Source organism: Natator depressus, chromosome 11 (assembly GCF_965152275.1).
Source record: "Natator depressus isolate rNatDep1 chromosome 11, rNatDep2.hap1, whole genome shotgun sequence".
Classification (NCBI taxonomy): domain Eukaryota; kingdom Metazoa; phylum Chordata; order Testudines; family Cheloniidae; genus Natator; species Natator depressus.
In genome coordinates, this window is record NC_134244.1 from 45,800,537 (window position 1) to 46,088,894 (window position 288,358).

The 288,358-nt window shown below is 41.3% G+C and overlaps 1 protein-coding gene across 6 annotated transcripts; it reads left to right on the forward strand.

The window, feature by feature from the left end:
• Positions 1–127,321: 127,321 nt before the first annotated feature.
• UBE2E3 (ubiquitin conjugating enzyme E2 E3) lies at positions 127,322–211,735 on the forward strand. 6 transcript variants are annotated; one of them, XM_074967707.1, is made up of 6 exons: positions 127,322–127,473; positions 129,228–129,430; positions 132,212–132,262; positions 205,189–205,321; positions 206,804–206,951; positions 209,357–211,735. In XM_074967707.1, the coding sequence occupies exons 2-6, from the start codon at positions 129,237–129,239 to the stop codon at positions 209,452–209,454; spliced, it is 624 nt and encodes a 207-aa protein (XP_074823808.1). In that variant the 5' UTR covers positions 127,322–127,473; positions 129,228–129,236; the 3' UTR covers positions 209,455–211,735. The 6 variants fall into 6 exon arrangements, with proteins under 6 accessions (XP_074823808.1, XP_074823806.1, XP_074823805.1 ...); XM_074967705.1 differs by lacking the exon at positions 127,322–127,473 and adding an exon at positions 127,746–128,120; XM_074967704.1 differs by lacking the exon at positions 127,322–127,473 and adding an exon at positions 128,469–128,622.
• The last annotated feature ends 76,623 nt before the right edge of the window (positions 211,736–288,358 follow it).

Here is a 288,358-nt window from a genome sequence, read left to right on the forward strand (position 1 = left end):
ATATTTGTGACAGATTGTTGCTCAAGGCGGCAACTTACCTTAAGGATCTAGCTGGACAAATCTGGTATATATCTAACTGGTCGCATTATGTGGAATACAAGCTTCACTAGAATTATATGAGAACAAAGGAGCACTTGCCATTCTTATTTCAATATATATAGTGTGACTATTTCTTTGATAGCTTGCCACCCCCTGCTGCAGTTTGCAATCATTTTTCTCAATTTCTTAATTATATGTGACAAAGCACCGCTTGTTGTCCTGTTCCTGGGGATATTAATATATCACTGGGGACATTCTAATGACCTCTGAAAATAATCAAGAGATGGCAAAATGCATCAGTGAAAACTAAATCTTTTTAAATGCAACTGTTAGTATTCACATGCAGATTTCAAATTTGAACATGAAAGCAATTCCCTAACCTCTGAACTTTCATGTGAACATATTAGATAATTACTTTGTCTCACACAAAATGATAAGTCCATTCCAATTGCTTCCGATATTGTGGCTTTCATGCACTCACCTGTAATTTAATAGAATTTATGGGGAGATATATCTACTCTTAGTGAATTTTAAGTATAGAAGAACAAAAGTGATAGAAATTGAACTTAAAGTTGCAACAACTTTTACTTTACAAATACATTTTTTCTTTAAAAAATGGTATGTCTATGGCACTTTTCATCTGGGGTTCTCAGAGTGCTTGACAAACATTAAGGGGCCAGATGTTCATATAGATCAAGGCCACTTTACACCACTTTAGCACCTTTGAAGTGAGTGCAAATATAATCTGCTTCCAATTTAAGACCCTCTTTGCACTGGTTGGGAATTTTTTGACACAATGTTTCTTCTGATGCAAAATACTCATTTGTCACAATGGAATGGAAACTTTTTTCTATAGTAAACATGCTGGTTTTGATTAATCTGTCATTGGGAAGGTTTTTCAGGGGCCGTGTGGAATTCCTTGTCCGAGAGCAAGACCATCCCAGAATAGTCAATGTACTCACCTCCAATGTGGGAGACTCAGGGTCAAGTTCTTGCTCTATCTAATTCAGAGCAGGGACTTGAACCTGTGTCTCCCACATCCCAGGTGAGTGGCCTGTCACCAGCCTATGGAGTCAGTTTCATGCTCTTTCTCTGTCCCACCGGATATTTAATTATTTATATAAAGTGGAACAGCTCCAACAGGCAAAAGAGAGACACTGACTTTATAGTTTGGTAGTTAGGTAGGGGGGCACTGTTATCTCCATTTTCCAGAGCCAAAGTGCTATTTATTCATATTCTTGCTTTTTTATATATATAGTTTAGTCATTAGTTGCAATACTGAAATAAACAGCTTGCTGGAAAATAAAATGTGTCTTCAGCAGATCATTTCAATTTACTGATATTTGGTTTCTTATCAGACATAGATTTTGCTTAAAACTTTTGGGAGATTTTAGCCAATTGCTTGTAGAATTTTTTTTTTCTTGCCAAAGGCTGAGGCTTGTGTTGCTTGAGTTTACCCATGCTGAGCAACTGACTCTGAAGGTGTCAAGAGTAAAACGACTCTTACCGCTCCCAGAGGCAAGTTGCTTCGTACTTCAGTAATAAATGGAACAGTCAGACATCCTCTCCAGATGGCAGGATGGAGAGTGGGAAGTTTACTGCTCTAGCTCACTGAGTTCACTTTCAGTGTACCTTTGAGTGGGAAGCACAGATTAGGAGAAAGGGAGAGGAAACCCTGTGTTTGGCTACTATTTTCCATAACTAAAACCCCTGAGTCTTCCTCTTTCTTCTTGGTAACAGATAACCAACTGCTGAAAAGGAAGCTGTTGGGAAAGGGGTTATGTGACCTTCTTCTGCACAGAAGAGGATTAAAATTTATTGGGACCCTGGGCCCAAAGACTGTTTGGGCCTCCCTTACCTCCTGTCGCCATAGGGCCCTGTCCACAAGTCCTCCTCTTCCCCCCGAGGCCCTGCTTCTGGCCAGGCTGAAAGCCTGAGCTGGGCCATGGTAAGATCTGCCCAGGGAACCCAGCTGCTCTGGGGAACCCTGGACCCTTCCACCTCTCCAGGATAGCATGACCCATGGGACAGGGACATGGGCCCAGGGCAGATGGAGGGTCTAGGTCTCCCCACAGCAGTCCAGGCTCCCTTACCGCTCCTTCTCTTACCATTTCCCAGCTCTGGCTTCCAGCCTGGCCAGGGGTGGGGCCTCGAGGGGGAGAGGAGAAGCAGTGGGTGGGGCCCCAATTCTGGTGCTGGTGCTCCCCCCCACCCCCACAACTTCTACACAGGTTCCAGCACTCCTGCAGGGGCCCCAATTGGTCATGGCCCCGTGGGCCCATGTGTTAATCTGCCATGGCTTCTGCAAGTCCTTTGTGAAGTATCGCTCCCTGTGCTGTCATTTCAGAAAGGGGCTGCCGTAGTAAGGTGCATTGCAAGCACTCGCACCTTATCTTGGTACCGTACTTGGTACTGTCCAAGAAGCCAGACTGTTACCAGAAAAGCACCACCCGGCTAGCGACAAAGCAGTTTAACCTTATCTACCCTAGCATAGATATTTTCTGCTGAAAGGCAAGCTGCAGTTCTCAGTGCTGAAAGATATATTATAGCATACAGTGCTTTGCTGTCAATCTATATAACATGAATCATTCACAAATCAGGAAATCACTTTTCTTTGCAGGGAAAAGAAGCCACAAAAGCTACTACTAATTAGTTAACTACATGGCCAAAGACAAGAAAATGCTTATTTTCAACTAATACATTTACGAACAAATTTAGGACCAAACCCTAATCAGCTCTACTTGGCTTCTTAAACAATAAAATGAAGCAGAAACATCACCAGTGCAGTGGGAGTGAGTGGTCAGACAGAGGTTCTCTCATGCAGTGGATTCTGCAGCCTATTCTATGGCAACTCTCTGCATTAGCATACCAGAGGGGGGAAAGGAGGTGGACTTGATTTGGGCATGGCGGGGACATAGTCAGAAGGTCAATGCACTGCAGGGAGCCACAAGGCCAAAACGCCATATGGTAGTCGGGTATTGTATCTATTCCATGCACACCCTGCAGTAGTGGCTCTAGCCCGGTTTGGAGGCAGACAAAAAATAAGACTGGCTTGTTGAAAAGTAGGACAGTTCTACCAAAAGTGGAGCACTGGTCATCCTACTTCATAAGCTTTTCCCCAAGATGTAGGGTTCGATTGTTAAAAATCAAATACAAGGTTATATCCCAAGAAATTCAGTAACACCAATATATGTATGAAATACTGTCTAGGAAAGTGACAGAATTAGAAACATTAGAAACAGCATTTGTCTGGGCATTGGAGACTAAAGGCCTTCCAGTTAATGCTGCTGATGTTCTTAGTTTTCATGGAGATAGGAGGGTTATTGGTTCTCACCTGGCTAGTTTTACAAGGTGGCAATGACAGTGTAGTGGACGTGGAACTGCTGGGTAACACATACTGATCTAATATATTCTTTGTGGCCTGTTCAGTGAGATAGTCACTGTGTAGTTGTATTGGGTTATTGGGCTTTCTTCTATGGATGCATTGGTCTAGATTAGTAGAAAAAAACAAGCAGGAAAGCAACACAATGGTTCTAGATAACCAGCCTCCTGGCAAACATATGGGGTGATTACAAGACAATGGATGAGGTATTAGCAGTGACGATGCTCCTTCTCGGCTCCAGATCAAAGTTACACAGCTGTGTTGCCAAGGCTGGGAGCCTGGAGATCAAAGGAACACCAAAAGGTTAAAAAGACTCTCTGGAGAAGGAGGGAATCGGGAGTTGTCAGAGAGCTGTCAATGGAGAGAATGGATTGACACAAGGTATGTCTACGGTGCAATTAAAAACCCAGGGCTGGCCAGTGCCAGCTGACTTGGGCTCGTAGGGCTGGGGCTAAGAGGCTGTTTAATTGTGGTGTAGACATTTGGGCTCGGGCTGGAGCCTGGGCTCTGGGACCCTGCAAGGAGTGGGAGGATTCCAGAGCCTGGGCTCCAGCCCAACCCTGAACATCTACACCACAGTTAAACAGCCCCTTAGGCTGAACACCATGAGCCTGAGTCAGCTGGCATGGGCCAGCTGTGGGTGTCTAATTACAGTTTAGATTTACCCATAGGAACATACCCTATGAGAGTGTCGGAAGCAGTTGAGGCCTTTCCCAGCTTTCAGAGAATGGTAAAGCTTAGGGAACACAGGCACGTGTATAGACTGCATATTGTTTTAAGGATCATTTTCTCTGAAATGGTCCAGTTCTAAATAAGCAATACTTTGCTATAAGAAGGCTATCTGGTTATTGGATACCACTGGTCATAGTTCCCAGAGGTAAAAGAACCACAGGTATATTGCATCTAAGTCAGACCTGTTGGGGTAATCATGATTGATTACAGGGGATTGCATCCCAGGTCCCTGTCTGAGTGTGGAAGACTCGTGTGATTCCATCCCAAGAGAGGTGCCAGCTCAAGGCTTGAGACCTGAGTGGGGGTGCACTCAACAAGACCAGAAGGGGTCAGAAGTACAGCTAGCCCAATAAACTGTGATAGACATTGGAGAAAGCCATTTGTTTCTTGTGCTTCAGGAGGACATGCACTGATCTCTTATGGGATCAGGAATGAGTTTTTCCCTCATAGTATGAAATTGCATAATTGACCAGTGCAGTATAGAGGAGTCTGTCCTTCCTCTACTCTGTAGCATCAATATACACAACTCTTAGATGCATGATATTGGATAGATGGGGGTAACAGTTAGCCCTCATGAGGTAATTCTGACATTTCCCAAAGCCCTGACCAAAGTAGGATGCTAAATTGAAGGCCAGCTACTGTCCTGGGAGAAAATTTAATATATATATGGTGGCCCAGGATGATGTTGGTAGTTACCTTAAAAATAAACAACCATCAGAAACATTTGGGAGGTGAGCAGAAGACAGTCTATGCTCTAAACACTATCATCAGACAAACATTTAGGAAATTCTATTTAATCCAGTGCAATTCAATTTCGTAGCTGTACTTTCTGTAAACTGCGGCAATTACTGAGATGGAAAAATACATATGTTAGTGTGAATCAGTAATTAGCATAAAATATATAATTTTCACAAGTTCTGATCAGCAATACCAAATTATTCCAGTGAAAGAAGGGGAAACAAGTGTTAAATTATAAGATTTAAAATGCTTGTTTCTGGCTGCAAAAGGACTTTTTCCTCTTTGTCACTAACACTAATGATACCCCAAGACAGATCCTTTTGAACAGTTTCACCCTGTGGCAGATATTGGCGATAATCTGCTGGGAAGTGACTAAAGCCATTTCAAACAGTTTATAGGTAATCCAAGGAATTTATATTTTAGCTGGACTGAAATATGACGACTCCTTCAGTCATAACACGAGCTGGTGTCACTGTACCATGATCTATAGTATTATTCATCTGAGGGGAGAATGAAAAAGTCATTTGGAATGTTTGATTGAGCTTGAAGTTGTATGACCTGCAGTGTCATTTATTCTTGCTGAACAGTCAATTAATTAAAAATAATCCTGAGAGCAGGGTTTTTGAGGGCCTAGAATAGGATTAGACATTTCTTTGGGGAGACAGGAGGAGCAACCTGAAAGGAAACCTAAGTCACCTTCTGACAGGAAGTCAATTATTTTCTAGTTATAAATATATATAATATGCCCTAAAGCGGGGTTTTCCAGCCAGCAGGCCCCATTTGGCCATGAGATGCTTTCATCCAGCCTGTGCCCACCTTTAGAAATCAAAAATAATATTTACTAAGGCTGTAGTGTGCTAGAGTCTTGCCGCCATGGGGTGCATGAAGTAGGGGAGGGGGGAAATGGGGAAAGCACATGGCAAAACATTTTGGGCTCCTAGTAGCCCCTTCATCAATTACATGTTAAGAAAGATTTGTCACTGGAAGATCATTTATATACATTTGAAGATATTTTTGTGTAGCCATTTTAAATTACATTATATTGCTTACCTCATTTTTCTAATAGAAAATAGGTAATTTCCTCCCAATCCCAGTAACTCTCAAAGAGCTGAAGAGGTTTCCTTTTTAATTGCCCACAGGATGAAACAAATTGTGGAAAAATTCAGCTAGAAAAAAAAAAGAGAAGTTATGAGTACATGAAAATAGGGCAGTATATTGAAACTGTATTTCATTTGTATTGAATTGTAAACATGCTATCTGCCTCTCCTAACGCTGTAGGCCAGATTCTACCACCCTTCCTTATTTGGAGTAGTACCTAACTCTGCAAATAGACTCATGGCAGCTCTTCAGATCAGAGCTCCTAGACTTCAACAGAGGTATGACAATTTACACCAACTAAGGATCTGTCCTACCTCAGTTGGAGTGCTCACAAGTACTATTAAATGGGAAGAAAGATGGAAGAATATAGTCCTGCATTGTTACAGGGCTAGTCAAAGTCTTATGAAAACTGATACGCTATGATACCTCACAGTTTAGTAACTCTCAATAAATGAGGAGCTACTGGAAGACTTCTACCTATGACACTTTTGTGTATTCAGGTCTCTCAATGATACACATGCTGCTTTGTTGTCTGTTCTTATGAAGAGACCACCTTCATTCTAAATCACATTTATTTCTGTTACCTAGGGAGCTATATTGTTATTTGCACACTTAATACACGTAATAGAATAGGATTTACATAACATAAAAGGTACTAATGCTTTGGTTACATTAAAAACATATGCATGCTTTGACACATTCTTTTTATTTTTGGATATTTTTATCTGAAACATTTCTATTTCACATGTTAAATCTCCTCATCAACAGCCGACTTTATCTACTAAGTTAAAGCCCCCAAATGTACCATTGCTTCTGGCATTGTGGGATTAGAACAACCTGCATTCTGAAGAAATGCTGTGTTACTATTTCATTCTGCAGAGGTATGTGGAAGGCAGTAGCACATTTTGTTTTCTTGCATAAGGTGTTAGATGTTTGGAAATTGTGCCCTCAGTCCACAAATATCAAAAAGGTGATGCTTACATTCATCAAGAGAGAGTAGGAGTGGCTGATCAGTGGAAGAGAAGTGGCACTTGTTTTAACAGAGGCTGAGTACCAATGCTCTTAAGCTCAGTGCAAGCTATATATTGTTATGGGAACAGTCACATTCCTTAAAGCTCATAGTCTTAAAATCCTGAGTAAGTTTGTTAATAACACATTTTAATTCATATGACAGAGGCCCTCAAAGGCTTTGCATCATAGCAACCTTAATGGAGAAAGGCTGGACTCAATCTGGTCAGCAGCTAAATCACACACATGCAACACTAAGGACAGAACTCAGGAACGTGAGAGCTAAAAGAAATTCTCTCATAGCTATTGTATTAGGACTTGTATCCTTCCAGTCTCATATACTTGAGTAGCTATGACATTCTATCCAGTAGAGGGCAGTAGTATATGAGTGGTATAAGAGAGCAATATTACAAGCTCTGATTCAGCAAAGCATTCAAGCACATCATGAATAAGTCTCACTGACATCAAAGCATAAGTTTGCTAACTAGGCACAGCCTTAAACATGTGCTGAAGTACTTTGAATTGATTCAACATATACACCTACCCATTTTGACTCAGATGCAAGGGATTAGGTCTGGGACATGATGTCCCATATGGTAGGACTGCCACAAGACTGAGCTGAAAACTGAGCAGTCTAAAGGAAGCTCAAATTAAGAAAAATCGTAGCAAACACTAGTTGTTTAAGACTGGGCTGATCCAGATTAACAACTGAAGAGCCTCTGCCAAACACAGATCAACATCCCTCAAATTCCCATAAATGGAGCATGGGGCCCAAATTCTTGGCTAATCTTGTTTATGTGTCAAACTAATCCATCATAGGTAGGAAAGGGAATGGAAGAACTTTTACTTAGCTTTCTGTTTTAGACAGGAATTCCCAATACAGGTTTTAGCTGAGCTCACAGGATTTGAGGGTTACGGATTTTAAAAGATAAAGATAAATTATAACAACCTATGCCTTCACTAAATTTGGATCGAAACAGGGGAAAATAATCCTTTTAACCTCCAATTCCTACTGGCAGTAAAATATTTACCCACATACTCAGTGGTGCAATAAATAGCCACAATTTTATGCCTTGCTGGAAGTCCTTCCTCTAAAAAGCAGTTTTAGTTCTTGGAATAGCATCCCAGAGTCAGCCAAACAGAACTGGTAACTCTACAGTGTCATTCCTAGAAGTACAGGAACATGACAGCTGAGAATGGGATTCGATCATACTGCACCCACATATGGAGAATGCTGTTGCAGAATATTTTGGAATAGTTGCAAGTTACCTTACCTACTCTAGTATAAACCTGTTTGGCTTATAAACTGTCAAACATACATAATAAAAAACATGCCCATCTTTGAACAAGGACAAAAGAATTTATTTCATAAGGCCTATTATAATTCCAAATCTATTATTCTATTTAAACCAATGCTGTTACAGTTGGCTTTCCATGAAACCATTATTAAGTTAATAATATAATTAAATTTTGTCAGTTCAATGAAATTACATATTGATGGTTTTTTCATGACATACTGTGCTGTGTTTATTTTGCTTAGCAACTGGATTTCATTTTAAAATAAGTGCATGGGAAAGAAAGAGTGAATCCTATTCATTACTTTTATATGATCTTTATTTATTTATAAAGGATTATTTTTTCTGATATCTCCTAAAGAAAAAAGTTAAAAACAACTATCATCCCAACGAAAACTTAACACTAAAAAAGAAAGATAGATGTGCACATATTAAATCTCCTCAATTCACCAGACACTGTAATACAACATTAATACTTATCCTAATCTAAATGGCAGGTGGCAACAACAGAAAATGATAATTTATTGCAACAGGTCTGTATGTACAGAATAAGAGTCAGGAGCTACTGATTCGCCAGTGAAAAAATGTGTGAATGTGTCAATGGTACTTAAAATGAATACCTCGCATAGAACTGGAATTCTCCTGACAGCATGTATGTTAACACTGTGAATGACAAAATTTACTGAAAGATTTAGTATCCTGTCTAGTTTGGTTTCGGGGGGGGGGGGGGGCGGGAACAGCTGGAAATTTCTCCCTTTCTTTTGGTGACACTGTTTTGTCATAAAGGGACAACATTTTCATCCTTTTTTATTCCGTGCTTCAAACATCTCTCTCTCTCTCTCTCTCTCTCTCTCGTCTAGATTCTGAACACCATCTTGTATAAATCTGAATAGTCTTTTGGCTTCATTGGAGTTCATCCAGATTTACATTAGTACAGCTAAGATCAGACCTTGATCCTGTGTGATGCCAGTGACTAAGGGTACACAACAGGCATTATATTCCATATTTGCATTCATGTAGCACTAGATTCTGCCATCCTCACTCAGGGTCAGTAGGTAATTTACTCCGAGTCCCACTGAAATCTATAGGCTTATTTGATTAACAGAGTTCTACTCAATGGTGAGTAGAAGTGGCAGAGCATGGCTCATAAAAGCTAGTGATATGGCAGATTATATTTTTTAGGGACCAAAGGAAAATAAATAAAATAAAATAAAATACATAAATAAATAATCAATTAAAAAAAAAACCCTCTCAAAACATGAGCAGACATTCAGAAGATAAAATGCCGCACTACACAAGCAACATGACTTAATGCTTCAAAACAAAGCCTTAATAGATTTTGTTCATCCCATTAAAATACTATTGCACTTGATTCTTCACTGTATTAAAATCACTTTAGAAAGTAATTGTTTAGCTCCCCATGCGATCTACTGATAATATTTCTTTATCTTTTCAACAAAAGCAAAGGTAGCATTAAATTATTGTTGCACAGTATGTATCGCAAATGTTATTGAGCACAGAATGGAAAATGGACTTGGTGAAAATAAATATATTCCACTCAGGAGACTCATAAGTAGGTTTCACTTGATTATTTTACTTAAATTTACACAATTCATCACCACATTGCTGTACTGTTAATTGTCTTGTTGTAAGACACAAAACTGATTTTTATTATCCCCAGTTTGCTGGCAGTATTTTACAGCAGCTCTCTGTCAGCGTAAGGGTACGCTTCCTGAACTCTGCTTTTTACTACTCGCAAGAACATTACTATGGTGTCTGCTTTGGTCTAACTCATTCAGAAGTTAGAAACACAAGAGGTTTCATTTATTGTTTAGCTGATAACAACTTCGTAAGAATTGTAGAAAAACAAAATCTTCCATCCGTTGTAAAATTAGGCTCCAATATTAGGAGTTATACATACATAATTTTGTTCACTGTCTGAACAGCCTATATCTATTTTATGTTTTTCCAAGAGGGGAAAAGAACTGTGATACTATATACACATTACTGTTTTCAATGGAAGTCAAATTTTCTCTTTAGAATCTGAATCATTGATTTCTGCAGTTACTTCAGATTGCACGCACGGTATTCAGAGCAGAATTTGGCCATGAATAAGTATAGCATCTTTCTAAGAGAGGTGTTTTACTTACCTAATTTAATATTTCACCAATATATCTGGACTCTGTGGGCCAAGACTATGCCCAGACTGAACTATATGGCAAATTCCCAAACAGGTAGTCATACCATAAGCTGCAAGGTAACTGTATTTGAACAGATAAAATAATCAGTTTTCCAGGATGAAACGAGACATCACTAATGGAAGCCACCTAGGCATTTTATGCAACCCTAATATAAACAAGCAAACACAAACATTATAGGCAGATTTAAGGGCCAATCAGTCCACAGCTCCAACTGATGCCATGGGTGTAACAGTATGATTTAACCCACAGGATTTAATCTATTGTACTAAAAGACAAAGACTTATTCTGGGGTCCACTTTGGCTTCTTTGAACCATTTTGGTAGCTCAAAGCAGCAGCTGGTTTAACTGGCTTCTTGAAAAATCCCCTTGTATAAGGGAAATCCTCAGAGGACTGACTCTACTCCACCCCTTTCCTGTGTTCCCAGGAGAAAGGGGATATTGTCAGGATGTCCCTACACCCCAACATTCCTTAAGTGGTCAGAATGACTCCTGAAGCTACAGACAGCAGGTGTAACAGAGCAACCCTGAGGCTATTCTAAATTACACTGGAGACAAGAATGGTCTCAGGGTTGCTCTAAATTACACCCAGCTGTCTGTAGCCTCAGGAGTCATTCTGACCACTATGCACACTTAGGACAAATAGTGTAACTCTATTATGGTAAGGAGCTCTGCTTTAAGATGGCCAAGCAAAAAGTGCATCCTGGGACAAAGTGAATTCACAGCTATGGTTCAGCACATGATTCTATTTCACCCAGTGCCCTAGCCTCACATAGCAAGTGAGTTATGATTTCCAGAATAGCTGCCAAGAGCCAGCCCGTCTTGATTTATAACAAAGGGGGATTTAAAAAGAAACTCATTCAGTTTCAAGCAAAAATTGTGCAAGGTGCAAAGGGCTTCACACAGTTGTCAGTTACAGCTGATCATTCAAATGGAAGCAGACAGGATTATGGAAGCCAATGGCAGCTGAAGGCAAAGAGTTCAAGTCCCAGTTAAGAGGGGGCCTAATAGAGCCTATTTATCGGTTATTAAGAAACTATCCAGACATGACAAAGTGTGGATATTTGCTAGTGAAATGTATTCATGGTTTTAAGGATCCCTTAAATAGGATCTCAAGTTTTACAGTAATAGAAAAAACTGGGTTTGCAATTATGGAAAATTTTGGATTTAAAGCAGAAATAGAGGTGAGAACAAATAGAGATGAAATAAGGTAAATTGCCAAGTAACCTACGTTATAATATTGATATAGAAGGGATGAACTGGCTCTGGATTTTGAACACTTTGAAGTTGAGGGTATCCATATTTAACATCTTGGTTTACAACTATCTCTAATTGTTAGCTTGCATTGTCTCCATATTCAGGTTATATATTACACTGTTTTGTACTATTTACATACACCCTCACTTCATGAAGGCATGTGTTATTTATTCACTTGTATTGTATACTTGTCATTTTATATTCACATGTGAAATCTGTTGTTGATAAATACATATTTCAAATCACTAAAATTAATCAGAAATAAGAATATTAAAGAAGGCATGAGAAAATTAGGAAAACGCCAACATGATCTACCTGAGCGGTAGAGGGTAACAAGCAGGGACCTCAGTCAATGAGGACTTCAGGTCTCCTCTTCTCCTATATCCCATGCTTGAATAATAGGAATATACTACCGACCATCTGACCAGGATAGTGATGGTGACTGTGTAATGCTCAGGGAGATCAGAGAGGCTACAAAAACAGAAAATCCAATAATAATGGCGGATTTCAACTATCTGCATACTGACTGGCTACATGTCACCTCAGGACAAAATGCAGAGATAAAAATCTCTAGACAACATTAATGACCGCTTCTTGGAGCAGCTAGTCCTAGAATGCACAAGGGGAGAGCCAATTCCTGATTTAGTCCTAAGTGGATCAAGAGGTGAATACACCTGAACAGCTCAGCAATAGCTATCATAATGTAATTAAATTTAACGTTCTTGTTAGGGGGGAAAATATCAAAAGAAACCCACCTGTGTAGCATTTAATGTCAAAAAAAGGGAACTGCACAAAAATGAGAAAGCTAGTTAAATGAAAATTAAAAGAAACAGTCACAAGAGAGAAATGCCTGCCGTCTGCATAGAAACTATTTTAAAACACCATAAAAGAGGCTCAAACTCAATGAAAATGAACAAAGCAGTAAGAGGACCAAAAAAAAAAAAAATGCTACCACAGCTAAACAACAGAATAAAAGAGGTGGTTAGAGGCAAAAAGGCATCCTTTAAAAATTCAAAGACAAATCCTAGAGAGGAAAATACAACGGAACGTAAACTCTGGCAATTCAAGTGTAAAAAACAATTATGCAGGTCAAAAAAGAATTGGAGGAGCAACTAGCAAAAGACTCAAAAACTAATAGCAATTTTTTTCCGCAAGTACATCAGAAGCAGAAAGTCTGCCAAACAATCAGTGGGGTCACGGGATGATAAAGGTGCTAATGGAGCACTCAAAGAAGAGAAGGCCATTGTGGAGAAGCTAAATGAATTCTTTGCATCGGTCTTCACTGCACAGAATGTGAGGAAGCTTCCCACATCTGAGCTATTCTTTTTAAGAGACAATCTAAAGAACTGTCCCAGATGAAGTGTCAAATAGAGGTGGTTTTGGAACAAAGTGATAAATTAAACAGTAATAAGACACTAGGGCCAGATGGTATTCATCCAAGAGCTCTGAAGGAAATATGAATTTGCAAAAACTATGGTATGTAACCTATCACTTGAATCAGCCTCTGTAGCAGATGACTGGAGGATAGGTAATGCAACACCAATTTTTAAATAAAGCTCCAGAGATGATCCTGGCAATTACAGGCCAGTAAACCTAACATCGGTACTAAGCAAATTGATTGAAACTATAGTAAAGAACAGAATTATCAGACACATAGATTAACATGATTTGTTGGGAAGAGTCAACATAGCTTTTGTAAAGGAAAATCATGCCTCACCAATCTATTAGAAATCTCTGAGGGACTCAACAAGCACATGGACAAAGGTGATTGAGTCAATATAGTGTACGTGGACTTTCAGAAAGCCTTTGGTGAGGTGTTCACCAAAGGCTCTTAAGTAAAGTAAGCAGTCATGGGATAAGAGGGAAGGTCCTCTCATGGATCAGTAAAGATAGGAAACAATGGATAGGAATAAAAGGTCAGTTTTCAACGTGGAGAGAAGTACATAGCGGGGTCTCCCAAGGATCCATATAGGGACCAGTGTTGTTCAACATTTTCATAAATGATCTGGAAAAGGGGGTGAACAATGAGGTAGAAAAATTTGCAGATGATACTGTCGTGCAAAAATTAACCATGCGCTGTGTTTGGATCAGAACAAACCTGAGGTTCCTTTATTCAAGCATGCACATACAGGGAGAGTCAGCCGGAGCTGCTCTGGCGTAAACAGAAAATGCAGGAGCTTATATTGCTGAAAACCACAATTTGTCAAACCTACTTTCTTCAACAGCATTTTCCTTATTTGGCATATAGTGCAAGCTTTAACAGTAGCTTTGCCTCACCTGGAGTTTAGCAAAAACAAGCTTTTCCTGTTATTGACAGGTTTTTTCTTTGCGGTTAATGGTTTTTTCTAACTTCTAGTGGTTATGGTTACATTTTTTAAGCTGTGCTGTTTGCAATTTCCCCTCTATGGACTTTTTCTTACTTTCTTCTTATGCTTCATATACACAGTTTGACCAAAGTTTTAGGCCTACTTGGGAAGTTTAGGTCTACTTGGGTCCACTGAATTTTTCCTCCACAATACAAAATTACTTAAGATAGTTAAGTCCAAAATTGCAAAGAGTTACAAAGGGTGACAGGGCAACAAAATGGTAGATGAAATTCAACACTGACAAGTGCAAAGTAGTGCACACTGAATGAAGGGTTAAAATCCATTGCTAATGTAATAACCTGGTATATGAATTTGTGTACAGGCCCAAAGTCCAGAGTTTGGTCAAGAGGTCAGAGGCCTAGCAATAGCTAAGAGAAAGCAGAATAACCAAAGATATCCTTGCTTTTGCTAAGATATGCCTGGTCAGCAAAACACCAGACGTTGGGGGAAATAATTGTGTCTTATTCAAAGTTGCAAATAGAACAAAGAAGCCCTGTTTCCGTTGTGTTAGTTTCTTCTGTAGGGAGATGTTCTTCCCACACATCCAACCTTGAGTTATGAAAGGTTCAAGCATGTCAGTATAAGACATGCCTCTGATCTCCCTTTCCCAGGGACCATTGCCTGCCTTAAAACACAAATGAACAACTTGAAAGAATCTTTATTGCCATATACCTTCACTGTTTCTTTGCTTCTACCCCTAGATATGTATCTGTTGGACAAAGGAGCTACTTCATTCCTATGGAACCAAAATCAGAATTCAACATATATATTTTATACTAAATACATTTATTAAAGTACTAATTAAATCTTAAATGTTAATTTGTTAACTTGAGACCATGAGCGGAGACATTATGTAACCTTTGACCATTGGCTACTGTGCTATCATGTCTTGCTGCTAGAACTATCCAGGGTTGGGGGACTGCCTACCCCATCACTTTCCCCCGCCCATGGAAAATCCATATATTGCATTGTAATCAATTGATTGACAGTGTCTCTGAACCTAATAAGCGAGGTGACACTCTGTCAGCACTGTCCGTAATAAACTCCTGTGCTTGACCTCTACACAGTGTGGATTTATGTCCTTCACTGAAAAACATAATCCCAACTGTATCTTCAAAATGATGGATTCTAATCTAGCTGTTACCATTCAAGAAAGAGATCCCAGAGTCAACACAAAACTCTCTGAAAACATCTGCTCATTAAGCAGTGGCAGTCAAAAAAGTTAACAGAATGAAACATTAGGAAAGGGATAGATAAGAAGACAGAAAATATCATAATGCCACGATATAAATCCATGGTACGCCCACACCTTGAATAGTGCAAGCAGTTCTGGCAGTTCAATCTCAAAAAATATATATTAGAACTGGAAAAAGGACAGAGAAGACTAGCAAAGATGATGATGGGCATGGAACATCTTCCAGAGGAGGACAGATTAAAAAGTCTGGGACTATTTAGTTTAGAAAAGAGATGACTAACAGGGGATATAATAAAGGTCTATAGAATCATGAATGATATAAAGAGAAAGTCTTATTTACCCTGTCACATAACAAAAGAACCAGAGCTTCTCCCACCGACATAGTTACCGCTTCTCACAGAGGCAGAGTTATTAAGCCCAGAGGAGAGCTCTCTCCCAGCAGCTCAGAGCGTCTTCATCAGAAGCACTACAGTGGCACAGATGTATCGGTGCAGCTGTGCCACTGTAGCTGCTATAGTGTAGACAGACTCAGATGATGCAGTTTATAGCAGATAAAATACAGCAGGCCAGAATTCACTCTGAGATTGTAACCCTGGTTAGTCCATTATCTAATATTTAGCAGGACTGTTATCAGTGAGATGATGGGTCAAAGTATGCTCTAAGCTGTACTGGTATAATTAAGGTCGTGTCTATTAGAAGACTTGCATCTGTATAACAAAATCAGCTTAAAATCTATCAAGTCATACAGGTGCAAGCCCCTAATGTAGACATACTGAAACTTGTTTAAACCTTGCTTAAATCAATGTAGTTTAATTTTACCAAATCAAATTTACTGATTTAAAATAAACCAATTTAAATGAGATTTGAGTGCATCTACATTAGGACTTTATGCAGGTGTAACTAGATTAATTTTAAAGAGATTTAGTTCCACCACTGCAAATTTTTTAATATGGATCAGACCTATGATAAGTATTTCACCCAATGTCCTTTGAGTCCTTATCACCTCATCATGTCAGTGACAATAATCCTGCTAAATAATATTTTGTAAGCACTACCTAGCATATCAGACAAGACTAAATTATCGCAGACAGCCTGCAAGACAGTAGGGCTGTATACAAGCTGGAAGAACAGATAATGGACACTTCATCTGGAGGTGCTACCATTTTTCAGAGTCTTCAGCCATCATGCAGGGAAACTTAATTCTGCAAGTTTAAATTTGGTAGTGACAACATAGTAATAGTGATCTTTTGCCTAACCACTTACCAATTGGTAGCTTTAAATTGTTTGCTGGGATCTAGACTTATTTGTATTTTTGAAAAATACGTTTTGCAATCTTGTGGTTGTGAGCTTCCATGAGCTGTCAGTGCTGGTTACCATTGTTTCCCAGGCAATTACATAGCTTCCTTTTCCCATTTGCTGACACAATGGGCCAGATTAATCCCTGGTGTAACTCTGTTGAAGGCTGTGGAGTTATACCAAGGACAAATTGATACAATGTGGTATGCAAAAATATATTCTGTCATGCTGGGTCAGAACAGTTAATGTATATCATCTTGATGTGTTGGGATAATTTACTGCTTAGTGGCCAATTTTAAGGAAAATTAAGTACCAATATATTGTAATACTAATGGACCATCATAACAATTATTTAAATTATATGTTTCCATGGATATTAATATCAAAATAGAATAAGTTTATGTAAATGACAAACAGTAATTGAAGAGACTGTTTCCATCATTAACTATTGCAAACGGTGATTCATGAACATGAAATATAAGGTGGAAGATATGTTAAAATCAATCAACAGATGAACAACATATTGAAATACAAACAAACCTAATAAATCTGAAGGCCATTTTGTGTACAATTGTGTATACTACTATTAAGAGATGATGATATAATTTGTGGAGAAAGTGACTAGTTGGCGAGGGAAAGAGAAATTGATTGACCTGTAAGAATACCCCCTAAATATTTCTTGTTTTATTATTAGCCTTCAAAATATTATTGGAACACTATATTCACTTATAAATAATGACCACAAAATGCTGATTTACAGCAATTACAGTACAGATTCATCTGCTGCACTGTAATGTTAATAATGGTTCAAAACACCAGAGAAATAGTGTATGAAATATATAAACTGATTTGCATGATCCATGTCCCTGGAATAACATATAATTGGCTATTATGAAATGGTGTAGGAATGATGTCGCCCCAAAACGGGAGAACTGAACCAAATCTACCACAAGGTAATATACGTGCATATTTGTTATCTTCACCCTAAAAACATTATAGGGAGGCAGCACAGATAGCAATGTGTAGAATTAAGGTTGCTCAATACTTTCCAATACCAGATCCTTTTTTTGATTAAGTTTGCAATTTTGGGGGGCTGTGTGTCTGTTAAGATTTTTTTTTTTTTGAAAGTTTCAGCCAAAATGGTTCAGCTATTTCTGAGGACCAGGCTAGGGAAAAATACTTTGTTTTTTCCATGTTAAAAAAATTATTGCAGCTGTTTTGCTGAGATGCTCTAATGTTTCCATGTTTTAGATCAGGGACTTGACATTTGGCAGTGTCTTGGGGAGATATCAGAAATATGCCTTTTACCACCCCTGTGAAAATCTAACCAAGTTTGAACAAGTTAAAGCCTTTGAAAAACTGTAGTTTGCACATGTTTCACAGAGACTTGTCAGAATTTATCAGCAAAATTATCTGAAGATTCCATCTGTACTGAGCATGCTTCCTCCTCTCACAGCTTCTGTGTGCCGACTGGACTGTGTATGGGCCATTCTCACAGAGCAACTAAGCATGCTGCAGCCCAAGTGTGACTGCTGCTCCTAGCTATTGGAGGTGGTTAGGGTGGCAGGCTCAGGAACTGTGAACATGGACGCTGTGCTCTTGACTGTCCCCCTGCTGACCCACAGGCAGCGTGGAGGAGAAGAAAACAGTCTGACTTGAATGCAAATGGGTGACAGATGGGGGTTGGGGAAAAGAGGATAGAACCAAATTGGTTGGGGTGGGGAAGCAGGAGCCATGGGGTGGGGACAGGACAGGAGCTGGGGAAAACAGAAGCAGGCAAGGAGACATAAGGGTTTATAAACCCTCGAGAACCTGGAGTTGAACCCAGGAATGCTGAGTCTCAACATTCCTTTCCTGTCAGGAAATAACAAACGACTAGCAAGATGAGTCTCTTACCCCCCTGCCTGTTCCACATACTTAGTCTCCTACTGCTTCTAGTTACTCCAAACTGTACAGGTCTGTGCTGTGGATCTAAATATCCTAACCCTGCTGATGAGTGGGGGGAAGGGAGAAGTGAGGGTGTCAAATATGGCTCCACATGATGAAAATTGTAAGTTTCATAAAAATTTAGGAAATGACATCCCCAAAACTTCATTGTTTGCACATTAAGGGAATGCCATATTAAGGTTCCTGAGCAACGTGTTCTCCATTTTCTGGGTACCCAACTTGAGACACTTGGGGTTTCAGCTGCAACTGAGGTCAATCTTCTCTGGACATATAGAGTTATAAAATGAACTCTTTTCAGCACACTGAAAAATCAGTCCCTAGTCTTCTCAAACTGGGCACTCAAAATTAGTTGAGACTGACAATTTTGGCTCTACCAGCTGTACCTCAGTTCCTCATGGTCATATGGGGAGAATATATACTACCTCGCTTCACAATGCTGTTTGAGAAGGTTAATTAATTAGTGTTTTCAAAGAACTATGATATTATGACAGCACCATAGAAAAGCCCATAAGAAAATTCCAACCCTGGTATTCTACATTTCTATGATTCTAAGCTTCATGTTCATTTAACATGCTTTGTTAAAATTCTGCATAGCATATAATTCATGCTCGATAGCCACAGCAAACATACCTTTGGGTGAAATCCAAGTAGATAATGCTTACACACAGTGTGAGCGCATGCTCGCACACACAGAGGGAGAAAAGAAAAAAGGTATGTAACTACTGGGAGAATATTTCCTGTGAGAACTGGCACAATTTCAATATTATTTATGAGGAGCATCATACCAGAAAGATCCTCTTTTCAGTCACTAAACCCACCACACCATTGCATATGGAAAATATTAAAAACAGACTTTTCTTTCTCTATTCTGAAAAACAAACAACAATAAAGCTACAATATCTGGAAATCCACAAGACAGGGACAGGATTATAGAATTAAACATCAGCAGAAAGGCAGTAAGGTAGGGGTGCATTTGAAGGGTTTATAATTAGACATTTGTCAAATTAATGCTAAGATCCTGGGCAAAAACATCATAAGACCTGGCCTAATTATTTCCTTTAGTTCTTGACAAGCTCTTACAAAATATTCTACTTATGGTACCATCGGATGGTACTGTTTAGAGGCTCATCATTTTGGGACGATGGGGGAGCGGCAAATGCCAATGCAATATTAACTTAAGGTCTTTTGCATTGATAAAATCGTTAGAATCCCCAAAATAATCCCAGGAATAAAGTCATTGATTACAACTTGTGCGGGGAGGGATCATCAGCCTTTATCCTAAAACACACTTGCAGCGGAATTAATGGGAAAAGGTATGCAGTGATTAATATTTAAATGCAACTAATTAAATTAAATGGAAAAGCAAATTACAAGCAGTTGTAAACCTTATGCTTTGACCTCATGCTTTATACCAAAACCAACTGATGATAGCTAAGTAGAAACCATTTGGTTTTTAATTATACTGCAGCAGGGAATATGTTATTGTTCTAGGGCTTTTTTTGTCTATTCAAATTATAGTATAAAACCCTAAGCAGAATACAGGTGAGAAGGAAGGAACACTGTTTCTACTTATTCTAAGACTATGTCTACACTACCACTTATGTCGGTGTAACTTATGTTGCTCAGCGGTGTGAATAAGCCACCCCCTGAGCAACATCAGTTACACTGACCTAGGCGCTGGTGTAGACAAGTGCTATGTTGGCAGGAGAGATTTCGCTGCTTGTTGGGGACAGGAGAGCTCTCTGAAGTAGGCTTAGAACAGCTACACTAGAGAGCTTACAGTGGCACCCCTGTGGCTCCATAAACGCTCTAGTGTAGACAGACCCAAACTCAGTTTGTGTTGTTCGTGGATTGTGAGCAAAAGGGTTGTTTCTTTCTCACGTGAGAAATGGCTGGACATGTGTAACCCATCTGCTTTTATACTATAGCATCTTACAATAACCTTTATGTTTATATATCTTATATATTTATATACGTGTGTGTGCGCGCGTGTATGCACGTGCACGCACAGCAATGGAGCACAGCTACAAGTAACAGAAAAACCCAGAAGAGAGAGTGTTGGTAATTACTGAGCAGGCTCTGTGATTACTTGATGTCAGCATAGAAGCCACCACTAACAGAACGCAATTCTACTTGTCTCAGAAATCCTCATCCAGGAGCTGGCCCAGAGCCCAGGGGGAAACACATTGGTGGAAGTTCACATCAGAGTCAAGTGGCTGAGGGAAGGTGGAGGGGAAGGAGAATGTAACTGCTGTCAGGTTGCATCTTAAACCTGTAATAAGTTGGCGTTATTCTAGCTTTCACCCATTGTGACTGGACTCAGACTGGCAGCCGAGTTGGGGGAGAATGTAAAACTGACAAATAAACTGATATTTACCGTTCCAATAACAGCTGGTCTGCAAGAACTTATTTATTGGATTCAATGAAGACATTACACCCGATGAGGCTCTGGCCCTTAGAATTTTGCACGGCTACTTATAGAGAAATTCAACTAAAGAACAGAGGACCAGTAGATTTTCCCCTTTCACACTCCCACACAGAGCACAATTACTCAGGCTTTAGGAGTTCATTTCCTCCATAGTGACAATTACACTTAGCTTAATTTGCTTTTGTGGAGCCTGACCTTTACTCTTCCTTTCTTGAAAAATAGCAGTTACTGTTGGAGGATGTGACGTTATTGACATAATCTGGGACCGTATAGATCATTGTTGCAACCAAAGTCCTGTAGTGGCACCAAATCTTATATAAAGGGGGGTCAAATGAGGTTAAGACAAGGTTATGGTTTGCCGATTACGATTATGCTGCCTATATGTGTGTATCATTTTTGTAATTGAAGTTATGAATATTGGCTCTGTACTGTCTGTAGTTCAAACTTGTGCTGTGCCTCTGGGTGACACCCCAGATAAGTTGGTGTCAGCTCTGCCTAGCCTGCTTGATGGCCCATTAAGGACCATCAGCCATACAACTGACCCATTGAGAGAAGGCAGACGCCTTGGGACTCAGCAAGGTATGCAGGGACATGCCTATGGACAGAACTCTGAGGTTTTTCCAGGCCATGTGATGGACAGCTTCTCTCTGGAACAGAGAATATAAAAAGCTGCTGCAGCTCCTCCATCTTGTCTTCAATCCTGCAAAGTTCCTCTAGAGGTAAGAAGCTACACTGAAGCTTTGAACCAAGGACTGAAAGACCCATCCCAGCTGTGGATGTTCTCCAGAGACTTGATTTGAACCTGCAGTTTATTCTATCACTGCTGCAAGCCTTAACCAAGAACTTTGCCATGACTGTATGTAATTGATTCCATTTAAGCAATTCTAACTCTCATTTATATTTTTTTCCTTTTATGAATAAACCTTTAGATTTTAGATTCTAAAGGATTGGCAACAGCGTGATTTGTGGGTAAGATCTGATTTGTATATTGACCTGGATCTGGGGCTTGATCCTTTGGGATCGAGAGAACCTTTTTTCTTTTACTGGGGTATTGGTTTTCATAACCATTTGTCCCCATAACGAGCGGCACTGGTGGTGATACTGGGAAACTGGAGTGTCTAAGGGAATTGCTTGTGTGACTTGTGGTTAGCCAGTGGGGTAAAACCAAAAAGTGTTCTCTGTTTGGCTGGTTTGGTTTGTCTTGGTGTGCATAAAAACCCCAGCCTTGGGCTGTAACTGCCCTGCTTGAAGCAATTTGTCCTGAATTGGCATTCTCAGTTGGGTCCTGCCAGAACCAGCACTGTTACAGAGGATAAGTGGATTTTCACAAACTAGCTACTTGAGTCCTGTTGCGAAAACTAGATTTTAGGATGTTATATCCTTTAACTCACCCTATTTGTTACTTTTTTACTGCCCTGGCAACACATTTGGGTTTCGGGTTCTGTTGCCAGGACTGTTTTCACTCTGCTAGGCAGGCCCCCAGCATGTTAGAGAATACAGGTGGCACAAAGTTGACATAAAGCTCATACAATAATACCATAGTGTAGCCAACTCGGCCCATGGCCAAAGAAGGCCTTGAATGCAATGTAGCCAGTTTGGTTCCTTGGAAGTCTGAAGGTCATGGGGACCATGAAAGGGTTGTTTTTCCTTACATATGAAAACTCTTTTCCCATCTTACATGAAGATAGTCCCAGCTAGAGCTGGTCAGAACCTTTCCCCCCCCGAAAATATAAACTTTTGTTTTCATCAAAAAAACAGGCCCCCCCCCCACCATCTGTGGTCCATAAGAATAGCACAAGTCTCAGAAACTAAAGAAAGCATGAGTTTGTTACACTGAGGGCAGAGAATGATATAAAGAGAAGAAGCCATTGATTTCCAGCTCAAGAATTATTTATTAGCACTGTGTGTTAGCTTTTCTATACCTGATGTGCAACCATATACTTTCAGCCTGAGTAAGTTTTATTTTAGATTAAAGGAAACTAAACTAAATAATAAAACAAGGAAGAACAAAAGTAGAGGCTCCAAGCAAGAGCATAGTGCATGTCTCTCGTATAGCAAACAGCTCCAGCTCTGCTTCACAAAATGGCAGTGGCTCTGCTGACTGTAGACTACTAGAAATTTAAATGTAGAGTACACAGAAAACTGGATCTACACGTACAACACTGTGCCTAAAACTGCTACACCTAGTAGCAATTAAAAAAAAAAATCAACTGGACACCACTTTCAGTTCATGATAATAGTTGGCATTTCTATAGTGCTTTTACCTTCAAAGCATTTTACAAACAATTACAATATTTATTAAAATAAAGTCTCTGCTTTTCACTTGCTGGAAGTAGTGCCTGGAAGCCTGATGTTTGGCCCAGTGATATCTTTTGGTGCCTGCTATAGGCTTTTCTATTACTAATTGTCATATGACTGCGGATCCTCAATGAGAGATGAAATTCGCTGTGCTCTCAGTAAATAAAACAGATTCTGCCTTAGGATGGGGCAGGCTGGTCTCTCAGTCCATCACTGATACACTTCCTTTCACATGCTCTAATACACTCTTGCAGTCTCTCTCTCTCTTTCCCCCACCCCCCTCCTCTTTCTTTTTTACCTGCCCAAGTTTGGCTGATAGTATTGAAAGAAATAAACCTCTCTCAGGGACTCTGACTAGGTTTCTTTTGGTTCCCAGTATATGCCATGCATGGGGTAAAATCCTGACCCTATTTAGATTATAAGCTTTTGGGGTCAGTACCATCTCTTTTTCTATGTTTGTACAGTGCCTAGCACAATAAATCCCCACTTTTGGGTAGCCCTTAGGCACTACCATAATAAGCGTAATAATAATAATATTGAAGTCAATGGGTATTCTGCCACTGACTTCAATGAGGCCAAGATTTCACACCTACTCTTTACAAATGGATCAACCCTCTTTCCAGCCTCTTTACAAAACAATTTCAGGACATTTCTGCCCCATATTACTCTGTTCTTCTCTCTCCCCTGTTCCTCCCAGTGGAGGGGAGAATGTGCCTAATTTATCTTTCAGAATTAGTATGTGCTAGTGGATTAGACATGGATAAAGGGCTATAGCTATGTTTGATTCTCAGCATTTTATACAATAGCACTGGATCATTTCATTTTGGTTTAATTTGTTTTTCTTGCCTTATGCTTATTTTTTGTTTCTTCTAGCTTCATAACACTTCAATTCAAATTTACAACAACTGAAAATATTGTCTAATGCTTAAAGGTTCATTATATAGACAGTTCAGATATAGAGATTCTGTTAACTCTCCCTTTTAGCTAAATATGGTGCTTGTAGCACTTATTTCTTAACAAACAGATCTTAGATAAGCAGGGTCAACACTAGTGAACTGAACAGTTCAATGCTGTAACACAAGGGTGGCCAACCTGAGCCTGAGAAGGAGCCAGAATTTACCATTGCCAAAGAGCCACAGTAATACGCCAGCAGCCCCCCATCAGCTCCCCCACCCCGCCCTGTTCCCAGCGCCTCCCACCCACTGGCAGCCCCACTGATCAGTGCCTCCCTATCCCTCCACGCACCTCCCGATCATCTGTTTTGTGGTATGCAGGAAGCTCTGCGGGGGAGGAGTGAGGGCATGGTAGGCTCAGGGAAGGGGGTGGGAAGGAGTGGGGTAGCAGCAGGGCCTGTGGCAGAGCCAGAGGTTGAACATTGAGCACCCCCTAGCACATTGGAAAGTTGGTGTGTGTAGCTCCAGCCCCGGAGTCGGTGCCTATACAAGGAGCTGCATATTAAACTTCTGAAGAGCCGCATGTAGCTCTGGAGCCACAGGTTGGGCACCCCTGCAGTAACAAGAGATCGACTGACTGGACTGAAGGTAGCAAAGGGCTAAACTGAAACTGACCTGAATATATTGGTCGATCACAGGTTGACTATGAACTGCCAATGTGATGTGGCCTTGAAAAAGGCTAATGCAATCCTAGGATGCATCAGGAGAGGTATTTCTTGTAGAGATAGGGAAATGTTATTACCGTTATGCAAGTCACTGGTGAGACCTAATCTGGGATACCGTGTGAAATTTTGGAGATTGGCTTGTTTAGCCTCCCAAAATGAAGGATGAGGGGAGATATGATTGTTCTATATATATATATATATATATACACACACACACACACGACACAAATACCAGGGCAGGAGAGGCGTTAAGGGCCAATGCTGGCACAAGAACAAATGGATATAAACTGGCCATCAATAAGTTTAGTCTTGAAATTAGACAAAGGTTTCTAAACATCAGGAGGAATGACATTCTTGAGCAACCTTCCAAGGGGAGTAGTGGGGCAAGAAACTTAACTTGTTTTAAGACTGAGCTTGGTAAATTTATGGATGGGATGATGAGATTGCTTACAATGGCATATGGCCGATTTGCGAATGCTATTAGCAAATATCCCCAACAACTGAGATGGGACACTAGATGGGGAAGGTTCTGAGTTGCTACAGAGAATTCTTACTTTAGCCAATTAGTTCATTTTATCATCCATTGTATTATGTGATGTTATGGTCAATTTATATGCTATTTCGTATATAATCAATGAAACCTCAGCAGGAACCATCCCTCTAGCAGTGAAAGTCTATTGAGAGGTCCATCCAACCCTAGAATATCATTGAGGATGTGAGCATGACTAGTTATAATTATTGCATAGGTTTTATAGGATTTCTATATGTATGGGTAATTGTAATTTATTGCTTTAATAAAACTTGTAGTACAGACAAGACTTTGTACTTGTGATTGTGTCTGTAGACATTAGCCTTGGACTGTATGTGTTCCTAGAGCCTCCAAGTTTGAGAAAAGCACCAGAGGCCATTTCATTCTGTTGAGCTTAAAAGTGTAGCAAACAGAGACAAAACCATTGTGGTGTAATACAACATCACTAAATTCACTTTAAATAAAAAGCTACATTTCCCAGTTGTCTGGCTGGTGGGTCTTGCCCACATGCTCTGGGTCTAACTGATCACCATATTTGGGATTGGGAAGGAATTTTTCCCCAGGTCCATCTGGCAGAGACCCTGGAGGTTTTTCATCTTCCTCTACAGCATAGGACACGGCTCACTTGCAGGTTTGAACTAGGGTAAATGGATTCTCTGTAACTTGAAGTCTTTAAATCAAGATTTCAGGACTTCAGTAACCCAGCCAGAGGTTATGGGCTACTACAGGAGTGGGTGGGTGAGATTCTCTGGCTGGTAACTTCAGGAGGTCAGATTAATTGACCATGATGATCCCTTCTGGCCTTACAGTCTATGAAACTAAAAACTGTATATTGTGCATCAATCACAGCAACTTCCCTCCTTTGCCAATGCAGAACCCTTCATTGATCAGATACACTTCCCTGGCCTACAGCCACAAACACAAGCAATAGAAGAATTCCTTAACCATCAATTTAGCTGTAACTAGACCATTCAACCCCATGCGTGCATTGCAATGTAACAATATTAATTTCTCATATTTAAATTTAAAAGGGCAACAAGCCAATGGAGAGTAATGAGCTTTCAGAGAACAGCAAAGGTCTTTTTGAAGTTGGGCGTTTGATCTTGAGATATGCCAACATTTTGGTATTCTCTCTTCCCCCAAATTCTCACCCCTGAAAATATAATAATCTGTACTATTCTCCCCTTCATGGATGATGTATAATGTATTAACTGACTAGGAACAGACACTAAGAGGGCCTCCTCACTACTACCATCAGCCAAATTTCTACCGTACACCAAAAAACCCACCCCAACCCATGTGTCTCATTTTCCTATCTGTGAAATGGGGACGATTTACTTACAGATGCAATATCAGGGGTGTTTTGACACTGAGGTCCTCAGATGGAAGATGTCCTAGAAGTGCAAAGATTTATTTATTGTAAGTGAGGTTCTGAGAAGGTTAGATAGCTGGGAGGGAGTCAGGCTGGACTGGGTCTCAGGATCATAGTTAAGCAGTTTTACAAGTCCCTCACTTTCATCAGCAGTAAACTGACTTGCAAATATTAAAAGTGAATACATCTCTCCAGCTTTCTATACAAGATATATATAGTATGTGTATGCATATTGTATAAAATATATTAAAATTGTCTGCTTCTTTTATAAATCTCTTTTGTGTAAACTATGAAATACTATTTAATCTGTGATATTTCTTTTCAGCCACCTTGCTTACTTATCTCTAAATTGGTTTATTCAGACTGTATCCTCTTTTGTATTTATCTACATTCCATTGCACCTGACATCATGGCTTCCTAAGAGTGATTACTCAACTGTAAAATAAAAAATGGTGATTATAGCAAGGAGACAGTTACTTGATCATAAATTAATGGGTAATCTGTCTTTTGCAGTATGCATTTGGTTATATGTTAGGCACATTTTGTTATACTTATAGCAAGGTCCCGAAGCCCAAAAAGAGAAAGAAAAGGAAAGTATCCTGAAGATTTGTTAAAGCCATAGATATATTCTTCCTAAACACTCTGCCTTCAGTGGGCCTATTAAGATTTTCACATTCTGCATCATCATATGGTTATTTGCTTTTTTTTAAAAAATGTATTTTGGTACCCCTTTGAAAATGTTACATCCTTTATATCTCAAAGGATGCTAGGCATGGTTTCCTAGGAAAGCATGGAAGAAGTTACTGATTCATTCCTTTTTTACTTGGTAGCCTTCTTTGTCTCTTCTCCATACTTCTGAATTGGCAGTGCTAGGACATTCAGGTTTTCCTACAAGGTGATATTTAAAAAAAAATTCTGTCTCTCTTTTTACTACTTTACATTCAATAGACAGATGGAAGCAACTGCATGAGTTCTTTTAAAGTAAAACTTTATGATCAAAATAAATGTCATCTCCAGAAGTGTTATACCACTTAACATGTCAGAAAGCTTCCTCAAACATACTGGTATTTTGTTTAACTATCTCCCATGAGAATGGAAAAGGCTCTCTTTAAATTTTGTAAGCCACCAAATTAAATCAATGGACAGACTGCAATTGACATCAACAGACTTTCGACAGAGCTCTCTATGAGGGTTCTAATAACCAATGTATACAAATGTCTTCAAATTCAATCTCCAAATAACTTTTCAGTGGCAACTATCATCTCCAGCCCAAAGCAATATTCTTCTCAAACTGAGTGACAATGAATAGTCAAGGAATATGGATGCCAGTTGCCAAACAACTAAGAATCAATGAACCAAATTGAATAAATCATTGGAGTCCATTTTTAAACCTCCTTACAATTTGAATTCTGCTATTCACATGATGTAATATATGGCTAGACTGTTTTCAAGAGGTACTAACTGATTATTGAAGAACTACCAACTGTGGTATCATTTAAATCAGCCTCTGTATCATATACCTGGAGGATAGCTAACATAATGCTGATTTTTTAAAAGAAGCTCCAGATATGATCTTGGCAATTGCAGGCCAGTAAGCCTAACTTCAGTACCAGGCAAATTGGTTGCAAATATAGCAAAAAACAGAATTATTAGACATATAGATGAACAGAATATGTTGGGGAAGAGTAAACATGGTTTTTGAAAAGAGAAATCATGCCTCACCAATCTATCAGAATTCTTTGAGGGTGTCAACAAGCATGTGGACAAGGTTGATCCAGTTGATACAATGTACTTAGACTTTCAGAAAGCCTCTGACAAGGTTCCTCAGCAAAAGCTCTTAAACAAAGTAAGCTGTCATGGGATAAGAGGGAATGTCCTCTCATGGATCAGTAACTGGTTAAAAGAGAGGAAACAAAGGGTAGGCATAAATCATCATCAGTTTTCACAGCAGAAATTGGTGAATAGTGGGGTCCCCCAAGGATCTGTGCTTGAGACCTGTGCTGTCCAATGTATTCAAAATGTGAAAAGGGGGTGAAGAGTGAGGTGGCAAAGTTTGCAGATGATACAAAATTACTCAAGATAGTTAAGTCCAAAGCAAAGAGTTACAAAGGGATTTCACAAAATTGGGTGACTGGGCAACAAAATGGCAGATGAAATTCAGTGTTTGTAAGTGCAAAGTAATGCACATTGGCAACAATAATCCCAACTATATACACAAAAACGAGGGAGTCTAAATTAACTGTTATCACTCAAGAAAGTGATCTTGGAGTCACCATGGACAGTTCTCTGAAAGCATCTGCTCAGTGTGCAGTGGCAGTCAAAAAAGCTAACAGAATGTTAGAAACCATTAGGAAAGGGATAGATAATAAGACAGACAATATAATGCCACTATATAAATCCGTGGTGTAAATCCCACACCTTGAATACTGTGTGGGGTTCTGATTGCCCCATCTCAAAAAAGATATATTAAAATTGGAAAACAGAGAAGGGCAGCAAAAATAATTAGGGGTATGGAACAGCTTCTATATGAGGAGAGATTAAAAAGTCTGGAACTGTTTAGCTTAGAAAAGATACGACTAAGGGGGGATATGATAGAGGTCTACAAAATCATAAAAGGCGTGGAGAAACTGAACAGGGAAGTGTGATTCACCCTTTCACATAAAACGAACTCGGGGTCACTAGGTGTCCCAGAAGCTGGGAATAGGCGACAGGGAATAGATCACTTGATGATTACCTGTTCTATTCATTCCCCCTGGGACACCTGGCATTGGCCACTGTTGGAGGACAGGATACTGGGCTAGATGGACCTTCGGTCTGACCCAGTATGGACATTCTTATGTAATTAAATTCATAGACAGCAGGTTTAAAACAAACAAAAGGAAGTAGTTCTTCACACAATGCACAGCTAACGTATGGAACTTGTTGCCAGAGGAGGTTGTGAAGGCCAAGAGCATAACTGGATCCAAAAAAGAATTACATAAATTCATGGAGGATAGGTCCATCAGTGGCTATTAGCTAAGGTAGTAAGGATGCAACCCCATGCTCCAGGTGTCCCTAAACCTCTGACTGCCAGAACCTGGGACTGGACGGCAGGAAATTGATCACTCAATAGTTGCCCTGTTCTGTTCGATCCCTCTAAAGCATCTGGCACTGGCCACTGTCGGAAGACAGGATTTTGGGAGAGATGGACCATTAATCTGACCCAGTATGAATATTTTTGTGTTTCCAAGATGTGCTGATAGCCTCATAAAGCCCTTGTAGGTACTACAGAGATCATTTAATCTATCATGCACAGAAGCAGATTCAGCAAAAGCACTGCAATCTGGCAGTGACCAAATGTGCAAAACCTTTCCCACCTTCTGCAAGCAGCCACCTATTGGGAACTAGCTATTAGATGAAGCTCTTGTGTGTGGAGTCTCGAAAACTGCCACTGGTTCAGTGCTCCCTCAGACCTCTAGCACGTCAGTGACTACTACGCTCAAAACGGGGAGGCTCCAATACAGTTGTGTGTATTCTCCTCATTTGTGTCATCTGAATACAGTGGCAAAATGATCATTTAATTCAACTACTTCTCACCATGATCTCTTGGAAGCCATTGTGGGTTTAATGTTTTTGGCTGTCTACAATACATTTAGCTGTTATTGTTCAATTTTTGTGGACTGATGCTGTCTGTTGCTATGACTATGTAAGATTTTTTTCCTCAAAGCTTATTAAAGACTCCTTAGGTACAATTGATCGCTTGTTCCTTTCACAAAGAAAAGTGAATAAACTTTTATTCACAAAAAAATAAAATACTCACAACATAACTAACAGAACTGAGTATAGGGGATATCTGTGTTTTGATTTGTGTGCAATGCAGTATGTCTTATGTTGGATCATGTAAATAGCTCCCCATGGAGCTATTACATTCTAAAACAACATACCTGGCTTGACTTTTTGTCAGTTTTCAAAATTAGAGGCTTAATGTGACTTTTCAGGATGAATATAGATTGCAGGTTGCTAATTTAAAGCATTCAGTGCTCCTCAGTGTTAGGAACTTGGAAGGAAATTAGTCTGTGATTGAAAGTTTTACACTCAGAATCTGGCTTTTATCCCACACATCTTTGCAAACTAACCAGTTGTCTGAGCCATTTCGGAACATGATGTTCTTTTTATTGCTAGATATGCAGTCATAACGATGTCACCATCTGAGTGTATAGAAGCAATAATACATAAGGCATACTATTAGGCTGTCATAGTTGCATGCTTCAGGTGCATGCAAATAATGATGGGCAAACCTCATAAGACTCAGAGGCTCAATAATGATAACTATATATATTTGGATGCTTTCTAAAGCTTTTATGAATTAGCCACACCTCTAAGGCTACATCTACGCGAGCAGTGTGATTCCCAGCTTGCGCAGACATGCTCACACTAGTTCGATGAGAGCTAGGGTAAGTATGCATACATGAGCTGAGAATCATGCTCCTAGCTTATAGTATTGACTTAGCCTAAGTTTTCTCCACCAGCCCTTCCTACTTGATATAACACTTCAGCCTCCTTCACTCCTGTTGCCTGTGCGCCTTGCTACTACTTTCTGGTTTGCAACCACCTTTGGTACTGAACATTAAGAAGGTGCCTGCTGTCCCTCAGTCTGCTCATCATTAGAGGGTGATTGGAGCCCTGGAAAATTCCATGTGGTAGGCGAGTCGGCCATGTCTGAGTTATCTGTGCTCAAACAACATTTTAGTTTCAAACAATGGGAAAATTACTGGATATTTTTTCACTCCCTCACAACTCAAAAATAGATGAATACATTTTGCTGAAACTTTATAAACACACACACAAATATAAATAAAAATGAAAGTATCACCTTGGAGCTGAATTCAAGCCTGGAAAATTTCACCCCCAAAGTACTTTTTAGAAAATTCTGAACAGAAAGCAATGGATTAGAATGAAATCCCTGATGGAACCTCAATGGGAACACCAGCTAATAAGCAAACACTATAATGCTATAACCAACTGCATAGCACAAAAAAGATATTTGTGTTTGTAGTTTGGCCAGCCAGATGAATGATCCTATGTAATTTTAGAGGATCCAAACCCCAAAACTGTTTCTGAATTGTTAAGCAACTCTGATTAAGGCTCTACTGCCTATTACCATGTAAATGAATCACAAAAACAACACTGAACATTTAATAAAACATAAAATAGATTAGCAGTGAAATACATAATTGTTCTATTGACTTGTTTTCAGCAACTCTTCCTCATAATTTAAAAATAAACGTATATCAATGCTGATTGCAGTATTCACCAATTTTCTAAAATAATGTAATGCTTTGTTATATAATTGTATAGAAGGAACCTGGAATTTATCATAATCTTGAGGACAACCACAACAATCTAGTATGGCGAATGTTTAATTGGATTTAATATACATATTGGTGTGTTTATATTTGAATATTGAAAGCCAGGAAAAGTAAGGCTCATTAAACGTACTAGCCTCTGTAATACGTAGCGATCAGAGGGGGAGCCCATGCTGTCTGCCCCCACCAATATTCCACAAACAGACTGAACTGATGCAATATTTAATTCCTGTGCTCTGCTTTAAGTTCCCTTCCCAAAGTAAATGCACCATTTGAAATGATACTGTAATATTCTTATCTTTTCTTATAAAAACATTAAGCCATTGTGGAGAGTCAGCTTATATTTTTACTGTGCAGAGCAAATGAGCCTACACATGCCTCTGGTATCCCATAAATTGATTACATAAAACCTTTAAAGGTTGAAACCAAGTGTTTAAATATGAAAGAATTACATGCAACAATGTCAGTTAGATATATTCACTTTAAGACATAAAATGCTCTAAAAGTAATGTTTTATAATCTCTGCTTTATACTGCTAGATACTTTTCAAACGTATCTGAACATTCACTGCTTGTAAGTGTTGTGTAATATTTTGATTTAAAAGGGAGGAATCACTGTTTTCTAGTTCACAAATCCTTTAAGCAATGTGCGTGATGCATTGGTTCTCTTACTTCAGTCACAAAATTGCATTCATAAAGTGTCTGTTTAATTATTACTGTACGAACCCTACCAAAAAAGCATAAATGGAATAGATCCCACCGTCCTTTTGAATAACTTATCTGATTGCCTGGCTGAACCCAATGAATATTGGAGGGAAAGTGGAAATCTGAACTCTTACACACACTTTTCCAGTGTCAGATTTTCTCATGACTATTTCATTGGCTACAGGAGCAAAAAAGGGTCATTGTGATATTCTGGAGTGCAAACTAGACCAGTGAGAGGCTGTTTCCTCCCCGGCGCCCGCAACCATGGGACCCTTACAATGTCTTGCTGCAGTTGCTCCCACCTGGATCGCTCCACCATGCAAACCACACACTGAGGGTCTGTGTGTAACTGTAACCTGCCAGCCACACTTCGGTTACACTCTGGCTTTTACCAGCCTTTGTTATACTGCGGGGGACCCTGAACACACTTCCAGTCCAGATTTCCCTGCAAAAGTATTTTCTATACTGTCCAGCCTTCTCCTGGACATTCCAACAATATTAGGTCTGTTGTCCCTTTATAGGAAAGATACACAACAAGTTGCCACTTTAAATGGAGTTACCCAGGCAATTTAACTGAAGCACACTGGATCAGTTTCAATTCAGAATAAAACCATTTTATTTACCCACAAAGAGAGAGATTTTAAGTGAGTATAAGTAATGAGGCGTAATAGTCAGAAATGGTTACAAGACAAATGAAGATAAAACATTTCCTAGTGCCTAACAAACTATATTTGATTTAAGGTAAAGTCCTTACCACATCCTTCCATCAGCATTACTGACCAAACTATTCAGGTCAAGACCCCTCCCCCAAAATCCAACAGCTGTTTCCTTTGTCTTAGGTTCAAAGAGGGCGATGGAGAGGAACAAGTGTGTTTGCCCCGCACTTTTATCTTTGAACCCCCCTCCTAAAGGTCCATTCAGCTGAGCAGAAAGAGACATGGAGTCTAGTAGGAAAGATGCTTTATGCTGTTTTCTTTCACCTGTGGGTGTTGAGATAAATTTTCTTTTCCCTCCTTTCTTTTCCCTCTTGCTGTCTGAGGACTTTGTTTACAGCTTATATGCAAGCTGAGGAAACTACACATCCCTTTGTTTAAGACCTACTTGACCGGTTGTGCCTAACTGGGGCTATGCGAGTTTGAACATGTCCATTTAACTATGTGAGTTTGAATATGTGCCTTTAACATTATATAGGGGGGATTTCATAATTTTACCCACAATGGAGCTACATACATTTCACCATGATATTATTGACCAGCAGGTTATTAGTTTTCAAATGATACCTTAGAAGGCATATTTTGTACAAAAAATATAGCAACAGTGTGTAGCAGGTGAGTATAGGGGCACATTCAGTCACACTGAATACAGTCACAGTCAAGTATCACTAAAATCTGCACACAGTCTTCTATTCCCATAGTTCATTTTTCTTACTCTTAAGTGAATGTAGCTTCCTTCTCCAATTATGACATATGAGTAAACTTTTATTTGGATAAAGAGAAAGATTCTATAAGAGTGGCAGAGAGTTTGGCCACTGGAAGGAGGAGGAAAAGTTGGCCGTTTGTCACATAAGAGTCTGAAAGTTTGGCAAAGGGGACAGGAACAGGTTACATCACTCGTCATAAGACTTGCCTACTGAATCACAAGGCATGGCCTGTTGTGGCAAGTCATTGGTTATTATGAGTGATTTTTAAGTCAACCATATTGAGAAACCATCAGCATTCTTCTCCCAGCATTTTGGAAATGGGATTCCAGAGCATGACTCTTTACTGCCTCCTCTCACTGCAAGATTGCATAAAATCTGTGCCAGCTAATTCTGATGTGGTTGACTTTATTTTTTTCCTCCATGTCAAATGAATGAGTTCCCAGAATGAGTTCTGGGGGTTGGCTTGTTTCCTTGAAGCCAGTCTTTCATTACTTCATCCTCCAGGGCATAGACTCTTTTATAACTTTCTGGCTCAGGAGTTTATGTAGAATGTTAGCAGAGGCTCAGTGGAGGTCACAACAGCGTTTTCGGACATTTCTGGCTTAGTTTAACCACCGCAGAAGGAATATTCTAGTACTTGTGTTGTTACCACACAACAATGCTATAGCTGAGCTGCTAAAATTCAATTGCCTTTTTATATGTTACTATAACATATAAAAGGGATTTTCTGATTAGGGGTCTATATTCCAAGCTGCTGGATTTTTTTTTTAATCTCTCACATATAGAAATATTTTTCTAGGTTTTAGTTGTTGTTTGTTGATCAAAGCCTGTTTCAATAATGGAAATACTGTTTGGTCTTTGCAAGATTCTGTGGTACAAATATGAGAAAAAGTGCTATTATGTTTGTATCTTTTATGTCACAGAGGTCTGAGATGACCCTTTTATCTCCATAAGAACCTTTGGCACTTGTTCGTCTGTCATGGGCAAGTACCATATAATGCTGAGATCGCCTCCACCTATTTCATTCTTTCACTGAAACAGGAGTAAGAGAGGTAAAGTAAACAGAGTCAGCTGCTAATGCTTGGGACCGGTGAGATGGGTTCAGCACAGGAAGCAAAGGAGGGAAGGGACAAAGAAGGCTATTTTCTTTCACTTCTCAAATCCCTCCTGAGATCACCCCCCAGCAGGTCCCCTATGTGGGAAGGATGATGAAGGGTGGTGGAGAGCTGATTACGCTGGCTTTATGCTGCTCTGGGATTTCCCACACTGAGAACCCAGCTGCCCAAATAGGACAGCTTTATGAAGTGGTACAAAGGGACCTTTGTTAGGGGCTGAGAATCTAGCTCACAGGATAGTCTAAAGCATTGGTGTCTGATTGTCTCATTTGGTGTTCAGCATGCATTCGACAAAAAAAGTGCAAAAGTCAGTCTTACCAAAACAAGTGTAAGTTACAATGTAGGCAATATCCCCCTAGCTGAGATATAGTACTAGCACCTTTTATCCGTGTATTTTAAACAAGAACAATTGAGAAATGACAAGCTGCTGATGACGGCACTGCTTTCAGGGGCTTTGGATGATAGTAAAAAATGATTATTTAACATTTGTATTGTCATAGTGGCTAAAGATTGGATCCCATTGTGCTAGACCCTCAAACGTACGTCATAAATATTGAACATGTATCACAATTGTTGATAAAAAGCAAGAGAATACTGGGACAATTTGAAGACATGCAAATCAGCTGGTCCAGATGATATGCATCATATGGGATTAAGGGAATTAGCTAACACACACACTATTTTTGGAAATTCATGGACAATTGGGATAGTATTAGACAAGAAGAAAGCAAATATAATACTAATTTTCAAAAAAGGGAAAGCCGAGCAAACCTGATAGTCTGTAAGTCTAACCTCCAGCCATAGTATAATATTGGAAATACTGGAAAATAAAATCACAAAACATCAAGAGCTCAGTTATGCCTCTTACAAGGCAGAACCACAAAGAGGCAGAAGAGGAAGGAACGTCTGAGCAGTGGTGATCTTAGACCTTTGTAAGGCATAATGCCCCTCGTACTAACGGGGAGAAAACTGAACAGTGGGACTTGCTGAATATTGCAAAAAGCATGGACAGTCATGCCGAAACAGCTTTGCCAATATGCAGGAGTGGTAGGACCACGGCCCTGCCCCAGTACAGAAATGCCCCACTGCAAGCAGTATCCAGTTATTGTCCAGTCCAGCCCAGCCACCCAATTCAAGGCTGCCTCTTTTCCAGGGCATTGGAGAGGAATAAGGTCTCCAAGCTCCCAATCTGTCCAAAACCAGATGCCCTGTTGCGGTTATACATTTGTCTCAAAGTGACTGAATGAAGAACAAATGAAGCCTGGATTTAAAAGGAATAAATCTTGCCAGACTAGAGCCCTTTGGTCAGAGGCCAGGCAGAATGCAATAGATACAATATATCTGGATTTTAGTAAAACCTTTGATAAAAAAAATCTTAACTGAAAAATTGATTCCAACTGGCTTGTCAATTGACAGGGTGTGTGCACATCTTTTCTCTTGGGTGCTTTTTTTAAAAAACACATTTTTAAAATAAACACTCTGAAAGAGAATTGAGTGCAAGGGCTTGTCTACACTTAGAGGATCGATGCTGCGGCGATCGATGCATCGGTGGTCAATTTAGCGGGTCTAATGAAGACCCGCTAAATTGACTGCTGATCGCTCTCCCGTCGACTCCTGTAATCCACCAGATTGAGAAGAGTAGGGGGAGTGGACGGGAGAACGTCTCCCGTCGACGTCGCGTAGTAAGTAGATCTAAGCTACGTCGATTTGAGTTATGCTATTCACGTAATTCAAATTGCGTAGCTTAGGTCGACTTTTTCCCTTTAGTGAGGACAAAGCTGCTCTCCCCTCTTCTGATTTCCCTCCTTTTCCATGGCAGTAGATGTGAGAATAGAAGCTTTCAGTATGTGGGTGTGCCTGTGCGTCTCTCTCTGACCCTATCTTTCTCCCTTTGTTACTGCATGGTTTATAAGAGTGTATATTTTGCTTTTTTGTTCTTAAAAACTGTATAATGCTATTAGGAAGTGTGTGCTTTTCTGTGAGAGTATGTAGCTATAGAACAGAAGGAATATAATAATTGTAAAATGTGAGCATGCATGTAGGGACTTCCAAAAGAGTTAATAATGTGAATCAGTTGAGATGATTTAATTTAACAAGTCATTTGTTTCTTCACAGGATAACAGTCATGAAGGTTGTTTTCCTTTGCTTGGTTTGTTAATACAGAAGAAACACTTTCTCCTTCCATGGGGCTGTTTGTTAATTATGAACAATTACCCACTAGGCTGAGAGTTTGTGCTACAGGATTTTGAAATATTATGATTAGGGGAAAAAGAAGCATAACATTTAATTGTTTTTTGTTTTTTGTTGTTGTTTTTTTTTTTTTTTTTACACACACACCATCCTTCACAGTAACTTGGTTTTGAATTGGATGTGATTCAAATAAACTGGAACAACAACAAGTATGCCAGGCTTAGGTCAGGCTCAATTTCTTTTTAAAGACGTTGGATAACAGTATTTGACTCTAAACCAAAATATGTTAAGCTGGAACAAGACCAGAATGATAGGCTGGGAGTGCCATTTTGCAGTTTAAGAACCCTATTCGTCAATAACTGATGGAGCACCACTTAAGGGGGGATTTTTGGCATTCTGTGACATGCTGGTAATTAGAATGGAGTACAATGAGCATTCACTGAACAAGTTATAGGATGATGACATTAATCAACGTGGGATATCTGGCATGCAATTAAAGAATAAACAGGCTACAAGGACACAGGAATAGCATGATTAGTGATGGTTGAATTTCAAAAGGTTTGAAGGTTCTAATCAAATAAGCCTCCTGAAGTTGGATGCTTATCAATAATTATTCAGACACAATGAGTTTGTACAACAGGGTTAGGAATCTTTTAGTGGTAGTCTTTTAAAAACGAGATGTGAGACATGTCCTTCTGATTGCACATAATTTACAATTGAATAAAGAGCACTAATATTTCTGGCTGAGGAATAAAAACATTCAAGACATCCTTAGCAATAAGGAACTCCTTAACCACTGTTTGAGGCTGTGTGCAAAGCGGGACAGGTGCTCAGCACTTCAGCAACTTATTCCATAATTCTCAATAGGGAAGGTCAAAACATGAGACTTGAAGGGCCACCTTTCCAAATACTGGCACCTAAGCTATGTACAGAAAACGTGCATGCAGATGTAAATAGGCTGTCAGATTATTTAAATTTACCAGCTGGTGCTATTACAGACAAAGTTAAAAGTCAGGTTTCTTTAGTTCATGAGACATAGTTATTGTCAGATGTGAGGCACTTCTTCCTAGGTGCTGAGCATATCATGAGTAAAATATGTTCCTTCTGGGTCTCACTCCCTTAGACTGCATATCCGTGAGAATGATTTTCTTAGACGCAGTTGCTATCTACAGGTTACCCCTTGCAAGCAAACTTTTCCTTAAAATGTGCTACAGCATTACTTAGATGACTGCATACCTTGCCCATTCAATTAAGATTTCACTTGATTTTCACTTACACATATTTCCATTTCCCTAAATTTGGCCCAGTATGTTACATGGATCCAAAATCAGGGGTGTAGCTAAAAGCTGTAAAACAGTGAGGGAGCTTTCCTGCTATGGGACAACTGGTTATTATAGCCATGACCTGGAATGTTTCACATCAGTAGCCTTAGTTACTAATATAAATAATGTATAGTAATAAAAGGTAGAGTAGTCAAGTGATCCACTGATCTACAAAAAAAAATTAGATGTCCCTGAGCGTGAGGAACAATGAAGGAAGAATGGTCTAGTGGATAGGTCATTGGACTGAGACTAAGGAAACCTGAGTTCAATTCCTTGCTTATCCACAGACTTCCTGTAAAATGGGGTTAATACATCCTTACTTGCAGTGGTGTTGTGAAGATAAAATCAATTAAGGAGAAGGAGGTGCTCAGATACTCTTTGATGAGATCCATATAAAATACAAAGGTGAAGGGGTGCTTCATAAGTGATAACCGTTACCATTTTCTCAGGAGTGCCATACAATGCATATTTCACAATTAAGTTTGCCATGATATTTAAATCTAATGTACTGTTAACTGGGTGGTCACTACACCCCAAGGAAAAAGTATTTAATCCTTTAATTCTTGGTCTTAATCAGCCCTGTGGGATAAAAAGAACTCAGCAGCATCAGCACATGTATCGCACCAATAAAATCACAAACAGAATAGGGCTGCGTTAGAAATGGAACAAAAAAACAACTCAGAAACTGATCACTGCGGAGGACAGACAGGCAGAGATAACGAAGACAAAGAATTACAACATCTTTTCCACTTAATATGACAAATAGAAACCTGTAACTGTTCAATAATTACTTGGCAATTGCCATACAAAGAAAACCTTTACATTTTCCTATAGAAAATATGGTGGTAACTATGCTTGCAGTTGCCAAAGGCAGTACTGTCACTTGTAGTGATTAGATTTAAGAATAATTGCTCAGTATAAAATGACACCAATGATCAGATATAATCCTAAAATTAAATGGTACTACTTATGCAGTCATGTGATCCATGCTTAATTATGCTTATTACTATATCAATATTCGGTACAGTAGTGCTTTCCATCCTACCATAAATTATATTAGTAGCCACCCCGTTGGATTATCTGATAGGAGCTGGCTCACAATCAATTTCTTATTTCTTTTTAATCCGCTTTATAATTTTCTTAATCAGCCTAATCTCTGACCTTGGATGCTGAAAATCATTTAGGAATATGTTTGTTTTTTTTTTAAAGATAATGGAAGTTCAGGCCATTTCTAAAGCAGCCCAGTGCTAACTCCAATGAGAGTTAGGTGCCTAGGTGTTTTTGAAAATTCTGGTAGGTGCCTATCTACATGTTTAGGTACCTTAATACCTTTAAAAATTTGGCCCAATGTAACTTAAAACTATGAATTCAGGAACTTGCACATTACCTGCAAAATGCCAATGAGAGTTGCGAGCATTCAGTACCAATCTGAATCAGGCCATTTACAAAAAGATAGGAAGGTTTGTGAATTACATAAGGTTGCCCCCGTTAAAGAAGATGCCACAAATCAGTGGAGAAGTCCACATTGCTCTGAAGACTCAAAGGACTGAATAGCTGAACTATTTTGTTTAAAAATTCACCTGTACTCTGAAATATGAAAAGGAGTACTTGTGGCACCTTAGAGACTAACAAATTTATTTGAGCATAAGCTTTCGTGAGCTACAGCTCACTTAGTGTTTTTATTTAAATGAATATTTTGTTCTCCCTCCATCCATATCCAAAAAAAGCTCCCCTTCCTACAAGCGTCTTTTCAAGTTTCTTACAAAAATTACTGCAAATGGAAGGATTAATGCCCCTGGTTAGTGGTGAACAGTCGCAGTCACTATGTGAAGTCACCTGGAGTGACAGACTGTGCTGTACCTCCAAGAGGCGTAGCCCAGAACTTGCAGCCCTGGGTGCAGGGAAGGCAAAGGTGCTGTCCTGATTCTGGGATGCTCTGGGGACCAAAATGCTTCATAATAAAATCCCCCCCCCCCCGCCACTCCCAGAAAAAACCTAGGCAGCCTGTGGTCCTCACTCAGTTATAGAAACCCATCCTGGGACGCCTATGCACTGAACCTGAGCACTACCCAGAATGCCCATAGTGCTACACTCTATGAGCTCCTCCCAACTGCACCAGAGCTTGAGAGGGGCCTGCCTAAGGCTGCCCATGACAGTCCTCTGCAGTATCTGCAATGAGAAAATTCTCCTAAGGCTACGGGCAGAGCTTTTACATCCCCCGTATGCTGCCACAGTGGCATACAGAAGCTGTAACAGTGGTGACAATCCCACCCCTATACTAGTTACTACAATAGTAATGCACTGTTGGCTTCACATGTCTTAGTCCTGGTTTACACTACAAATTAATGTCAGTATTACTGCACGGCTGAGGGGAATGGAAAATTCACACCCCGGGGGATGCCGTTATACCAACCTAACTCCTGGTGTAGACAGTGCTATACGGGGGATGGGCTTCCCCCATCGACACAGCTATTGCCTCTCGGGAGGTGGAGTACCTACGCTGATGGGAGAAGCTCTCCTGTTGGTGTTGGTAGCATCTTCACTAAGCACTGCAGCAGTGCAGCTGCAGCACAGTAAGAGTAGACAAGCCATTAGGCTCTAATTTTGTGTTCTTAGGCCCTGCTCCTGTAAACACTTGATAGGCTAATTAGTCAGCAAAAGGTAACTATATTAGCAAGTGTCTGAAGGAGCAAAGGATAGATTGCAAACTCTCTGGGGCAGGGATCACCGTCTTCCTTTGCGTTTGTATAGCATATAGCAGAGCAGGGCCCTGGTGCTGAAGTGGGGCCCCAGGATAACGATAATATAAATGATTATTTAACTTTTGTATCCTGGTAGCGCCTAAAGATTGGATCCCATTGTGCTAGGCACTCAACAAACATGTCATAAAGATTGACCATTTATAAGTTAAAACTTGGATCCCAAGTAAAATGAGACTGGAAAATACTTTTTGAAATTAAACAAAAAATTTTAATCTGAAACCTAATAAAATCCTGTCAATATGATTCTATTTTACCCCTGTAGTGTAAAAGATATAAAGGTAAGGAGAAAGATTTATAGACAACAGTCAAACATAATTAGGATTACTATAACAAAGGAACACAACACCGAGGCAGAGACTGGATAGAAATACTAATGGTTTAATGCTCCTGCACTGTCTGAGTCAGACTGTTTGATGATGGGTTTATTTTTAAATGCAAGAGATTGTCTGGATTCAATCCAAGCAGTGGAGGGCACCAGTTTTTGAGAAATGAGCAAATATTCGCTGTCTGAGAATTGAGGCACAGTAACAAGTCACAGCACCTCTAGCATATCCCCTTTGGTCTCTCTGCACCCGCATTCCTTGACATGTATTGGAACAATATACATTTCAGATATGGAGTCTGACGGCTCCAGGCAGTGAAATCTGAATTAAACAGCTCCTCACTTCCTTGGCTCTGTTGAACCAGGTGTTCGTCAGTGGACCTTCTGTTTCCCCGAGTGTGTACTAAATCAAAACTACATTTTGATACCCCAAAACCCAGAGTATTCAGGAGATCATTTTAAAAGCACAATGAATACAAAATAGTTATTTTAAAAAAACCCATGAAAATGGGAGAGAGAGAGAGAGAGAAATTTATTCCCCATACAGATGCAGCTGTGGAACTTCCCTCATAGGTTAAAAAGTCACTTCAGCCATTAGAAAGCTCTTGGGAAAAAGTCCAATGTCTACTTATTTCATGACTGAACGTTCTGAACAGACTTCACTAACCAGGGATATAATGTGCATATTACTTTAAGGAAGAATTTTTTTTTTTTTTAAACAAAACCTACATCTATTTAAAAACTAACAAAAAAAAAGTCTGGGATTTTGTTCGTTTGTTACTTACTCGTATGTATTATGGAAAGTAGCGCAGAAGTAAGGGTGGAAATGGGCCACTAAGTCTGTTGTGAAAGCTGATATTGATATTTTAAAAAATAACTTTTCTGCTTATAACAATAATTCAATAACAATGTGTTTTAGTCTTCATTTAAAAGCAGTGAGAAAAGATAAATTTGTTGTAAATAGGGTTATAAATGTAGCATTTAAAATAGCGTTAAATATAAAAAAATGTGTTTTTAATTTATAAGGGGCTTGCTGTGTGAAAGGGATCATCAGTACAAAAAGTTTGAGAACCACTGACTTAAATCAAGTACCCAATCTCACAATAAGCCATAGCTTCCAGGTTGACTGCCCACATGAGGCTCTTAACGGGATCAGGGCCTAAACTATTGCACTGGCTACAATTTGTTCAGCATACAAGGCCAAAGTGTAAACCTCTTCCCCACATGACTAGTCCCACTGATTTTGGGGACTAACTCTTGTGAGTAACTCCTCACCAATGTGAAGAAGGAGTTCACAATCTGCCACACAGATTTCAGAATGCTGTGCATGGGGTCTGACCTTCATTCACACTAACTCGCCTTTTCATTCACATTCTGGCAGTGTGAGTCAGGCCAATGGGGTGATACCCTAGCCTCTATGAAGTCAGCCAATGGCAAAACCACCAGGGGCGAGGATTTCATCCTCGGCCCATAAGGCTTTAAATTACCAGGGCCCATTTGTGTCACGTGGGTTCAAGTCTTTATTTCTATACAGACCATTTTTGTAATATAGGGCTATTAGTTTATTATTTTATCAAATACTTTGTAAATTAAAGTCTTTCACAGGAAGACGTGTGATTACTACTTGATGAATCTTTCAAATGTTCTACTTTAAAATATTTGGACCTTTAGCTCCCTCGCTATAGTTGAAGCTAAATATTAGTCTCATTATTTTATTGTTGTGTTTCAGCTTGGAAAAGCACTATTTTATTTTATATGCAATGATTACTATTGATATTTTAGTGAAGTACTTCAAGGTGTCTTCTACATAGATTTTTCTCTGAAGAAAATGCTTTCAATGTACCCCCCCCATGGCTTTAAAAGGTTTTTGCCCTCTACTTGTTATTCTAAACTAACAAATAATAAGAGGAAAGACAATGGGTCTATTCCAAGGAAAAGGGATGGGACAGAGGAGGTTTACAGGGCTGCATGAAATATTCAATCCCTTTCCCCTTTCTCTTCCTCCTTTTAGACAATATCGAATACACAATCAAGTAGAGAAAATGAATGTATCTTTCAAAGCTGCTTCATACAGCTTTAAATTTTGTATTTAAATAGGCAACATTCTGCTCTCAGGGCCTCTGTGCATAGAGCGGAGCCTGTGCGTATGGAAGAGGGAGATCTGCCTCTCTGGTACCACCATTGCTTACCCTAGTCACAAAGACTATGTCTTTATTGCAGAGTTAACTCCGGTGATTTGTACCTCAGTCTGAGCACACAGGGTAGCCTAGCCTGGGTGTGAGCAGCCACAATTCAAAGCCTGACCTGAGAAACTGTGTTCTCACCGGTACTGCGCTCTTGTGTGTCACCGGAATTTTGGTTCTTTGTGCTACAGTAAGCTGAGCTGCACGGATTCTTTCCCAGTGAATTGCCGTAGAACTCGTCTGTCTCATAGACTTTAAGGCCAGAAGGGACCATCATGGTCATCTACCTCATGCACATTGCAGGCCACACAACCTCACCCACCCACTGCTGTAATAGACCCATAACCTCTGGCTGAGTTACTGAAGTCCTCAAATCATAATTTAAAGACTTCAAGTTACAGAGACTCTACCATTGTCCTTCTAAGCACATACGGGGAATTTTGGGAAGGCACTGAATGACTATCAGCACACTAGTTGTTTAGCCTGCATCCTCAGAGCAAAGTGACTGGGTTACCAGTCAAAGTAAACACTTCACTTAGACTTCAGCCAACAGCTAGCCCAGGTTGAAAGCACCAACCTTCAGGTTTCGTGTTTGGAGGGGAGAGGATTAGAGGCAACACCCAAGAAAGAGCCCAATAACTCTGTAGTGAAGACATGCCCGCAGAAGCCCTTCATGGGGGCTCTGTAGGGTTGGAGATCCATGGAGCTAGAAGAGGCACAGTGGGGCAAAGGAAACACTCGTTTCCTCCGGAGTCTCCTCCTCCGAGACCCGACAGACAACTAGGACAGCTCAGGCTCCACAGACCTGTAGAGGCGTGGGGTGGCAGGGTAGAGCAGAGTTGCTAGATGGGTTTTTCCACACCAACAGGAGAAACACTACTAGTTAATATGGTCCAAGGCCTATATATTCTAAAGCATCTACTAGCTGAGTTTCTGGGTGCCCAGTTTGAGATGCCGAGGTCCTGATTTTCACTGATGCTGAGCATCCACAATCCCAGCTGACTTCAATGGGAATTGTTGATACTCAGCCACTCTGAAAATCAACCCTGGCTGCAGGGCTGGATTTACACCTTACGTGCCCCTAGGCACAGAATCTTCAGCACTCCCTATCCCCCACCCCCACCTTCAGCTGACCTTTCTGTAAAAAATGAAACTTTTAGCCCACTTTTAACTTTTAGGTGCCCCTAGAATGCTGGCACCTCTAGGCACATGCCTACTGTGCCTAACTGGAAATCCGGCCCTGTCTGGCTGTCTCAAGTTGGGCACCCAAAAATCTGTATTAGCTCCTCCCATTTAGTCCAGTTAATACATCTTCTCGACAAGTAGGATAAGCTGACAATGCTTTTTCAGCATCAACTTTTCTAGCCATTAAAGAATTTGGGGGATATACAGGGAGCTCTGTACCATAATAGAAACAACTTGGGCAATACAGAATAAAATGTCATCCCTGCTATCATTGTACATGATGTATTCAATTATTGTTACTTTTTCCCTGATACTCTCAGTCAAATTCCATCTAATAGAATGTGTTAGTGAAGTAAAGTATAATCTTTAGTTAGGTGGATTTTGCTGAAAGCTTTTCAAATTTTCAATGAGTTATTAAAGTGAAAGCAAAAAATTCTCTAGTATCAGCAGGCTAGTATGGGATTTGGAAACAAAGGTTAAAAAGATAGTGGACTATGCTTTTCTAAGATGAAAGGCACCAGTTTTCTCTCTTAGTGTTGAAGAAAATGTCAATCCTATAAGGATACATAGATCAGGAAAAGGAGACACATCAAAGTTTTGTCTTCTCTGTTAATATTAAATAATGTGTTGTGAGTTACTGGGAAGTGCAGTAGTGTAGCAGATCTGTTGTTTACAGTTGATTGCAATAACCTCAGTTAGATGCTCAAAGACAATTGGGAGACATTTTTTATTTGGACTAAGAACTAGAGTGGGTCAAATTTTTCCATGCAAATATATTTGGGCAGAAAATGGTTTTATGACAAAATGGAGATTTTCCCCAATAGTACAGTTGTCATAAAATATTTGTTTTTTCAATTAAAATCTGAAAAATATTGATGAAAATATAAAAATATTCTGTTTGGTAAAAATTTTGCACACACAAAAATAGTGTCCTGACACCCTCTGCTAAGGTGACAGGGTGCTTTAAGGTATTTGCACAGTTACCATGAGAAAGGAAAGGCACATTCATGGGACAAAAAGAAAAGGAGTACTTGTGGCACCTTAGAGACTAACCAATTTATTTGAGCATAAGCTTTCGTGAGCTACAGCTCACTTCATCATGAGCTGTAGCTCACAAAAGCTTATGCTCAAATAAATTGGTTAGTCTCTAAGGTGCCACAAGTACTCCTTTTCTTTTTGCGAATACAGACTAACACGGCTGTTACTCTGAAACCATTCATGGGACAGTAAGTGATCCTTTTGTCTGGTTTCTGAATACTCACACTCGCATTGAACATGGATTTCTACTATTCCTTGGTTTGAAAGCTCCTTCCCACCTCCCTAATCCCCCGCAGCTAATTTGCCTACCCCAAGCGAGAAAGTCATTTATATATTTTATTTATAATTAAATGTTTATATTTTAAACCTAACTTTGAAATAAAACAATGATATAGGAGTTCTGCTGTTACAGGATGAAAGAGTGGATTTCAGATAAGACCATACAACTGGGAGGAAAAAGGAAATAATAATTTAAGGAAGAATAGAAACATGACAAAAGACATCTCTGTGGAGAAAAAAAAATCCATCATTTAATCTACGGTAGGTGTTATGGGAAACCAGAGAAATAAATCTGGTTCATCTGTTCTTTTCCTAAAAGTCTCTATCAATCTTTTGTGGAGGGCCTATAATAAGAAAGGTCGAAGAAGTCATGATTATTTTAACTGAAAAATTGTTATGTTAGAGTAACCATTACTTAGCTTGAGAATACACATACTATCAACCAGTATATCTTCCCCTAGTATTCCATACACAGTATGCATCCGATGAAGTGAACTGTAGCTCACGAAAGCTCATGCTCAAATAAATTGGTTAGTCTCTAAGGTGCCACAAGTACTCCTTTTCTTTTTAAAGAAAATCCTGAAAGCTATTTAATAAATTATATTCTCCAATATAGAGAGGTCTGGGTAAGACAGAAGGAAGGAAAGAGAAGGGAGACGGGGGGGGTGGGGGGAGGGAAGAGTGCCAAAGCAATTTTATTATGTAGTAGTATCTGGAAAATATAAGAAGAAACTTATTACAACTGCAGATGCAGCCCCGTGTTGCTCCTCTCTCCAACTCCCTTCCCACCTATCGTGAGAGGAACAAAACTGCTGAAAAGACTGCAGAAAGAGCTTGAGGAAAGAGGGTTGCTTGACTACATAGAGGGGGAAAGTGAATGTGTAGAATGTCTTCATACCCGCCACACAATCTTTGCATAACCTATGGGCAACATGGGAGAGGCCAGGGATTGTCATTCTGCGTTTCCCTCTCTTTTGCAGGCTTAGCATCAGCAGTCCTTATATAGTCTAGTGTTGGACTGTGAATCACTATCAGCAGATGGGTCTAACAAATTTTTAGTAAGGCACAAAAAACACTCACAAAGCAATGATCAGTTACTCACAAGTCAGAAGCTTATCGGGACGATTTCACACACAGTCACCTCCAGCACCAGACAATATACAGCTTCAGCTTCCTTTATTAGCTTTGACTATTTGCAATTTTTGGATTCCTTTCTTATGCATGTGTTTGAGTTTTATTTTTATATTAATTCTGCTTCCAGGTCAGTAAAAGTTTTGTGCTAATTCAAATGTCGTTTCTAGCTTTCTGGTTACTTTACAGAGTACAGGTGATAGCAGCAGCCATACCATCATTACTGGATGGTGGACCAAAAATGAGCACTGCAGGTTAGGGAACTACATTATGAGTTAAGGTCCATAGAGGTCTGGCTCAGGGATCCCTAACCATGATAGAAATATCAGGCCTTGTGCTAGAGTACTACCGCTGGTGTAGCACTCAAAAGAATGTCAGGATTATATTTACTGTCTGGGTGATATTTACCTGCACCCTGCCCCTTTAATGTTGTGTCCTGTCCCTTAAGTGTCCCTTAAGCCCCTCTGCCCACAGGATAACATCTCTGGTTCAGTTTCAACTAGCTGTTCTTCATCCATGAGCTGATCTTGTCCAAGCACTGGAGCTGGACCATCTTGGCTATAGTGAAATAGTTGTATGGTGAAGCTTAAGTAGAGCTATGTGTCTTCTGCATACTGCAAGTACACTCAGGCCGATCTTACTTGTTCTCCCGATAGGAACATGCAGATGTTGAGTGGGACCAGAGAGAGAATTGATCCTTGTGGGACTCAGTAAGTGAAGGGTTTGGTGATGGAGGCGCAATTATCACTGCCCTTTGGGAGTGCCCCTTCAAGAAGGACTTCTAGTGCATTCCCTTGGACCTCTGCCAACTCTCACGTGAGACAGCAGCGTCTCATGGTTGAGCGTCAAATGCTGCAGGAAAATGAGAATAGATGCGTGCCCTCCATCCGCTGAAAGCAGGAGATCATCCAACTAATAGCGTTGATACCTCCAAATCTCTTTATCATCATCCAATCCCCAGTCTTGTCCAGACACTGAGAAATTGAGACAAATTAGGCCACGACATTTGTCCAACCACACTACCTTCAGATTATTTCCTCGGTGACCCTTTCACCTTTCCTACTGATGATGGTCTTATTGTCCAGTACTACTCACTAACCCACTCTGAATTACTTTCAATCTATAGCACCTGGACTAGCCTAAGCACTTAATACATTTATGAGGAGAAATCAGTAGTGGAAGTAGACCACAAGCTCCCAAGGTAGCACTGTGTCATCTCTAATGAGGCAACTCTGCTATTCAACAGTTGCCATCAGGTTCCCTATTCCCACCCCACACCGCAACATATTTTAGAAAAGAAATACCTTGCCAATATGAAATAATTGATAAAATTAATCTGTTCTTCCACATTTAGAAAGGTTGAACGCTTCATGACAGTTTAGTTTGCCCTGCAATAATATTAAAATCAGTTTCTGCTTATCTCAGTTCTACATGAGGTTTGCACCCGTAATAGCATTCAAATTACCAAACATGTCAATAATACATTTTCATTTTTCACACAACCAGGGGGCAATCGTCTCTAATACCTGAGCAAAATGTGCACTATTTTTTACCTTTATACTATATTTCCATGTGTTGTGCTCTTTAAATATGCTTGGGTTGCACATGTAAATATTTGAATGTTCTAAAATTCCATCTGACAGAGGTCTCTAAGAAATTGGTATTTGTTTTTTCAAGCCATGTGATGTTTTCCTCTATTAGCAGTACATAAGGGGTTTGCCAAAGCAGGATATTTTAGGCCTAAAGATACTGAAGGCTAGCTCCTCAGCTACTGTAAATCAGCCTAGCTCAAGTGACATCAATAAAGTAAGGCCAGTTTACTCCAGCTGAGGATCCAGCCCTGAGTGTTTTGGATAGCTCTTTCATTATCTCTAAGTAAAACAGATAAAAGCAGCCCTGAACTCTGAAGCACGAACAAATACAAAAGAGATTTCAAAGACTATCTGCTTGCAGTGGTTTCCATCAAGTTATATTCAGCTTACAGTCACCCAGCTTTCTGTTTCCAGGCAAACAAAGCGCTATATTAAGTTATTTCAAATTTTGCTCTCTGGGGTAGTTTCATGGGACAGATTTCTCTCATTTTTGCAATGGTGCCAAAGGACAGCAATTATACAATCTTATTCCAGCACACTTCACTACAGTACAAATAGGACACTCGGTTCAAATGAGCAGACAACACCGAGCAGACAATTTCAGTTAATTTTAAGCTAACAAACCTTTTGTAAGAGAAGAAATAACTAATCAACTCTATGAAATAAAAATATTCAATGCAATTCCATGGGGTTATATGCATAAATTAATATACTGCTAATAATCTATTGGCGCAATTACAGAAATGCCAAGCAAGATGTTGAGAAGGACAAAAAACTGATGCTAATATTCAATATGATCTTATGTGATCCAGTAGATTAAGGCACTTTGAATAATGCCCCCTTCCCAGTCATACATGATTTTTTTAAAAAAAACTGGTGTGGCGAACATGCATCCCATTCCAAGGCAAAATGTTTTATACAGTCCTTTGCCACCATTTAAGGTAATGTTTAGTTATTAGCTCAGTAAACACACCCAGACAGAGTATATGCATTTTCCTCACTGGTGAGACTGAGCACATTTTCTTTGTATAATGCCTATCTGCTAACTGCATTCGAGGCATTTCACAGAAATGTAACACAAAACAATAGAACAAATTAAGAGGCAGGTGTCCAATTCATAATAGGCCCTGGCACATAATCCTTTGAGTGAGTGGACATAGAAACTGAACTATCCTCTCAACTCATGAATGCATCTCTCTAGGTCAGGATGGAGGCATATAAATGAAACACTGTGGGGGAACTTACACTGCCGCTATCTGTGCTACATCTTTTAGGGTGATCAGCACAAGACCTACCTTTCCGGGTGCAGCTGCACCCTTCACAAAAACTAGGTTTACTTTCAACCCAACCAAACATAAAAATGGTTATATCTTTGTAACACAAAGTAAGGTGTAAATTCTACCAACATTCACCAGAGTGGATACCTACACCGTGATATACAAAAAGCATGTTTTCATCCATTTAAAGGTCAAATGGAATAAATAAAACAGTGGCAAAATATACTACTCTGTACTTTCACTCTCTATCTGGCTTCGCTATACAACTATCCAAGTCAGCAATATTTACACATGATATAGACAGTGCCATTTAGGACTACAGATTAGTTATCAACAAAAACATCTGAATATATGTAGATAATCCATACTCCTGTTCACCACAAGGGATCTTCCTCTTGTCATCCATTTAACTAGTGAATGATGCCAACCAATTACACAAACAAACAGTTCCAGGAAGCTCTGAACAGACTTTGCTGTGGATTATTTCCCTTATATTTACAGTCTTCATAGTCTCTGGAAGACAACCACACACTTATAATTTTATAGCTCTGAAGACTACCCAACCAGACGTTTCTCAGACTTTACCTGGAAAAACGGACCAAAATAAAACGCATTTCATAAAGTAGCAACATTTAACAACTCAGAATTCAGCCAAACCATGATGGTGTAGCGTGATCGCTTTGTGAAGTGTTCACCCACACAGGTGATGTGGGGTTTTTGTCTTTTGCCATTCTCCTGTGTCAGTTTATTCAAGAGCCTGCAGTGATTGTTAACGACCCGCTTCGCCTTGAATGGTCTCTTGAAATGTGCGTTAACTACTCATGCTAAACAATCTGTTCTGCCTTGTATTTGGCTGTGGCGCTCTGAGGTTCGGTCTATGCTACTGAGTTAGGTCAACACACAGCAGATTATGTTGATCTAACTATGTTAGTGTCTATGCTACAACCTTGCTCCCACCAATGTAAGTGCCCCACTACATCGACATAATAACTCCACCTTCACGTGAAGCGTAAGGCTTATGTCAGTGTAGTTAGGATGACGTAGTGTCCATGTAGACACCACAGATTACTTATATCAGCTGCTGGCTAAAATTCTTGTCAATGTCATGGCTCCTTGCTGGCTCCATAACATTGACAAGGAAGGCTGGTAGTTTCCCTGCTATGAGCCCTGTGCCTGGCTCACCGCTTGGGCTGTCACGCTGAGGCAGGTGGGGGGGCTCCAGCTAAAGCTTGGCTGCTCCTGGCTATCTGCTCCCAGCGGGCTGCTTTGACCGGGCTCCCATCTCCCTGCTGGGAGCTCTGCTTCCCCCTGGCTCCCCACTCCTAGCTGGGCTGCTGCCCAGGCTCCCTGCTCAATCTCAAAGTTGTAGTCACTCAGATTCCGTAGTCTCTCAGCTGCCACCAGAGTGTGTTCAGTACAAGAACCTATATAAAAGCTCTTGCAAAAAAAAAAAAAAAAAAGTGAGTAAATTCAAATAATGAATAAATGCAAGGAACGAGTGAATCTGCTCGCAGACATTCCATGAGCAGAAAAGAGGCTACATTAATTTACTAATTAATTTGTTGATAATTATTCACTCAACTCCAGTACTAATTTAACCTTTCCTCTCTACACATTGCTTTTGGTAAAATGTCAGCATTGAAATAGCGTCAACTTTGTTCTCTGTTATTATGATAAATTTAAGAGGACTTTTATTCCATTTGGAGCCCACATGTTGTTAGAGCATCCCCTCTTTATTTATTGTACAAATACTATGAGTTTGATCATCCCCAAACTTTCCACTGGTGCACAAGGAATTTTCTTCCTCACTCTACACCCCTTTACTGGGCCTAGGCCCAGTTCCTTTGGGATCACAGGCACTGTTCCCTGCCAGTACACCTATGGATGCTTAGGCCCTGATCCTGGGACTCTGTCCTTTGATTTCAGTGGGCACTGGATCATGCCATACCTACGCAAGAATCAGAAGGGCCATGGTCGAATCCTGAAAAACACTTATTCATGCAAATTCTTCCACGGTGAATCCTGAAAAGCCCTTATTCATGTAAGTGGTCTCATTGAAGCTAAAAAAAAAAAAAAAAAAAACCTACTTGTTTAACTAAGAATATGGAAGGTTTGGGTCTATAGTGAACCCTGATATAGTGAAACTCCATGTTTAGGGAAACACAGTGAAAGCCCCGAATGGTTTCAGTGTTTGTGATAAATCTCCTCATGAGGTTTTCCTGTTATAATCAAACCTTTTTTTTTTTTTTAAAGTGATTTCCACAAGACTGATTTCACTATCCATGTAGTGTGAATTAGAGTATTAGTGCAATACCATGGAGCTGTTGCTGCGAGCGATCTCCAATGGCACAGATGGCTTCAACCTCCATGGTGAGAGAGTGAGCGTCCTGGCTTATGCAGATAACCTGGTCCTGACCGCGGACGACCCAGAGAACCTCCAACATATGCTAGATGCCACCAGTCGAGCTGCCGATTGCATGGGGCTCCGCTTCAATGCAAAGAAGTGCGCAACTCTCCACATCAACGGCAGCAAAAGGGACTCGGTGTAGACAACAGGGTTCCAGATCCAGGGTGAGCCCGTCATCCCCCTGGCAGAGGGGCAGGCGTACCAGCAGCTCGGCACACCGACGGGTTTTCGTGTCCGGCAGACACCCAAGGACACCACCCAGGAGATCTTGCAGGATGCCGCCAAGATCGACGCCTCCCTGCTAGCACCGTGGCAGAAGATAAGTGCCCTGAACACCTTCCTGATCCCCCGCATCTCGTTTGTCCTAAGGGGATCCGCTGTGGCGAAGGTACCCCTTAACAAGGTAGACAAGATCATCTGGTGAAGAAGTGGCTGTTCCTTCCCCAGAGAGCCAGCAACGAGCTGGTCTACGTCGCCCACAGGCATGGTGGTGCCAATGTCCCCTGCATGGGTGACCCGTGTGACATCGCGGTATCACCCACGCCTTCCGCCTGCTGTCGTGTCCCGACTCCATGGTAAGGAACATCGCAGCAAATACCCTCCATGATGCAACAAAGAAGCGGATCTGCAGAGCCCCCTCCAACCAAGACACCACCACCTTCCTGAGCGGTTCCCTGGATGGTGAATTCGGACAGGTCGGGTGCGACATCGCTTCACTGTGGTCCCACACTAGCAATGCCACGCGTCGCCTGGGGAAGCGCATCGGCTGCCGCTGGGAGTGGTGCGAGGAGCGCCAGGAGCTGGGAGTCCTGGTGCCGCAGATCAGGTCTGACGACAACACCATCGTCACCCCGAGTGCCAGGGGCATGCTGGAGAGGACCCCGAAGGCAGCCATCTACTCACTGTACATGGAAACCCTGAAGTGTAAACCGGACCAGGGTAAAGCCTTTGGACTGACCAGCAAGTGGGACGCCAGCAACCACTTCCTTGCCGGGGGCGGCTTCACCCGTTTCGCCGACTGGCGGTTCATCCACCGTGCCCGGCTCAACTGCGTCCCGCTCAACGGAGCCGTCCGCCACGGGAACCGAGACAAGGGTTGCAGGAAGTGCGGCTACTCCAATGAGACCCTGCCCCACGTCCTTTGCAGCTGCAAGCCCCACTCCAGAGCCTGGCAGCTGCACCACAACGCCATCCAGAACTGCCTGGTGAAAGCCATCGCACCGTGCCATGAACAGCGCCATCCCCGGTACTGACAGCCAGTTGCGTCCTGACGTGGTAGTCACCGACGAGGCCCAGAAAAAGATCATCCTCATCGACGTCATGGTCTCCTTTGAGAAGAGGACCCTGGCCTTCCGCAAAGCCCAAGCTCGTAAGCTGGAAAAATACGCCCCCCTGGCCGACACCCTGAGAGCAAAGGGCTACGCGGTGCAGATGGATGCCCTGATTGTCGGAGCCCTGGACGCTTGGGACCCCTGCAACGAGCACGTGCTGCGGACCTGTGGGATCGGTCGATGCTACGCACGGTTCATGGTCTCGGACACCATCCAATGGTCCAGGGACACCTACATCGAGCACATCACCGGCCACCGACAACATCAGGAGGTGTGAGCCGGTACGACATCGTGCATCAACTATGGGAAAGGGACTGAGAGACTTTTTCCATTGGACTATATGAACTGGAACCATAAACTCACTGAACATTAAATCCCACCAAATGAGGGTAAATCCATCCTCATCCTCGTATCCACTCATTATACTCCACACCTGAACATAGCCATTATATGAACATACCCCCATACCTCAATGTCTGTACTTTGACCTGTTAAACTTTTACCCCCCAATCGGGGAGATTGCAGATTATGTATTCCTTACGCCACCCGTTCCTAAACCGAATTTCACACCCCTTGATAATCTGTACCTTATTCCCTGATAACCAGAAACTTCTATGCTTAAACACTGTACTGTTTTCTTTTTATTTCAACATCATCTTAATAAAATTATTAAATCTGATGCAGCCATTCCCTATCTGGGGAAATCTTGGCTTGGCCTGGGAATGAACTTAATGATGCAGTAGTTCTGTTCCATCTCTAATTTCTATGACATGTCAATTCGTGGATGGCAAAGTCAAGGGTAAAGACATATGTGGAAGTAGCTAAGAGAAGTATCAGGTGCCTGAATTTTAAAAGGGTTTTGGGAGCACAGTATAAATGCAATTTATTCCTTTTGGCAAATTATAACCCTGCTTATATTAGAGGTATTACCTCAATTGCATAGCTTAAGTGGAGCTCCAGGATACAATGGACTATCAGGCTAACAGATTTTGCACAAATGATTTTTGTTTAAACTACAAGGAAAGCTGAGATGTGCAAACTAAATGAAGCAACATAGGGACCTAATTGTAAATGTCTAAATCATGGACAATACCACTGCTAACAGCTCTTTCTGTGTACATTGTAAGAGACCTAGATTATCAAACAGTTTATTTAAAACCAGAGTTGCTGACACCAAGGTTCATTGCCTGTCAATTCAGAGATGGAGAAACATACAGGACTGTTTTGGGGTTTTACAGTGAGATTTATTTGCTTATAGAACCTCAGCCAATGAACTTGTCAAATCAGTAAAATCAAATAAAAATCAATATAAAAACAAATCATAAAGAAAAAATGTCTATGCTGAATTATTATGGCATAAGATCCATAATGGATCATATAAAGTGAGATTTCCCTTTCTTTTACTGCTGTGGCATTAATTTCGGTCTTTTGGGGCCTGGCTTGTACAGAGGATTGGTGATGAAATACAGATTGGCAATGTGGAAAGAGCTTTTAATCTGTAGGTTGCCAATTAAATTGAGCCCTAGCAGTAGTGAATGAAAGTTGTTAGCGCCTGCCTCTGGTATTATATAGCAAACAGGGTGGTGGTCTCAGTCCAGTTTTTACTGGATATGTTTCCACATTAAACAAAACAAAAAATCAAATCATCAACACAACTGAAACTAACCTGTGGCCCCAACAGAGAGACCAAGCATTGAATGGGCATAGATAGAAACTTCCACGTGTGAGCTCTTATTCTTAGAACTGGCCCCTCTCAATCAAACTATACCATCTGAAGCAGAGGATGGTATGAAGAAGCTCATGTTGCCATGTTCAACTGATCTGGATAAATGATGGACTCCAGTCCCCAGGGCTGGTACATTCAGAAGCACTAAATTCATTTACAAAACTTAAGAATAGTGCTTGTTTCTTTTTGCCTTTTGTTAAGCAACTGTGTAATGTTTTTTGGCATTTCCTGTTCTGATGGATACACATGTCCATATTGTTCTGAATATTCAGCTATTCAATAGACTTTTTAGGAGATTACAATCAAAAAGCTATTTTCCGTGGCTACAAGCTCCAGAGTGGCTGCACAAACAGCCATAGGAACCTTGAAAAGGTAAGCAGAGAATGTTGTAATTTAATACTTGTTCCTTTAATGAGGGGGACATTTTGACCCAAGGTACGAAACAGGAATTACCGAAATGCACTTACACAACTTTGCAAGGGAACTCTACCACAATAATGAGCAACAATATTCACTGGAGTAGATACACGCAATGTATCATTCAAATAAGCACTCAGACTGAGCCCTGGCAAATGGAGATACAGCAGTAATGCACTCAAGGAAACACTTCATCCCAGGAATGGAAAAATGTGATTGTTCAGGAGGGAAAAAGAGGGTCTTTTATCAGGAGACCATTGGGCTACCCAAGAACACCATACATTCACAGAAATAATGGTTCTGTCTGCAACCTCATTTTCTAGATATGCTAACACTAGACCAGTCTTGGCAGGTGCTATATCTTTTATATGTTTAAAGCTCCATAAAAATATTCACACATTAGCATTACAATGTCAGGTATTTTTGGTACCTTTAAGGTTGTACAAAACCGGGCACAGAGTAATGTCTGATCTTTGCCTGGTTTCTTATGGTCACAGACTCACTCTTAGAATAATAGTGCAAATATTTAGAAAGGGCAAAATCCTGACCCCTTGAAGTTAATGGCAAAACTCTCATTGACTTCAATGGGACAAGGAGTTGGCACAAAGCACGCAGCCAATTTCAACCATTCAGGAGCTTGAATGATATGAAATACTTCAATCCAATCCTAAGCTGCAGTTGCATGTTGCGCACTTCCCTGTGAACACAGATGTCAGCTTATTGTGGGACGTACTCTGAGAGTTATACTTGGTGTGGCCGGAAGCAGTGGAGACACCCGTAGGGAAGGGGAAATCTCAGCTGGGAGCAGCTGAGGCAGTGTTCTATGTGCTCTCCCCTTCACCTCCAGTGCGTGGGGGCTGCTGCTTCGCTCCCCCCCCATTCTCCATGCTGATGGCTTGCGGGAGTGAGGGGGTAGGGAAGTCACATGCTGCATCTGGGGGTTCAGGTTCTAGGGCTTGTCCCACCTGTTGCTGCTGCCATTGGGTGGGCGGGGGGGAAATGTGACGGAGCTGTGTGATGGGTTTCCATACTCTGGGGTTTGGAGGGGAGTATACAGTTTGCTTCCCAGGCTGGATAGCTGCTGCCAATTCCCATCTCAGCCTGACCCTTAATCTAGTATTTGGGGGGCTAGCTTGATCCCCAGTTTTGGGCTCTGGAAGGGATTTTTACCTTGGGACAAAATTAGCAAACTACTGTGTGGGATTTTTCACCCACCCGGGATCCAGGGGGTCTGAGGTGGGGATGCAGCATGTTAAATTATGATGGTCACAACTTTGACAGGTTCCAGTGCAGTTTGTGGGTTACAAACAACCAGTGTGCTGCATCGGATTGATCCTGGGCACTCACATGGTATGGTGAGTGGGTATGCCTCCATACCTGGCACAGTTCATTACTACTCTCCTACCTCTGGTGTGGAGAAAGGGAGAGGGTCAGGGGTTGGGATCTAGTCACGGCATTTTGACAGGCCACAGGTATAGATGGGGCATGGCTCTCACACTCTCAGCTTTGTAGTACATCTGGCATTAGTGCCAGCTGAGTGCCAGGCTGGAACAACCACGCTACATATTCATGCCCACAGACCATTTGAAGTATATTCATGCTTGGTGTGCACAGTCTGAGAACTAGAGCTGACCAAAAAACGGATATCCCAACTCATGAAAAATGTTGCATTTTTGAACGTTTTCACCCCAAATCAGGAAGTAAAAAAAGAAGTGAAATTTTTCACAGAAGGGATTTCCAGAAAACGTCTGTCTCAGGAGAACTGAAAAAATGTTTTGCTTATCAGCTGCCTGATAGAGAAATGGAGCACTCAGCTTCCCTGCCTCCCCACACCCCCAGCCCTGCTGCAGCTCCCCACCAGCCTAGATGGTGGAGAAGCCACCAGGCTGCAGGGGAGGCAAGAACCAACAACTCAGCCTCCCCACCTCAGCCTTCCCTCACTGGAAGGCTCTTGTCAATTTTGCTTTCTCCCAGCAGGCAGAAAGAGAAATTGACAGGAGCCTTCCAACCCGGCAGTGGGGGAGCTGTCATTTTCATGTTCCTGATAGAAAATGGAAATTTTTCGAGAAAAGGGCACTTTCCTTTGGGAAACCATTCTGATTAAAAGGAAACATTAAAAATATAGAATTCAACAGCTAAAATTACTGTTCATTAAGACACACCCTTGGACTGGAGTTTTCTTCATGTGCAAAATTCAAACAAACAATCTTAACTCTGCTTCGGTAGCGGTTAGCAAGAGAGGTACAAAGCAAACCATAAAGTGACAGAGACAAGCATTTCATAGCAAGAAAAGTTACATCGGCTGAAGCTGAGGCAGTTAAATAGCTGCTTACACAGAGAGAATAACACAGCCTCAGAGAATTATCAAACAGCAGTAGCACTAATATGGAGATTGCACACAATTTTAAACCAATTAGCATTACAATATCTTGAGTAGCTAATGCTGAAGAAAAGAAAAGAGAAAAAACTAATGTAAACCTTAAATCCATCTTGTGCCCTGGGCGCAAGATCCAGTGGGATATAGTAGCAGTAGCGTCATGGGGAAAGAAGATGGCAAGGATTAATGCCAAGGAATTTGGATCGGTCTCTGCGCTCTGTTACAAAGGCTACAGAAGGGCTACAGATCCTGTACAAAACGGTTTAGTGTATTGTGTATAATGTGAGCTCGACAAAGCAGCCAAAATTAGGGCTTTAAATGCCAAAATCCACAATCCTAATCCCAGGAACTGCAGAAATAATACTTGTGCATTCGAGTACTAGAAGCAATGTTCTGTACAAATAGGGTTTTTTTTTAAAATAAAATAACTCTGGGTTGGAGTCCACCCCTATCATGCAGAGCAGTGGCTCTCAACCTTTCCAGACAACTGTACCTCTTTCAGGAGTCTGATTTGTCTTGCGTACCCCCAAGTTTCACCTCACTTATAAACTACTTGTTTACAAAATCAGACATAAAAATACAAAAGTATCATAGCACGCTATTACTAAAAATGGCTTACTTTCTCATTTTTAACATATAATTATAAAATAAATCAATTGAATATAATTATTGTAAATACATGTCAGTGTATAATATATACAGCAGAATAAACAAGTCATTGTCCGTATGAAATTGTAGTTTGTACTGACTTCACTAGTGCTTTTTATGTAGCCTGTTGTAAAACTAGGCAAATATCTAAATGAGTTGACGTACCCTCTGCAAGACCTCTGCGTACCCCGTACCCCAAGGGATACATATACCCCTGGTTGAGAACCATTGATGCAGAGAACTATGAAGTGAGATTAGGCAGGAACTGAAAAGTTATTTTGGTGTTTACAAAGTAGTGTACTAACAGAACCTAGAAATGTGTCTGCAATCCCCACAATAATGCATCAGAGAAGACTTTTTGTTGAAACCAAAATTTTGATTTTTCCCCCACCTTTCTCCATTTTCCCTTTTCAGTGACAGCAATAAAGTGATTCTCCTTCTCCCCTTTCTTTTGCCACTCTAACTTCTCAAAACTACCTCAATTTTGGAAAAGCTACACAGCGGTAAAAGGAAACACTATCTTTGTCAGTCTGTAGCTTTTCCAAACATGAGATATTTTTGAAAATTTAGAGAGAAAGAAAGAAAGGTGATGGCAGGGGGCTGAATGGAATGATGGACTTAAATAACCCTGGACATTATTCCTTTTATTGCATTTATTAGCAAAAATGAAACAAAGTTTTAAAAGGGGAGAGAAAGATAAAAACAAATCCAAAAAATTTTAGAAAACTTCACCGTTTGCAAAAACACCAAAATGAAGCAAACAAAAAATAAATTAAAATTTCTATTTAGTTTTGAAATTTTCCATAAAAATGTTGCTGAAGTTGAAATTTTCCTGAGGAAAAAAAATATAGTTTTCAATGAAACCCCACTTTTTTCAAGGAAACTTTTTTTGTCAAAATTTTTTGATCAGCTCTAATAATAGTACACCACAGGAAAATTAATCTTGGATGCAGACTCAAAAGTAAAGTAATATATACCCTTGTAAAGGACAGAACAATTATAGAACACTAACAAAAGAGAAATCTTTCCACATATATAGTGTTACAGAAAGGCTAATAATTTTACAGCTTTTCAACTATTAGAAATCTTTCAAAACTTCAAATTTAAGAAAAACGTTAAATCTGCTACCAATTTAACCAGTCAAAAGACTATTAATAATATGAACACGCCACAAAGGTAAGTTTAACCCCTTCCCTTCTGAAATGGAAATATAAAATTCCCTAAGTTAAGTATAGCTTAAGTTTTATTTCAGGAAATATTGGGCCAGATTCTGCTATAAATTACATAGTGAAGCAACTCCAGATTTCTACTGGAGTAACAGGGAGCCAAACCTGCCCCATTCTGTCTAAACGCAAGACAGAAAGTAGCTATATTTCTTTCTGGATATTGTTTTAACTGGCATCTTCAAAATAGCACAGTTATCATTCTCATAAAACAATACAGATTGCTTTCATTTTTAGAAAAAAAACAAAAGACTTGTACATTGGGAACCAAGAAAAAATGAAGAACTGTTTGCCTGCTATCTGCTAATAATCTGGGAACTCATACTCCCAGTAGTTTTGCTCAACAAATACAGCACTAATTATTTGTTTGCATTTTGAAACCCTCCCGTTTCCTGATATAAATTTAATTTCAGAACACCATTTCATGCATCATTATCCCTGAATGGGAGTGGTCTGTGGCCTTTTGATTCATTTGGGAATGTTGTGTTGTGTAGGTAAGAGTAAGAGCCTAAGCAGTTAGGTCATGGAGTTACTAATTTTCAAAATATCATTAAAAATTAGTTTCAGGAAGAACAATTGTATCAGTGGATATGAAAATAAAGCCTCACACAAAAACAGCTTTGCAATGGTGGTGGAGGAAGAGCTAAAAATGGCAATTTAAAATGCGTAGAGATACTCATAAGCAAGTCTGTTGTCCTCTAAACTATCAGGTGAAAAACTGGAATACTATCTGCATAGAGGACCATTTTGCTTCGCCAAGGGCTAGTCCCCACCATTCTGTCTAGAAGTTGTGATTATGGTATTTGTATTGTAGAAAAGTCATTCTTCCTACCAGAAACGTGTTCCACTAGATATTCTAGTTCAATGTCTTTAAATGTATTTAAAAGTGCCCAATCCTGCAAAGTCCTCCTCCCCATTGGGGTCGACGGGTCTCTGTGTGGGCTCAAGCACCCCTCTGCATGCAGCACTGTGCAGGACAGTGGCCAAAGATAGGTACTCCGCTATTTACTGACTAGAATCAACAATAATGAAATAAATTACCCCCCCCAACCCCACCCCAAAAATCTATGGGATTTCTAGTCTCTTCCAGTGGGAACTATATACACATAGCAGGCCAACTTTTGGTCAGCGCTGTTCATAGGCACGTAATAGAAAACCAGGAACAGTGGCAAGGAGCAGAAATAGGACACTTCTAAGCTGTTTCCTGTGGAGGCCAGTCTACAGGTCCACTATGGCAAGAGCCAAAGAGGGACATTATGAGACATCATTTAGGAATCAGGAGTGTAGCCCACATATTTGTGTATCCAATGGAGTCAATGTGCTTCACACACATTATTCCCAGTAGAAAGACAGTGCCTGAGGGTGCCATGCCAGGGGTTGTTCTTGGGCAGAATATGGGTGCATATTAATCGTTTCTCTGCAGTGCATAGATATACGAGTTTGGTGGGCCATGAGAGCTGCTCTCAAGTGCCAGCAAGAATTAGGCACACAGAGTTGGAAATATAACCTCTTCATTATTGTGAATGTTCTTTAGAAGTGCCATTCTGTTTATTCAGGATCATTATAATAAAGGATATCTTAAGTATATGTAAGTGAGCACCTGTTTTACATTTAATAAAATAGCTAATGTGTGTTTAACTGAATATGGATTATTTAAAAAGCTGTAATATTCTTAAGATGGTACACATGATCTGATGCATTTGTATTGTCACAGGCATAGTTCTTGGTTTTTATATAAGAAGATAGGGTAAGAATCATAGTTCTACTCTAAGCTTTTTTTTGATTCCAAGAATGTGTCAATTGTAATGGGGAGCTCCTACTTTCTCCGAGAGTCTAGAACTCCCTGTAGCAAAGGCATGGTCCATTCATATACTAGGAAGGGTAATGTCAACTTTGACCTTGGGCCCATGTCTTTTGGGACATGCGGTAAAGTAACTTGTGGCCATTTCGTTGCAAGCATTGTTGTTTTTAAATTGTTTTCTTGAAGAATTTTTAAAGGGTTATACTGACAAGAAACCTAGTCTGTTTGCAGCCAATTTTTCACTGCAATGGAGAGGAAGATGTTAATTTGATGTAGGAGGTATTACAGGTTGTCTCCTAGATAGAGTATTGAGGTGTCCAGCTATGGAAGATCTCTTCCACTGACCTTATCTCCTGTTACAGGTCACATGAGCGCTGGCAAAAGCCTGGGTCTAGCAGTATGCCCTAGACTGCTGTAAAATATACTTCTACCTAAGCAGCATGTTTTTCTGTATTTTAGCTATATTTCGTTCAATTTTAATCAGTCAAGTAATTTTATTAATTATTCTCCCACCCTGGTTCTTTCATGTGACAATCTGAGTCTGACCGCTCATGGCTACATTTACTTAAGTGCTTGCATCAATATTTCTAGGAAGGTATGAATAAGAAATGGCATTTTCATTGTTTTTTCATTTTTCCTGCTCTCCTTTGTCAGTTTCTGTCTTTCCATAGTTTTCCCCTGCTTGCACAAGTGGCTTCTTTATAAATGACATCTCAACATTGATATCCCCAAGTGGCCATTCTCTTTCCCTCTGCACTGACCTTTCTGCAGCAGCTGGTGCAAATGAATCTGCAAGATCGATGTAAAAGGCGGCCAGGCTATGTATTTGTCATTCTGCCAGATGGCACTGAGGACTGCCGGGGGAGGGGGGTTTGAAACACTGAAAATCCAATTCAGACTTCAAGGTGCTTTTAAATGTTGGGGAGTCAAAGTGGAGAGATTGCTTTTGTTTTGCCTGGACTTTTCCACTTGGAGCCGCTAAAATAGATTCACACAGTCAGAAGTTATTTCAATAGTTGTTTCTTATTCTCTTGCACTAGACTCTGTCCCTCTTCTCCACAGGCTCAGGAATTGATCTTCCTGTACTTTCCCTGTCCCTATTGCAATTTAGACAGTAGCAGATTGTTGAGGAGATGGGTAGACAATGTGAGGAATGTGTGTGTTGTGAAATATAAAGGTATTGGTAGCCACCCTCAACCCTTCTCCATATTTAAACTCCTTTTATCTATACAACAACTCTTGGAGTTTCTGCTAGTATTTTTATGAGAGAAGGATGAATTCTTTATGCTATTCAGTCATAATTTGCATCGCTATAGTACTGTCCATTCAAGGATCTGGAGCATTTTCCAGACATTAATCCTCACAGCTTGAGCTGGGTGGGAAACCATTTGCTGCTCAAGCAAAACTTTTCACAATTTCAGAATTTTTCCTGTTCTGCATCAGGACAAAACCAAGACCTCTCAAAGTTTTTCTAACATGGCCACAATCTCCCCATCACTATAGTTGCTAAAAGGTATTATGTTAAGTCAGCATCTTTGTCTTAGTGGACTAAATACTTGAGAGATAAACTAACATATAAACAGGAAGGAAGGATGGTTTTGTAGTAAAAGCCCTGGAGTAGAATGCAAGAGTCCTGGTTCTTCCATATATTACCTGCATGAAACTGGGCAAGTCACTTGGTCTCTGTCTCACTTGTCTATCTGTAAAATGGAATTAAAGATAGTTCTGTACTTCAGAGGGATATTGGGAGAATAAATGCATTAACTTTTGAGAGGCACTCTGATACTATGGTCAGGGTGCCATACAAGTACCTAAGATACCCTAAGACAGTGGTACTCAGACCTCAGTGATTCAGGAGCCAAATTAGCTATCAGCATTACCCTAAAGAGCCACAGTAGTGTGTAGTCTTATATATTCATATTTTAACAATATGACGGGAAATATTTCGTTTTTAATATATATTATTCTTACAGAAAAATGACTGACCAAGTTCAATTATTTTATCAACTACAATTGGTTAATAACCAGTCAGGATACTTTTACTATGTTAATAATTAAATCACACAATGTTTTAATATCATGTGCAGCAAAAAAGCCACAGGAGACACATTAAAGAGCCACTTGTGGCTCATGAGCCTCAGTCTAAGTATCACTGCCCTAAGATATAGCTGTCTGTGTACACATACTAATGCTAGCACTCATTGAAGCCAGCATGCTAAAAATAGTAGCATAGCTGGGGTAGCATGGGCAGCAGCAGCAGCAGCAGCAGCATGGGCTAGCTGCCCCAAGTATGTACCCACCGGGCTCAAGTGGGTTTGCATTGGGGATGGCTAGCCCATGCTACTGCTGTCTTTCCTACACTAATATTTTTAGCATACTGTTTCAGAGCATTTCTACATAAGCTGGGAATCATATCCCTCGCTCATAAGGTAGATGTAGCCTTAGTGTACGTGAAGACAGACTGAGTTAAGAAACGCTTTTGGAAATAATGACATCCTGTCCGGCCTGGCACACAAATATTACTGCACAGTAATACTGACAGACGCTGCCAAAGAAGATACATGGGCTATTAAGACTCGGCAGAAGAGTCCATGACACTCAATTTTCAAAAGCCAGAATAATCCAAAATGAAATTTGGCTAGAAAGCTAAGCAACCAAACTTATTTTGCATAAAAGTGCTAGGGCATCTTTAACAATCACTGTTAGTCAGGACCTCAAATTTTTTATTAAAAAATAAATGAAATGCCCAGAAAGCTGCAATAAGCCATATTCCAAACTTTATATTGTAACTTCCTCAACAGGTTGGCTATAAATGGTCCATTTCAAAACATTTAATGTGGTGATTTGTTTCCTAATGATGTTCCATAACAACTTTAAACACATTAATATCTTAAAGTGTTCTCATTCTTTTCAATTTTATGTCTAAGCACACAGACATTTTTGATTGTTTAATAGACAGAAATTTAAATTTTACAAGCAGAAAACAAAGGTAGACTCTTGCACAATGACTGCATGGTGAGGTTGGACAGTCTCGTCCAGCAATAGTAAAGAGTTCAGGAATAGACAACTACCAGCCTATAGTATGGGTCTCCTCTTGTAAATCTTTGTGTAGCTGAATGCAATGAGACTGCTTGTGTGAATATGGACTACTCTCATCTAAGTTTGCAGGATCAGAACATCTGTGTAGAGTTCCAAACACCATCATGATCACAGAAATAGATTTATTTTTCAAGCTGATTTAGATAATTTCTAGTTAAAATATGATTGAGATGTTAAACCAGGATGTTGCAGTGGGAGAAGGGTTGGAATCTGGGGGGAGCGTGGGCCATTACAGCAGGGATAAGGGAAAGCCAAGAGAGAACATAGGGGGGAAATCAAAGCAGTATCTTAGATGTCTGTATACTATTGCGAGAAGCATGGGGAATAAGCAGGAAGAACTTGAAATCCTAGTTAATAAACACAACTATAACACAGTTGGCATCACAGCTTGGTGGGGTAATATGCATGACTGGAATATTGGTATATAAGGGTACAGCTTGCTAAGGAAGGACAGACAGGGACAAAAAGAGAGGAGGTGTTGCCTTATATATTAAAAGTGTGTACACTTGGACTGAGGTTGAGATGGCAATAGGAGACAGACTTATTGAAAGTTTCTGATAAGCATAAAGGGGTTAAAAAAAAACAAACCAAGAGTGATGCTCTGGTAGGGGTCTACTACAGACCACCTAACCAGGAGGAAGAGGTGGATGAGGCTTTTTTTAAACAACTAACAAAATCATCCAAAGCACAGGACTTGGTGGTGATGGGGGACTTCAACTACCTAGACATCTGTTCGGAAAATAACACAGCAGGGCACAGATTATCCAACTAGTTCTTGGAATGTACTGGAGACAATGCTTTATTTCAGAAGGTGGAGAAAGCTACTAGGGGAGAGGTTATTCTAGATATGATTTTGACAAATAGGGAGAAACTGGCTGAGAATCTGAAAAGGGAAGGCAGCTTGGGTGAAAGTGATCATGAAATGGTAGAGTTCATGATTCTAAGGAATGGTATGAGCCATTAGTGATTATCTTTGAAAACTCATGGAAGACAGGTGAGAGGGAAAAATATAGTGCCAATTTATAAAAAGGGAATAACCATCACCTAGGGAATTACAAATCAGTCAGCCTAACTTCAGTACCCAGAAAGATAATGGAGCAAATCAATTTGCAAACACCTAGAAGATAATGAGGTGAAAAGTAACAGTCAGCATGGATTTGTCAAGAACAAATCATGTCAAACCAACCTAATAGCTTTCTTTGACAGGGTAACAAGCCTTGTGGATAGGGGGGAAGTGGTAGATGTGGTATATCTTGACTTTAGTGAGGCTTTTGATGCCTCCTATGACCTTCTCATAAACAGAGAAGGGAAAGACAACCTAGATGGAGCTACAGTAAGGTGGGTGCAAAATGGTTGGAAAACTGTTCCCACAGAATAGTTATCAGAGGTTCACAGTCAAGCTGAAAGGGCATATCGAGAGGGGTCCCACAGGGATCAGTTCTGGGTCCGGTTCCGTTCAATATCTTCATCAATGATTTAGATAATGGTATATACTTATAAAATCTGTGGACAATACCACGCTGGAAAGGGTTACAAGTGCTATGGAGCATAGGATTAAAATTCAAAATGATCTGGACGCACTGGAGAAATGGTCTGAAGTAAATAGGGTGAAATTCAAGAAGGACAAATGCCAAGTACTCTACTTAGGAAGAAACAATCAGTTGCACACATACAAAATGGGAGACGACTGCCTGGGAAGGAGTACTGCAAAATTTTCCAGAAGCACCATACCTACCTACTCCTCCAAAAATAACTAACTTTTTAAAAAATTCACAGAAAAAGAAAGGTCCAATCCAGCTAAAGCAAAACAATCTCACTTTTGGTTTCAGCATTATCATCTCACCATTTCTGTTATCTGCCTTACTGACAACCTCCTCTTTCTGCACTTAACAGGGAATCATTTGAAAAGGCAACTTGACTGACAGTTGTTTAATAATGTAGATCAAGGAGGCGGCCAAGTAGAGGCCTTTCTGTAATCAGGAGCCCTGATTAAGTCTGACAGCCCAATGATCTCCTGAGGCTGGACTAAGTGGAAAATTATTCCCCTGAATGCTGGCCTTGATATAAACTTCTGCACCCTTTCACAATCCCTAAATGTATACTTCTAAAATATTCAGGCAGATGAGAAATTTTTATAAAAAAAAACTATTTTAAATGTTTGAATTTTAGATGTGCCAGATTGGAAACAGATTGCCATAGCAGAACCCCCTTGGTGCTCTAGAATATCCTTACAGTGGAAAGAGAGCAAAGGGCATTTTAATAGAGAGAGAATTCAGAATGGATTTCACTTGCAGTGAGCTGAGCTGTGTGCAGCCCTTCGCCTTCCCCACGCAGAGCCCCACTGCCATCTGCAGCATTAGGCTGCTAGAGTTAATCTGGGCTTCTGGTTACAGATGTCTCCGAACTGGTAAAAAGGTCTGCTCACAAGCAGCTCTTTACAGTCAGAGCCTTGGGATGAAATCCTGGCCCCACTGAAGTCAATGGGAATTTTGTCATCGACTTCGGTGGGGCGAGGGTTTCGCACTTTGTTTATAATCTCCATTTAAGAATACATGGTTTTGGTGGTTTGTTTATTTTGTAGCTAAATGTTGATGATTTTCTTTCAGGGACATGCACACATTTAGAATCACGTGTGTGCTATTTCTAGTCTGTATTAATTAGGACCTTGTGAGTGGAAGCTGGTAAAAGAAGGATGAGATGAAAGTACCTTGTTTGCTAGAACATGCAATTAAAAAGGCTTTTTAAAAATTTGCTCTTGTAGATCAAGCACTTTTGCCAACCAATTTTCTTCCACAGCAAACAAATCACAGTTACTGAAGTCTCCAGCTTGCTTCCAGCCAGGCTAGGTTGCTCTGCTCCCCTCCCATTTTTCTTCATTTGCTTGTGCTGGTTATTGGTTGACAGTGGCAAATGCCTAAGAAATACCAGTTCTATGCATGGTGATATACTAGCCCTTATCACTGATGTCTTAAAGGCCACAGGAGTGTCACGAAATGGACAGATTCCACTGAGTAAGGACAGCAGCATCTGGCTTAGCCCCCCACTGTACAGACAGCTCTCTGGACTGAAAAGTTCTATGAGCATACAATGAGTGGAGGGCCAGTCATCTGGTTCTTCCAATTTCAGCTTTTTCAGGGTTATTGTCTGTTGCAACTCAGTGTCATTCTCCTTTCACAAAATAAACACTGTTTATTTACATGTCATTCCCATTATTCTCCAAACATTCTGCTTACCATACATTAACCCACTGCAGATACTGGAGCCAGATTCACTACCGGCTGAGTTTATAACTGTAATGCAGTCAATACATACAAGAGAATCGGGCCCAGGATGCACATTCACATGGAGGGGGAAAAAAAAAAGTCTATATGCCCTTTTAGACAGATGCAACGTAGCGAATGTAAATCAAGGGCTTTCCCAGCAACCTCCCCATTCCAACCCTAACACACACAATTTCGTGGATCAACATAGCTTTCAATTTGATGTTCAGATTCTCATCCACATCCATTTGATGTTCATGAAGTGAAGATATGAGTCCTGGCAGGTTTGGATGGGAAGGGGTACTATGAGAAGGGGTTTCAGAAAGAGAGGACTATGACTTTGGCCTGGAAAGAGGGAAGAGCAACTCTAGCCTAATTATTTAAGAAGGATCTGATGGGGGAAAGCAGAAGGGGCAGACAGGAAAGGAAATTCACTCTAAGAGGAAGAAAGGGAAGAATACGTTGCATGAGGAGTGCTCAACTGAGATAAACAGGACAATTCAACCGTAAGAAAAAAAAAGCCAAGAGAACAAGAGTAGAACACACAGAGTAAAGGAATGAGCAAGAAAATGGAAGGAAGCCAAGCCAAAGCACTATACACAGACACACTTCTTTTTGCAGTGCTTATTCCAATCTCTAGACTCCTTACATTACATACACATGCACAATAACTTCCAAAATGTCACAATCAACAACATACTTCAGGTATCAGCAATTAGGTCATCAATCACCAGAACGTGCAACAAAAATAATAAACCAGCCCACCAAACTGTACAGGTCTAACTAACTCAGTGTCCACAGAACCCAACCCAGAAACCCATATTTTCCCAAAAGCCTTTGAGAAATGATCAACTTCACAAACATACCCAGGAGGTCAACAGATCCAGGCACTGGTAGATGAAAGAGAAGCATCTATTTTATCATGGAGGGGAAGTATGATTATTTGGGTTGCTCTGGAGATCACTAAATGGTACTAGAGCATGTTTGTGCATTACTATTCTAACTTGGCTACATGGAGGACAAGCCAATTTAGTTGGCTCGATTAGACGTTCTTGGGACAAAGGAGATCTCAACTATGAAGTGTTGCTGTGCCCTAAATAACACTTTGATTGATGGGGTACACCTGTCCCTACATGTCTGGTAGTATGGTGAGTGTACCATGAGCTCACAGGCAAGCTCTGTAGATGCTTTAAGTGCAAGGCTCAATAGGGTCTTTACTAGGACTGCCAGAAATAAATGGTGCAAACACCCGAGGCACAACTTAAACAATCGTTCCTAAGCCAGTCATTGAGGGAAGTCTGGGACAGGGATAAAAAGATAAGAGCCTTGTGACTCCGCACATCAGCTTCTTGCCTGCAGGCTGCAGCCCTGTGTACTCCTACTGCTGGCCCCCTGCCAACAACAGGGAGAGTGTGTCCCTGTCTAGCTCGGAGGCCTGCAGACTCAGCTCTCCAGGCCCCAGCTCCAGCTCACACACTGCCTGCTATCCATTCTTCCCTCTGGAGAACTTGGGGGGAAATCGTCTATCATTTGTATAAAGTTAAGCAAGTACTCTACAAAGTTGAGAGTTTACATTTCCAGACCTTGATTCTTGAGACATTCCATACATACAGCTGCAGGGTTCAGCCTAGGGTTGCCAAGTGTCCCATTTTTGACTGGAATGCCCGGTTGAAGAGAGATCCTAGTGGCTCTGGTCAGCACCACCGACCAGGCCATTAAAAGTCCAGTCGGCAGCGCAGCAAGATTAAGGCAGGCTCCCTACCTGCCATGGGGCTCCCAGAAGCAGCGGCAAGCACCTCCCCCCTCCAGCTCCTATGCATGGGGCAGCCAGGGGGTTCTGCACACTGACCCCGTCCCAAGTGCTGGCTCTGCAGCTCCCATCGGCGGGGAACTGTGGCCAATGGGGCAACACACAGAGCCACCTGGCCCCACCTCCACATAGGAGATGGAGTGGGGACATGCTGCTGCTTCTGGGAGCTGCTTGAGCTAAGCACTGCCTGGAACCTGCACCCCCGCCCCCCGCGTCCCAATCCCCTGCCCCAGCCCTGATCCCCATCCTGCCCTGCAAACCCCTCAATCCCAGCCCGGAGCACACTCCTGCACCCCAAACCCCTCATCCCCAGCCTGACCCCAGAGCCCGCACCCCCAGCTGGAGCCCTCACACCACCCCGCACACCAACCTCCTGCTCCAGCCTGGAGCCCCCTCCCACACCCTGAACCACTCATTTCTGGCCCCACCCCAAAGGTGGGTGAGGTAATATCTTTTACTGGACTGACTTCTGATGGTGAGAAAGACATGCTTTTGAGCTACAGAGAGCTCTTCTTCAGCTCTGTGTAGCTTGAAAACTGGTCTCTCTTATCATTAGAAGTTTGGTCCAATAAAAAAATATTACCTCACCCACCTTGTCTCTCTAATATCCTGACCAACACAGCTACAACTATACTGTCTATAAGAGGCAGCAAGTTTCCCTGATCACTCTTCAATGGATAACTTCCTTCAACAAATAAATCTCCTGTTCCCTAACTCCAGAATGAATGCAAATATATTGTACCAAACTGCTGAGCAGGACTGTATTTCTAATTTCTATGTTAGATTCATAGCCACATTACTCCCTTCTCCTGCATGTACACTCCTGCTTTATTGTCTATGAACATTCTGGAAACCTGGGCAAAAATCTGGAGGACAGATCTGTGCATTTTTACTAGAATGTAAATTATTTGCAGACCCGGCAATGTCACACGGAGCCTGGAAAAACTTACAAGAGTTGGTTGCTATCATTTATTGAGCAGTGTAAATTAAAAAACACTCTACTATTGCTTATGTGCAACGGCACCAGCTGATTGTCTGAGCTGGAGGAAAGCGGGGCTGCACATCAGATGGCTCAACCTAGCAAAAGCCACAAGATGTATTTTATTACTGAAACTGGGGAAATTGCACACAGATTGGACCACATTCAAGCCACTTGGAGGAGAGAAGAGCACAGCAGGGATTGTGAATTATAAGTTACATTCACTCTCCTTTTCAAAACCACTGAAAATCCAGCCAAGCAAGGGAACTCCTGGGGATAGCCATTAAATGTGGGTATATGGGCCCTAGCAGAGGCAGTGTACAGACTCATGAGGCAGAGACAGAAGAATAAAGTCCCAGCAACAGCTCTTTTCATACCCCCTTTCATGTGGGCTTGCTTTATTTCCAAAACACAAACTCAAACCCACAACAAATCAACTCAAACTACCCGAGGCCATTTCAGCTTCAGCCAGTTGGGAGGACACCTTTTCCAAGGGGAACCCTGGATACTAAGGAACCCCCTGCACACACACAGCAGGGTTTCCCTGCCCTTGGGTCTCTCCTATCTGCTACCCTTGCTGAAGAGACAAGAAGCCTTATATTCATGCTTGCTCCTAGTCATGTGCCTGTGACTACACCTACCCGTTTTAAAGGGCCTAAGGGCCATAACAGGTGCACTTGGATTTTCACAAGCACTCCAAGACCCCGTGCCATACTACAGCAGGGCATTATGATCCTTAGATACCTGTACTTCTAACCAATATCCTTCCCACCTGTCGTTGCGCTAATTCAGCATTTCTCAACTGGTGGGTCACACAAGGCAATCGGAGGGGAGGATCACGAGATATTGAAAATTTTATTACAATCTAATCAAAGAAAATCTTGCTTCCCCTACTCCCTGTACATCCTTACCCTTCAAGATCGAATATTCTCTGCCAAACTCTCGAAATATGCATCCACATAAATTATTAAGCTTATCATTGTTATTGTCTTAGTCTCACTTTTACATTGAATGTTAAGTGAGGGTTATAAAAATTTTTTTACTTCAAATAAGGGGCCACCAACTTGAAAAGGTTGAGAAATGGTGCTCTAATTTATGCCAGGGCCAAAGTAATCACCCCCTGTTCAGGGATCCTGTTTGAACTTCTTTAAAGGCATACTAAATCCTTGTCAGCATAACCACATACCCAGCAATGTTCATTTATAAATCACCAACTCGGTCACCTGAATCAATTATCTATCGGAACCCAACTGGATCTGGGAACTGAAGTGTCTGGATTTCTCCTGGGATGGGGCAAGTGTATTTATAGCTGCTTCGCAGCACAGGAGTTTAACGACACTCTCTCTTAAAGGGGACCCACGAAGGATTTTTTTTTTTAAACAAATGCTCATGCCCTTTCCGCTTCTTTTCCTGATCCATGATGAGAGCCTGAAATGTTGGGGTATCAAAAACAAAGTTTTAAATGGTGGGACTAAAAATCCTCCCCTCGCAATTGTTCAGTTCTGTCTCTTGCCCCTTGGAATGTCACCATTTCACTAGCTCTCCTGTCATCAGCCTAGACCACCTCAATTTCTAAAGTAAAAAAAAAAAAAGGGGGGGGAGCCCTCACCCTATACCTTTTATATACATCATAAACACACAAAAGGGCACCAGTCCATTTCATTTTTATTGCAGGCTATCTTTAAACACAAGAGCTCAAGAATTTGCTGCTAAAAGCCCAAGTGCATAGGCATCTATTGTCTTCATCAACAGCTAACACAGATTGGTGGCTGTAAACCCTATCTGTGGCTTTTCATCTCAGATAGTTCGGTACAGTAATTAGGTTTGTATTTTTCCCCCCACTTTTGCCACAGTGCTTTAGGTGTTAATAATGGAAGTGCTGGAAATACACCATTGCTATATATGTTTAACACTATTTATTTAGTAAGTTTTAACAAGTTTACAAATCCTTGCCCTGTAAATATCAGAAACAAAACAAGCACAACAGTTAGCTTTTGTTTAAAGAGACATTATGCAAGAATATAGTCATCAGATCTTTCTGTTTAAGAGGGTACAATACCTGTGTCTTTTCTAATGATTTTATTCAACTGAGTGAAATCTCTATGTGCACGTATTTAACTGACCAGGTATGTCTATCAAATGTTAACATTTAAAAAAAATTGGATAGGTGTTTGGGGTTTTTTTTTTTTGTTGGTGAATGCAGTTTTGTCTGAGTACCTAATAAAAGGTGACAAATATCTAAGTATCTATCGGTCCTGTGTCTATTTTGCTGGGCACATAATTGCTGTGTTAATTTTTCCATAAACACAACTTCCCATATTTTTTGAACCATCCCTCAGTGGTTGAAGTATTTTTCCTTTTTCCAATGAGAGCCTACCACTAGCCAAGCAGTTATTGGCAGATGAGAGATTCATTCTTCATTTCCTTTTGTGTGACCATTTCCACCAGGAGGCCCTAGGAGGATTGCCAAAGTATCCTTTGGTAACAAATATTCAATAATTTGTGATATTTGGTTACATCCCAATACTCTCTAATGTACGCATCAAATCTCCTCTTTCGCCACAATTTCTCCAACATTTATTCCCATTCAGTCTCTATTTAATTTTTAACCTCACTGGTATGAGGTACCATTGAGACAGTATCTCAAAGAAAATTTCTTCTATTGTGCTATAGACTGAGGTTGCCGGTCCTCTTTTCCAGATCAAAACCCATTTGTCTATCCACATCCTCTTCCCTGTATGTCATACATGGGCACTTTTGTGTTAAGAAAACTGCCTGCAAAGATCAAGACAAGTTAGTTAACTTTTTCTGTTTCTTAATTGACCAGACACCGTCGCTTCTATTAAAGTTAACCTGTTTTACACACAGAATTTGAGAAACATGTGCCTGACTTGAAAGTACTGGTATCAGGTGAGAGCAGGCCAATTAAAGTTAGTTTTGATCTCTAAATAAGAAAAGCAACATTGCTTTACTGAATATCTGGCCAACCATGTATATTCCAAGGCTCTCCTAATCTTTGAAACTCTCTGGTTCAAAATTTAGGTTAAGACCTGGGTTATTTGCAATGGCTGTCATCCGTGAGACAAAAGAACTGATTTTATCTCTAATTCTATTCCAAACCCACAGAGCAGCCTTTGCGAAAGAATGTGTACACGTTTCTGGCAGGCCTGATTTTTTATTAATCTATGGCAGCCTAGCACTGTTTACACTGCCATGGTTTTCTTGTTCAATAAAGATCCAGTGTTTGGTCCCCCATCTACCACTGCTGCTTTGAGCTGGTTGGCATGATAGTACCATAGAATATCTGGAAGTTAGTCCACCCTGTTTAATGGATCTGTACAAAGTATTTGCTCTCACTCTTGGTCTTTTCTAATTCCATATACTTTCTAAAAGCAGCTTCTGTGTTCATGCTAGGGGTTTTCTGGGATAATCACAGAATGATTGTGAAATAAGAAAGAGCATTGGCAGAAATTTCATTTTGACCGAGTCTATTTTCCCTACTAAGACATTGCATCTTCCCCCAGCACTACAGGTCTTTTTCATTTGCTGAAGTAGTGGTTTGACATTTAAATCAGAGAGCTTTTCTAGGTTGTTTGAGATTTGAATTCCCAGGTATGTTATAGAATTTGTTGCCCAGTTGAACCCAAATGTTTTCTGGAGGAATGACTTTTCAGAGTTTGGAAAATTTACAGCTAACTTTTCAGATTTGTCATAATTTAATTTAAAGCCGGACACTTTCCCAAAGTCCTGGATTTCTTTAGGGAAATATTTGATTTAGATAAAAATAATACATTGTCTGCATAGAATGCTTTTTTTTGATGTGTTCCTGCAAATTTTATTCTTGTGATGGATTCACTGTTCCTTATCCTCTGTGCAAAAAGCTCCATGGCCGGTGCAAAAAATAAAGGTGACAATGGACATCTCTGCCTAGTCCCTCAGTGTAATTCAAATAGGGGGGATTTAACCACATTAATTTACACAGCTACTTTTAGGCTAGTGTAAAGAGCAATTCTCTATTTAACTAAAATAGAGGGACGGGACTTGAAACTGAAAGTTCCATTTTATTCTATCAAAGGCTTTCTCTGTGTCTAGTGAGAACAAGAGAAATTGATCTTTTTTTTAATCTGGAATTGTGGATAATTCCAAGTACTTTCCAAATATAGCCTGACACGTGTCTATCTACTTTGATCTGTATTTACATAAGCTGAGAGCATGGACTTTTGCAATTGGCTCACTCATATTTTTGCTAAAATCTTTGTGTCATGATTCAACAGAGATATAGGCTTATAGGAACTGCATAAGGTTAGGTCTTTCCCAGCTTCAGGGAGAACAATAGTAGTAGCGACTTTCATAGGTTGTGGAAGTTCAGTGCCATGCTGTTAGGGGAGGAAGGTACCTCTCAAAGGGTCCACTGATACCTTGTAAAATTCAGCTGGAAAACCATCAGGTTCAGCGGTTTTACCACCTCTCATACTTGCTATTGCCTCTAGGATTTCTTCTTCTGTTGTTTCTTTATCTAAAGTTTATTTGTCAATTTCCCTTATCTTTGGCAAACCTGCTGCTTCCAGATATTTTTGAATAACTTCAGAGCTTGAAGCATCTGAGATATGGAGGTTCTTAAAATAAGCAGCAAAAATAGCACATATTCCTGATCGTTCTTAATTGGTGGAATAATACATTGCTCTTGAATCCCTTTAATCTTTTCAGCCAATAGCCTATCACTTTTATTTCTTTTTCATTAGATATCTGCTTTGAATACCAAAGGGATTTTTCAGCAGTATTATCATAGTGTTTACAAAGCAAGCATTCTATGGGCTAAAATATTTTTGGTCTGAGTGGTGTTAAAATTAAATGTAGTCCCCTCTATCCTTGCTTCATCTGAAGTCATCCACACTCTCATATACCTGAACACTATACCTACCCAGTAGATTTCATTGAATCTATTTGTTTCTTTTATTTTCCCATTTGTTTTGCCAATTAGGACCTCAACTCTCAAGGAGTCAAAAGCATCATGATGCCCATTCTATTCTGTAGGCGACTATTGTGTGAAGAATCACACAACATGAATGACAAAATCTTAACAACTCACTGAAAACTGGACTTTGTTAATTGAGGTGGACCTCAACTGCAAAACATGGATCCAAATTTTCAACCTGTTCACTCCCAGTGCTAGGTGGTGATTTTGGCTTCGGTCCGTCTCCACTAGTAATTCATGATATTGACTAGTGGGTTTGTTTGTTTTATCTGAACTTCATCTAAATGTCGAGACAACAAAGAATATTGTATTTGATGTGGAGTGAATCAGAAATGGCTTCAGTCTGCTCTGTGCCAGTACCATGTTATGATGCCATTGTTAAGACACTTGTGTCCAGTTAGATTTTAATAACTGGCTTACTTATTAATGCACAACTGAAAGTGTTCTTATTCTATGTTAGTGCTTCAAATTAGCATATGCTATGAATGAGAATTAACAGATCACTTCTACAGAAGATAAATGCACTGCATTAGGTACAGTATTTGTAGCTGTACCCTTCCGAGAGATATTCAAAGTGAAGAATTTATCCTTGGTTTTGAACCCTCCCTCTTTGCAAATTGTCACTAATCATATTTTTTATGATTTTTTTCATTGTTTGCAATTGTTCAAACACATCTGAATGAACATGTTAGGGTTTGAGGGCTTTCACAAACTGCTCACAGTGAGTGGTCCTTGGTTCCCTCTCTGTCACATGGTATGATTTCTGTTAACTGACGGGATGAGCTAACCTTCAGGAGAATAGAAGGGGGGAGGATGAGGGATGGGAGACTGTGACAGGGACAGGGAGACTGGAAGGGGAAGCACTGGTGGAGAGGAACAGAAGGTTTCTCCTTCCCTTGGAATCAGAAGAGAATAAGTGCAGCCCAAGAGGAGTATGGGGCCTGCGTTTTGATTGAATTTTCAACCTGAAATAAAAACAATAAGGAGTCCACTGTCACCTTAAAGACTAACAGATTTATTTGGGCATAAGCTTTTGTGGGTAAAAAAACAACAACTCTTCTTCAACCTGAAATAAATCTCACACAAACGGGGAGGGGGGGGAGAAAGAGAGAAATGTGGGCAGAAAGCTTGTTGTATACACAGAAAAATCAGAAGGCAGACCTGTGTGATTTATTACTTGTGGTCTCCAGTTTTTTAAAGCCAATTTCACGGTGAGTGTGTGTGTGTGGAGGGGGGGGGGGGGATGATGATGTGTAACTGACTCATGATTTTTAAATGCTTGGGGTTGGATAAACCTGCACTGGGGTCATCATAACTAGAATAGATCCATAAACCCATGCATCCATTATGTGAAATGGGTGTGGGAAAGTTAATGGTGTGACAAAGATAATAAGAGGCAACCCCGGGAGGTTGTGGATGGATAGGCAAACAATCCATTTTGTTGTGCAGGGGGGTAGGAAAGCAAGAGGCTGGAGGAGAATAAGGGACTATTTTAAAAGGCCCACTCCCTGAAAAGTGCCACAGTCCCATATCAGAAGCATTTCATCACCCTTTTGGCCACTGTCCTTTGTAAACAGGAACAGCTCCATGTTCCAAATTTAGTATATTTTAAGTTAAAAAAAAAAAAATGAATGGTTGGACCACTAAGTGTTCCTGAAGAGACAGTGGGGCTTCTGGGTGAATGGGGAAGGAGGTGGGAAAGAGTCCAAATGATCTATGGAATCCTCAGAGAGAAAGGGCTATGTGAACAAACAATTATGTATTCAAAATAGGTGGGAAAGCCTCAAACTAGTATTAATATTTGTACTGTGGTGGTGCCAGCTCTCAAGATTTTCAAAAGTGACTAGTGATTTTTGGGTGCCCAACCTGACACCTTAAAAGGCCTGATATTCTGAGGATGGGTGTTCAGCACTTTTTCAAAAACAAACCTCTTTAAGGTATCTCATACTGGACACCCAAAATCACTACCTACTCTTGGGAATCTCAGCCAGAGGCCCCAAATCAGGTTGTAGATCCCAATTAGGCGAGGCTCCCTGCAGCTGCATAAAGTCCCACTGAATTCAACGAGCCTACTCATCTGAGGGTATGTCTACGCTGAAATAAAAAAGCCACAGCACTGAGTCTCAGAGCCCAGGTCAGCTGACTCAGGCTGGCAGGGTTTGGGCTGCAGAGCTAAAAATAGTAGCATAGACATTCAAGCTCAGGCTGGAGCCCAAGCTCTGAGACCTCACACCTCATGGGGTCTCAAAGCCCAGGCTCCAGTCCAAGCCCGAATGTCTACACTGCAATTTTATAGCCAGCAGCTCGGGACCCCTGAGCCTAAATCAGCTGACCTGATTTCTTACAGTGAAGACATATCCTGAGCGTAATTAAGCTCACACATCGGTACTTACAGGGCCAGGGCCTTGGGTTACAATTAATTCATTCATGCTATTTTTGGGTACATTATATTTGTGACATTGTCATAGAATTTTGAAATGATGGATCCTTGACTGTGTGCATTCTATGAATCAGTTACTGTACTAATATGTAAACAATATTTATAGAGTACATTTTAAAATATAAGCTTGTTACAGGTTTTAACAGCTCGGCATGGAAACATTTTACACAAGATAGTATCCAAAGCAGTCCATCAATATCCATCCTTTGCTAACTAGTATTTTGAACTGAATGATTCTCTGAAAGAACCACTGTAAATATTTCCACAAATGAGTGATCTATTCACATTATATCCACTAATTTTATCTTCGGGCACATCAAACAAATAGCTCAGATATCACATCATTGCAAACAAAAATAAGGTGCACTCACACTGGGTTTTAGCACACAACTGAGAATTGCATTACTGATTGTCTCCAAGGATCTAACCTGGCATTTTAGAGACATATTTTAGGACAGCCAGTCACAAGGTGAACTGGAAATGTTCACTAAAGGGAGAGCAATGTTGGCATCTCATTTTTAAGAGCCGGTACCTTTAATTGGGACTAGCTCTTGAAAACACATGAGCAATGCCATGTCACAAAAGAAAGAAGAAAATGCAATCAAAGAGGATTATTAAGGGTGATTTATATAAACAAAGCTCTGTAGGACAGACGCAGAAGGAAAATGTTTTTATGCACTAGCTATGTGACAGTCTGTTTGTACACCCAATATTTTAAAATGGCACATTGTCTTAAGTTTTTACAGCTACATTTTAAAATATATTTATAGGGGTTCCTTTTCCAGTTTAATTTTTAATATTATAAAGTACTCTCAGAAGCTGCTTAGGTGATAAAGGTATTGCAAAATGCAGGTTGATAAGGAACCCTGGGCTCACTGCCTTGTGTTCACTGCTATTTATGGGACAAAGGAAGTAGTCTCTGCTGTATGCAATCTCCTTCATCTCCCTGGCTGAAATTCATAAAAGGTTATTCAGCAAGAAAGAAGTGATTTGGGAAAATTTGACACCTTTGTGTATTCTCTGACAGGCATTAGAAAGGTTAGAACCTGTCCAACTCAGTACATCTGGAGATGCACTGAGAAGATCCATTTTTCCTATAAACCCTACTGCCAATCAGGGCGACTGGAGTCTGTGGCCTTTCCCTTTGAATGGGCCAATTTTGGTCTGTCTCTCTCTCTCTCTCTGTGGCTGCATGGTATGGAAGACCCTCCCATGGGCTAGCAACTGTAGAGGCTGATACAGAATGGATACATTCCCTCACTCTTGGTGATCAGAAAAATTCTTGTGTTTTTCATTCAGCAGCTCTGCATTGTATTGGGCACCAGCTGTACTCTATACCCTCTTTCCTCCTATCAAAAGGAAGGAGGAAATTCCTCTCCTACGTTAGCTTTCTTTTACGGTACTAATAATTCCTGATGTCAATCATAGACCAAATAATGCCAAATTTCTTATATACAATTTAAGAAAAATGGGGTGATATTTCACACACACCCCCCAAAGTGTCAGTCATAAGATTTTTACTTCAAACATTTGATGAAGCAAACCTCAATTTTATAATGTTCAGAAGTTAAATAGTCAAGGCACCCAGAACAACAAATGAAAATCCATCAAGCAAGATGAGTTACAGCACACTTATTGCAATATATGACTTACACAGGGTAGCTCACTGGTTTTCTGGTTACAGAGGCACGCCAGCTGTATACACTGAAATAGTTAATAGATAAGGTGCCAGTAGATGGCGCTCAAGAATGTGTAGCGTAGTACTCGGGTTTTGTAGGACCAATAAAACTTCTTGTACACTGCAAATCTCTTCCTCTGTGTAAGTTTTACATTAGCTCTCAACAGCCGTTTCCAATTGTCTAACCCTGTCTTTGCCAGCATTCTGGATGGCCTCTTACCCAAGAAACCTGTGGAGTCTTAATTGTGCTGTGTTTGTGTAAAGTAGCATCCAAAGGCTTTGGGATAGGAGTGGATAATGTTTCTTAGGATCTGATCCAAGACCTATTAAAGTCAATGAAAAGCCTCCCATTGATTTCAGAGAGAGTTGGATCAGCCCCCTAGCAGCCTAACTTAGGCTGGTGTTTGTTCTGCTTTCATTCCCCAGCACCAGTGAAAAACGGGTTATGAAACTTTTCCGTGTTTCAGAAAAACAATTTCCAGTGAAGAAAGCCCTGTGGTTGCTGTATTAGTCAATATGTCTCAGTGTATATAATTTTGTAATACAGGGCATATAACCGATAGCAGGTATAAGGTTGTTATTAAATAAATCCCATCTAGATATACAGATTTTGTCTGGGTTTCACAGGGGTCACAATACTAGTGTATTGATTCATACTATAGTGCACTGAAATACACAAGTACTCAGCTGGCTGCAAGTTTTATTTATCTATTTATAGTTGACACTTCCCTTTCCAAAAATTTTCAACTTTTAGCCTGTAAGATTAATCTTTTGCATGTAGGCGCTTTGGGGTGGCAGGGATGAGGAAATAAATTAGAACCTCCCCCCTACACACAGATCACTCAGGCTGCATCGACAGTTAAATGACTACAGGGTTACCTGCACGAGCTCAGACTACTTTTTTCCCCATTGTATCAGTAATAAGGAAACTAAACAGCATTTTAGTTTAGGACACATTTGTAAAGCTGAAAAATAGTGAAAAATCCACCAGAAGCTTTTGTACCTACTTCTCAATTGCTTTTTAATTTGGTAGCATCTCTGACCATTTTATTAAAATATAGCTACTGTGGCAAATTGCCGGTACAATTACGATGGGTCCCACACGTCCTCTTCTTGGGGGCGGGGGGGGGGGGTTTCAGGGCACAATTCCTGCCCCTGAACTAGGGTATCTACTGTCCCATTAGTAACCCAGAGAAGGGTAGTGGAGAGGGAGGGACCCAGGCCCACCCTCTACTCCAGGTCCCAGCCCAGGGGCCCTAGGGATAGTGGTAAACCACTTGAACTAGTGCTTCCTTCCCCAAGGCTACTTCCCTCTCCTGCTCTTCAGCTTGTGGGGCTTCCTCCCCCTCCCTCTCTCCACAAGCCCAGTGTCTCTTTACCTAGGGTCTTGGTCTTCTAGTCAGCCACAGCACTTCTCCAAACTCTCCTCTACTTCAGCTCCTCCAAACTGCACTCTGCTCCAACTCCTTCACTTGGCTGATTGAAGCGGGGGGGGGGGGGGGGGGGGGGTTATCAGGTGACTGGCTTCAGGTGCTCTAATTGGCTTCAGGTGCTTTTAATTAATCTATAGAAACCTCTCTTTCCTCTACAGGGAATAAGGCTTCTCCTCATCCTGGGACTTACATATCTCTCCTAGATCACTCTCCTGCTGCCTTCTAGCCATGCTGTATCACACTATAAGTTAATATACAGTAATTATGGCTGGTGCCGAATTCCCTTAGGTAGACTCAGAAGCTTCAGATAAGGTCCAGCTAAGCTCCCAAACATGTGGATGCTTATCTGAATGAACCCTCTGAAACTCTAGAGACTTGCCCATTATTTGTCTTTAAGGTATATGATATTGTTCCCTAAAACACATCTGCATAAAAACTTACGGAAAGGCCCTTTGTGATTCCCAACATAGGGGCCAACTTAATCCTTGGTATAAACACCATCTAACTCATTAATTTTATACCAGTGATTAATGTGTTCCCAGGGGCTTCTCTTCTGGCTTGGGAATTTTATTTCAGTGATTATGAATGATATGAGTGACAAAAATTATGCAATACCTTATTTTTCAATAAGGAAAAATGCATGAAAGAGGAAGAATGCTTTTCCACTTCATTCCCCAGATATTCTTTCTTCTGGTAGGTTGCATGAATTTGCCTTTAAACTGTGCAAGAACAGTGACAATAACATTTAATTTTACAGTAATTAAGGTCCCTTGGTATTTTGAAAAATGCTTTTTAATTATAGATATTTAAGTCAAAGAACTAAGTGTTGAGAAGACTACAAGATAGCTACTTGTATTTATAAAAAGTGATAATTCTCCATTCATCCACTGGAGGAAACAGTTCACTGGAATGATCTTAAGCACATGGATGTGAAAAACACTTCAAGGGACAACACTGTAGCCTTGAGGTCCTTGTGACACAGAGGCAGCATCGGTGCCAACTGGCAAAGGGTTCATTACAAGCAACTTCTGTCTCTGACCTGACAAACTCACTACACCTAATAGACCACTGTCTCTGTATTTCTCCAAAAAGGGTAGCATATGAGGTCTCGACTCAAAGCTTGTAACTCACTGATAATCATAAACATTATGAGATGTGTGTACAGGTCATATTTAAGGAATATTGTAGCTATATGGAAAAATATGCCCCTGTGGTCTTGGAGTGAAAGCGAGTGACCAGAGAATCATATGTCTCAGTGATGGCCCATTCAAGTGAGAGGGAATTGTGACCCTCTCCCTAGCTAGTCAACTATGTCACCGTTCCCTGGCTAGTCAATTACATAATGACTTTCTCAATTGTCTACTGTTGCAACAACCCATAAAAGTCAATGGAAAACCACCCAGGATAAACTATAAACATCAAAACCACTTGGAGGTGAGGAACAAAATGACAGTGAGGTGATTGTCCTGTCTGTGAATAAAGACAAAAGACTGATTCAGTATATCACGGAGTGGAAAAAAGACACTGAGGATTCACTGAGGATGTACCTTGATGAGCAGGGGTGCTTCATGAAAGATTGGGTCCTGGCTCCTTGGGGCTAACAAGTGTTGCACTTTGGGGGGTGAGAATCTATTTCATTAGATAGGAAAGGGAACTCTTAAGTGTAGGTCTTAGTTTGCATTTTAAGATTTTGTTTTGTATTGTAACCATTTGGTTCTGTCATTCTATTTGAACCTCTATTCCTTCTTAAATAAATTTCCTTTTGCTTTACTGTAATCAAACCAGTGCTGTGTGTGATACAGGAGTGGTGGTCTAAAGTAAAACTTGTAAACTGGAATACACTGTTGCTTTGGAAACAGAGGATCTGGGATTTCTGTGCATAGCCAGTGATCAGGGGTTGGATACCACAGAGGAACACGTTGAAGGGACTCAGCAGCTGGGGTGCATCTATTGTTAACTGGCAGGGCTGGTATAGCTCATGGGAGAGTGCTTGAGTGGCTGACAGGCTGGTTGTGTTAGGGAGCTGACATTCAGCTGGCACAGGCAAGACTCCCTTACTCTGGAGACAGATGGCAACAAGGAGATTCACAGCCTTGGGTTACAATCCTCCCCAGAGGTGACACGGGAGGGGGCATGCGGGGTCATGACCTTCTGGCCTTGGAATCTAACATTTCCTTTTTACTGTTTTCCAAGCACAAGAAAAGGCACAAAAGAATTTTTCATTGTCATACAACTTACAATAGAAAAATCAGTTACAATTACATTTTAAAAATTTTGATTACGTACTTTAATTATTAAACTGGCAGTCCAGCTGTCTCTGTATTTGCTATCCTTCTATTATCTTGTTTTCACAACAGACACTAAGGGAAAAAAAGACAAACGTGGATAGTATTGTAGCCAGAGGGGCATTTAAGCCACTATTTTGCACCTGGGAAGCAGGTTTAATTACTGCAGCTGTCAAAATGTTTTAGTGTAAACAGGTTCCCTGATGGATCGCTTTTCCTTGTTGTGAACTATCATCCCCCAATTCACTCCACTTTATGGTAGAGCTTAAAATACAGGTACCATAAATTATGGAAATGAAGCTTTTATGATTAAAGATTCCTCACCCTGATTCTAATGTTTCAAATTGCAGAACTGAAGCCACCCTTCATATGAAAATTTAAATAGGATTACGAGTCTGAAACTATTAAAGTAGGTACAATGAGCCTGAGTCATCCTGAGCTGATGCAGAGCCTGGCACAAAGACTGAGGGAAGGCAGCTTAAGCCTCCTGTATCCTGAGGGTGCTGAGAGCTGGCTCAGCCCATGGCATAATGCCGCCCTAACTTGCACGCTGGTTACCATGCCACCCTCTGATCTTTGATGCCCCAGAGGAACAACAATGTCATAAGAATGCCTCCGCCATGCCTCCTCCTGCCCTATGCTCCAACATGGCCCACAATGCCACCTACACTAGAGGCTTCTGCAGGCGCAAGGGATGGAGCAGTCAGCGCAGTAGGCCCAGCGTCTGCCAGAGGCCTTTATGCTGGGGGTTTCCTGAAAGGGGACTTCTATCAGCTTTGTGCCCCTCGTAGATAGAATAGGTACTGCGTCTACAATACATCCTCTGGAGACATGATAATTAAAATGCCTGCACCTATTGGTTTGAATTTTTTTAATGGATTGGCTCCTGTGATGTTCCACACCCTATTGTGTTTGGTTTCTGTGATCATCTCAGTGATTCATTTTTACTGATGCCAATTTTTTCTGAAAGTGCATTTCAAATTCATGTTGATCTGTGTGTCTGAAATTTGCAAATAAAAATATTTTCCCCAGAAATGCTTACATTGCTCATCCAATCAGAGGATAGAAAGAATACCGTGAAACTTACCTGACCAGTCGCAGCTATGTAACAAGGCTCGAATTTTGGGTATGCATCAAAAAACAAATCTCATGTAGGTGGTATGAGCAAGAGGCACCCAAATGCATCTTATAAATTGTTCATGATCACTTATTCACTATAATCTCATATCTGGATAAAGTAGGCACTGTGTTTTATACTATAATATCTACTCAGACTTTAAAACCATATTAATGTAAGTGAAGCAGGATTGTAGCTGGAGATGTACTTTTATATCATCTTTATGAAATAGGAGTTCAACTGAAGACACATTAAATATGCATCCAGTTCTACTGAGTTCAAATGTTAACCCTAGCAGAATGGAATGTGGGACGTGGGATTCAACATGTGGGGAGAAGTATCCTAATCTGCTCAGGAGCAGCCCCTATCCCTCAGTTGGGCTCATTCTGTTTTGAGGTGGGAAGGGATGGGAGAGGCTCTTTGAAATTCCAACTTCACTCCAAGAATTTTCCTGAAGAATCCTCTTTCATGTTAGTGACACCAGGTTCTTCAGAATAGTCTTTTTGATGAGCTTATGTTTTCCAAGAAACACTTCCTAATGTTTTCAATTTCTGATTTTAAGGAGTCTTAAGCTAAATTAGGATGAGCTAAAGCCCTAATCCTGCAAACACTTAAGCACATGTGTAGAGTAGAGTGCATGAGTAGAATTACTAAATCGTTGCAGGATTGGGGCCTAACTAGTGAATGTGCCAAGTGTGCTAAAGTAACCATCTTCCTTATTTGAGGTACACAAAAACAATCACATCCAACTTCAGCACGCTAACAAAGGTCATGCCACTGGACCACTGCTAGCCTGTTAACTAGTACACTTCTTAGACAGACAGCTTTGGGTTGCTAATAGAACGGTGACACTTCCAGGAGCAGTTGCCAAATTTTTTTCCCAATGAAAATATTAAAGCTATCCAGTTTCAAATCTCATACCGATTTCTTCTTTGTCTTATCCGGTGCCAGATGAATTAAATTGCTCAGACAAGCTCTGACCCTGCAACTGGATCTGTGCCAGTGTTGAAGTCAATAGGGCTCACATGGGTGCCGGTCCAGAGTCCATCCCATGTGATCCAGTTGCAGAGTCAGGGCCAATAAATAACATTAGCTGATTATACATAAAAACAACTGCCCTGAAAGAATGTAAAGTATCCGGTAAATTCAAAAGAAAGACAGGTCCCTTAATGACATGGTTGAATAAACTGTGGCATATCTGTTCCTTCACCTCCTTTGTATTGTATATACTTCCCAATTCTCAGTGTTCTCATGTTAGAGAGTGAACATTATCTCAGAAGGTGGTGAGCAGTTGGGAAAAGATGCATTTTCAATGTGGCCAACAGAACACTACAGATCCATCTCTAACAGTGACAGTAGTAGGACTCCTGAATTATTAGCTGGTTATTACATCCAAACTTTTTCTTAGAGCTTTTGACACCTAGCTTCTCATCAGTCTGATCTCAAAGCTCCCAACAAAACAGCAATATTTTACTCACTCCCTTTCTTCAGCTGTCATAGAAATTCTTGGTGCATTCCTCTGCAAACTATGTACAGCTGCTCCAAAGTTCCAGTTGGCCCACTTTCACTGGCTTTGAACTACATATGTGTAGCCATTCATTGAATCATAGAAGATTAGGGTTGGAAGAGACCTCATGAGGTCATCTAGTACAACCCCCTGCTCAAAGCAGGACCAACCCCAACTAAATCATCCCAGCCAGGGCTTTGTCAAGCCAGGCCTTAAAAACTCTAAGGATGGAGATTCCACCACCTCCCTTGGTAACCCATTCCAGTGCTTCACCACCCTCCTAGTGAAATAGTTTTCCTATTATCCAACCTAGACCTCCCCCACTGCAACTTGAGACCATTGCTCCTTGTTCTGTCATCTGCCACCACTGAGGATAGGTGAGCTCCATCCTCTTTGGAACTCCCTTCATGTAGTTGAAGGCTGCTATCAAATCCCCCTTCACTCTTCTCTTCTGCAGACTAAATAAGCCCAGTTCCCTCAGCCTCTCCTCATAAGTTGTGCCCCAGACCTCTAATCATTTTTGTTGCCCCCTGCTGGACTCTCTCCAATTTGTCCACATCCTTTCTGTGGGGGGCCCAAAACTGGACGCAATACTCCAGATGTGGCCTCACCAGTGCCGAATAGAGGGGAATAATCATTTCCCTCGATCTGCTGGCAACGCTCCTACTAATGCAGCCCAATATGCTGTTAGCCTTCTTGGCAACAAGGGCACACCGTTGACTCATGTCCAGCTTCTCATCCACTGTAATCCCCAGGTCCTTTTCTGCAGAACTGCCACTTAGCCAATCAGGTCCCAGCTTGTAGCAGTGCCTGGGATTCTTCCATCCTAAACTTCCTTTTTGTGTTTAAGCTCACCGAAGATTTCACTGTTAAGCCAAGCTTGTCGCCTGCCATATTTACTATTCTTTCTGCACATCGGGATGGTTTGTTCCTGCGCCCTCTATAAGGCTTCTTTAAAATACAGTCTGCTCTCCTGGACTCCTTTCCCCCTCATATTACCCTCCCCGGGGATCCTGCCTATCAGTTCCCTGAGGGAGTCAAAGTCTGCTTTTCTGAAGTCCAGGGTCTGTATTCTGCCACTCTCTTTCCTTCCTTTTGTCAGGAACCTGAACAAAACCATCTCATTGTCACTGCTGCCCAGATTGCCACCCACTTCCACATCCCCTACCAATTCTTCCCTGTTTGTGAGCAGCAGGTCAAGAGGAGCACGGCCCCTAGTTGGTTCCTCCAGCACTTGCACCAGGAAGTTGTCCCCAACACTCTCCAACAACTTCCTGGATTGTCTGTGCACTGCTGAATTGCTCTCCCAACAGATGTCAGGGTGACTGAAGTCCCTCATGAGAACCAGGGCCTGTGATCTGGAAACTTCTATTAGTTGTCCGAAGAAAGCCTCCTGGTCTGGTGGTCAATAGCAGATGCCCACCAAGACATCCCTTGTTGCTCTTGCCTCTAAACTTAACCCAAAGACTCTCAACAGGCTTTTCTCCAGTTTCATAATGGGGCTGTGAGCAATCATACTTCTTCCTTACATACAGTGCAACTCCATTCAGACCTGTCTGCCTGTAATGGCAGCTTTAACGTCATACCACAGCTGAGCATGTTGTGTATTACTTGTAGTCCACCTCTAGATAATCTGGCAAGGATTCTCAACCCAGAAGATTCCATATTTTCACCTGGGGCAGAAAAACAAGGTGTACTGCTTCCATGAGAAAGGAGATAAAGTGTTGTTGTAACCGTGTTGGTCCCAGGATATGAGAGACAAGGTGGGTGAGGTCATATCTTTTATTGACCCCAACTTCTATTAGTGAAAGACAAGCTTCGGAGCTCCACAGAGCTTTTCTTCAGGTCTTTGGGGCTCCAAAGCTTGTCTTTCCACCAACAGAAGCTGGTCCAGTGAAATATTACCTCACCCACCTGGCCTGAGAGAAAGAAAGTCAGATTAAACTACAATCCAACTTTTGAAATCAGGGTTACATATGTGTGATGAGCCCAACCATGGATGGTTACACCCAAACTCCACAGCTGTGGGAAGTTATTTGAATTGTAGTTTTGTGAAACAAAAAGACTGATGCTTGTGAATGATTGCACATTATGGCCAGCACTAACTTCCATCATTCAGAGTTAAAATGTTCCCCAAAAGCTCTTGGCTACTGGACAGAAGTTGGTCCAATAAAAGATAATTATCTCACCCACCTTGTCTCTCTAATATCCTGGGACCACCATAGCCTCCACAACACTGCATGCAGAGAAAAGTGACAGTTCCAGACTTGCAGGCAGAATTCCCTCAGCATGAGCGATGTGCTCTGAGAGCTTGAGAGCAGAACCCCTCAATAGAATGAAAGCCTCTTAATCCAATTATCCTGATATTGTTATAGATATCAGATTTTTGTCTCAAGTTTTATTTTTACTTTCACCTATGAATAACTGTCCGGTATAAAGCCATCTGATTTGCTGGCACCGAAACCATTTTGTATTATTCATTAGTTGAGCTCAATTGTGAATGACTTTCATTCATGAAATTTAGAGCACTAGTTAATTTCAGGATAATAGCATGAATCATTAACCTAATATTTCTAGCATCACCTCTGTTGTAATAATCTGTTTCTACTAATCTGCAGTTGTAGTTGTACTAATCTGTTTTCTTTACTAAGGCTCCAAAAAGTTAATTTTGAAATTTTGAAATTGACTAGAGGGTTCCAGTTTTGATTAAGAGCTAAGCTGACAGCACATCCTTTGTGTAAACTATGCCTTTAAAAACAGATTCATATTAATTCTTCTAGAATTTGTGTAACATTATTTACATTTTTAGTGTAATTTACTCTTACTTTTGTTTTTCCTATGCCTCCTCAAGAACCCCCTCCTTCCCTCTCAGACACATTTACGTATACACATGCATCTTTGGTGTATGTGTGTGTTTTTTCCCTTCTCTCTTTCTCTCTCTCATCATTAATTTAAAGTGTAGTCAAGTAATTCATTGCATTGGCAGCTCCTCTGTTTGGCTGAAATGAAATCTGTTTCCTCTATTCATTTATAGAAAGTAAAAATTCCACAATCACAAATCATTCTCCTGTGCATATTGCTACTAATTATTCTTGATACTTATATAGGGCCTGATTCAATTCCCATAAAGCTTTGGCTGAAATCCTGGCCCCATTAAAGTCAATGGCAAAACTCCCACTGACTTCAGTAAAGCCTGGATTCTACCTCTGGAGCAGGGTTGGGTTTATGTGTACTTTTAATCCATAGACTTCAAAGGATTTCCAAAGGAGAAGAGACAAAGGACTCTTGCTGCTGCAATAGGTTTATGTTAGAGATGGGCCTTAGCTGCAAAGTTTAGATCTGTATCTTGATTTCTCCATTTTAACCTCTGCTCCAAGTATCTGAAGCAGCCAGTTCTGATTCAATGAGTGTTACTGTGTTACGCAATAGCAGTGTAATAGTTTAGGCCCTGATCATGCAAAGACCCACACTCATGCTCAATTTTAACAACATAAGTAGTCCTGTTGAAATTATCTGTACTATGTACGTGCTTGAAATTAAGCATGTGTATGTGTTTGCAGGACTGGAATATTAGAATGTGCCCGTAATCAACCCTGTTCAATTTTTTTTGTCAAAAAGGCTAAAATTTGGTGAACAGCCTTTTGGCTCAAAGGTGAACCTTACATAACCTTTTTTTTTTTTTTTTTGGGGGGGGGGGGGGGGAAGAAATCAGGAAATGTAATGGATGACAAGAAAAAAGTCATTCTTTTTAGGTCTTCAAACCAAAACTTCTAACTGTGTAAAAACAGAATTTTGCAAGCATTTATTCCTTAAATCACACTAATAACTTTTGGCGCGGTGAGCGGGACTGGATATTTGTAGCTGGAAAATAGCTGCTGTAGCTACTTTCTACAATGTTTCATAATTATGCATCATCACTGCACACTGCAGAGATGATTCCATACTAAACCTCAACGCGGACATGTTTTCACTCTTATAAAATGTAAGCAAGTACGTATTTGTGGGAACATTCATATATAACATGTCAGACATGTAAATTCATATGTGGTGTACTTTATTGAAATAGATGCTCTATCAAGAGTTTTAATGTATTACTTTACAGCTTTGGGCTTTACATACAGAATAGCTGGGTGTCTTGTATTTAATTGGGCACAGCCTTTTGGTAATGTGACGCAATGGATCAGGAAGTGCCCTTCCCCCTCGGCTGTAAACTCCACAAATAGCTGGGGAATGGGAATTTTGATTCCTTTGGATAGCTGGGTTGTTCATAGGCATTCGTTGGGTGTTGCTTTTTTATTTTAAAGTGAGGAACAGGAGAGCTATGCCCAAAATGCAAAGCGAGCAGCATTTCTTTTTCCAGTTAAGATGTACTCTTTCAACAGACGGATTTTCCTATTGATTCACTGGGGGGGAAAACACAGTTGAAACTATGAGAGGCAGGGGCTGGTCTTGATCATAAATTAGAGAGCTTTTTTCATGGTCTTGAATCCTCTTTAGTGAGATATAGCATCTTGAATGAGCCATGTCATATTATGTGTTGCTGTGGCAGAAAGCAAAGTACTAGGCCAAATCCTGCCTTCCTTAATCAGTCCTAAGTAAAGCAAAACTCATCCTGAGCACAATGGGAGTTGTCTTGGTAAAGACTAAGAGCCTTTTCCTGTAAGATACTCGGTGCCTTCAATGCCCACTGAGGCCAATAGCCATCAAGAGGTCTCACCTTGCAGAATCAGGCTGTTAAAAAGGGCTTTAAGACAAAGTACCCCTAGTACCAAGTATATTTGTTCATCCTGCAGCATCAGTTATTCAGCTTATATCCTCATCTCTCTTCCTTACCTCCCCCAGAAAAGTCATGAAATGGGAGGTCTTCACTATAAAAATATGCTCATAAGGCCAGTGCAAGCTTCCCTCTTCCAGCTGGGTTCAGCAATGATGCCAGATTGTCATGGAATCTAGCCTGGTGTCTACATGTAGCCCACAGATCCACAATTAAGCCCATCTTAAGGCATCTTCAGCAACACACACTGTAGTGGCTCTTATGCTTTAGTACTGGCAGCCCAGCTGGCTCCCGTGGTGTGAAGCTACTGCCTCCCCTTCCATCAACGTGGACCCCTTTGGGGTCACAGGCTGTAAAGGGGGAGTTCTATTGGTCTGAGTTGCAGAAATTTAGATTATGTATCCCCTAAAATGGATTTTTCATGGCTCCTGTAGCCTTGCAGTTATTCCAGAGCTGGGAAGCTGGACATGTTTTTATATTTATTTTAAATGCAAGCTATGATGGTAATATCCCTGATTCTCATTCACACACAACAGATTTTGCTTTAGGAATTCAGCTCCCTACATATTTCTTGTATTCCTACTGCCTTTCATTCCAGGAAGATAATTATCTACAGTAAAAACTGGGAAAGAGGTTTAGCAAAACAATAAAACAATGGCATTAACTGTATTCTAATGGAAGATTAAAAGGTTTTTGTTGTTGTAAATAAGAGACGCAATGTCTGAAAACGCATTTCTCCCAGTGACTGTTGAAAATCCATTATCTGTAATATGTGAGGCAGAAATTTCACATTCATTCTTTTCACAGCATTAGGAGACTGAAAAGAGCCTACTCAGTTCAATGACCTATAATCCACACTGTTTGATTATATGTACCCAGCACTTTTTTCATTTGAGTAAAAGTCAACTTAAAAACACATTTAAGCTCACATTTCTCTCTCCCCCTTTCTTTTTTATCCCTTTAAGAAACTGTTAAAGATGTATTTTAGCATCATTATTTGTCACTCTGGAAGTGGCAGAACCATATGAATGGATCAGAAAGAATGGAGAGGAATGCATCTGTTCTCTAACAAAGCAGACCAGCATTTCAAAATCAGAATTATAAAATGCTAAGCTACTATGCAGGCCCTAACACCTGAGATACAGAAAGTAAGGGTCAGATTTTTAAAAGTACTTAGCTGCCTCTCTACGTCATGCAGCACCGAAATGCCTATCTGCAGCTCAAGGCTCCTAATACCTTTAAGAAACTGTCCCTAAATGTATATTTGTGACAGTGGTCATAGTTCAATTCCCACGTCTACTTATCATGATACAAATTGCAGAAGTGGTGAACAATATCATTTTAAATCTTAGTGCGACAGAAAAGGCTTTAAGAGTTTTTGTAAGCGATTTTGTCTATAGATTTTGAAATCTTGCTTAGTCAAGCCAACAGCTTAAGTGAATGCTGTTTTGGGAACACACCCACCCAGAGGGTCTGGCTGGACTACAGGGTCAAGTGCTGTTTGGCCATCATTGTAAATGTCAGATAACTGTATTTGGTTAATTAACAACTTGGAAATCATCTCAGCTCAATTTAACCACTGACAATTCTGGATCCTTCCCACAGAAACCACTATAGCATCCAATTCACAATTCTGAGCCCAAGTAAGAGAAGCCCATATCCTGAAGCATGGGAACAGAAGAGAGGCACTGATGAGACACAGCTATGCCATATTCACTTGACTAGTTCACCGTGTGGTCAGCCTAGAGACCACCCAGACTTTTGCTGGAACCTACCTCCTGAAGCAGGGGCAAATGGCCCCATTACAAGTTAACAGCTCATCCCCCAAACAAAAGGAATTCTAATCCTGCCTTATGGCTGCCAGACTTCTCCCTTGGAAACAAGAGACTTGATCTTCCCTACCCCCTCAAACATTTCTGATTCTCCACTGTGGCTAGAGCAGAAACCCAGCCTCCTGCCTGCTACTAAGAGCTCGGGCTATTGCTCTCACATGCCTAAACCCTACCCGCACACCAATGGCAAAACTTTCTGATCCCCCTGCCTCTCAAACCATTCTGTCCCTTTGCTCTTGTGGCCAGATTCTGCTGCTCGTACATTGAGTAACATCTTATTCAACCGAGCAGTAATATTTACGTGGATGGAACTGCTCATGTAGTGAGGTGTTACTTAGTGTGAGTAACAGTGGCAGGATTGGACCCTTAATGATTGTCTTAGTGGCAATGCGGACCTGAAGCTCTGAAATGTCAAAGCTCATGATCACAAGAGCAGGCGGCCAACTGCATGGAACGTGTCTAGTTTAGTAATGCTGCAGGAGTGGGAAGCTACCAACACCTGATGAGGGAGGTTGCTCACTACCAGATACAAGGTGGCCATGCAAGTTTTAGCAATTGTCATTGCATGGGGAAATAGGGGATGTAAATGGGTGAAGCTGCCAGTTTCCTTTGGTAGCAGTCAAGATGGGAGAAGCATACCCACTCTTTGTGTCTGTCACCACGAATGCCAGCAGACTGGGAACTGCTAATTTAACAAGGCTCCAGATCCCAGATAGCAAAAGAGGAGGGTAAGGCAACACATTGTTGGTATTGGTTCCTCTTTGTATGCTAGCTGCACACATTCATTTAACATTGCTGGTTGAACTTAGGTCCAATTATCTAACCACAATACCCCATCTTCATTGCTGGCTGCTTTTTATTACATGCTGAGAGACCACATGCAGTCCAAGCCATGGACAGATTTATGGCTGGCACTGGGGAACACCCAAGGAGAGATTAGCAGAGGAAAGGAGACAGAAGGGAATTGAATAGAGATTTAAAGGAAGTGAACATAGGCAGGGAAACAGCATACTAGACACCATGTAAAAATTTCCTTTTTACATGGTAGTTAATAATGAGGGAAATTAAAAGCTCTACCTGCCATGTAAAACAATCCTACAGATGCAAATTACATAAACAAAATATGTAACTTTATGACACTGGATCGTTATGTGTCACGGTTCAACCAAACCTTCAGAAAACAGGCCACTCCTACCCCTATTCCTCCCCATGCTGCTGCCTCTTCTCCAAAATCCAGGCAGCACTGGATATGTCTAGCCTGATTTTTCAGCTCAAGCACTGGCTATGCAATGCAGCTGCACTTCTGACTCATCTCTTCTTAGTCCCATGTATGTCAGGAGAAATCAGACTAATAATCCAGCATCAGTGTAGCTCCACATACAGGAGCAATTGTGAAAGCAGTAGACGGCTTAGAAAATGATGGTAAAAACCCCTGCGTATTATCAACCCTACAGCTTTCAACATAGCTCCTACCAGTGGAAAATTATAGGTCCAAATTTTGCCAGTCTTGACACTTTCTCAGAGTACCTTCACCGTGGCAGGTGAAATCAGTGTTGACAGCAGCTCCAGATGGGTAAACATTATCACCCCCATTTTACAGACAGGGAGACCGAGGCACAAATTAAAAATGATGAGATAGATTACAATCAAGGTGCTCAAGGCACGAGAGATATTCAAAAACATGTTGTGTAAGAGATATTAATGGGCATGAAGAAGGAGTAATTGTGCAAAAGGGGTGGATACCCCAAGAGGTTATTTTTGTCTCTCCTGTCCATAATGCCTACGTATGTATTATGATCTATCTATCTTCCAACAAAAACAAATTATATACATTTAGTTGTTTACATCATCATTATAGAGCATTGGTTTCCTTTATTCTGTAGACAAAGATTTAAATTATCACTGCATGGCCTGATCTTACATTGTCCTGCGTTATTTTTAACATCTGCTAGGCTAAGTCTATACAATATTGTAATTTCTCATTTTAAGAAAAATGCACCAGATTGGATATACTATAACTATCAAAAAGAAAAGGAGTACTTGTGGCATCTTAGAGGCTAACAAATTTATTTGAGCATAAGCTTTCGTGAGCTACAGCATCCAATGAAGTGAGCTGTATTCTTTTTGCGAATACAGACTAACACGGCTGCTACTCTGAAACCTATAACTATCAAATGTCCAGTTTATTCCACTAGTGCATACTTATGTAACACTATCTCAAATTCCTATCAGATAGCTTGTGTGTCAATTGGGCCTGCATTCAACAGCTATATTTTCAGTTAATCAGAAGTTGCTATTCTCACTTCTGCCTCCAGTTTATTATGCAAGATTGATCATGTTCCAGTATTCTTGTACAATCATCAATTGCTAATTACCAAAGCAAAAGTTATCAGATTGTCAAGTATAGAATCAAATGACTTGAAAATACCATGTCAAACATTTGACAAAAGTGAGGAAAAATATAATTCTAAAACCAACAATTAGCATGTTCCCTTACTTCTGTCAGTGATCTCCTTCAGTAAACCATACAAATCATGCTTAATTATCTCACATTTCATTAGCAAAGCTGCTAATTGTCTTTCGAAATGTGCATTGTCTTTCATAAGTAAAGTGAAACATTTCATAGTCTTCAAACTGATCCAGTAAGTTATGTTGTTGGAATGCAAATGCTCATCTCCAAATTAATGCATGACAGAGGGTTTGGCTAACCTGAGCTAATCACACCCCTGGGGTCCTCTAATCCTCTAAAGCTGATTAGCTCATGATTGTCACACCCATTGTGAGTTGCTTTTGTCATTATCAAATCCAAATTGTAACCAAAAATGGATAGTTAGTTGATGTTGGTTAGTGAATACCTGATTCAGCTCAGATATTATAAAGTGCTGATAGGAAGAAAAAGTATTCTAGTCAGTCTCAATGATCCTTTAATCCTAAAAATATTAGAATTTACACGGAACAAACTCCTAGGTAAGGGTGCAAGGGTGAAGGCTGTAACTAGCAGGAAAACCGATTCCTGTCCAAAATATAGTAGGTCAAATCCTGCCCTTGGATATTTGGGTACAGCTGTAAGAAAAGTAAAGGATTCTGAGTGGAACCACATGAAATGGAAGAGCTGTCTAGTCATAGCTCCAAGGTATATTTCAAATACCTAGTCTTTTGTAAGACTATGTGGTAAATCGAATCAGACTAGATGATCATAAAGGTCCCCTCTGGCCGAAACATCAATGAACTTATTAATATTTCCATTTTTTTTTGTTTTGGTCACAATTTCACTTTTTTCAGCAAAATAATTTCTAAACAAAATTTGTTGTTTCAAGAAAATTAATTTTCTTAATTTAATTCTTTTAAGGTATTTGGTTTGTTGGGTAAGGTTCTTCCCATTTCTTTTGATGCCTCCTGCCCCCACAGGAGAAGCGAGGGTGGAAGGAATTTTAAAAAGTTAAATGAGGGGAAAAGTCTCCCCAAAATCAACAGCGATTTTTTTAAAAAACCTGAAAAACCTGAATTTTAAAATTTTAAATCCAAAACTAAAATTTTCATTTTTTCCCCATATTTTTTCATTGAAAAACAAAAAAAGTACCTAGAAAATATTCAAAGACAAACCATTTTTGTTTTTTGTGAAAATGGAATTCTCTTTTTCAACCAGCCCTAGCCCACAATGTTTCTTGTGAGGGCATCAACATTAAGTTGTAAAGAATTGTGCACAACACAGATTGCACAGTATATTTGCAATGCACATTTCATCGAGTGTTGTTTGAAATTTACACGACACTAGTGCCGTAGGATTAGCGCTGTAAGCAGAGAAATGCGTCCGTATAACAAATTAGCCAATGGGTGTGTGGTATGTAACCACTACCAGGTAACAGATTACTTTTAGCCCAAGTAATAGAGGTCTGTGCTTTGGGGCTGAAAATCCAAGGTTCAGATTCTGCTGATGACCAGAGCTGTGCATGCAAACTGATTTTTTGCTTTACTAGCTGAATTTAAAAAAAAATATTTTTTTTTTCCAAATCAACCTAAAAATAAATTTGTTTGAATTTTTCAACAACCAAGTTGAAAAAAATTCATTTTGGGTTGAACATAATGTTTTGTTTGACCCAAAATAAAATGTTTTGTTTTAGAGATTAACTTTTTTTTTTTTTTTGGTAAAAATAAAATTGCTGTAAAACAAAAAGTGATGTTGTTTCAAATCAAAATGTTTCATTTTGAAAACATTGAGACAAAATGCTTGGGGTGTTTTGCATTTTTCCTTCAGACAAAAACAATCTGATGAATTTGACACACGTTTGCAAAATGTTTCAGTCAATCCAAATCTGCATTCTTCAGTGAAAAGATTTGTTCGAAAAATTTCACCCAGCTCTATTCATGACCCATGTTTGGGCAGTCCTTACGTACATTTTGGAAAGTATTTTGTACATACATACATATGAAAAACTTCAAAACAATGTGTGATATTTGCATTCTGAATTTGAGTTAAATGTGCTATAAAATGTGTTAATACGCTGTAAAGTTTATATTCCAGTCATGCTGGAAAATTGTGTGGGAAAACTTGCATTGAGTATATGCTTTGAATTATTCATCATGTGTGCTGTTTAATTTGCATTGTTTGTTCCCAATATTACCAACCTGCTGAAATTTGCTTGATACATTAGCTGTCTTTAAAACGTAAGGTGTTGGTTTTTTACTCAATATTCCAAGCAACATTTGAGAATCATCTGTGAACTGATTAATTGTTTATCGGCCTAATAGTTACTCTGTGGAATTTTTGTTGACTTGTTATAAATTAAAAAACATATCTTGTAAAAATTTTATTCAAAAGGTGCACTGTGTGTTTCAGAATCTGTATTGTGCAATTTACGTCCCACATACAAATGTATGGTCCATTTTGTCTTGCTCACTCTGAAGTTCACATTGAAGCTAGAAATTTACATTACATGCTCTGATACTCATTTTCTATGCCAGTTTTCTGGAGGCTTCATAATCTGTACATTGTGAAATATGTAACGCGTGATATGGAATTTATGTTTCACCCATGTTCATTGTAGTCACAATAACATTAGAAAACTTGAAATGTGTTTAACAGTTGAATCATTTGTATAGTCTGTAATTCATATTGCATGCAGCATGGAATTTACACTGCAAAATTTGTGTTCCATATGGAAGGGGCTGTGTGTCACAGGTAAAAAGTATTGCACTTTGTGGGGGGGTTTAACTCTTATATGCTATGAAGTTTGCATTCAGTGCTCTGTTATTTATGGGGCATACGTATCTCAAAATCTGCATTTTACTCAAGTGTGTTGGTGGAGCTGCATTAAACATTGTAGAAATTATATATGCGTGTTGTGAAATTTGAGATATACATTGAGAAATTTGCATTGTGCCAATGTGAAACTAGCACGAGCACTTCACATCATGAAAATGTTTCATGATGTGAGGTAGGTGATGGAATTTGTATTATCCAGAGGAAATCAGATTGTATTAAAGCTCAGAAGTATAAGGCTGCATGGGGAAAAAAAAATGTATGCACACTACACAACTAGGATGAAATCTTGGCCTTACAGAACTCCTATCATCTTCAGTAGGTCCAGGATTTTACCTCCAATCTTCATATGCATGTACTATAATTCTACTTGAAAGGTAGGGTAAGTTACCACTTACACAGCTTACTGATCGATTACATGTGTAAATACTCAAACTGCATATGAACTGCAGCCATTTCCCGAAAAGATTGTGTGTGCATTTTTGTGAGCAGCTTCTGATGGTTTAAAAATCTAGTCCATTTACAAATTAAGCTCAATGTGGAACTTAAACAACCTGAAGAAATGTGAAAGTTGGAGATGTTATGTTTGGTGTACTGTCGAGAGACTGTTTTCCATGGAGTGCTAGAGCTGAAAGTGAAGCACTGGAATAATGGTGAAGGTGAATTTCTCATAGCAACTATAAATAGCAAAAAGCTACCTCTTGCCTATATCAGATCTCTTATAAATTATTACCAAACCTTCTGCAGTGTAACTACAGAGCAAAAGAGTGAAATGCATGAGGACCTCACCTCTGAGTGATAGTGAATATACGTAACACAGTATCTTTAGTTTAAAAAAGTAAAGTATTTTAATAAACACTCTTAATTTGGGCACAACCCTCTCTCTCTACGGGCCTTCCTGACAAGTATTGCTTGCATTGATTGCCTTGCCAAGGACTGCCTGATTTGAATCCCAGATAACTGGCTTACAGTTATCTGCAACCCTTCATTTGTGAGGTATGAAAAGCATGACATGATGATCAATTGTGACTTGTCACACCTCCTCACAGCATGCCTTATGTAAAAATCTCATCATAAAGAAGAAATTAAGACATGTCAAAACTGTAGCTGCCTGTGTGCGCCAAATGAAACTCAGCATGGGGACTATAAAAATGCTAGTTAAAGCCAAGAATGTATTAGTCATACTTACTTTTTATTATTTATTCATTGGTATTGTGGCAGCACATAGAAGCCCCAGTCAAGAATCAGGCCCACGTTATGCTAGGCACTATACACAGACTTCAGAGGTTAAGTAAAACTATACCTTTCGACATCAAAAGTATGGTGAACGCTTCCTAGGTTTATGTTACATATGCCATGGAAAATTACTTTGACTCCATTGGCTTCTGTAGTATTTTGAAAGTATGTTCACAATAATATTCTATTTCCACACTGGTAATGTCAGTGGGAGTCCTGGTAGTGCAGTATTTAGACACATTGAGAAAATAATAGGAGCTACAAGAGCTGGCAATTTGTTTTCCACTGCCATGGTATGTGTGTTTTTGTTAAAGTCTTTGTTGCTGTTGGGAACTTCTTTCTGTCTCTTTCAACTCTCTTTTACAATGAGGTATTTATTTAGTGCCAATCACTGTAGTACAGAGGTGTTTTTCCTGCTGTAGCTCTACATAGTAGACTAATATAAACACTTCAAACTTTTTTTGTGAATAGTCATTTAAAGTTTTAAAGTAAATATTCTAACTGCTCATGACTCGTGTGCCTGCTTCCTGCAAATACTCTATGAAATGATGAACAATGAATATTGGAGAATATTCGCAGAGCGAGTGAAGTTGTATTTACACCAATAACTTTATTCTGAAAGGTATGCTCATCTACTCAGGGAACAGAATCATACCATGTCTCCTATATGATTCTAATAAGAACTAATCAACACAATCTCAATTTTGAACATTGAACATACAGATCAAGTTTGTAGTATTTGCAGAAATTAGTCAACTATTTCAGATAATGAACATATTAAAGCTGTTCATAGAAAATTAGAGATAGAAAAAAATTATTTACCCAGTTCTATTCAACAAGCTTGTGACATAACATCTGAATGCCTGTGCTTATGATTTTGACACTCCAGTGGCTGTGTGTATAGTGTGTACTGCTAAGACGTTTCCTCACCATTATTACCCACTGCTAAAAACTTATTTTGGTTATTCCAACTGTGCACCCAAACACCATAAAATCCAGGGAAACAAATTTGTTACATGACATTTTAAGCAATATGGATAACTGAAGAAAATCTATACGCAAGTGCTTCAAATGAGGAAGGTGAGTTTCAAATACCAAAACAGACATAGCCTTAACTACTAGGGGGAATTCAGAGATTGGAGAGCCATTATGAATTTATATGTAGAACACAGAGTTGACTTGGACTAAGCAGGGATAGGAAAATTAAAACAAAATAAACTGATGAATATAAAATTGGTTGTTCTTTCTGCTCTTCAAACATGGGAACTGTATGTCCAGGTCGGATACAATATCCCTTCTGATTCCAGCCCAACACTTTCCATGGGACCCTCTGCTCAGTTCTTTATGTGGGGCTTAATGGTGGAGAAGGTCACCTTACTACAAGTGAATTTCACCAACTGTGTGTATCTTCAATTGTCCACCAAGCATACTTCAATGTACCCCAATGCCAGCCTTACAACACTGCTGTGAAAGGTTACCAGCCATTAAAAAAACACCCTAACACTACCGGTGAAAACTAAAAGCCAGTGAGTGATATTTTAACTGCTCATAAAATATTTACCCATACTGCTTTCTAATTTGAGTCAGTGAGAAGTTGGTTATTTTTACATTATTTGTATAGCCTGACAACCACTTGTGGCTACTGAGAACAGTGTTATGATTAATTTTGGCCTACACAATTTTTGCCTCTTCTACAACTTTGTCTTTCCTTCCCCCTTTTTGTTTGTCTGTTTATTCATCTGTTATATTTTGTCTAAATCTTAGATTGTGAGATAAGATGACAATCTTTGTGTGGTGCTCCTGTAATTAATGTCCTCAACAGGCTAATGGACATCAATTTGTCAATCTCTCAGTAAGATTAGCAACATGAAATTTGTTTAGAGTCTTTGTCTGGGAACCACCAGACCAGCAATTTGTGTGTACCAAATCAATAGGGGAGGTCTGTCACATGCTACTAACGTTAAGGTGAACAACACTAACGTTGCTGCTCTCAAGAAATTCATGCTGCAGACTCTGAGCAAGTTACAAGACACAAAATTCATAGGTATGAACTAACTGCCTCCATGACAAACACGAAGTATGACCTTGCCATGTACATCAGGTACAGACTTAAAGATGTCTCAGTCCTGGAGGAATCCAAGACCATGGGAATCTCTATTGTTGTGGTAAACTTTGTACAACTGCCCATAACAAACATCTTCAAACCTTCAAATCTCAAATGGCCAAAGCCCACATTACCATCTTTTATCCACGCAGCCATATACGTAGGTGTCTTTCATAGCCACCATTCCCAATGGGACGTAGCAGAAATGATGCAGCTGGTGAGCAACTCACAGACTGGGCCTTGTTCGCAAATGTCCACCTTCTTTTTGAACTTAAACAACAAGGGACTTTTTGCTCGGCCAGATGGAACCCTGAACCTGGACCTTTACTTTCTGATGAAAGACTGTAGTGGTGCTCCTCTGCAAGCTTCACAAATAGTGCTTGGACACTTTCCTGTAGCCAACATCATCCCACTATTCTGCATGTCAGCTTTGGAGTTCTGCTGATTGAATCAGTGCTGAAATAGTGCTGGAATTTCCACAAAATTAACTGGCTTGCATATACCTCCGAAACTGAAGATGGGATACATTATATCCAGTCAACCCCAGAGAATGCCTGCTTTGTTCACCTTCTTACCCAAGCAGCAGTGAAACATATTCCTCACGGCTATCGGAAGGTCTACCTCAAACAGGAGTATGTTACTGTGAATTAGGTACCATTTAGTTTGCGCTAGTGGGGTCTACAGAGGGAAGTTACAATGCAACACTGCAACTCACCCACCCCTAGCCCGTGCTGTGGGGATGTGTAGACAAACCCTTAGACACCTAGCATGCTTAGGCACTTTGTAAGTCCCGTGAGGAGCCTACCTGCACCTTTAAGTGGATAAATATCTTTATGAACCAGGCCTTTGATGACTTGTTCTCGTCAATCAGGAAGCATATGGCAGAACAAGGAATTGAACATAGGTCTTCCAAGCTCCACTGGCCCGTCCTCCCTCTCTCACTCCAGGGCACAGGATGGAAGGCCATGCTGGAGCTATGGTGCCAATCCTGTGCCACCTGTGGATTCCCCTGTTGGGGAAATCTTTGAACAACTGCATCTATGGCCTCTTTGCACAGCTTGACTAGTGTAAAGCAGCTGCAGCTGGGGGCCAGGATTAACCCAAAGCATTTTAAAATGTACATATATTTCCCAATCTGTCACTTTATACTGAAATTAAAAGACAGGAATTAATTCTAGCAAAGGATGATTAGTCACTGATTAGAGTTTAATTTACTATAATTTTTTCTGATAAATTACCAATTAGTGTAGCCGGAAATAAATATTTTACAGATCTATAATCAAGCCAAAGAATTTTTGGAGTCTCAATTGCCCTCCTACTAACAGTGTATTAAATTATCCTGATATACCTTCAGCTGATTATATCAAGGGCTGTTCTCTTCCAGAATTTAAGAAATTAGTAATACATTAAAAGATACAGGGATATTGATTATTGTCATTTTTAATCTGTAATATTCCTCTGCATTTTGAGTTGGATATTGATAAGTATGTTTGAGACCTACTGTGCACAGTCTCTCTTCAGCTGGTGATGTTAGGCCATATTCTTAATTTAGCCTTATTGTATATTCTGGGCTGGATTCTGTAAAGACAGACCCAAATCATGCCCTAATACCAGGGATACAGCACCCTCATGATTCCTCATATAGCTCTGTTTCTAGAATTCCCATAGTGGCCAGTCCCTTTTAGAGGGAATAGCACTGCTAGCTTCATAGGCACCATCTTTATGAGTTGCCCAGGGTTGCTCAACCCCCGCCCTGCCCCGGGCCCTGCCCCTACTCCACCCCTTCCCCCAAACCCCCATTCCACCCTGCCTGTTCCCGCCCCCACCCTGCCCCCTCCTCCAAGCGCACCATCCCCCTTCTCCTCCCTCTCCCCCCAAATGCCTCGTGCGTGCCGCTGAACAGCTCATCCACAGCAGGTAGGGGGCGCTGGGGGGGAATGGGGAGGAGCTGATTAGGGGGCTGCTGGTGGGTTTTTCTGTGGGTGTTCCAGCCCCAGAACACCCATGGAGTTGGCGCCTATGGCTAACTTAACTGTTCTTTGTTCCTCAGATCCAACTAGTGATAAAATTCTGCATGGCCAAGGTGAAGGGAAACTGGTGTAGCACTTGCACACACGACCATGTGGTAGGCAGCTGCAGGATCATCTCAGCTGTCAGACCATGCTCCCCTTTGGATAGCAGTCCCTACCCAGGCTGATGCAGGAGCTTGACGTTGCTCTGAGCACTTTTAAGTTCTATAGAGGGTTCTCGTCAAACGCTTGCATGAGGAGTAAAAGAGGATCTCCCTATCCTCTCCACACCACTCCCTACAAGACCCCCAAAAGCAGAGCAGAGAATAAGAGTCAGTGCTCAGGAGTCTGTCCCTTCCCCCTGAACTTTCTATATTTATTTTACTGTCATCAATTAGAATCAAAACATCTGGCACATTGTGCACACAGAATAAGCCTAATGCTTCAGACCACTTGATCATCATGGGTGCTAGGCAGAAACACTGGCATTCCAGCATATGACAGCTGCTTTGTTTAAGTACAACATTTTATGAACACTCCAAGACAACTGTAAATGTTATCTGTTTGCCAATATTTAAAGATCTGAAAGTCAGAAATGCCCTTGCCAAGTGTTTTTGTCAAGTGTGATTTCAGAAATCTTGAAAAAGCTAACTATTGGCAAATAAATCATGTTAGTAGTATTATCCCACATAAGGGAATATTGTTCTAGCCAGCAACTCACTAGTGTCTTGTATAAAATAAGATTCAGCCAAATGTTTGCACTTTTAAAGGATTTTTGTTCACCTAGGTAAATTGCTCTAACTCTAAAAAGAAAAAAGAAAAGAAACAGTAATTGCTACATTGTACTTTCTTTACAATGAACAAACATGAGTATGTAAATTGAATATAGTAACTAATATACATACACATATACTGTTTCTTAAGACTGCATGGCATAATAAATTCAGTTATTTTCCAGTGCATAATATTATTTTGGGACTGTTAAAAAAAAATTCAATTTCTTTGATGTAGCACTAGCTCCCTGCAGTTCAGCCTACCAATTGCAGACATATCTTTGCATGCATTTTTAAGAGAGTCAGTTGCCAAGCTAAGCAAAATGCTACGTTGCAGGTTAGATACTCTGACAGGTGGTCTGTACTTGTCAGCTTCCTGGTTTTTTCTTTATTATTAAACCCACTCTGAAAAAGTGAGCAAGGGCTTAGTCCACACAAAAATGAACTACAGCACAGCTGCGTTGAGGGAAAGACCCAAAATGTCCCAATGCACTGTAGTACAGGGAACAAAACAGTAGCCAACCGCAGAACACTGTGATGTTCTGACCAACAATATTTATGAGGATCCAATGGCCACAATGACATTTCCGAGCAATACATCCACTACCTCTCTTATATGGAGCATGGCTATGCTTGTCACATCAATGGCAGGCAGACTTAAGGTTCCACACTGCTCTGTTGTCCCTGGTACAGTGCAAAGGGCTGTAAATGAGTAAGCAGAGGATGTTCACGTCACTGGATTCAAGAGTGAATTAGGAGTTAATTATATTAAAGATGGGCATTATATGTCCCATGAGAAAAGAACATGTGGGACACTGTTGGCTGGAACAGTCATTCAGTTAAAGTGGAAGTAGATTATGAAGGTTTAGCTCTGAACTACAATCAATTTTTCTGTCGTTATGGGAAAGCTGACTGAAAAAGGCTAGGAGGCAAAAGACAACTGATAAGAGGGTTTATAGAACTGGTCACATTATTCACTGCATGCAAATATGATTGGTTGCAAATGTAGATTTTTTTTTCCTGCTCAAGAATCATTTGTGATCAGAACCTGATTTCTGTGAATGTCTTCATTGCTCATAAGTATTCAACCAATAGCATATTTTAGAAAATCCCAACTTTCTGTGTTGTTTGTGAACAGATCACAGACTATTCATGGTGTGCAACTGGTCACTTAATTCATATGGTACTGTTTCTTTTTTCCTGACTGGATGTTATAAACTTTTCAAAGTAGAAACTAACAATTGGCAAATACTGAAGAGGAAATACATTTCTGGGTATGGATTTTTGGATGAATCATCATATCTTCTAAAATTTGAGAGACTTTAAAATACCCAGCAGCTGTCCAAATACTCATGAACAGTGAACAACATGATTCAAAAAAGTAATAGCCAATTGAACTCACTGCCTCGATTCATAAAAATACATGTGAATAACTTTGTGTTTGATCAGCTCTCGTCTTGGAAATAAAAAAGGAGGAGGATGGTCAAATGAAAAGGGGAGGAAATTCCCCAAAACAGATAACAAATAAAATTGGATTTGTTTTATAATCTTGATATTATCCAATATATGGACAATTGTCTAGTTCAGTGCAGAAATTAGCTATCATAGGATGATCTAAGACAATGAAAAATAAAGCTGAAGAGGCAGCAAAATATAACTTGCATAAGTTGTGAGACAAACAACTTCATCTCAAGCTAAAACCCTTCAAAAGAAAGAATAAAAAACAATGATAAAAGCTTTTAAAAAAAAATGCACAAACTACCTCAAAGAAAGTGGCACGTAACTAACATCTTTTAGGGAAAAGGGCATCATCTCCGACACTGCTGGTAGAGAGATTATGGAAGAAGTATGAAGAGAAACAGATGGACAATTACCTGAGAGAATGCAAAAGCAATTCCTTGGGCCATAGGAATCTTTTCTGAACTGGAATCAACTGATCGTCCAGGAGCATTTAATTGGGGGAAAATGTTAAATACAAATCTGAAAAAGGGATGAAAGTTCCCATCAAAGATGTTTAATGTGTGTCAGAACAAAACTCGCTCGCTCTTCACCTCTATCTTCCATCACAGTGGTACTCAACCTATTTGCTAAATCTTCATGTAGCAAGAGTAGAATTAAAAGGGAAAGCCCTGCTAATGAAAGCAATGTTTCTAAATAATGAAACTACTTTTCCCTGTGACATCTGTGATCAACCTTAGGAACCCTAAGAAATATAGAATGAACAATTCCTCATCAGACGGGGAAAAGAATACGAGCCTCACTTTGATGAAAGCATTAAACAAAGGCTGAAGGGGATTCTTAAAATTAAAGGAACATTTTGTTAAAGAAATGTAATCAGCTAAAAGGATATGTACTTGAAAAAGTGATCTGTGCCAAAGAATGCATCTTAAAATCTTCTGCTTAGTGTGAATAATCTTGCAGACCAGGTTTAAACACACATCTGGCTTATTCAGCCGTTCTTATCTTGTGTTTATATTGCATGGATGCAACGAGTCTATCATGAGCCTGCGTTCTTACTCTGCCTGCCTTCAGCACAGAAAGAGAAACTGGTATTTGCCAGTAACAGTAAGCTTTGTGAATTTGAATAAATGAATGAGTCATGATTGGATGAATTATTCTCCCTTTATTCTTATACTTTTGCTTTAATAAACCTTGATCTCAGACAAATCATTGCCTTGTGTGTGTGTCTGAGTGGTGACAGTAAGAATCCAGAAAAAAAATGATTTTGGTCACCAAGCTCTGGACACTCATTAATTATTAAGTTATATAATTGCAAAATAAGACCAATGGCTCCAAGACACTGAAAACCTTGGGTACCATGGATAAAAACACTTGTGAGAAAGCTAAGGGCTAGATGGTGTTCTGATGACGGCAGCTGTTTTTCCCCCCTTAAGGAAGGTGACTTCATAGCAATAATGGTTATTCACAGTGTTTCAGTGGTAAGTAGGAAAAAATGTACCAGCAGCTCCTACAATAACATATCAACAGATACACCATGTATGCTTACATTCTCTGATGTGAACAGGAAACATAAGGGAGAAACAAATATGTCAGTGGAATGCCAGCATATACAATCAGCGCGTTGAAGACTTCAGTGGGGTTGGCTCCAATGCACTAGGACAATGGTTTTCAACCTGGAGTCCACAGACTATGTCTAAGATTTCCAAAGGGAAATCTGCGCCTCCCTTCAACATTTTTTTAGGGGTCCACAAATGAAACAAGGTTGAAAACCACTGCACTAGGAGAAGAATTTGGCCCTCCATGGTTTAAGAGAAGAGGCAGAACAAGAGATAAAGATAACAGAAATTGCCTTGTAATTGACATTCTAATAGGCAGATGTATCCAAGCAACAGTCAAAGTAATTAAACTATTTGGGCATGAATCAGAAGAAAATGTGTGCAAAAAAGGAATATAAATACAGGTAGCAGTCCTGATGAGCTGCAGAGAAAACTGTCCTTTTCTGGAACCTAGAAAAACTGTCACCATTATATTAATTCATTTCACAGTGTACTAAAGCATACCAAGACAAAGTGACTAGTTAAAAGATTGCTCATAAAACTGATTAATTTTTCTCAGGTTTTCAGCTCTTAAGCTTGGCACCAGACACTACATCATATTAAATTATTGCACTACTAATTATTGCATATTTAGGTATCTTAGTAGAATAAGGCACTATTATAGTATTGCTATGACATCATGATCATTATGGATCAGAAGACAAACTTTTTTCCAGGTGCTTATAACTTCTGAAAATATATCACTTTAAATTTCAAAAAACGCACACTGCCTGATTTAAAGTGTTTCAGGCTTGTTGTCAGCGTAATGGCAAATACTTTGGGCGTAAAAAGCCCTAACTTTTGAATTATCTGCGTGGAAAAAAATATGATTTCGAGTGGAAAAAAAAAAGTTCAAAAGCTCAGCCAACTCAAATAACCGTGCTCAGTGAAAAAGAAACTAACCGCAGAAAACTGAACTGATGCATACCGAAATCAGAAAATTTAGAATTATGGTACCCACTGCACCTTTAGCACCACCACAGTGCAAATAGGGTAACACATTAAGCAGTGCACATTGAGTCATTAAAGTAATGGCACACACAGTAATACAAAACATTATGAAAGCAGAAGAGAATCAAGTTAAGGTTACTTTGAGAAACAGAATTTCTTGACTTATGTCTACAAAACATGTTAACAGAAGATCAGAGTCTGCCTCAAGTAGAAGCCAAGAAGCTCTAGGAGATTGACCTTGTGGAGTTTCCTCCAAATTCTTCTGTGAGGTAGCAAGGGTTTGCTCCCACTCAAAAGTAACCACGGTTTCAGTCCATAAACGCAAGAGTGAAGATTGATGGGGATCTGATCAGCTCATGGAGCCATTAACATGCCCTGTGCCTCTGCTGCTCTGGCCAACGTGCATGTCTGGCCTTACTCCCTGGTCTATCAGAGCTAGATTGCTGGGGACTGCCTAGCTGGTGCTTGCTTTTGTTTCCCAGCATAAAATGGACTCTGCTGTTACGGAGTCCTTTAACAAAGCTTCTGGCTTTTCTCCTCTATAAAGAGCTATTCCAAAAGCCACTTAAGCCAATGAAGAGATCCTCTGACTCCAGTGGGCTTTGGATCGGGCCCCATGTGCTGGGTGCAGAGGGGACAAAGTACATCCCTGCCCATCTCTGTCACTTCTAGGTCACTCCCCCAACTTGGAAATCCACAGAACTACTGAGAGTTCTCAGAGACTCAGGAGCAGGGAGAAATGCTGCTGGAGAGACAATCTGATGCTACCATACAGAAGGGGAGATCCATGTGTGGAAAGCACATATCCCTCAGGCCTACAGCTGGTAGGAAAAACATGGTTTCAATTCTGCAGGAAATTCTGACATTGTGAAATTTTTTGTTCCGAATTGGAACAAAAAGCCAAAAATATCAAAATTTCTCATGAACACAAAATTTTATCAAATCAGAACCATCAAATGGTTTTGATAATGTTGAAACCAATATAAACTATTAATCATTATATATATATATATTTTAAATTCTAAATATAAAAGTCAAAATGAAATTTATCTAAATGATAAAATCAAAACGAAACACTGACATTATTGAAATGAAATAAAAAAATAAAAACGATTTGTTCAGCCTCTCCCTTTCCCCCGGAAATTTGGTTGAAATCAACACATTCCTGTGAAATGTTTCAATTTTGATGAAACTATATTTTCAGGCAAAACTTTTTCATCAATTATTTTTTCAGCTTGACTCTGGGCACAATGTGGCTCACAGGCATTTTCTTCATGAAATATGTCTGCTTGCACAAAACAGTCGTCTACAATAAATTGCATCTCTAAAGGGAAGGAAGTATCACAAAAGGTAATTCTGTGTTGTCAGCAATAAGTCACCTCTTTGTCAGGAACTGACTGAGCTACCGAAGAAGTTAATAGAATCTTCCAATGGAAATTGCAGTCACAAACATGTACTAACAGGAGCAAAAGAAAAGAAAGATCCCTGAAAATGTGAAAGATTGTTTGATTGGAAAAAAAAAAAAACCATGCAAAAATTACCCAGACCCATGCAGAACACACCTCAAGGCGATGACATCTTTTTAGCCTGTATTGGCCGAAAACGATGGCTTCCTTTTAGGAAAGAAGAAATTTGACCTTCCCTAGAGTAAAAGATCCACAGTTGTTTCCAGTGTAATCAGAGAAGAAAATACTTATGGAAAATATATTCTTCTTTGACTGAAAGGTTAGTGTTCATCTGTGTTAAATCGTTGTTTTATTGTAGGAACAGCTGACTATTTAATGGGACAAATGCTTTCCTTTTTCATGGCTGCATTTTGTACCATCAAGTACTGATTAAGCATGATGAACAATGAACAAGAGAATGCATAGAAGTATACACACATGCCTCTGTGGTAGTAATGGAAGACCTAACTGCTCAGGCATGGACTATAGAGAATGTTAAATGAAGGGCTGGGGAGGAAATAAGGCTGTAGTTAGTTATTGGATCACTAACAGTGGCCTTTTAACTCAATATGCACATCAGTCATTTAGGAAAGAAGCAATACTAGATTCAGTTGGGAGTAACAGAAGATGTGATCAAGGGCACAAATGTAGGAAAAACATGAAAAGCAGTGATCACAATCTTATTTGATAAAGGGATTGAAGTTGCTGTTGCTGAAGGTTTAACGTCATTCTTTGTCCCAGGAGTCAAAAGAGACAGGAACAGCATGCAATGTTATTAATACAGTTCAGAAAAATAAAGCAGCTAGAACATCCCAAAGACTGAGACACATTTCTGGTTGGAGGCTATTTGGCAGTTTAGAAGCTTTAAAAGCTGACAAAGCAGGAAGATGTATAGTGCTTCAGAAAATCCTGAAGGAAATACCAAATCTTCTGGCAAAGAATTTTATTTAACGGGCAGTGCCAGAAATCTCAGCATCTAACACAGAGCCTAAAATTCATGGACAAGGCAGTTTAGTCTAAACAATAAAATCTATACATTCACTCACTGCCACAACTTCTGCTTCTACTACTGCTGCTGGTCTTGCCTGTCTTGTACCACGGCTGCTTTTGCCCAGACGGCTGCGTTTTCTCCTCTCTTCTGCTATGGCTTGTAGTGCAGTTACAGAATGTGACCCAGACCATTACTGCTGCTTTTACCAAAATCATGCATGATAGCAGCATCCACCTCTGCTTTTAGCTCTACCTCTTTTTTAAAATCAAATATTTTGAGGGACTTTACTGATGCTGGTTTAAAAATTGTACAAAACTTTTCCCTGGCTTGGTTTCCTCTTCCTCCTTTTCCCTCACCCCGTTGTTTATATTTCCTTTCGTTTTTGTTTTTTTTCCAAGTCTTGTATGCAACCCATCAAATTCTCTTCATCCAGTTCTCCTGCCAAATGAACGATTCCTCTCAATTCCAGAAAGAATGGCGAGACTCAAGCTGCCAGCTTTCACTGCTTAACACCAAGTTTGTTTGTTTTGTTAACAGTATTTGGGCCAGATCAAGACCTGGGGCAATGTAACTGCAACTCCATAGAAATCAGTAAAGTTGCATCACCCTACTTACATCTAGGACTCTTACCAGTTCCTGTCTGATGTGACCTATGCATTTTGGTTTTGTTTACAAAGGTGCTGAACTGGTGACAGGTGCACCATTACTTTTTGCTTTCTGGTTAAACTGAAAAAGGGCCAAACCCAACTCCCCCTAAAATCCATGGAGAAGCTCCCAAAAGAGCAAACGTGTTCTGGTTTAGTTTCCCACATGGACCGTTTCACAAAGCTCTATCCCACAGAAATGAAATTCTGAAAATCAAGGATGCTGAAATCTGTGGTGATAGTATATTCCATGCTGACTGCATTTCTATCAACTATATTAAACTAAAGCTGCTTAACAACCAAAGTGCTGCAGTAATATAGGTGCCTTGTGATTCTGTGGTTTTTAGATACAAAATCAGACCTGGGTAGGTGCTGACAAAGTATAGTTAGCAGTTACATTTGCTAACAGATGACTTCTTATTAAAAATTATTATTATAATATAAAAATACATTTATTAATCCTACTCACTTAGTCACTGGATGATACATCAGGTAGGGGACAGAAATGCATAGAAGTTGTGTGCTTGGATTAAAACATTTGCTATGACATTTTATTTGCATCTTGAGGTAAAATATCTGCTACCTAGCACATTTGCACTTGCCATAAACTCAAGTCTCTGAATTGTGTGTCCAACATATTCGAGCAGGTAGGAGATATCTTTGATTAAAAAAATTAGAAGGACCTGATTTACCATTGCCCTGCACCTTGTGTAATTATTTTCACCAGCGCAAAATGCTATCAAATCAGAAACGTAGCATTTTGCATTGGTGTAAACAGCACAAAGTGCACAACAAAATGAATCAGGTGCAAGAATGTTCCGTTCTTACAGAGATTTGGTTTTTAACCTTCTCTAATCCAACTGTTTGATACAGTTTAAGCATTTTTAATATGTTCATTTCTTTTATGTGAATACCTCCACTTCCCAAAAGATTGATGCCTGGATTGCATCAAAGTTTGCCTATAAAAGTCAGGATAAACATAATAGCGGGAGGGGCTGTTGTTCTTCAGAAGGACACTGTCATTTCGTTGTGGACAGGTAATATCTGAAGAAAATAAACATTCAGAAAAGACCCCGTTGTTTTCTGTTCACATGCTTCTGGCCATGAGTATCATTCTCTGCCATCCCTTTAGACGTGTGGTCATATAGAACTAGGTGACTGCCATTCCCTTTGAGTATACTGTCAGTCCTTGTCAATACATGCTTCGCTTTAATGTAATTTATCTCCTTTTCGCTGATTTAGTATTTTCTGCACCAATTACACTAGGATGCTATTACTTCTATATGCCCCGTTATTTTTTATTGTATGTTCTACACTCAAATGTCCTCTTTCTAGGGAGAGAATGTATTAAGAATTCTGTGGAGCCAAGTTAGCATTAATATACTGGAAAACATGGTGAAATTAGACTTTCATTTACAATTGTATGAAAACACTGTAGCTAAAATATCATAACAGGAAAACAAGAGACGATTACATTTTCATTTATCTGAGGAAAAACAAAATAAAGTGTACACAACTGTCTGAAAAAAATATCGGTTCAATCAATATTATTATGATTTCTTATTATTTGTATAGCAGTAGAATCTAGAGGGCAAAAACAGGCAGGAGATAGTCGCTATCCCTAAAGAGCTTCCAATCTAAAGAGACAATGCAAAGAAAATGAAAATAAGAAATCATCAGAAAATTCAGGATGAGGGAAACCGTAACGAGGACCATGTGTTTACCTGGGCTGACTGGTGACAAGCAGCAGCCATTATGATGAGCGAGACAGTTGATCCAATTGGAGGTCAGACAAGATAGTGAGGACTGGGGGGCCAGAATCCAAGGGTCAGATGAGATTTCATTGTGGAAGTTGCTAACGAGGAGTGAGCGACTGTGAGGAGAGAGAATTGGGAGTCAAAAAATCAGGTGGTTGGGAAAGTAGGGGAGCCGATGATTGAGGGGGAGAGGAGAAGGAACTTGAATGGGGAGGAGGGAGGATTGGTAATGGCTTGATTGAGAGACAAGCCTTACATCCCCAACTTGCTCTTCTGGGGAATATTAAGGGGCAAGGTGTGTAAGAGAAGAGGTGGATGTAAAAGATGGGAGCTGCGGAGGAAGTGTCAGTGATGGGTTGAATACAGGTCTCAGTGAGTACCAAGGGATGGTGGGAGCAAGAACTGCAGAGGCTTTGGAGATCAGTGATCTTTTTGTGGGGAGGGATAGCTCAGTGGTTTGAGCATTGGCCTGCTAAACCCAGGGTTGTGAGTTCAATCCTTGAGGGGGCCATTTAGGGATCTGGGGCAAAAATTGGGGATTGGTCCTGCTTTGAGCAGGGGATTGGACTAGGTGATCTTCTGAGGTCCCTTCCAACCCTGATATTCTATGATTCTTGGAGCCAGCATTGCAGAGGGAGTGGAGAAGGAGAAGGGAACATGGAAGGTACCACGTGGAACATTTAAGAGCTGAGACATGTTCAGCACTGGATATTACAGAGATACCTGGAAATTAACTTTAGCAAAAGAAAGCTCATGCTCAAAGACTGCTTTGAGACCCAGTTATAATGTGACAATAGTGTGGGTCTGTGGCAATGAAGCTATTCAGCATGCTGAAAAATGGGTACATTGGAGTAGCTATTGAAATTAGAGCTGGTAGAAAAATCTTGACATTTTTCATATGTGAAAAAATTGCTCATTTTGAACCAGCTCTAGTTGAAATGTAGATCTTATTCAGAGGTCAACCATGAAAAGGAAGCTCAATTAATGTACAGTTGGATGTGTCCTTTGAGCAATGCTAAAGAGCTGATTATATATATATATATATATATATATATATATGCTGCTACACCTCACCTTAGCTGTGACAGCAGCTGCTGCCGATATATAACATTGTACAGTTACTCATGTGTAGCTTGCCTAATGGTGAGCCCCCCTCCCCGCAATATATGGCAAAGTTGTCATAAAACGCTATGTCTAACTTTACAATGGGGCGATATACTTGACTGGAAAATAAACATGTATTGCTGAAAAAGTGATGAATTAGTACTGGTTGAAGGTGGGCAATTCATTGGTCACAGGTCCATACCGCTATGATAGCTGCAAATTGAACAATAATTTAACATAGCTGGGGAGCCAGCAATGCACCATAGATTCTAGAGACATGGGCATTTGTCTGTGGCTAAACAAACATTTTAGAATCAATATTTGTCCTAATTAAGAGAAGATGACATAGAATAGCCTTTCCAGTTTAGACCAAAGGTCCATATAGTACAGTACCATATCATAGTGTCATATACTTCAGAGCAAATGCAAGGAACCCCATAGTGAACAATTATGGAATAAACTGTTCATAGGCAAAGTTTCTTCCTGATCCTTATCGGTTTGTGGCTGATTTATACCATAAAGCACAAGGGTTTATATCCCATCATAAAAATTAATCCTCCCTAATGCAACTGTGGATGTTCCCCTTATCCATATAAATGTCAAACCTTTTTTTGAATCCTACTAAGCTCTTGCATTGTGTGGCAGTGAGTTCCACAGCATATTTATTCACTGTTAAAAATTGTTTCCTTTAATTAGGTTTAAATGTGTTGCCTTTCAATATCATTCTTGTATAGGAACGCCAAATATAGCTCCCTCACACCATTCATTATTTATTTCGCTATCTTGTCTCCATTCAAAACTAAAAAGTTCCAGTCCTGCATTACATCTCCCAACATGCATCACTATCTCTCCTCTTGATACATCAGTTTGTATTTGTCAAAACAATTTCATTTGCTATCCTGCCTCTCATTCCCCCTACCATTGCTAGGTCCTTGTGAAGTTATAACTTTCATTTACCTTACCAGTTTTCATTACCAGTAAATAACTTATTGTCATAATCCCCCTCACCTCCAAGTGCCACCTTGCAGCTGGATGCAATAATACCAGGGTTACCACCTCAGTTTCCACTCTCAAGCTCCTTCAAGACTCCACAAGTTCTCTTGGACCCAATATTATACCTACCAGGGGCTAATTTATTATTCCACTGAGTGCAAATAGTCCTTACAAGTTCCAAAACACACTCCATTTATCCCATGTACAGTGCACAGTCCCCATAAACCAAGTCCAACAACATACCTCCTAACCCCAGTTCCAGAATCTTCTCCTGTATCTGGGCTTTCCATTAAGTCCTGCCTACTCTTTTATTCGAACAGCCACCCTGGGTTCTTTCATCAGAACAGCCACCTTGCACGCTTCTGCCTGGGAAAGGTAAGCAAGCTAGCCACTCTGCTGGTCTTCTAGCCCTCAGGCCTCTTCAGCCTCCCAGGCCTGGCTAACTGAAGACTGTCGGCAGGCTTGTCCCTCTGATGGTTTCCTGCCCTCAGCTTTCCACAGTGAATTCCAGCAACTCCCTCCGGGAACCTACTTCATCTTAGCATGTGTGCAACATGCCTCAGGTGGCACATGACCAGGATTCATCACCGATTTGGTCTGCTGGTTGGATCATTCGCTTCCCCAGCCTGGGCTGGGTACCTATGGGAAGTCCAACGTGAGCACTGACCTATTCCCCAGTCATAACTGTCTTCCTCTCATTTATTAGTCCCAGATGCTAGCCCACCTTCTTAATCAAGTCAACCTGACCAGTGGTTCTAAAACTAGGGGCGCCGTTTGTTCAGGGAAAGCCCCTGGAGGGCCAGACTGGTTTGTTTATATGCCGCATCCGCAGGTTTGGCCCATCGCAGCTCCCACTGGCCGTGGTTTGCCATTCCAGGCCAATGGGGGCTGCGGGAAGCAGCGTGGGCCGAGGGATGTGCTAGCTGCCCTTCCCGCAGCCCCCATTGGCCTGGAGCGGTGAACTGCGGCCAGTGGGAGCCGCGATTGGCTGAACCTGTGGACGCGGCAGGTAAACAAACCGGCCAGGCCCGCCAGGGGCTTTTCCTGAGCAAGCAGCGCCCCTAGTTTGAGAACCACTGACCTAGACCACACCCAGGCAGGCACAAGGGAGCTGGATCCACTTCACTTACAGGGGCCAGCCACCCTGTAATACTTATGTCACCAGCAAAGTCACCAGCAACCTCTCCATTCACCCTCTTTCCCAAATCACCGATAAATCTATTAAACAACATTGGTCCTATTGTTTCAGGCACCCCGCTATTACCTTTTTATCATGTTGAAAATTGACCATTTAGTCTTATATTTTGTTTCCTATATATTAACAGAATCTGTAATGGCACATCCCCTTGTGTGTGCTGGATGGCATGCAGTGGAAGTAAGTATATGTTTAAAGTCCGCATAGTCTTAAAGAATGTAAGTCTTTTTGTAGCCTTTATCCCAAAACATTCCATTTCTTGGTTGTTTTCTCAATTACAAGCGTAATTCCTTAGCTCTTCAGGTTATGTACTAGTCAATGATAAAATAATATTTAGCAACTTGTGTAACACTTAGCATGGTCAAAGTGCTGTTTGAACATTAACTAAGGACCAGATTGTGCCATTAAGCAGGGGATGATGTGTCATAGCAGAGCTTCAGAAGGCATGGTGCCTCTCCGTAGCTCCTGCTGAACACAGCTGCTGTACCACTCCTTAGGAGGGTGCAGCATGCATTTCCCCCTTCATAACTGCCTAGCTCCACTAGACTGTGCAGAGGGATGGGGCCATGAGTACAACCACCTCCCTACGAACACTTACAGGGATAACATACCGGCTACAATTATGGCTGGCCCATCTCAGAGCTGCAAGCGAGGAAAACGCATTGCATCCTGCCTGCACCTGTCCCAGGCACTGCTGCAATCTTACCTTAACTGTGACAGCAGCAGCTGCCAAGTCGTTCTCTTGTCCTGCAGCAGGTAAAGTGTGTGCTGATGGTGACTCGGAGAGGCCAGCAGTTAGTTTTTACTCTAATGGGAAAGCAACCAACCTTGTCTTTAAAATAATATTTCAGTTCTGTTTCCAGAGATTGTTCTGACAAAGACCCTTAGTAGTCTCTGATGCCCCCTGGTGCTTAATGTGATGTGATGGGTGAGCAGCCATCACTGCAAACAAACTGCTAGGAAAGTGTTAACTCAAGTCTTTTCCTATTTTAAAATTATACAAATTATTTTATAACAAACCTTCCCCTTTTTATTTTGACTGTTCTTATTTGATGAGACAGCAATAATTTCATTTGCACACTTACATTTTACACATGGCCCTTCAATGAGTTTGGTTAGAATTTGGTCAACCCCGCCTTCAGGTGTTATAGATAGTTAAGGTGTCAGAGTATACTCTGCACTTCTGTAGCACCTTTCAGCTGGGGAACACAAAGCACAAAAAGCAATTATTTTAGCCTCACAGCACCTTTGTGACGCAGGGACCGATTATCCTCGTCATCCTCCAGGTGTGGAAACTCAAGCACAGACCAGTTCAGTGACTTCCCCTAGGTTAAAATGTAGCAATGCTAGCTATTGGCTATCTGTCTAGATTCCTGTAACTAGGCCTTAGAAGGATTCTTTTCTTTAATCGGCACACATCGATTTCACTATACATACACAAACTGATGAGAAAACATTTCCATCTATAGTAATCAAAATTTACAGATAAGCGAAGTAAGAAAATTGCTGCTTGAGAACTTATTAGAGTTTGATTTAAGGATATTTGTTTTTGTATATTTTAACATGTGATGTTGACAAGTTGTAAAGCTTTACCTTTTGAAATCTCAGTGTTTATTGTCATTAAATAATTATTGTCCTAATTCCCCCTACCAGTATCTGATCCCCCATAATTTCCCACAACTGAAAGTTTAAATGGGAAAACAGCTCATGAACACATATTATCCATCAAAATTAGAAAAAAAGTCAAATTCTGCCAACCCTACTTACAGTGCTGCCTCATTCCTCTTCTCTTCAGTGCTGCTTCAAGCCATGAGGGAGCATAATAAATCTAAAAGGTCATTGTTACTCTTTGCTCTGCAGACAGTGAGTTGTGCAGTCATTCTTATCTGCTCCAGTAAGGCATTTGCAAGCTTTAACCCTGCTGCCGAGAAATCTGACTTCTACTCTCATGAGCTTTCCCCATAAAGCTAAGAGCTTCATTGTTCCTGAAGAAAGTGGATGGCAGACAAGAAAACGGCCTGAGAATGAGAGGCACTCCAGCAAGTGGCGTGGGGAACATTCCATGGAGAACTCTGAAAATTAACAATGATATTCTGAAACTGACCCAGAATCCTATGAGGGAGCCAGTATAGTAAGTAGAACACTGGCTAGAAGTGCTCTTAGGCCCCTATTCAGCAAGGTAATTAAAATATTGTTAGTGGATAAGCGTGCTTGGAGGTAGTTCTTCATTAGCTTCTGTGTTATCTTACTCAAAAATGTGAGGTTTGACACTAGGATGGAATTTGCATGGTCTGCTGGATCTCAAAATGGTTTTGGGACAACTAGCTGAACGATAGCAGAGTTTAAGGTGGATGGTAGGTTTCCCTCTTCACAGCTGGTGTTGACAGTTGTTCAGCAGCAGTGTCAGGTGCTTCTGAACATCTTTTACCAGCCAAAATGGCCATGAGTCCAAATCACAGGTGACAACTGATTTCTTTCAGCACTGCTTTACCCCAGGAACATGCCGAAATCTGTGTGACGGGAAGAGAGGTGTATTCGGTCGTGGGGTTGGTGTATGATTACTGCCATCTGGAGAAGACTTGCCATATGCAGTTGATCTTCTCTGAAAAGTGTATGGTCAGTTCCTTACATTGTACTGAGCTAGCTTCTGGAGTGCAATGGATTCAGTCTAGGTTGACAGAGCAAAGAAAAGGTTTATGGAGCTGGATTCAGCTGCTTTGATAGAGGAGGGGAAAGGATCTCTTAATTTTTACCTTGGCTGCAATGTAGAATTTAGGAAACTTTTGCAGGAGATTTATCTGTAATGATTGTGTTTCTGCAAACCATGCTCCAATTTCCTTTCTTCCTACTTCAGCTCATGAAGACCATTAGAGACTGAAGGCAATCTGCAGACCTGGTCGACGGGGATAATGATGCAAGAGTGTCAGTGCTAGTGACCACTGTGTAGCCGTGTGTCTCCCAATTCCTCAGCTTCTCAGTTGATGGCTGAACCTTCTTGTTTATAAATATGAGTGTTGGTGTCTGCTCGAAGGAGGTAGAATAGTCCGACCAAGGCAGAGGTGTACTTACTATATTCCCCAAGACCACTTATAAGCCAATGAGCTAATTTAAGAATTGACAAAAGTATGTGCTGAACTGGAGATCACCTTTATGAGATCCATGATGGACAGCAGATTTGGGCATAGTCTGTATGGATGCTGAAATCTCCTAGAAAGATGAGCCCTAGAGACCCCAACATCACATTTGTCAACATCCCTCCTGGGAACCCTTTCCTGCGGGGAGATCTACAGATTAGCAGGATTCCTAGACAGTTTTTTATTTATCAATTTTCAGATGACATGAATGTACTCAAATGATTCTTTTTCCTTGCCTCTTTTGCATGACTGGATGGCATAGCACAGCTACTATATCCTTGGTTTTGAGCATCCTGGTGGTATTGTGTGTGGCAACTTGGGATGAGTTTGGTTAGCCTGGAACTGTGGTGTCATCTAACCTGATTTTAATAACGCAAGTCAGAGGGGATTTCTCAACCAGCTGTGAGGGTCAGAAGCTAAACAGTTTTTTTGATCAGGCATGAAGCAACATGAGTTTGAGCTCTGTTAGTGTAAGCACTAAACAAACATAGAAACACACCCAATCACTTCATGTAAGAGCTTTTGAAGGAATGAAATAATTGCTCTACCTCTGTAGAATTTGCATGGTCTCATGTACCACATTGTAGTAAAGGACACAGCTAGTGGAGATCTATTCCTGAGTTGTTTTATTTGTTTTTGCAGAATTTCACACATTCTGAGTCACATGATAGTTTTCACCAATGGGAACTATACTTTGCCACGTCTCTCTAGGCTGATCACTACGAATTTGGCCATGTGTATCTCCAGGAAAGATCTGCAAATTTTTCTTTATAAAAATAAGGTAAATATCACACAAGCATTTTTGCTAGAGTTATGTCCTATCTAGATATTACACCACTTCAGAGTATGTTTGAGAAAAGACTAGGCAAAAAGTAGAAAAATCATACATTGAATAACCTATTAAAATTTTCATCAAAGTGAACATGATTTAACCATTTCAATTGACTTCTCATAGGTTCCAAAATTATTTTATCCTTGGGCTGATGCTGAGATGGAGATACTGTGTACAAAACACTGACTTCACTGGGAGCTGCTAGGTGCTTGGCACTTTTGAAAATCAGGCCATCTGCTTAGGCACACAAGTGGATTTAGGAACCTAACTTTAGTCACCTATTTTTAAAAATCTTGGCCTCCACATATTGTTCCAGTTCAATCCCCAGTCACACGAGAGCAACTCCATTGTCCAAGAAATTGCTCAGCTAATGATTTTCTTTTTGCACTAGGATCAATACGAACTAGTCACAGGGAAATAACTACTCAAAGTCCTGTTCATGCTATCATCAAAGGCCAAGAGACCAGTCTCACCCAGAGATCAAATGGAAATAAATATAAGCAGAACTCAGGAATGATGATATCCATTAAAAAAAATAATTAAAACAACCTAAAGTAATTTAGGGATAAGAATAACCACAAGAGAAGTTATTTATAGCTTTCAAAATCAGGGATATAGTACAAAGTGAAATAATCTTTTGATGGCAGATGTACGGAAGCAGCTTCATCAGCATATTTTCCACACTATTTTGAAGGTAGCATCATGTTCTTATTTATTCTAATCTAAAATAGTGCTTTTTATTTTTATTTAACCAACGAATCCTTTTTAAAAAAAAACACAACACTGCATAATATTCACTATAGGCATTAGCAGAAATACTACAAGAAACAAGGAAGTAAAAGGCAACCATCCGAAATTCAAATTTGACGAGGCAGAATTAGGCAAAGAAACAAGCAAATAAGGGTGGCTTCAGTTAAGTTTGTTTTTGTCTACTGTTCTGAACCACTGCTGTTTAAAAGATATGAGAACATCTATTCAGCTAACTCAGGATGCGCATACGGAAGCATTTTAAAGTTGTACTTGAGCATTTGACAGACACTCACTACATTAATTTTTCTGTTATAGTTGCAACTTTAACCTCAAGAAGACTATAACATACTCATGATGGGTGGTGATAGGGAAGCAGAGTCACACAACTCTCCTGCCTGAAAAGATACAGCAGGTTGAGTTACATATTTATTAAATAATATAAGCAGATGCGCACATTGCCGTGCCACATCCCATTTACTGGGGGCCCCAGCAGCAGCCTTTCAACTTTATTGAAAAACTCATCACATTTTAATTGCAAACATAAAAGTGAATAAAACAATAGACGAGACAGACTGGAATCCTTTGGGACTAAGATGGGGCACGCTCACTCTTGAAGCACTCCCTTGGCTTGCATCCATGCATATTGTCACCAGGATCCTCGGCTCCAGCACCTCCTGCAGGCTGTCTGCCTCTTCCATGGCTCGGCACCTCGTGCAAGTCACATAAATCACTCCCATTCCGGGGTAATAATGTCCCAACTGAAAGGAACAAAACCCTTCTCTCTTTCCACACTTAATCCTCCACACACTCTTTGCCCCACTCCTGGGCTCTGCAGAGTTCCTCCTCACTCTCCTCAGAGACCTGGCTCCTCCCAAGCCAATGACCCTCAGGGCTCCTTCTCTGGAGCTTCTCTTCTCCCCAGCTGCCCTCTCCCTTCAGTCACTCTCAGGGTACAAGCCCCTCCCCCGACCCAAAGGACTTCCTTTTCACTTCCTCTCTATTCCCAGAAAGTGACTGCAAACTCTCTCCCTATGAGCCTGTTGTACTATAAACTTCCTCTCTTTATTGTAACCAGCCTGTTCTTGCTCAAGTGGGCTTCATGTCAATTAAGCCTGGCTCCCCCTCCAGCTGCAGCCTGGTAGTTAATTGGCCTCTCAAGCCCACATTAGCCCATTCTGGGCCTATGTGGGGTACACACTCCATTACAGAGACACAGAGACAAGTTTAGCTGCAGATCATAGTACTTAGCACTGTCATTTGGGAGACTTGTGTTTTATCTCTATTTGTTTTCTCTCATTTACTTAGCGGAGAGTGCTGAGATGACACCACACTGAACAGGTTGGATTGGCCTCATGTCTCTCAACAGACAATTATCCAGCCCGTTAAAGAGTGCTGTGAAAGACTCCAAAGGAAGACCTGTTCATGCCTTGCCTGGAAAGAGTATGGTGGCCAAAATAAGTGTGAAATAGAGAACTTCATTATATCATGATCTGAAAGACAAAGGCAAATGGAAATTTCCCTTTGAAAATATAGGATACGTAGGAAGAGCTACCTCACACTCTCAGATCATAACCACTTTTGAATGAAGTCTTTCTCAGAAAGCTGAGAAGTGGTACTAAACCAGTTATTTAAAGACAGCTACATTCTCACATCACACAGGTGGTGTGGCAAAGAATGTGCTTAATATTAATGATGGCCCATGTTGCCATCTACAGCACCATTTCACTGCTCCCAAACTTTTGACTAATTTTGGTTAATTTAACTCTCAAATCCATTTCTTATAGCTTCCTCAAACCTTTGCAGGCCTCCTGTGCTTCTCAGCTAAGTAAGCTGATCACGATTCTTTGAGGCAGATACTACTTCTCCTCTGTAGACTGGGTGAGTAGGCCATGCTGACCTTTCCACCAGTGCAAGAGGACCTGACAATAAATACAAATATTTTATGGGCCTTATCCTATAATTATTGTGTACTCAACCGCTTCTTGATTGGTGCCTCAGTTGCTACCATAATACAAATAGCAAATAATAATATAAGTGCAATCCATTTTTAACTCATAGTAACCGCTGTCCTAAAAATACTTTATTCATTTCTTTAACTTTGCAACCGTTGCGTTTGTAGCTCTGGCACTGCAGTAGAATTCCAACAGGTATTCAGATTCCAAGAGTGCGGTATGGAAACATAGATAGAACAGAAATACTTATCGCTATTCAGAGAGTCATTTACCGCCAGGAATGAGAACATTTGATGAAGATGGAGCAGACAACTGACCATGTCAGTTAAGCTGTTCCTAAAGATGAACTGACACAACCCTGGCATTCTGTTATCATAGGTGGGGCCTTATGCTATTAGGGATGTGGGGGGGTGGGGGGGGGATGGGGTGTCAAGCAATGTGTTGTCCTTCTCTTCCCAGTTCTGCTGCTAGAAGGGGAAACTGCTTTCCCTGCTGGTTCTGCTGTCAGAATGGGACAAAAGAGTCAGGCAATTAGTTACTTTCCACTACTGCATCATCTGCCAGATTGAGGGGATGGGGGACTGAGTCATGAGTTCCTAATCCTACAAGGGATACCCAGATGTATGTAGCCCAACACATGCACCAATAACAACTACACATCTGTGCTCTGTCACAATAGCCATTGAGCCATGTCCAGAAAGCTGACCTTCTGAAAAGGATATCCACAGGAGTTGATGAGAGCATACCTGATGCCTCTCCATTTTGCCCAGAAACAGTGCTTTTGATGGTAGGATCAAAAGAAACAGCACCCAATGCACATATTCAATGTTTGTGGAAAGGAAATGCAGGCATCCCTCATAGGCAAGTGTCCTGAATTTTTCAGATCAATCTGAACTGTCCTTAGTTGAGCTTTACACTCATTGCACCTCACAATGCTAGCTCTTTTCTCATAGTTGTAATGAGTTGATGGAAAAGAACATATGTAATAGGTACACCAGTAGTGATCCAGCTGATGTCAAATTATGAAGAATAAGATTAGTCACTAAGTTCACAGTACGTTGTTTCTGTATTACTATTAACAAAATTCGCATTTTCTCCTCTGGCTCTGACTGTATCATACCACTTCAATAACCTACTTTATATACCTTTTTAATGTCATCCCTTTTTAAAAGGCAGCTGACAACATAGAAATAATAACCACATACAAGAGGAAAACACAGCTCCTGAGAGGAAAGTGTCATCCCTTGGGACTTGATGTCAAAGGAATGAATATTCATTCAAACAAACATCTGTTACATCAGCAAGTTGCTGTAATAAATCTGTTTGAAGATGAAGGTACAAACAGCTGAAAATCACATCTAGTCTGTCTTTTCAATTAATCCTTGTTAAATGGGCTCTCTTTTTATTTTCATTTTACGTCCTAAAACCCACACAGGAACCAGTATGTAGTGGCTGATACGGTGAGCAACCTTTGACCAGTCTAATTACACTCACACTGCATTATCATTTCATAATTATCCTTCTTTGGATAGCTGGGCTGTATTGTTAATTTTCACCTATAATAAAATATTATTTAAAATACTTAATCCTGACTTTCAAAGTTCTCTGAATCTAGTAACCACCATATTGTAGCATCGTCCACATATTAACAAAAGCCTTGTAGTGCTGACTGTTAGATTTTGACATTGCCATGTCTCTCTTTTACTAATTATGCCCAGATTGCTCATCATACTAGATACTGTTTATGCTAGGAATTTTCTGCAGCATGCCTCAGGGGCAAATTGCCTGTAGTGGTGAGTGGGGAATTCTCCATAGCGTACTTTAACAAACAAACCTCCACTATTTCTCCACATCACATCACTACACACTTCCGCCAAACCTTTAGCATACATTTCATTTGTCCTAACTTCAGTTACCCAGAGGACTGTCAACTCAGACACATCCAATTGTTTATTCCTTTTAGACCAACTCTGGCTCCTGGATCCCATTAATCCTAAGAAAATACAGTGGTTTTAAGTCATTTGGCTAAAGGTGTGAACTGTTTTGTGGGCAACACTTTTCAAAGGAGATTTCTTGTTAATCGCTGTATTTGGTCTTTGCACAAACATTTCAAGTAATACATTATTTTAAACAGTCCTTTCCCATCCCATTCTCATCCATCCACATCAACTACTATCTGCTCTTTACAAATATTGTTGGGCTATGATCAATTTTCCAATACAAGGTGATTTAATTTTCAATATGATCATCTCTTGGACGTTGGAATATTCAGTTTTTCATCCTTCTTGTGCTAGATTCATACTGTCCCCACTTTTGCCACATACAAATGCTCCAGCTGTTGATTGCGTTTAGTTATTTACATCATATAGTGGAATAGTAACCACCAGAAATTACTCTCTGCATGACTAGACAGGGGAAGGAAATGACTCTCCATCCTAAACCAGCTTCTCTGTAAAACGATCCTCCAGTTGGCATATATTATGATCATTATGCTTGACACCTCTCCCCCCTAAAAAATAGATTTTACAGCTTGTATGGCTGGTCATTTATGGAGTATGGCAGATCAGCGTGCTGTTGCCAGTACTTTAGAAGAAATACGATTTTGAATACATATGGCTAACTTTGTTGCTGTTTGTTTTATATAGTTGTGAAATGCATATCTCCACCTCTTTTTGCAGCACTGTTGCACCACAATACGTTAAGGCCTGGATTATTCTAGTGCACTAAGAGAAGCTGTGTAATTTAGATATAAAGAAAGATATAAAAGTTGGCTGGATGCAGCAGGACACAGGTGCCAAATAAGAGTTTTTACAACTTTCTTGTACTGGGGGTGTATAGATTTGATTTTTTTTTTTTTTTTGGGTGTGTGGAAAGGTCGCAGCACTTCTTGCCTGTTTTGATGGCACAGTTTCTGGGTCTGTGGCCCTTGTTTGCCGGATCAGAGTTTTTGTGGGACTGGGCTACTAGGACTGGAATTTTAAGGGGCAGTAAGAGCAGTGAAACATCTTCTCTATTTATACATTTTTAATTTAAGGGCTGGGGTCCCAAAAATTGGCTGGATCCAGAAGGACCTGGATTTTTGCGGCGCTCCTGTGCTGGGGCACACTAGGGCCCGGATTTTGCAGCAAGAAAGACTGAACATGTTACCAGTTGAGGCAGTGGGATTTGGCGCTGGGGACAAAACCTGGCAGGATTTAGCTTTCACTCAGACTTGACATGCCGTCTGTTAAGGCACTATATTATTCACACCCAACCAATTCCAGTGCCCAAATAAATACCTTTACTCCTGAGTGACCTGCCTCTTTCCACCGCAGGTTCAGTGACCAACCCTATAAACAGCAGTGAGTAAGAGAGGGGACGCCGGGAAAAGCAGAGCAAGTCAGTTTCGTTGCTTTGGCGAGGCCCCAGCAAGATTTTGCACACTTGTGCATGGCACTGAAGTAATTTCAGGATCTCAGGCTCTCCCTCCCGTAGTGGCTGCTCGGGAGTTGCAAGCTTGCGAGAAAGGTATCTGTATGGGCGAAGGGGGGACGGGACCAGCCACTAGTAAGGCACACAAGCAAGGTCCAGGCTGCCAATGCCAACTTGGGGGCTGCACAAGGACCAACTCTTTGTCCTTGGCCAGGCCGGGAGAACGCACGCACCCTGCAAAGGTAGAGGAGCGAGAGAGCGTGCGCGCGCCGCAGCCCAGAGGGGGGCGCGCTCTACCAGCCAGGGAGCGAGCGCCCATTCCCCCGCCCCCATGTCGTTTGGAACTTTGCTGACTGCAATATTCTCAATCCGAACGTAGCGACACAAGGGGGCGGAGGCGATAGAACGCTCGGCTCTTCCCCGTTCCATCCGGCCTCCTTCCCTCGAGGGGAAGATCGCGTTCTCTCTCTCCCCTCTTACCCCCTGCCCCGCCGCGGGAGCCCGCTTTGCAAAAAGGGGGCACGCCAGCGCCACCCTCCGGCCACCGAGCCGCACTGCACCCTCCCCCCGTCTCTCCCCCCTGCTCCGACTCTCAATGTTCCACACTGCCCGGCCACAGAGCCTCCTCTGCTGCTTTATATCCCCCCGGCTTCCTCCAGCCCCTCCACCGATACTGTATCCCCTTCCCTCCCCCCCTCCATCCCTCCCCTCCGACCTAACACCGGGACAGGACGGCTGCGAAGGTAAAGGAGAAGCGGGTTAGGTGGCTGCAGCAGGAGCCTGGGCGAGCTTGGTGGGGGGAGGAGGAGAAGGAGGAGGCGCGGGGGCGGGGGGGGGGAAGGTTGGTAGAGGGAGCTTTGTTCTTGTTTTCAGCGCTTGCTGCCTGTCGGTGGCCGGGAGAGAGAGGAGCCGGGACTGAGTTCACGCCTCAGTTGGTGCACACACACCATGCTGATCCTGGAGAGCCTCCTACCATAACAACCCCTCCGTACCCTCCTCGCTGGAAGCTCGATCTTTCCCCACAAAGCCAACGGGGGCGGGAGGAAGGGGGCGAGTGTGTGTGTGCAAAGCTGCATTTCAACCCTGCTGCAATTTCCTACTAGGAGCTTCATTTTCTTTTTCAGCACCCCCCCACCCCCATTTGGGTGCCTCCCGCGTGTATCTATATAATTTTTCCCCCTAAAAATGTCGGTCTGTTTTGTACAAACTGATCAAGAATCGGTGGCGTTGAAAGCTTTGCAGAAGGTGCAGCTTTAATTATGCTTCTTCCCCCTCCAGGAGCTTTGTGGTGACCAAATGCAATTCTTGCTCCTGGCCATGTAAATAACCGAGGCTTCTGCTTTCTGAGTTGTTTTAAATGTACGGTGTTTAAAAAAAAAAAAATCACTCCTCCTCCTCACGGCCCTTTAAATACAAAGAGACAGAGTGAGTGTAAATTTCAATCTGAAATCAGCGGGAGTGTTATTGGCCATATATTGTCTCAGAGAGAGGGGGGGGTCTGGCTGCTTGGACCCTATACAATACTCTGCTCCAGTGTAAATATTTACAGGGTATTAGTGACTTTTTAAAAAACATTTTCAGCGAGGTCTGTTACTGACAATGTGTCATAAGTTATTAATGCTTCATTGCCTGAAGGACCCTGCTAAAGTCCCTGTCTCGTGGCTTCGCATAAAGCAGACAATTGATATGTTGTCTAAGGTATGGGGAAAAGTGTCAATGGGCTTTAAAAAAACCTGGAGAGCTCTATATTTAAAAAGAAAAAAGTGTAAATATTACTTTGTAACTGTCAAACTGCAACCTACAGTAAACTCTGCTTTTTCCCCCTCCCCTCTCTTTTCCTCCCCCAAAAGTTCACCACCATGTCCAGTGACAGGCAAAGGTCAGATGATGAAAGTCCAAGTACCAGCAGTGGTAGTTCAGATGCAGATCAGAGGGACCCACCAGCACCAGAACCTGAAGAGCAAGAAGAAAGAAAACCTTCTGCAACCCAGCAGAAGAAAAATACCAAACTATCCAGCAAAACTACTGCTAAGCTATCCACTAGTGCTAAAAGGTAATAACTATAAGAAGTGATTGTAAAACATTCTATCGCTGTATTTTTTTAACTATAATATTTGCACTGCATTTTTAAGACAGATGGATTCTTGCAAAGCTGTGTTAGGGAGTCATTTACTGAATTACAAACTTTTTTGAGTTAGGAGACTGTCATTCAATAGCTTCAATAATGAGACTGTTAGTAAGCTAACCATTAAATAAACTTGTCACATTTCTTTGGAAGAGACACTTAAGAACTTTATAACTTTAAAAATTAAAATATTGGCTACTGAAAGCTTTTATTCGCCAACATGAATTTTATCCTTGCAAGTAGTATGAGAACTCTAAAACATTTTTTCCACTTGAGTTCAAAGGCTTAGCCTTTCTTCTTTATTTGCGTAGAGTACCATCCTTCTGGTGTATTTCAATAGACTGTGTGTACTGTTGACAATCAGTGCTATTGACTATAAAAATATTTACAAAAACTTAACTGGCGCAAAAATAGATGGGTTTGGGATTGTACTTATAACTTTCTTTTCATGCCAACATTCAGTATATCCTTTATATACAGTAACCTAATATAATGTCAGGTTTCAGAGTAGCAGCCGTGTTAGTCTATATTCGCAAAAAGAAAAGGAGTACTTGTGGCACCTTAGAGACTAACCAATTTATCTGAGCATAAGCTTTCGTGAGCTACAGCTCACTTCATCAGATGCAATATAATGTGTTATTGTGTAGTTCTTACTTGGGAAAAACTACCAACTTCAATAGGACATTTGCCTTAAGAGGGCCTGCAGAATCAGACTCTGGAGATTAATATATAGCCTCTACCTTTAAGTGTCAAACTTCACAAACCTCTTGTAGTCTATTTGATAAATATCTGTATTTACATATAAAATTTCTGTCAGACTGGCTTTCAGTAAGTATTTTCTTTAACTTCAGCCATGTGAAACAGGCAGACTTTAAATCCCTTGATCTGCTGTGGTCTTTTGAGATAAGACACAATTTACTAAACCTTTCCCTTAAATTCACTTTTCCTTAAGAATACATATTACATTATGGCCAATAGCAAATAGATCTGAAGAGTAACAGTGGGAAAATGATTTTTTAATTTTAGAGTCAGTTCTCTATTGAACAACTTTGTGCTTTGCTTATTCAGCATGGACACTGTAGCTCAAACTTTCATAAAGACCTCAGGAGTTTTATATTCCAGTTCAGTAAATACTCCTTGAAATGTTAAAGTGTTAGCCATAAGTAAAATACTACCTGTATTTTTCACTGATTTTTGTACTTGTAAAGAAATAGAGGTCTAAAATAGGAATATCTAAGGTAGATACTTTAAATCAGGCCTGGTCTACACTTGAAACTTAGGTCAACCTAGCTACATTGTTCAGGGGCCAGGCTGTGAAACATTTCGTACCATATGACATAATTAGGTTGACCTAACCCTCACTGTAGATGCAGCTAGGTAAGTGGGAGAACTCCATCGACCCAGCTATCTCCTCTTGAGGGGGTGGATTTACTATAAGTGACAGAAAACCCCCTTTTGTTGCTGTAGTAAGTGTGTACAGTACAGCAATGTTGCTTGACACGCTACAGCTATACCATTTGTCAGGTGGACATACCCTCAGTAAAGAAGCTAAAGTCTTTGATTATTTGTATAACTTGTAGTACAACATGTTTAAGATAATGCTTTTGTCAGCCCTTTTGAAAAGCTTGAGATGTATTGTACAGAAAATCTCTCCACTGAATTTTTCAGTGTGACTTTATTTTCCTTAATCATGATGGGGTCTGATTCCACATATCTTGAGTAGTTCTGAGTCATCTAATTGAACTTAATAGGACTATTCCTGAAAGGTCTTTCAGGATCAGGTTTTGTTTATCTCATTTAAATTGGAATCAATAGCCTATTGACAGTTGTTCAGTCTTATTTTTATGGGCCTACTTTTCTAAAAAGTAAGTATCTCTTGGCTTACAGATAATTAGCAGCAAGAAACAAAATTTCTTTATTCCTTAGAAGTAGTTTAATACCCACCTTTTACACTAGGCATATTTTTCTGGATAACTTGTTTAATTGGCAAAAAGTTTAGAAAATATTCTGGATATTATTAGCACTTCTATAACTGCTGTCAAAGGAGACAGTGAAACGATCATGGATTATTTCTGATTAAGAAAATTTATTTTACTAATATTATATAAAAACAGCAAAAATACTGTCTTATCTTGGGAGAGGAGTGTGTTTACAGAAGCAAAGTTGATTCTCCAAGAATTATTCCAGTAATAAAAGCAGCTTGGGAAATTTATAGATTTCCTATTTAAATACTGTATGAAGTAGCAGGTAAAATATTGTCAAAAACATCCACTTAGTCACAATACAGCTTATTAATTCAGCCTCAGTTACAGCTCTGTTGCACTGGTTTAAAGTCATTGTCAAATATGCTTGTATAATCCCCCCCCCTTGCCTCATTTGCATATAAGCTTGAAAAGAAAATCTCTCTGGTAAAAAGCATTTAGATATGGATAATAGTTACTTTTATGAGTACTTGTGGGATATTTCTACCTATCTCAGGTGTAAATGTTCTATCTGTTTACTGTATCAAGTAAGAAAAAAGCTGCAAAGTTTCTCTGTTATGGGATTTGGGTTATGCCTCTGAGAACAAAGAGGAAGCAGCCATGTTAGCATTACTGAAGGCACAGCCAATCTTGCATTTAACTGCATGGTGGTAGAGGGCAGTGTAATTCCTGATTTATTCTATAGACTATCTCAAATGCTTTGTGTCTGTTCTCATTTCACCCACAGAATTCAGAAGGAGCTAGCTGAAATAACCCTTGATCCTCCTCCTAACTGCAGGTATGTAACAACTTTTTAAATTGTGGACAGTGATCGGAAATTAAAACGGGTAGAGATGTTTGCTCAGCAGAACAGACAAGCAGTTATTTAATGTTTGTCAGTGGACAACTATAATATAAACACTGTGTAAGGTAAACTGAACAATTGTCAGGGAACATTTGATAACGTATCACAAAGTTTGGATTTTCAAGTACATGTAGTAGTTGTCTCATTGAGAGGGATATGAATGGTAGAGTTGGTTCAGTAGATTTTTCTGTAGAGGTTCATTGCATATATTAAAGTCAGTGTTATATAAACTTCCAAATGTACTAAAGCTTTGAAGTTACTGCTTGTACACAATTTTAACTTACCTTTGGAGGGCTGAGATATAGGAAAGTGACGATGCTCTAAAATTTAGATAAATAACTGTGTGAGATTTATTTTTTACATGTTTCATCTTATTACAGTGAAGTGGTTTAGAGTAAAGCTGAAGTATTACATTTAAAGTTTCTGTCTATTGGCCAGAGATTGTATTGTCTTGATACATGGTATTTTAAGGAAATTCCCTAGTGGAGTGGGAGACTATTGGTAGTTTTAGAAAATGAAATTAGAGTGTGTAAGAGAGTAGTGATTTATGCAGTCTTAAAGAAAATTAAGACTAGTGTGGTGCACAGTCCATAAGAAACTTAAACAGTAACATAATTGACTAAACTAACTTTTTATCTTCAAAACTTGCTGAAAAATTATCCACTGCGGTGCATATTTATTTTAAGAAAAGATTTCATGTTGACTGTAAGCTTCCTATGTTGAAATCTGTAATAAATCTTTTTAGGTTTAAATAAGATACCTTTCTATTATACATATTTCAGTAGGCTGTCTGTGCATAAAGGCTACTTAGTTTAACGGATACTGTACAATGCCGGCATTGTTCAGATGTGAGAATACTGCAAATGTTCTGGAGTTTTATTTGGCTTTTTTGGTATATTGAGTAGTTGGAAGACTTTGGTAAAAGGAGTTTTTACAACTCAGTAAAGATGTATTTTTTCATATTTGTTTCTGGATTCCTGGGATTTATCACAACTTTGTTGTTTTATTTGACTTTTACGAGAAGGGTATCTTATCTGGAGAGGTTCATGCCATGGATGCCCTGTAATAGTTTTATGAATATGTGTGTGTGGTCACTGTCTTCCCTGATCAAAGCAGTATGGCTCTCTAGTTTTACATCCCCTTCATTTTAGAGCTATCAGAGACCAAAAGGTGGTATGGTATGGGAGAAAGGGTATTCCAAGGAAATAAGCCAGAGGTGCTTCACTTTTTTACTTTCAAAGCGTGTCTTGCTCGTTACCCATTTTGGGCACATTATGTTACAAATGACTTTCAGAAGGAGATATTTACCCTCTGCTGTAACATCTGATACAAGCATATTTAACCTCTGGGAAAATTTGCTCCTCTGGTATCAGCTTAAGTATATCTACATAGATAAAGTCTTCAGGGTAGACATGACCAACCAAAGCACGGGGACCATTGTTAAGAACTAGGAAAAAAACAAACAAAAAAGTCTAAAATTATTTGATTTCTGTGAGTGTGTGTGGAAAAAATATTTTTGGCCAGTGAAGAAATCTATAATTCTATTCCTGTGTGCCTCATACGTATTATATTTAAAGAGGAATTGCAGCATTTTCCTCAGTGCAACTTTTTGGCAAGTACCTTCCACCTTGTGTAAGATCAGCAATATATGTGAAAAAGACCTTGGCATCCCACTTTAGACGAGTCAGATTTTTGGGATGAACAATATGGGCAGAGAATTCCATGGACTCCAGGAGCACCATAGATTGGAACTCAAAACAGAGGGTTTTATTTATTTATTTATTTTACAGAAAGCTTTTAATAGGAAATGAATGCAGCATTTTGTTGCATGTAGAATAATGAAGCGGAAGACATCATATAGCTTCTTATAGCACAGATTTGGCCGCAGAAACTGACACAGCAGGTGCATGCTATACCTCAATTGCTCTGCGTGCAATAAGCGACAAAATGCTATTTCACCTCTTACGTATTTGAGGGAAATGTAATTTCTTGGAGATGGTAAAAAACCAATGTCAGTTAGTTTTGGGCTCATAATATAGGTTAAAAGTGTGTTTAAAAAATTAGAAAGCTTTGCTATTCATTAAAAATGTCCAGAAGAAGTTTCTTAATGTTAATGAAGAGTGTTTTTTTCAGTTTGACCATAAATGTGCCTGTCTTATTTGCAACCATAATGTTGCAGGATCACGGCAGCACATAATACAAAATTGAATGGTAACAAAAATGACTCATTGTACAAGCAGAAATGCATAAATGGTAAAAATAAATTAGATGTGTAAAATTCCTTAGTGCTAATAAGGTGATAGTACTACATGAAAGACAAAGTATTACTGTTTAACAGGATGCAGTACAAGGGTTCAATGGTATTTATCCATTGTGTAATGTATTTTGTGTAATGTATTAACAATTTTGGTAAAAACTGTTGGGGATAATACATCATGGAATAATGTTTAGTTGCTGCTCAATAACTATAAGCATGGTACTGTACAAACTGCTTTCCATGCCATTTAAAACATGTAGCTCATGTTAAGTGTAATTGTATGAGCTGATGAATATTCAATGTTCAGCAGACACTTGAGGGTCTCAGTAAGTAAATCTGGTCTGCATTTACCTGGCCTAAATGTATGCATTTGTTACAGCTCTGTCAGGAGTACAGGGCTACAGACAGCGTGATGGCTTTAGGTATTAGCACATCAGCCATTGAGCTGCATATGTCTGTCTGATTTTACACAAACCTGAATACGCTTTTGTTCCATTTGTAGCACTGGGTAAAAAAAGTTACTTAAGTACAAAATATGAAATGCACTAAAATTACAAATTAAAAAAAAAGCTTAAGAAAACTAGCCCTTTGTAGCTAGACTCATGTCTGACTGGTGGGTAGACCTCAATTCACGAACAAGAAAAGTGTGCATTTCCCCTGGCTGTTTAAACCTTCCCACAGCCACATCTACAGCATCTGTTTTGTAAACATGCTAAAGTCCTAAGTGAGATCCACATTGCTTGAGTGCTTAGGGTTGCCCTTTGGTTTCTATTCAAGGTACTTGGTAAAGGCTGTACCCTGCTAAATCATGTCACACTGTGAGCTTCTCTGACTTGAGTAGGATTTCCCCAAGTGCAATGATGGCATGATAGGGCCCCAGAAATCTATGTTAAAATAAACTTAAGAATCAGATTTAAATAACAAAAGCAAGGAAATTAAGTGCCACTTTATCCTTAAGACCTCTCTTGTGTCTAAAGACAGGAGTCTTGGATGAGTGATTCCAAGATATACTGTAATACTAGGACACAGAGGTAGATTGAAGACAGAGAACCTTAATGCCAAATTTTTTTGCTTTTGTTGGCTTTACTCAGTACCTTACTGTTTGATACAGTGTGTTGTATTTAATGTCTTTTGTGCATTTCACACTATAAAGCAGGGCTTTAAAAGGTCCTTCTTACCCCATTGCATCTAGGCAGCTCTTTTTCAAACCATGGTCAAATGCTCAAACATGCTTCAAGGTATAGAAGTGTGCCAAATCTCACCTTCATACATTTTCAGAATAGTATTACAAGGTTCTTTTTCACATAATGCATTGTAAATCCATGCTGCTGAGATTTTCTTATAGGTTTGACACATGTCTGGAATAACTTTTTAGTGCATAGCACAAAGCTATTCTAGAATGGAAGTCACCACTCCTTAGTTAAGGCTGCACCTGAGCCTGCAATTCTGAGATGTGCTTCTCAGAAGCTGCAGCTGAAAGGGAATGGGGGAAGGGTGGCTTTGTTTCACTGTTGCACTTTCTATTTCTTGGCACTGTTGCTATTTCTTGGCACAACTTAGAGCAGTTCCTAGGATGCTGTAAATTTCAGCAACTTCCCAGGATTGCTGATGAGCTGCTCTGCTGGTCCAGAATAGCTGGAGTGCACATTTTCCTGTTTCTTTTCTTCTCCTGCTTTCCATTCCAAAATTAATCAGAGCTTGTCTATGGAAGAAAGTTGCACCAGTTTAACCTAACATCTTAATTTAAACAGATTTAGTTATACCGGTGAAAGTGTAACCCATGCCTGGTTGGTGTGGCACTCTGTCCCCCGTCTAGTGGCACCTAGCCCAGCTAGAGACTGAGTCTGCTACTCAAATGGAGCAGAAGAGGCTCATGATCCCAGGTTAAATCCTGCCCACCAGCGATTGGGGTCTGTTGGCGTTACACAAGGCCTATGTTGCCACATTTATTTCAGTTTAACAGTGGTGACTTTTTTTGGTTTAGCTTCAGTTGACTGGTAACAGAAAACAAGAGTGCCCACCACAAGGGCTTGCCCTAGTGTAACTAAATGGGTTTAAAAACAGATGGAATTTAAACAGGTGAAACTTAAACACGTAGACCAAGCTGTAGTCTCAGAACTCTGCACTGCTTTTCTAGCATAGTCCTCACACCCAGTGCTTACAAATTTTACCAGACACCTGATAGCTAGAGGCCTAAACGTACTAGGCAAAGTCTGCAAATGGAAGAGTCCAAGAACAATGCCCAAATAAGACAGTCAACTCCTCCCTTCCCAGTTGTTGGGAAATTCTCACCAAGATGCTGTCCCGGTAATCTGCTGAAGGCTCCATCTTTTATATCAGCCTCTGGCTATTAGACAACAGATTAAATCTGAAACCTCATCTCTCAGGCTGCTGGACAGGAGTAAGAACATTTTCCTTCTGCATCTGTTCTCACAGTGCTGTTGCTTTTGCTGCTGGAGAAGTGGGCATGCGGTGGGCGGAGCTCTGCTCCTGTACCTTTCCCTAGATGTGTTGGCTGAGGAAGTTGGATAGTGGGTCTGCTATCCTGTGCAACTTTGATTTTCCACCTCATTGAATAGGTCTGGTGCCCATGTCATAGCTTCCCAAGCAATAGTAGAATAAAATTTCTCTGTTTCACTGATGTCCACATTTTTCTGAATGCCAACAGTTTTCACTCAGCAGCTTGGGAAAGCTCTAAGTAACAGCAGCCGCACTGGAGCTGTCTTTCTGCAAGCTTGGGAAGACAGCACAGCAATGGTTAACACACTTCAGATTTGGAGGATTTTCTTTGCAACAGTAGGTCCGGAAATTTAAATGAAAGGTCTGAGTTTGTAAAAGCTGTTGGACACTCACAGAGAGAATTCCGACTCATCACAGATACAAATAGATTTTTCAAGCCCAATATATTAAGATTTGTTTGTTCCAATAACAGTTTCTTGATACAAGAACAGTGATAGACTGCAACAAAAGCTGCCCTTACCCCTGCTTAAACTTGCAACAAAATTCATCATTTGTGAGCCGTTCATTTTAAATTATCACTGTACAGAAATGCTTTGAGGTTTTCCCAAGCTTTGGTTTTAAATAAAGCTTTTCCTTTATGATTACGTCATTACTCATAAGTCCCTTGAAATAAGCTCTTCCACGCAGATTTTCAGTTATGTTGCTTGTATAATTAGCTTTAAATTAGTTTATAAACCTCATATTTTAAAACGAAGGATTTTTGCAAAGGAAATTTACATATGGTCTCTGCCTTCATCTGGTTGATTTGAGTGATATGTAATTTGTACCTGTGAACATCGGTGAGTCTACAATAAAACAACAGCAGCCTACTTAGTTTACAGTTTATCATGTGTCTATAAACAGGGGAGTTGCATGCCAAAGACTGCCTTTGGCCCATGCTATACAATTAGTAACCCAAGAGACTTGGGTTTTGTTATATTACCTTGTCTAATGGTAGTACCGTAGCATGCGTTGCAGTACAGTGCAGCAGGACTCTGGCATTTCCAAGGATTTCAGCCTCTGGCTAGTAGGTGACTTTCAATATTTCAGTACCACAGCCTCTCAGGCACCCTTTGTCCCTCTGTTAGGGCTTTAAAACTGGCCAGTTTACGACTACTGCGTCCATTTGGTGAGCCAATGAGTGCATCCCACCCTGAATTGTGTGATCAGAAAGGAGTGGAATGCTGGCCCCAGGATTATTCTGTTCTGCCCTTATCAGAGGGCTCAACTCTGGGAGGGAGTGAGATCTACCAGGAATTCTCATGGAACTTTACAGAGGAATGCTTCTTGTGTGCCACTGTGGCTCTGGGCCACTCAGTTCAATGGGACCTTACTGGTATGACAGGTTATACAAGTGTTAAAGTACAAAAGGTATCTGTGAAAGGTAAGGTCCACCCACAGTAGGGCAGTACACTGTTGGGGTTTGATCCCCTCAGTGCATTTTTCAGCAGAATCCATTCCTGATCTGTTAGCACAATGCCATCACCACCAGCCCTCCTTCTGACTTTTGGCTTAGGGAGACATTGCCAGGGTCCCCTTACCCCCATTGATGGTTGGCAGCTGTAGTGGCCCTTTAGAGCTGTTTGTAGTCTCCTAGGACTGGGGTGTGTGGGCAAAGGTGGCTACAAGCCACTTTTCTGCTCAACCTCAGGTCAGGATCTGGCCCTATATAATTTTCAGTAATATCTTCTGTACCAGCCTTAAATACCAGTAGTCATGGTGCCTTGACTAAAACAAGTAGGGTTCTTAATACTAAAAATGTTCTTGATATTAATCTTAAACTTCACCTGCTTGTCCTACCATCTTCACAGGCTATGAATAAAACCTTTCCTTCATGTGTATTATCTTGAAGCTGTTTATCAACTGTGATCTGATCCCCCCCAAGTCATCTTGTTTCTCAATAAATCTAATTCCCTCCATCTCTCCTCCTATGTCTTATCCTCCAGTATCATTTTTGTTTTTCTACTTTGTTTTTTCTTTAGTTTACCACTGAGAGCAGAGCGAGCATTCTCGGTGCGGGCACACCAAGACTCTGGAAAGCAGCACCAGTACTTCCCTAGGTTTACAAGTGTACGAATATAGAAGGGAGTTATACCATAGAATAGCACTGGCTTTTGGGGGGGGGGAGGGGGTTGTGGTTTCACACTACAAGCTAATTTAGTTATTACCCATTATCCTTCACCATCCTTTTCAGACTGCTGCTTTCTAGATACAGTAGCTGTCCTTTAAATTTTGCCTTTATGTTGTTTATTTCCTCTGATTGGCAAAAGCCTTCACGTTTGTATGGATTACATTTTGTTCGATACCACTTGGCACTGGATATCTGCACTGTAACATTAAACAGCTCCCAGTAGAGAGAGGAGTTGATTAGGCCATGTAAGAATGTGTCATGGGAAGATCCACAAAAATGCCTGTGCTGGGGTTAGGGATCCTCTGTGGTGGGGGAACAAAAGCAAAGGAATAGCAGCCAAAAATGAACACAATATCAGGTATACAATGCCTTGCATCCACAAGGAAGACTTCCTTACCACTGTAAAAAAACAAAACAAAACACCCAGACACCCTTTGTGTAATTACTATACCAATTGGGCGCCAGAAAAACAAAGGTACGAAGCAGAGCTTTCAGTATGGCTCTGTGAATATATATTTGCCCGTTATTTCCAACACTATATTTCTGGATACATTCTTACCAAAAACATTTTGCTGCTGTAAGTGTGACAGTTTAAGGAAAAAGAAAAGGAGGACTTGTGGCACCTTAGAGACTAACCAATTTATTTGAGCATAAGCTTTCGTGAGCTACAGCTCACTTCATCAGATGCGTCGAAAGCTTATGCTCAAATAAATTGGTTAGTCTCTAAGGTGCCACAAGTACTCCTTTTCTTTTTGCGAATACAGATTAACACGGCTGCTACTCTGAAACCTGAGTTTAAGGAGAGGGGTCACAAATTCCACAAAACATACTGAGTTCTTATTCAAACAAATGTTTAAATACTTGTAGCATTGGTCCAGCTCTAATGATAGACTATCAGTTCTATCTGAGATTCTTTCTTCATCATTAATCTCTTCAGAAGGTAAATCAATGGGTTGCAACCATTTAAAGATATATTTATCTAATGATAACCTTAATTTAGCTCTAATAGCTACTTCTATCAAGAAATTTCTTGTGTTTAGTTCTTTTTTCTTATAACAAGGACTCAATTTTGGAGGATTAGACTAAACCAGTGAAGAGTGACATAATTTAGTGCAGCAATCACAAAGCGGATATGTTTGCCCATTTGTACTAACTGCCTGATTCGGTTACCTTTTCTCATGCAGAGCTGCTGTTAGCTTACTTTGTGAGTAGTCAATGGGAGTACTTAAGCAGTAAGGTGTAAAACACAATCAGGATCTAAGGAAGGAGTACCAGTAAATATGTAATCTATAGCAAAAGTGTTATTACTTAATGGATTTTTGATAAACTGGAGAGTGAAAGATGGCTCCAAAATATATCAGTAAGAACCACCCCCATCATGTTCTCAGCAATACAGTTTGTTGTTAAGGAATTATTCATTATTCTCTTGAATGTATGTATTCAGTATAAAAACATCCTAGTCTTTTTCCACTTACACTTTCTTCCGTGCAGAGGTTTGGTAACAACTATTTTCCAGAATCCTTTTTTGAGCAGTTTATTCTTTTTCCTGTACTTTTGTGTTTAGTTTAGCACCTTGCAAGGTATAGAACAAGATCCTGCAAAGAGTTGTGTACATGATTAACTCCAGTCATATGAGTAGTCCTAATTAAACTAGACTGAAGAAATATAAAAGCCATCAGAACTAGTTATGGAAGTAAAGCTTCATAATTTATAGATTCCAAGACTGGAAGGGACCATTGTGATCTAATCTGACCTCCTGTATAACACAGGCCATAGACCTTCCCCAAAATAATTCCTACAGCAGATCTTTTAGAAGAACATCCATTCTTGATTTAAAAGTTGTCAGTGATAGAGAATCCACCATGACCATTGGTAAATTGTGCCAATGGTTAATTACTCTCAGTTAAAAATTTACACCTTATTTCCAGTCTGAATTTGACTACCTTCAACTTTCAGCCATTGGATCATTTTGTATAATTTTCTGCTTGATTACCACTCATTAAATATTTGTTCTTCACATAGGTTCTTATTAACTGTAATCAAGACACTCTTTCTCTTTGTTAAGTTAAATAAATACATACATGTTTGCAGGATAGGACCCTTACTATGTAAGCAGCGTCCACAGTTTCCCTTTTATATATGCTCTGAAATATAGCTATAATTTAGTCAAAGCTTCATAAAGCTGGTGCCAGTCTTCAGAGGTATTAGCATCTAAACTGAAGAAATGAAAAAAAAAATCCTCTTTATGATAAACTTGTATCTACTCTGGAGCTGCGTAAATCATTTCACACACTTCTTCCCCAAGGACTGGTTGAAGAAGACTGACCTCCTGTCTGTCTGTTTAGAAACCCTAAAAAAAGTCCCCAATAAAAAAAATCTGTTTAAACTATCTAATCTTATTTTGTTTCATAAGATTTGTAAAATTTAAATAAATGTGTTCTCAGCATTAAAAATATCAGCTTTTCAAGTACTCATTTAATAGTTTACATAAAGGCCCTTCAGACACCATGATAATGCTGATTAATGTCGTCCTTGTGTATATTTTACACCCAAGTTGCATATTAATCAGCATCAGCAGTCTTTCACACGTATTGCTTAATGAACAGTATGTATGGTAAGGTCTGAGCACACTGAATGCATCTCCATCAGATTGTTTTGTCTGTGCATCTCAGTTCAGAGAGTTGGAGTTGCCTCTTCCTGTCACTTAAGGCTTTCTGTACATGGGAACATTTAGGATAATTAATCTGAATTAACTGAAGGTGTGAACTTGAAGTGCCTTAGTTAAATTTCATTGAACCCCTGTGTAGATACTCCCATTCAGAATTAAAGTGGCCTTAATTCCGTTTATTTTAAGGCCACTTCAATTGTGAATGAAAGCCTCCACACAGGTGTTTAATGCAGTTTAACTAAACTACTTTAAATTCACACTTAGTTAATTTGGATTAATTTGCTTGAGTAACCCCATGTAGACAAGCCCCCAGTTTATTTTCTGATTCAGGCCTGAGTTGGAACCATTCTTTGATTATATACTATGTCTTGTAGTACATAAGAGACTGACCAAACCTTCTTTAAGGATCTTCTAGATAGAATAATAGAATATCAGGGTTGGAAGGGACCTCAGGAGGTCATCTAGTCCAACCTCTTGCTCAAAGCAGGACCAATCTAAATCATCCTAGCCAGGGCTTTGTCAAGCCTGACGTTGAAAACCTCTAAGGAAGGAGATTCCATCACCTCCCTAGGTAACCTATTCCAGTGCTTCACTAGAGATAGTGAAGAATATTTTCATTGTGTTTAGGATTTAAATGAGTACATCAAAGGAACAAAATGTTACTCTCTGAACCTTCCTATAACAACAACATTTATTAACACATCTGTAGCATAATTATTCAGCAACAATACTAAGTCCTGTAATTTAAAAGTGACCTCAAATTATTCAAATACATGCTTCCAGTCCTTACATCACACAATGGAACAGCATGCAGCAAATCTCTTTGCACAGATTCCAAAGCCAGAAGAAACCACTGTGATCCTCTAGTCTGACCTCCTGTATAATACAGGCCAAAGAACTTCCCCGAATAATTCCTGCATTCTCCATTAAGAGCTTAAGCAACCAAATGGGTTACTTCTGGGGAATTCTGACCTTTGTTCCTTTTTGCCCCCCCCCCCCTTTTTTTTTTTGGCCCTGGGGAGGGACTGGGCCCAGTCCTACATTCCTTGTACACACAACATTGATTGGATTAGCATCATAGGAGGAAATAAGTCTCCACTGCATAGCTATCTTGAGTGCCAGCAGCACTTGAGCTTCAAACCCAAACCTCCTGATGGGCCAGCCACCTCGAGTTTACAGTGCCACTAAACTTGAGCTAAAGATTTGGGACAGGAGCTGAGTTAGGGGCAACACTCAAGGTGTATCTCAAGCTCACCCTGCAGTGAAGATGACAAGCCCTGAGACATCAGTGAGACTCTGCATGGACACAAGGGCCACCCATCCAGATCAGATTGCAGGATGGGGGCCTTATTCAGGTTTCTGAATTATCCCTTAGGGGGAGAATGTAGCTCCAATTTCAGTGAGGAGAATCCCATGGAGAATCATCCCACAGGAGGGAAGCAGTAGAATTCAGAGAAGATTCCCCACCAGGTGAGAATTGTTAAAATAGATTAAGTTGTGGCTGGTGTGTGTATGTATATATATATTTTTTAAATCTGCCACTGTGTGTATACAACAGTTTTCTCATTCATTTTCTGCTTTCCTGTATGGTGACCTATAGCACAGGTTTGATATTTTCCTCTCTATAATCTACAATAATCAATGGGGAAATGTTTACTTTTGTTTGCATTTTAAACAGAATTTGGATTTTAAATGCTTTGAGAAAAAAATGAATCTGAATAAGTATATTATTATTAGTAGCACTATGAAAGGAGACATAGCTACATTTCTGTCTGCTGACATTTCTCATTGGGAAGCAGCTATTACCATAGCTTCTGTTTAAGCAAAGGGTGATCATCTAGTGTTCTTCTCTTCATCTCCATGCAGACTTTCATACAGGTTGCAGTATACCGTAGGAGGCTAAGATATGTATACTAAATTACACAATCCAACAAACCCTCAGTACACAAAACCCACTTTGATTTCTGTGGTTGGAGCTCTGTGCACAGAGGGCTTGCTTGAATGATTTCCAGCTTTATTTTCCATCTAAAGGAAAAGTGAAGATGAGGTCTTTGTTACTAGAATAGAATCCATCTACAGTGAAAAAAGTAACCAATGCTATATTCCCATGAAACTGAATTTAGGTGAATGCAACCTGCTTTATGCCAAATACAGTTTCTGAGTGGGCACACAATTTCTCACATGAAAGGAAAAATACTATAGTATATAAGACTACGCAGGCAACAGCTCTTGGGCAGTAAACGTTACAGGGAAAGCTTAATATTAAAGTACAGGCATAGTACATGACTACAAACAATTCTCTTTGCCAGAAAAGTAGTTTTCTTTCAACTGTGTACATAGAAAGATATGGTTGTTATTATAGTGTCCAATGCCACCCTCCTCCCTCGTCTTCAAGTCTTTAATGTGGCATTTGTAGTATTTTGAGGTTATAAAATAGTAATATGACTGATTTTTTTTTTCCAAGTAAATTTCAGCTGCAGAAAGCGCTGGTTAATAGTCTGTCTGATTTGGTTAATATTTAAAGCCAGAGTCCAAATTCACTGCTGGCATAAGAGTTTCTCAGTGGAATTGCATCCAACAACACCAGCTGTTAATTTGGCCCCAAATGTGGTAATTGAATTTTGTATCTAAGAGGCAGATTGCTGGAAGGGAGTAAAGCAGAAAAATAGCACTGATTCATTTATACATGTGAGAAATACAAAAGCAGAAATGTCATATAAAGTATTTCTGCTAACACAAAATACATCAAAATTCAAATAAAGCAAATAGTCGCTGGAAAAAGTAAATTTTAGAATAAAATTCTTTAAGGAAGTTGTTCTCTTTAAAATGTTTTAATTGTTTGTTTATGCTTCATTGTTTGTACTTTTTCCAGATTAGCATAATTATCAGTTCTAGTCATTTTTGCCATTTGAGAAACACTGTGCCTCCTTAGCAATAAAAAAGAAATGTAATAGGAATTAAGGTCTTACCTGCTCCAGAGAGCAAGGTGGAGTTGCTAGCTGTAAATAGCCACTTTAGGCCTGCAGCTAGCTGGTTCTGCCAAATATAAAGGGCCAGCCTCCCGTAAAGCATGCTGGGAAAACATCCCTACACGAGTGCAAACCTGCTGTGGTAGGAGTCAAGTAATTAAAAAAAAAAAAAAAGAGGGTATTCTGGTGTGTGTTAGACTTGTTGTGTTGCAAAATATTTTTCTTTGACGGCAATGTAATATGGCAATAGGCTGTTTATTTTAACAATGCATCACAATATTTCTTAGTTAAATTGGGCTCTCAGTGAATTATTGCTTCTAAGTTTGCAAAAGAATAAAAATGGTGGTTTTTTTTAAATAGGTCATTCATTCCCCAGTAGATTCTAACTGTTGTAAAGTAGATTAAATCTGGGACATAAACTTTGTGGGGGTGGTTCTTTTCATGTTGTACCTTCTGTGTCTGGGAACATGTACAACTAGACCTTGATCCTGCAAGCCTATATGTATGGGTGAATGCCTGCACAAAGTGTGAACCTCCTGGAGGGTGCAAGGATTAAACCCTGTGTATGAGTTTACAGTATTGGGGCGGTACTTACTTTTTGTCTACCAAATAGAAGACCGTTCCCAATATTAAGAGTTCTTTAAATGTATTAAGGCATATAAACCACTAGAATTTACTTTTTCTGACTCTCTTTAACATACAAAATACATCTATCTTGCCCTTTCTTTTTGTAGCAGTTTCAATTAAAACATTTTAAATACATTTGAGTCTTCTCCTTCTGCTGCATTTATGTTGCAATAAAGAAGCTCCATGCAGGAGCATCACAGAGGGATCAGCATTTCTGTCAGTTCTTTAATCTTTGGGGAATGTTATGTAGCTCCCATATGAACTAGCTTTTATTTTAGAAGCCTAATATTTTTAAAATCCCCTACCAATGGTTTCCTTTATCCTGTGGTGAGTCTTCCTGTGGATAAAAGTTGCAGTGGCATACTGTGTGATGCATGCAAAGGTCTGCTGCTAAATGTCTGGGTACAGGCCCTCATGAGAAGTACATTTGTATTTCACTCTCTGGATTTGGGGAGCCCCCCTGTTATGTCTGTGGGTCCCAGGTACTCTGCAATAAGTTGGACCTGAATTCTGCAGCTATGTCCCTGCATGTTATAGTGTAATGCCAACAGACCCTGTCGTCAGCGGGTTGGATTGAACCTGGGACCTCTGGAGCTTAGTGCATGAGCCTCTACCGCATGGGCTAAAAGCCACCTGCCTATTAGCTAAGGCCGTAGTGCAGGTTCATTTTATCTCTCTCTCTCTAAGTGGTCTCAGTGCCACTAGATGGGACAGAACACCACACCCAGAAGGTGTGTGGGTTACAATAGCACTGCAAGGAGGCTGATGGGAAGATCTGCTGGAGTTTCATTTAAATGTTTTTAAAATGTATTACTTCAATATGTAAATGATAAATGCAATCTGTACACTTTATATGTCATGGTATTAGATTCGATTTACTCTATGCCATTCCCACATTGTGCAGGAGATTTTGTACTGACAAACCATCATTACTACATTGAAAAGTTATTTGGGGAAGCAGAAGCTCTTGGACAGTTTAGATTTTGGTACATGGGGAGGCATGGCAAGCAGTTGGGGATGGGGAAGTGGGGGCGGGACAGGCATCTTACCTGGATGTTTCAACTAAATGGTAAGCAAGTGAAACTGACATTTAAACTGCCGCTTTGTGGTTTCCAATTTAACACATTGAAGTGAAGGTGTTAGCAATTCACATCTGAGATTTTTTGCAGACTCATGTAGACACCATTGCATCAGTTTGTACTTGGCTCACGTTTTTTAGGCTGTCTTCACAAATATCTGGGCTAGAAGCCTACAAACACAAATTAAATCTTTCAATCTGGAACACAGTTCTGAGGCAGAGTGTGGATGTTGTGCCAGATTCTTTGGCTGCTGAATTCTTGGGAAGGTGGTGATACCCTATCATTGAACACCTATGTGCAGAACTCACCACTGAAATACATTGAGGCTGGAGAATAAAAAAGGACAACAGGATACATCTCTACACTGGTAAATCAGTTATTGTATAGGAGATTATCCATACTTCAGAAATTGTTTTAAATTAGGGGTGTTTCAATCAATGGAGGAGTTTGACTCCCTCCCACACCATCAGATATCCCTTAGAGCATGAACAAGGCTCTTCTATCCATGTCTATCCTGGGTTACTTTTTTGTATATTTTCTGTGTTGTTAAGGGAGGAATCGAACTGGAGTGCCAATGAGAAGCGCAGTCAGGGAAGTAACAAATACTTTCCTCAGGGATTGTATTTGCTAAAGGGACAACCAACTTAATTCTCAATTACTGAGGGACAATCTTCACTCATTGATTTACTTTTCTTTTCACAACCAAATCTCTGTACAACTTTTCATGAGTGATGTACCCAAGTATTCGGATTCTAATATCTAAACTGTATTGTTAAATCTATTCACCAAAATTTGGGTTATTGCTGATTATATACTCTGTGTATCATATGACTTTTAAAAATTAACTTTGAATTTGTGGATAACCTAAGCACTGTACCCAGATGTACAGACACTCTTTTCCCAACCTGTGTATTCTATAATTTTTTTAACATTTGCTTTAATAACATTTTTTAATCTAAGTTTTAAAGGACTACCACTTACTGGGCAGAATTGTAAAGCAGGGTCAGGGTAACGCTCTGCTTTGTTTCCTTAGCTGTTACACTCCTTTTAGCCAAAATAGATTCCAAACTTGCATCTGCATTAGTAGCCTTATATCAGTATTTGCAATAGTTAATTTTCTCTTTAACTTTACTGCTACAACAGGCATTTTTAGATTTTTGAACATGGAAGACTAAGCATTTTCTGATTCAGGTACCAAATAATAGAATCCATGGTCTGAGGCTTCAGAGTTGGGCTGAGCCTTCACTTGTTTTGGTATGGGTGAAGGAAGGGTGACAGTAAAAGTTTTCCTACTTCTATACATGAAATAAGCTGGCTAGCTCCCATTTAAAATCCTCCTGAAAAGCCAACTAATCTGGGAAACCTTCCAGCTACAATGGTCACCCACCCACTTCTGCGATTACCTACATAGCACTGGATTTAGAACTTGAGGTGGTAACTTTTTTTTAAAACTGATTCAAAAATATAAGTGCTGAGACTGGTTTTCTGTAATTTGCTAGGCCCATGAGTGTTACTGTTTGGAGTCTTCCAGGTATTTATGGACATATTTGTGAATAACAAGTTTCCGCAAATCTTAGCACAAACCAATGTTCATCCAAAAATGTGTTCTAGAAGTTTCTTAATTTAGAAACCTTTGGTCGTCCAATTATAAAACAAACACAATCATACAGCACATTTAATAAATAAGGTAGTGCACAGTCCATAGACCATTGTTTGTGTAGACTGTTTGTGTTTGTTTTTTTTCTAAGTGTTCGCCATTCAGAGAAAGAATAAGTCAAATAGGGCTAGATTTGCAACAGATGTTATTTTCAATGAATGATTTGACAAGCTGTGTTTATATGTCTTGTATTGTACCCACTCATACCTTCAATATGTAAAATCTGTGCACCAGGGATTGCTAGTTGTGTAGAATGCTAGAAAAGTGTAAAACAGTATCAGTCATTATGGCACGATGGAAATATTGTTTGAGTCATCTGAAAGACCAGACCCTGAGGGCTAGTCAAACTGCAATCAAGAGCAGGTCAGAAAAGGGCAGAGAAGCTCACGTTTGCCTCTGATTCTGGGGCCACTAGTGTAAAGTTACAGCAGCTAGAGAGGCTGGTCTAAATTACACCAGCTGTTAATTATCCTCAGGGTCCAAAACCTCAGTCAGGGACTAGTGCTTTCTAGGGGTCCCATAACCATGTTCTAACACTGGCAGCACAGAATAGGGTCTGTTATGAACCTGTATCTCACTGAGGAGTGATCCTTGTGACCCAGATATGCTAGCTGTATGGCCAGATTCTGCCAGTGAGGTAATGCAAAGTGGCTGCACTACATTTGCACCCAGGATCTGAACTTGGAAGGGCTAAGAAGTGAAAGCGTGATAACAACAGATGTTCCAATTTCCTGTAGAAGTTCTAATACAGTGAACATGGTGCTGTGGTAATTAAGATGAATGCTTTAAAACAGGGTTTTGGAAGAAGGATGTTCCTTGGTATGATTGTTCCTGGGCATGATTGGTAGAGAGAAGCTTTACGAGAGATTTTCTATTTTCATTTTTACTATCTGCTATAAATTGTTACCACTAATTATTTAATGCTTCTGGTTTGCAGAGTTAATTCAACTATACAAATAAATTTAATGCTGCTAGGTGGATTGTAAATGTAATTATTGTCACGGTGCTCCAAGCTTTTTGCATGGGTCTTCTTTTTAAAATGTGAAATATAAAGAAATAAAAGAAGTCTAAAGTTTTTATTATTATTATTATTATTATTGGTGTCCTGTTAGATAAATTTAAAACACCAGGAAACTCAGCCAGAATGTGAATACTGACTAGAGGATTTACACTGCTGAATGTGTTGTAATCTCCTATAGTGTATCCCAGTTTGTGGGGAGGGAAGGATACCGGTACATATGTTTTACAAACACTGTTGAACACAACGCTGAGCAGGTAAAAGTGCTTCGCTTTATTGCATGCTATAATTCCTTGTATTTTTGAGACTAAGTCTGTACAGCAATTACAGCCAAGAGCAAAAGCCCAAATGCAATATTGAATTAACGTGACCACAACAAGAAACAGCTCTTTGATTCCCTAGATAGATGTTAATAAATTAACATTTTTAAAATTCACATTCTTCTTCAGTTACATTATATTATCAATTATTCCTTTGACTGTTTCCAGCACAGCTTTATCCACATTCTTCATGTACTGTCTTGCTCAGTAAGGCTGGTGTGGTTTTTTTCCCTTCGTGTCCCGAAACTGTTTTCCTTTGTGCTTTCTCTAAAGACTTCTTAACTACAAAAGTGAATCATCACATTTAATTCCATGAAGGTACTCTTCACAGCTAGATAGTCTCTCTTCTTAGTAAGAGTAGAGTCCAAAATCTAGGAAGGACAAAATCTTTGCACTTCAAACGCTTGTTTTTCTTGTCAGCTGCTAAAATTCTTTAATAATCTCAGTTTTTGCATCTTCCTTATTAGTAAAGGGCCTTTCCCATTAATTCTGTGGACCCTGACTCGTTTTCCATATCTTGATTTAGATTTTTTCCTAACCATTGCTTAAAATAGCAGATCAGATATCTCCTCTTCCTTAGGGAGGCCAGGAATGTACAGATTAAATTTATTTGTGTCAATACAATAGTTTAACTGTTTGCTCTCTCTGACAGTGTAGGGCAGTGGTTCTCAAACTGTGGGTCGGGACCCCGTTTTAATGGAGTTGCCAGGGTTGGCATTAGACTTGCTGGGGCCCAGGGCTGAAGCCGAGCCCCACCGCCTGGGGCTGAAGCCCAAGGGCTGCAGAGCTCAGGCTTCAGCTGCAGCCCTGGATGGTGGGATTCAGGTTACAGGCCCTCCCCCCGGGACTGAAGCCCTTGGGCTTTGGCTTTGCCTTCCCTCCTCCCACCTGGAGCTGAAGCCCTTGGGCTTCAGCTTTGGCCCCACTGCCTGGGTGGCAGGGTTTGGACTTCAGCTTTGGCCCCTCTGCCTGGGGCTCGGCCAGGCTCAGGCTTTGGTCCACCCTCGTGGGGTCATGCAGTAATTTCTGTGGTCAGAAGAGGGTCGTGGTGCACTAAAGTTTGAGAACTGCTGGTATAGAGCTTTCTGTGTTGGTTGATCTGTTTCACTGGCTGGCTTGTGCGTGTGCGCCGACACAGTAAATTGCTGCTCCATGGTTTCTGGATGACTATGTTCTGCACTTGTAGTTGAAAGCTGTGTGAATTTAGTGAATTCAATGTGATATTCATCTTTTGTAGTATCACAAACACCTGTCTATTTTAGTTACTGTCTGCCACTTCCCCTGTGATGTAATCATGATTGCGGGTTCCTGGTGTTAAAAGGTCACTGTCAACATGATTTTTTAAAATGATTAAGTTTTGTAAAATGTATTAATTTTCAAATAGAGCAGCCAATATTTTTTTTTTTAAATTCTTGGGGGTGGAAAAGGTTTTTCTCCTTCCTTGCTGAGATTTAGAAGGATTGTTTGGGCAGGCCTATGAGCAACACTATCTAGCTCTGGCTCATTCCTCTTCCACCCTCCTCTGCGTCTCCATTCATACACCTACCCTGTTACTTCTCCAGTTTGTGTCACTGCTTCAGGAAAGTCCTGAGGGATGTCTCTCACCCATCCATATTGAGGAAAGCACTTAAGCATGTAAATAAATATTAAGCATGTGCTTCAGTGCTTTCCTGAATCAGGTCTTGTTTCAGCTGACGGTAGACAGCTTTACTTAGCAATACATGCGACAAGATGTGCAAGGGGCCATCTTCAAAGTAGTGAAATTGATTATGTACAAAGCGGTGTCAACTATGCAAAATAAACAAACAAAATATGTTTCTCTAATCTTTGTGATAATAACATTAGGTGTTACTGGAAACAATAATGGATACTGGGATGGACTGATATAAATCAAGGTGGTTTAAATCACCCAGTGCAAAGTCTTGATTTTAATCAGCTTTTCCATTTGTACTGCAGTTATTTTCTTAAGAAAGGTGCAGTCTCATTGGGTGACACAACCATTAAAACATGTTGATTTACAGATAAATGGAGCCTTTTCACCAGATTTGGCCGATCTTTTTGCTACCTAGGAGGGTACACTGTACCTAGAAACATTTATTTAAGCAATTATGTAGCTTAATACTTTCAGATTTTTATTAATTGTACATTTTAGTATGTTAGAAAATGAATGATACAGTATTTATTTACTAGATCATTTTTGCACATGATCTGTGTCAAGCTGCAATAGGATGATAACTGGAATTTAATTAAACACAACAGCATATAAATTTATTTTTAGTAACAACATTGAATGTTTTGGATACATACCTGCTCTTATCAAAACATGTTTCACATTTACAACAAAATGGTATATTAAAGGAACAGATGGATTAACTGTAGTCCCTGAATTAAACTGATTATTTTAGGTCAGCCTTGGAAAATTTTCAACTATACCTAAGTGAAAGTGGAGCTTAAGTTCCTTCTTGCTAGGGTTGACAACTTTCTGACCGAACAAAATGGAACACCCTTGCTCCGCTCCTTCTCTGAGGCCCCACGCCACTCACTCCATCTTCCTCCCCTCTCTCTGTCACTCGCTCTCCCCAACCCTCACTCACTTGCTCATTTTCACTGGGATGGAGAGCTCTGGGGAGGGTCCCTTTTTGACCAGGTGTTCAGTTAAAAACCGGACACCTGACAACCCTACTACTCACCTAAGTCTCTTGAAAATTAGACAGTCTCCTAAGTTACTTGGGCTGACCTATTGTGCCATATTTATAAATCTTGATCTCAAAAGTTAGATTTTTTTCCCTTATTCTTTTTTTTTTTAACATAGAAAAGAAGCCTTTAATTCAGTTTTTGATAGTCTCATGGATACTACATATTTATTTTTTACTAAATGTTTTAAGACATTTATAATAAATTTAGGCCTTAACATGTGTTGTATTAAATTCAGATTTCACTTTAAACTGGTTTATTTTTAAAAAGAAAAACTTATAATTAATAACATCAATAAAATCTGATTTAAATTATTTTTTTTAATCAATTTTTATCTACCCTGGTGGATCCAAAATATTCTACAGGAAATGTGATATTTCAGGTTGGTGTTCTTAAAAGGAAGTTCTTTGGGGAAAAAATCTTAGGACTAACATTATTTTTTACTTTTTGTTGCTATGCATTGGAAACTCTCAAAAGTCTGCTGTTCTACTTCAAGAATAAAATTTGTCTGATGCATCTCCTAGAGCAACAGCCAGAAATATATATCCTGCTTTCATGCCAGATCTTTTCCACTTCCTTTGTTGTTAGTATCACTGTCATTAAAGATACTTCTTTATCATACTGTAAAAAGTAGATTATAGAATTTTTATAATTTTGTGCTGTGCTTAGGCTTTAAGTCGTGTAAAGTCAGCTATCAGTCTGGAGTCTTTATTTTGGCCTCACTATAAATGTGCAGTTTTAGCCTTCTCTGGTTGTTAGAGATGAGATATGTTACTGATGGTTGAATGTTTGGAACTGGAAGGGAGTTTGTTCTGGAGCAAGTCTGCACAGCTTTAGGCATAATGACAATTGAGAGGTGGGATGTGAGAAATGAAGTTGGTCTGAATATCAGTGTCTTAACTGATGATTTCCTTGATTTTTTTTTTTTTTTTAGTGCTTGTTGTAATCTGTGCTAGGGAATTTTTTTGAAAGTTTCTCACCATTACCTGCAGCAGTTCAGCCCCATTGGTGTTAGCATTTTGGGGAGACTTCAGAGTCTATCTGTACCTGTAGCCCCACTGTTGCTAACACTGGTGGGACTGAAACTGAAAAAATAGATATGGTGTGTGTGTGTGGGAGGGGGTGTGTGTGTTAAAGTTCTCTAGTGTAGACAATGCCCTACTGTTACAGAATGCACATGATGAATTTTGACTGTTCATTTAAATACATTTTTAGTTCAGTATTAAGTTTAGAGTAGGATTAGGAAGTAAGCTCTTTGTAGCTTAATTTAGCTGTCGTGCCATATGTTTATAGTTGTAGCTCATGGACTAGCTTAAATTCTGAGGGGTTTTTTTTGGAGTGGGGTTGAGGATGGATAAGATTTTTGAGTACTTTATTCCAGAAAGAAATGGAGCAGTCTCAGCATGTAAGCTTCAGCTCCGTTATAGGGAGGCTTTACATGAGTGTTTGGGGTTAACGTAAAATGATGTCTTTATTCAGTACATTTGTTCGTTGTTATGTCCTTGAATTATTTAATAAAACCACGCGTACAGTGAGACAGTGCAATTTCTGAATGTTGCATACAAAATATAAAGCTTGTGGGCTTTGTTTTCCAAACAGCTATTGTACATCATAATGTACTTTATGTTTTAAACACAGCAGTCATTTTTCCTTGTAACAGAAAGTTGATTTAGGAGATATGTATTCTGTTCATAATTTTTTTAAAATATATTTTAGTACTCAAAGTATATAGGAAGATTGTGGGGTTTTTTTGTTTAAGTTTGAAATCAAGTTAACGTGCATTATAATTTTAGAAGTAAAAATTCAGCTATGTAATAGCTTGGTCTTTGAGTTAACATTTAAGTGCACTGAAAAACAAAAAACCATGCAACACAGTTTTGTAGATTTATTTTGTTTTTAAGGTAAAGCATTGATACTTATTCTCCATGGACTTTTATACCTACATTTTTTGTTTGATTATATGTAGATGATTAAAACACTACAAGACATTTTGATTATAAAACTAGAATGATGTTAAATTAACATAGCACACATTAAATGGATTAAACATTGACTAACAGATAGGTCTCAAAATGGAACTCTAAATAGAGAATCGTTTCAAGTAGGTGTGTTTGGGGGGGAAGGGAGGACTGCCAGGCTTGGTTCTTGACCCTACACTACTTAACATTTTAATATATGACCTGGAAGAAAACATAAAGTCATCACTGAGTAAAGTTTGCAGTCATTACTGGACCATTTGGTAAACGGGATGCAAGCAAACAATATGTGTTTTAATACAGCTAAATGTAAATATATAAATCTAGGAACAAAGAATGTAGGCCCTACTTACAGGATGGAGGATTCTATCCTGGGAAGCAGTGACTCTGAAAAAAATTTGGGAGTCGGGGTGGATAATCAGCTGAACATGAGATCTCAGTATGATGCTGTAGACAAAAGAGTTAATGCGATCCTGGGGTGCATGAACAGGGGAAGCTCGAGTAGGAGTTAAAGAGGTTATTTTACCTCTGCATTTGGCAGTGGTGGAATCGCTACTGGAAAGCTGTGTCCACTTCTGGTGGCCAAAATTCAAGAACGATGTTGATAAATTGGAGAGGTTTCAGAGAAGAGCCACGAGAATGATTAAAGGATTAGAAAACCTGCCTTACAGCAACGGACTCAAAGAGTTCAAACCATTTAATAAAGAGAAGGTTAAGGAGTGATTTGATTATAGTCTATTGGTATCTATTTGGGGAACAAATATTTAATAATGGGCTTGTGATGGGTAGTGTTTGCTGGTGGCGTCACCTAGGGGCTACGGGTTTAGACCTCTGCTTACTACAGAGGTCGAAACTCTAATCTTTCCCCTGGGCCATCATAATGTCCTGTGGCCGTCTGCCTTTTGATGGGGATTGACCCTACCCTCCAGTCAGGTCATCAACCAGTCTTCTCTCTCCCCAGTGTGGCAGGGTTTCAGGGAAGATGCGGGGTCCATCTGTTGACCCCCATGAATGTCCAGTCCCAGCCAGTCTTTACCCTTTCCTTCTTGCCCTAAAGGAGGTCTAGAAATGAGCTTTTTGGGCCCTTAACAAGCTCCAGCCCAGGGCCCTGTAAGAGGTACCAATGTCCAGCACCCAGGAGTGCCTTAAGGCTGCCTTCCTGGGCTACTTCCTACCACCCTCTCTCTTCCCAAAGTCTTACAGTTTGCCCTAAGGTAGTAAAAGAAAAGATAATAATTGAGCTGTCAGCCCTTCTGGGCTCAGCAAACAGCTGCTTTCTCTCCCAAAGGAGGTTTCTGCAGCACCCATCTCCAGGAGCCCTCAGGATAGGTCTCTTCCCCTATGCTGTCAGGCCCTTTCTGAGCTGTCTGGCTCCCTTTTAAGCTCCACCTCCAGCTGGAGCATGCTCTGCAGATTCAGCTGGGTGGGGCTGGCTGGGACCATAGTTTCTCCTTAACTCCCTCATAGGGCTCTTCAGTCTAGCAAGAAAGGCATAACGTGATCCAGTGGCTGAAAATTGAAACTAGACCATTTCAGACTGGAAATAAGGCATAAATATTTGACAGTGAGTGTAATTAACCATTGGAACCATTTACCAAGGATCGTGGTGGAGTCTCTATCGCTGACCATTTTAAATCAAGACTGGATGTTTTTCTTGAAGATCTGTTCTAGGAATTATTTTGGGGGATTTCTATGGACTGTGTTATACAGGAAGGCAGACTAGATGATCACAACAGTCCCTTCTGGCCTTGGAATCTGTGACTTTATGAACCACTGATATGCAATCAATCGGATCCCATCATTAGTTCTGCATCTTGGTTTGGTATAGGCACACTACAGATGTTTTCTTTCTTTTTTTTTTTAGTGCTCAGGAACCTTTTCCTTTTAAAATTATGTGCTTTTTTAAATGTGTCATGGCTCAATTATCACATTCTGTTTTGGCTGCCAAAATAACCATATATATTGTCTAGCAAGTGACAGCCTGGGCCCTTATCTCTTTCTGGCCTTTTGCCAGCTGTTTAATTGAAGCCCTTTGTTTGCTGTGTGTCAAATCTTCTGGTGGTCTATTATACCCAGCTAAAACAATATTTTGAAAATGTTTCAAATGTAAACTAGTGCCATGAGTAAAAATTTATGTTCTCCTTTGACATGATCTGTTGAGTTGGAAGCGTTGGTAGTTATTTTAGTTTTCTCTTGTAGAAGTGGACATGCAAACCTCAGTCGTCATGACATATATTTTCAAGATTAAAATACTAAATTGTGATTCTGACACCTTTTTTCCTCCTGGGCTGAATTCTTTAAAGCTATACACTTTCCATGTAATTTCTCATTTGAAGAATGAATTTCAAACTACTGGCCAAATATTTCCTTTTGATCTGCCCTTTAGAAGGCAGCAAACACATATAAACTGAAAAGTCAGAAAGGAGAACAGCAAAGCCTGTGAGGGATATTCATCCCTGACAGATCCAGTGGGAGAAAGCTGCACATTGGGGGTTCAATGGCATTTTGAATGCAGTGAACCTTAAGAAGGCAAAGCCATGGCATAATCTCTCTAGGCAGTATACTGTACGTACTTGGCAACTTATGTATTTTTCTTTGGGAAAGTCCTTGGGCTCACTTCTGATTTGTGGCTCATAGCCCTCCAAAGCCAGCCATGATACTGAGCGCAGACAGGGTCAGGCCAGGATATGTCAGAGGACCAGGCACCCCAAATGAATGCACACAACATGTGACTTAAATTTCCTATGGCTCTTTGGACTAAGCAAATATCTGATGCCATTTTCCTGCTTTCCTTCGTGTGGCTTCTAATCTCTCCAAAAGGAGCATTTGTCTGGAAGGATCTCAGTTCATGGGCAAAATCTCAGCTGGTGTAAATCAGCTTAGCTCGGGGATCTGTGGTAGTGCACGTCAACTAAGGATCTGGTCCATGTAGTTTTCAGCAGTCTTTCCTCTTCCACTTTTTTTAAATGAAAGAGCATGTTTTGGCTTATTGTCTGTTTAGTAAGAGTGATGATTATATTACAAAGAGAGAAATGAAACACAGCATTAAAATTTCAGGTGCCAAGAAAGCAACAGGAACAAATGAGATCTTAAATGAAGACCCCATTTTTGTACAAATCTCCATATTAATAGTTTTAAGAATGAAGTGGTGTCTTAAAAAATAGAAGATAGTACATAGCCAGAATTGTCTTGACAGACTTTTTTCTGTTCCTGTGGGGGGGAGGGAGAGTCATACCCCTTCTAAAAAGCCAACATCCCGTACTGATTCAGATATTAAGATGGCTCCTTCAAAGAAAAGAATCGCGGCAAAATGGCCTTTACAAGAGTTTTTTTGGGAAAATATCTTAATATTTGTTTGAAATGGTCTTTTTCCCTTGGAGATGGAAGAATTCTGAAACAATTCCCCCTCTCTCCCTAATATCTTTTCAAAAATTAACAACATTAGCAAGAAAAAGGAAGTGGGTGCTAAAAGAGCATTTGTGAGAGGGGAGCTGTGGGTAAATGGGACATCTGGAGTGTGAGCGATTATGGCAGATCTGCTGTGCTGTCACTGTGCTGCTGGTCAGGAAATGCAGCAAAATAGTAGCTAGCAACACTGGATTGTAGAAGCATCTACATAAATTCCAGGAGTTTTACAATGTGACCAGTCCATCTAATGTCAGAAAAGGTTACTTTCCCATGCCTGTGTTTCTGCTTGACTAAACTCTGCCCTCTTCCAGTAAGCTTTCATGTAAACATTGTCCTTAGTGTTGTGTGTTACATCCCACAAATCAGTTAGTTCTTGGGTAAGTCTGAAGTTATCATTGACGAGGTTTCATAGTAGACAGATGGGGCTGATGCTGAAGGGTAGCTGAACAGAAACTTGTTTTTGTTTATATCCATGTTGGCTTGTTTGATAGGCTGGTGTACGCTGTTGAACTGGAGAGAGTTTATGCAGGCCCCTGATTTATATTTAAATCACTTGTAGAGGAATTTCCATTTCAAAAAGGTAAATAGACAACTAAGTTATGTATATGGTCATATAAAAGGAGGTTGATAGCATGCAAGATATTTTCACTGCAACTTAAGGACAGTCTTGGGAAACTAAAGTGTAATGGAAACACATTGACCATGCCAGATCTGCAGGTATCCCTAGGCTCTAGAGACAAAGTTCAATTAGAGCAGGACTAATGAGTCCAGAGTTTGTTTATTGCACACAAACCAGCATTGGCCAAGGTGTCATGTCCCTTATTTTTCACAGCTCAAAAACTAGTGTCTGCTTGATACAGCTTGGGTGAAGGAGGACACGTTCAGAAGAGGTCAAGGATGCACAGCCTCTATGACAGTACAGGGTAGTGTAACCCTGAATATCAAGATAATCAAACGCTGATCAAAAACAATGTCTAGTTGAATATATTTCCAGACCATAAAGCAGAGCAGGGGACAACTGGATGTTTATACAGCAATTGCTGAAATTTTACTTGAGAGGGGCAGGACTGTAGCCAAAATGCAAAGGTTCACAGAATCTGGGGAATTTTGGGTGAAGCCTGAAACAAATGAGATATACATAGTTTGGGGTTTTGTTTTTCTCCCTTCTGTTGAGACTCCTTTTCCTGATGCAAGTCCTGTGACCCTTATTATCCTTATTCACATCTCCTCACCTTGCAACCTGTGGTATCAATCCTCCAATCTCCATGCCTGTGAAAAGAAAATAACTAGGACAGAAAGCTATTCCCATCTTTTAATTATTTGTTCCAGTTATTTGCCTTGTGGTTTAATGGGAAAGAGAACCTGAACAGTGTATAAAAGTATATTGAGCACATTCATAGTTAAAATAGACCACAGAAAAGGACACTTGTCCTGACTTGTCAAATTGGCTCTTAGATTCCCCATTGTGGAATGCAGGCCTGAAACTCCAATTTTCTCATAAGAAGGAAGCAGAACCAATTGATTTAAACTTCTAGTTTTGTCTGTTGGTAATTTCCATTAGCAGCTAATTACAGCTAGCTGGTGGCACTGGTGTTTATCCCACCTTTCAGAGCAAGCAACGAGTTGAACTTCCAGTGCCTTTTTTTTTTTAATTAAGTGTAACATTAGGTCTAGATAAAGCTGCATAAATTCTCCAAATAATACGTGTTTTCTCAAAAAATACTTCAAAAAGCATGTAAATTCTTTTGCTATGTAAAATAGACTTTTTTGCAGCTGTTCTTTCTTTGAAAAGGATTTGGTGAGTTTTGCCTTGTGTCTCCTTTCTATGTGCATTCAAACGCTGATATGAATAACCATATCTGCCCCTCTTAGGGATGTAAATATCGTTTAAAAAGTAAACTGTTCAAACTATTTAAAAGATTTCATTTAAACAGTTAACTGATTTAAAGGGCCGACTTCGGTCGGCGGGGCAGGGGCTGGGGCTGCTCCAGCTGGAACTACTCCGGCTGGTACGAGGCCGCTGGGTGCGGGGGTTAACATTTTACATCCCTAGTCCCTCTATATTGTAAGTTTCTTAAATTAGTTTACCTTAAACCTGAAATGGCTCCATTCTTTTGATCAAATGAAGACGTGGATTTTTACTTTTAAAATGTTTACAGGCCTGGATTTTATACTACATGTAACAACAGCTCCACTAACACTAGATTTCCTACAAGAACTGATCTTTTAATAAAGCCTGAGGTGTGAATTTTTGTACTCTGTTCACTAGGTGGCATTGTATATTAGTGTAACAATTGTATTATTAACTGTTTTCCTAATGGCATTGAAACCAATAAAACATTTTCAAAAATTTGAAACCTTAATTTGTGGGGTTTGTTTTTTTTTTCCTACTAAACAACCTATTACCTTCCCTGTCTCTCTAGACAGAGAGACCATCTCCTTTAATTGAGCATCTCGGCTAGTACAGATTCCTAGGGAAGCAGACTGGTTTGATTTCCAGATTGACTGACTTTTGTGTATCATGTTTCCTCCTTTGCTTTCTGTAACACCGTCATAAAATTATCACTTCACTCAAGACTGAACTTCTTAGGGTTAGTCTACACTGACCACGTTAAAGCGCTGCCGTGGCAGCATTTTAACGTGGCTTGTGTGGTCGCAGCACTGGGAGAGAGGTCTCCCAGCGCTGTAAAAAAACCACCTCCATGAGGGATGGAGCTCCCAGCACTGGTGCATTGTCTACACTGGCGCTTCACAGCACTGAAACTTGCCACGCTCAGGGGGGTGTTTTTTCACAACCCCAAGCGAGAAAGTTGCAGTGCTGTAAAGTGCCAGTGTAGTCAAGCCCCTGTGGGAGGAAGTATTCCTAAACAAAAATATATAAACTCAGAGTGCCTATTCAGATTCCAGAAGCAATTTGTACAAAACATTACTGTAGTATCTTTGAGAAAACTAAGCCTATATTATCATTTCATGCTTTGATCTTTTTATGCAAATAATTGTAGTATCTTTTAATCCTAGAGCTAAATACTAGAGAAACGGTTATACAAAGGATACTAGATTTTTAAAAATTTATTTATGTTCCTTAAAGGGACACTATAAACTTGGAAATCACATTTGTATAAAAAAAATTTCCTACAGTTACAGACAATGCGAGTTTAGTGACAGTATTTTTTCCAGTTGTTTACCGTGGGTGTTAGGCAGCACTCTGTGTATGGTCAGTTTCATTGTTTTGTTGATGGATAATTGCACTTCCTGTCTCATGCACTGGCATATCAACATCGCGCTCGTGCCAGAAACATGCTCACTAGTGTTTCCTTCTCCAGATGCTGCAGCAGGGTGCTTGCCAGTAACTTCAGCAGTAAAAGCTGAAACCGAAGAGACCTTTTGCATAAAGCATATTCCAGTTTCATCATATTCACATTCATAAGCATATTTTCATAAAGCATATGGCATGCAACATCACAAGTGGGTCCTCCGAAGAGACATCAGGCAGATGTGTGTGTACAGAGGGGAAAGTAAAGGGCCAGGGACCCAAGCATGTTGGATGGTGTTGCTGTCTGGCCCTCTGTACTTCTAAACATCATCAGAGATGCAAAAAAATCCCTTAATTTTTTAAAGGAATTCTTTAAAAATTTGTTCTTTATTTACAGGGTACTCAATTCAAAACTAGAATCCTCAAACAACTGAAGTTGTCAATATCCCTTTAATCCTGTTACATATTCTAGAATGTGGGGGTGGGGGATGGTGTGATTTGATTTGTTTTGTTTCTTAACTTAAACCTTAGTGCTGGTTAATGTCAATTGATTAACCTCTGGCAAAACAATCCACAAATTAGGTATAGACCAAATGCACTGCTGTAAGTGTAACACTTGTATATGCAAAATAATATTTCTTAAATTATGGAGCTTTGCAAATTTGTACTAATGATTAAGGGTGGAACCCACAGAGTTATTTAAGAGTCCCTAAATCCCAGACTTTAACTGCCTAGTTCCCAGGTTTAGTCTCTACTGCCATCCATAAAACTCTGCCCAGCCTGTCACCAGTTTTTCCCTGTGTCTTCTCAGCCTGGTCTCACTGCTGAGACTCTGCCAGTCTCTGTTCCCTGGGCGCTGGACTGATGCATCTTCTCCAGATGTTATAGGATCAATGAAAGCAGGAGCAGTTTTTCATTTTAAAAAATCACAGCTTTGAGACCAGACTTGGAGGTTAATTTAACTGAATATTTCTGTGTGGGTAGGGAAGGTATCAGATGGTGGCAGTCAGATTTTTAGTGGGTATGTGGAGACCTAAGGTAAAGGTCAAAGCTCTTTTTACAAGCAGTTTAAGTCAGTACAAGAAGTCCTGTTCCTCCACATGTAATTCAACTACGCTGGAAAGTGTTGGGCTGTCAGGATAGCATATAAAACGTTACTAATTTCAAATCTTGATGCCAGGCATGTGACTATCTCTGCTTGGACCTCCATCAAGAGGTAAACTTCAGCTTGTCCCTACTACCAGAAACTACTTTTCTGAAATTGCCATTGAATCAGTACCACTTAATTGTAGTTTATAGAATGGAAGAGCCTAAATGCAAGTGTATTTGATCTGTTCTGCTAGTGGAAGGAGAAAAATCATATGTACGTACGCCACGTGGGTGCTGTTGGGATCTGCTTCCTTCCTCTTTGAGTTACTCGCTGGTTGAAATTGGAATATGATTACCAGCAATGACGATAAAACACCAGGCTAAGGCAGGTCTAAGAGTAAGTGACTTGTGGCTGAGCTGCTTTACTGCTCACCATATTGTGTTGTGAAGAGGATCTAGGACAGGGGTTCTCGCAACAAATTTTTTGGTGGCCTCAGAGTGCGGCCACCAACTCTTGCTGGTGGCTGCACTGACATTTTTTCCTAAAATTGTTTATTTTTCCTATAGTTAATAAAGTAATACGCACATATATACATCCAAATCGTAATTTATTTATGTAAGGTTTTGGGGTTTTTTTGCAGACTCAATAATAAAAATAATGCTCAGTTATCTCTATTCTTTACTGGACCTAACAGAATAGAAACACAAATAAGGTGCTTTGCACGTTCTTGTCTTTTTTTATTATTGTTTCTTTTGCTTTTTTGGTAAAAGTGGTTGTCTGTACAACAATTCTGAAGTCACTTTAAAAATGCTTTGACATAATAGAAGTCCAAATAATAATTAAAAACATCTCTGGGTGGCTTGGGTCTGGGGAGGAGAGGCACAGCTGCGGCTGGCTCTGGGCTTCGGCCAGCCCGGAGAGCCTCTGGCTGAGGGCGGGGGAGGATGTCTCGGGGCTTCGGCCAGCCCGGGGCTCCTCCAGCTGATGGGGGAGCACTTGGGGCTTCTCCGGGTGAGGGGCTTGTGGCTCCAGCCTGGGGGAGGGACAGGGGGGTCTCAGGGCTCCAGGAAGAAGAGGTGGAGTCACTCCAAAGGGGTGATCAACCCGCTGCCCATGCGCCCACTGCTCGCCTCCTGCGTCCCTCCTCAGTCCCCAACCTACCGTTCACCTCCTCTTACTCCCTGCACCCACCGCTCGCCTCCTCACTCCCCTGCTACAGACACCCATCCGCCCTCTGCAAGAACCCCGCTCGCTGGTGGCTCACCACTCTCCTCACTCCCCCGCTCACAGCCAGGACCCCTACACCGCCCACTCGCCTCGCCGCTCACCTCCTCCCCCAACTGCCCACTCACCTCGCTGCTCACCTTCTTCCCCACCCCCCGCTCGCCTCCTCACCCCAACGCTTGCCTTGCCGCTTGCCTCTGCACCCCCCTTCGCCTCCTCACCTTGCTCCTTAAGCATTGTTGTCCCACCCGTGTCTCCAGAGAGGCGGTGCATGCAGGAGCAACAGGAAGAAGGGGAAGGGCTGATGCTTCCCCCACCACTGCCCAGGAACCCCCAAGTGGCCACGTGCGGTGATCTAGGAGGAGCAGTCAGTTTGCAGGCAAGCTACTAATGCTGATTGAACATGCTGCAGGAACTGTCAAAGGGTAGAAGACTTTACAGCAGAGTGAATAAGATAAAAATTAACCAGCTGACCTAACTTTACTCCAAAGGCTGCCGACTCACTTACAGAAATATCATTGGAGTGTAAAAGAGGAGTCACACTTACATGCTGGAGACCACATACAAATGAGGCAAGACAGCCAGCAAGCCTGGAAGTGGCATTTTGACAACTGTCTCACCCACCCTCTTCCTTCCTTTCTAGTAGGGACAAAACTAATGTAACAGGGCTGGCATAGGAAGAAATGCCACCCACTGGCTTCAAAGGTGGGGGAACTTGATGGGGCCAGCAGTGAAAGGGGGACAGTCCCAGTAGCAAGAGAGGGAGACACTTGCCAGGGAACAATAGGTAGCTCCTCTCCCAGGGAGTGTCTAGCTCTGATTGGCCGCCCCCACCCACCCACGCAGGGGCCATGTGAAGCCCCTTTTGGCTCTGTTCCAGCAGCCCATGCTACCCACCCGAACTAGGAACGGGAACCCAGCTGGACAGATTCCTTGGATCTAGCCGATCCCTGTTTCGGGGGTCAGGAAGGGATTTTTTTCTCCCATGGGCTAATTGGCAGAGGACCAGGGAGTTTTCTGCCTTCCTCATAGCACCTTCAAGCCACAATGGGTTGAGTAGGAATGTGCTTAGTACCTAACTGAGGTTCTGGGGTAGAGATTTTTATTCGTTGCAACTTGTGGCTGGTTTCCAACGTGGTTAAGAGAATAAAATGAACAGTTCCCAGAGGTAAAAAACCTGGGATTTGTTGATGGGCCTTGGGCTCAGGTGATATGGTTAGACCTTGTGGTCTTCACAGGCCAAGGTCCCCACCCTGCTGCACACTCTGTGCCCTTGAAGGAGGAGGGTGCTAGGACTCAGGAACAACTGGGGCAGGGGGAATGAGGAGAGCCTACCCAGTGTTTATATGGTAAGGAGCCGTGTGAGCCTGGCATTGGAGCCATTAAATGCCGGGTATAGGAGAGTATGGGTGATGGGTGGGTAGTGCCCCTCCGGCGTTTAAAGTTTAATAAAAGTTGCAGCCTGCTGCTTAAATCCATGCATGTGTCTGCACTCGTTTTGCTGAGGTGTCCACAGCAGTTGTCAAAAGCATACTTCACAAGCAAGAAATGACGCTTTCCTGGATTTTCCCTTACAATTGCATAGTTACATATGGACACATCCAGAGCTAACCACCATCTGCTTCCCCCACCCCACCCTCAAAAAACCCACTACCAAACAGAAGTGGTATATTAAAAACACCTTTCCCATAAATAATAAAACTAACATATGTAAAAACATAATCATGATTGTTGTGGGTAGAGGAAGGTGGGAGCTAAAATGCTGCTGTCTTATATAAAGTTTATGTGAGACGGTTATGCTGCTTATGTCTCGCTACAGGGGTAGCCTGGAGTCTCTCTTTTTACATTCTGCACAGATCAGCCATTAGCAGCTTTTAGAAGTAGCAAGCAAGCTGGTATTTTCCCTTAGAGACTGGAACGTATCATGCCATTAGGACTGCTTATATTACATGCCCTGAACACATTTGGTTCATTTCTTCTTTCTCCTTGGCATCAACTGTTTAGAGCAGGGACTGAAATTAGAAACATTTGTAAGGGGGAGGGTGTGAAGTAAATAATTAACCACTAGTAGCCTACAAAACACACATGATCCAGGCCGTTTGCTAAGATTTTCAATTTCTATTTTGCAAACCCACAGAGGAAGGCTGACACCTGCTCCTTACCTTATCCAGATGGCTTAAGTGTCAGCCTTAAAAAGGAAAGAGTCCTTGTTAGGGGGCTTATTCCTTCACCCACTTACTTCCCTGGTCCTTCTCGCATGAACAGAGAGCAACAATACCCGAAGTCCAAAGGTGCAAACAATTCGATGTTTATTGGGGTGAACTTCCAGCAAGCATGATTCCAGTTTCCTTCCTTAGTATCCTCCTTCCCAGCTCTGACACCACAGAGCCTTACACCTGTGTCCCTGTTCCCATTCCTGCCCTTAGCAAAACATGATTCCAATTTCCTTACTCCCATTCCCTGTTCCCGTTTCCCCCTTTAGCAAAACATGGTTCCAATTTCCTTACCCCCATTCCTGTTCCCATCTCCCCCACCCACACGCCCCCTCACTTCCTCATTGACTACAGATTATATAGTAAAACTTGAGTTCTGCTTAGCTATACCTTAACCAATCATTTTCCTGAAATTTAACTAACCAATCCTAACATATTGTAACATGATTATGTAACCAATTATATCCCACCACCTTAATTAGTTTACACCCAGCAAAATTAATTATACAGCGGACAGGAACAATCACAGAACCAGACAGAGATTATACAGACAAACAATAGCAAAGTGGGAACTATAATGACAAAACAATACAGAAGTGAGGATTTCACATCCCAGTATTGATAAGTGAGTTCTTGCTAGACAGGATGCTGTTTCCTTTTACATTTTCTAGGCACTTCCCTTTCTCTGGAGGCGATAGGCATTATCAGGACAGGATTATATTCCTAACAGCCCAATAGCACCTTCTTTCAATGTGACTAGTTTGGAATGTGAGGATGTGACCAGTCGCTTTCCAGCTTATGGCTGCCTCTGCTGCTTAGCCAAAGGCCTTAGCCTAAGCACAGGGCCTCAGACTGTCACAGTAAGAGAAGGCCCTTACACCGGCAGACAGTGATTTTGATTCTCTCTTTTATACCTCTATAACTAGCCAAGTGATAAGAATACACCTAAATTCTTAGAGTATAGGCCTTTACAGACAGGCCTGAATATCTATATCCTAACAGTCCTTTATGGGAATCTGCTGCTCTGTCAAGTTTGGTATTATTGGATTCGTCCCCCCCTCCCCCCCAGTTCTGAGACAGGCGAAAACTCCGCTTTGTAAATGCAAACTGGATGCAAGATGAACTATTGTGGGACTATTAAGCCACATCTACACTTAAAATTTAGATCAATTTAGCTATCTTGTGTAAGTGGGGGAATAGTCCCGCTGTTGTGGGGAACTTTCCTGGCTTCTGCACTACCCCGGTGAAGTGGGCTAGTGAAAGGATCTAAGTCCTCGCTCCCACTTCCTTTACCAAGTGGCTCCCGGCCCTTAAGGGCTCCCCTTCCACTCTCCTGTCTGGCAGAGTCCTCATATCCCCAACAAGGCTGGGCCCAGGATTCCTGGGGGGCTCGACCCCCAACCCTGCTGTGGTCACCTAGGACAGGGGCTAGGGTGTCCCCACTCCGGGGTGTACTCTCTGCACTGGGCACTTCTCTGACCCACTGACCATTACATACAAGTTAAAGCAAATGCAAGTTATTTAATAAACAATTAATTTTAAAAAGAATAAGGAAAAATGGGAAAGGTGAAAGGAAACACATCACCCCGCTCTGTGGCAGGGAACATCACAAACAGTGTCTCTGGAATGTCAGGGCAGTTCACAGTCTGTTCCTTGTAAGTCCCAGGCCTTCTTCTCAGGCCCTGGCTGTGCTGCAGGGATGCTGTGGGTTGGACACTCGCTCTGGTGGTGGCCACACGCTCTCAGGCTCTAAGTGGGAGGACCCTTCTTCCCAGTGTCGCCCCCGCCCTGTCGGGGTTACGATCCAAGCCTGGCCTGCAGAGCCTCTTGGCTGAGGCGTCTCCCTGTGCTGGGCCCGCTGCCCAGGGTCCCCCTTGCTCTCCCCAGCTGCTCACCGCACCCAGCTCCAGGCTGCTCCAGCCCCAGCTCCACCACTCTGTCTCTGCACCGCTGCTGCTGCTCTGCCCCCAGCTCCCTGGGCTGCTTCTTTGGCCCCTCTGGCTCTGGTTGCTACAGCTCTGCTCCCAGGACAGGTCTGCTCTGCAGGCTGCTTCTGTGACTCTGCTCCCAGCACTGACCTGCTTCCTGGGCTGCTTTTCTGGCCCCTCTGGCTCTGGTTGCTGCAACTCTGCTCCCAGGACAGGGTCTGCTCTCTCTGGATCTGGCACAGCTCTGCTCCCCAGCTCAGCTTGGGCCCCTGCTTTCTCCTTAGCTCGGCCCCACTCTGTCTGACCCAGGCAAATCCAGCTCACACGGAGGACGGGACCTCCCTAGTCTCCTGACTCCTTGATTAGCCTGCCCGCCTGTCATTCAAGCTGACCTGGAGCATTGGCCTCTCCCCATTGTTCCTGGGGACTGGCAGTCTCAGGGTCCTGATTCCCCATCGACCCTTCCCCCTTTTTAGTACTGGGAGCTAGCCAACCAGAACACCCCCACTGTATGTTAGTAAGGGGGCAACAATCCCCTTAAACTTGCTTAGGAGGTGTGAATAAGATATCACTAAGTCAGCCTGAACCCCAGTGTAGACACGGGTAGGTCAATGGAAGAATTCTGAAAGATGGATTAACTACAGCAACAGAAAAGCTCTTTCCATTGCTGTAGGAAACATCTACACTATGGCACTATAGTATAGATATAGCCTTAGAATACCAACACAGTCAAGTGACTGGTTTGCTAACAAGGCAGGGTGATAGTCCGGTTTAAAATAAAAAGGAAAGTATGCAAAGAAATTTTTTTTAGAAAAAGGGTTTCAACAGATATAGCTTTAAAGTTAAATAAATATGTGAATGTAAAAAGGAAGAGCTCATTCAGTGCCGTATTATATTGGCAGCTGAGAGAATTGGTTTAAAATTTTATTAGGCGATCTCATTAAGGAAATGGGGGAGTAGGATTTATACGCTTCCCATCTCATAAGGCTTATATGGAATGTTTCAATATTTGAATGCTTAAGCAACGCAGACTAATGAAAAGATTATTGCAAGGCTCTTGAACAGTTTTATAGCTTGCAATAGCTGAAAAGATATGTTTATTTCAGGAAAGATTATTTAACTCATACAGAAATGTGTGCGTGATCTTTGCTAGAGCAATATGCCTGCAATTGTGTGAAATGTATATATAACACAGTAGCTGCATCTGTGGATGTAATCTGTTGACTGAAAAACCCAAATGATAAGAATGCAGTTTTGCTTTTGCTCAAAAGAACAGCAAATTAACCTGATCGTATTTTATATCATCTTATTCTAAGAGATTTAAAACTACATTTCACTTTAAAACTAATATTAAACCTAAAGGGCTATTAGACCATATTATCAGGTTTTACTGTTTATTTTAATTTTTTGTCATCTCCTTTTTACATTGCCAGTTAGTTTACTAGCTATAAGATAAAGCATGTTTGTTGTAGAGAATGCTGTATTGGATTATTTTGAACTGTCTAACTTAAGTGTTGGCAATGGTGTGTGTGTGTGGGGGGGGAGAATATATTATTACACTTGTGTGAATCCAGAGAAACTTCATTAATGTAGTGCTATTACTCAGGATTCACACCAGTGTAGATGAAAGCAGAATTTAGCTAAATGGGAACAGTATGATTAAGTCTTAATAATTCTTTGCATATTCAGAGCTAGAAAAATGTTTCTAATACCTCTTAGCCCTGGTAAATGTACTAACCAGGGCAAAAAATTACTATAAGGCACACTCCATGCAATTTAATTGAATGAAACAACTGTCTACTATTTTACTTTATGCTGTCATTTTTAAATACCTATATTCTTTTCCTCCATTATATTATCTCTTTTCTTCTTTTGCAAAAAAATCTATATATAAAATCTCTCTGAGCTTTACTTTTTTGCCTTTTGAAGACATCAGTTACTCCCTTTGCCTCACCCTCCTCAGGCTTGGAAACTTTCTCAGAGAACAAATAACCAGAGAAATAAACCCACTAGTCAAAGATTGATTTAAAAGATGAAGGAATACCACTGCCCAGGCAAGAATGATCAGGTGAGAGGCCAACTCTCCCTGCTGGGATTCCTACCAGATGCTTTCCCTGGGCCCTACTTGTGGGCTCCATCTTTCATGTCAGCATTCAACTACTAGACATCTAATAAATGTGAAGCCCACCTCTCAACCCCTCCCCATTCAGCCCAAACCCTCCTGTCTGCTGCAGTATTGAGAGTGGCATTTCCATTACTCGAGCCTTCCCGCAGCTTTCTGGCTGCTGCAAAGTTCATGTTTCTGTTTCTCTCCCCTTCCTGCAGCCTCTATTGAGTCACTCTCCCCAGTGAATATCCTGTTGCTTGCCTCCTCCATTATGTTGCTCACAGCTTTCCCAATGAGCTTTGGAGCAAAATGGATCAAATTTGTCAATTTTGCTGCTGTTTAAGATGCTCTGAATAACAGCAGTGAAAGCATAGGAGACTGGTTGTGGGCAGATACAGTAAGACCACACTGCTTTGGCTTAACCCACTCCATTTGACAGGTTATCTTTACAGCCAGAATGGCTATACACTTTGAAAAATCCACTCACCAATGAAAAGCAGCCAGCTTACCCAGGCAAGTACCTTCCACAGCTGCAGAATCAAACCCTACATTTCTTTTAAAATTCCTTTAAAATTGACTAACTTTTCATATTAGAATTTGTCGCACTTTAAATGACTAAGTGGCCATCTAATTTAATTGTCGTTTCATATCATGGTATATGTTGAAATGTTTTTATGTAACTTCTGACTACAACATTCCTGATAGCAGAGAAAAGGATTTGTCACTATATGCAAGGCTATGGCTACACTATTGAATTTCACAGAAAAGTTTCCACTGTTTAGCTTGACCGGGACTATAACCAGTCAGAACTGCAGCACAGACCGCTCTAGTGATTTTGAATGTTTTATTACCACAAAGTTAACTAAACGTACTGAAAAGTTAAACCATCCCTGGGAATCTTGAGTATGTTGTGACTTTCATTGCATCAGCAGCAATGGAAATTCTTTATGAAATTCCAAGCATAGCTAAGGTTTTAGAACTTTGGTCCTGTTTACATGGCACCATTAAGTACAGACAGTGTAAATATTCAGGAAGAAGAGGGGTAGAAAACTTTTCAAATAGCTTATAGACATTTTTATGTTGGCTAAAATGTACATCTGTTTAAGTACTTCACCTCAATAGCTGTCAAAAGCTATCGCTGATTATGTTTAGTCCACTGAGCTGGTACTAATAACTTCATGGCCCCCCCATCTACACTAGAACCAAGCCTCAATCTCACTTTCTGTAACTCTGCTGAAAGTGGCTGTCTGCAATAGGAGTTAAACCATTTGCTACCCATTTGGAACCCTTTGGTTACAACTTAATCAGGAATGGATGAATTTCCAAGTGTAAGTAGGGCCCTAATATGTGGTTTTTGGTTTTTTGGATGGTGTTTTTAACATTTGCTCTTCTAAGTCAAAACCAAGATTGGAGCCAGCTGTTCCAGATTACTTAAATGTTTCTGAATGTGTGTTAGTTCTGGAACCATTCAAATGAACAGAACGTCCAGCAATGCCAAGTGTATACTTGGCTGCACTGAGCAAACCTATATTCTAGATGTGTTTTTGACATGTTGTTCAACAGTGAAGCAGTTTTATTAAAATGTAATTGATCATAATTGGACTTCAAAGTTCCTACCCCACTGAGGTAAACAGAAGTTCACTGCTATCTTGGAGCTGCTGTTTCAGACTCTGAATGTCTGACTTTATGCTCATCTCAGGATGTCATGAGTTTGTCATCATGGCTCCATTTGTATCCAAAAGTGGTAGAGATGTCTGTGTTAAAACAAAAGTGTAATAGATTCTGGAAAATGGAAACTGTATCTTAAATTTGATGAATTTGTGATAGGGAGGCAATAGATGAAAATGCATAAAAATCATAGGCGCAGTTTGACTTCTATATTTGGGGCGGGCAGCTCCAGGCCAATGGAACCATGCGCGGTGTTGGTGGGGGAATTCTGCTCCTGCCCAAGGCTTGCAGTTTGGGCGGGCAACGCCCCCTGCTCCTCCCCCATGATAAAATACTTGTTTACTTTTTTTTTTTTAACCCACTAGATTCACTGTACAGATGTAGCGGCTCTGTGGAACCCAGTATTGCAGAAAGTAAACAAATATCCAAATCACATATGCTTGTAAATGCCATACATCAATATTTAGGGGGCAGTTACACTGTCAGGGCATGATGGGCAAAGGCTCTTGGAGTGGGACAAGAAGGAAGCTGTCAACGGCGATGACTCACATCACTGGAAGCTGGACCTAAGTAAGAGATGGAATGAACTATATTCAGCTAACACTACTGGATTTGCCTGTAATTCTTTGCTAAAACTTTTGGAATTGGAATAATTGCAAACAGTAAGAGCAAAAACTTAATGCCTCCTATCCAGTCCTCCTATCTCAGAAACAGAATTTATATCTGGATGCACATCTTTTTTTGTCCAGACTACTGGACAAAGGTATGCATCCAGATTGAAGAGGGGGATCTTTTCTGATATGAACTCCATGGGGAGAGCATCTGCAGGCAATACTGCTCTGCTGAAGTTAGAAGACCATGTTACCAGAAACTTCTCAGGCCACCCCTTAAGCTATCGCTGGAAGTGGTAAAATGAATACTCAGAAAGACAAGGACAGATTTCGTTGCATAGTTTCAGCTCCCCTTTTTGCAGCCTAATTTTTGAAACTGCTCTGTAAACATCCTATCTCATTTGATGCCCTTCAGCATCAAAAGTCTACCAACACAGTCTGACATACCTTCTGCCTATAGACAAATTAGTCCCTTCACATACCCAGTAGAGTTTATTTTCTCCATTCCAAAGCGAAGTGTGATACGAAGCTAAAGTCCAAGTTCTTCTCTGTTACATGCATGTGACCATACTGAAGTGTGAAGGCAAAATTTGGCTCTTGGTTACAGTAGTTTTGTGAGGGTGTGGTCCAAGGCTTTAAGAGTTCACTACCACTTGCAGTCTGCTTTGCTCCCTGTATAGTGATAATAGCAAATTATAAGTTGTAAGAGACAAAATAAGTGCTAAAAGTCCAGAGAAGAGCAACAAAAATGATTAAAGGTCTAGAAAACATCACCTCTGAGGGAAGATTGAAAAAATTGGGTTTGCGTCATCTGGAGAAGAGAAGACTGAAGGGGGGACATGATAACAGTTTTCAAGTACATAAAAGGTTGTTACAAGGAGGAGGGAGAAAAATGGTTCTCGTTAACCTCTGAGGATAGGACAAGAAGCAATGGGCTTAAAATTGCAACAAGGGCGATTTAGGCTGGACTTCAGGAAAAACTTCCTAACTGTCAGGGTAGTTAAGCACTGGAATAAATTGCGGCTGGGATCTCAGTCACTGGAGATTTTTTAAGAGCAAGTGAGACAAATACCTGTCAGGGATGGTCTAGATCAGTGGTTCTCTAATTGTCGGTCGGGACCCCAAAGTGGGTTGCGACCCCATTTCAATGAGGTCTCCAGGGCTGGTGTTAGACTTGCTAGGGCCCAGGGCCAAAGCCCGAGCCCCCCACCCTGGCAGCGGGGCTGAAGCCCTTAGGCTTTGGCTCCCCCTTCCCCCCCCCCCGCAGCGGTGGGGCTTGCGCGGGCTCAAGCTTCAGTCCCCCCCTCCTGGAGTCATGAAGTAATTTTTGTTGTCCAAAGGGGGTTGCGGTGCAATGAAGTTTGAGAACCCCTGGTCTAGATAATACTTAGTTTAGTCCTGCCTTGAGTGCAAGGGCCTGGACTAGAAGACCTCTGAAGGTCCCTTCCAGTCCTACCATTCTATAATTGTCAGTGCTCATTTTTCTCCATTCTCCATTTTTTGCCTGGTGGAATGATGTAGGAGAGCAATGATCAGGTAATACCATTACCGTTTGTTCCTGAAGATAATAAATAGGGAACATTTTGAAAAGGATTTTGAAGATTGGGTACGCAATTTTCCCTTTTGAATTAGAGGGAAGGTGAGACAAGTTATTTACAGAATCAGCGATCAGCCTCACACTTGCATCTCTTCAGGCTAAATTTACTAGATCAACTGTTTTCATTGCAATAATTTATTTTGGTGTTGATAATCATTGATTTAAGATGTTTTAACAAACACTAAATTCCGCTACTGATCACACCAGAGTAGCCATACCAAGTAGTCTGCTTCCTTGAGTCCCATCTGTCAGCTCAGCCGCGCCGATAGGGCTGAACAAAGTCTTTCCACTGCTTTATGTCTCATACCAGCTCCCTGGCTTCATTCGTCTTTAAATCTTTTTTAAACCTTTTTTTAAACCACACCAAGGGCCAGAGCAGAATTTGGCTCTGTGTTGTGCTGAAAGGAAGGAAGACTTTCTTACTCTTATCAGCTATATAGTATGTAATGACCAGGGGAATACGAGCAAGGCAGTATTGTGCATGTTATTTGGCTGTGAATTCAGTGCAGCGTGAACTGTGGTGGAAACCGGGCTTTAAATGGTGTGGCACCGTTCAGTTTTACTGCAACGGAGTAGATGGATTTATATTTAGCAAAAAGTTGAACCTTGGTGGGTCACGTAACAAATGAGTATAAAATGATTAATATTCATGTGAATGTATACATTCAGGTTTAGCACTATGATAAACTCATTTCCAGCAATGTTTTTAAATTGTTGTAGCATTTCCATTTAAAAAACCTATTCTCTGTTGCTAATACTGATGTAAAACTGTGTTTTAGGCAAACACTGAAACAGGTTAGCCATTTTTAGTTATAGTACAAGTGTACATGATTCTTTTCTGCACAAATATAACTCAAAAAGTGTTTCAGTTCCAAATAAATACTCTAGCTTTTCCAAACAGTCCATGTAATGGTCTATTCATGTGAATCATCTGAACCAAAAATGACATAAGTTATTAATATTTTTTTAAAAACTGCTGTGCATTAAGATCTCTGTTATCTTATATGTGACAAACTAAAGATTCATAGTCCTAGGGGATAAAGACATGTGTTCTGTAGTAAACTTAAGAGAATATTAAGGAAATGATTAAAACAAGGTCTCATGTACAACCTTAGTATGTTGGATACATATGCACTATAGTACCTGTCATTACATATTATTTCTCAAACAGATCCTACTGTTTTTCCCCAACATGACATACAGATGTAACATCTTTGTAATATTTTCCTTCTTGTATGCTTACACTATTTTCATGTCATAAGTGTATCCTTGATTTAGAGGGCTTTTTTCCCCCCTGTGTTCTTCTCCAAGGTATATTTTGTTGAGTGTTAGGATTATATAATTTGTTTCAATAACAGCCCAGTCTTCCTAATGCACATTTCTCGGAATAGCCAGGTAACTAGGTTACTAATTTAACGGCAAATTTAAGTCATCTGTATAAGCCATCAGATTTTCATTATTACTTGGGTGCATTTAATCTGTAGGAAGTTGTATAAAAACTATTTACTGCATGGTCTTCATATAAATTGCTGACATGGATTTTGGACTAAACTGTAGAAGATGGTATGGCATGATTTTATATCAAAACCTGGAAAAATGTTGGCTAGACAATATGTGATGATATAATTAAAGACAATTATAATGCATATACAGGAAGAATTAGAAGTACGGTTGCATATGCAGTTTTAACATTTTCTGGTTTCTGAAGACTTAATCATATAACATTATGTCAGCTACTCTTGGGGAACTCTCTCTAGAGGTCCTAGTTTTGTCCTAACTGATCTGCTTCTATTCATCTCCCATTAGCACAGTCCATCAACTTAACCTAAAACGAGTTTATCAGCCCCTAAAGGAAGACTGCAAGCCCTGGAGTTTATCTCCTTGTTTGTTTCTTTGAGGCAGCCTAGCACGAGGCTGTTACCCCTCCACTATGCCAGGCCTTTCTGCCTCCCCATCTCTCACTGTTCTCCTTCCTTTATAGCTGGACTTGTTTTCCCTATTGGTCCCTGCTGTTGGCACATACCTCTGGGATTGGCAGATTTGACAGGTGTGCTGGGGTGTGGTCAGCCTAGTCACCTGTAAGCAGGGGAGACTCTCCTCTCCCTTCTGCCTGTGCTTTATGTGGGGTTTGTAAACCCCATGACATCTTAATGTTCCTTTAGCAGTCGTCCGTCATGCCCTCCCCAGCTCTGGAATTGAAGTATTTCTGCATTAAAAGAAAGGACTTTAAGAGGAAATAAATTTTGTCAGTGAAAATGCAAGTACTGTAACAGAACAAACTATTTAAGGTAACCAAATCAGATTTACATAAACATAGCATCTTGAGGTTAACATAAAACAGTCACAGGCAGTGCTTGATCCTTTTAAAACTTATTTGATAGTGAAAATGTTACAGATTATGACTATATTATATTGTAAACTGCTTAACGCTCACAGAGAAGTACCTTACCAAAGACAAAGAAAGGCCTCCTTTTGTTCTTGAGCAGGAATACGTGAATAGGAATATTTTTAGTTTTAATGATTTAAATTAACCTATTTAACTTTGGTGTGACCTAAGGATCTCTTGATACTAACTGGCAGAGGGCATAAGGGTTATAGCCCTCTGGTATTTACATTCTAGCTCCTCTGTCTAAACCTGTGTCACATTGGGCATCAATATCATTGCAAAACGCTTGTACAGATTTTGTGTAAGGAGTTATGTATAGACACCGAAAATTACGTTCTTAGCATTGTGTCTAGGGACTGGTCACCAGCAAAGGTGAAAAACAGTTTTCTTTCAGGCAAGAAATGTTTAACCATCTGCCTATTTACATGTCAATTCAGTATTGTATGGTTCATGGTGAGCATCCAGTCACAAATCTGAACAGAACGTTAAGGATTATGAAATCATCAGAGAGAGATATGTAACAGGAAGAGGTAAACAATGGATGTGTGGGGGAGGAAAGGTAGGACCCTAGCTTGAGGTGCACATCAGAGGTCTGTGCTGGTACTTAGGGGTTCAAAGAGACATCCTCGTAGCCTTCACTGAGGAAGTAAACTGACAGCAGTTTGTTTCATAAAAACAGGAATCTCAGCCAGGCTTGGCTGAAAACACTAAAGAAAACTTTGGGTGAGAAACTTCTTTAGATAGGAGGGGAACTTGTCGTTAAATTCAGTCCCTAGAAAGCGTGTTATGATTTGTTTCAATGTAACTGTCTGTTTCCAGTATTCTTTTTCAACAGAAATAAACTTATTCTTGTTTTCACTATAAATATATCTAAGTACAGTGTGTTCAGTGAAGCTGAGTGCTAAGGTATAAGTAATACGCTGCAGTGTACTTTTTCTTTGGGAAAAGCAGGCCTGGTAATTCTGAGTGTCCAGCAAATAAGGGCCTGAACACTACAGGGAATGCTCAGAGGACTCAGAGATTGGGGCATGCCTATCACTAGCCTGGACAGAGTGAGGCCTGTGAAGGGCTGGAGGAGCATGTTTGTGTTGCCAGAGGCTGATGTAATCAGGGTGCTGACGCACAGCAGACACAAACAAGACTTCCTCATGCTGAGGGCAGGTGGTGAGGTGCCTCACAGTCCTGGGTATCCCGAGAAGTGTCACATACATATGGTATACTTTGTGTTTTAAAGAAAGGGCTCATTATACCAAATCTTGCTAGTACGAATATGAAAAGATTAAATTGCCAACAAGAGGTAACTTGTTCTTTGATGGAATAAATGATAGCGACAGATCAAATACTCCAGCCTGTCTAATTACTGTTTTTAATGGTTGTGAAGATATTAGCTGACACCTAGGTCATCTCTACGTTAGATTGTTTTCACAGGCAGCTCAGGACACCTGTTGGAAGAACAGGAGCTACTTGGAAGCATTTCAGGGGCACATGTTCCAGTGAAAAGGAAGAGGACACCTGAAGCTGAGTAGAGGGTTATAGTAAAGACCACTGAACCGGGACAGGGAATGCAAGAGAGGCAGAGCAATGTCTGAAGAGCTGTGGGAGAACTACAATATCTGGGAGGCAGAGCAAGCCTGAGGTTTTAAAAAAAGATATCCACTTGCAACAAATGGAGTCGATGTTTGGGAGAACATGGGAGCAGAGCTCCAGAAGCTGGGCCAGACTGCCAGGAAGCAGGAGAAGGGGTGTGATTGTGCCGTGATGCTAAGGAGCTAGCCTGGAGGAGTATATCAAAACTAGATAAGCTGCAGCTAGTGACTGGTTTTGAGGGACCATTATGTGTAAATCAGGTTATCTATTTCAGGGTCTTCTAGAGCTGAGCAAGTGACAGCGGTGTTGAAGAACCATATTCATTTGCTCTTGGTGCAGTGAGTGCAACCTTTTTGTTTTGGATGGGGACTTTCTGTTTTGAGGACCCTGCTACACTTATCTATACCTTAGTCACTTTAAGATTAGATTCTGTTATACACTTTTCTCAGAACTATGCCTGGAGGCCATTCAGAAGCTGAAATCCAGCATGTGGCTGCTAAACTGAACTTTTCATAACTCTGGTACTCCACAAACTGCCTCTGGATTTCAGTGTGGTATGTTTGACCTTTAAAGTCTTAAAGGTTTTCGCTGTGGTTACCGGAGAGACTGCCTCTCTCCTTGTTTGATAATACTGCAGCAGCAGTTAGTGGAGATTACTCTGGTTTCCTTAATATATAGCATTCTCCAGGAGGGCGCCCCTTCCCTTGGTTTGCCAGAGCCTCCCAAATTTACTGCAAAATTCTTTTTTCCTCCTTGGTGAGCAGGCAGGGTTACTTCTAAATACAATATAATTGATCTGAAGTGGGGTTAGATTATGATTAGATAGGAAGAATAGCAGTCCCTGTTTGGGGAAAATCCACTCCATGGGGTTACCAACAAGACAGTCATCCAGAGGGCTAGAAGAGCTAGGAGGAAATACTGACCACTCCAGGGCCAATAGGCCAGTTAAGGTGGTTTGCCTGCTTCTTCTCAGAACAGTACAGGGTGAGGCTGGGACAGAGGAGGAGCTTGTCGCTGCTAGCCTAGAACTACAGGGGCAGGCTGGGGTCCTGCCCTCAAACACTTCATTTGCCTTGGAGTTCTGGTGTGGTGTTTGTTTTATTTAATTAATTAATTTATTTAAAGGTGCAGGCTGCCAAAGGTTGAGGGGTTTTTGTTTTTACTATTATTGAGCTCGGTATAGGTTGATACCAAGCTTATGGCCACAACTGGTGGATGGATGGAGGGAACGCCTTTAGTACCACGATTGGCCTTATAAGGGGACACTACAGAGTGGCCCAGCTGCCACAGGGCTCTTCAGAAATGACAAGTCACATTCTCATTGACCGTGGAGAGCAAAAGAGTGAAATGGAAACAGTGTCATGCCTCAACTTTGGTTCTGACTTAAGGAAGGATACCAGATTGAGCAGTGTCCCTCTTCTGAAAATATAAACAGCATAGTGTTTTCTTCCGCTTTGGAAAAAAACTCTGCTGCTCTCTGAGAATTACTTTTTTGGCTCATATGACGTTCCCACATAAGCAACAAGTTCACATTTTTATAGTGCTGGAAGAGCCCTTTCTTTCACATGCTGTAAGTTTATTTCTATGAAAAAGGGTAAATGTTCTACACTGTTCTTTATGCTGCGATGGCAGACGTGACCTTTCACTCTACTTCTGAAGGCATGAGGAATAGAATGTACAAGGCAGAGGTAGCCCATCTTCTCTTACTGAACTTTTCCCTTTGAAAGACCTGATTCCTAACTTATACCTTTGTGATTTACAGTGGTGACACAAATTACCTGTAAGCAGATTTGAAAAATTGAGCCAGAGCATCTAAGACACTTAGGAGCCTAAGTCCCATCTTGAAAAATACCCGAGTCATTTAGAAGCCTAAGTCCAATTGGAAGTCAGTGGGACTCAGGTGATTTTGCAGGTTTTACCAGTAGAGCCTGATTTAAAGCCTACCAAAGTTAATGGAGAAATACCCATTTATTTCAGTGAATTTTGGATAAGGCCCATACTATATAGCGGGTCACATAAGTTTCCGTAGTTAACCATGTTAAAAAGCTCCTTCATAATAGCCCAGAGTTATAGCTATGGTGGTCAGGGATGGGGAAAAGCTAGACCCCTAGCCAACAGAGCTAGGCTGACATAATCCCCAATGTAGATGCAGCTATGTTCATGGGAGATCGGTCTTCTGTACTGCAGACGCTTCCTACGTCAACGGTACCACAGAGTGTTCAAGGGGTTTTTCCATCAGTGTAGTTAATCCATCTCTCCAACAGGCAGTAGTTAGTCTGACAGAAGAATTCTTCTGTTGATCTAGCTGGGTCGACATAGCATTCATGGCAAAAACTTTTTCACAGCCCTGAGGGATGTAGCTAGGTCAGTCTAATTTTTAAATGTAGACCAGGCCTCAGTTAATGTTCTCTCACTTCTGTTATTTTTTGAGCAACTACCATGTTATAGTATTGAACCTAACATAGTTGGAGACTGAAATACAGTATAGGGTCATTAATGAACACTTTATAAGGATGATAGTTTATTGACCATTCATAACATCTGTATTGCTACTCCATGTATCAGCCATAATAGATCAGTTCAGTGATATTTTAGATTACAAGTTTAAAGAATAAAGAGTTGTGGATGCTGTATAATCCATTAGAAGAATCATAAGAAGTTTGTTGTGGACTATGTTAACTTCTGATTTCAGAGAACTGGTTTACATTGGTGTGATATTCTCTTGAGAGATTTGGAATTACCATGGAAAATATTTTATGAAAGAGGAGTGATATTTCTAAATGGAGTTGCCTTTACCTGGCAAGGTTAAATTAAAGCAGTTAAGCTAATTGGTCAAAAGGCAAATAATACAGGTTACACTTAGCAATATTGGATCACTTTCTCCAGAGATGAAATAAATGTCATTGAGAGGCTTTGGAAACTAATTAGTGACATTGCAATATACATAAAATGTATAGCTGTACCTTCTGTCACACAACCATGCTTATTTCTAAAAAGAGACACTGAAATCTTTCATTGGCATGTAGACGAAAATAGCCTTGATGAAAACAGAAACCCTCTTTTTTGTAGGTACTCATTACACTTTTTATTTTAAGGTACCAACTGAGCTGTGCGAGAAAGATACCTGGGGTACGAAGTCACAAAAAGTTTAGACTTAGACTGAAACTCCAAAATAACTAAGTCATGGAACAGTGGAATCTGAAGAAAATGTTCAGGTTATGTTAGTGTCTAGGGGAAAACAAATTTTCTATTCATGCAAGTACAGAGAACTAGAAACTCACCTAGCCTTAATCATGGAGTATTTCAGAGGTGGGATACACAGAAAGGTGATGCAGTCATCTAAACTGGTTGTAACAAAAGTGGCTTGAGCTGTAAACAGGCTGCAATTTTCCCGTTCTGTGGCAGTTACTGGACAGAATTCGCTTTGTGATTAAAGGGAATTTTTGAGAGACTTCATTTTCTTCAGATTTTCCCCTTCTCTCTCCCCTCTTCCCCCCCCCCATACATTTTTTGAAGCAAGATTTTTCAAATTTTGGGGGGAAACTTCATTCTCTTTTTAATAAAAGAAAAAAAATTCTCTCCCTCCCCCCCCTTTTTTTTTACCATGTAAAAACCAGCAGGGGAAATAGTATTAAAGTGAAAGCTTATTCCCACACTCTCTCTTTCAAACACTTTAAAAAAAAAATTGTCCCTTGTTTTCCAGTGGGGAAAAAGAAGGGGGGGGGGATCATGAGGAAAAAAGTGAAAACAAGCTCTTACAAAAAATTTAAAAAATTGAATTTATCAAGAAAAAAAATGAAAAATACTTTCATTCCTTTTTAAGAAAAATTGTTAAATAAAATTTTTCACCAGCTCGGATTTTGACCTTTTATTTTGAAGATGCAGAACAGCAAAAAAAAATCTCTCCTCAGAGAGAGTACTAGACCTCTGTTCGGCTTATCCTTCCATTTCCTTGCATACTTTATTGATTGAGGAAATATGTTGTTACACTGTTTTGTTGCGGTTTTTTAAACCAAAGTGAGCACTTGAAGAATTTAGAATATTTAAATGCTTTTTTATTAGCAAATTTGTGCCACTCTTCAGGGGGCGAGCTCATAAGTAGTCGGTTTTCCAGTGGGACATTTTTCCTTCTGCAATGGTATTTTCATAGAACATGATACTCCTTCAGCAGTAGAAGGCTTGTGCTTAATATTGCTTTATTCTTTCAGTTTACCTTCTATTAGCAATGGCAGCTCAAATCAAGATTGTAATCTAAATGCTATTTTTTGGGATAACCATTCATCCTAATATGGCAGGGCCTATATGTTTGATTTGTTCTGAATGTTCTTTGGAGTGTAATCTGCTGATAACAGTATTTTAAGCACTTAGGCTAGTACTACCTTGGAAAAGTCCTCTCATGTCAGATTATTATGTGCTACAATAGAAAATTCAGGAAGAGTCAGTGCCAATGTTCAGAAACCAATGTATCTAAATCCAGTACAGTTTCTGAATACTTGGGGCACGTATTTCTATGCAACAGCATCCATAGCACAGAAGTTATACAAAGTAAAAAGTAAGGTTTTTCTTCCAAAGCTGCTTGGGACGACATATCTACACAGTGTATAAAATACAGTGGGCTAGATCATTTGCCTGGGATAAAAAGCTGCTCTAATTTGGCAGTTGACTATTCCCCACGTACCAGGGAGTCCTTAGTTAGTTCCTACCATTCCTTAGCACATGGGATATTCCAGAACAAGGAGGGGGCAGAGCCAGGGAACAATGTGATTCTGAGTGCAGAACCCACCTGAGGGGTCTGTTTAAAGTACAGCGGGCCTGTGGCTATCCTAACTTATGCCTGGAACCCATTTGGCTCCTGTCTGCTCCCAGGAAAAGGAGATGCAAATAGGTGGCTTAGAGCCACCTTTGCTTCCTCAGCAACACTGATACCTGAGTTCAGCAATGCCCAGTAACTCTTCATCCCTTAATCTTCCATAATTTCCTTCTGCATTATCTTTTGGGGAAAACAGTGAAACATTTAGGTAAGTTGTGGGCATGCAGCCTCTATGTTCTGCAGAACATCTGTCCACAGCCCCTGCGAGCAGTTTTGCAAATCACACTGGACAATCCTACCAGACAACATTTAGTTCTAGCAGACCCTGGTAAGATGCCCATCTGTTTGAAATAAGACCTTTCTTCTAAATTCCAAGTAGAAGAGTACATAGTTTTGAGGGGTGGTTAAAAATAAAAGTCTTATGGAGAGAGCACCTTGCTAAATTTTCCCAAACCAACAGAATTAGAAATTCATTGAATACAGTCAAATAATTGAGACGCAGTGGCACATTCAGACAAAAAGGAAGGTGTAGGAGTCATTGTTTTCCTTTGTGGTTTACAATCCCAGTAGTTCTTCAGAAGAGAGAGGCATTTAATATAAAGGTAAGTTGGGTAATCCTTTACTACGGGTGAACAAGAGCTCAGTTGGTTAGTCCCTCTCATTACTTTTACAGCAGACTTTGAAAAGGTCCATTTGTATGTTATGATTTGAGACTAATAAAGCTATTTCTTCTGGTTGCTAAAAGATTTATTACAAGGTTTTTCAGCATAGTGATCATAACCCTAGGACAGAAACATGTTTAGGGAGTTCTTTACCACCTTCCTGAAAAATTTCTTTTTGTCACATAGAATCATTGTATGGAAAAAATTGAGAATTATTCTAGGTGGTTTACAGGATAAGCAATTTCTAGAAATTGGTGTATAAAACTGGTAATTCACCAGGAAGAAATATAAAAACAAATTTTAAATCTTAGGATGCTTGGGCATCCTAAGATCTTAGATGTTACGCAGATGACAGAACAAGGAGCAACGGTCTTGAGTTGCAGTGGGGGAGGTCTAGGTTGGATATTAGGAAAAACTATTTCACTGGGAGGGTGGTGAAGCACTGGAAAGGGTTACCTAGGGAGGCGGTAGAATCTCCATCCTTAGAGGTTTTTAAGGTGAGGCTTGACAAAGCCCTGGCTGGGATGATTTAGTTGGGGTTAGTCCTGGTTTGAGCAGGGGGCTGGACTAGATGACCTCCTGAGGTCTCTTCCAACCCTTATCTTCTATGATTCTAGGCTTCCATTGGGTAAAAACTTTAGACTTTGTGGAAAGAGTTGGAATGTCCCAGTGAAGAGTCAATTGATCATCTCTTGGATCACATTCAGTAGTTAGTTAGATCTTTTGAATAAAACATTGTAGACAACACTTTAATCAAGCAGAACCTCATTGAAGTAGACATCTAACTCTACTCCGTTCTCCTTTTAAACCCTTTCAAGATGTTCCATTTAAGTTGCCTTCAAAATATATATATATATTAGTGACCATAAGTTTGGCAAGGCATGTATATAATTTACAAGCATTGTTGGCATTCATTTTTACAGTTCCATTTAGGTTAAAGTTATTTAAAGAAACTATCCTAAGATTTTTTTTCAAGTATTAATACATTTTCACATAAATCAGGAACTCCTTGAGATTTGAGCAAAAAAGTACAGAAAACTAAATTTAATTCACTAGTTTCATGTTGAGATGTTTAACTTTTGGGGAGAACACAGAAGCCCTGGTTTATTAAAAATTTGTTGCACACAAATAAAAATGAATAGGTTCCAAAGCATTGACGTTAAGCATTGCAAACTGGATTAAGTTGTGCAGATTGGAGAGATTTCCAAGACATCTGGTAATTAACTTCCAACTCAAATGGAGCCTCAGTCCACAACAGCTACTGCTGGTTCGTGAACAGAAAAAAAAAAAGTTGAAACCTAGCACTGGAGAGCAGGAGTCTTGTGTTCACAAATAATCAGTGGGATATTGAAAATGATTTTTTTGGAAAACTGCCTTTCTTCAAAAAGTTTAAGTAATTCCCCAACCTTTTCCTACTTTCCAAAATTTGTTGTAGCTTTTCTCCTGAGCAGAGATCCACTTAGGGAACTGCTTCTGACTTTCCCATTCAGTGAGGCGATCAGTTGCTCTAATTTATACCAGCCTGTTACCATCCCAAAGAGACCATATATCAACTAGGAATAACTGGAGTGCACTGCGGTCACACTCCTTTTCCGCTTCAAAATGCCTTCGATGCTTAGGACTAGTGTTGGAGGCAGCTACACCAGCTCTAAAGCTGGTAAGTATCATTAGCTGAGGATATATGGGGACTTTCTGCTCCCTGAGTGGCACAAAGGGTAACAGAGTCAGGGAAGAGAATTTGGTTTGTTGTATTTTTCGGGCACTACTTGTTCATTTCCTAAAATGAAGATTAAAACAAGAAATAAAGTTTTCCTTTTTCAATTCTGTGTTGCTAATTAAATGTCAGTTAGGACCATCCTTCTCTGGTACTTCTGTAGGAAATGTGTGCGTGTATGTTTAGTTTCTTGAGTGGTAGGTGATGAATACTGTAGTAGTACAATAGATTACAGAAGCTGTAACACTAAGATTCTAGAAGGATTTCCTAGAGTTAGCTAAACAGTCCCAGATTTCACTGAGGTGGCATTAGCCTTTTTCTATAATAAAGTTTTGGCTTTATATAATCATGTAACTATTGGGAGGAGATCTTGATGGTTTAACTAGTAGTGCAGTTTGATCTCAACAGCTCTGTCTCTGTGAAGTACAACGAGCGTGTCGAATGAGAGCTGCACAAAGCTTTTTCTTAAATGCCATTTCTTTGTAATACTGCCCAAGTTTTAACAGAATAGCAGCAAATTATACACACACACACACACACCCCTCTTTAGTTTGACTGCTTGTCAAAATGGACACTAGTTTCACTGGATTAACAACTAAATGTTTGCCTAAATTAGCAAGAGTATTAAATTATGTGACTGAAAAATATTATGAAAACAGAACTATATATCAGTATACAGTATTAAGACATGTTGAATGAGTAATCATATCTAATTTGTACATAACTTGATGAATTTTACAACAGTGGTAATTCATTAAGCTTACTCCTGTCTAGGAATAAATCATGCTGAATGTCCCCTTTCAAAACTCTACCCAGATTAAGCCTTTCATCACTAAAATGTACAATCAAATTATGTAACCCAAATAAGAGACGTAGAAGGCCCTGAAAAAAGTGTAGCTTATGTGGTTCCATTTTCTACTGGGGCGGGGAAATGGATATGGTGAGACCATGCAAGGTTCTCTGGACCCCATGTGCTCTGCTGAGGATTGCTTTGAGGGCAGTGGTCCTTGTGCCATACTGCAGAGTGTTCAGGAAGGAGGCTTCTGCTTCTGTAACAGATCCACTGGCCAGCATGAGCAGCATATGAGGGAAGGGATGGTTGCTTTTGGTTCATGAGTCTGCAGCGTGTGATGTGAAGGTTATCACAGATCCTTGGCAGCACTCCCTGCCAGCCACCCATTCAGACAGCTAAGAGAGGAATCCAAGCGTCTATACTCATGATCCCCTGGGGTGTGAAGTTTCTAGAGTCTAGGCTGCAGCACTGGTTCCTCTCTTGGCCTCTCAGTCACATTTCCTGACTCTGTCTGCTACCTCTTGTCAGCCCACGTGCCCTAGGCCCCAGGACCAGCACTGACACAGAGGTGACCAATTACTCAGACACATCTCCTCTCAGAACTCCACTCAAAAGGTTCGAAGCTCCTGGTTTAATTTAACTGTCTCAGGGGCATGTACTAGTTGTAAGGGCAGTCAACAGACAGATAGACACACACACACACACTTACTTTGCCCAGAGACTAAGGCCTTTTCTACACTGCCACTTACAGCGCTGAAACTTTCTTCGCTCAGGGGGGTGTAAGTTTCAGCACTGTAAAGTGGCAGTGTCCATAGTGCAACAGTGCTGGGAGAACTCTCCCCCAGCGCTGGAGCCACGACTACACAGCCACATTAAAGCACTGCCGTGGCGCTGCTCCAGTTTTTGGACAACTCCAGGGCTTTCTTTGGGCTGTCCAGAGTCCCCGGGGCCATCTGGTCTCCAGAAAGTGGGCAGAGCCCTTTGTTTGCCCCAAAGAGTCTGCTCCCTTCTGGAGCCCCTTATCCAACTACTATGACCTTGCTTTCTCCTGCCCTGCACTTTCTTTTCCTGTCTTACCCTGCCCTGTTCCTATGTCTTTCTTTATTTTAACCCCGCTACTGGTCCCCTGGTCTCTTGTGTTCTACTGCTAAGTTCCCACTTTGGGCAGAAGGGTGAAGCTAAAATTTGAATGCATTTTTTTAGTGTTACCTTTGAGAGGGCTAAATACATGGGGAAATGCTTAAGGTTAATGACTGTGTCTGTCTGGTGTGTGCCTGCTGGAGGCCCTGTTGGCAATATGGGCCCACACTTCTGACAGTCATTTTTCATGATACACCCTCACAACATCAATCATAATTCATAAGTTGTACCGATATAGCGCAATTCGTGACGCAGGGAAGGCGCCATGAATATGTAGGGCATTTGGTCCCTTGCCATCAATGGCAGCTCTACCACCACATTCTCTGAGGGCCACTAACTTCTTAGCTGTTGAAAGTGCCTCCTGATGCTTTGCTGTGGCTGACAAGCTGTTCAGTGAAGTCCTGTGTATTTGAAGCCCTACTTTCATGCCTAACTGGAATATGAACTATTCAGTGTGGTGCACTTGAACAGCTGCCCCAACATAAAACAATCACCTCAAAGAGCAATTTCATTAAATTAACACTGTTAAAGAGCTCAAAGAATTTGGAGGAAGGTACCTTTTCTTCAGTCTGCTTTTTCTTAAACTATTTTTTCTGAACAATACAGTGTTCCATCTGCAATGGAACAATTCAACCATTTCCCAGGTGTCTTTAACATAATACATTGTTGTAGTGTAAAATTAATTTGTATATATATGTGTGTGTGTGTATATATATACACACACACACAAATTGTAATATTGTAGTATTAAAACTAATATTCATCAGGGTTTTATATTTTTGATATATGTGAGTTGTACATCCATTCAATGTGCAACTGCAGTCAAAAAAAGTTAAGAGAATGTTAGGAACCATTAGAAAAGGATAGATAATAAGACAGTAAATATCATTATGCCACTATATAAATCTGTGGTTTGCCCACACCTTGAATACTGCATGCATGTTTTCTCTGGAAAACAAAAATGATTAAGGGTTTGAAACAGCTTCCCTATGAAGAGAGATTACAAAGGACAGATTATTCATCTTGGAAAAGAGGTGACTATGGGGGGATATGATAGAAGTCTATAAAAAGTGTTGTTATTTACCCCTTCACGTAACACAAGTACTAGGGGTCACCAGTGAAATTAATAGGAAACAAGTTTACAACAAACAAAGGGACGTACGTCACACGATGCATAACCTGTGGAACTCACTGCCAGGGCATGTTGTGAAGGCCAAAACTATAACAGGATTAAAAAAAGACTTAGATAAGTCCATGGAGGAGAGGTCCATCAATTAGTCAAGATGGTCAGGGATGCAACCCCATGCTATGGGTGTCCCTAAACCTCTGACTGCCAGGTGCTGGGACTGGACGACAGGGGATGGATCACTGGTAATTGCTCTGTTTTGTTCATTCCCTCTGAGGCATCTGGTATTGGCAACTGTCAGAAGACAGGATACTGGGCTAGATGGACCCAGTATGATCATTCTTATGTTCTTAAAGTTGTCTGCTGTGTATAAAATACCCAGAATTCCTTGTTGTATACAAAATGGGGTCATGTCCTCAAATGTCATACATGGACTAAGATCAGGTAATTACACTGAGATGATTAAATTTAGATGGTGAATTTTTCAGTTTTCATTAATATTAATAAATTTTGCATTATGGAAGCAGCCTAAAGGCCATAACCAAAACTGAGGCTCTATTGTGCTAGGTACTGTACAAATGCACAGTAAGGGACAGTTCCTACCCAAAAGATCTTACAGTCTAAATCAGGGATGGGCAAACTACGGCCCGTGGGCCATGTCTGGCCCATCAGAACTTTTAATCCAGCCCTTGATCTCCCACCGGGGAGCAGAGTCGGGGACTTGCCCTGCTCTGCATGTGCCATGTCTCTGCGCAGCTCCTGGAAGCAGAAGCATGTCCCCCTTCTGGCTCCTACACATAGGGGCAGCCAGGGGGCTCCGTGCACTGTTCCAGCCCCAAGCGCCAGTTCCGCCGCTCCTATTGGTCGGGAACTGCGGCCAATGGGAGCTGTGGGGGCGGCACCTGCAGACAGGGCAGCGTGCAGAGCCACTTGGCTGTGCCTTTGCGTAGGAGCCAGTGGGGGTTCATGAAGCTGCTTCCGGGAGCTACTTTAGGTAAGTGCTGCCTGGAATCTGCACTGCTGACCCGCTCCCACGCCGCAACCCCTCCGTCCCAGCCTGGAGCACCCTCCTGCACCCCAAACCTCTCATCAATGGCCCGACCCCAAAGCCTGCACCCTCAGCCGGAGCCCTGACCCACTCCCACACCCCAACCCCCAATTTTGTGAGCATTCTATTTTAAAGAACTTAAAAATTTGGTCCCTCCACTGTCACTGCTGAAGCATGTTGACTGCTGAGGAGAGTCTTCACAGCTTATGCCCATGCTGCACCCTTCTGTAGAGCAAGAAGACTTCATTTTCAAGTACTGTCAATCTTGAAACATTAAATTCACTTAAGAAAAAGTGACTGGTGTTTTGACAGCTTTGAAGCATTCCCTTTCTCTGCAGCTTTTGGGAGTCAAGGAACTGCGTTGAGGCATCAAGAGAGCTTCAGAGCATCCGTATGTGCCACCTCACGCTCTCGCCACACATTGTAAGGCAGAGGGTGTTTCCCTTATTCAAGGGCATCTCTGCTCAATTTCTTAAGTCCAACAATCTGAACGTTCAAAAAGGTCAGAAGCGGTTATCAGCATATACTACACTACGGGATGAAATTGAAAATAGAATCTTTAACTTAAATTGGTACCTCCATGTGTATTCGTGATGGTAATGTACTTGCTCAAAATTGCAATTTGTGCCATGGGGGTCTGAGAGCTCCTGTGTCAGACGTGCTATTTCAAAACCTCTCCTTGTTTCGATAAAGTGGGTCTCATTAAAATAAAGTGTCAGCGTTTACCAGCTCTTGCCATATGGTGTCAGAGACACCAGGGTCTTTCCCTGTGCTTCAACTTAGGAGCTAGCTACTGTATCTGATAAATGTCTAAACAAGTTGTTTTAATCATAAAAATAATTAAGTGGTACTTACACCAGTTTTCTGTAAGTGACTGTAGTATCTCCGTTGTCATCTGGATTTCCCTTTGCATCTCATTGGTAACCACTGGCAACTGGCTCAGATATACTAATTGTAATTAGATTTTATTTCAAGTGTATTTCAGTTTTTGGTGAAAAGTAGTCACTCATTTGAACTTCCAGGTTTGCTGGGTCATTAAGAATCAGTTTGTTTTTTCCTTTAAGATTAATGCTCTGCACAAACTTGTAAGAAGCCTGGGTTCTCTTGCCAGTTTTCTGGTCTAGTCTTGCTCTCCAGAATGGCAGAAGCTGCAAGTGTAGTGGCAGCTCATTCAGAAGAGGGGAAGGAGGAGGATGACCTCCTTGGGTTAGCAGCAACAATCATCTGCCACCAGTGCTGACTGAGTTCCATCCTGCTCTCTTGCTGAAGGAAGAATAGTGTAGTGTAAGGACTGCAGTGGGGGAGATCCTGTCACGGGGTGCTCCACTCACCCCCGGGCCGGTACATCGTCCTGGTCACTCTGTGGATTAGCTCTCAAGGTAGATGCCCCCTTCCACGATTTGCACGCTGTCGTTCCAACTTTCTCTTTGGTCTGCAGCGCATCTCGCTCCAAGAACCGCAGCATCCTATTCATGACTTAGCCCTCCAGCTGGATCACTCAGTGTTCCCCCTTCCAGGGTACAGTCCTCTGAAATCTTTGACCCACAGTGACTCAGGTAGTCTTCCAGTTCACTGCTCCCATTGCTCTATGCCACACTCTTGGTAGCTGGTAGGGGAACCTGGGCCACCCTCTTCTCGAGGTGCCAGTCCAGAGACTCTTAACCCAGCAGTTCTGGGCTTTTCACTCTGCCCTCACTGCTCCTACCCTGGACTGCTTCCTACCACTCGGGTTCCCCTCCTCTCACTGGGTGTACCAACTCCAAACCCTCTTCCCAGAGAGTGGCTGCCCTATCCCAGCAGTAGCCCCATTCTGTTGCCAGCTACCTGGCTTTATAGGCCTCACCTGTTCCTGCCCAGCTGAGCCTGCTTTCAGTTAGTTACCAGCTCTCTGGCTGCTCCTCAAGGTGCAGCCTGTGGAGTTAATTGGCCTGCCTGGGCCATCTTAACCCCTTCCAATCTTGTGTGGGGTGGACACCCCATCACAGGTTCTCGGAGGTAATATGGAGGGAATCAGCTATACAGCTATGCTGTGCCACTTTTACCACATGTCCTTCTTACTAGCCTAATCCCCAAAGGATTAGGCTGATATTCAATTCCTCCATCCACAAACCCCTAACAAATTAGATAGCTGCACTTATTCAGTCAGGCTTTGATCAAACTGTGAAGGTGGTCTAAATTGACCTGTGACAGCAGGTGGTGTCCACAGTGGCAAGATTCTATTTAATATTTATTCGATTTTTCTTGAGTGATTAGTGATATAGGGTGCAATGATTAGGATTTGGAGCAGGAAAACTAACTTGTTCCTACTTCAGAAAATGTATACGTTGATGAATAATTACTGAATCAGTAACTAGCAAGACTTAAACAACATATCTGTTCATGGAATAAAATATGTGGTTTGTAAACAGGAGAAGCAGAAGGACTATAACAGGAAGCTTCTGGAGAGGACAGAAGAAGGTCAAGCATGTGAAGAAATTCACATCTCCTTGCTTATCACCTCAAATAGTTGAGCACTAAGTGGATTCAAAAGGGGTAGAAGATTTGTACTTCAGAATTCCCACACAATTGCCTACTTTAATCGGTTGAGGGTTATTGTACAAGGAAGAATGCTCTACCAAGAATATGATTTTGCAAAAGCTATTCTATCCAGCCTGTGTTAACCCTTGTAAAAATTGAACTAATGCTGCTTCACTGAGGCATCGGTGGCTGGTGGAGGTGGGGGAAAATAGCTCTTAGAATGAATAGTAAAAGGCTATTTGGCCCTCTTTGTTTGGAGTGACCATTTTATTTTTGAGAGTCCAGCCTTTTATTGCTATTCAGAGAGATGCTTGTCAGATTGTTACAGCCTTAAGGGACTTATTGTGATTCTCTCTATTCTGTTTTGTTAACTTTATCCATGCTTAGTCTTGGATGTGGAAAAGGGGGCGGGGGAGGGAAGGAATTTTCAGAAGAATAGAATTAAACTTAAATGCAAGTGTGCCCTACAACATGACTAAGAAGACTAAACCACTAATTGACTGAGGCTATGTCTACTCTGCCCTGCAGTTTGGATTACGGGGGTGTGAATAGCAGCATGCACCAAAGTGCTGCTCTGTAACTCCCCCATGTGGACATTTCAGGTGCTAATTAAAAGGTTCCTAGTTTGTATTAACAAAATCCTGTTTGACGAAGATTATATTAATCTATAGTTCATGGCCAGTGTCCACATGGGGGAGTTACAGTGCAGCACTTTTGGTGCCCGCTGCTATTCATACTCCCGTAGTCTAAACTGTGGGGCAGTGTAGGCAAACCCTTAGATTAGGCCAACAGTTTGAGGTCAAAATAGAGACGTTTCGTTGTAGATAAAGGTTCTTAGAGTGCGAAGTAATTGTATCCACATGACATTGCAACAAAAGCAAAGTAGAACAATCGTATCCCAGTACTACGAAGAATCTAGGGTGTTTATTTTCTGACAGGTGGATACAGATAAATATCAGTAAGAATGACTTCATGGCGGTTGTCTCTTTCTTGATTTCTCACAAAGTCCCAAAATAAATTCTGTTCACTGAATTGCACTTTTTTTCCTTGTCAGGATACAAGGATGTATTTCCACAATAGTAACAGCTTTCAATTATTTATTCCTGGAATCAGCTTTTGGACCTGAACTATAACCTTGGGTGATTGTGTAATGAGCTGTGTGGGTCTTGTGTTGAAAACACTCTGTTCATTGGTGGATTTGTTTTGAATTGCTGTCTGGAAAAGGGAGTTTAAAATATTCTGATGTGTGTGTGGTTTTTTTTTAAATTACAATTGTTAATGTGATCAGCAGAAGGGAATGTGTAGAATACTTTATTAAATATTTAGGCCAAGATTTTTCAGTGTTGGGCGTCTAAAAGTTAGGCATCTAAATCCATATTTAGGCACATGCATGAGTGGCCTGTTTTGACAGCTTCCAGTGACTTCAGAGATTTGTCCCCCTGAAAATTGGGCTACGCAAGTTACCGCCTTGACCGATAGATTATCGACTAAATGTTTAAATCTGTTTTTTTTTTATTAAAAGGACATTTTCAATGAGACTGCTTTGTGATGTGTCATTCCATATTCTTTATTAAAATATGCTTATATGAATGACATAACTGAGATATACTTTATGCCAGATGGCTCATGTGAGATATCATTGGAAAGGTTATGATTTACTGAATGCGATTATCCAGTTTGTATGCCTTTATCGTTTCTGAATCTGAAGTGAGGAATATTGCCTATGTATCTATTTCAGCTATGCTGCTTTGGGCGACACACACTGCTAACACTTCAGGTACAACAATGGAAAAGCCAGACAGGGCAGATGGCCCATCAGGGAGGGCAATGAGCTGTGAAAAGCTTGGCCTTCCTGTGGACACTCCATACTGCCACTGACTCATGGACATTGTGATACTACAGAGTTAGATGGTCTTGTCACCTGACACTAAAACATTAGCTGGGACTTCTGGTAACTTTCCACTGTAAGGGAAGGGGGTGGGGTGTGTGGCGGGAAAACAGGTTTGGGAAACAAAGGATTCCCGCCTTATATAAATCCTATTTAAGGGTGAGGAGAAAGATAGATAGATTTCAGAGTAGTTCAGTGTTGATTGTACGGAGACGTGAGAACTGGCATTTTATTGTCTTCTTAGCAAAGTCAGCCACTGAACCATTACAAAAATGTTTTGAAATAGCAGGAAATATTTTCCTTTACTTTTCAAACTAAATTTTTGAGGGGAAATTATTCTTTAAGACATTTACTATAAACATGTGCTTGTAGCATGCATGGAGGTTTATACTGATTTCAAGTTATTTTTTAAATGGTCAAAGTTCAGATTTGGTGTAGGTCTTTTAATGACCACAGATCCCGCTATTTGGATTTCTCTTCTGTCACATTCAAAATATAAGTGCGCTGTCAGAATTATACTGTTTGGGTAGAGTAGTTTAATTACAAGTCTGTTGTTGGCGGGTAGACGAAAATGAATTTCGTATCCCTGGTTAGTGACAATGAAGCAACGCATTGATTGGCTTAATCTCAATATTTTGTATTGTACCAAATTAAATTTTTCAGGATTGTGTTGCCCAACAGAAAAATGGCAAGAACTCTAACTTTAGGGATTTCTTCAATGTGTTTTGGGGAAAAAAAAGGCTGCACCTGGTTACAATTAACATTAGCAAGTAATGGGATTAAAAACTAGCTCAAATACAAATGTGAAAATAAGGCTGAGCTACAGTAGCAAGAAATTAATTGAATGGTTCTTTGTCTCATGTCTTCATAGAGAAAAACTATGAGCCTTCCAAAATACATTACTTGGTAGCTCCATAGTGTAGCTTTGACAGCAGTATCCAATGATTAACAAATTACCGAGCTGTGTTTACTACAATGCTGTGTTCTTTAACTGAAGAAAAGTTTAGGGTTGGCAGTTTTAATTGTCTTAAAAAAAAAACAAAACCACACACACCACACACTGTTGTTTTTCTGTATGCAGTGCTAAAATACTCAGGAACAAGTCCTATGCTACTTCACAATCAAGCCTGAATTAGCAGGGGATCCATCCATAAGACAAAGAAATAGGCTTTTCCAGCCGTAATTTCTAGACTTTAGGCTTAAGGGCGTGATATACTTAAGGAGTGACAGAAGCAAGGGTTTGTGCAGTAAGCTAGACTCCATGTATCTTCAATTACGTGCTCCCTTTATGGATGTTTTAGAGCAGTAAACAATCTTTCTTGTTTAGGAAAAAGGCATTTGCCACTGAAATGGCAGCTATAAAATAATGACAGTTACAACTATGTAAAGAGCACAGTGGACTAGAACTTCAGAACACAAACCAGAAACTGATGATGATACTTCAAATCAAAAAAGGCACTTTGATTAGATCCATCATTATGCAGTAGAACCTCAGAGTTATGAACAACCTCCACTCCCAAGGTGTTCATAATTCTGAACAAAAACGTTATGGTTGTTGTTTCAAAGCTGTATTAAGTCAATGTTCAGTTGTAAACTTTTGAAAGTTTACTGTGCGGCTCAGAAACGCTGTTTTTAACCATCTTAATTTAAATGAAACAAGCACACAAACCGTTCCCTTACTTTGTCAAATTGTTTTTATCTTGCCTTTTTAAAAAAAAAAAAAGTATTTTCCATTTAACACAGCACGTACTGTACTTGCTTTTTGCCCTCTCTCTGCTGCTGCCTGACTGCGTACTTCGGTTCCAAATGAGGTGTGTCGTTGACCAGTTAGTTTGTAACTCTGTGGTTCTATTGTGTACATATATTGCTTCTCTAAAAGTGTGTCTTTTGTCAGCAAAAAACTATCAGTCTTTCAAAACTAGGCTGCTGTAGAGTTAAAATTGTATCTGAGGGCCTTGCCAATAAAAGCCATATAGCATTCTGTGTATGGAGGACGTAAGCAGAGCCCCTCAAATCTGCGGATATCCCCTTTATATCCATGGACCATGTTTGCAGATTGGATACAGATACAAGTTTTATATCCATGCAGGGCTCTAGACATAAGCACTCAGATACTGTGGTGCTAACTACTCTAGAAATCCCTGTAAATGTAAATAATGAATGCATTTCACACTGTAACTTCACTTCCATTCCTGCTGGGTCCCTGTTAAGTGTCTCAGTGTTGAAATTCACAAAAGTTTTACTCTGATGCATTTCAATGTCATCACTTATGGAACATAGCAAAGGCTGCAAAAAGGGTTTTGTGGCCGCAAAAGGGGTACTCTACTCATGGCTCAGTGGTAGCCACTTCTGGCAATTCTGGGTATTAGCTCTGCCCCGGTCAGTGCCCCTTCCACCATTGCTGCTCTCCTGTCACTCTTGGAATCACAGTACAGCTGCTTCATGACTCAGCCTCCAGCCAGGTCAGGTCACATCCTGGTTCTCCCTTGTAGGGGACTCTTTCAAAGTCTCTCTGCACAAGTAGCATCATTCAGTCCTCACGCCTGCTGTCCTGACTACATCATTTCCACAGTGACTCAGGCAGTCTTCCCATTCGCTGCCCAGAGCAATACCACTCTGCACTGGATAGCAAGGAAACCTAGGCCTGCCCTCTACTGCAGGTCCCAGTCCAGGGCCGTACAGTAATCAGTTAAGGTCTAGGACTTCATCAACCCTACCGCTCTCTTACCTAGACTATTCCCTACCATGCTGCTTTAAGCTTGTCCTTCATCAATCTTCTTAGTCAGACCCATCCCTCTCAAGCCTGCTAGCTTAAACCCTACCTCATGGGTTCCTATATTTCTCTCTCCTCCCTCCCTCCCGTCCGTCCGTCCGTCCGTCCGTCCGTCCGTCCGTCCTTCCTTCCTTCCTTCCTTCCGGAGAAAGACTGTAGGCTTCCTCCCTGAGCGACTGTTGCTAGCCTCCTGGCTTTATAGAAGCCATGCCTGTTCCCTCACAGGTGAGCTTCCTTCTCATTAGCACCCTCCACACAGCCTAAATATACCCTATTTTCAGCTTTATTGTCTGATTGGGTCCACCTGGCCTACTGCAACTCTCTGAAGGCCTATGTGAGGCATACACTCCATCCCAGGGCCCCCAAAATATTAAGATGAAATATATGCATGAAAGTGAATCCACAATTCATATAAAAATATTATAACCACTGGCCAATGATGTATATCATGCTAGGATTTTAACTCATGGCTGATGGATCCTTATGTTACTCTACTTAAAGATCAGGTTCTGTAACATATTTGGAAGTAGGCTACTAACTGACAACACATCCCAAAATGACGTGTCTTTTTGAGTGACCAACTTTTACTGCCTTAGAGGACTGATACTAGCACATCTTCCTTCACAAATACCTGATTTGCAGCATAATGTTTTGCTTAATCTGCAATTGGGCTGAGGTCCACACAGAACAGGACACAGGCCTTAAGTGGCTAGAGATCCCTCCCTTTCTTGTGGCTTCCAAACAACATTCCTTATTGGAATCAAGGATTCATATGCAAATTACACCCCCCTCTTTCAGAACAGGCTAGTGCCCACAGAGGGATTCTACTTTAGCACCTTAGTATCTGAACATGGTAACTTTCACCTATAGGATTGGGAAGATACTCTTTCCGCATCCCCTAGGGGGTGAATTCCCCACACTCACTCACTAAGGTGATTGAACAGTTTGTCTATAGCTAGAGCTAGGCAGAGCAGCAGCGTTTTCATGGGTTTTTAATATATTCTAGTAGGGATTTCTTAAGAGCCCCAACAGCAGAGGCTGCAGTGGGATTTTGCCAAATGAACACACAGCCCAGCAGCAGTTCAATGTTGCTACCTTTGTGTGTATTGCAGGCTACTTGTGGGCCCCTTAACAGAAGGGAGGTGATAAGCGGGAACCTGGTCCTGGGTAGGGAGAGCCCCCTGTGGTTATATTGTTAAGGATACTTTTTAAAAGTGTAATGCCAAGCATGCACGAACAAACTTATGCTGGGTGATCATACTGCTTGAGAGCAAGTATCCTACACCCAGCTGGACATTACAGCTCAAAATAAAGGTTTTTCAAGTTGGTAGTGTGCTGAGTGCCGTAAGGATTTACATGTTGGCTTTCACAAGTGTGTGTGTTGGATATGCTAAATTTATAATTGCAGATCATGCTTCAGCCCAGACATGTACTTGTTCCTTTTCTTTCTACTTCAGCAGGAGTAAGGAAGGTAGGGAACTCTTGCTGTAAAGCACTGACGGTGCTATAATATACATTATAATTAACCATGGTGACAGAGTCGTCATGGTTGAACAGTCTATGAAAATATTTAGCAGTTTCTCATAGACAGAATCTTACCTTATGGTAGATTTTCCCAGAAGGAAGGCTTTGTCCTGTATATCTGTGACTGACTGCATAGAACCCAGTTGTCTGTCTGCTCCTTTTCGAGATGCACCTAACAAAGCTCAGGTGTCAGTCCTAAAGGATAGGGCTTTAAAAGGAAAGTCTCGGAAAAGGTTGACATTTGAACTGTAACTCCTGAACTTTTGACATGGTACCAGTTAAAGCAATTTGTACTCAAACGGAGAGATGGGAGCACTCTAAATTGCACTCTAAATTAAGTTCTCCCCACTTCACTTTCTCAAGAGCCACAATCCCCATAAGAATCTTATTTTCCTATTTTGATTATTAATTTTTAGTTCTCTATATACCAGGTGTGTTGCAATGTTCTAGAGTTAATATTGTTCCTGCTAGTGTGCAACATGCATGCAGCATACACTGTATTAGCCTAGAAACACCGGCCCTGATTCAGGACTGTTTCTGAGTTGTGCTTTGTGCAGCTCAGGAGCTTGTGCCTTGTCTGTTCTTTATTCGCCCACCTGCCTGCCCCTCTCAATCCTGAAGCTGACTGGGGACAAGGCCACTCCCCACCATAAATCAGAATGTCTTAAATTCACTTTAAGCTCTACCCAGCATCCTAAGGGACCATTCTGACATGTGGGGATCCCCGAATTAGAGCTGTTCCAACCATGCCACTTTATACAGAGTGTAAAGGAATCAGGCCTGAAAAGGTGAGTAGCATAGGAATTGTTATGGTACCTTTATGCCACTCAGTGATTCCCATATGCTGGGGGAAACCTCCACTTACATCAGCATTATGGCTGTTGCACCACTCTGGCAGCCATAGTGGGGCTATGGAGTACTCTCTTTTGTTTTATTGTATTGTCAAGGTTACTTCCCCACTCTGAACTCTAGGGTACAGATGTGGGTACCTGCATGAAAACCCCCTAAGCTTATTTTTACCAGCTTAGGTTAAAACTTCCCCAAGGTACAAACTATTTTACCTTTTGCCCTTGGACTTTATTGCTGCCACCACCAAGCGTCTAACAAATATATAACAGGGAAAGAGCCCCCTTGGAAACGTCTTTCCCCCCAAAATCCTCCCCAAATCCTACACCCCCTTTCCTGGGGAAGGCTTGGTAAAGATCCTCACCAATTTGCATAGGTGAACAGAGACCCAAACCCTTGGATTTTAACAACAATGAAAAAGCAATCAGGTTCTTAAAAGAAGAATTTTAAATGAAAAAAAAGGAAAAGAATCACCGCTGTAAAATCAGGATGGTAAATACCTTACAGGGTAATCAGATTCAAAACATAGAGAATCCCTCTAGGCAAAACCTTAAGTTACAAAAACAGGAATATACATTCCATTCAGCACAGCTTATTTTATCAGCCATTTACACAAAACAGAATCTAACACATATCTAGCTAGATTTCTTACTAAGTTCTAAGACTCCATTCCTTTTCTGTTCCTGGCAAAAACATCACACAGAGAGAACCTTTGTTTCTCCCCCCCTCCAGCTTTGAAAGTCTCTTGTCTCCTCATTGGTCATTTTGGTCAGGTGCCAGCAAGGTTATCCTAGCTTCTTAACCCTTTACAGGTGAAAGGGTTTTTTCTCTGGCCAGGAGGGATTTTAAAGGTGTTTACCCTTCCCTTTATATTTATGACATGTATATTTTTAACTTTTCAGTCCTCTGGTTGGGAAGGAATTCCAATCAGAGACTGGAAAGGTCTCTTCAGTCACCCTGTGTCCACTGTAGTTGTAAGAGCTTGTCTTAGGAAGCTGTTGCACAGTCTGACAGATCCCATTGTTTGGACGTTTTCCTGGTATTCAGCCAATCTTTTTTCCCTTTATTACATCTCATTATTACCTTTGCATATTACAGCCCCCCATTACTTCCCATAATAAAGGTCAGCATAGAGTTGGCTTTCCGCAAGTGGTTGTAAATTACCTCCCCCCCCCTTTTTTATTTACCAACCCCACCATTATGAAATTATGAATTGTGCCTCAATTTTAGGTCTAATTTAAGATGAGTAGTATTGTCAGTGGAAGAATACTTAATAATATATGGTATTTTACTGTCACTTGCGCCAGTTAAGTTAGAAATTATTGTCCTAGGCAAGGCTCCTGCAACTGGCTCCACGTGGGCGGTTTGAATGCATTTAGTGAACTGTAACAAGGAATCCTGATCATTAGGCTCAGGGAGGTAATAAAAGCTAGAGAGGAAGAGTATAGCCCATCAGAACATTCATGTTGTAATTCTAACATTTAATAAAAAGTACATGAATAAAAATAATTTCCCGTGATTTGCACAGATGTGCATAATAGACTGGCAAATTTGACCCACTGCTCTTGCACCAAATTGATATAAGACCAGTACATACAAACTGCATTTCATGAAAAAATATACGTCATTCTCATGACTAGCCAAGACAGAATAGTGGTGTCTGTAAAAATATGCTGCTGAAGGTTCCTACAAAACGAAGTGCACCACAGTACCGATGAACAATCCTTGGCCAGTCTTTGTCTAAATACATTGGGCCTTTGATGGCAGAAAGCTTCCTAGGATTCTGTCTTTTGTACTGGAAGAATCCTAAAAAGAGTGGAAGAAATTACAAGTCTTGTTTGTTTTTCAGTTTTTTGTCCAAAACCGGTACAATCATGGGAAGAGCCTGTTGAAATCTCAGGCTTCCACCTTCTGGACAACTGTTTGTACAAACTCTCACCCTTTATAAGGACAGGTGCATTCTGATGAGAGATGCTTTTGTTTCACTGGTCTTGTAGTGCTACAAATCTCAGACCAAATTCAGACTAGAAATTATATTTATGTTTATTTTCAAATTGCCCCAGAGTATCCTAGGCACTTTACAGAATCATATAAAAAGACCACGTTCTTGTCCCAAAGAACTTACAAGCTAATAGCCTGTTCCTGCTTCCATTGACATCAGTGGTGCAGGACCAAGCACTAAAACCCCGATCTCTGGGCAGATAGTCCCCTGCACCCACACAAAGCTCATTGCAGGATCAGGCCAAGGGATGTATCTAACATTTTTCTCTCCAAGTTTTCCACCTTTGCACCCAATGTGGCAACTTCACAAGCATAGCATTGATGGAAGTGCTGGTGTAGACAGGTCTCCAGGCTCCTGCAGTTTTGTTCATCGCTTAACTCATCCAGAGCAGATGTAGAAGACCTGAGAATAAAACTGCTGGCACTTTTTCTACACTAGAGCTGCACTGGTTTTATCAATGACAGGAAGTTTTAGGGAGAAAAGACTAGTATAGACAAGGCTTAATTTTAGATGCCCTGCAAGAAAAGGATGGCCAGGGAAAGGAGCATGGGAGAGCAACGGTTACAGTCCTAGGATTACACAGTACCCTGATTGCCATGTGTACTCATCCTGAGGTTCTGTTACATACATTGCTTCAGCTTGTCATTCAGATAAGATACGTATATGTCCTTTGTCCTCTCTTGGGATACATCTACAGGGAGATGTAATTCCCAGCACAGGTAAATGTGCACATGATAGCACCTTAAAATAGCAGAGTGGCTGTGGTGGCTCGGGCTGGCCACCCTTTGTTTGTACCTGGAGGTCAGGCAAGATTGTACTCAGGGCAAGCCTACACTACAGTGCTACTTTGGGGCAGTGTAAGTTAGATCAAATTAAGCAGTAGTGTAGACCTGCCCTTAGGCAGCTTGAGCAGAGCTAGCACAGGTATGCTTACCCATGCTGGGAATTACACCTTCCAGCATCTATGTAGACGTACCTTGTGTCACAGTCCTTCCCATCAGTGAAGCAGCAGGTATTTAAGGAGCAGTTGGTTTTGGTTAACTTTATTTTAGCAATAAATCTCAAATTGCACTAATCAATTTTTTTACCTATAAAGTAAAATTTTCTGTAATTTTTAAAGCATAGATTTCTCTTGTCACGTTGAAAAAATGTGATTGCTTTGTTACTTTGATTTTTTTAGCCTATTTGAAAAAAAAAAAGATTAAAAAAAGAGAACCCCCAAAATATTGCTCTTGTTCACACTGCATTATTAAAGTGTGCTAACTGAATTTTGGATGTGCCAGCAACTAATGTGGTAGGGCAGCAAAACAGTAGCAATTAACTGCACAGATATGCTACATAGCCAGAATACTTAGATGTATATGTGTGCCAGAGCAAATCTCCACTACCTCCCAATCTTCCGCTGGCCTAGGTGAGGGCTGCCCTTTAGCTTTTGCCAGGGCTGAGTAGGCCTGAGTCAGCGAGCTGCATCTGGCTCCCTGCAGCCACCATGCTCCGCTCTCTCTAAGCTGCATATTGACCTAGTGGAGAATCAGGGCCACAGGGCTACTTGCATTTTTTCATGTAGACACTTTGCTGAATTAGGCCTTTAGGTTCCAGTGCTCTCTACAATCTCCCTAATCACTGGATCCTTGGTGCCCTGATCCTATTGTGAGTAATTCTAGTCTCTCTGGTTTGCTGATCCGTGTGTCAGTCATACTTCATCAGCGCTGTGAGGGAGTGAGTGTTGCTTTGTTCAACTGGTAAAGAAAAGAAAATGTAGCTTGGTACATTTAGCCAGCGGCTGTTCTGTATTTAGTGGTTGAATGCGCTGTAGAAAAAACCTGATTGGAAATAGGTGTTGTCTTCGCTGTATATTACACTCTTTAGTATGGTCTCCACATATCAATAATGTTGCAATTGCTGGAGTTTTCAGTCATTAGTGAAGCTAAAGTATCTCTCACACTATTGGAGCATGGGGCACTGTTCCAACTGTTGTAACAAATTTTCCAAACCTCAGTTAAAAGTAATACAATGACCAACCTTTTGATTTAACAATTTTCTCCTTTGTGTGTATTTACTGTGACAATGTTATCTTATTTCTGAAGCTGTGGCACTGTTCTCTCAGCTGTGAGAGGGATGTTGAATATTGTACCAATAGAGCACTTTCTTCCCCTCTTATAAAGGTGGAATATTCTAACCTTCAAAATAGCATTCTCCTCCCCACATGTAACCTTATCCTTTACATAGGACTAATAGTAGCATAGAAGATAACACAAAATAATAAATGGAGAGTTATTGCACTGAGATGCTGGGCTATTAACTGATAGGTGCCTTGTTCCGAGATGATGAGTGATTGCCAGATATTTTGGCTCAAAGCTAGACGCCACAACAGTACTTAATTGTGACTGATTCATTTGGCTGAAATATGTTGCTATTGTAATTCAGCTATGTCATTAATATGATTGAGTGCCATCCAGCCATTAGAATTGTATGAAAGAAAGGTAGCTGACACGTGAGGCAAGAACACTAACCTCTGCATTAGACTATAAAATAACCATTAGGACAACTAATGCTGAAATTGAATTGCTTCATAGAAATTTAGTTTCCAAGCATAATATTAATTAGCTATAAGCCTGATTAATATCAAGAATTAATTAAAACTTTTCAGTGGCCTATGTGGGTTTTAAATAGTATCATTATTGCTCCAGTATTTTTAGTTCTTATGCTAATTGCTAAATGCTTTTTAGAAAGCATGAATGGAATAATCTACAGTAGCGATGTGAGGTTCAAACAATTTACTGCATTAAGAACTATTGCTTGGCATCCTCCTACATAGTTTTCACTTTTTCTTCTAAAATTGATCTGCAGTTTTTGTTAACTCCTTTGTACATGGAATACAAATCAAAAGGACGTGGGTCAAGGTTTACAGGCCCAAATTTTATCCGTAGTATTTCTTTTCAACAAAGTTAAGATAATTATAACCTGGAAGCTGTCTACTTTTATTTTTGGTAAAGGGACAATAGCTACAATACCACCAGAGATTATTTTTAAAATGTATTTAAAAATGCTAGCAAGAATTCCTGATTATTTTTGCCATATAAAGAAAAGGCCTCAAACAGACTAATTATTTAGTGCATAAAACAGTCACTGATTAACAAACATGAATAAGCTATGAATTATAACGGGAAGAGAATTCATAATTAAAATCAGCATTTGGCTGTCTCTTGAATGTCATCTTAAGGCTAAAAAATGCTTCCATGTTTATGACACAGGATGTGTGGATGCATAATGATGATGATGAAAAAGTTCCTCTTCTGAGTATTAAAGCAGGAAAGAAACTGGTTTATAGTAAGACACGAATGCTCGTATTGCCATTTTCTCAAGCTATGTTACTCTGCACAGCCATCAGCGGGGATCTCGTGAAGAGAGGAATCTGCGAATGTAAAATCAAAACATTACCTTAAATTACATTTTTGTAGAGGCTTACTCATATTTAAATCAATGCCTGCTTTATGGAGAAATAGTTTTGTTTTGAATATTTGAGAAGGGATGTAAACAGACACTCACATTTTTACAGCATTAATTCTAACATCCCAGCAGCTGGGAAAATGCTAGCTCATTATTTCATAAACAGATTTGTAATATTGACATCAATTCAGTTGCTAGAAAATTTGTATAACATGCTCTTTCCTTCCTGAGGAAAATGTCTGTAATATTACCATTTTTAAAATATACAGCATGTAGTAACACAAATATATAATTATGGAGGTTCCTATTAATTTGGGGGTGCTGTGTTACAATAGATTAAATTCCTTATTTTTTTTCCCCATAAGAGAACCTTGAACTTGGGAGTGGCTGGGTCATTACACATATTGAATCTATTTCCCTAAAGTTAAGTATCCTCACACCTTCTTGTCAACTGTCTAAATGGGCCATCTTGATTATCACTACAAAAGTTTTTTTCTCCTGCTGATAATAGCTCATCTTAACTAATTAGCCTCTCACAGTTCGTATGGCAACTTCCAACTTATCTGTTTGTGTGTGTGTATGGCAACTTCCAACTTATCTGTTTGTGTGTGTGTGTGATATATATATATATATATATATATATATATCTTCTTACTATATGTTCCATTCTATGCATCCGATGAAGTGGGCTGTAGACCACAAAAGCTTGTGCTCTAATAAATTTGTTAGTTTCTACGGTGCCACAAGTTCTCCTGTTCTTTCTGCGGATACAGACTAACATGGCTGCTACTCTGAAACCTGTCATTAAACTTTCCAGTGTGGGGAGTACACAGTTTTACTCTATATTATCCTAAACAAGTGACAGTAAACATGTAACAGCTTAACACTATTACACTCGTTAATCACACTTTACTTTAAGGTACTTTTATAATTAATTGTATAAATAGTTAATAGATATTACAGACTGGAGCAGTATATCTTATAGTTGGGTATAAGCACATCCATAGATGGTGTTTATAGATTGTATAAGCTATGGTTACAAACAATCTGTTCACCTGTTGGAGCCTAACGATCTCTAAATCAATTAACCTCTTATCAAAACATCTATTAATCGTTTATAATATTAACCCTTTATAAACTATTTATAAATGTGCCCTTAATATAAATTGTGACCATTTTTTTTCTAATGCCCCAGAGCCGGTGAGTGGGTGCGAGATATAATTTCTTTTTCATATGTATGTCCCATGTAACTGGAAGGACAGAACACAGAAGCTTACTGCAGCTAAATATTCCAGAACATAAAGATGGGAATTGTGTTTAATACAGTGATAGTCCAATGAATCCACTGCATTGCCAGAACGTGGAATGGTTATCCATTCCATTGCCAGAACATTCAAAGGGACTAAGGTCCTGATTCAGCTAGGTACCTACATACAATGCCTAGTTTTAAGCAATAATCCTGCACGGAAGTCAATGAGAAGCTTGGCACCTGCTGAAGTCATGTAAATGATTGGTATTAAACATAATAACTGGTAAAATGGTAATCACTACAGATGTTATTCACAAAGGTAAAGTTGATTCTCTCTCTCTTTTTAAATAGTGCTGGCCCGAAAGGAGATAACATTTATGAATGGAGATCAACTATACTTGGACCCCCAGGTTCTGTATATGAAGGAGGTGTTTTTTTCCTGGATATCACATTTTCGTCCGATTATCCATTCAAGCCACCAAAGGTAAGGGTAAGGTTTTTATTTATAGTGACCAAGATTTTTAAAAATGATTTTTTGGAGAAAGGCCTTGCTTTTCAGATAAGTGCTCAGCACTTTCTGAAAATTGGGCCCTTTTAAGATGTCCTAAAAGATGCCCCAAACCACCTTTGAAAATCTTGGCAAACAATTTCAAGAAATATGTCTGCTTCACAATCCATATGTTTTTTTTTTTTCCAACTTTCCTAGTGGTGAATTGAGTGATAATTCTAAAGTAATTGGTCAGGAGTAATAGGTGAAAAACTAATTCCAATAAAAGGTGGCTTCTCTTTTACACATAAGTTTCATAGCAATCAGCAACAAAAAGAAAGGATATTAGAACTGAATAAATTCAACTAAAAAATGTAACATTGTACCTTCCAGTTGGCTAAGAATCCTGTGATCGGATCCATTATTATAAAATGTCAGTGTAACTGGAACTGATTAGATCTGCCTTTTTGACTGCCACTGTACATTGACATGTCTTTTTTATTTATTTATGTATTTTGGTTCCTTGGGGCACTACAACATAAAGAATAATGCATTCTCAGACTTCCCGAAAAGCACAAAACACAAACCATAATGTTCTTTGACGTAAGTTTGTTTTCATGGAATGATGAAGAGTTTTTGCAGAATGTTTCTAATTCTACATCAAGATTACACTATTATGTTGAATTGCATGAGTTTCATCAGACATTCAGATTTGTCTCCCAAAGTATAGTAAAATGAAAATGGATGTTTTACTCATCTCTGCCATAAACTGTGCCTTCTGCAACTAATGCACTGAAATATTTCTTACTCATTTTGTTTATGCATAGAAACCATTTTCATACTATATGAATATTAATCTGAAATAAATTAAAACAGAAGTATGATGGCACTTACTGCAATAGAAATGCTTTATAAGTATAGTAATTCCTGCCTAACGGGGATGCAATGAGGATTTAATATGTAAAATGCTTTGAAGATGACAATAGCAATACATTCCCTAAAAAGCAATATTTAAATAGATACTAAGGTTGCACAGTTAGGTACTGAAAAGTAAGGAAAAGATAAAGCTAAGATTGCACATGCAAGCCAAACCCTGTCCATTTGTAAATATGCATTGCAATAATTGTAATACAGTCTTGCTCATGATCAAACTGTTACTCAGACACAATATAATATTTATACTGAATACACGCTGCATTTGTAGTACTCTGTATGACTCGGGGTGCATGCCAAAGAGTCTGTATAAAAGTGATTTACCTACCAAATGTGCAGTGAATGAGGCCAAGGCTCCTGAAGAGTTACAATGAATGAAGCAAAATGTGCACTTTTTTGATAAGTGTATTAAAATGCAGGGAACGAGAGAGGTCTCTGCAGACTTTCTGCTCCATTCAGAGTGCATCCTTCAGAACTTCTGCTACCCAAAAGGTAGGGATAGGCTATTCATAGATAGCACTTAATGGTTTTTGTCTGTAACTTTAGGTTACTTTCCGTACCAGAATCTATCACTGCAACATCAACAGTCAGGGAGTCATCTGTCTGGATATTCTGAAAGACAACTGGAGTCCTGCTTTGACTATTTCAAAGGTTTTGCTGTCTATTTGTTCTCTCTTGACAGACTGCAATCCTGGTAAGCAAATTCTAATTTACCAAGCATGAACTCTTGCTCATTTGCTGCAAAAATGATTCAATAGAGGATTCTCTACAGAATAATGCTGTCATTCTTAAAATAGATGTTTGAGATTAGAGATTAAAACCCCTTGTTTTATTTAAATTCATCTAAATTTGTATCATGGCAAGATTGCTCCCTGCAATATATTTTCTAGCCTTCGCATAGCCAGTGCCAAGTTCACACTTCAGTCCTTAGCTCTCATATGGCTCTTTTCACTCATCCATCTTTAAGGAGGATAAATAGCATTATCCCGTTTTACAGAAGGAGGAAACCGGGATACAGAGAGTTGACATGACTTGCCCAAGCGTACATGGCAGGTTAGTGGACAATCCAGAAACAGAACCCAGATCTCCTGACTCCCACTCCATTGCCTTAACCACTTGACCATTATATAAAAACAGCTTCCTATTCAGCCTCCTTAAATATATTTTTTTGGGGGGGAAGACAATACAGATTTTTAGTTTAAGAGGTGACTGTTTCAAACAGCTCCAAGACTGTGAAACTGGAAGGAATACGGGGCAATCCTTTTAAATCAATGGATTTATTCTGGATTTACACTAGGTTAAATGGGAGCAGGATTCGGTCAAGGGTTTTATCAATAAAGAGCCTTGAATTCGTTAATATACACTACACTATGCATCCAACACTTCAAATTCATAAAAATCCTGTAAATTAGCACGTACGGTTATTCTATGAAATATCTTAGTTTTCATGTTTGTTCAGTTGAAGCTACACTCCGATGTTTTCAAATAAAGGAAGGGGGAAAGCAAAGAAGGTGCAATGTCGATGGTGTATCCTATCCCTGTAACCAAACAACATTTCAGCTCCCCTGCTTTTCTTACTCTTTTATTTCAAGTTGTTAAAGGGGTTGCCCAGGGCAGGGAGCCAGAGCTCAAACTGAATGAAACTGGGGAGAGCGCTTTCCCCAGTGCTGCCCTGCTGGGGCCTGGATACTTGACGGTCCACAGCCCGCCACTCCCTGCTCCCCCCACCCCCGTATAGCTTCGTTGTTCCCCCACCCCACCTCCAGGGAGGGCATGCCACACCACCCAGTTTGAAAAACAGTGGAATAAACTGTCCAGGATTAGTAACCTTATTTTCAGAAAGACATGGACTCGTGGGGAAAGTTTAGCTTTCAGATACAAGTATGATCATCAAAATGGAGCGTCTATGTACAAAGAGACAGTGAGAAAACTTAAGGGGGAGGAGAGTTGAAATAATAAAACTTGCTAATAGATGCACAGGTTTTTGAAAAATGTTGCTGTTTTCAAAAAGCGTTTCCCTATCCATGTTTGCAGGAGTTCCAGTAGATCTGGTAACCCTTCTCAGCAGCAGAAAGATTTAAGCGGGCCCCCGCTGTATTTATAAAATTAATCCTGATGATCCTGGGTCACAGGAGACCTGGGGAGCATAGGTTATCTAAGGGTATGTCTACACTGCAAAAAACAAAAAAAAACCAACCTGCAGCAGTGTGTCTCAGTGCCTGGGTGATCTGACTCAGGCTTATGCTTTGGGGCTAAAAATAGCAGTGTAGATGTTCCAGGTTTCAGAGCCCAGGCTCCAAGCCAAGCAAGAACATCTACTCTGCTATTTTTAGGTCCATAGTGTGAGCCTGAGTCAGCTGACCCAGGCTCTGCGCCTCGCTGCATGCGTTTGGTTTTTTGCAATATAGACGTACTCTACGAGAGACCAGTCAGGAGGTTCTTTACAGAGAATGGGCTTCCAGGTGAGGTGATAGTCATCTAAATTTTCATACAGTTGCACCAGACTCTATGTGGTATTTAATAAGCTTGGAAGTAACCATCTGTTCTTTTAAGGGTGTCATGAGGAAATCTTTCAGATTATGCTTTTGTCACCTCTGACACACCTCTGATGTGTTAATCTGCACAGGAGTCGTTTGGCCTGCTGTGGCATGTGAAGTTCTTTTTAAGTTTAGCATTTTAAAAGTGAAAATATTATATATTTTGCATAATATCAAGCAGTTCCAGACACAAATGGCTCCTGGGCTGTTTCTGGTTTTACATAACTCCTAGCCTGTAGCTGTCTTTCAGACAGTCAGCTAAAATTAAAAGCTATAACGTTTTAACACAGATGTCTGTCTGTCTTTTAAAGAAACTAAATGTTGGAGCCTGCAGATAATCAAAACAGATTAAAATCCTTCCTATTCATTCTGCTTTGGGTGTTTGTTCTTGCAAATGTCTTGTGTGTCAAGCCCTCTGTTACAAAGCCTAGCATTTTTTGGCCTCACAAAGAGGGTGTACTGGGAAGCAAGTGATTTTTAAAATATTTCTTTTTTTAATAGAACGATTTCTGATGTTGTTTTTCTTCCCTATCTTCCTCTCTTTTACCCCAAACTGTTACAGCTGATCCTCTGGTCGGAAGCATAGCCACTCAGTACCTGACCAACAGAGCAGAACATGACAGGATAGCCAGACAGTGGACCAAGAGATATGCAACATAAATGACATAAACTACTTGTGCTCTGTGAGGGTGCAGGAGGCAACTTGACAGTGTGCAACAAATCTTTATAGCCTTTACAATACGGACTTCTGTGTATATGTTATACTGATTCTACTCTCTGCTTTTATCCTTTTGAAGACTGGGATTCTGCCCCCTAAAAAAGGTAAATGCTATCAGGAGTAGAACTTTGTAGCTGTAGATTAGTTATGTTTAAAAAGCCTACTTGCAAGTCTTGCTTCTTTGGGATATCAAAATGTATTTTGTGATGTACTAAGGATACTGTTCCTGAAGTCAACCAAATATTATAGTGCATTTTAGCCTAATTCATTATCTGTATGAAGTTATTAAAGGTAGCTGTAGATTACTAGGAATTATGTCATTTGTATTAAACCCAGATCTATTTCCAATATGTGGTACATGCTGTTGTGAAAACTGTTTTAACTTTTACCTTTGTCAGTTTGTAATGAAAGGATTTCCTTTTCCCCTTTGTAGCTCAGAGAGCACCCAGTGTATCATCTCAAACACAATAAACATGTTCCCCAAGGAGCAGTTTCTTTGTTTTCCTAATTTAAATTAGTATTTGAGTGAATTTAAATATAACAGTGATGCAAAGCTATTGTATCGCAGGTCCCTATGGATTAATATACACAAGCAAAGGCTTGCTATTAAATGTTTAATGTATACCTGTGGATTGTTTAAAAGTAAAAATTTTCCACTGGATTTTTTTTTTTAAACAGAAAATATTTTCCTGGGGTTTTTTTTGTTTTGTTTTAACAAACAAGGTTTTTTCAGTTAAAATGAGAGCAGTTAATGAGAGGTTGCTATGGCAGTTATTGTGGATAAATTAAATGGGCCCAATCCTGCTCCCATAATAGTCAACCTGAGTTTTCCATTCATTTGTTCAGCTGGAGCAGGGCCAGGCTCTTGATAGCTTGAGGCTTTGTTCCTTAATTTGAATGGCAAGAATGTGGCTCGCCCAGCCAGAGAACTGCAATTGTCCATTGAAAAGAGTCTTCCAAAGTCCGATTGGATGCTTTGTCAGCTCTCTGGGAAAGAAAGGAATAGAGGAGATTTAAGCAGACATTATGATATGATAAAAGTAGGGAAGTGCATTATTGCAAGTGAAACTGAAAATTAGAAGAGAGTTTTAGACTCATCACCAGGAAATCTTGTGTGCAACAAAAATGCAAGTGTATATTCTATACAGTTTGAAAACTACAGTCACTAATTTTCTGTTTAGGGTGTTGATCACTGTAGTGATGACACTTGAGTGATAGCAGAGTACAGCTAAAGTGTTCATTGATCCCTTTAAAACTAATTTACAAATAATTGGCTCCTGTTTTTAAAGTAATTCTCTCCTATGTGACCTTGTGTTTTTGGACATGTAGCTCTTCCATTATTAAGATGTTCTGTACATTAAATGTGTAGAAAGCAGAATTTCAAGGTTTTACTATCAAAGCAGCGGAAGAATTTAAAGATTATCTAAAGTTAATTATCACTGTTACATCCCTGTTCTTGGGTGAGGTGGTCTTTAGCATGTGTCATTTGCTCTATTCTAAATATTTGTACCGTTTCCTCAGGGTGGCTCAAAGGACTATATATCCCATATATCTCTAATTAGATATATTTAGGAACTGTGAGGTGGATTTGGAGCTTGGGCTGTGAAGGGCAACAGGAAATAAGTTAGGGAACTGGCCAATACAGTGGAGATCTTAGTGTGGTAATAAACTAGTGCAAGTGAACAAAGTACTGGGAACCACTGCTGAACGCAACCTCAATTTCTCACTACAGAATTGTACATAGTGAGAAATAATACATATTGGCAAAGAAACATGCTTCTAAGAACCAAGGAACTATGCTACATACAAAAGATAACTAAAGTCTGGGGAGAGACTTCAAAGACCTTGCTGATTACTGTATGTAGAAGAATGCATGCACAACACTCCAATGAATTTCCAAGAAGGGGCAAAATATATATTTCACATATTAAATATGTGACCTACAGAATTCAGATATTTATAATCACAAAAGATATGCTATAAAAGAGATGTAATTCTTATTTTAATGTACTTGGTTTCATATCACACATCAGACTTCAAATACCTAGATGTACAGGTGGGATGCCTTCTTAACATTGCCCCATTCTATCCTTCCTAGACATTTGGTCCTTTACTCTGAATTCCCATCCTTTTGTTGGTTTGTCATGATTCTGTTCTTTTTAATGTAGTTTGTGTGTGTAAATTTTATATTTACTGAAGTAAAGGTTGTTTTTGTGTAAACATTTAAACTTTAAAAAAAAAGCTAATTTTGTTTCTCAACTTCTCTCTGCTAAACCAAGCATAGAAAGAAAATTTGTATTGTTAAATAAATCAATTAGTTGTTAAATGAGCATGTGTGTCTGTTTCCCTGGGGTTGGGGAGAAATCTCCTCCAGTCCTGACTGCATCCAAGAACTCCTACAGCCAATTTGAAATGCTAAATCAAAAGAGAAGTTGAAGTGTATAACAATCCATTTTCTTAGCTCTCCTAGTGTTAATCATCTCTGCTGGCAAATCAGTGTAGGGATGCATGCTTTTATTTTATTAAAAATCCAGTTCTGTGATTTCCTATCCACAACTACTAGTGCTGGCTGGAAAATGTCAACACAAATGACATTTTGGCAAAAAACATATTTAACATTTCAAAATTCCCCCTCTTCCTTTTCTGGATCTTAATTTTTCCTCTTCAGAATCTACATGATTTGAAAGTCAAACACAATGAGCTCAACTCGCGCTCTGGTTCCAGGTCGTTTGCACCATTTGGAAAGCTGCCCTAACAGGGCAGCCAAGGATTCCCCATCACAGGAAATCCTCACACAGGGAACTAGTACAGGCAGCTTTGTGCCGCCCCTTTCAGCATCAGTTTGTTGGAGGGCAGGGAGGAAAAGAAAGGTGCATGCCAGGGCAAATGGAGGTTTGCATTCTGCCAACTTCTTGTCCACTACAGCCACTGCGTCTGCCTGCAGGCAACGTAACTTGGAGCAGGTTTGGAGCGGCTCTAAATTATGCCAAGGGCATTTTCAGAAATATTGTAGTATTCAGTTTCCCATGAAAAATGATAGATTTAAAGGAACAGAAGGTAGTTTATATTCTAAAATAACCTTATTTGTATATTTACAGAAGCTCCTGAATTATTCATAAGACAGCAGTTTCCTGGCCTATGGTATCTATCCTTGTAAAACATCAGCTAGCTAAAAGGGATGTGATCAAACACAGTGTAGGCCATAATGCCCTGTGATTATCAGAAATACATCACCGGAAGAGGAGGGGATCACTTGAGACTAGATTGTGAGAATGTAATTGGCCCGGAGTTGCACTGCCCCACAAGCAGGACTGAGACTGAATTAGCTCAGAGCCACAATCTGCTCCCTTCCTTCCTCCCTCTAGGAAGATGTCTGTGCCAGCCTGTTAGCAGGTGCAGATTCATTCTCATTCTGCACTGGCTCACCTGTGTTGGGAGAGCATCGTGCAGGGTAGAGTCAAGGCTCTGCCCTTTCCGGCTTGCCTGTGTGGCGGGGGAGCTGCAGCCCCAGGGGGTTCTCCCCGCCATGTTGTGACCTGTAAGGTGGGTACAGAGCAAGTCATAATCCTGCTCTTCACAGTCATAATGACATACTTGTTCTTCAAGGGATTTATGATTTATCTAAACATATTTACCTGTATATCTTTGCACCTCCAAAGGGCTTCCTGCTGATCCTGCGTAGGCCACCACAGACAGCTGCAAGGGAGAGGGCAAAGGAGCTGTCAACTGAAGTTACACTTTACATTAATCCTGTGGCCCTAAAGTCCCTTGGGCTCAACATGTGTGGGGAAGAAGCAGCTACTTCTGCCTCTCTAGCTAAGAGTATTGTCTTCCATCCCCACACCTTGGCTGTGGGTTGGAGGATGGATTTCACATCTCCAACCCTCCTGCTTGTCCTCAATAAAGCCTGACTACTGGTGATGGATATGGGAGAAGTGGATTCCATGCATACAGAATACAACAGCTCAGAAGACAGTAACTGCAGTATGAAAAAGACAGGAGTCTGTTCATCCATAAAAATACTACAGTACTTATGTAACCTTGGTCATAGATAGGCAATCAGATCATTATAAAAAGTTGCAACTCTGGAGTTGCTTTTGGAGTTGCCTATTGCAGGTATAAAATACCATTATCAACCTTTGTGCTTATGAAATCCTCTCCTAGTCACATTGTCTGTTCAGCAACATAACCACAGCAACCATTTTCTCATCAGCCCCACATCTACCACATGACCGAGGATTGCACTGGAAATGGGTCAGTAGGACCCCAGGACAACATGGGAGATCAGAATCTGAAACACACGTATTGCGGGGAAGCACTGATGTTCCTGTTCTACTGGGCAGGCCATTTAGCCTTGCTGAAGTTATTATGAAAGCTAAGGAGGTTCTAAGGTGATTTGGTAGGAAAGCAGGTAGCACACTGATGGGATATTAAAAATTTGCTGGAGGTCTCAGAATACCGCGACCAGCTGGGGAGGTGAGTGATAATTGCTAGAATGTTTGTGGTACTGCACTTTTGTGCTTGAGGTGCAGCAATTTGAGTAAACAAAGAGCTGGACCACTGTTGGCCCTAACACATCCTGAAATTGTGCCTCTTATCATTATCCCTAACTCCAGCTACAAAACTGAATGGCAGCAGAGGTGGATTACAGTTTTGTGGGACCCTGGGCCAGAGCAAGTGGGGCTCCTCCCCACCCCTTCCTCCTGCCACCCCCCTCCCCAGCACTCCTGCCAGGGAGCGGGTGCAAGAGCCCCGGGTTGGTGGGCAGGCAGACTGGGTCAGGGCACCAGGGCATTCCAATTGGCTGGGGCCCTGCTGGCCCAGTGGCTAATCCGCCACTGAGTGGCAATTGTCTGTCAAATGGGCATTAGCTTTCCAAGGAACACCAGTAAACCCGTAAGGAAGATTTTGTATTTCTCTGGTACTGGCTGTTTGTAGGGGTAATATGTTCTTTACAAAGTATTAGCAATGTACACTGGGAAGGTCTCATTGCACAGAAGGAGTCCCTGAAGGCAAGTTATCAACCTGCTTCTGCACAGCCAGCTCATGTCATCAATCTGGGCTTTGTCTCCCTCTACAGAATAAATGTGAGGTCATGGTTTCAAGAGGAGCTCCAGGTGGCAAAAATTCCAGGCTCTACTGAATGAGTTGTCATAGATGAAATTTTTGGGATTTATATAGGTAGCTAATAGGGGTGAGCCTCTGTCCTGTGGGAGACCATTTTCCGGTATGCACCAACTGGACATATCCCTGAAGCAAACTGTTGAGTTACAAATCAGAGATCTAACATTTATCTGAGGAACCACTCAACAGCAGTAGGAAAGGATAGATAGGGACAATAAATGAAAGCTAAATGAAACTGCTGAAGTACAATTGTGTGTGGTGGGATTACTTCCAATAAGTGATTGCAGCAGCCTTTCTTTGTGCTTATATATTCCAGTACTTTAGATGTCCTTTATATTTATGAAAATTTGGATCAATGCAACTTGCTATTTTGTTTCTTTTTTCAGTTTTTTGCTAGAGCTAATATGCTAACTGTTCATTATCAGAACTATTTGTTACAAATATGCAACAACATTTTTCATTATAGTTCAGTTGTACCATTGGTGATTTCCAGTTAAACTGTTTTATAATTATGGATTTAATGGTAGTAAGAAACACATTCATATAATCTATCTTTTAAGTTGCACAAATAGTTTTAGTAGATATTGTAATGGAATATGACTTGAATTATTTCCCTTATGTTAGAGCACAAATCAAAATTACATAGTGGTTTTCCTTGATGATTATGCTCTTTGTTACCTTTTACAAGGATGTTTGTTACCTAGTTTGGTATATAACATAAGCAACTAATTTACCTTCACCGAACATGACCACAATTTTTATTGCCTGCAGTATAATATTTGATCCAAGCATTTCTAAAATAGCTCAGGAAAATTAAGCCAGAAAATGGATTGTTGTTGTTTTAAGGGAAGTAGTATTAAGTGAATCCTGGAGAGATCAAAACTAGGCAGATTTCTATATTTCTTGAGCTATATTATTGACCTAGATATGGAGACTACTTGCTTTGCAGTCCTGAACATGAAAGGTGTCAGAGGCATCCCAATTCACTGGCTAGCAAAATCCAAAGGTTGTTAGCTTTGCTATGGATTTTCACTGACATGAGTAAAAAAAATATGAAGCTGGCCATTATGTGAAAATGATGATAATAAAAAATACTGAACTTTTGCATTAAAAAGTAAAGCTAGGACAAATCAAACACTTAGTTCCAAACATTGGTCTTCATAGTTCTGTCAATCCCCTGAACTTTCATGGAAGTTGCACAACTAAATGAAATATTTTATAAATTTCTCCTTCATCGGTTTGAAACTTTGATATAAAAATTAACTTAATTGGGAGATGTGCATAAATAAGGCCATCCATTCCGAATTTTACACATCCCAATTTCAACACTTTGGCCTTGAAGCTGGATTTTCTGAATGGCACTAGGCTTAGTTCATTTTCTGGCAAGGACCCTCTACAGTCCTGAGAAGCCCTCTCTTTTAACCCAACCTTGTCCAATTTCATTGCTTCAGCCTAGGTGATGAGGACTGAAAGAGACTTCTCATCAGAGCCCTTCAGCAACAGTTGTTTAATCAGCTGAAAGAGTGATTTCTAACTGACTTAGGATATTTCTTCAGCAATTGCAGACTGGCCTATTTCCTCGGTGCTGTGATGGGAGTATCCTAAACATCTTCGGAGGATCTGGATTGTTGTTACTGCCTGGAAAAGAATTTTGTTCCTGGCACATTTAGGAGAAGGCTCTTCCCTTGTTGCTTTTAGTAAAGTGCTTAGGAAATGGCCACCCGCCCCTGCCAACACCCCTCATTTCCACATGGTTGTGAAAGGGAAAAAGAGAAGTTCTGTTGCCCCCACCTCACCTGGTTCCTTGAGGGAGGAACTGTGAAGAACTCTGGCAATGTCCCATCAGCTCTTTGTCCACTGCTTTACCAGGTAGATCTCAGCTTTCAAAGCATCTCCTGGCTTCCACCCAGGAAGTGATCTAGGGATTGTAAAAAAATAAATTACCATCTAAAATGAAACATAGCATTTTGTTTTAAAAGACCAGGTTGGAGGTTTTTGAGCATGTGGGTGAGGGTTACAATAGCATTACACCCTGGGGCGTGTCAGGTACATCCTGATCAGTGAGGGGGCTGGAAGCTGGGGGGTTGAGTTAATGAGGGCACTGAGAGCTTCATGTACTGGCATCATTGACAGTGGTGTTTCAGTCACAGGTAGAGTACCTGTCTGTACATTCCCAGTTTGAGGGAATACTTGAATGGCCAAGTCCACTTCTCCCCCTCAAATATGCTAGGGGTGCAGGGCTGAGAAGGAAGGCCCAGCAGCCCCACTGCACATGAAGGGAGAAAGGGAAGAGCCAGAAACTCCCCATACAATATGGGGTAGAGGTGGGAAGGGGGAGAGGGGGATACCATATTCCCAGTATAACCCCCAAGGAGATTACCTAGATTCCTGGGGCTCTGTCTGCTGGCAGCTCAGGGAGAGGCAGACTGTCCCTGGTAGGGAGGGGGAGCCAAGGCAAACTCAGACTGTGCCCGGCAACCAGTAGGGAGCGAGATGCCTCTCCCAGGGAGTTCAAGAAAGGGGAAAAGCCATTTCTGAGTCTGTCTGGAGCCAGCCAGGGCAAGGACCGGACTGGCTGTGTGGGGAGCTGGTGAGTCCCAGGCCTGCATGCAGGGTTCCCCCTGAGAACTGGTCTCTAGGGACCTGAAAGCAAGATCCCTTAGCTGGGCTTTTCCTTCTTCACTGATGATTCCCAGTTTGTAGAGTTTTGCTGGGAAACTTCCCCAGCCAGGCTGAGTTAGCCCTCCAGCTCCCTAGGGGAGACCAGTCACCACATGGTCAGCTCTGCTCTGTCTGCTAGTTCAGGGCCGCTGCCTGCTGTGTATGTGTCTGGACGCTGGGCTAGGAGACTACAGTTTGGATTTTAGTACAGTTGTGTAATCTGCACCTGGAGCCCTGCACCCCTTTGTGGTGAGGGGAAATCCTGGGACCTAGGCAGCCTGATTCCTGCATGAAGAGGATCCCTACTATGTGGCAAGTAAGTGGGGGTTACCATGCGGTTAGAATTTTCCTCCCAAGCTGCCCTGGTGACCCGGCCAGGAAGGAGCGAAGGGGGGTGGAGGCACCGCCAAATAAATTCATAGGAAAAAATAAAGAAGATACACCCTCCTGAGTGGGTGGCGGGATCCAGAAGAACCCAGCCCTGTCCATCAAAACCTGTAAGCAGACTGGCGTTAAAGAAGGTAACTGGATGGAGAGGGGGCGCTACACCAGTTTGAGGGAATATTTGAATGGCCAAGTCCACTTCTCCCCCTCAAATAAGCTAGCGGTGCAGGGCTGAGAAGGAAGGCCCTGCAGCCCCACTGCACATGAAGGGAGAAAGAGAAGAGCCAGAAACTCCCCATACAGTATGGGGTAGAGGTGGGAGGAGGGAGAGGAGGATAATCCTCCCATTTGCTCTTGGTTTCTGGAGTCAGGAAGAAATATAGAGATCTCTGGCTACTTAAAAAGAAAAGGAGTACTTGTGGCACCTTAGAGACAAGGTGCCACAAGTACTCCTTTTCTTTTTGTGGATACAGACTAACACGGCTGCTACTCTGAAATCTAGCTACTTAGTTATTTATCAGAGGTGGGGAAAGGGTTAGAAGGTTTTGCCTCTGCTCAGAATAGGCTTTCCCTGGAGGTTCCCCATTGTTGGGATTAATCACGTTGTAAGAGCTTTTCCTTTAGAATAATTGGCAGTTTTATCATATTAGATTAAATAAATCTCCACTAGATGTCAGCGTAACACAGTTTAGAGCCATATATTTGACAGCACCTGAAGTTATGTAACACTCTGGCGCTGCTGGAAATGAGCTTTATAGCAGCCAAGGTACTTGAGCTTACATGCCTTTCCTTCCAAATGCTTTTTTGTAAATAGGATATAAAATATAACTTTGGAAGGAAAAGCTGTCTGTAGAAGGCTGAGGATCCAGGTAATCTGTAATGGGATGGTGCAAGGTCCACCTCTGGGTCACAGTTCAATGATACCTAGTAAGCACTGTCTGGAAATTGTTTCCATATGTTGGCTGTGTGACAGCCAGGCTCCGTGGAGTTCCTAGTGGGCATGGATAAAAGCACAATTCCCGTCAGGGCCAGCAGACAGGCAGAAGGAGGCAAGGGCATGGAGACTGAATGCCTCCTGGAGGATTCTCTCCAAAGCAGGGTTGAAGTCTATTGATGGGGTGGTATGATGAAGCTTGCACTCCTGTTGCCTTTGCATTACCTGGCCTCATAGTAAGTAGAAAGCTTTATTCTTCACGGCTGCCACTCTGTCATCCTCCATAAGCACTAAATTCAGTTAAAAAGTATTTTTTAATTTGTTCAAAATGGGAGGACCCTGCTACAGCCTTGTTAAATAGAGGTGTTCAGCACAATACTCATTTCTCACCCACTCTCATAAAACAGGTTTGAAATCTACAATAGTAAACATATTCTTATGAACCTAAGAGGATGGAAAAAACATAAAACATTTTGGGTACTAGTCTATGACCATCCCACCTAACACTGTACCCATCTGCTTTGGATATATATCCCAGAAAAGAAAGAAGGTATATTTGGAATTGTAATGGGCTGCACTCACCTGTCACACGCACCCCCTTGGCCAAGTGCATATCCCTGCCCTTTGTCTCAGTTTGCCCCTGCTCCAGTATAGAGCGGTGCCCGAGGGCTCCCTCCCTGCAGACAAAGTCTTCAGCCTGTTGGGGGCCTTTCTGGTCACAGCTCTCCAGATGGACCACTACAGTTCAGTTCCCGCTCTGGGGTACGTCAATGTCCAGGTCACTTCCCCCCAGTGGCTAATGGTGTGGGGAGGAGGGACACAGGCCTGCCCACTACTCCGGATCCCAGCCCAGGGACCCTGTAGGTAGCAGCCATCTACTGTATCTCTTTATCTATGTCGCACCACTGCTCTAATACACTGGGCCACTTCCCTGCACTGTCTTCACCCTTACCTCAGGGTCTGGCCCTAATGGAGTTCCAGCAACCAGGGCTCCTTCTCACTCTCCCCAGCTTTTGGCAGCACTGCCCTGTCTGAGGTTCTGCAGCTCCATCAGTCACCCATACACCATCCATGCTCCTACAGCTCCAGCAAGGAACTGAACTCCCTTGGCCCCTGCAGCTGTTCTTTTACTAGGCTGCTGAGCCCTAATTGGCTGTGTCCTGCACAGCCACTCTAGACAGTTTAGAGGATCCTCTCCACTGATCTTTTATGGGGAAGGGTGTGGCAGGGCCAGGAGGCCTCCAGCAGGGGGGCTCAGAGTGTCTGGTATACCCCGTCACAGGAATATTGACAACTGGCTACAGTACCAATAAAAATGCAATGATATCAAATAAAAATAGTCTAGTTTGAAAGACAATCGCCTTGAAACAACAGCCAAGGCAAAGCGTGGAAGAGAAGGGAAACCTGAATGTAGGAGAGAAGGATTTGGATCATCTTATTCAGGTCAAAGTTTTGCAGATGGCTAGCGTAGGCCTGACTTGACATAGGTTACTGACCTCATTTCTTAATGGGCATAATTGAGAAGGTGAATGGAAGGTAAAGTTGTAAATAGGGGCTTGCTTGATAAACAGTAAGCTGGAGTCAGGATGTCTATGCTAGCTAAAGTAAGCAGCAACATGCTGATGCTAGGGGCCTATGGACAAGCTAAACCTGGAAAGTAAAGATCAGGTTCCACATGAACAGCACGTGGACAGAGCATGCTGTACAGGGATTGGTTCCTGCAAAGTAACCAATCCAATCCAAAACTGTGTACTTTAATGTATAGAAAATGCAATGTAATGTGTAAATGTATATAAAGGAAGAGGTTGTCTGTGTAATTTTGGATGTGTGCTATGCTCGATACCCACGCCCTATGCGTGAATCTGATCAACTCAGCATAGCTTTGCTGTATGGAAAATAAAGGAACCTAATGAAATCCAGAGTCAAACTGAGTGTTTTGGATTCCAGAGAACTGGATGAATTGTTCTCCCAGAACTGGACAAGGTGTTCTGGATAAGCTGAGTGGAAAAGGTCTTGGAGGGAATCCCAACAAATAGCTATCATCCACATGAAGTGAAAGAGTGTTCGGTCCTTTATTCTTTACTAGATTAACTATTAGACTGCCTGGATTGAAAGCCCCCCCCCCCTTTTTTTTTTCTTCTTCTAAATACACATTCATGCATATCTGACATCTGGAAATTAGCCAAGCCCTGTTAAGGTGCTTTAAATAACAATTTGTCTTTCATTGGAGTTCTTATGCTTTACTCTCCATGTTCTGTTCCAATGCTCAAATCTTGGAAGAGTTTATTCTAATCAGTGAAAGTCATGGTGAACTATTACTGTGTAATTTAACAGGGATTGTCTTGGCACTTGACTTATATTTTGTTACTAGAAGAGTGACCTCAGCTAAACATTATAAATCAGGTAAAGCTGACAGAGGTGACTTGTAGGTTTCTAAGGCTTTCCACTTTGATGACATACTTGCTTATTTAGCTATCAGGGACTAATATGATTCTCTTATTCTCCAGTAGCCATTCCAGAGTGTAATAAATTGAGTTATGATGCAAGGTTAAATATTTTAAACACACCAAATTGCTAATGATTTGCAAAGGCTTTAACTGAGTGATTAAAGTGGCCATTGATTTTTCAGTCCTCAACCTACAGTGTAAATCACACACTTTGTAAAGGAAGTCTTGCACCATCAGATTTAGACAGTCTTCAAAGTGAGGCCTATGTAATCACCACTGCACACTTATAGGCTTTATTTGCCCTATTAATTTACATTAGGAACCTGGAGTGAAGCTATTAAACTGCAGACATCTTAAGGTGTTGCCTGAGGTAGGGTCTTTATTGAAGCCAATTACAGAGTCAAAGTGCAAAGGGTGATACATTCATGCAGATTGCTCAAATTTACACTCTAGAGCCAACATAGCTCTACAAAAATGCTGGAATCCCTACAGAATCACTGCCAAGTCCCACAAATTGCACTGCAGGGATCCAGGACTTTCTAGTTTATGGCATATATAGTCTCCTGCTCGAGACAGAGCGTAGCAAGGGATTTGTAAGAGAAATCTGGTGGGCAGTGAGCCATGTAATCTACAACTTGATCATGGTTCCTTATTTCTATTTGGAGATGAATTATTTTAAATCAGAGCATGCCTCAGGGCATATGAGGTCTAGCGCTATTGAATGCCAGAATTATATAGCAGGCACTTGTGGCTCAGGCTTGGTTGTGTCCTGACACTTAGTGGGAACATGCACTCCACAACTTTGAAAAAAAGCACAATGTTAAATGCAGGCTTAAAATGATCATCTCCTGGTAACGCAGTTGTACAGCTATGAGATTATGTTGCTAGTTTCTTTCGGCTTCAATTTTTCCCTTGATCTTAACTCCTTTTGATGTGACTGTTGAATGTATTGATCCTAGTAAAGTAACACTCTCCTTCAAACATTGCAGCGTGATGGTTAAATGGGATTATACTTTACTTTTTTGGCAATCCTGGAAGACCTAAAAAGGTATTCCATTGCCTTGAGAACATGCATACCCATCCTCCCCTCCCTCCCCTCCCTCTGTGTGGTCAGGTTTGGCATAACAGTCTGAGAAGGAACTGCTGCTACTTTTTCTTTGTCGTTTAAATGATGCGCATCATGATAACAGTCTGGGTTAAACCAAAATTGTGCAGAGGTCATGCTAGGTTTGTTAGCACTATTTGTTTATTTGGATTTACACAACTCCATTACATTAATGGATAATCTAACCAACTAAATACATGCCTACTCTCAGCCCTTGGAACCTTTGCCACATGATAATGCAAAGAAAAATAAACTGAGAAACTTCCTCAAAGCCAGAAAAGGAAACCAAAACCACTGCAGTCCCCAAGACCCAGTTCTTGGCACAAAAGTTCCTCTTTACCCTGGGAAGGAGATGACCCTTCCAGAGTTTTACAAGGCTGGGGGTATTCTGGACCTTGAAGAAGAGGGAATTCAGAAGTTCAGGGCCCATCATAGCAAATGCTCTGTTAGCAGCTCGCTTATTGTCCCTGGCACTAACTTTGGCTGTAAGGACCTTATTTGTCGCTTGAGGTTTTTTATTATTAATAATAATAATTATTATTATTTATTATTTATTGGGGACATGGGTAGGCGTCAAATGTCACTAGACAGGTTAAGGTCTTGCCTCTTTTTTGTTTGTTTGTGTGTCTTAAACCTAGCAGAATTTTCCATACTTCTCCAGCACTATTATGATCATGTTGAGACACAAGCTATTGGAACTGCTGCTGCCTCAAAAGAGTGCTCAAGTTACTACTGCAGCTGCCAAGCACTCTGCAAACGTCAGATGAGAGTACCTACCCTTGATACTTCATGTACTGCACACTTAACTGTCTTTAGCACAAGTATTAAATGCTGGCATGGATCAGACTCAGAAGACAGCAACAAATAAAAGTTACTCATCTTATAGTGCCTTTGCTTTTCTACCTCTTCCTTTTTCTAGGAGATTGAAAGAGGAAGCTATTTCCTCAACTGTTTTTATGAGAAACTGACTAATGTGAAAGTTTGAGCTCAATATTCAGCTGATGTGAGCTTAGTGCCAATGCTCAGGGCTCCTGAGTGGTGGGGGATGCAAAGATGGCTCTAACTTATGCTGCAGTTAGAATGGGGCCATAATGTTGGTAAGGACCATTATGTTATAGGCGCTGACTTACTCAGATCCCGGGGGGTTCTCAACCCCCACTCTGTCCCAGGCCCCGCTCCCACTCCACCACTTCCCCCAAGCTTCCACCCCCGCCCTTTCCTGTCTGCACTACGCCCCTTCCTCTCACCTCTTCCTGTCCCCACTCCTCCCCTCCCTGCCAGCGCCTCCTGCATGCCACTGAACAACTGATCCACAGCAGGCAGGAGGTGCTGGGGGGGAGAGGGAGGAGCTGGCTGCCATTGGTTGCTGAGCACCTACTCCAGTCCTGGAGCACTCATGGAGTCAGCACCTATGTTGGGGGCATCACACTGGCAAGCATCAGCTGGAGCCCAGTGCACACCTGCTGGCCCCCTTCTCCCTCCATCATCCTCATGCCAGAGGCAACATGTGGGAGGGGGACATGCAGGGTCATAGTGTTGTGCCCTGCCGCCCCACCCCCAATTTACTGCTTGGATTGTACTGAGCATGCTTACATGGACTAAGCATGCTCAGTAACACTGCTGAAGCCCGCCGCCCTCACTCTGCCCCCTCACTATTGGCAGGCGCGGGTCATCTGTGCCTCAGCTCATGCTGTCAGTCTTGCACACACATTCTGCGCCAGGAGTGGATAGCACAGAAACAGTTAAATCAAAGCCACCGTGCATTCCCCTCTTCCTGGGGAATCTTCCCCTGCCCAGGAGTGCAAAGCAGGTAGAAGTGGGGCCAAAGGATCTGGCCCATAGTCTGAAAGTTAAGTTGAATTCATGGTTCATGGCCAAATTCTGCTGCTTTGCTACCTGACTAATCAGGAGCCAATGGGGTTACACTGGAGTTAAAAATCTCTACATGAGATCAGGCTCAGACCTTCGTTATCATGCAAATATATAGCATATAAGTATTATGGGCCATTTACTGCCTTTACTCCACCCATGCTCCCACATCACATCAGTAGGAGTTGTTTATGAGCAGTGATGAGAGCATATAACCTTTAGTCTTAGCTTGCAGCCTCATGGGCAAATTTTTTCTCCTAGTTACATTACTGTGAGGCTGAAACCAAGGAAATAACTCCTGATTTATGACAACGTAACACTAGATTTTTTTGGACCTGTGGGGCTGTTTCTCTTCTTACTTACAATACGTTAAATCACTAGTATTCCCACTGCAGTGTGGGATCTGAATCATGGCCTAAATCTCACGTCACACACTTTCTTAGACTAAATATTTGGGTTGTGGGTTCTGTTTCCTATCTGAGTTCCTAGGGAGGGCAGAGATACAAGAGGGAACAGGAGTCCATTCATTTCAGATTTACATCAATGTATCTGAGAGCAAAATGTGGCCCTTAGTCTGCACGGTGACAGTAATGGGAGCTGTGGGTGCTCAGAACCTTTCGAAAAAGAGACCGCATATTTACATGCTTAACTTTTGGCACCTAAGTCTGGAAATTTTGGCCAAAATATTTTCATATTGATTCCATTGAGCATTCTGTATGTGGATCAATGGTGTTATATGAACCTCAGTGCATGTTTTATTCAGGTGTTTATTCTCATCTTCTGCTTATAATTCAGTGTGAAAGGTTTGAGACACATCAGGCTCTATTGTCAACACAGCTCTGATGACACGCAGCTGTCTATCTCCTGCCCTGCAGTTGTGCTCAGCAGTGTCAGAAAAATGTCACAGTGCCTGAACGGGATTAACACCATGATGACTTAAGAGCTGGCTCAAAAGCGTTGCTGGTGGGAAGGCGTATAACATAAGTTAGCAAACGCTGATCTTCCTCTACCGCTGCACTTTTTGGGCTCACTAGACTCAGAACCCAATTTTGAACAATAATGGAAATACCTTCTTTCACCTCCATCCTCCGAGGAACCTCTGCTCCTTTCCCTTGGCTGAGAACCGAGCCACACCAATCCCTTCACTCATTCCCTCCAGGGTAGACTATTGTAGCTGAGGCCTGGTCTACACTACGAGTTTATGTCGGATTTAGCAGCGTTAAATCCGAATTAACCCTGCACCCATCCACACAACAAAGCCATTTTTTCAAAATAAAGGGCTCTTAAAACTGATTTCTGTACTCCTCCCCAACGAGGGGATTAGCACTGAAATCGACATCGCTGTTTCGAATTAGGGTTAGTGTGGACACAATTCGAAGGTATTGGCCTCCGGGAGCTATCCCACAGTGCACCATTGTGACTGCTCTGGACAGCACTCTGAACTCGGATGCACTGACCAGGTGTACAGGAAAAGCCCCAGGAACTTTTGAACCTCATTTCCTGTTTGGCCAGGCGAGCTCATCAGCACAGGTGACCATGCAGTCCCAGAATCGAAAAAGAGCTCCAGCATGGACCGAATGGGAGGTACTGGATCTGATCGCTGTATGGGGCGAGGAATCTGTGCTATCAGAACTACGTTCCAAAAGACAAAATGCCAAAACATTTCAAAAAATCTCCAAGGCCATGAGGGACAGAGGCTACAGCAGGGACGCAACACAGTGCCGCGTGAAACTTAAGGAGCTCAGACAAGCATACCAGAAAACCAAAGAATGAAATGGATGCTCCGGGACAGAGCACCAGACATGCCGCTTCTACGCTGAGCTGCATGCAATTCTAGGGGAGGCTGCCACCACTACCCCACCCCTGTCCGTGGACTCCAATGATGGGGTACTCTCCGCCATGGCTGAGGATTTTGCAGATGGGGAAGATGAGGAGGAGGACGACGAGCTTGGGGAGAGCACACAGCACACCGTTCTCCACGACAGCCAGGATCTTTTTATAACCCTGACTGAAATACCCTCCCAACCCAACGAAGCCAGAGAAGGGACCTCTGGTGAGTGTACCTTTTTAAATATAATACATGTTATAAAAGCAAGCGTTTTTTAATGATTAAGTAGCCCTGAGGACTTGCGATGCATTCGTGGCCAGTACTGCTACTGGAAAAGTCTGTTAATGTGTCTGGGGATGGAGCGGAAATCCTCCAGGGACATCTCCATGAAGCTCTCCTGGAGGACTCTAAAAGCCTTTGCAGAAAGTTTCTGGGTAGAGCAGCCTTATTCCGTCCTCCATGGTAGGACATGCCATGCTAGTAGCAAGTAATCTGGTATCATTGCATGACAAAGCCTGGCAGCGTATGGTCCCGGTGTTTGCTGGCATTCAAGCAACATCCGTTCTTTATCTCTCTGTGTTATCCTCAGGAGAGTGATATCATTCATGGTAACCTGGTTGAAATAGGGGAATTTGATTAAGGGGACTTTCAGAGGCGCCCGTTCCTACTGGGCTGTTTGCCTGTGGCTGAAAAGAAATCCTCCCCGCAGTTAGCCACACGGTGGGAGGGGGGGCCATTGGCACTGAGCTGTTCGCGTTTGGCTAGCAGGGATCTTCCCTGATACCAGCCAGGCGGTGGGGGGAGGGGAAAAGCGATCATCCCAGAGAATTGGATGGGGGGAGGGGATTAGTTTGGTTTCTGCTGCTGCACATTAACAGGAAAACTGCAGCACTAAATGGCCAAGTCAACAGGCTTTGCTTGGTATGGGAAAGGAGGGGGCTGCTGTTATGAAAGTTGCAGAAGCTGAAAGACTATGGCTTACCATGGCCGCCTGCAAGCTGAATTCTGTTGCCTGGCCCTGCGTGTGTGATCTCTAGCACCAAAGCTGCAGGCACTCAATATAAGATGCAAAATGCGACCTTGTACCAAAATCACATGTGCTATGTAATGTGAATAGCGTTGTTCATCATGAAAGAGTATAGCCATTGTTCTGTAAATGTATCTTTTTAAATACTTCACTCCCTTTTTTTCCTCCAGCAGCTACAAATGTTTCAAGCCTCCCTCCTCCGTCCCAAAGGCTATCTCAGATAAGGCGGCGAAAAAAATGCCCGTGCGATGACATGTTCTCTGAGCTCATGCAGTCATCCGGCACTGACAGAGCTGTGTGGAGGGACACAATAGCAGAGTACAGGATGGTGGCCGATGAACGTGAGGAGAGGTGGCGGCAGGAAGATCAGAGGAGGCATGAGGAAACGCTGGTGCTACTGCGGGATCAAACGGACATGCTCCGGCATCTGGTGGAGGTTCATGAATGGCAGCAGGATCACAGACTGCCGCTGCAGCCCCTGTTTAACCGCCTTCCCTCCTCCCCAGGTTCCATCGCCTCCTCACCCAGACGCCCAAGAACGTGGCGGGGGGAGGCTCCGGGCACCCAACCACTCCACCCCAGTGGAGAACCCAAGCAACAAAAGGCTGTCATTCAACAAGTTTTGAAGTGGCCTTTTCCTTCCCTCCTATCCTCCTCCCACACCCCACCCGGGCTACCTTGTGAGTTATCTCCTTATTTTTATAATCAATTAATAAAGTATACATGTTTTTTAAATGATAGTGACTTTATTTCCTTTGCAAGCAAGCTGTGATCGAAGGGGGGAGGGTGGGTGACTTACAGGGAATTTAGAGGCAACCAAGGGGGTGGGTTTTCATCAAGGAGAAACAAACAGAAGTGTCACACAGTACCCTGGCCAGTCATGAAACTGTTTTTCAAAGCTTCTCTGATGTGCAGCGCTTCCTGCTGTGCTCTTCTAACCACCCTGGTGTCTGGCTGCGCGTATTCAGCGGCCAGGCGATTTGCCTCAACCTCCCACCCCACCATAAACGTCTCCCCCTTACTCTCACAGAGATTGTGGAGCGCACAGCAAGCAGCAATAACAATGGGAATATTGGTTTCGCTGAGGTCTGAGCGAGTCAGTAAACTGCAGCAGCGACCCTTTAAACGTTCAAATGCACGCTCTGCCACCATTCTGCACTTGCTCAGCCTATAGTTGAACAGCTCCTGACTACTGTCCAGGATGCCTGTGTACGGCTTCATGAGCCAGGGCATTAAGGGGTAGGCTGGGTCCCCAAGGATAACTATAGGCATTTCAACATCCCCAACAGTTATTTTCTGGTCTGGGAAGTAAATCCCTTCCTGCAGCCATTTAAACAGACCAGAGTGCCTGAAGACGCGAGCGTCATGAACCTTTTCCGGCCATCCCACGTTGATGTTGGTGAAACATCCCTTGTGATCCACCAGTGCTTGCAGCACCATTGAAAAGTACCCCTTTCGGTTTATGTACTGGCTGCCCTGGTGGTCTGGTCCCAAGATAGGGATATGCATTCCGTCTATAGCCCCACCACAGTTAGGTAATCCCATTGCAGCAAAGCCATCCACTATGACCTGCACATTTCCCAGATAGCAGCAGCTCTGATAGCAGCAGCTCAATGCAGCAGCAGCTTTGATAGCAGCAGCAGCAGCTTTGATAGCAGCAGCTCAATGATTGCGTTGGCTACTTGCATCACAGCAACCCCCACAGTAGATTTGCCCACTCCAAATTGGTTACCGACTGACCGGTAGCTGTCTGGCGTTGCAAGCTTCCACAGGGCTATTGCCACTTGCTTGTGAACTGTGAGGGCTGCTCTCATCTTGGTATTCTTGTGCTTCAGGGCAGGGGAAAGCAAGTCACAAAGTTCCATGAAAGTGCCCTTACGCATGCGAAAGTTTCGCACCCACTGGGAATCGTCCCAGACCTGCAACACTATGCGGTCCCACCACTCTGTGCTTGTTTCCCGGGCCCAGAATCAGCGTTCCACGGCATGAGCCTGCCCCATTAATACCATGATATCCAAATTGCAGGGGAACGCGGTTTTAGAGAAGAGTGTGTTCATGTCCTCATCACCACGCCACCATTGCCTCCACGCCTGGTTTTTCAGGTGCTGGTTCTGCATACACTGCACGATAATGCGCGAGGTGTTTACAATGGTCATAACTGCTGCGGTGAGCTGAACAGGCTCCATGCTTGCTGTGCTATGGCATCTGCTCCTGCTTGGGCAATCATAGAATCATAGAATATCAGGGTTGGAAGGGACCTCAGGAGGTCATCTAGTCCAACCCCCTGCTCAAAGCAGGACCAATCCCCAATTAAATCATCCCAGCCAGGGCTTTGTCAAGCCTGACCTTAAAAACCTCTAAGGAAGGAGATTCTACCACCTCCCTAGGTAACGCATTCCAGTGTTTCACCAGCCTCCTAGTGAAAAAGTTTTTCCTAATATCCAACCTAAACCTCCCCCACTGCAACTTGAGACCATTACTCCTTGTCCTGTCCTCTTCTACCACTGAGAATAGTCTAGAACCATCCTCTTTGGAACCACCTCTCAGGTAGTTGAAAGCAGCTATCAAATCCCCCCTCATTCTTCTCTTCCGTAGACTAAACAATCCCAGTTCCCTCAGCCTCTCCTCATAAGTCATGTGTTCCAGACCCCTAATCATTTGTGTTGCCCTTCGCTGGACTCTCTCCAATTTATCCACATCCTTCTTGTAGTGTGGGGCCCAAAACTGGACACAGTACTCCAGATGAGGCCTCACCAATGTCGAATAGAGGGGAACGATCACGTCCCTCGATCTGCTCGCTATGCCCCTACTTATACATCCCAAAATGCCATTGGCCTTCTTGGCAACAAGGGCACACTGCTGACTCATATCCAGCTTCTCGTCCACTGTAACCCCTAGGTCCTTTTCCGCAGAACTGCTGCCTAGCCATTCGGTCCCTAGTCTGTAGCTGTGCATTGGGTTCTTCTGTCCTAAGTGCAGGACCCTGCACTTATCCTTATTGAACCTCATCAGGTTTCTTTTGGCCCAATCCTCCAATTTGTCTAGGTCCCTCTGTATCCTATCTCTGCCCTCCAGCGTATCTACCACTCCTCCCAGTTTAGTATCATCCGCAAATTTGCTGAGAGTGCAATCCACACCATCCTCCAGATCATTTATGAAGATATTGAACAAAACCGGCCCCAGGACCGACCCCTGGGGCACTCCACTTGACACCGGCTGCCAACTAGACATGGAGCCATTGATCACTACCCGTTGAGCCCGACAATCTAGCCAACTTTCTACCCACCTTATAGTACATTCATCCAGCCCATACTTCTTTAACTTGCTGACAAGAATACTGTGGGAAAAGGATGCGAAACGATTGTTTGCCGTTGCTCTGATGGAGGGAGGGGTGACTGACAATATGGCTTACAGGGTTGGCTTACAGGGAATTAAAATCAACAAAGGGGGTGGCTTTGCGAGAAACAGAATTGCTCCCTCAAGGATAGAGCTCAAAACCTCAAGGATAGAACTCAAAACTGGGTTTAGCAGGCCGTTGATTTCACGGAGGGAGGGAGGAGAAAATGAACAAAAAACAAATCTGGTCTATTTCTTGTTTTGATCCACTTCATCTATCTTTATACTATCTATCTTCATCTATCTTGCTGGCAGCAGACTGTGCAGTACGACCGCTAGCCATCGTCATCTCCTGGGTCCTCGGCAGAAGACGGTGCAGTATGACTGCTGGCCATCGTCTTCTCCTGGCTGCTGATTAAAAGACAGTGCACTGCCTGTAGGACTGAATTGCCATGAGACGAAACTTAAAAGGGGAATGACCTGGCTGAGTGACTCCCATGTTTGCCCAGGCGCCCCTGGCTTCATCGAGGTCGGTTAAAAGAGCACCCTGGAGTACATCGATGACGGCTACCAGTCATACTGCACTGTCTGCTGCCAAAAGGCAATAAACTGCTGCTATGTAGCAATGCAGTACCGCATCTGCCAGCACCCAGGAGACATACGGTGATGGTGAGCTGAGCGGGCTCCATGCTTGCCGTGGTATGGCGTCTGCACAGGTAACTCGAGAAAAAAGGCATGAAATGATTGTCTGCCCTTGCTTTCACGGAGGGAGGGAGGGAAGGGGAGCCTGACGATATGTACCCAGAACCACCCGTGACAATGTTTTAGCCCCATCAGGCATTGGGATTTCTACCCAGAATTCAAATGGGCGGCGGAGACTGTGGGAACTGTGGGATAGCTACCCACAGTGCAATGCTCCGGAAGTCAACGGTTGCCTCGGTACTGTGGACACACTCCGCCGACTACATGCACTTATAGTATTTGTGTGGGGACACACACAATGGACTGTATAAAAACACTTTCTACAAAACCGACTTCTATAAATTCGACCTAATTTCATAGTGTAGACAAGGCCTTAGTGTAACTTCAGATAAAGGTGTGGGAGACAATGGAAACTGCAGCTTGTTCTGCATGCAGCAGCCTTCCTCATTAGCAGGAAAGAAAGCGACACACATCATGCAGGTTCTCTACCCTTCACTAGCTCCCACTTCATTCCGGGTGCTACGTTATGGCTCTGGTATTAATCTTTCAGGCCCTACATGGTTTGGGACCACATTACTTCAGAGATCAGCTATTCATTCATGACCCACTGTGACAGCTCTGCTCCTCTGGGCAATGCTGCCGACAATGCCCAGCGTGAAGCCCAGGAAAGGGCACTTGACTGTGCAATGACTTACCAGAAGGGATAAAACTAAAGCGGATGTCTGATCATTTTCAGAGCACATTGCAAGACTCCCTGCAATGACAGAAGACAGAGAATCATAACAGTCAAAACCAACAGTTAGTCAAACAGGTCTGAAACAGGCACAGAGTAGATCCCACTGATGAATGCACAGTGGAGATCTTCAGAGCAAATCTTATTACTATAGAGGGCACTAATTGCTAATATGCGGATAGGTGCCTGAAAATATTTAGGATGGATCAATAGCTTTTGAAAAGTGAAGAAACCTGTTTTAAAGAATGAGATGACATATGGATATATTCAATATAAATAAATGGTGGCATGGTGCAATGTGGTACGCTATAAAGGCACCTGAGTTCTGGTGACTTTGTTCATTCCTAAATAGTGCAAATAAACCCTTTACAACCACAGCATCAGGGTATTTTTTTAAACCAATGAACTATTTTTGAAAAATGTTAGTGTTTTTACATTTGTCACTTTCATACTCTTCAGAGCCAGGCAGCCTCAGTACTATGAATCTAATTGTACAAGACTTAGATAGAAAAATAATACATTTTAGAACATTAATAAATTAGCAAAGGTAGCTGTTCTGTTCATAATGTCATGATTTTATTAGCTCGTAAAATTCCCCAGCCTTCACTCAAGAAAAACTTCCATCAGCTTCAGTGGGAGTTCTGATTAAGTCATGATCACCACAGAATTTGGCCCTTTAACTTTCAGAGATAAGGGCAGAGATCTGCTATTGACAAATCAGAGTTAATAAAACGTTTGTAGGCAATTGCTTTGCTTGCCGCAGATTTTCTAAATGCTTCCTGTGAAAAGACATGCATGTGATGTTTTGGGTGAATGTTGTCTTTTCTGCAAAAAAAAGAAGCAAGTGAAAAAGAAAACAAAGGATTCCACCCTCTACGTCCATAACAAATTACCAGGCTATTCTCTGCCAGGGAGTTCCATTATGCTTTATGGGCCTACTTTGTCTCTGTCACACCAGCAGAGCTCCATTGAAATCAGTGGTGCTAGGCTGGGGTAAAAGAGTGGAGAATTGGGGCCCCCCATTTCTATAATGTATTTCATTTAAAACATGTAACATAAAATCAATGTCCAAACAGAAAAGACAGATGTACACAGCCACATGATTTTAAAAATCCAGACCGAATGGTAGGGATTTCCCCCATGCTCAGCCCTGCTCATCTGCACTGCTAAGCACAGACCACAGTCTTGAAGTAAGGATGGAAACTCATCCCCTAAGAACTGAACTGATATCACCAATTCATTTTGCTTCAGTTACCAAACAGCCAGAATGTGAAGACTTTGACTCACTACTATATTTATAACAGTGCAAAGTATTATCATTATAATCACAGTTGTAGTAACTAGGAGCCTTGTTGAGTAGGCAGTTTGAGTAGAGATGTAGAGGACCCAATGGACATGGAGAGTGAACTACGGCTAGCTATGGAAGTGTGTTTGGCAGGGGTAATGTGGGACACCTTGCAATGTAGCATTCATGCTGTAGGTTTTTTTATGGACAAAGCAAGGATTCCAATTGTCTAGCCTGTCCGATAGCTCTTTCAGCGAGCACTAAATTCACTCATTAAAAAAGACTGATGCATAGCACTTTAAAATATGTAATTGAACTTAGTGCTGCTGACAGCTGTCTGATTGACCACCCCGGAGACTGAATTCCTCTTGCTCACTTCAGAGCAAGCACAGCACAAGCCGGAGTGTAAGCTTCCTTTCCCACACAGGTTTCAGAGTGGTAGCCATGTTAGTCTGTATCAGCAAAAAGAACGAGGAGGATTTGTGGCACCTTAGAGACTAACACATTTATTTGAGCATAAGCTTTCATGAGCTAAAACCCACTTCATTGGATACATGGAGTGGAAAATACAGTAGGAAGATATTTATACGCAGAGAACATGAAAAAATGGGTGTTGCCATACACACTATAACGACAGTGATCAATTAAGGTGAGTTATCAGCAGGAGAAAAAAACTTTTTGTAGTGATAATCAGGATGGCCCATTTCCAACAGTTGACAAGAACGTGTGAGGAACAGCGGGGGTGGGGGGCGGAATAAGCATGGGGAAATAGTTTTACCTTGTGTAATGACCCATCCACTCACAGACTTTATTCAAGCCTAATTTAATGGTGTCCAGTTTGCAAATTAATTCCAATTCAGCAATCTCTCGTTAGAGTCTGTTTTTGAAGTTTTTTTGTTGTAATATTGCGACTTTTAGGTCTGTAATCGAGTGACCAGGGAGATTGAAGTGTTCTCCGACTGGTTTTTGAATGTTATAATTCTTGACGTCTAATTTGTGTAATTTATTCTTTTATGTAGAGACTGTCCGGTTTGGCCAATGTACATGGTAGAGGAGCATTGCACATGATGGCATAGATCACATTGGTAGATGTGCAGGTGAACGAGCCTCTGATAGTGTGGCTGACGTGATTAGGTCCTATGATGGTGTCCCCTGAATAGATATGTGGACAGACTTGGCAACGGGCTTTGTTGCAAGGATAGGTTCCTGGGTTAGTGTTTTTGTTGTGTGGTGTGTGGTTGCTGGTGAGTATTTGCTTCAGGTTGGAGGGCTGTCTTTAAGCAAGGACTGGCCTGTCTCCCAAGATCTGTGAGAGTGAGGGATCGTCCTTTAGGATATGTTGTAGATCCTTGATGATGCGCTGGAGAGGTTCTAGTTGGGGGGCTGAAGGTGACGGCTAGTGGCGTTCTGTCACTTTCTTTGTTGGGCCTGTTCTGTAGTAGGTGACTTCTGGGTACTCTTCTTGCTCTGTCAATCTGTTTCTTCACGTCAGCAGGTGGGTATTGTAGTTGTAAGAACGCTTGATAGAGATCTTGTAGGTGGCATGTAGGTAGGTACTTACTGCTTTCATCCAGACCACACCACACAATCCATTGTCTACAGCCAAGCTCTAAGATACAACCGCATTTGCTCCAACCCCTCAGACAGAGACAAACGGATTGACAGAGCCAGAAGTAGTGTGAAGTACTATAAGTGAAAATAGTGTGTGTGCAAACAGTCAAAAAGTATATACTAGTTTTCCTGAACTGCTACAATAAGTTCAAAGGTGGTACTTAAAAAAAAAAAAAGGTACTCAATTCAATGGGACTACTCACATGTAAACTTAAGCATCCCTCTTAAGTAAACACTTATATACTCGCTAAAGTTTAGGAACATTCTTATGTACTTTCCTGCATTTGGGGTCTGCAAGTTCTTTGGGACAAGAACCTTGGCCCAGATCCTCAAAGATCCTCAAAGATATTTAGGCCCCTAATTCCCATTGAAATCTAGGGATCTATGCCCTTGTCTTCATACGTCATGTTGCTCTGCATCTAGCGTACAGTTGGTGCAATATAAATAGCAAATAATATTTGTATTGCTTCCTAACAGTATGCAATTTAAATTACAAGATATCTTTAGAACCCTGGACACAGGTAGATCCTCCTGACTGGCTGTCAAGGATGTCAAATTATTTCTACTCCTCTGATGTCTACTATCTCCTTTCAGTGCACCATGTTGGTCATTTTTTCCCTGTGTTAAATATCATTTCTGCTTTTTAATACATACCAGATTGTGCATTTCTGGAGCTAAATTTATTCTGGTCCTTGGTGGCTGAAATCTCTCAGCTTTTAGACTGCGTAACTCATAAACGCACTCAAGGTACATATTTACATAATCTCTCCCTTCTCCCCCCAGCAATTAATACATATCTTGTTATGCTTTATTGCTTCTGTATTTGTAATGTTTTGTTTATTCCTATCCAGACACAGAATGTCTCTAACACCATTTATTGCTAGGTATACAAAGCAGGTGTGTTTTTCCTCCAACGCGGTAGTGGATTTATGTGGAAACCCAACTACAATTCCTTTTCTTTAGAGTATGAATTGTGTAGTCATTCACAGCATTGTATATTTTTGTGTTACACCTTTTCTGTAGTCTGCTGCAAGTCATTCTACATTGTCTCTGGTCTATGTCAACATTGTGTCTCTATAGTTTAAAAGTGCATTTGGATTTGTACCTGAAGCACATGCACAGATGTTATTTCCAGCCATTCCTGGCCTTTGAGTCCACAGCATTTTCAATACTAGTTCCCAAGTCTCTTTCAGAAACTGGAAAGCAGATTCCAATGAATGGAGGTCAGTATATTCTGTGTCTTGGCTACCTTTATACACATTTTTCTATTTGCTCCAGGTCACACAGCTCTGTGCCTTTCATTCTCTGACATACAGCACTAAAATGTGGAGAGATATGTACAGCATTAGGCTATGAGAATTTCTCAACTCATTACAGTTTTGTTATGTATTTTATGAAAAATTCTCTCTCATATCCTGTGTGTTCCAGTTTGAAAGATGAAGTGCTGTATGTTCTGCAACAATGGAAACTGAAACATGCAAAAATGGGCAGACAGAGAATGTAAGTCAGAATTTCACTTCGGGACTGAGTCCTGTGGGGGTGGGCAAACTGATTTAGATAAAATAAGTATAACCCAGATCCTTCCCCAAAATTTTAAATCAAGCAGGTTTTGGAATATGAATCAGCTTATTTCTTTCCCCATCCTTCATTATTTTTTATTTCAGTGTAACTAACAAACACTGCTTCCTGGGCCTGGCACTACCTGACAAATATCATCTTAGAATCTGCTTTAGAATGACTTCTAGCCCGATACTGCAGTACCAGTAGGTTCAGCTAGTTTGGATAAGCATCCAGACTTTTGAATGCTTTTCCTAACCATTCCTCTGAATATTTTGGGCTCACCTAGCCCTTAAGAGGCATACACTCTGCTCCAAAAGCAGTCACTGATAAGTGGTATGAATCATAAAGACATATCATTTTGGAAAGTATTGCTAAGGTGCAGTGTACTGCAAAGTCTCATTTAACATAACTACGTGATTTATACAGAACATTACAAATATTCTATTGTAAAAGTGAAAAATACTCTTTATCAAATCTTGCTTGGTACAGTAAATGTTACAACTGTTATTAGACAGGATGCAGATGTAAATGTGCAGGATATGGACCCTGGACTTCAGGAAAGCAGACTTCGACTCCCTCAGGGAACAGATGGCCAGGATCCCCTGGGGAACTAACATGAAGGGGAAGGGAGTCCAGGAGAGCTGGCTGTATTTCAAGGAATCCCTGTTGAGGTTACAGGGACAAACCATCCCGATGAGTCGAAAGAATAGTAAATATGGCAGGCGACCAGCTTGGCTTAACTGTGAAATCCTAGCGGATCTTAAACATAAAAAAGAAGCTTACAAGAAGTGGAAGGTTGGACATATGACCAGGGAAGAGTATAAAAATATTGCTCGGGCATGTAGGAAAGATATCAGGAGGGCCAAATCGCACCTGGAGCTGCAGCTAGCAAGAGATGTCAAGAGTAACAAGAAGGGTTTCTTCAGGTATGTTGGCAACAAGAAGAAAGCCAAGGAAAGTGTGGGCCCCTTACTGAATGAGGGAGGCAACCTAGTGACAGAGGATGTGGAAAAAGCTAATGTACTCAATGCTTTTTTTGCCTCTGTTTTCACTAACAAGGTCAGCTCCCAGACTGCTGCGCTGGGCATCACAGAATGGGGAAGAGATGGCCAGCCCTCTGTGGAGATAGAGGTGGTTAGGGACTATTTAGAAAAGCTGGACGTGCACAAGTCCATGGGGCCGGACGAGTTGCATCCGAGAGTGCTGAAGGAATTGGCGGCTGTGATTGCAGAGCCCTTGGCCATTATCTTTGAAAACTCGTGGCGAACGGGGGAAGTCCCGGATGACTGGAAAAAGGCTAATGTAGTGCCAATCTTTAAAAAAGGGAAGAAGGAGGATCCTGGGAACTACAGGCCAGTCAGCCTCACCTCAGTCCCTGGAAAAATCATGGAGCAGGTCCTCAAAGAATCAATCCTGAAGCACTTACATGAGAGGAAAGTGATCAGGAACAGTCAGCATGGGTTCACCAAGGGAAGGTCATGCCTGACTAATCTAATCGCCTTTTATGATGAGATTACTGGTTCTGTGGATGAAGGGAAAGCAGTGGATGTATTGTTTCTTGACTTTAGCAAAGCTTTTGACACGGTCTCCCACAGTATTCTTGTCAGCAAGTTAAGGAAGTATGGGCTGGATGAATGCACCATAAGGTGGGTAGAAAGCTGGCTAGATTGTCGGGCTCAACGGGTAGTGATCAATGGCTCCATGTCTAGTTGGCAGCCGGTGTCAAGTGGTGTGCCCCAGGGGTCGGTCCTGGGGCCGGTTTTGTTCAATATCTTCATAAATGATCTGGAGGATGGTGTGGATTGCACTCTCAGCAAATTTGCGGATGATACTAAACTGGGAGGAGTGGTAGATACGCTGGAGGGGAGGGATAGGATACAGAAGGACCTAGACAAATTGGAGGATTGGGCCAAAAGAAATCTGATGAGGTTCAATAAGGATAAGTGCAGGGTCCTGCACTTAGGATGGAAGAATCCAATGCACCGCTACAGACTAGGGACCGAATGGCTAGGCAGCAGCTCTGCGGAAAAGGACCTAGGGGTGACAGTGGACGAGAAGCTGGATATGAGTCAACAGTGTGCCCTTGTTGCCAAGAAGGCCAATGGCATTTTGGGATGTATAAGTAGGGGCATAGCGAGCAGATCGAGGGACGTGATCGTTCCCCTCTATTCGACACTGGTGAGGCCTCATCTGGAGTACTGTGTCCAGTTTTGGGCCCCACACTACAAGAAGGATGTGGATAAATTGGAGAGAGTCCAGCGAAGGGCAACAAAAATGATTAGGGGTCTAGAGCACATGACTTATGAAGAGAGGCTGAGGGAGCTGGGATTGTTTAGTCTGCGGAAGAGAAGAATGAGGGGGGATTTGATAGCTGCTTTCAACTACCTGAAAGGGGGTTCCAAAGAGGATGGCTCTAGACTGTTCTCAATGGTAGCAGATGACAGAACGAGGAGTAATGGTCTCAAGTTGCAATGGGGGAGGTTTAGATTGGATATTAGGAAAAACTTTTTCACTAAGAGGGTGGTGAAACACTGGAATGCGTTACCTAGGGAGGTGGTAGAATCTCCTTCCTTAGAGGTTTTTAAGGTCAGGCTTGACAAAGCCCTGGCTGGGATGATTTAACTGGGAATTGGTCCTGCTTTGAGCAGGGGGTTGGACTAGATGACCTTCTGGGGTCCCTTCCAACCCTGATATTCTATGATTCTATGTGCATCAGTCTTATCCCGGTACTAATTTTATATTAAATATATATGTTATAGCTAGAGCAGATAGTGATAGCATCAGTTATGTCTTTAAAATAAAATGCAGTGATGTAGTGTAACAGGTTTGGCAGTATAAGCTTGAGATGGGCACAGAGTGTCGAAACAATGCGTGAGTTATGTCGGTTATTTCAAATGAATGCCAGTAATAGCACAACCTAATACTTCTGTAGCCACCACCCCAGTGTTTGATAAGCCCTGGTATAAAAGGTAACAACTTTTGTGCCAGACCACAGAATTATGCATTCTGCATAGACACATAAGTTTTAGGAAAAATGTTTTACATAATTTAAAGAGCCGTATGTATTTTTAACTGGGACATTTTTTGTGCACCTGTAAAACACCTTAGGGCTAACCTTAGTTACTATCAATCCAACTGCACAGAAATCAAACACCTAAAAAAGCTTTTCATTAGTAAAAGTGTGATAATTTTAAGATCTGTATCTCTGGATTTTCTTTGACTGGGATATCTGACTGGGAAGCTGGGAGTCTCTCTCTTCCAATGATATAAAGCTATACATTGCTAGCCCTGCATGACTGTGAGATGTCAGATCTTAAATCTATCCCTGTTCCAGTGTCACTGAATATTCCTTGTCCTGGGCTTTGACCAGGTGATCATTTTAGGGGGAAATTCCACAATTAGAAGGAAAACAGATCTTTGGAAGGTCATTAAAAAACCAGGAACCATTTGAAGCTCCTCTCTGGTTTGGTATGCTAGAAATAATCCTGGGGAGCTAGTTTTGCGGGCAGAGTACAGGTCAGAAGGTTGAAGTTGCATGAAAAAAAATGTACCCTGTGATTCCATAGTTTATCACACAGGCACACAATTTATGACATGAATACCACCACCACATATGATTTATGTCAGTGTGTGTGTACACATACACACTAATATTCTGTTCATGGAGAAAAATTAGTTTAATTTGCCTTCTGACTCACTGACTAAATAGATGTTTTTTATTTTTTTATTTTTTTTTTGGTAAACTCTGATTTTGATCATTAACAAGATTTTAGTGAAGAAGCTTGGCAACATGTGACCTCCAGAAGAAGAAGGGGGAATGTCCGGGTTCCAGCAACGCAGACACAGGTAACTAACCGCTTTCATGTTCTCTCCACAGGTACCATTGCGGAGAGTGGACCAGATGATACGTCTGGGGGGAGAAAGCAGAAGGAGACTCCGCTGGTTGGAAGGCATGAGATGCGATGTCCTGAGGTTGGGGGTTCCACGACCACCACTCCCAAGAGAAGGAGGCGGGTGGTGGTGGTCGGGGACTCTCTCCTCCGGGGGACTGAGTCATCTATCTGCCGCCCTGACCGGGAAAACCGAGAAGTCTGCTGCTTGCCAGGGGCTAAGATTCGCGATGTGATGGAGAGACTGCCGAGACTCATCAAGCCCTCGGATCGCTACCCCTTCCTGCTTCTCCACGTGGGCACCAATGATACTGCCAAGAATGACCTTGAGCGGATCACTGCGGACTATGTGGCCCTGGGAAGAAGGATAAAGGAGTTTGAGGCGCAAGTGGTGTTCTCGTCCATCCTCCCCGTGGAAGAAAAAGGCCTGGGTAGGGACCGTCGAATCGTGGAAGTCAATGAATGGCTACGCAGGTGGTGTCGGAGAGAAGGCTTTGGATTTTTTGACCATGGGATGGTGTTCCATGAAGGAGGAGTGCTGGGCAGAGACGGGCTCCACCTTACGAAGAGAGGGAAGAGCATCTCTGCGAGCAGGCTGGCTAACCTAGTGAGGAGGGCTTTAAACTAGGTTCACCGGGGGAAGGAGACCAAAGCCCTGAGGTAAGTGGGAAAGCAGGATACCGGGAGGAAACACAGGCAGGAACGTCAGTGAGGGGAGGGCTCCTGCCTCATACTGAGAATGAGGGGCGATCAGCAGGTTATCTCAAGTGCTTATATACGAATGCACAAAGCCTTGGAAACAAGCAGGGAGAACTGGAGGTCCTGGTGATGTCAAGGAATTATGACGTGATTGGAATAACAGAGACTTGGTGGGATAACTCACATGACTGGAGTACTGTCATGGATGGTTATAAACTGTTCAGGAAGGACAGGCAGGGCAGAAAAGGTGGGGGAGTAGCACTGTATGTAAGGGGCAGTATGAATGCTCAGAGCTCCGGTACGAAACTGCAGAAAAACCTGAGTGTCTATGGATTAGGTTTAGAAGTGTGAGCAACAAGAGTGATGTAGTGGTGGGAGTCTGCTATAAACCACCGGACCAGGGGGATGAGGTGGATGAGGCTTTCTTCCAGCAACTCGCAGAAGCTACTAGATCACACGCCCTGGTTCTCATGGGTGACTTTAATTTTCCTGATATCTGCTGGGAGAGCAATACAGCGATGCATAGACAATCCAGGAAGATTTTGGAAAGCGTAGGGGACAATTTCCTGGTGCAAGTGCTAGAGGAGCCAACTAGGGGGGGAGCTTTTCTTGACCTGCTGCTCACAAACCGGGAAGAATTAGTGGGGGAAGCAAAAGTGGATGGGAATCTGGGGGGCAGTGACCATGAGTTGGTCGAGTTCAGGATCCTGACGCAGGGAAGAAAGGTTCGCACCAGGATACGGACCCTGGACTTCAGGAAAGCAGACTTCGACTCCCTCAGGGAACGGATGGGTAGGATCCCCTGGGGGACTAACATGAAGGGGAAAGGAGTCCAGGAGAGCTGGCTGTATTTCAAGGAATCCCTGTTGAGGTTACAGGGACAAACCATCCCGATGAGTCGAAAGAATAGTAAATATGGCAGGCGACCAGCTTGGCTTAACTGTGAAATCCTAGCGGATCTTAAACATAAAAAAGAAGCTTACAAGAAGTGGAAGGTTGGACATATGACCAGGGATGAGTATAAAAATATTGCTCAGGCATGTAGGAATGAAATCAGGAGGGCCAAATCGCACCTGGAGCTGCAGCTAGCAAGAGACGTCAAGAGTAACAAGAAGGGTTTCTTCAGGTATGTTGGCAACAAGAAGAAAGCCAAGGAAAGTGTGGGCCCCTTACTGAATGAGGGAGGCAACCTAGTGACAGAGGATGTGGAAAAAGCTAATGTGCTCAATGCTTTTTTTGCCTCTGTCTTCACGAACAAGGTCTGCTCCCAGACTGCTGCGCTGGGCATCACCACATGGGGAGTAGATGGCCAGCCCTCAGTGGAGAAAGAGGTGGTTAGGGACTATTTAGAAAAGCTGGACGTGCACAAGTCCATGGGGCCGGACGAGTTGCATCCGAGAGTGCTAAAGGAATTGGCAGATGTGATTGCAGAGCCATTGGCCATTATCTTTGAAAACTCGTGGCGAACGGGGGAAGTCCCGGATGACTGGAAAAAGGCTAATGTAGTGCCAATCTTTAAAAAAGGGAAGAAGGAGGATCCTGGGAACTACAGGCCAGTCAGCCTCACCTCAGTCCCCGGAAAAATCATGGAGCAGGTCCTCAAGGAATCAATCCTGAAGCACTTACACGAGAGGAAAGTGATCAGGAACAGTCAGCATGGATTCACCAAGGGTAGGTCATGCCTGACTAATCTAATCGCCTTCTATGATGAGATTACTGATTCTGTGGATGAAGGGAAAGCAGTGGATGTATTGTTTCTTGACTTTAGCAAAGCTTTTGACACGGTCTCCCACAGTATTCTTGTCAGCAAGTTAAAGAAGTATGGGCTGGATGAATGCACTATAAGGTGGGTAGAAAGTTGGCTAGATTGTCGGGCTCAACGGGTAGTGATCAATGGCTCCATGTCTAGTTGGCAGCCGGTGTCAAGTGTAGTGCCCCGGGGTCGGTCCTTGGGCCGGTTTTGTTCAATATCTTCATAAATGATCTGGAGGATGGTGTGGATTGCACTCTCAGCAAATTTGCGGATGATACTAAACTGGGAGGAGTGGTAGATACGCTGGAGGGCAGGGATAGGATACAGAGGGACCTAGACAAATTGGAGGATTGGGCCAAAAGAAACCTGATGAGGTTCAATAAGGATAAGTGCAGGGTCCTGCACTTAGGACGGAAGAACCCAATGCACCGCTACAGACTAGGGACCGAATGGCTAGGCAGCAGCTCTGCGGAAAAGGACCTAGGGGTTACAGTGGACGAAAAGCTGGATATGAGTCAGCAGTGTGCCCTTGTTGCCAAGAAGGCCAATGGCATTTTGGGATGTATAAGTAGGGGCATAGAGAGCAGATCGAGGGACATGATCGTTCCCCTCTATTCGACATTGGTGAGGCCTCATCTGGAGTACTGTGTCCAGTTTTGGGCCCCACACTACAAGAAGGATGTGGATAAATTGGAGAGAGTCCAGCGAAGGGCAACACAAATGATTAGGGGTCTGGAACACATGACTTATGAGGAGAGGCTGAGGGAACTGGGAATGTTTAGTCTACGGAAGAGAAGAATGAGGGGGGATTTGATAGCTGCTTTCAACTACCTGAGAGGTGGTTCCAGAGAGGATGGTTCTAGACTATTCTCAGTGGTAGAAGAGGACAGGACAAGGAGTAATGGTCTCAAGTTGCAGTGGGGGAGGTTTAGGTTGGATATTAGGAAAAACTTTTTCACTAGGAGGGTGGTGAAACACTGGAATGCGTTACCTAGGGAGGTGGTAGAATCTCCTTCCTTGGAAGTTTTTAAGGTCAGGCTTGACAAAGCCCTGGCTGGGATGATTTGATTGGGGATTGGTCCTGCTTTGAGCAGGGGGTTGGACTAGATGACCTCCTGAGGTCCCTTCCAACCCTGATATTCTAGGATTCTATGATTTTGGATCAAGCCTGACTCTCAGGTAAGTTTTCATTTAAGGATATTTTCAAGAGAGGAAAAAGGTATTCAAAATGTAGATGTTTTTAAATGAATACATTTATGCTAGACAGTGATTATCCATCATTCTTTATCATAACAGTGTTTGACTTGGTTGTTAACACTTCAGAGGGCCTAGCAACTACTAGACGTGTGATATTTTGAAAGCACATACCATACCGTCAATTAGTGAGCCTGCTTCATGAAGTATATCATTTAGTTATGAAGATGTTAATAGCTGTCAATAGCTGTCCTGTCAATAATTCTATAATAAAATCTATATTTCATTGATTTTTTTTTAATGACTGGCTGCAAAAATAGCTCTGGGCCTCAATATACTCAGCAAAGAATTTTGATATTCTTTAGTTTTATTTTAGGAATGTTCATCATAATCCAGTTGAGTCAGCTCTTTGGAAGTAACAGTTTACATATTTCTCAAGTACATTTAATGTCATTATAATTAAAAATGAATGGAAGATTTTTGTGAAAATTTGCCAGCACTTAATCCATAATTTGGATTATATATTTAGTGTGAAATTCTACCAAAGAAACCTTGGGTGAGTTTAGCCTTTTCCTACAGGTCTGAGGGCTAGATAGGCGTTTTGCAATCCACCATGAGCGGCATATAGCTAGAGGGGCAACTGGTTGCTTTCAGAGATGGGCTTGACCCAAAATACCAGATGTGAAACTCTGAAATTCCCCAGACTTCAGGAAAGTTTAGATATGTATCTAAACTTTGTGGCTCAGGCCTATGTCTGGTCTATTTTAGTACAGCAGCGACCACATTCCTAGTACACTGGGTCAACGGATTAAAATACAGCCAGAGTGACAGCTAGTAGTTTTAGCTGTAACTCTGAATTTCCTTGCTTTTTGATCTATAAAACAGACCGTTAATGTTAGATTAATGCAGATGTTTGAGGTTTAATTAACATAAAAACTCCTCATTTCCTGCCATGAGGGCTTGGTCACTTTAAAATCCTCCCTATTAAGGTAAGCACTGTCAGTTGGTTTTATTGCACACTAGGAATTTTAATAATTATTCTGAATTAATATGATATCTGGTATCATTATAACTTTGCAAAAACAAAATGAAGTTTTTATTACACAATGGGATTTCTGGGTTGGATTTAGTCCTTTGCAGTGAGGCTGAGAAACAAACTTTTTCACCCTCCCTCACTACTCCAAGGTCATTGGCTCCTATCAACCCAGTTCACGCCACTATGCACAGGGCTGACCTAGAGAGGGGAAGAAACTTCAGGATGCTCCTAAAACTGACCACACTGAAAAATGTTTTCCAAATGACTCTTAAAGATAAACAAGCCCAGCTACTTTGTATTTTCTGGTGAATGTTAGCATATAACTAAAGCTTTACAAACATTAGCTACCCTCTCAATCCAGAGAGGTAGGTAAATATTATTATCCACATTCTGCAGCTAGGGAAATTACAGCAAAAAGTTAAGTGACTTGTCCCACAGCATGGGAGTCTGTATCAGTGCCAGAATCAGAAGTCTCTTGTTCTCATTTCTGTGCCTAGACCAGTACACCTTACTGCCTCTCATATGATTGAGTTGCCCCTCACTGTGGCCAGAAGAAACTTTAGCTGTGGCTTTAGATGCTTACATTTATACAACTAAATGATGAAAATGTTAACCTCTCTGTGACTCATTTTCCACATCTGTAAATGGAGATTGTCAGAGACTTTACCTCTAGAGTACCCCATGGGGGTGGCATATGGGTCCTTCCTTCATCCCCAACACCTTTTTATTTTAGCAGGAGCTGCTGTAGACTCAGTCTGAGAAGGGCCTATGTACCTCTGGCTATAAGTATCAGCAAGACAGTTCCTCCTCTTCCTTCTGGCAGTAGTCCAAACCAGAAAGGCAAAGCTGAATAGTTCTACAGCCCACAAAGAGTCCAGGTTCACCCCATTCACCTTGCAAGACATCCAGGTGAGTCATCTATGAGATAGTGTTGGGTTTCTAATCAGTCCAAGAGGCCCAGGCTGAGCTTCCTGGGCTCTAAGGTGGAGGAGGAGTTAAGAAGGTCCCTCTACTCAACCAGAGGGTACAGACAGCAGAGAATCTCCAGTAATTCTCATAGTCAGCAGCCTTTGCTATATGGACCTAGAGAGCTTAGTGATCTTTACTCTGAGTGCTACCCCTCACTGGACTTGGGTCCTCCCTTTTAAGGAGCCAGCCCTTTCCAAGTGAACAGGCTTCACAGGTGCATGGGGTTGGAGCTACTTGTGCCCAGCAGAGCTCATTAACTCCTTGCTGACTGGGGTGGGACAAGTTCCTACACAGGGATAACAACACTTGCCTTCCACTTGGAGTGGGGCTGGGGGGGTATGACAATTAGAAAGTAAATGTTTGTAAAGTGCTATATAATTCCTAAAACTCACCAGAACAGAACAGGCATACAACCCTCTAAAGGCTGGAGAGTTAATTGTTGCTACACCTCAATTTATATGGACAATTATCTCATGATAGACCTTTCTGTAACTACTGAGGCTTTGTTATTCATTCATGTTAATATAGCATGTTGAGTACGGGTGGTTGAAATTCAGAATTTCTGTTCTGCTGGAAATTCTGACATATCAAAATTTCATTTAATCTCAGATTGAAATGAAAAGTTGAAATTTCAATATTTCTCATGAAAAGAAAATTCAGACAAATTGTGTTGTGGAAACATCCAGACAACTTATTGAATGTTTTGCTTCAATAAGGTTGAAGTGCTTTATTTCAGTGTTATCATTTTGACATATATTATAACACAGAAGTCAAAATGGTAACATTGAAACAAAGTGCTTTGATCTGATCAAATTAAATATTTCAATAATTCTTGTGAAAACTTCAAACAAAATCAATACATTCCCATGAAAGGTTTCAAGAAAATTTTCAACCAGCTCCCATAAGGAGTGAATAAGAGTCAAGTTTTGTTTGGGGAGGGTGAGGCAGGAGTCCAGAAAATTTTGTGGGGAGTGGGGTGATTAAAGATAAAGTTTTCTGTAAGCCTGGCCAAAATTGCTAAGAGGAGCCTTCCATTCAGCACATAAACCTACCATTATCTCATTCAACGTATGTCACCTTAAACAATATTTTCCCACCACCAGTTTGCTGCTCACAAACATTTATATGAAACTAGAAGCACTTCCTCTATACTGTTCTGCTTTTGATATTTTGGAGTTTCTCAGAAGCACCCTTTTTGAGTTTCCTTACTAATTCGGCAGCTTTTCTACTTCTTTAATCATACCCGCAGTGCCTGCCATTCTATCCTGTTTTCACTGTATCTGAGACTTTCACATCCTGCTGTTGCAATGAGAAAAATATCCTTCTCTTTATTTTTAACTTTAAATTAATAACTGTTCTTTGGAATACTATTGAACTGTCTCTTTGAAATGAGGAGAACACTGACTGTGGACCCAATCTTGCTCCCATAGGCACTCAACAGGAGCAGGCCCAAGCTCTTATCTGTTGGTCTTTTAAACTATGAGTTTGAGGCAATATGATACTTGATACAAAAATGGTCTACTGGCTTGTCACTTTGACTACGTCATCCTCTCCTTCCATCCCTCCATTGGCTCCCCTTTTCCACTACCTCAAGCACTAAATACCTGTCTTCACTTTTAAGGCCCTACATGTCCTACAGTAGACCCAACCCTATCGCATATACTGTATTGCGCTCTCAGCCCCTGACTCTTCTCTTCTTTGTCTGTTTGGCAAATTTTCCAACAAGCAGCTCCGTGCTTCCTCCCAAGCCACCCTTTATGCATGGAACTCCCTGTAAAAGCTAATAGGATCCATTATCCTTCAAATCTCTCCTGAAACTTCACCAATACTGAGGTGAATTTAACCAATTATTTCCCATACAGTGGGTCTGATGTGGCAGTTCTTATTCTGGCAAAAGTCCCCTCAGAATGGAGTAAGAGATTGTGCAGTGAAGGCCAGAATACTGAGGCAAATTATTAGTGACTTTTACTAGCTATCCTAGAAACCAGTGTTGCTCATAGGCTTTATGAATATACATTTTATAATCCCTTCCCATTCTAACACTTATTTACAAAATGACGCCCCATTCATTTCACTCAGAGAGATCTATTCTTCCCTTCATGTGCAGGGGTAATTCCCATTAGTGTTAATGAACTCCATTAGTGTATCAAACAGGAGAATCAATAGATTCTTTTAAACATTGTAATGACAAGGATGTTGGGAAACATAAGCATGAGCAGCCTGCATGTACGCAGGGGTGGGGGCAGGGATGAGGGGTTCACAGTGCAGGAGGGGGCTCAGGGCTGGAGATGAGGAGTTTGGGATGCAGGCAGGCTACCCCGGGGCTGGGGCCAGAGAGGAAGACTCCACAGTCCCCCGATCCCTCTCCCCTGCCTGTCCTGGCAGCACATTCACCCGGCACCATCACCGCACATGCTCGTAGGGGCTGGGCCCCTCTCAGGTCCAGGAAGCCCCCTCACCTCCCCTGTGGTGGGTGCCGGGGGAGGGGGGAGGGAGAGGGCTGCTGCCGGCACCGCTCCCTTTTGTAGCTGGCAGCAGCCGGCGAGGGAGCGCAACATGGAGTGGCTGGTGTGGGAGCATAGCATGGAGCGGCAGGGCAGCCACCTGCTGCCCAGGGCACAGGCAGGGACACTCCAGGGGTGGCGCACGGGGGAGGCAGATGGGGCTGGGGAGAGACCCAGCCCCAAACATTGGTGGAGCCGGGGCCCCATGCCCTGAATTTGCTGGAGCACGGGCCCCAAGGGCTCACATAACTCACCTCCCCTGCTTAGCTTCACTTGCAGTCACGTGAAGGGAGAGAGAGAAAGAAGAGACTTCCCTCCTGGCTCTTTGAGGTCCCTGGTCTCTACCTCCCCTTTTAGCAGCTTCCTTCCCCCTCCTATTTCTTAACACCATCTTCTGCTGCCAAAAGCAGGGGGTAGAGGCTTCTCATCTCTTCCCCCAGCTCCTGCTTCTCAAGGTGAGGGGAAGGGGAAGAGACTATCCCTTCTCAAATTACTCAACTCCCTGATTCCTGGATTCCATGGTTTCTAGCTTCCCAAAGGCTCCACACCTTGTTTTCTCAATCCTTACAGCCACAGCTCACCCAAATTCCCATAAAAGGCTTTGCTTTCTCTAGGCCCCTCAGATTTGCATCTACCCCAAACTGCTGGTCCATTGGCTCCTATTTCCTCATCAACCTTCACTCCCTATGTTCCGTCGGCCCCCAGATCCCGGCCTTCTTTAACCCCAAACCCAAAGTCCCCAGCTCTCCCACCCACCTTCAGACTCTGGTGTGTCTGCAGGCCCTGTTCTTCAAGTACTATCACCTATCCCCCTCAACCCCTTCAAGGCTCATCTTCCCTATCCTGCCGCACTCAAATTCAGCAGCTTGAGGGGGTGGGTCCTTTTGGCTTCTTGCCCCCAGCTCACACAAAAGAATACGTTACATTTTAGAATACATATTCCTTCACGTAGGAGTGAGAGTTCAAATAACATATTGAAATTCTGCAATAAGAGCTATGTATTCACTGTACTGTACAAAATCATATGTTTTCATAGAATTGTAACTCAGATGCCTTTGTTAGTAGCACAACACAAAGAGCAAACAAAAGATCTGTAATTCACATTACCATTTAAGTTTGCTTTTTCTAACAGCATTGTTCATGGGATTTGCTCAGTTATAAAACCTATTAATCAATCAAGTCATTCTAACAAAACCATCAAACCTGGTAAACAAAAAGGTATCTTTAGCTCAAAAAATTGTCATTTGTCTCTGCAGAGAAAGTCAGACTAGGAACAGTCTGACCACTAGATGGTGCTGCAGGAATGTAACGAGAAGCACTTTGCATGTTAGGGCCTTGTTTGGTTTTGTACCTCAATTTTAAAATTGCTGTACACTTGGGTCCCTTCATGCTTCCTAAGGGATGTCATTGTGATTGCTATTTAGTAGTTGAGTGTACATAAAATTGATGTTGAGCATTACAACAGCTGTTACACACCATTTTATGTTGATGTTGTGACTTTTTTTTAAATGCTCATTATTGGGAAAAAATGTGAACTCTTTAGAAGATGCTGTGAGAGTGCTCTGAAGGCCTTGGTTACATTTTCTGTATAATTTACTCATCTTAAAATGTTCTGATTTAGACTGCTTGAGAAACTATAATCCTGGTTTATCACTGAAACTGATTTTTCAGAAATAAACACTTCTGAGTTTCCCTAGAAATGTTGGAAATACAGCTACAGAAAACAACCCATATCACAATATTCATTAGTAAATAAAATACATGTGGTTAAAAATGGTTAATGATTATTACAGATCTCTCACCTTTTTAAAAATACATAAGCTTTTTATTTTAATTCCAGTTTCTGTGTTTGTAGAAATATTTCTGGGATTTTTTATTTGAATCTCTGAAAGTAGCCTTATTTTTATCCCATGAATTTTAAACTTCTTTAGAGTGGAAACTAATTTTTCTTTTTCTGTACTTATACTTTCTCATACTAGTTCCCAAAGTATATTCCTATACATCCAGAAAAAAATGCAGTATTACTGTGGAAGGCATTTGGTATCTGGTACCCATCAATAATTTTATTTAGATTTCATTTGTATTTTAGAGAATCTGGAATTTAACTTATAGAACAGTTTTGTGTTGCATCTGCAGGAATGATATTCTTTAAGACATTTGCCTAATGCAGCCTATGCACTGTCCCTAATGGCATTTTAAAAAAGCACATGCATCTGTTCCATTTCTTTGGTATAATGTATTTGTGTCAGCTTTCAGCTACAAATTGACAGAAAGGGAAATATGGCAATGACTGTGTTGTTTGGACAGACCAAGCGGAGGGCACTTTCATTACCTTGGGACTTATAGCACTGTACCTACATTACTGTTTTCATTACAGAATTATTTTTAAATGGGGTTGTGTGTTGGTTATTAGAGCATCACCATTATCTCTCCATCACTGTGGCGGTTTGACATCTCCAGCCTACCTGATAATTCGTCATAACTATGCAAATAATCTACCCTAATCTCAGCGTCAGATTCTGTAGCTTCACCACTTGCGTTACATTCTCACAGATTCTTTTTTCTTTAAGGAGTTCATGTATTATTGTTCAAAAAAACATATTCTTTGCTTATTTTTACTTACTTATTTTTTATTTTTTACTTAGTTTTTACAATTTTTACTTACCATCCAGCTGGCTAGAAAAATACTTACCCTGCTGTCTTCTGACAAGTGAACTTAAGCCATTTGATATAAAACACCCGTGGGACCTCAGTTCTTCTTTCACACCAGTTCACACTATTTTAACTCAGTGGAGTTAGTCCTGATTTACACCAATGTAACTGATAGGAGGATCAAGTCCATTAATTCTATTGGAAATTACATGGAACCACTGTGTATATTGCAGAAGACATTCTAATAAATAGGGTCAGTTGCATCTGATTTCTTTTTTTTTTTTTATCATCATGATGAAGGGTAACAAAGCTTTCCTGAACTGCAGTATTTAAAGCAACTGAACTATGTGATATCTCTCCCCTCAACTGCTATTACACAGCTTGCAACCTTTTGTTCGGGAGATTAAGTTTGCATCTCTTCACATTATCTCTTTGTAATTAGAAAACTTTCATTTTGACAGAGAAAATGTGCCAGCATCCCTATGAGCCTCGCTACAAGCCAATGCAAAGTGCCATCTGGAGAACTGATGCCGAAGTCAAGCACCAACATCCTGTCATATTTTATCTGGAACTTTGCAACAGAACAACTAATAACATCGTAAGCTTCATTTGTCTGGCTCTCTAGTGCTTTTGGCGGAGGTCATAACCAGTAGTGGTTTTGTTGATTTGCTGCATCAAAAGTAATTAGGTTACAGCTCTCACTGACAGAGCCTCTGATAATAGTGTAAAAGCCCCAGGCTTTAACTTTACCCATTATGTCAAAGTAAAGTTTAAGATTCATAAAAACATACTCATTGCGGCTTCTTTGCTGTAAAATGTAATATCTATTAAAGATACTTATTCAGCTTGAGTAGGATGTTCTCTCTGTACATATCACCGTTTTCTCTTGCTTTTCCAAAAGTGCAGTTGATGAAAGGCAGTAAGAAATGTACAGAAATGCCCTGAAATGACAGTACAGTATTTCAAGATCTGATCTTTCTATTTTTAGCTCCCTTGATGGTAAAAGGAAAATACCCAAAATGTACTTGCTTTGGCTTATAAATGACTGAACTGAAGCGGCTGGCTTCTTACTTCTATGGGGAACTTGACACAAGTGACCTTTTCACCTCGCCTTATTGGAAATCTGTTCTTTTACCAGATGCTTTCACACTTTGTCTTATCCAATGAGTCATTTTATAAATCTGAGTAAAAATAAGATAACCGTTGCTTAGGGTTAAAATTAGGGCAGCACTGAGAGTAGAAGCTAGGATACTTTTTAACGGGTTTCAGGACAAGTGAGAAAGCAGCAGGAAAGCAGATTTCTGTCTGCACAGGAAAAAAAAGAAAGAAATCAGGTTTAACAGTTTCCTGCTTAAATGTTGTAAAACAAGTCAGCAGGGAGCTGTGGCAGTAAGGGGGATTGTGCTTCCTCACAGCAGGAAGATAGCACTTCAGTAGAATGGCTACACTGATTATCTAGATGAGGCTGTTTAAAGAGCTAGCACAGTACTTAAGTATATTATAATGTGCAAAACAATAATGGTTTGCATTCAGACTTTCTGAACACTGTAGTTTGCAAGGCCTGAGTCAGTGCCAAGAGCTCACAGAGATGGGTTTTGTGCTTTCGCTCAGTGACATTTCAGCCAAACAACAGGGATCTCAACAGACTTTGTGCCTGAATTTGTAGCTGTCTGGGCTTTGGTGTGGATTGTAATGTCAGGTCATCCGCTTTTGATAGCGGCAATAGGCATATGTGAAAAATGAGGGTTAAATAAGTTTCAGAGTAGCAGCCGTGTTAGTCTGTATCTGCAGAAAGAAAAGGAGTACTTGTGGCTAAATAAGTGTTTATTTGAGGATTTAATTTTACCTACATCCATTGAGTAATTATTGTGCTGTTAATTTAATATTCATGTACTGCTTATTTATTTATTTATTGCTTACCTCTCTGCATAATGGAAATACCATGAAGCTCTGGTTCCTCTAATGCTCTTATTTTAAATGACGTTAAGGTTAATTCGAAACATTAAAGTTACCAATTTCAGAGTTTAGACCAATAGAAATACCATCATTGTTTAGAAACTCCGAGTTCTTCTCTATGGAAAATGATCTGCTCTTTTAAATATACCCTATGAAATATACCCTATGAAATTGATTTCTTGCAATATAAAGAAATTGTTTCCTTTTAATCATGTCACTATGGAACACTGTACATCTACGCAGTGTCATACATGTGAAAATGGACATGTAGCATTCACCCATGGGAGTGGGTTTCTTGATTGCTTGTTTTTACTTTTAGCAGTCCTTTGTGTATGCATGGTCTGTACAATGAAACAATGTCTGTACAGCTCTTTAGCCATGAATAGTACATCAGTGAATGTGTCATCATCAGTATGAATGAGCCTTACTTAATATTGTCCTTCAGTGCAGATCTGGTGCAACCACACCTGGAATATTAACAATGCATACCTCATTACCAGAAAGATACTGACAGTTGGAAGGAAGAAGAGCTAAATGATTAAGGATCTGGGTGGATTGCTTTAGAAGGGGAAATTAAACCAGGTAAGATGAATAGCCTGGCTAGTGATGCCAAAGGAGATTATAATAGTCTGAGTCTACAAATATTTGACGAATGTAAACACTAAGGCCTCTTTCCTGCTAACATTTATGCATGTGCTTTATTACCGTCATTCCAGTGGGACTACTCTTGATAATAAAGTGAAGCACATGCAGGATCAGGGATCTAAGGAAGGAGAGGAATTAGTCAGTGGGGCATATATGTGAGAACAATTAGGAATAAGGAGAAATTAAGGAAAGAAATTTCAAAGAAAAACTTCCTGACAGTAAGTTCTACTTGTATTAGGCTCTGGAGTGGTCTACATGGGTGGTGATTAAAGCCCCATTGTTTGGCACTTTAGAAAAATAGAGGCAAATTATTAGTAATTGTAAAATAGGGAAAACCCATGGGATGTAGTAGTAGGTATTTTCCAAGTATAATCAATATGATTCTATGGTACATCCACAAGCATATCACCTATACGAACTTTTGGACATGTATGTAATATTGACAGAAGTAGTACCTGTATGGTGAATTGGACATGCATGGAAAAAACTGTAGATTTGGAACCTATATTTCCCTTTGAACGTGTCCTCTACACACATCAGAGCAATTTCTGTGCAGCATTTCTGACTCCCGTTGTCACCAACAACAGGACTTAAAAGGGTTAACAAGGCTGTGGGTCTAAACTGTCCCTCATCCCAAGCATCTCTCTCATTTACTTAATTTAGGACAATATTTTTTTAACTCTGAGGTTGGCCTCCTTAAGGAGGGAGTGGGAAGTAAAATGTAAGCTCAGGGAAAACATAAATGAAGAAATACATGCTGGTTATTGTTGTATTAATTTCATGAGGAACTCAGCAAAAGGTGAACCAGCTATTGGACACTCATTGTGTGGTTCTTTTAAACTCCGCTTTAATTGGCAATGACTCAACACTACATAAAAATGGCAGCACACTCTGTCCAAACGGTGAAAATAGCCTTCCAAAAGGAGACATTTCATTTCTAAACTTTTTCTTAAAAGAGATGGCTGAACTGCTTTCTAAAAAAAACTTGTATATTAGGGAAGCGGGGATTTCCCAGGTTCCAGTTCCACTGTGACAAAATGAAATACACTGTGGATTATAACACATTATCCCCACTCCTGACATCTGGTATGTCTACACTGCAGCTAGGAATGCAATTCCTAGTACATGTCGACAGACGCATGCTAGGTCTATGTGAGATAGCACTTTAAAAATAGCCGAGTAGTCAGAGGTAGCAGGGCATCAGCTTCAAAAAGTCACCCAGTATGTACCCATGAAGTCCAGGCAGGTTTGCATTCAGGTGGATATCCCACCCTTCGAGGGGGGAAGGAGTTTGTGCTCCCTTCAAAGATGGTAATTGGTAGAGGAACCCAGGCCCTCCCTTGAGGCTCTGACCCAGTATCTTGCACCTAGGATTAGGGTTCCTATCGGTAGAGTACTTTTAGATAGGTTAGGGTTCCTATGGGCAGGGTACTTAGGATTAGAGCTAGGAAACATGATCTGCAAGTACACGACCCACAGGTTATGGATCCTGTAGGTAAGGCTCCTCACCCTACAGCTAGGATGCATATGGTTGATATGGGTAGGGCTCCCCACACTGGGGTTAAGTTTCCAGTGGGTAAGGAACTTGAATTTGAGGTTAAGGTTGCTATACATAAGGCTCCCCACCCCAGGGTTAGGGTTCTTATGGGTAAAGCACCCCACCCCAGGGTTAGGGTTCCTATGGACAGGGTATTTCAGGCTAGAGATAGGAAACCTGATCTCCAAGTACTCTACCCATAGGTTACAGTTCCTCTGGGTAAGGCTCTCCACCCTAAAGTTAGGATGTATATGGTGAAGGCTCCCAGCCATGGGCTTAGGCTTCCTACGGGAAGGCCACGATGAGCTAGGCTTAGGGTTCCTACAGGTAGGGCTCCCTGGCCTAAGGTTAGGGTTCCTATGGATAGGGCACATGGAGCTAGGGTTAGGGGTCCTACGAATAGGGATCTCCAGCCTAGGGTTCCTACCGGAAGGAACCTCGGCCTAGGGTTCCTAAGGATAGGGCTCCCTGCCTAGGGTTAGGGTTCCCAATGGGTAGGACTCCCTGCCCTAGGGTTTGGGTTCCTAAGGATAGGGCAGGTAGAGCTAGGGTTAGGGTTCCTATGGGTAGGGCATGTGGGGTTAAGACTCTTATAGGTAGGGCACGTCAAGCTAGTGTTAGGGTTCCTATGTGCAGGGCTCCCTGGCCTAGGCTCATGGTTCCCCTGGGTAGGGCACGTGGAGCTAGGGCTAGGGTTCCCCTGGGTAGAGCTCCCTCGGCTAGGGTTAGAGTTCCTACCTGTAGGGCTGCCCGGCCTAGTGTTAGGGTTCCTGTGGGTAGGGATCCCCGGCCTAGCATTAGGGTTCCCATCAGTAGGGAGTGTGGAGCTAGGATTAGGGTTCCCACAGGTAGGGGATGTAGTGGTAGGGTTAGGGTTCCCATGGGTAGGGCTCCCCTGGCTAGGGTTAGGGTTCCTATGGGTAGGGCACTTGGAGCTAGGGTTAGGGTTCCTATGGGTAGGTTCTGTGGCATCAGGGTTAGGGTTCCTATGAGTAGGTTACTTGGAGCTGCGGTTAGGGTTCCTATGGGAGGCAGCAATAGCAAACAGCCCAGAGTGTTTCAGGGCTGCCTCCCTAGATCATTTCTGCCACTTACTTTCCCAGTCCAGGGCATAGTGAAAAGCCTTTTATATGATCCACCTACAGTCAGAGTGAAGAGGTCTCTAGTCCTAGGGAAAGGCTAGTCCCTCCTCTAGTACTTGGGGTTGCTGCTGCTTGTAGCCTTCTCTCCTGCAGCCAGTACTCCAGCTGGGAGCTCCCAAGACAGGTGTCTCCTCTGTCTGCCTGCTTTTGAACTGTCTTCTCTCATTTAATCTTCTCCTCTAACTGGAGCAGGCTGTGCAGGTGCAGGAGAATGAAGCCACCTGGGCCCTTCTGTTATTATACATCGAATCACAGGGTTTCAAAAGGAACCCTCCCATTAATTACGTAGTAACACCGACACACTCCAACAGCAGTCCTTCTCCTAATGTGTCATTCTCATTGATATCAATGGCAGTGAAGAGCATGTGTATGAAGGTAGGATTTAGCCCTTGAAATTGTACTGATGTTGTGTTAAAGGTGTTTCATTGTCCCTCCCACCTTAGTAAATGCTGTTCCGGGCCTAGCATGCACCTTTAGTTGAAGAAATTTCACAGGACTAAAACAAAGCTGAGCTGTCAGTGGTTGCACTTTGAATACTAAGGAGTAGATTCAGTTGGTAATAATGTACCATCCTACTACTCATAGAACAGTGTAAGACAAGTGAAAAGGGGTCTAGAAATCAGTGATGGGATAATACTGGCTTCCAGAGGAGCCCTCTCAAAATGTTGGGGAAAATAGAATCACAGTACATTTTCAGCTTTATTTTCTTAACAAAAAGAAATATCCTGCAAATCTAACAAGGAAAAACAAGTGGCTCTTCTGTTAGTCACAATGATGAAAGCTGTGGTGTAGAGAAGGTTCAGATGCTTTTATCACTGTTTAACCTAATTCTGCTCATACAAAGTTGCCAATGTTTAGCATTTATGTACCATTTTACATGTTTAAAAAACTGTATAAATATTAAGTAATTATTCTTTTCTTTGTTTGTTCATCTTCAGTTATTTCTTCGTGCTTTTCTTTCACTCCTGACATCTTGAATTCATATGTCCCACTCACCTTATCTGTGATACAACCCCATGTCAAATTTCTGTTAATGTCTTCTTCTGCTTCTTTACATTGTTCACTTATCCATTGTTTCATCTCTCTTCACTTTTTGTCTTATGTCTCTGGTCAGTCTATTGTATTCAGCTCTTAGGCATGGTCTACACACTATAAACTTAGGTCAACATAAGACGAGTTAAGTCAATCTAATGTTTGTGTCTACACTACCAAGTCCCTTCCGCTGACCTAAGTGACCTGTAAAGTCAACTTCTGTACCCCACCTCCACGAGAGCATAGCGCTTGATTTGCCATCCGCGGATCAACATGGGGATAATGTAGACATGGTGTTGTATAATTTGAATGAATTGGCCTCCAGGAGGTGTCCCACAGTTCTTCACTGTGACTGCTCTGGAGAACACTTTCAACTCCACTACACATCGGCCAGGTACACAGGAAACAGCCGCTGCTCTGTTAAAGCCCTGGGAACTTTTGAATTTTCATTTTCTGTTTGATCAGTGTGGCGAGCTAGCCAGCACAGCTGATCATGGAGACTCAAGGCTGCAAATGTGCTCCAGGATGGAGTACACAGGAGGTGGTGGATCTTATTGCTGTGTGGGGAGAAGAGTGCCACATGAAAATAAAGGAGCTTTGGCAAACATAGCAGAAGACAAAGGAGGTGAACATTCATTCTGGTTCTGCCCCACAGACATGCCGCTATTATGAGGAGCTGCTTGTGATTCTTGGCGGTGACCCCACCACTACCCCAAAATGCTCCGTGGATACTTCCCAGGAGTCCCAGGCTACCTCAAGGAACAAAGAGGGGGACATTGTTGACGAGGAGGAGGAGAATGTGAGGCAGGCAAGCACAGGATCCATTCTCCCCGACAGCCAAGAACGGTTTTTAACTCTGGAGCCCATCCCTTCATAGGACCAGTTGGCAGCAGAGCATAATGCCAGGGAAGGCCCCTCTAGTTAGTACACATTTCCAATCAGGCTGTAGGGCTTGCATACTATTATTTTTTATGTTTAATCTGAACAAAAAAGTAGACGTGGTGGGTATCAGTGGGCACTCTAGTTATGCAGAGGGTGCTCTCTGAAAAAGATTGCTTATGTTCAAGGGGATAGCCTGGGAATCCTCTATGGAGATCTCTAGGAAGCTTTCATGGAGGTACTCTGCAATCCTTTGCAGAAGGTTTCTGGGAAGGGCTGCCTTATTTCATCCACCATGGTGGGACACTTTCCCATGCCACTCCAGTATTAACTATGCTGGCATCATGGCAGCACACAGCATTGCACCATAAGGACCAGGTCTGTACCCAGGTACTTGCAGCATCTGCTCCCATGCTGCCTCTGTTACCCTCAGGAGAGTGATATCTCATAGGGTCACCTAGGGGAAAATGAGGGGAAGTTTTCAATGCTTGCCCTTAAACCACAAAGAATTCAACAAGTAATCCGCCCCGTTTGGTGAAATCTGGGTCACACAACCATGCCTTCCCAAATGTGTCGTGGTTGTGGTCGGAAGGGATAAGTGTATATTGCAAGTAGCATTGGAAAAAAAGGGGGTGTGTGGCGGCTTCCTGTTTGTCTCCGTTCCCCCCCCCCAACCCGATGCCACTTTTGTAAAAAACAAACTATTGGGGGGCTTTACACTGGTACCTGTCCTCAAGCACCATCAGGTTGCTACAGGAAAGGGGGCTTTTCTCAAGTTACAACCTGTGATCCCAAGGATGTCTTCACAAAAGCTGCAGCACAAGACCTCTTGCCCATGCCTTGTGGCCTTAGTCACCATGGCTGGAGCAGCAAACCGACCCTTGCAATAGCCAGCAGTTGTGATTATGTTGTGGCTTGCAGTGAAGTGTGTTGAGGGGTGGGTTTTTTTGTTTTGTTTTTAAATTAACCTTGCACCAGAAACAATGTATGCACTGTCAATGCTATCCTTGTGCTTTGCATTCTTTGCAGCTGAAATCATGTCCATTGGTGCATCCTCCACACCAGGACAGAGACTTTCTCAGATTAGAAGGCAGAGAAAGAAGACTTGGAAGGATATGTTCAATGAGTTAATGTGTGCCTCCGAGAGTGACAAGACAGAGCTCGGGGCATGGAGGATTACGCTGTCCGAGAACCTGGACATGGACAGGGAGGACAGAAGAGAATGCAGGGAACAAGAATGTGCCACGCAGGAAGAGATATTGCGGATTATAAAGGAGCAATCAGACATGTTGAGGCATCTAGTTGAGGTTCAAGAAAGACAGCTGGATGTTAGAGTCCCCCTGCAGCCTACGCTGAACCTGCTGCCATCATCGCCCAGTTCTACATCCTCCTCCCCCAACTTCCTATGAGGCTGAGGGCGGGGGGGCATTCAGCATCCCTTGCACTCAACACCAGGCGAGGGTACAAGGACCAGAAGGCATCCATTCCCACACCTTTGATTGTTATTGCAGTGCATCTGTAAGCAAGCTTTCCTTGTTTCTCCCCCTACAGTGTTATCAGCCCTTTTGCCCCAGGTTATCTTACTCTTATTTGCTGTCTCTGTGTGTTTGTGTGCACAATAACACTTCATGTATTGCGGAGAAGAGGCTCTTCATTCACCACATGGTGGGTGGTGGGAGTGGAGTTTACAGGGGAGAAAATGCAATGGAGGGGACAGTTTGGTAAGGTGCAACACAGATAAGTGTCACATTATCCTGGCTCATTGCTGAAACAGTTTTTCAAAGCCTCACGGAGACGCAGAGCCCCTCGGTGTGCTCTTTTTATTGCCTTGTGTCTGGCTGCTCAAAATTGGCTGCCAGGCGATCTGCTTAAACCTCCCTCCCTGGTGTAAACTTTTCTCCCTTTGTATCACAGATATTATGGAGCACACAGCAGGCAGCAATAACAATAGGGATATTGCTTTCACTGAAGTCTAACCTAGTAAGCAAACAACGCCAGTGACCTTTTAAATGTCCAAAGGCACATTGCACCACCATTCTGCACTTGCTCAGCCTATTGTTGAACTGGTCCTTATTGCTGCCTGTGTACGGCTTCATGAGCCAAGGGAGCAAGGGGCAGGCTGGGTCTCCCAGGATCATGATTGGCATTTCAACATTACCAATGGTTATTTTGCAGTCTGGAAAGAAAGTCCCTGCTTGTAGCTTTCTGAAGAGACCGGAGTTCCTAAAGATGCGCGTGTCATGCACCTTTCCCGACCATCCCACGTTGATGTCACTGAAATGGCCCCTGTGATCCACCAGTGCTTGCAACACTATTGAGAAGTATCCCTTTTAGTTTATGTACTCTTTGGTAAGGTGGTCTGGTGCCAAGATAGGGATATGCATTCCATCTATCACCCCATCGTAGTTAGGGAACCCCATCGCAGCAAAACTATCCACTATGTCCTGCACGTTGCCCAGAATCACTACCCTTCTTAGCAGAAGTCTGTTGATGGCCTTGCAAACTTGGATCACAACAGATCCCACAGTAGATTTATCCACTTCAAATTGATGCCCCACTGACCAGTAACAGTCTGGCATTGCAAGCTTCCACAGAGCTATCGCCACTCGCTTCTCCACTGTCAGAGAAGCTCCCATTTTAGTATTATTGTGCTTCAGGGCTGGGGAAAGCTCTTCACGCAGTTCCTGGAAAGTGGCCTTACACATTCAAAAGTTCTGCAGCCAGTACTTGTCATCCCATAGCTGCATAATGATGTGGTCCCACCAATCAGTGCTTGTTTCCTGGGCCCAGAAATGGTGCTCAACCGTGTCAAGGTGATGTGTGACTGTCGCCAGCAACTGCAAATTGCTCCACTCTGTCTTCCAGCAGGGCTGCTTACGTAGCATCACATTGTTCCATGCGGCAGCTCCTGTATCAGCTGTGTAAATATCACAGGATAAGGTGTGAGGTATTTGTAATGCTCACAGCAAAAATGTACAGCTGAGCAAGGTCAATGCTTATCGTGCTATGGTGTCCATACGGGTAACCCAGGCTTACAAAAAAAGGCATGAAAAAGGCTTGGTTTGTTTGCTGTTGATTTCAGGGCGTGAGGGAGATAAGTGCATCACGGGAGACTAACGCCATGTTCCCATAACCACCCGTGCCAATGTTTTGGTCCCATAAGGCGTTGCAAGCCCAACCCAAAATACTACTTGGCTATGTGCACTGTGCGATAGCTACCCACAGTGAGTGCTCTGTGTGTCAATGCAAGCCCCGCTAGTGAGGATGCATTCTGCCGACACGATGAATGTAGTGTGGACACACAAGAATGACTTGCTTAAATTGGAGGCTCAATATCGATTTACATGAAGTCGACTTAACTTTGTAGTGTAGAAATGGCCTTAGACTTTCATCCTCCTTATTAGTTTTCTTCAGCTTCCTACTCTTGTCACTCAACAACAGCACTTCATCTGTTAGGTACCTTGGTTTCTTCATTTTGGCCTTGAAATTTACCACTTGTTCAGCTGCTTGTAATCCCATGTTTTTACACTGTTCCATATCTCTTCAACATTCATTTCTTCTTTTACCAGAGTTGTGATGTTTTTCCACATTGCTTCTTTGTATTGTTTCCTGATATTTGGCTCTTTCAATTTGTCCACATCATAGATCTTCATTCTTGGCACTTTTTAAATTGCTTTCAGCAATTAATGATTGATGCCAGCACTAACTAATGATCTCATCTGATATTGGCTGCAAATGATCTGCACAATAACACACTTGATTTCCATCTGCCATTCACAATTACCAAGTCCATCATGTTCTTCATTTGCCCATCCATGTCAACTTCTACTGAGGATTTCTTTGTTGAAATAGCACGTGCATTATCACCAGACTGTTGCTTAGGCAGAAATTTAGTAGCTCTTTCATTTTCTTCACCTATTCCAAATCTGCCTATTGATCCAGCCCAGGAACTCCATTTACATTAAAATCTCCCATTCCCAGTAACACATCTTGTCTTTAAACTTCTTGTGTTATTTTCTGTAGATTGTTATAAAATTCATCTATTTCTTCCTTGGGCTCGGCAAAGATTGGCTTATATACTTGTATTATTTTAACTGCATTGGATTTGATTCTGACTCCCACCTTCAACATATGAGGAGACATTGGGTTAAATGCCACAAGAGTCTGGTTTGCCTTCAGCTTTAACATCAGTAAAACTCTGTCCTGGTGTCAATATCCTATGTTCATCGTGGTAGAATTCTCCTTTGCCTTCCCACTCATTTCACATAGACCAACAATTTCCCACTTACATCTTTTCATGGGAGGTAAGGATGCTGGGGTTTGCAACAGGGCTTTTATTGGGTCCATGATGGCCTTGTTGAGAAGAAGGGTCACTCTTGATGGGCCTGCCATGGACAAGATGTTCACCAAAGAGTGGGAAGACTCTTTAACCTCCTCCACCTAAATGCCCAGGTTTTGGGCCACTCTTTTGAGAAGCTCCTGATGGGTCTTATAGTCATAGTGGGAGGGTAATATGTCAGCTCCTGCCACGGCCTCATCAGGAGAAGAGGAGGCCTGCACTGGCAGTGGGCAGTGCTCCTCACCTTCAGCACCAGCTGGGTCCTGTGGCATTGGCTCTTCATACTCAGCACTGGCCTCGGTACCAGAGCCTGGATCGGGCTGTGCTCAAAGGGGTGGCAGTATTCTTTCCTTGGAGGCCACTGAGTAGGAGCACCTCGACTGAGGATCCTGCATTGGGGGAATCACCCCTGGATTCCAAAAAGGCCACTGCATAGGCACCTGCCACTGGCCACGAGGCCAAGCAGTCAACCCTGGGCCAAGTCCATTGCAGGTAGTGATGACTTGTGTGCCAGAGCCAGTTCCTGGGGCCAGAGGCATACAACCCCCCTCCAAATCTGAGGATGAAGAGTCTCTGTCTGGAGCCCATCGATGCTGGTAACCAGTGCCAGGATGGGGAAGACCAGGACTGGGAAACCATGGCCAGCTTGTCTTTAAATGGTACCAAGGGCCTCAGTACCGAGCTGTAGTCAGTAGCCACATGATCTTTTCTGCCTTCTGGCACAACACCACCAACTCTTGTACTGCTGGCAACACTGGCACCAGCAGCAAGAGCAAGTGTCTTGCCTCAGCAAAAGCCTTTGACATGGACAGCACCCCAAAACTTCTGGTACCGCACTGCCCCTGCAGTGCAGACAGATTGTCCAGTGCTGGGCTTCATGGCACCTCTGAAGAGGCCAGAGACAATGGTGCTGACTGAGCTGCTGGACACAGGGAGTGGCCTGACACAAGTCACACTCTGCTCTGGTCTCCATGCCTGTCCATCTTCAGGGTTGAGGAATATCCTCTCTCAGTTGGCATCTTCTTTTGTTTTTAACTTGGCAACGGAGATGGTGAACAGTGCTGAGGCTCCAGGACAGCAGCAGGAGTGTTCTTCACTGATTCCAAAGTGCATGGTGCTGAGTCTGAATGGCCCAGCTCCAAGGGAGGTTTGAGCACTGCTTACATGAAACAGGACTTCATCCTAGCATCCCAGTCCTTTTTGGTACAGGGCTTGCAGTCTCTGCAAATCTTGCAGCGCTCTTGAACATGATCTTCACCCAAGCACTTAAGGCAGCTGCAGTGCAGGTCACTCAGAGGCCTAGCCTTGCTGCAGGAAGCACAAGGCTTGAAGCCCGGCAACTGAGGCATGCCTTGGTACCAGGAGTGGAGGTAACTCCACTAATAAGGGAAGAGGCTAACTCTAACAACTATAAAGAAAACTATGAACAACAACTATGTACAGAAAAAAGGGGGGAACAAAGTCCACTGAGGAAGACTTGCAAGAGCAAGGATAGAGCAGATCCAGTGACTGTCATGGGTGGTAAGAAGGAACTGAGGTAGATGGGCTTGGCGGTGCCCTTATACTGGCGCTATGGCTGCGTGGCACCAGAGGACACCAAAGCTTTTTGTTGGCATCCGTCCCATGGATACTACAGAGGGAAAATGTTAAAGCAACTGTGCTTGGGGTGAACAGATGCCTACATTGGAATGGACATGTGCAATCACTCAAAGAAGAAGAGAAAGTTGCACAAGGCAATGCCCAGGAGATCTTTGACTTTTACCTGGAGACCCATCACCACAGTCTTAATAACCCCAGTATTATGTCTCATCCACAGGTTTCATCTGCAGTCATACAAACCTCCATAGTTCTGTATTGAAGTGGACAGGAAGGATCACAGATGTAGGTATAGGCTTTGTGACCCCAGGAGACTTTCTGGATATAAGTGCTACTGGCTGAGCCATCACACTTAAACGAGGCAAATAGTCAAAGATGGGTGTATTTACTGGGCAATAGACATCAATTTAAGTATAATCAATTGGTAATCAAAATGTTCTACTGATGTCCCAATTCTGAATGTGTACATCAAAAGTTCATTTTTTCCTTTATTAGTCTATTAGCTTTTCAGTGTTTCTAACTTGATTTATATCAATATTAAGAGGTATATACATGATTCCACATTAGCCTTAACAAAAATTACTTAACTGACAAATTTAAAGTTGGGCTTCCTTTTCAAAGGTGATGGATGCATTGGTTAACAACTTGTCAGCGGAGTCCTAACTTCAGCACCTTCCTAGCCTAAGAAAACATAACACCTTAGCCAGTGCATAGTGGAGGCGTTGACAAACTTGATTCAAGTCAGGACAGTCCTCACACAGTCCTGCAAGGAAAGGTAAGTTAAATTGCTACTAGTGGTAACCTGCGTGTTGTCTACTCCTACCAGATCTGCAGAACAGCCTGAAATAAACACCAGATAAACGGGCTAACCTCAGTTGCTTTGCAGAAAATGATATGCTCAAAGAAGAGACTGCTGCAGTCTGCAAGACATGTCTTCCTCAGCCTCAATTGCTCTCCAAAAGGGAGCAGGCGCTTGTTGAAAAGTGGTAATATTAGCTCCTGGAATGATTTTAAAATGCTGTATAATTTGAATGAATACAGGTGTATTTTAAAATGCTGCTAATCTGCTTCCAGAGATGTGAAGACATACATACCAGTTGCGGTTACTTGTCTACGCACAGTATATAGAGCTGTCAGGGTCACAGAGGAGACATTAGCAATCATGGAAACCAGAAAGGCTCTCCCTGTCTAGATCAGGAGCAAGCCACCTCTCTCTTCCAACATTGCCCCTACCTGTCTGTATAGAACAGCACTGAAGGTGGTCTGTACAGAAGCAGCATGTTTTGTCTTCAACAGGGAGAGCAAAGGTTGCCATAGCAACATCACAAAGGGAACGCTACCTTATAAAAGGTGGGGGAGGAGACCAAGGGCTTACTGTACATAAAGGAAATGGTAGCCTTAGAATGCACACATGAGCAGAAAACCACATTCAACATCCTATGTTGGTTGCTGAAAAGTTTTGCTCTTTTGTCTTCCAACACCAGCAATCTCAGTTAGCTAAACAAAATCTCTAATCCAAACGAATTAGGCCTATTTTACCCCCAGTGACTTAGTAGACAGGGAAGTGATAAAGTAGAGGGTTAGACAGATACTGAGCATAGACTGGTCTGTGCTTGGAAAGTGAGTAAGGATTTTTTTCTTTATGAGCTGCTTGTTTCATCCCACAAGTATCACTGTCAAGTTCTGAATTATTCTGGTAAAACTGTGAGATATTACAGTATGTCATGAGTTGGAGCTGGGGCAGCTGTTGGTGTATTTCCCCAGCACCAAGCTCATGCCGGTTGGAACCAATTCTTTCATTTATGGACCAGTGTTGCTACCCCAATGGTGTAAGGACTGCCCAATCTTGATGCCCCAAAGGCAGAACTGCACAGCAGTCCCAAATAAGAGCTGTAAAAAAGACTGCAGCCCTAACTAATGACACATATGGTCTGTTAACAATAAAAGAAAAAAATGGAGCAATTACACAAACATAGTGAAATCAACACTAAATATTAACAGTCTTTTCTGACTCTGAGAACAAAATTATGTTAATTTTACTTCCAATACATAGTCAAATGGATCTTTAATATTTCAAGGGTTGTGTATATATCTTTTTGCGTAGATGGCAGTTTAGTACACCCTAGACCTATGAAGCCATGATACACAAACCAGAGCTGACAAGAGAGAGCCCGCAGCCCTTTTTTGATTGACAGATTCCATCAGTTACACATAGAGCCCAGAGCTGTAGCCTGGACAGCTTTACAGAGCTGAGAGAATACCATCAGAAACTTTTTCACTGCAGATTATTGTTTAAGAAAATCACCAGTATGATGATTTATTTCCAATACTAAATGTCATCTGCAAAGAATTGTTAAGAAAATATTGTTGATGGATCAATGACTGGGTTTAGTGTAGTGCAGAAAATTGTCACAATGTGCATTGCAGCATTACTCCAGCTCCTACCTATGCAGAGCAGTTAAAGCTTCAGACTATGCAGACTGAATATTTTCTCTATGTTTGACATTTCAAAGAACATTTTGATTTCATTGTTTAACTTACAGATTCCCTGAAGCGTTGTAGGGTATACTGGGATTTACATACTGCAGATCCTAGAGAAGCTTTGACACTGTATCAATTTGTAATGAACACTTTTCAACCTCAATTGTATTATGTTTTGAGATAAACTTACAACATATGTGTGTTATTGTTTATTTTAGATAATCTTGGATAATACTGGAAAAAAACTATTGCATATTTGCTCTTAATACATTTGAGATAACACCTAACATCATAAAACTATAAAGGGACTGATTCACCAATGCCTTACATCTTGTATAGTGTTTTACACCTGTAGAGAATGATTGCAAAATGGGTATAAAATACTGCAAAAACAAAATGCCTAAATAAGGTGCAAAGCAGTGGAGAATGAGTCTCACAGTGTCTCATTCGGCTCTTATGCTATCTTTACAATAGCGTAATTCAGGAGGTACTCCACTGAGGTCAACTGATTCATATTATTGTATATGAGATCATATTTAAACCATAAAGAGCAATTTCAACCCAGTGCAGAGGGGCCATATAAGGGGCCAGATTGTAAGGGGGTGAAAACCAGAATAACTCTGTTTATGTTGTTACCTATCAGCTCTGTGTTCTTGGGGAGCCAGGGCGCAGTACCCAGCCTGGCTGACTCACAAAAGACCTTCCCCCCACCCCAGCCTCTGCTTGAACCAAATCTGAATCAGAAGAAAGACTTACAAAAAGCAATGAAAAGGCAGTGGAAGACACACCTAAACCCCTCGGGACAAGGGTGACAGGATTAAGGAAACTCCCCTAGCCTCATTTGCACCGAAGATGGGACAGGGAGGCATCTCCATGGAGCATACAGAATGGAGAACAGAGATTCCAAGGCAAGAACAGCACTGAACTCTGGGACCAGAAAAGCAGAGAAGCACTGCATGTTGGGGAATTTCTGCTCCAGATGTTAATGAACCCACACCTGCACTCACCCAGCTCAGTAGTTATCAGACCAATTCTAGTAATAAATCCTTTATTGGTATCCAAAATACTGAAGCTGCCTAATTGCATTGTGAGCTCCCTCGAAGGAACACTGCTCATAGCCAGGAATGATCAGTTCTCATTGTCTAGCCTGATCAAAACAACTTTGGTATACTCCCTTGAGCCATCAGTTTACCCACAAACAAATCTTGTGTTCTCCCTTAAACCATTGTTCTTTCCCGACAAAAACCCCTGCCCATGCTCAAGTAAGTACTCTGATGCCTGGATCCAAAATCTGCATCAGTTCCATTGGGACTTCATCTTCTCCTGACTGATCATGCTGGGGGCTCTGCCTGTCTCCAGCACTCCGGACCCTCAGCTACTACCACCATTTGGGAACCTCAATCGATTCAAGCTTCATGGAATGGTCAGAACCCAGCTCGCTCTCTCTCTCTCTCTCTCTGCCTGTCTTTATAGGTATAGCCTTCTGACCCTGACTTGTGTGATCAGTTATAGTTTTCTAAACCTGACTTTTATAATCAAATTAAAGTTAAATTTAATATTATAACTGTTTTGTTTGTTTGGCTCCCCTTGTATGGTTATTACCTGGCAATAAATAACTTTCATGATTAATCTGGTTGCTTCTCTCTCTCCCCCCGCCCCACCTCCTTTGTGGGTGTTTTTTGGCTTCCCCATTTGCTCTGCAGCAATGTTCCTCGTACCTAAGCTAAAGATCCCTGCAGCGCCCAAAAATCCTGTGGAGTTTGCTCATCAGGTGGGTTACTACCAGAACAATTGTAACATGAAAGTGGGGATAGGGACGTGCTGAACCTGGGGTATATGAGGATGGCAGCTTGGAAGTGCTGCTCGACCCAGCCTGCTGAGTCCAGGGGTCAGCTTGGGAGTGCTGATTGACCCGGTCTGCTCAGATGCGCTCTGTTAATGTGTGTGTTCATTTGATTCTGGGGCTGGAAGAACCCAGCCCTGGGGAACCTAGGTCCTGCAGGATAGCTCCATTGGGAGGGAACTTGCAAAAGGGAGAAGTAGAGCTCCATATGAGAGCACAAGTGACACAAGCAGTACACTGATAGAATTACAGAACCCCGCCCCCCCCCAAGAGTAACCCTAATAAATGAGCATACTCCAAAGTAATGGGCAAATCTGGTAACACTTGTAATGGTCTTGGTCTAGGAGCAACTGCTTACAAATTTTAGATGAGTGCAATAAAAAACAAACAAAAAACTATAAACAAACAGTTACGGATGCTCCTTTGAATAAAACTATAAAAACCAATAAATAAATAAAAATCCCTTAAAGCTTTCCTTTTGTACATTTAATTTACCAGTAATTAAAATATGACCAGAGAAATGCAGGTTGCATAAGAAAAATCTATGTTCCACTAGAAATTATTTTTTTTCATAAAATGAATTTAATAATTTCCTCCCCAAACCATCTACATTTCTGGACAAAACCACCCTATGTGCAGGTATGTTCTCCTGTCCCCTCAATTCCTCCAATAGAGCCCCAAAATATGATGGATTTTAATTAGAGTCAAATGTCATCTATACAGTAATTTATAAAAAAAATTCTTCATGAGCTAGACTAACTGGAGCGTAGATCTCCTTTCCCATATAGAGACCCACTCAGCCAGATTAATTTCTTTGTCCAAATCCCTCTCCAAGATTTTCATCTACATTGTTTTCTTAATGTTTTTTTCAGTCAAAATTGTATATAGCTCAGAAATTAAACCTTGGTTCTATCTTGCTCCTGAGTCAACGCCTCATCTGTGGTTAAAGGTCTAGATAGAGCTGCTTCATATTCAGATTTCACACAAAAAATTGACTTGTAAATATTGAAAATAAGGGAACTTTATATTGCCTGCCTCCTACAGATCCTCTGACCTGCTTACTCAATGCTCCTATAGAGGATCTATATTTTAAACAGAACTACAAATTAATTTATTTTTTATTGTTAACATCTTGATTTTATATTGCACATTGTTGGAGAAATATGCCCCCTCCTCCTATGGATTTGTGATGTAGTAAAATATGGAATGTCCTTCTATGGGAAAAGCCTTCATACCAAGTATGTACACAAGAGAAGCACCAAAAAGTTGATAAGTATTTTAAAATTTGGTCACCCTTTCTAGAGTACTCAGAGTACTCCCCAGCCAGCAAGCCAGAATCTGTAGCCACGTTCTTTGAATATTAACCTGATCCTGAATAAGTAACCTTTGATGTGGTATGTGAACATTTCATTGTAAACTGTGCCTTCATAAACAGTTAAAAATTTATTTTCCTTAATAAACAGTGGCCTTTTACGGAACATGTGCAGGAGAAACAAAAATATTTTTGTACAAATGAAACATTAATGTATATTACTAATTATGTTCTTTCTCTATACATGGAATCATCCTGTTCATGAACAAAATATTTATATCAACTACTACAGCAAACTTTGTTACTTTTGGTCAAGAAAATCACATTTACGTCATGATAGGATATACTTCTATAATGCCATCCCATCAAAGATGCCAATGCGCTTTACAAATTGTGCAAGTATTATCATCCTATTTGACGGGTGGGCAAGCTATGGCATAGAGTTTAAAGGGGAAATTTCCAAAGGCACAAATGGGAGTTTGAAAGTGAATGGGAATTGGGCAGCTAACTGCTTTTTGTGCCTGTGAAAATCTAGCCCAGAGCCACTTGCCTAAGGTGACAAAGGGAGTCAGTGGAAGAGTAAGGAAGAGACTAAGTCTCTTGACCACAATTCCCTGGTATACCCACTAGACCAGAGATGGGAAAACTACGGCCTGTGGGACCATCCTGCCCGGCCCCTGAGCTCCCAGCTGGGGAGGCTAGCCTCCAGCCACTCACCTGCTGTTCTCCCTCCCCCACAGCTACACCGCTGCATGGGGAACGCGGCGGGCTCCATCTGGGCGGCAGGGCTGTGAGCTCCTGGGGGCAGGGAGCGGGGGGGTTGGATAAGGGGCAGGGGATTCCTGGAGAAGGGGGGCTTGGATAGGGGGTGGGGTCCTGGGTGTGGATAGGGGTCAGGGCAGTCAGGGGACAGGGAGCAGGGCGGTTGGATTGGGGTTGGAGTCCCGGGGGGCGGCTAGGTTTGGAAGTTCTGAGGGGGGCAGTCAGGGAGTGGGAAGTGGGAGGGGGTGGGGGTCAGGCTGTTTAGGGAGGCACAGCCTTCCCTACTCAGCCCTCCATACGGTTTTTTAACCCTGATGTGGCCCTCGGGCCAAAAAGTTTGCCCACCCCTGCACTAGACCATTGTGCTTCAATGCTCCTTTCCCTCCATCCAGCACATATAATGATATGCAGAAGGTAGATAACAGATTATGTTTTCATTTGGAGGTAGCAAGTGAGGGAGGGGAGGGCGGTCACATGTCATCTCCAAATTCATTAATTTGAACTACCATGTCAAAACTCCACCTTGTACACGTGCTGTTTACACAATGGTCAAATAGCACTACTTAAGGTACTGATAGAAAAGGCGTTTTTGTAAAGAAATCTTTCAGTCTCTCCTCCCATTGGGCTACAGTGTTGAAATTCTCATTAATTTTATTGTAGGCCTAAGATCCTTCTGAAATAACAGCACTTGTAGAAGGACCTCAAAGCCCCGTAAGAGCCCTTTTAATCTTTCTTTTCTTCCTCTTCTTAAAGACACTCCACCTCAGGAAGAAATTCTGGCCAACCAGAAGAACCATGGATGGTTCCCAGTCCAGAAGAAATTACCAGTACCCTCAGAAGTGGTAATGTCTCAGTTACAGAGACAAGTGGTTTCAGTTCCCCCATAATTGCAAGGCGTGACTCAATGTGGCTGATGGCCAAAAAAGATGTTGAGATAACGTTTCAGTAACGTGAAAGTGAAGTATGAGAATAATAATATATTAGTCACATTAATTTGCCACTGCTGTTTACCAGGATGGTGATCTGGTTCAAAATGAGACACGCTGGGAACTTCGCATGTTAGAAATGTCACAACAATGTCAAAATCCTCACAAAGTTCATGGATTTGGTTGTGCCAATCCCTTTTTAAAAAATAAACAGATTCCATTTTCAATAGCAATTTGAAAAATCAAGGAATGAATTTCTATCCGATTATTGTCTTTCTAGAGTAGCCAAGGTCACATGACCTCCAGCTCAGAACAGGAATGTAGCAATGCTACTACCTTATTAGAAATAAACTGTCTAGCCAATTTTTTCTTAACCACACATTAGATACGGAGTAAGAGGTATGTTTCTATTAGTTAAAGTACAGAACTGGAAGTCAAGTGAGCTGGGTTCTACTACTGCCTCTTCTGTTGAGTCACCATTGAATCTTGTTCCAGTCCCTTACCCTTCTCTGCTTCAGTTCTTCCTTCTGTAAAATGTGGATAAATCTTATTTTCTGCACAGGATTCATGCACTGATGTTTGTAAAGTGCTTTGATATCCTCAGATGGAAGGCAACATACAAATGAATGAAGTAAGCACCCGCCCACGTTGTGTTCCACTGGGCTCTTGTGAGAATCTTCACAACTGTAAAAAGTTCCTGTATTGTGTATTCGGATGAGAAACATAACTTATTTGTTTGTTAGCACTCCCATCAAACAACTACAAGGGCATGTCACATAGCAACACTTGAGCTGAAACTCAGCTCCATTCGTAAATGGAGCACTAGAGAGCACTGTTCACATGAGTCAGTCTATTAAGTTCCGTTCACACCATCTTTGTTGGCTGTCTAGGTAGAATATAAATACCTTAATCGCACTTGTGAATAAGTAAAGTCCCTAGAGGGTGCAACACAAACACAGCTCAATGCCGCTCTTTTCCTCTGGCACAGGGGACACACTGGGGACATGGCCAGAGCGTGCTGTGCTCTGGAGACCATAGCCAGCCCAGGGAAGCAAGGAAGCATACAGGTGGCATAAAGCCCCTTTGGGTCCTTTGTCAAGAACATCGCCAAAAATTGCTGTACAGCATGAAACAATATGGAGCAATGTTTATGGAACTTACTGCACTGCATGTAATGCAGCTCCTTTAGCTGGCGGTAGAAGAATCCACTATGCCCCATTATCTACATTATTCTTAACAGCTTTCTGCTGTTAAGATATCAAATACCTTTGTAAACAGGATGGTCAGAGTTGTACATGTAATACTTCTGTGAAATATGCAAATGATGAGCTACACTCCAATCCAATCTGTGTTTGTATTTGAAAGCCTCTTCCATTCTGCCGTTTGGGCACTGAGCACTTTCGACAGTTTGTTGGATGTAAACAATTCCCGCTTGTTGGCGTGATTCACCACCAACCGGTCCCTCGCAGACCTGTATGTTTTTTTAAAACCCTTGCCTGTTTTGCAGTTCACATGTAACTGGGGGTTGGGGGGAGGGCAAAGCCAACAAAAAGGAAATAACAAAAGAGATGATGGATTTGATTGTATGGCAGAGAAAACAGGATGATGAAGAGATTGTTTTACCTAGTGCAGACACCTGGAACGCAGCGAGTGTGCCTCGGCTGCCTCAGAAGTGTGATCCCTGGGACCCGTGCTGTGCACTGTAACAAGAGGCTGTCATCACACACTGCCCCACAGTCCCGCTCATATAGATTTCCCTGAGTACGTTTACATTTTGACAGCTTTTGAACAGTAACACCTTTCCCTGTTCTCCAAGTACAACTGCAGCTGAATTTCCTTTCTTAAAAGGTGCAAATTATGGTTTCAGCGTGGCCTGTTAGAGGTGCAAATGAGCACAACATAGGCAAAATGGAATTGTGTTTTAGTAGTAAATATATGGATCTATATCCTGTTGAAAGATTTGGAGAGCGGGGGTGAGGAGAGGAGGTTATGAGTGTGAAGTAGATGTGTGAATTTTGCTGGGAGTGTGAAGTTCTGCCTTTACACAGCCTGAGAACTTGGTAATTATGATTCTGGAGACAGTGGAAATCTAAAGAATGTAGGAGTAGCCCCCTGGAACACATGTGATGATTAGGCTCTGGGAACTAAACTACTTTGAGTGCCCCACAAAGATCATCAGGAGGTTTCTATTTCCACTCAGCGAAAACATTTTCAGACTGTACATTGCTTAAGATTCCTTGGGCCAAATTCTGCTCAGTTACTTTGGAGTATCTGATTTTGCTGATAGAGAAAGTGAGAGGGTGATGAGGGAACTGTACATATATACAGAAAACCTCAATCCTCTGCACAAGCTGCTGGATATTCCCCTAACATGGTGAGCTGGGCACTGGCAACCCCCAGTAATTTTGCACTAGATGTGGTGGGCTAAATTAACTTGTCAGGCGCCCTTGGAGAGTATTCATACTGTGGTCAGCATGCTCAAGCCAGATCTTAGGCTGTTCCTTTTCAGAGAACCTGTAGGATGCACTCCCCGGGCCTGCCCACTGGAAACTTGTTCAGAATAGCAGGATTCCTGGGGGAGCAAATAATGCGTCAGTGTCCTTGCTTCATCCTCACAGTGCTGGCTAGAGCCAAATAAGGTCCTCACTGTAAAGTAGGGTGAAAGCTCTGCCTGCCTGCTGCAGAACTTACTTTGACTTTTCATTCTTAGCATGACAGACGAATGATCTTGAACCCTGCTCAGACAGCACTGCTGGTAGGGAACAGAAAACCACTTTCCCAACCAGAGAATTATCACCAACTCTTTATCATAAACATCAGTAAAGCTATAAAGAGATCACCATAATCATCACGATAATGAAACTCCATGTCCTATGTGCAGAGAAAGAAAAAGTTCACATTCAGTCTCACGTTTTCTTTAGGGACTATTTTACTAAGAGCAGAAAAGAAGTTTAGGAACTCAGGTTTATGTTTTCTGTATCTTCACATTTTGCCTGTCCCGCTTAACCCCGATAGATGCTGACTTCATGTGTTCTAGTTAGCACGTTTGGCAGCAAACCATGGAGCTAATGTTGTGTAACAGTGTCAGTTACAACCCTCTACTGTCATTTACTTTTTTTTTATTTTTGAAAATAAAATAAAAATAGACGTCTTTTGGACTGCAGCTCTCCATGCTTAGTCTTAATTGAGAGATGAAACAGTTTCTTAGTTCTGCGGAGAAAGGTTATACTATTTTACAGGAAGAGTTTGCAGCACTTCTTTTCTCAGAGGTAACTCACAAACGGCTGAACTGTATCACCTGCATCTTGACAAATGTGTACGGCTGTTATGGATTATCCCCACTGCTAGATCTCAAAACAGATTGGTTTAATAGCAATGTTATCGAGAATTTTTTAAAAAGTCACTTGAGCGTGCTCATCTGCTGAGATTTTTAACAGAGCCCTGTGAAGCCCCCTTTGTGACTTCACAATGCGTGTTTTCTCTCCTCAGAATGACAGACTTTGGGGTTGCTGCTGAGCCAAACTGCATGCAGGAGACTGCAAAAATCTCATTGAAACACATACAGCATAGTGTCTAAAAACCAAAGCCAGTGCTTTCAAATCATCCATATAAAGTCAGGTGTGTGAAAAAAGTGAATATTGTGTTTTTTAAGGTTTCTCCCAAAATTTGTGATATATACTGGATACTTACAGATGCGTTAAACTTTCATTTAAAACAGATTTCAATGTCTGTCATTTTCAGTAACCATGATATTGCTGTAAAAATGTATCATTATGTGCTTCTGCCCTGTTAATTTAGCCTTTCAGAACACTGTCTCCAGCTAAACAATAGCAGCAGCTAAAGTGTAACACCACCACTACCATCACCACAACCATTTCATTCATCGCAGTGAGGTATGAACCTCCGCAGCTGACTGGGACCATTTAACTATTATTAAGCCCAGGCCATTCTTTTTTTGTTTGTTTGTTTATAAAGCTAAAAAAAAAAAGTTTTCACATTAAAAACAGTATGAAAGCAATGAAATAGAAAAGTTAAGGATGTTAATATTATATATTATTCATGGTATATACTTAACATTAATACAGATAAATCTCTAGCCTAATATAAAGGGACAGAAAAGAAATAACTGCGTATACATATAGATACAGATGGTACGTACAAGATAGTCAGGTTAGAGACACGCATTAGGAACTGCTGCATTTCCTGAATGTTCTTTCGTACTTTTTTTTGCATCTAATTAAATTTAAATCTAGACCCTACAGGGGTCAGATGTGAGCAGGACAAAATAACTTAGTGTTCTGTTAACCAAAAACAATTCTCTAAGTGAGCAGAGTTGATCTGTTTCAACAGAAAATTGACAGAACAAATTCTGCCAGGTTCCCCAAATTGGCAGCTGGAGTTTAATTTTTTTTTCTTTTTTTTTTTTAAAGTCTTACTTGGGTATGACTTGGAATATGCATTTAGTTACATCAGGTTACAGAGCATCACGTGACATAAAGCAGTCTGACATATCCAGATGTAATATGATACATGTGTTACAATGTGTTAAAAATGTAAAGATATTTCATTCTTATTCTCCTAGGGAAACATGTAAATACTCAGAGGTAGTTAAGAGACTTCCTTTGATATGTACCCAAAATTCCCATTAATGCTAAAGAAACTTCAGAGTTGAAGCTAGCCCAGTGTGAATGGTAGGCTGGCAGGTGTAGGTGGTTTGCAGCACGTATTCTACTACTTTATATAGTGAAAAACTTCAGAAGAGTAATTGACAATTTTCAAGTCTGTGGCCTTGCAAACACTGATGTGTGTGTTTAATTTGAGTCCCATGAGATTACTTATGTGAGTAGGGTTATGTATCTGCATGATTAGGAATACTGAACAAGATAGACAGCAAAAGAGTTATATCAGAATAACATTCCCTTAGTGCTCTTTCTGACTCTTGAAATTACTTAGTGAACTTCCACCCTGTAGTCAAATTGAGAGAAGGAGAAACTAAATTTGGGTACAACCTGGACTTGAATCTTTAGCCCCATCTGTAACTAAGCATTACCTAAATGGAGTCCCTTAGATGAAAGGTGCTATATGACTGTAATGCCTTATTAGTCTCTCCTTTTAAAATAGAAATGGACCCAAAACAAAGCCCCAGATCTGAACACTACCACATTTTCAGGGTGGTTATTAATTTTAAATACCAACAATATAAACTTTTCTATGCTTTTCTAATGGGTGGATTCATTTTACTTGCTTATTAGCAAAACTTATCAAGAACTTATGCATTATTATTTTTTTGTAAGTTTCCCCTCAGTTTTGAAGAGGGAGAGTGTAATTGATGAAAGAGTGACTTATCACACTATCCTTTCCCCATTTGGTCACTGAGGTCCAAATCTGGATTCAGTGGCAAGTGAAAGGATTTGGAAACTGGCAATATCTGCTTTTAATTGGCTAGCTCGCTCAAGCAGAGTTCTGTGGGAAAGCTGCCCTCATCCCAGCATTGTGCCTGCATCTGACCTCTCCAATATTTTTCTGTCATGGACACTGAGAGTTCCTACACTTCATTGCAGCATTTAGGAGAAAATATGTAACAGAAAAAATAGAGACTGTCACATTTTTAGACCAGGACTAACATTAACATTCTAAAAACAGACACGCTGATTCTATCATACAACTTCCTGCTGCAACTGGTATGAACAACAGGAAGTGCCAAGGGAGCAGAAAGCAAGACAGTTTCATTCATGAGGTTGAAAAAACAGTTTGATATTATTCAGGTCTGGTGTCAAAAAACACAACTATTTTTCTTAAATGAGGAAATAATGCCTTGGAGAAAAGTAAGCACATCCTCAGCAATATGATGAGCTATATTTCCTTCACTGTACAGACGAAAGTGATAAGGAATTTTGAAATTGCATTTTTACTGCAATAAACAGTGTGTCCAGTACTAAGACAATGATTCACAGTTCCACAATGTTTTACCGTTTTTCCTTTAATAATAAGCCAATAGTTTAAACTGAAGATAATGGGCCATCCCTTCAATGGTGCTGTGTTGATTTATGCCAGCTAAGGTTTTTGGCTCATTAAGATCTTCATTTATTGATTTATTTATTGTCTGCCATAATTTGCTTTAGGTCACTAGCTATAGATTGTTGGAATATTTTTAAACCATTAAAAATTCCTGTGGTTTCCCTCTTGGTGTTTATTCCATCTGGAGATTCTTCTGAGCTTTTCGAAAACCATTAATTATAAACTAGGGTAGGAGCTGAAATACATGAGTCAAAGTTGCAAGGAAAAACATTAACATAAGATGTTTCTGTAAAGAACGAGTTAATCTCACATGATGTTAGGTGCAAATTAAGGTTGTGATCTGGTACTCTTGGGAGTAACTTTATGCAGATAGAAAATGAGGACTTGTGGCACCTTAGAGACTAACAAATTTATTTGAGCATAAGCTTTCGTGGGCTACAGCTCACTTCATCGGAACTTGTGGCACCTTAGAGACTAACAAATTTATTTGAGCATAAGCTTTCATGGGCTACAGCTCACTTCATCGGATGCATCCGATGAAGTGAGCTGTAGCCCACGAAAGCTTATGCTCAAATAAATTTGTTAGTCTCTAAGGTGCCACAAGTCCTCCTTTTCTTTTTGCAGATACAGACTAACATGGCTGCTACTCTGAAACCTGTCTTTATGCAGATAAGTATTCCTACTGAGCTCAGTGGGGATACTTACACACGCAGGTACTCATGTATACGAATGTTTGCAGGATTAGGGCCCACTATGTGTAGTTTATTATTAGTGAAAATAATACGTAGATGTAGATAAGTGGCACCTACTATTCCACCAGTTTGAGAGAGAGTTGTACCAAAGCCCTCAAATCAATTATTATTTAAATAACCTGGGGAATTTCAGTTATACAGTCATTTTGCCATAGTCATGGGGGTGTTAAATCAGGCAAGGCTCTTATTGACTTCAGTGGGAGTTTTGCCTAAGTAAGAACTTCAGTACCAGGCCCGTAGTGTCTTGTTACAATATTATTTAACAAGACGCAATCCTTTAAATGTTCAAAGTGACACACATGTACTTAGTAATTCCGCTGTCGTGGATGTGACTGGATAATGCAGAGCAAAATCTCCATGCAACTCTTAATAAAAAGAATTTATGACCACTGATGTCACTGATTCAAATTCAGAGGTAATGGAAGTGACAGTGGAAGTTACACGGTAAATTGGTGGAAGCCAGAGGCAATGCATAACTGTTGCAGCACGGGCACATGGTGAGTGCTGTGGCCAGGGGGAGCTTTTGCCTCTGTGTTGCTGAGTGTCCCAGCGAGAGGCAGCCTGAGGACTTGCCCACTCCCACTGCCCTGTGGGGCAGAGTCTGCAGCTGCTGCTCTGGATGGATCCCCTAGGAACATTTAGCTGTTGCTAAATAGGAGGCAGAAATAGGGCCGTGGGGGGGGGGAGGGCATGTGACCCTGCATCTCCCCCCACCCCATGTGTTGTCTCTGGTGGAAGCGAGTTTAAATTGGTGTAATTTACCTGCTGAGAGGGTGGAAGGAAGTTGTCTAGTAAACAAAGCAATTAAAAAAAAGGTGCGAGAAAAGAAGTAGGACCCACCCCAGTGGTAATTTCTAAAAATGTTTGCTCTTGTCACTGTTTTTAAGCAACAACAAAACAGGAAAATAAAACAAACCATGAGTTTGAATCCATTAAACCACAAAGGTTCAATGGAGAAAACAAGTTTGTTACTTTAAAAGTGTTTGTTCTTTAACTTTTAAATAGGGCCATGCATGTAACACGGTTTTGTCAGTATTGTACTTTCAAAATTGCATGGAAAATTACTTCAAAAATCTGACGGTAACAGAACTGATTGAGTGAAATGTGGCCATGCATTCAACTTACAGGGATTTCTGTTAATGCTACTTAGCAGCAGGGTTCTGCTCTGGGCAGGGCGGGCAGGGCAACCATCACCACTTGTAAGAAAGATATGCAAGAGACAGAGGGCAAGAGGGACTCTGCCCACCCCTGATCTGAGGTTTGTCAGCATTTCAGGCTGGCAAACTATGGCCCGGGAGCCATTTTAAGCCGACCTGTGAGCTCCCACTGGGGAGCGTGGTCCGGGGCTTGCCCCGCACTGGCGCTCTGGCTGGGGGCATCGGGTTGGGGGCCGCACCACGCGGCTCAGCCCTGCTCCGGTGCTCCAGCCAGGGCGTCGGGTCGGGGGCCGTACCACACAGCTCCTGGAAGCAGCTGGATGGCCCTGCTCTGTCGCTCTAGCAGGGTTGGGGGCTGCTCCACGCATAGGAGCTGGAGAAGGGACATGCCACTGCTTCCGGGAGCCGCTTGAGGTAAGCGTCACTTGGAGCCTGCACCCCTGAGCCTCTTCCCTTGCCCCAGCCGTGATCCCCTCTGCTCTTCAAACCCCTTGATCCCAGCACGGAGCACCCTCTCACATCCCAAACCAATCATCCCCAGCCCCACCCCAGAGCCTGCACCCCCAACCAGAGCCCTCAACCTCAATTTTGGGAGCATTCATGGCCCTCCATACAATTTCTATTCCCCGATGCAGCCCTCAGGCCAAAAAGTTTTCCCACCCCTGCCTCAGATTCACAGAAGGGGTGAGGTCAGACTAGGGCAAGGAGCATCTCAGGACTTTTGTTACATTCAAAGAGTTGTAACTCTCAGGGGCATAAAGAGTAAAGTCATGGTGGTTAACGAATTCACAATGAGTTTGCTAAGTCTCAGAGTGGTAGCCGTGTTAGTCTGTATCAGAAAAAAAAACAAAAAACGAGGAGTACTTGTTGCACCTTAGACCTCAGTTATTTTTGCTAAGTCTGTGTTCCTTGATTTCCTGCCATGTTGTCCCTGAAGGGGATAAACTAGAAGCCTGGACAGCACACAACCTAACTGGATCTCTGGGAGAGCATGTGTAAGCAACTGGGGGCTCAGGAGGCCTCAGGCAACTTTGGAGTCTCCAGCAGGTGGGCAGAGGCACCCCACATCCCTCAGAAGGGCACCAGGCCGAGATCAAAGGCCCCAGAGTTAGAAACAGTGACTAAACTCTACCCAGACCCTGTTGGCTTGGAAACACTTGGGACCCAGCAATTGGATCCACTTGCAACAGACCATACAGTGGGGAACTAGGCCAGGTTGTAACAACCATCACAGTTTTATTTCTTCATTATCTTACATTTGTGTAATTTTCCTTTTAAATGTCACATCTACTTTCCTGTGGCATCTTGACAAGAGATTTGCAAAGCTGAGCTCTGAACCACTGAGCTCTGGGTCTCTCCTACTATGGCTCTTGTTGTAGCTGATATGTTTTTATGCATACATTTATGATGGGCTTCTGTGCAACTCCCTGGCAAAGGGAGAGGCACCCAAGGTTCATTTGAACTGGCAGAGGTTATGAACAGCTTGGTATGGTATTGTGCTGCTGAATGACTGCAATTTCTTGAAGAGGTTTAACTGGGAAAATATTTTTAGCATTTAATGAAGCTGTGTTTCAGAGAAATGACATCACATTAAGAAAGGATATTGTGTCGCACACTTGTGGAGATGTGAAAGGGAAGATGTCAAGAGTTCACTCACTGCTGGTGTGCCCGCTTATGGCTGGATGTGGTGCACCATCTGGCATTCCCTGCTGGCAGCCGATCAAGGTGATTTCTCTTCCTATAACTCAGCCCTCTGGCCAGATCACAATTTAGTCCCACCCCTTTCAGGGTAAGAGGATCCCACAAACAAAAGTCCAGAGTGCCTTACAAAAAGCTCTTTGGCCCTAACTGGTTCCTGTGGTCCTCCCACCCTTCTCTCAGGGCTTTTTGTCAGCCTTGTCACCTTTCAGGGCCTCATGCTACATTAGCAGTGGCTGGCAGGGGACCCCAGGCCCTCCCACTGCAATGGGTTCCAGTCCAGGGACCCGAAAATAGTCAGTCAAGATTCACTGCACTAGACTTATTGTTGCTTCCTCCCTAGAGTTCTTCCTACCCAGCTTTTCTCATGCCTTCTCCCCCCCACAGCCTCTCTAGGTTCAATCTTGTTTCAGGACCAGGACTCTCAGGGTCCTCCCCTGGAATCCCCTAACAAAGTCTCAAACCACAAAATATAAACATAAAGTCATTTCCACCCTCCTTGGGCTCCAGGTGCTGCCAGGTAGCATAACTGGCCTCTCAGGCCCACATTAACCCTTTCAGAGCCTGTACACACCCCGTCACAGAAGAAAAAGGCACCATGGGCCTATACCGTCATCATGAATGTCCCTGGTACGGGAATGAAGCACAGAGCCACTGAGAGCCAGTAGCCTGTTCAGCATGGGCAGGAAGGAGCAAAGAAGTGGTAGGGTATGATCCTCACATCTTGTTCTGCTGCACCCCCTCTCCAGACCAGCAGAGCAGGCAGATTGCAAAGGGGACTGGACATTGTACCCTGTTGTAGTAAATGGGGCCTATAAATATACCATAATTGTGAGTTAAACTACTGGAAAGTGGGTGAAATGTTACAGTAACCTATAACAATGAATGTTGATGGAAGAGGTACAAAAATGAAACAGACCGAATTAGTCCAAACAAAAAAGGACTGCTGATGCAAACCGAAGACTGCGTTAGCATCGTGACTGACAAATAAGGGGTGGATAGAATTGTAAATTAATGGCCCCAAATTGGTAAGTCAAAAATTATGCCTCACTGATGAACAAAATAAACAAAATGGGGTCTATTCCACCCTCTACCCCCAATTTGGCGTTTTAAAAGGAGAGACTTTGGGGGCCCAAATGTTTGAACAGACCCCTGGGATTCCCTGGGGATAGGCCAACAGTCCTCTGCTTTGCTCTAGAGACTGTTCTTCATTGGTAAGTCTCCGTGATTGGGTTGCCCAGACCCTCACACTGGTGAGGATGCCTGACCATCATCACCAAGGACCCCAGTTTGATACATGTGAGATCCTGCTCTGTGTTCCCTTCTGTCATGTGTTCATTTCCATCCCTCACTATCTCTCTCTCTCTCTGCATTTCATCTGACCCAAGACCAGCTTGTATTTCCCCCACCTTTACTATCCTCTCTCTTCTCCCCCTTTGTGTCTGGCTGTCTTGTTAAAAGCAGGAAAAGTAACCCCCTCTCATCACAATCCACTCAAAATTCAACATTTCTTCTCTAAGAAGGAGTGCTTGACAGAATAAGAGATTAACTAATACCCTCTTTCTGAAAAATGGACTTCAATAAGTTTTGGTGAAATTTGTTTTGCATAACCACTTAATTTCAAAATGTTTTTGTTTGTTTTTTTATTCTCTTTCACTTATGTCTCCTAATCAATACATTTCCAAACTCTGGCATTAATTTTCTGGTGTGTTTGCCAGGGGATTCAGCAGGCCAAGATCTCTGTACTCCTAGCCCTGAACCATGTTTAACTGTTTAATGCTGTACAATGGCAGAGTCATGTTAACACCTTTGACTCTCAGGGCCCACTTACTCCATCGAAATTAACATACCAGCCCTCTTCAAGGTTCACACAATGGTCATGATTCCCTCTCTGTGCTCCTCAAATCCAACTTAGCTACCAGGCACAATATCTCCTAGAGCTCCTGCAGGGCATGTGCACTTCTGCATTGCCCCAATAGTGTGCTGTGGCTACATGCTACAAGTGAACCCCAAATGTGACTAGGAACTACTGAGTTATTACTTAATTGACATTTATAACAGAATTTATACATTAATGTCTAAGGCCCATGATGCATATAGCTATGGAAGTGTGATGCCTTTGTTTTGCGTACTGCACTTTATAGGCCTGAGCTAGTATAAATTGACTGTGAAATCAAGGGAGCTACCTTGATTTACACCTGCTGAGGATCTGGCCCTACATTTCTAAGAACTCTGTCTGAGATCAGAGACAACAGCTATTATTCGATTCTCAGAGTTGCTGCAGCCTGTTACAGATCAGAGAGAAAACATACACTCCCCTCTGTCTCGAGAAGAGTTAACTTTTGAACTTACTTCTTTGCTTCTTATGTGATTAAAGTGCTTCACATGACATTGCTCCATTACAAGGCTATCATTTTGCTGAAAGAGAACTGCTTTGAAAGTAGCATTTTTAATAAATAAGAACCAGCCTTCCTAACCCTACTGATGAAAGAACAGTAATCAATGTAAGTTTCATACTCTGTATCAAAGGTAGGGCTTAATGAGCAGACACAGGAGAACTTATTTAGAAATTATAAGAAAAAAAGGAAAGTGTTCTATATTTAGGAGAGAATTTAGAACTCTTCTTGTTCCAGTTCTGTGGGGATTTTTGTCTGTTTCATTTTATTCTCTTTTATTTAATATAGGGCTCCACTAAAGTGAAATATACAATGGGAATTTTGCCGGAGTAAGAATAGCTGGATCAGGTCTAGCATTAGGGCATTAATTGCTTTCAAACAAAAATTGAGTTCTGTAGTGCTGGCTTCCACTTAGATGCAAAATATATTTTTTTAAAAATTCCGTTGATAAAAAAGGGAAACTCAAGACAGTTCCATGACACTCAAAGGAGGGTTATATAAAATAAACTCTTAGGGTTTTTGTAAAGTCCCAACTAGGCAGCAACAGGTTCTCCCATCTCTAACATTTGGTCAACCTCTGAACCAAATGCCTGATTCTGCCTCACCCCCATCGGCATGGGACACATTGCAAGCCCATCCACCAGCAAGGCTTATTGCCACATAGTTGAAGGAGGGCAGGGTTCGGGGATGATAGATAAGCTTCCCTGCATGTATGTGCAGTGTCTCCACACATCACTATGCAGTCCCCTATCAGAGTAGTTTAGGCTGATCCAGTTCCCAGTTGAAGTCAATCACCAGACTCTCATTGACTTTTAAAGGAAACAGGTTTGGGCCCACAGCATTACAAAACCACATCACATTCGATCTGTCTAGGTCATACAAATATTGTCCTCATTGCTTTGGATTGCTTTGGAGTCATGAGTTAACACAATTTAATTGATGAGCTATTAGTTAATACAGCACCTTGCCATTGTGAGTTAGTACAACATGCTGTCAAAACACTGAGTAGGATATAAATGAACATGAGGGACAGATTTAAGAATGATTGATTGGAGTTTTTAATATGTAAAGTTTCACAGGAGATGAGAAATAGTTGAGAGGGTATCAAAGGAGATGCATGATATCCTACCATATTTAGAACCACACTTTTAGTATAATCTTATCGTAATTAATTATTGATATGGATTTAAAATGTTTCAGTTGGAGGTTAAGGACACCTGGTTAATTGACTGTCAAAATACTATTGTGGTTACACAGCAAGTTTCTGGGGCCAATGTGCTGTCATCTCTATTTGTGAATAATGATATGAACACTTGTTTCTGTTTTTCTGGCTTATCTTTCAGAGTCAATATGTCACCAGGAGCAAATGGGATGCAAAAGTGTTAGAAGAACAGAGCAAATGTACCCACACTAAAGACAATCACTGTAGAGAACGTCTTATATATACACAGGAAGTGAAGCTTGCCTGCAAATATCTGCTCTATTCTCAGAGATATATCCCATCTGTTTCTGAAGATATGTTGGCTTCCATATGCCCTAACTCCATTCCTTGGCCTCTGATCCTGAAGTAATCCAGGATATCAGATACAACACAATGAATGTCAGATGGAATATTTATAATTTTCTCCCTTGTAAAATGCATTAAGGGAGCGTTTTACATATTTTCATATGCTCTCAATTCATTTCAATTTCCTTTTGCAACTTTACAACTTCCCACTGGACTAAAGTCTTTTCTAAGCTACTTAGAGAAACATTTTGGAATAAATCTTACATCTTGTTATATCTGTGTTTTGAAAATTCTTTTGGCATTTTGTTTTCCTGGCAGGAATATTCACACAGAAAGAGTTCTGGCAAATATTGGCAAATGGTAAAAGAAACCGTATTTTGAATTCATAAACATAAACACTCATACCAGAATCTCATCAAGTAAGGGAACAGAATCACCATGTGAGTTATGTCTCCAAAACAAATCAGCACAATTCAAATTTTAAATACAACTAACTCCTCCAGATCAAGTATGATTTGGCAAATAATTTTGAATAATCAAAAGAAGTTCAAGAAAATCATAAACTCGTGGGCAATTTTCAAACATAAAGAGAGGCACTATTCACCACGAGTTATTCAATGGGAGTTAAGCTGGTAGAGGGCTTTAAGGATAGCATTGGTGGGTCCTAGGATGTTAACAGCTTGGGTTTTCTGGGACCACATTTTCAGAACGTAGCTTCTATATTTCTCCTGCAAAATGCATGTATCTGTTCACAAAAAATGTGGAAATGATTCAGAGTCAACCCTGTAAGTATATAACCTGAGAGGAAGAAGTCGAGAAAGAAGTGAGATAATTTAAGTATAAGTGGCATGAGCCCAATCCGAGACCCCTTGATATATATACAGATCACAGAAATGTGGTATGCGAGACTATACGAGGAAACACCTGAAGTGTGAACAAAGGGCATTGGATGGTAGCCATGAAACATTTACTAGTAGAATGCTGTACAAGTCTAATGTCTTTTGGATCTAGATTTTGAGCACCCCTGTGTAGATCAGGGGGGTTGGTTTGGCCTATTACATATGCAGGGTCATTTTCAGAATTCAAATTTGGATCTAGGTTCAGATTTCCCCTGAAGTTTTGGATTGTGCCTATCTCTAGTCTGATAGGGATTTAGGAATTATCCCAACACAAATGAGTTATTTACAGCTACAATTAAGGAAAACTTATTCATTAAATGGATACTTGTGAGCAGGTACATGTGGTAAAAAAAACCACACAAAAATAAAGTGCTCTACTGGCCAAAGACTGACCTTCTTGCCAATCTGTAAGCTTCAAAATAAAGAGAGGTGTGATATGTATCTGTGTCAGCGAGTGTACAGAGGCAGAATAAAGTCCACTGGTGACAGGGATTTTTGCAGTACAATAGCGATACATAGAATCAATACTACATAAACAGTCAAAAAAACCAGAGCTTCTGGTTACAAGCTGCTCCTTGAACTCTCTTACTTATACTCTTTGGGAGAAACTGATCATCTCCACTGGCCTTCTACTTTACTGCTCATTGCTAAATGACAGCAGCAACTCAACAGAGAAGTTTACCTTTCTATTTGTTCTTTAGGCTTTAATTGAATTCATGTATTCACCTCGGCACCTCTCTTTCTAGATCGAGCAATGATTTTTTTAATAATACATTTTAAAAAGACAGTGAGGGATGTTGCAGGTGTACTGGCTCTAGCACAAATTACATTTTCTCCTCAAGCACAGGGAGGCCTCAGGTGCCTAAATGGCAAAGACATATATTTCATGAGGCGGCATCTGGTTTTTCCACAGATTCCTTAAGCAATTCAATTGGTGGCTCTGAAGCTGCCTGTAGCTCTGTCATGTGGTGAGGCTGCAGATGGCTGTCTGGGCCGCCTTAGCCTCCTGGATATAATTTCCTTTAATTTAGCTTGAATTCTGAAGAATGGATACACTTTGGAAAATAAGGTACAGCTGAATTTTTCTTGGGAGGTGTATGTCCTTGTCTATATACTGCCAGGACATAGTTAAGACGTTTTCCCTTTATAGTTCTCACTCAAGGGCTGATGTTTGTCCCACTGAAGTCTATGCAGGTACTGCCATCCTTAGCAAATAGAAAAGATAAGGCATTAGCGAAGCGATTTTCTAAAGTCTGATATTAGTGGGAAGACTAAATATTTTCTCTAGCTTCTATTAATGATCCTATGGTGAAGAATAGGGTGTTAAGTTAACCCATGTTGTGGGAAAATTCCACTTCTTGTGTAGACTGGTTCCTGCTGTGTTAGCCGCATGATATTCTTTTTACTCCCTGTCCCAACTGTTGCTGGGCACCCTTAAGGACTTGCAGTCACGTTTGGGTTGGGATGCAAAAGTTCAATAGCAAATAAAGTGATTCTTCTTTGTATAGTTTGTAAAACATTTTGGGATACCTCAAATTAAGAAGTGCTGAATAAAGTAAAAGATGGCTCAGGTCCATTATTATTATTATTATACGTGCCACATTTCAATTTGCAATATGACAGTGGATGTTACAGAAGAAACTGCATGACTTAATTATTCATTATACTGTGTACCATGCTGATAGCATTTCTTTGCATGTTTATCTGTTTAACCTATCTAGGCATTTATAATGCTCAATAGAAATAACTGAGCTGAATGAAGATGAATTTTTTTGTACTGCAGGAGAATGAGGCAATTCTCACAGCAAATGCTGTAATCTTGCTTGAAAAAGCAGGAGAGGTTGTGCAGATGCTCCAGTCTAGGTGCCATAGGGGCAGATGTACCAAAGGAAATAGCTGTGGAAGGGTTTGCATATTTTCCTTTCATTAGAAATAGCCTGCAGTAGCACTTACTGCTCCATACCCCCTCTTCAAAAGGGTTTCCTGTAGTCCATTAGCATCAGCTAGGACTCTCCCTCCCATTAGTCTGTGACAGTATACAGTACATATGGCTGTGTTGACACCCAAATCATTCTGAGATGGTATTTTTGTTAGTGGTGTTTTCTTACTTGATGAGGCACAAACCATTCCAAACACAGCCCTCCACCCCACGTTCATATTATTAGTAAAGAAAAGGTTTTGTCACAGAGCCAGAGCTACAAGAAAAGCTGGTGCTCCAGCTGAAATAAAACAGAAGTTACTTGAATGAGACCGAAAATGTTGATCTTGTGAGTCTGTGGCGAGATGTCAACACTGAAAACCTCTGAAGGACTCTATTTCCGCTGCACTAGAAATCTGTGTTCAGCTGCATGGGACTCTGAAAATTCCTTGAACGTACAGTTATATATTTTTATCTTCACGTGACAAGATTGACATGTGCAGTGGAATGAGCCTAGTCCCCACTGACTAAATAGTTTCACCTAATTTCTTTTGTCATATCTACAGTAACTGATAACTTGTGTAGGTTACTTATCCTCAACCATATTCTGCCCTCATTGACACGCTCCCAAGCCCTCTGACTTATCACTGAAAACCCTGATGGAAGAACTATGTTTTAAGGAGGGATTTGAAGGAAATTATGTAGTAGGGGATGGAATTCTAAACAGAAGGGGCATATGGAAGAAGAT

Bases quoted from the DNA above. Each gene is read 5' to 3' on its own strand.
- UBE2E3 (XM_074967703.1), top strand. From the start codon at position 128,977: ATGTGTCATAAGTTATTAATGCTTCATTGCCTGAAGGACCCTGCTAAA. The intron at 129,431-132,211 runs GTAATAACTATA...TTTCACCCACAG, and splicing joins CTATCCACTAGTGCTAAAAG to AATTCAGAAGGAGCTAGCTG. The intron at 132,263-205,188 runs GTATGTAACAAC...CTTTTTAAATAG, and splicing joins GATCCTCCTCCTAACTGCAG to TGCTGGCCCGAAAGGAGATA.